Source organism: Mesocricetus auratus, unplaced genomic scaffold (genome assembly GCF_017639785.1).
Source record: "Mesocricetus auratus isolate SY011 unplaced genomic scaffold, BCM_Maur_2.0 Super-Scaffold_100004, whole genome shotgun sequence".
In the NCBI taxonomy this organism is placed as follows: domain Eukaryota; kingdom Metazoa; phylum Chordata; class Mammalia; order Rodentia; family Cricetidae; genus Mesocricetus; species Mesocricetus auratus.
This window is the reverse complement of record NW_024429189.1, coordinates 114750389-115035673: the sequence shown is the minus strand read 5'-3', so window position 1 is coordinate 115035673 and position 285285 is coordinate 114750389. Positions and strand designations below refer to the sequence as shown.

The 285285-nt window shown below is 43.2% G+C and overlaps 13 protein-coding genes, 1 long non-coding RNA gene and 1 other non-coding gene across 26 annotated transcripts; 6 read left to right on the top strand and 9 right to left on the bottom strand.

The window, feature by feature from the left end:
• The first annotated feature begins 6595 nt into the window (after nt 1-6595).
• LOC101829167 (cystatin-C) lies at nt 6596-9688 on the top strand. The gene is made up of 3 exons (XM_005072595.4): nt 6596-6952; nt 8638-8751; nt 9358-9688. Exons 1-3 carry the CDS (start codon nt 6728-6730, stop codon nt 9439-9441), a joined length of 423 nt encoding a protein of 140 aa, XP_005072652.1. The 5' UTR covers nt 6596-6727; the 3' UTR covers nt 9442-9688.
• A 10378-nt stretch (nt 9689-20066) lies between these two features.
• Nucleotides 20067-20173, top strand: LOC121140627. The gene has a single exon (XR_005877545.1). It is a non-coding gene; the product is annotated as a U6 spliceosomal RNA (small nuclear RNA).
• Nucleotides 20174-34868: 14695 nt separating this feature from the next.
• On the top strand, nt 34869-38682 carry LOC101829427 (cystatin-9-like). Of its 2 annotated transcripts, none has more exons than XM_040744962.1 (3): nt 34869-35125; nt 37366-37479; nt 38395-38682. In XM_040744962.1, the coding sequence occupies exons 1-3, from the start codon at nt 34922-34924 to the stop codon at nt 38479-38481; spliced, it is 405 nt and encodes a 134-aa protein (XP_040600896.1). In that variant the 5' UTR covers nt 34869-34921; the 3' UTR covers nt 38482-38682. The 2 variants fall into 2 exon arrangements, with proteins under 2 accessions (XP_040600896.1, XP_005072653.1); XM_005072596.2 differs by having other exon boundaries at nt 34869-35131.
• A 7041-nt stretch (nt 38683-45723) lies between these two features.
• On the bottom strand, nt 45724-48513 carry LOC101829702 (cystatin-9-like). Its single transcript, XM_040744961.1, has 3 exons — nt 48210-48513; nt 46696-46818; nt 45724-46013 (listed from the first exon to the last, which is right to left on the bottom strand). Exons 1-3 carry the CDS (start codon nt 48429-48431, stop codon nt 45936-45938), a joined length of 423 nt encoding a protein of 140 aa, XP_040600895.1. The 5' UTR covers nt 48432-48513; the 3' UTR covers nt 45724-45935.
• Nucleotides 48514-55163: 6650 nt separating this feature from the next.
• On the bottom strand, nt 55164-65223 carry LOC101834547 (cystatin-13). The gene is made up of 4 exons (XM_040744960.1): nt 65089-65223; nt 61059-61411; nt 55814-55927; nt 55164-55315 (listed from the first exon to the last, which is right to left on the bottom strand). The coding sequence occupies exons 2-4, from the start codon at nt 61284-61286 to the stop codon at nt 55232-55234; spliced, it is 426 nt and encodes a 141-aa protein (XP_040600894.1). The 5' UTR covers nt 61287-61411; nt 65089-65223; the 3' UTR covers nt 55164-55231.
• A 13563-nt stretch (nt 65224-78786) lies between these two features.
• On the bottom strand, nt 78787-85464 carry Cst8 (cystatin 8). 2 transcript variants are annotated; one of them, XM_005088179.3, is made up of 4 exons: nt 85359-85464; nt 83741-84025; nt 80241-80354; nt 78787-78940 (listed from the first exon to the last, which is right to left on the bottom strand). In XM_005088179.3, exons 2-4 carry the CDS (start codon nt 83966-83968, stop codon nt 78857-78859), a joined length of 426 nt encoding a protein of 141 aa, XP_005088236.1. In that variant the 5' UTR covers nt 83969-84025; nt 85359-85464; the 3' UTR covers nt 78787-78856. The 2 variants fall into 2 exon arrangements, with proteins under 2 accessions (XP_005088236.1, XP_040600892.1); XM_040744958.1 differs by having other exon boundaries at nt 83741-84067; nt 85359-85461.
• A 4737-nt stretch (nt 85465-90201) lies between these two features.
• On the bottom strand, nt 90202-94174 carry LOC101834809 (cystatin-12). The gene is made up of 3 exons (XM_005072555.2): nt 93846-94174; nt 91240-91350; nt 90202-90388 (listed from the first exon to the last, which is right to left on the bottom strand). Exons 1-3 carry the CDS (start codon nt 94077-94079, stop codon nt 90308-90310), a joined length of 426 nt encoding a protein of 141 aa, XP_005072612.1. The 5' UTR covers nt 94080-94174; the 3' UTR covers nt 90202-90307.
• Nucleotides 94175-97764: 3590 nt separating this feature from the next.
• On the bottom strand, nt 97765-105551 carry LOC121140295 (cystatin-14). The gene is made up of 3 exons (XM_040744996.1): nt 105342-105551; nt 103892-103998; nt 97765-97849 (listed from the first exon to the last, which is right to left on the bottom strand). Exons 1-3 carry the CDS (start codon nt 105540-105542, stop codon nt 97765-97767), a joined length of 393 nt encoding a protein of 130 aa, XP_040600930.1. The 5' UTR covers nt 105543-105551.
• A 5659-nt stretch (nt 105552-111210) lies between these two features.
• Cst11 (cystatin 11) lies at nt 111211-113987 on the top strand. 3 transcript variants are annotated; one of them, XM_005088087.2, is made up of 3 exons: nt 111211-111492; nt 112336-112440; nt 113819-113987. In XM_005088087.2, exons 1-3 carry the CDS (start codon nt 111265-111267, stop codon nt 113900-113902), a joined length of 417 nt encoding a protein of 138 aa, XP_005088144.1. In that variant the 5' UTR covers nt 111211-111264; the 3' UTR covers nt 113903-113987. The 3 variants fall into 3 exon arrangements, with proteins under 3 accessions (XP_005088144.1, XP_040600890.1, XP_040600891.1); XM_040744956.1 differs by having other exon boundaries at nt 112279-112440; XM_040744957.1 differs by lacking the exon at nt 113819-113987 and adding an exon at nt 113694-113773 and having other exon boundaries at nt 112279-112440.
• A 2692-nt stretch (nt 113988-116679) lies between these two features.
• On the bottom strand, nt 116680-129833 carry Cstl1 (cystatin like 1). Of its 4 annotated transcripts, none has more exons than XM_040744955.1 (4): nt 129803-129833; nt 120853-121190; nt 117390-117500; nt 116680-116792 (listed from the first exon to the last, which is right to left on the bottom strand). In XM_040744955.1, the coding sequence occupies exons 2-4, from the start codon at nt 121072-121074 to the stop codon at nt 116697-116699; spliced, it is 429 nt and encodes a 142-aa protein (XP_040600889.1). In that variant the 5' UTR covers nt 121075-121190; nt 129803-129833; the 3' UTR covers nt 116680-116696. The 4 variants fall into 4 exon arrangements, with proteins under 4 accessions (XP_040600889.1, XP_040600888.1, XP_040600887.1 ...); XM_040744954.1 differs by lacking the exon at nt 129803-129833 and adding an exon at nt 121552-121657; XM_040744953.1 differs by lacking the exon at nt 129803-129833 and adding an exon at nt 121552-121650 and having other exon boundaries at nt 120853-121195.
• Nucleotides 129834-143968: 14135 nt separating this feature from the next.
• Nucleotides 143969-192614, top strand: Napb (NSF attachment protein beta). 2 transcript variants are annotated; one of them, XM_040746459.1, is made up of 11 exons: nt 143969-144144; nt 159853-159932; nt 164932-165048; nt 167178-167224; nt 167360-167437; nt 174727-174782; nt 174932-175016; nt 177866-177970; nt 179411-179479; nt 180158-180208; nt 189271-192614. In XM_040746459.1, exons 1-11 carry the CDS (start codon nt 144047-144049, stop codon nt 189379-189381), a joined length of 897 nt encoding a protein of 298 aa, XP_040602393.1. In that variant the 5' UTR covers nt 143969-144046; the 3' UTR covers nt 189382-192614. The 2 variants fall into 2 exon arrangements, with proteins under 2 accessions (XP_040602393.1, XP_040602394.1); XM_040746460.1 differs by lacking the exons at nt 143969-144144; nt 159853-159932; nt 167178-167224 and having other exon boundaries at nt 164989-165048.
• On the bottom strand, nt 186432-186942 carry LOC121140556 (40S ribosomal protein S19-like). Its single transcript, XM_040746461.1, has one exon. The coding sequence runs from the start codon at nt 186914-186916 to the stop codon at nt 186479-186481; it is 438 nt and encodes a 145-aa protein (XP_040602395.1). The 5' UTR covers nt 186917-186942; the 3' UTR covers nt 186432-186478.
• A 4373-nt stretch (nt 192615-196987) lies between the features above and the next one.
• Gzf1 (GDNF inducible zinc finger protein 1) lies at nt 196988-209895 on the bottom strand. Of its 3 annotated transcripts, none has more exons than XM_040746458.1 (6): nt 209745-209895; nt 205523-206881; nt 203386-203480; nt 201809-201976; nt 200361-200518; nt 196988-199400 (listed from the first exon to the last, which is right to left on the bottom strand). In XM_040746458.1, the coding sequence occupies exons 2-6, from the start codon at nt 206872-206874 to the stop codon at nt 199062-199064; spliced, it is 2112 nt and encodes a 703-aa protein (XP_040602392.1). In that variant the 5' UTR covers nt 206875-206881; nt 209745-209895; the 3' UTR covers nt 196988-199061. The 3 variants fall into 3 exon arrangements, with proteins under 3 accessions (XP_040602392.1, XP_040602390.1, XP_040602391.1); XM_040746456.1 differs by having other exon boundaries at nt 205523-206891; nt 209745-209894; XM_040746457.1 differs by lacking the exon at nt 209745-209895 and adding an exon at nt 209380-209687 and having other exon boundaries at nt 205523-206891.
• Nucleotides 209896-219909: 10014 nt separating this feature from the next.
• Nucleotides 219910-223401, bottom strand: Nxt1 (nuclear transport factor 2 like export factor 1). 2 transcript variants are annotated; one of them, XM_013115183.3, is made up of 3 exons: nt 223204-223401; nt 222176-222356; nt 219910-220649 (listed from the first exon to the last, which is right to left on the bottom strand). In XM_013115183.3, the coding sequence occupies exon 3, from the start codon at nt 220589-220591 to the stop codon at nt 220169-220171; it is 423 nt and encodes a 140-aa protein (XP_012970637.1). In that variant the 5' UTR covers nt 220592-220649; nt 222176-222356; nt 223204-223401; the 3' UTR covers nt 219910-220168. The 2 variants fall into 2 exon arrangements, with proteins under 2 accessions (XP_012970637.1, XP_005072614.1); XM_005072557.4 differs by lacking the exon at nt 222176-222356 and having other exon boundaries at nt 223204-223400.
• A 1819-nt stretch (nt 223402-225220) lies between these two features.
• On the top strand, nt 225221-280391 carry LOC121140555. Its single transcript, XR_005877467.1, has 5 exons — nt 225221-225428; nt 266468-266500; nt 270759-270834; nt 277548-277598; nt 280136-280391. It is a non-coding gene; the product is annotated as an uncharacterized LOC121140555 (long non-coding RNA).
• Nucleotides 280392-285285: the final 4894 nt, after the last annotated feature.

The window sequence follows — 285285 nt, the reverse complement described above, 5'->3', positions numbered from 1 at the left end:
TGCTTTAGCATATTTAAGACCATGAGTCCAGTCTCCAGTACAATGTGTCAGACAAGTTCTTGGGACTATATATGAATCCCCAGCACCCACACAAGAGCCAGGTGTGGCAGTGGCACCTGGAATCCCAGCGCTGGGAGTGGAGTTCCTTGTCTAGCCCCAATAACCCACTCATGAGATCCAGGTTCTATGAAAACCCCATCTTAAATCATACGGACTATAAAGAGATGGCTTAGTGAGTAAAAATGCTTGCTTTTTGATCCCTGGATCCCACATAAGGTAAGTAAATCAATAAATACCCTGATTATGATGTGACATGCATCTGTAATCCCAATACTCCTATTGGGAAGATGGGAGATTGAAACAGGAGAATCACTTTGTGTGCTTACAGGTCATCAAACCTGGAGCAACAGCAACACAAACAAGAGAGACTCTGCTTCAACAAGGAAGAAGGCAAGAACTGATTTCCAAAAGGTGTCCTCTGATTCCCACAGGCATACTGTGATACACACGTGCCTGCCCTTTACACACACACACACTAAATAAGTAAATAATAAAATTAAGATGGAGAGTGTGATTGAGGAAGTTATCTGATATCAACCCCTGGCCTCCACATGTGCATGTACACATAATCACTACACCACACACATACACACAGAGAAACATTCAAGCATGCAAGATCTTCCCAGTTAAAATTTCAGTTACATAAAGAGAACAATCTAAATTGAACTAAGTTTTTTTTCTCTATTGTGAGTGTTAGTTGATGAGTTATAGGTAAGAGAAACTCACTTTTCTTTGGGAGTGACCACTCATACACTGACTGCCAATACCCTAGTAGACAACCCAAATCCATGTGCACATGGACAGCACTAAGTGAGAGAACATGAAGTCTGAAGGGAAATTTATCAGGGAATAGGTAAAGTTGGGGAGAGGGAGTCAGGGCAGATATGAGTGTTTAAGATGAACTGTAAACATCTACAAAGTTTTCAAGGAGTAAACTTTTTAAAATAAAACTTTAAAAATTAATGTCACAGCATGATTTGTTATAGAATTCCAAACTAGGAACAATCTAAAAAGCTAGCATTAGAGAAAATTATACACTGTTGTAGCATGAATAATAAAACCCAGAGACAGATGTTGGGATTCAAGCTGGAGATCAGAAAATCAAAGCAGCCAGCCAGTAGCTCTTACCTCTACCAAGGCTGAAATGGAGATCCTGTCTTCCCTGTGATTGGAAACTGAATTTCACATGAGAGAGACCCTTTGCTTCATCCTTATATACATCTCTAGTGCTGGCATTAAAGGCATGAACTCTGTTACTCTTTTAGATTGATTTATCCTTGTGCAGCCCATGGTGGTCTTGGACTCACAGAGATTCATTGAGAAGGACAGTCAAGGGACTGAAGAGGGGGTCGAGAAATGGATAATTAGGAAAGACATCCCAGGGAGTGGTTTCCAGCTAAAAGAACTCACCAAGATTTTGAGTGAAAACAACACAGGGACATTGAAGGAGATGAGGAACTAGACAGTGGTGGTCAGATGTGAAGGGTGGAGCTCTCTGAACTGACTTAGCAGGATGCTCTGCTGAGCCTGTGCAGTCCAGGCCTCATAAGAAGACAGAAAATCAAAGTCACAGCCTAATGGAGAAGATCATGGGAAAGAAGAGTCTTGGACACTGAATCCAGCCACCTACTGAAGGTAAGAAGGAGGCAAGGGCACTGGAGAGAATACAGGGCTGTCCTAGTAACCCCTGTACTCTGACCCCAACATTCAGGAATACTCTGAGCAGGCAGGGCAGGAGTTAAGGTTCCATTGCTCAACATTGAGAGTCAGACCACCAGCCTGTGGGTTGGACAGAACTTCTGATCACCCAGGAATCAGGCCTGCAAGGGGATTGCCCAACGAAGTCATCCATCCTGTGTTCCCTGTGGTGAGATCCTATGAGTGAGGTCCAGTGAGATGGGTGGAATATCCTGCTGCCCCAGGAAGCCGCCTGTGTCCCCAGAAGTCCTTTCCCTTTTGCCCTCCACTAGGCTGTGGCACATTCATCGAGAATCTACTCTTGTAAATAGTCTGAGAACAAGAGGCCACCTGAAGTCAAGACTACCAGAGTACAAAGTACCAGAGTCTCTACCTTGCTGTGAATTGTAAAAGAGCCAGATGGCAAACACCAGGCACTCTGCACTCACATCGGTCTCCATGGGATGCATCATAGTTTCCGGTGATAAGATAATAATCCCTCCCCAGCCTAACACTGCACTGAAGTGAGCACATGGCCCGGAAGCACCCCCATGTAACCCTGAGTTGCTGATAGGAAAAGGAGAGAAGAGAGAAAGGACAACAAAAGTGTGTGCACAAGGGACTCAAGAGCTAGACCCCAAAGACCCTCAAACACTCCATAAAGGAAGCTTCAGGCTCTCCTCTTCTGAAAGAGAACTCACGAAACCTATGACTTTATCACTCAAAGCAACTACCACAGATACTTTACTTCTAATGGCTCAAACCTTGAATATTCAGGATCTCAACTCTTGACCTATTTCATTTTATCTCCTGACACTCTAGGTAATGCTTTATCTGTTTGGCCACTTACTTAAAAATAGCATTATTTTACATTCACTGTTTGTTTGTTTATATGCCACACATGAAACTAAACCTAGGGCCTCACACATCCTAAGCTAACATTCTATGAGGGTGCTACATGTCAAGTCCTCTTTTTACTTTATGTTTTGAGATAGGTTCTCACTATGTAACCCAGGCTAACCCTGAAGTTTGTATCCTCCTGTTTTAGCCTCTGTAGTAGCTGGGATTACAGGCCTTCCTCTACCAGGCCCAGGGAATATCCATTTATTATTATAGAAACTTTCTAGCACCCCTTCATATCCTCTCTAATTCAGATCAAGAAACCAACAGCCACACAAGCAGACAGGGACTTCCCTGAGTCATCTCTGTCACAAGGGAGTCATGTTTCTGTCCTGCACAGGTAGACTCCTTTATATTACGTGCAGGCTTGTGGTTCAGCTCTTGGTTTCCTCTTTTTTCTCTTGGGATGTCTGTAACTTATCTTGAAGTTGCAGGCTCCAGGACACGAACTGCTCTTTCCTTGTGAGCTGTGACCACTGAACTATGTCACCCCTCTGGCACGTACAGTTCTGCCTCCAAGTAAGGTAGAAGAATGGACAGACTCTTGGCCCAAGAGTTGCTGCCTCAATCTATTGGGCCTTGGGTAGTAGATCAGTATTTATCCCTGGCACACAAATGGACTTTGAGACAATGAGAGATGCACTCTCACCCTGGACTCTTGGGGGAGGGTCTAGGTGCTGCCCTGGATGAAATGACAGACTATAGACACCCCCATTGAGGGCCTCACCCTCCCTGGGGAAATGAGGGGGTATTGGGAGGCTGGTGGGAGGGTGTGGGAGGAGGGGAGGGAAAGGGAGAGGGACCTGGAATTGACATGTGAAGCAACCTTGCTTCTAATTTAAATAAGTTTAAAAATAAAAATTAAAAAAAAAGAGTTGCTGCCTCACTTTCCACCTCTTAAGTCACCTGGCTGTAAGTGGTCCTTACAGTTCCTGAAAGTTCCCTGCAGTAATGTCTGTCCCTTGGGGATCAGAAGTGCCCCTCTCAGGTAACCTACTCTCCCAAATGAATCAGGGCAGTCTTCTAATAGGAAGCTGACAGGCTGTGTGATCACAGATGTCAACATGCACGCCACTTCTCTTCAGCATGCTCTCACTCACACTAGTCCACCCTGGACCTTCTTCCCACGGTCAAATGATGAGATAAAGACGGTTCCCCCTATTTTAACACACCCTATGTATAACAATGCTCCTGAGAGTGGAGCCCAGAAAAACCTGATGACTGCCCAGCATTCTACTCAGAGAGACCTGGCCACATGCGGCCCTCTTTCCAGACTTTGTGTCTGCTTCCTCTTTCCTATTTATCCAGGAAAACATCCATGCAGCTGTTCGAAGATTTCTGCAAATGCCATCATTACCACAGCTGCTTTACCTAATAGGGCAAGATGAACATAGCCATGCCTCTAACCCTGAACATGAATACTTATTAGTCATATTGTTGCTACCTGTTAGATTCCTGCTGATAGGGTCCCATCCAGATTCTAGACCCAAAGAAGAGCAGGAATGACACTGAGTGACTATTACCTACCACCCCCAACATAATCCCTCTTAGTACACTTTAAGGGCCCAGGGTTTTCCATTGTTCTGGTTGAAACCAGACACCTTCACTACCACCTCAATTGTCACAGGATCATTTTTAAGCATAGAGAGTTAGAGAGTGAGGCTGAAAGAAGAAATAATATCCTCTATCTGCAGAGAACTCAGCTCTACCCTGTCTACTCCTGGGGTCCATAGTGAACCCAGGCTTACTTTATCCTGAGCTGGAGGATATATCAGCCAACACTGTAGCCACTTGAATATATCATATCCTCTGTTTGAGAAAGAAAACTAACGGTCAGGTTAAAAAACTAATGCAAATGCCGCTGCCCAAAAGGCCAGACATGGCTAATTCTGAATGTTTACAGGAAGTCCATAAAAGATGAGTCTCCGGGGACAGATGGGCTGGCAAGGGTCCAGTTGGCACCAACAGGGACCACAGAAGCACCAGGGAACTTTCTGAGGTCAGACACATGTCTTAGATTTTGTGTGCACTTGCTAAAATTATTTCTGTACACTTAAAGTCTTTTATCATATGTTAACAATACCACACTCCGGGTGAGTCAGTAAAAAGTAGGTTATCTTTCCAAGCAGGAGACAAAGGACCAGAACCACAGTGAGGATCCCTGTGTGCTTTGATGCTCATCCTCAGGGGTCTGCCCTGTCACTAGCTTGGCCCATAGGCCCCTCATACAGCATCCACAAAACTGTTAGAGTGGTAGCTCTGGTCCTACCTCTTCCCTGCTTAGACTTACCCTCTTCCAGTGTTCCTTGTTTCTGAACAGGAAAGCCCTGTTGAACCTCATCACCTGGGCAGTGGCCATTCCCTCCACCTAATGCTGTTTTCCTGATCTAGGTGGAACTCCTTATCTGTTTAAATCCTAAAGGGACCTCTCAACTAATGTCCAGTGACACCCATCTCTCCTTCTCCTTATCTCACTTTCTACAGAGCATTATAATCGCCTGATCTTAATTATTTCCCCTTGCCTCTACCACCAGCACAAACCTTAAAGCTTGGCTCCACGGTGCTATATTCATCAGCATGAGTAGTTAACAGATATGGGAAATGAGGCTAGACAGAGAGAACATCAGTCCTAAATGTTACAAACATACATAGAATCTAATGAATTAGTATGCACACTAAGGAATATAAGGACTATACTGTATGCTGAAATTACATTTGATAGGTTAAATAATACAATAAAATATTCGATGTTTGTACTTATTTAAAACTGTTTTGGTTTGGGTTTTTTGTTTGTTTGTTGTACAATAGGATCTCACTGTATAGCTCTGGCTGGCCTGAAACTACAGACGTAGATGAAGCTGGCCTTGAACTAGCAGATCCACCTGCTTATACTGTCCAAGTGCTGGAATAAAAAACACGTGACAGCCAGGTGTTGGTGGCTCACGCCTTTAATCCCAGCACTCAGGAGGCAGAGGCAGGCAGATCTCTGTGAGTTCCAGACCAGCCTGGTCTACAGAATGAGTTCCAGGACAGCCTCCAAAGAAATACAGAGAAACCCTGGCTCGAGAAAAAAAAAAAAAAGAGACAACACACCCAGGCTCTCATATCAGTAGTTTTTAACCTGTCTAGTAGAAAGCTTAAAAGACACCTGGGTTTATGCTGTTTCACTACTGGGCAGCCTGCAGCAATGTCTGTCCAGGGCTTAACCACCTGTGCTGTCTCCTGTCCCTAGGGTGGCCTGGCTTGAGTAGTTTAAGGATACTGAGTAATTACACAGAATGCCATATTCATCCCCATTCCCCAAGGTCAATTCATTTTCCTTTAACAAGGAAGTGTCTTAAGGCAGAGCCTGTAGGAACCAGAAACAACAGCTCTGCTCAGAGTTTTTCCAGATAGTGACCCAGCACTCAGAGGTCAAGGCCAGGGAAGTTAAAGATTGGTTGCCCTCTTCTTTTCTGGAGAAAGAGAGTTCAGATGTCACAGGCATTTTAGGGTTCAGAGGGCAATAGCTTCTCTGGTGAAACCAGAAGAAACTGGGAAGTAGCCGGGCATTGGTGGCTCATGCCTTTAATCCCAGCACTGGGGAGGCAGAAGCAGGCAGATCTCTGTGAGTTCCAGGACAGCCTCCAAACAATACAGAGAAACCCTGTCTCGAAAAACCAAAAAAAAAGAAAAAGAAAGAAAAAAAAAGTGGGAACTGTGAAAGGGGAAGCTGTGGAAGAGGGCCCTGGAAATGAGGAACTGGGAAGAACAGAGAGCTAAGAATGAAAACATTAGGGAGAGGCAGGAAGGGCGCGGTTGAGTGGGGGAGGGGCGGGGAATAGGAGGTGGCCTGCTCTGGATAGGACTTCCGGGGCAAGAAGAGACCAGAAGTAGGGGCAGACAGAAGAAGAGGGTGGGATGATGCAGCGTAGGCGGGGCCGAGACTAGGGAGTAGGGAAGGAAGGGAAGGCAGCCGGAAAAGGAGGAGCCAGGAGAGGAGGGCTGGTTCCCAAGTCTCTCAATTGGTAAAAGCCGGACAGTGTTAGCAGCCTCACTTCAGCAGCAGCAACGAGTCCTGTTTGAGCTCTATCCCTCTGTCCCAGCAACCATGGCCAGCTCGCTGCACACCCCGCTGCTCCTGCTAGCCATCCTGGCTGTGGCCTCGGCTGCGAACCTCAAGCAAGGACCGCGCCTGCTGGGAGGTCTGCAGGATGCCAAAGTCGACGAAGAGGGCGTGAAGCAAGCTTTGGACTTCGCCATCAGCGAATACAACAAGGGCAGCAACGATGCGTACCACAGCCGCGCCCTTGAGGTAGTGAGAGCCCGTAAGCAGGTGAGTGTCCCCGCTGCCCCCCTGCTCTCGGGCCCCTCCTAGCCAGGGCGCGGTTCGCGTCTGCAGGAATTTGGCCAATGCGAGTGCTTCCCATGGGGGCGGTCCTCCTCCCTCCCTCCCTGCTTCTCAACCCTCCTCAGTGTTTCCAGGGCTTCTCCCCCTCTGGTTTATCCTGGAACCCAGGAAAGAACTGCGGGTAGGCACTAACCCTCCTAGCTCTATTTCCAAAAGTCCACCGAGCAGAGGCACCAAAGATGTAGGCCAGAGTCTCCTAGGTTGAGCTAGCCGCTACCAGCTGCTGCCTGGGATTGGTGTCAACTGCTAATATAACCTGGAAGGATAAGTAGGCCTTACAGCTGCCCTCGCCCTTCTTTAAACTTCTTAGTGTGACAGGCACTCAGATTTTATCCCGTTCCTCTGGTAAACGCTTGGCCATGCTTCCTCCGATCTCTTGGCTCTACTCAGGTGCACGTGCACCCGAGCGTGTGTTTCTGTGCATTTATTTTTGTGAATGCTTTCAAAGTAAAACAAAACAAAACCAAAGGCATTCTCTACATACCCAAGATTTCATTTGGGAAGTGGGGAATCCACAGACACTCAGTTCCTTCACTCAGATCCTCACTTAGTCTGCTCGTCTCCATACAGTTCATAGTGTTATGATAAAACACCTGGGGAACCTTGAATTCCATGGCAGGTGAAGGTGACCTAGGTGGGGGACAAACATGCCAGGCAGACAGCTTAGTGAGAAGTTTTATTAGCAAGGGAAAGAGGGGGAAGGAAAGAGAAAATAGGTGTAGAGACAAAGAGAGGACAGAAGAGAAGAGGGACACAGGAAACGTCCTGTCTGTCCCACGGGAACGGAAGGAAAGAGAGCAGAAAACAAGAGAGTGTAACTGGGCCGGGGTCTTTCTTTTAACGGGGTCCTTTACACCCGTGTGCAGACTAGTCATTATGGAACCCTGGGCTGACCAGGGTTAGTACATTCTGCCAGGTGACAGGGACAGGCCAGAATCCTTACACATAGGATCTCCAGGCACGGCCTATCTCCATCCTGTCTGGCAGCATGTCTTTCTCTGAGCAGTTCCTACTCTGCCTTGCTGTCCTTAGGAATGTGGAATGGTCCAGCCTGCTGTGGTTGTCAGTCATGAGCCACATGATAAGGTTCCCTTCAGCCATGATTTGGTGTGTGATGGGGTAGTCCCTTAAGGTAAATGACCCTGTGGTGCTACAGTCACTTTAGCTACTGGCTTTCCTCCAGTGGTACAGTGTCTTCAGCCCGAGGAGCCACAGTCAGCAGATTTGAGCTAATCCCATTCTGTAATCCAGAGCCTTTGCTGATAACCCAAACCATGCTGCGCTCCTAGAACACCCTGGCTGTCTCCCCACACCAGATCCTCTCCCTTCTTACTCACTGAAGGGTTTGTCAGTCCTGGCTTCTGCCTTTTGTTCCCTGCTTCTCCTTTTACTCAACTACATATGACACCTTGTCAAGGTTGCTCAGAATAACACAATTATTTGTAGAGCCTGAGGCCACTTGTCCAGGAAGAGTTGACTTATATTCTCTGTGAGGGAGAGTTCTGGCCTGTCAGCAATGCAGGCATAAGCCCTAGGTAAACACTTTAGTTCTATGATGTGAGGTGACTCTGTATAATTGATTTGGTGGGATTGTTGTGTTTTCACTGTAGATCGTGGCTGGAATAAACTACTATTTGGACGTGGTGGTCGGCCGAACTACATGTACCAAGTCCCAGCCAAATTTGACAGACTGTCCTTTCCATGACCAGCCCCATCTAATGAGGGTATGTACCTGATATGGGCCTAAGAGCAATCACACAGGCAAGGGGGTCCATCAATATGATTTTGAGGGGGAATGGATATATTTGGAGACTGTGGACACAAGTGGAGAGCTCATCTGTAGGGAGTAGTGATTCATGGGTGGCTGCAGGTGGGTGTTCGGCACGTGTATGACAAGCCAAAACAGACCTGTGCCCATGTAGGGCCGGGGAAGGATGTATGTCCACATGATTAATAGTTACTGAATGAACTTATACTGGGAGTTGGGGGTACTAAGAGGACAATTATCTCTACTGGACTAGAGGCAGCTACAACGCTTCTTGCTGGAGAGAAAGGCTCTATTTATCCTAACCCAGGGCTCCCAAGCCTAACACAGGCTACTCCTTAACAATCTGTGCTGGAGCTGAGGAATATGGAGTCATGGGGCCAGGAAAGGGGACACATGACATCAGGGAGTAGGAACGAATAGATCCTACCGAGTGTCCTGGGACTTAGAAGGGGGAAAGTGTTTCACTTTCATCATTCCACACCTGCTCCATCATCCTGGGATGGGCACTTCTCTTCTTAACTGTATTAGCATGCTGATTGTTCCTCTCTGTTCCCTTTTGCAGAAGACACTCTGCACCTTCCAGATCTTCTCTGTGCCCTGGCAAGGCACGCACACCCTGACGAAATCCAGCTGCAAAAATGTCTAAGGGCTGAGTCCAGAAAGGTGATGCAGGCTGCTTCTTACTTGTACTCCTTCCCTGTAGTATGCCATCCCTTGAAAGGGCGCTCCAGCCCTGGGGGACTTCTCCAGTGTGTCAGCACCAGGAGACAGCAGAGGAGCTGCTGCAGACAGGTTTTGCACCTTTGAACAGCTGTCCCCTGGCCCCTCTCTTCTCCTTGCAGTACCTATCATGCCTTGCTCAATTAAAAAAATAAAAAAAGATTTCCTTTGGCTCCTTCTGAGTTGTTTCTGTCTCAGGACATGCAGCAAGGAGAGACAGAAAAAACAGGAGCTGAAGGCTTACATCCCCATGCATATCAGGATGAGCCCTTCACAAGTACCAGGAGTAACCTGAGCTGCCACACGGAAGCTTTGCCTCTGCCTTTGGAAGGGAGTCAGACAGTGAGTGGGGCAGGTCGAAGGTACAGAGAGAGAGAGGAGGAAGAACACTGGTCTACTACAGCCTATGGGGATGACAGATTGGTGCTCCCAACTCTTCTCTTCCCTGACATAACACAAGGCTTCTTATGTACCTTATTGGGGTAATTTCAACACAAATGCACTGACATAATTGACTCCAACTTCCAACCAGGGATTTTCAGCTAGTAACATCACCTCAGTTGTATAGGTCAGGAACATCTCAGCACCCCAGTGTGTGAGATCACAGTATTAAAATCAAGTTTTCACTGTCCATTCACCAGCCACTCGATGCAGAGGGGAGTAGCCCAGCTACTGGGGTCTGCATTCAAGTCCCCAAACTGATCAGAGCTGTATCAGGAAGCTCTCTTCAGGCCACTGGAGTGCTCAGATCACAGTGTTTCCTAGAACATCTGTCCTTGTAAGAGTCCTTTGATCCTGAACAGTAGCATTTGTTTGTCTTTGGCCCAAATCCAGGCCACTCTTATGCCAACTAAGGGAATTGGCCACACTTCTGGATTGACACCAGCAGGTAGTGACGCTAAAGTGTGTTCCCATGGCTCTGTGATTCTGGACTGCCACAGTAATCATGGCAGAGGCACTATGATACACCTCTAAAGAGGCTGCCTTACATTCACCAAGGCCCCACCCTACAATGAGAACCTGCATACTGGACAGATCCACTGTCCTGTCTTCCTCTGCCATGTGTCTAGAGCACTGACTTGACTCAGTCCAGTTTTGCATATCTGCTGAGCTGGTACCTAACCAAAGTAGTACTCTGAAATTTTTCCAGTGACCCATCATAACTCACCAGTTAAATTTAAAAAGTGAAAAGACAGCCGGGCGTTGGTGGTGCACACCTTTAATCCCAGCACTCGGGAGGCAGAGGCAGGCGGATCTCTGTGAGTTCGAGGCCAGCCTGGTCTACAAAGTGAGTTCCAGGACAGTCTCCAAAGCTACAGAGAAACCCTGTCTCGAAAAACCAAAAAAAAAAAAAAAAAAAAGAAAGAAAAGATAGCCTACAAACACACACACAATCAGTTCATATATCTGGTACACAGTTCATAACCAGAATGCATAAAGAGCTATTAAAAACTAGTAAGAAAGCCAAGAAAGCAAATTTCCTTTTAGAAAGATGTTGAAATTAGAAAAAGACAATCTCCTAAACAAGTTGATTTTTTAAAACCTGCTGCACAATTAAAAATTATAAGTTTCAATAGGCATATCTCTAAAGAAGATATGCAAAACAGACATTAGCATATAGATGAATGGTTAACATGAATCTGAAGGTAAGTTAAAAGCATCAGTTCCTGCTTCATACTTGTGACATAGTCATTGAAAAGAGAGAAATTAACAAACAGGAATCCCAACTCAGCTGGTGAGGGTGGTGAAAATGATTTGGAAAAACCACCTGGCATATCCTCAAAGTGTTTGTTAAGTATAGCATTCATAAGCCTAACAATTCTGCCCCTGTTTTATATAGCCAAGATAAATAATATCAAGTAACTGCCTTGTACATGCCTTCTTACAGCTGAGCTATTCACACTGACAGAAAGAAAGGAAAACAAACTAAGTAGCCATCACCTGGGGCTGGAGAGATGGCTCAGCCATTCAAAGCATGGGCTGTTCTCCCATTTGAAACTTGGAGCCCATTGTAGGATGACACATTTGCCGGTTTTCAGTGTCATCGCATCCCAGAGAGATACAGAGGCCCAAAGAGATTGAGAAAGATGGGGAAGGAGTCAACCTGTGGAGCTGTGATGACACTCATTGTCAAGCTAGACTTGGTGCCATAGAGCTGTAGTTTCAGCTGTTTGTAAAACTTAGGCTGGAGGAATCTAAGATGAAGGATAGCCTAGGCAACTCATCTAGAGCCTGCCTCAAGATAAATCTTAGAGATGGCTGGGGATGCATCTGAGTGGTAGAAGTCTTGTATATCATGTACATGGCCTGAGTTCAGCCCTAATAGCACATAAACAGAAGAAGAGCACAGTATCACAGGATACTGTTTCAGCTTTCATTTCTGTTGTGGTAAAATATTATGGGACCACCTGATTTAGGCAATCCCTAAATTGAGACTCCATTCCCAAGTATTCTATATCAGGTCCAGTTGACAATTAAAACTAAATATCTAAACAATTACAGTAGTAACATCTAAGGTATCAGATCACAGCACCATAACTAATGAAAAAGTTAGAAATACTATGATCAGAATGTGACACCCATAGATTTGCTCAATGCACAGTTGCCGCAAACCTTTGATTTGAAAGAAACATACAGTGCTTGTGAATGGCAATACAGCAAAAGACACTAAAAACAATATCCTGCTTGTACACAGTACAGATGAGAACTACATAGGTGGGTCTGGGAAAAGGAGACTGCTAGGTCTCAAACCTGAGACAGATAGCTCAGGTGCCTGTTTAACACATCAAAGCTGACACCGGCACCTGGTTCTCTCTGTATCTCTCATGCCATCCTAAATGGCTTACCCGCCCACCTGCCACCCCCCATCTAAACTTCTCCAACTGAGGGGCTGGGCTGCCCCTCCCCCAGCTACCCTTTCCTGTATAACCCAGCCATTTCGGTTACCCCTCCTTTCTTTTGGGACTCTGGACTGCTGCACCTGGTTCCCCTGCTCTCTCCTCTCCTTCCCCCTCCCTCTTCTCTTAACATGGCTCAGGATCATGTCCATTGTGGACTCTCAAATGTTGCTGCCTCTGCCTATGCTCTCCCACATATCTATAATAAACTTTTCCCCCACTATATCTAGGGGCAATCGTGTTGCTTTCTTTTCCTTCTCTTATTTCTTTTCTTTCATTTATCCGGTGCAGAACCCTGGAACCAGTCATGTCCTTTCCTTTCTATTTCTTTTCTCTTTTTCATTCCGACATGAGCTACCATGCCCTTTCCATCCTTCCACTCCCGTCTGTACTTCACATATGTGGAAATGCTATGACCCTCTTTCCGGAGGCATTTTGAAGACTCATTGCACAAGCATTACTAAAACACAGTCAACCGTGATTACTTAAGGTTTCTATTGCTGTGATAAAGCCCCGTGACCATAATCAACTTAAGGTTTTATTTCAGCTTACAGTTTCACTCCATCATCCAAAGGAAGTCACAGCAGGAACTCAATGAAGGAACCCAGAAGCAGAAACCACTGCATAGGCCATGGATGGGTGCTGTTTACTGGCTTGCTTCTCATGACTTACTTACTCAGCCTGCTTTTTTAGTACAGTACGGGACTACCCACCCAGCCAGGGGGATGGGCTTGTGCACATCATCATCATTTTAGTAGTGCCCTATTGCTGTGAAGAGATACCATGACCATGGCAACTCTTATCAAAGAAAGCAGTTAGCCGGGTGTTGGTGACGCACGCCTGTAATCCCAGCACTCGGGAGGCAGAGGCAGGTGGATCTCTGTGAGTTCTAGGCCAGCCTGGTCTACAGAGGGAGTTCCAGGACAGCCTCCAAAACGATACAGAGAAACCCTGTCTCGAAAAAACAAAAAAGCATTTAATTGGACTTGCTTCCTGATTCTGAGGTGTAGTCCATTGTAGCAGGGAGCATGGTGTCACACAGGTAGACATGGATGGTGCTAGAGAAACTGAAAGTTCTACACCTGGATCCGTAGGCAGCAGGAAGAGAAAAGGCCTCTGGGCCCAGCTTGAGCTCTTGAAACAACAAAGCCCACCCCAAGTAACACACTTCCTCCAACCAAACCACACCTCCTAATCTTTTCAAATAGTACCACTCCCTATGAGCCCAAGAGGCCATTTTCATCCAAATGACCACAATCATTAAGCAAGAAAATGTACCACAGGCTTGCCCACAGGTGAATCTGATGGAGTCATTTTCTCAATTGACGTTCCCTTTTCCAAAATGATGCCAGCCTGTGTCAAGTCAACATGAAAACTAGTCAGCTTCCTGGAGAAATGCAACTGGGAAGGAGGAATCTTATTTAGTGCTTATATGCTGATAGGCAAGTGAAGACCCCAATAAGGGGAATACCTGTCCAGACTCTTGGCCTCTCTGTTCACCAGCTCTGCTCTCAGTGCAGGGAGAAAGACACTTTCTAAAATGGGAGTCCTATGATGTGTTAGATGAGGTAAGTCAGAGAACTTTTTTTAGGGTCTCACTAAGTTTCCTGTCCTCAAACCCATAACTCTCCTGCCTTAGTTTTCTGAGAAACACAATTATGGACATCATCACCATGCTAGACAGAGTTCCTTTACATCTTAATACAAGATAAAGGGTAAAGGAAAGGTAGCGTTTCCTTCACATGCTTTGGGAAAGAGAATTTCTGGTTCCCAGGAGTCAGTTCACATGACTGTGAGTCCTATCAGAGAATGGAATTTGTATGCTACATCCTGAGGCTGAAGACCTTCTTCCTTTGTGAAGCCCAGTGTTTGCTCTTCAGGCTTTCAGTTAATAGGATGAGGTCCTGCATATTATCAAGGGCCACCCTCTTTACTTAAAGCTACTGAGTGTGTCTATTAAGTATATCCCCAATGTACTTCACAGCAACACCCAGAATACTGAATGAAAAGAAGCCTAGGCACCACAGCCAAGCCAAACTGACACATGAAAAGTTAAAACTCTCAGAGTAGGGCTGCTACCATTTAGTTTGTATTTTTTCTCTTCAACTCTTGGGGTTTTTTTGGGGGGGTTGTTTTGGTTTTGGTCATATAATAGTTTTATTACCCTTTAACAAGGTGGGTGGGGGAATACACATTACAGAAACAGCAGCAACTTTAATTACAAACAAAGGTTGCTTTTATCCCCAAATGATTTGCTTTGGTGTCAACAAGAAATGTAAGCATATATAACTTTCAAATAATTATGTTGAATATTTAAGTTCATTAAAGATATGGCCCACACAGTTGATGTGTTTTGAACCAAACAATACAGCTAAGCAAAAGAAAAAATTCTAAAGTATATAACCATCAAAGAATAATTTTAAGCTAAATTAAAATGTGTTTTCCAAAACTACCATTTCTGCTTCATTTTCTGAAGAAATACGTTCCAAACTCAGCCCTTCCAGTTGCCCATCTGACTGTTAGCTATACGGTGACTATTGAGAGAAGAACAAATTCTCTTCATGATGACATGTAGGCAAGTACTGGATGCTCAGGGCCTCAGGGACCCACCTGCTCTGCTCACATCTCTCTGGCCGGCCAGACAATCCTAACTGGACCTTACCTAGCTGCTGAAGACTGGGAAGCAGTCCTCCAACAGGGTTGATGCGGGCAAGTCACAGCACAGCAGCTCTATTTTTAGAGGAAGAATGAGTGCATGGGCTAAGTGTTATATAGAAGCCAGAGTCTTTAGCTGTGCTTCACCACCCACAGAATTAAACAGTACAGTATTTAGATGAACGCAAGCTGCACGGCCATGCGTGATTTTAGAATCAAGGGTGGAATCTCCTCTGAGAGAGCTTCTTGCATCTTGCTCTTATGTGCCCTGGGTCAGTTTCCTTGGGATGTGCAGTCTTGCTTAAGGGACTATCTCCTCTCTCTCTCTCTCTCTCTCTCTCTCTCTCTCTCTCTCTCTCTCTCTCTCTCTCTCTCTCTCTCTCTCTCTCTCTCTCTCCCTCCCTCCCTCCCTCCCTCTCTCCTTCCCTCCTTGTCTGTGTGGGATCATTTTTTTTTGTATACTGTGAAGATGTATCTTTGCCACAGCCCCTTCTGATTGCTTTAATAAAGAGCTGAGTGGCCAATAGCTAGGCAAGAGAGACTAGATAGGACCCCTTAGGTAGAGAGAGAAACTGGAAATTAATCTAGGCACCACAAGAGATGCCAGCAAGACACTGAAATAATCAGACATACAGTACAGGTACCAAGCCACATGACAGAATGTACATTAATAAAAACAGATTAAGTTATAAGAGCTAGTTGGGAAAAAGCCTAAGCTAAGGCCAAGCTTTCATAATTAATAAAAGGTCTCTGTGCTGTTATTTGTATGCTGGTGGCTTAAAGAAAAGCCCAACTACTCTCTCTCTCTCTCTCTCTCTCTCTCTCTCTCTGTGTCTCTCTGTCTCTGTGTCTGTCTCTGACTCTCTCTCTCTCTATTTCTTTTTCTCTCTTTCTCTCTGCCTCCCTCCCCCATTCATCCATATTCCATTGATTTTTTTGTGTCATATCAATGCTTTTATTATTATTAGGAGTATGTCATGAAATCAGGTGTGATTTCCTCCAGTAATTTTTTTTTTTCTGCTCAGGGTCTTCAGTGCTGCCATATGGATTTTTAACAGTACAGAATACCATTGGAATTTTAATGAGGATTCTCTTGAATTTATGGTCACTTATTAATTCTGCTGATCTGTTAGTCTTTCTATTTCTTTTTTGGTTCTAACACTTTCGTTATAATGACTTTAACCTCTGTGGTTAAATTTATGTCTACACTGTCATGTTTTTGAGACTATTATGAATATTGTTTTCCTGGTTTCTTTCTCAGTTATGAATACACAGATTTTTTTTGAAACAAGGTTTCTCTATGTGATAGCTCTGACTGTCCTGGAACTAGCTCTGTAAACCAGGCTAGCCTCGAACTCACAAAGATCAGCCTGCCTCTGCCTCCTGAGTGCTGGGATTAAAGGTGTTCATCACCACTACCTGGCAATATATAATTTTATATTTTACTGAAAGTGTTAATCAAGTTGAAGAGCTTTCTGGTAGAATCTTTAAAGCCCTTAAAGTATAAGATCATGCCATGTGGTGCTGGCACAAGTTTTTAATACCAACACTCAGGAAGAAGAGACAGGTGGATCTCAACAAGTTTGAGGTAAACCAGGTCTACAAAGTAAGTTACAGAACAGAGAAATCCTGTCTCAAGAAAAACCAACAAAACAAAGCAAAAAGTATAAGGCCATGTCATCTACAAGTATGGAAATTTTGACCCCCCCAATTTCCTGTTTCTCTGGAAGAATCTCTTTTTAAATGCCTTTCTAGCCCTCACTGGCACTCAGCAGCAACTTAAGTATGAAAAGTTTAATTTAGCTTACAGGTAATAACTTTATAGAACAGTATTGAGGAAAGTCAGTCCAGGAGCCTAGAAGCACAGGTCATGCAAGAACACTGCTTACTGACTCACTCCTCTGACTTGCTCAGCTATTTTTTTAACTTTTCTTTTTGAGACAGGGTCTCACTATGTGGCCTTGGCTGGCTTGCAATGGGTTATGTAGAACAGGCTAGCCTGGAACTCAGAAAGGTCTATCTGTTTCTGTATCCTAAGTGCTAGGATTAAAGGCCTGTATCACTATGCCAAGCTCAGCCACTTTTTTACACATCTGAGGTCCATCTGCCTAGATAATGTACTGCCCACAGTGTGCTGGACCCTCCAATATTAATTAACAATTAAGAAAATACCCCGCAGACTGGCCTGCAGGTCAATCTGATGGAAGCCATTCTTCAACTGAGGTTCCCTCTTCCCAGGTGACTCTAGATTGTGTCAAGTGGACAAAGAAAAATTAACCAGCACAGCTACTATCTGTAGAACCCAAGAGGAAATAGCTTTCAGGAAGGTTCCAAGGCCAGCTCTCCAGAGCAGATGTTAGGGGAGGAAATGTGTAGCAAAGGAAGACAGTGACCAATAAGTAAACACTGTGGGTCACAAAACTCACCCAAAAGGTCTTCACAATTCAGACTTTAATCTCTCATCTGAGAAAAATACATAATGCTATCAATATATTACCCCCTTCACATGTGTGTTACTTAGTGTGTGTGTGTGTGTGTGTGAGAGAGAGAGAGAGAGAGAGAGAGAGAGAGAGAGAGAGACTAAACTAAACAATTACAAGAAAGCATAGTATTAGGCCAGGAACTGGTGTCACACACCTTTAATCCCAGCCCTCAGGAGGCAGAGGCAAGCAGATATCTATGAATTTGAGGCCAGTGTGGTCTACAGAGCGAGTGCCAGGATAGCTCCAAAGCTACACAGAGAAACCCTAACTCGAAAAGAAAAGAAAGCATAATATTAATACCATGATGCTATTATGTAACCAAATAAACAAATCATTGCTTCAGGTAAACAGCAGAGTGAAATAATACATAGAATTTTCAATTTAATTAGTGGCATAAACTTCTAATTCCTGGTCCATGGAGCAATTTGGAAGTGGGTTCTGCCTGGCTCTACCTTCAAAGTCTGCAGATAGGCTAGCCTTCAAAATGGAGACCTGCATCCACAGTACCTTGCTGTGGAATAATCTTCTTATACTCTGTAAAGATTTGTCACTCTAATTAGTTTAATAAAATGCTGATTGGCCTGTAGCCAGGCAGAAAGTAGAGGTGGGGCAACCAAACTCAGGATGATGGGAAGGAGAAGGACAGACAGGGTTGAGAGACAGGTAAAGCCACTAGCCACGAGGTAATACACAGAGTAATAGAAATGGATTAATTTAAGTTGTAAGAGCTAGTTAGTAACAAGCCTGAGCTTTCAGCCTAGTATTTATAAATGATACTAAGTCTCTGTGCAGTAATTTGGAAGCTGCCAGGACAAGGAGCAGGCGCCAGGTAGTGAGACAGAGAACATCTATTTATAGTACCTGCTGCTCTATCTGGTGGAACATTCCATCCCACAGGGGAAAAGACTCATGTGGCCAACTACAAAAAGCCTTCTCTACTAAAACACAGCAATTGGGACTGCTGTGTGCTTTACAGAGACTCTTCATTCTTGTCAGTATCCAGGGTAGTTCTCAAACAGGCTGGACTTTTCACCTGACCTGAAGGGTGAGAGACATGACTTGACATGATAAAAAATTAGGAGTAGAGAGAATGAGATTACTTTTAATGTTTTTAGATGTGAGTCAGCACATAGAGGAGAATTGTAAATGCTAGCCAAGCACAAATAGCAAGTCACATGTGTACCAAACTGCCTTATAAATTATTTGCCTTATTCCAAATACAAAATCCCCTCTTGACATACAGGGTAGCTAAAAACCCAAGTGATCACAAGTGTCTTATTGTTGACACAATGCTCTCTGACTAGGAAAAGAAATCAAAGGCCAGCATAGTATGCTCTGTTCTCACGCAACAAACCATCACTGACCACCATATTTCTTCCCAATTCCCTTTATCTTTCCCTTAATGTTATTTTTAATATAATATTATTTGACTAATTCTACAAGAATTGAATACATAACTGCCATATATTCTGATTATATTCATCCCTTATCCCTTCCTTATCCATCCCAGCCCTCCTCCCAATTTCACATCCTTTTTGTTTTGCTTGTTTGTTTTTGTAACCCACTGGGACCACTTTGTGCTGCCTGTACACTCATGGGTATGGGACTATCCACAGGAGCATGGTTGACCTATCAGGGGCCACACCCTTAAAGAAAACTGACTCTTCTCCCCTAGTAGCCGTCCGTTGTCAAAACCTCCTCAGCTAGAGGTGGAGGCTTAGGAGCACATCCCCACTCTGGAATGTTGACTTGTTTGATCTTGTGCACGCAGCTGCAGCTTCTGTGAGTTCATGAGCACAGCTATTCTATCATGTCCAGAAGACACTGTTCCATGCTGGCCCTCTTGACCACTGATTCTTATAATCTTTCCGACCCTTCTTCCATGATGGTACCTGATCCTTGGGAGAAAAGTATGATATAGATGACCTGCTCATGACATTCTTAAAAATGTTCTTAAATATTTGGATAGACAATTCCTTGGCCTATAAAATTAACACATCCCATAAGCTAATCCTTCATTCCTTAATCACAAGTGTTCCACTCTCTCCTTCCCCAATCCAAACCTCTTCCTGTTCCAAATATGTTTGGTCCTATGTGTGTATTTGTGTGTGGTGGGGTGGGGGTGGAGGGTGGTAGTAGTGATGGCATTCCCTCCTGTGTTTTCAAATGAACCCAAAGTCTGTATCTCTAGCTCACATCCCATTAATACAACATTTTCATGAGAAATTTAGAAGAAATTGTTAATAACAAGTAAATTAGATGAATATATAGGGGAAAACATTTATACATGTACTGTTTATTGTTTCAAAAATCTCTTTAGAAGGGACAGTTCGGGTACGGTGGCATATACCTTTGATTTCAACAGCAGAGACAGATGGATCTCTGTTGGTTCAAGGCCATCCTGGTCTGGTCCGTCATTCTGGTCTACATAGCAATTTCTACTCCAACGAGGGATTCATAGAGGCAACATCTCAAAAAGAAAAAATATTTTTCAGTAACATAAAATCTCAATGCTAGTGCTCGCTTCGGCAGCACATATACTAAAATTGGAACGATACAGAGAAGATTAGCATGGCCCCTGCGCAAGGATGACATGCAAATTCGTGAAGTGTTCCATATTTTTTTGGATCCAAATGATCAGGTTGCCATGGGAAGGCAGTGGCTTGCAATCCAGAAATTACGAAGCAAGATCCGAAAGAAGGTAGATAGAAAAGCCAGTAAAGGAAGGAAGCTTCGGTTTCATGTCCTCAGCAAGCTCCTGAGTTTCATGGCACCTATTGACCACACTGCAATGAATGATGATGCCAGGACAGAGTTGTATCGATCTCTTTTCGGCCAGCTCAACCCTCCTGACATAGACCATGGGGGCTGATGTCATCATCCTCTCACTCCAGACCACTGACCCCACCAGGAACCACGTGGCTGCTTCAAGGATAGATGACTTCAGAATGCAGCACCCAGCATCCCTGGGAGGGTGTTCTTTGGGAACACATACCTGTGTACAAAGCTCAGCCTCTGCATCAATTAACATCACAGACACTGGCAGGGATGGAGCCGTCCTCGGGGCTCAAGAGTACTGACTGCTCTTGCAGAGGACCCAGGTTTAGTTCCCAGCACCCACATCCAGGATCTCACAACAGCCTCTGACCCAGTTCCTGGGGGTGGGGATTCAGTGCCATCTTGTTAACTCTGTAATCTCCAGCACTCAGGTGTGTACACACCCCACACAGTCATGCAATTAAAACTAAAATACCTTTTAAAAGAAAAAAAATCTCAATGCTATATTGTGTTAAAGTTTATAAACATTCATTAAGTGTGTGTCATTTCTAAATAAAGTAGAATATTAAGAAATACATTTTAATAGAATATCTTTTTATTTATTCTTTGACAATTTCGTATATGTTACCAATATATCATGAGTATATCCACCTCTGACTTCCCCCTCCCTACACCCAGGCACCCTGGACTTGTCCCTCTACCTCCTTCATGTTCCTCTACTTTTTTTTGAAACTCGGTGGTAAGTCTTATTAATACTGCCTTCCAGAGTGTTGAAAAATCAGTTATTAAGCACAAATTGAGAGTTCATATATTTTGATATCTTATTTTTGTATGTTATAGAAAAGCAAAATATATTGGGCATCTGTGTGTTAATGAATAGGAAAAACTGGGCTAGGCCATGACTCAGTTAATAAAGTGACATCTGTGATCATGAAGACATGAGTTTGGCTCCCTAGCATTGATGTAAAAGCCAAACTTGGTGGTGTATGACTATAACCCCTGTGCTGGGTGTGAGGAATGGAATAAAGAGGATCCCTGGAGCTCACTGGCTAGTGAATCTGGATGAATTGGTGAGCTCTAAGTTTAGTAAAAGACCCCTGTCTCCTAAGAGAATGGAGAGCAATGAAGGAAGACTTCCAATGGCAACCTCTAGCTCTACCTACCATTCACACACATGCATGTATGTTGCAGACATGCATGCAAACACCCACATGACCATGTACATACACAACACACACACACACACACACACACATACAAAGTTCTGCATAAAAAATGATACTTGTCTGCAGAACGTCTTGGAAAATTGCCAATGATTAACATTCTCTCCGATATATGTGCAAGACATTTGTTGTTATGGAGCAGGCTGTAGAATATGGGGTTGAAAAGAGTGTGGCATTGCATTCTTCCAATTCCCAAACTTAATTCTTCTCTCTATAACAACCTCCATTTTTACCAAAAATAATCAAAATAAGACCAATTTATCTGAAAATAGATCTAGTCTCCTGATTATTTACATAAACAAGCATAACCAAAATAACCACACAGAGTCTTTGAAAAATCTGTTCTGTTAGAAATTTTGACAGATTTTACTAAAAGGAAAAAAAACCCACAAAGCCACAGAAAGAAAGTTAGACATTCCATGCACACTGTTAAACATGATATTCTGATCCAAGTCAATATTTTCAACTGCATTCTGCTACAAAAAGAACATGGAGTTTCATGGAAATCTACCTCCACTGACCCTTTCTCTCAAGGGGGCAGTTGGCTCCAGAAGGAGAAGAGGTGGAACAGGACCCTTGCCCTGGGAGAGTCTGAGGGTCTATCTTGCTCCACCAGATTGTCTTTGTAGCTGGAGAATTCCACTGGATCACCTAGTCACTCCTCACCTCTAAAGGATCACCTCTGTAATTCTCTGTGTCTGTCTCTGTCTGACTGTCTGTCTGTCTGTCTGTCTGTCTCTCTCTCTCTCTCTCTCTCTGTGTGTGTGTGTGTGTGTGTGTGTGTGTGTGTGTGTGTGTAACTTGCACAGGTAACCCAAAGGAGAGTTGGATCTGCCAAACCAAAGATCTCCCAGAGATCCTTAGTGCAGTAACTTCAACAACACCATTTGTACAACCATTTGCGCCGATTAGCCCTAATGGCAGCATCTTTCACACAGCAGTACTCTCTGCTTCCATCCCAGGATACTAGGCAATAGACTTGCTGCCTGGTAACTGAAAGGGGAAGATTCTGTGCCATTGCTGGGTGTTCTTACTCATACAGAAAAAATCATCAGGTGTGGTTAGAGCTTAGTTGCCAAAAGTAACCAACAGATTATTTGGATCAAATAATATAGATTCCTTATCTGGCTCCTTAATCTATTCAATTTTAGATGTTTGGTTTATGGGTATAACCTAGCTATGGAGTGTGCTCCAACTCTTGATATTACCCTCCTGACAGTTGTAAAAAATAAACTCTTCTTGGACACACAGATTTTTATCTGGGTTCCTATTGTTGTGATGCACAGGCAGGACACCATCTGCAGGCTTGGCCATTGATGACAACTGGGTTAATGATGCCCCTGAGCTCTCTTGGCTTTTGATCCTTTCATTCAGTGAACTCATGCTTAGTACCAAGCAATGAGCCAGAGGGAGTAGGACCTTGAGGGTCATTTAGGGGCTACCAACATCTCACCCCTATTTGAGTCATTTGCTGTACACTCAACCATCCAGAGGCACCTCCTGCCTGCAGCTTTCATGGCCCAAGATAGGACTGCTTCTGAAGACTGACAGTGTTCAAACTATACTATCCGAACATGATCCTACCCATCTCTACTACATTGTAGGACCCCAATCTAGTGAGATTGACAAGAAGAGGGGAAGGGGCTTTTGGGGGAATGTGTCATGCTCCAAACACTTCCATTAAAAGGATACCTATTCTGACCTGGGAAGAGAAGCAATGACTTCAGGGATCAGGTGTTTGATTACATGCAGAGATTCTAAAATTTTACTAAAAGTTAAATTCTCAGAGCTCGAGAGATGGATTAGTAGTTAAAACACTGCCTGTTCTTCCATAAGACCCATGTTCAATTCCCAGCACCCACACAGTAGCTGACAACCACCTGTAACTCCAATTTCAGGGGCTCCAATATCTTCATCTGTACACATGGTGCACAGACATACATACAGGCGAAACACCCATACACATAAAAAATGATTAAGTTCCTATGCCCCTACTGTCATGTGTGTTGTAGAATCCACGTCTTCTTTTGTTTTTTGAAAGAGATGGGGGTCTCACTATGGCATAGAGCTGGCTGGCCTCAAATTCACAGGGATCCTACTGTCTCTGCTGCCCAACTGCTGAGATTAAAGGCATATGTGCTACCACACCCTGTGTTTTTAAAGTCCCCAAGTACTTTTAGTGAAAGCAAGTTATAAGTATTGCTAACACCAGAAAGAAAGGTACACTGTCTATCTAAGGTGACTCTGATATGCAGCTAGACAGTCACGGGCCTCAGTGATCTCCCTGACCCATAGAGAGGTTTGAACCAAACAGTCCTGGGCAGTCTCTTCCCAACCCAAGCACCGAATTAGGCCAAAATACCAGGATACCCCTGAGGACATGTTCAAACAGGGCAGACCTCACCATTCCAGCGCCCCGAGATTTCAAAAGTCCATGACAGGCCCATTTCGATAAGGATGTAGAACTCTCAGCCACCTCTCCAGCACTGTGCCTGCCTGTGTGCCACCATGTTCCCCACCTTGATGATAGCTGGCTAACCCTGAAGCTGTAAGCGAACCCCAGTTAAATGCTTTTTTTCATAAGAGTTGTTTTGGGCATGGTGTCTCCTCACACCAAGGGATCACTGACTAAGACAAAGTCCTTTTTTTTCTGTTTTCCTGTGGGGTAGTCATTGCTGCCTAAAGTGCCTCAGTGGGTAAATGATGCTGCAAATTCAACCCCTTCAAAACACTACTGCAGTCCTCTGAGACCAGGGAGTTGCAGGCTCAGATGAAGACTATCCTGTAGCATAAAGGAGCACAGAGATGGGATGCAGGGTGGGAGCCCTGTCCTTTATGCAAGTCCTTTGTGCAGGTTTGACTGTGGAGACTCGGGCCTTAAACTCAATATTCTCTGTAGTAAGTGAAGCATTTGCCATCGTTATCTGAGGCAGTTTAGCCCAGAAAACCTTAAGTGCCACCGACTGCTTTCCACACTACCCACTGTGTGTTCCAAGAACTTTCCTTTCCTTTTTCCTTTATATCTGCTCCTCACCTGGGTGTCCTGGGTGAGGCATTCCCCAAGAAAAAGGGCCTCTAGCATGCACCCATTCTCCTGTCCTGGCCCTCAACTCAAATCCCCTGTTTGGCTCAACACCTACTCTTTGAATTCAAAAAAAGCAAAGAAGCATTATTTTATTTTTGACAAGTAGTAACTACACAAGTTAGAAAATACAGTCAAGCTTAAGACAACAGGAAAAACTTCCCCGTGCCAAGCTTCTGACACAAACCCCAAGAGGCAGGTTGCCTTCTTGATGTTATTTTGGGACCTTTCCTTACTCCTTGTCTAGATCGTTGGCCTGAAACCCCACAAATGTGCCTGCTTATTTGAGAGCCAATCTGTCCAACTCTAGCATTAAAAACAATGATCCAACTGTCTGGCAGAAACCCACTCCAATATGTGATGTTTCTATTTTAGTAAGTCTCCCAGTTATCTCCTCGCTGGAATCACTGCCCATGACATTGGAGAAATAGGTTTCAAACTAAACCTTTGGCCGGAGTGTACCCAGACTGTGGTGACACTTGAGAAAGATGTTAGCTTGGTTAAGAATAGCTGATAATCCTGGAAAATTAAAGAAGGTAAAAAATAGAAAATCAGTGTTTGGTCCCTCAAAGGGAAGTGTGAGCCCCGTCGTGGTTTACTGCCTGACATTTCCAAAACAAGTGCTGCTACTGGACACTTGAGGTTGGTCTCTAAATAACACTAGCCAAGGAAGTGGAAATTTGGCGGAGTTAATGGAAACTGCTTCAAGAAATCCAAAAAGAGCTCTAAATGGAATTATTTCCAGGAGAAAGCAGCCATTGTCCAGGCCTGGAGAGGCATTAAGAAAGGGGGAAAGACCACAATAGCCACATTGGCCAAGTCTAAAGAGAATGTTTTGGAACTAGGAGCAGTAAACACTGCCCAAAACTGTCAGAAAGAACATTTTGCAAACATTGTGTACTGTGGACATACTGCAGTCCCAGGCAGGAAGATCCCACAAAGCAGCTCTGCAGAGAAAGCTCTCAGGACAGAGTGTTATTGTAAGGGCCAGTAGAGCGACTTGGGGGAGCTTTGAGCATCTTGGCTGTGACTTTGCCTTATTTCAAAGGAAACTAAAGTTGTTTCCAATAAAGAAAGAGCCCAGAACCTGTTCTGACACTGGAGAATGGACATGAGGATGGGAATGTTTTCTTAGCCAACAGTTAAAAGGTGTTGGAAAAGATAACACAGTGTTTAAACATGTCATCAAACCATGTCATGTGGGAGACAGAGAAAGACTGAGAACTTTTCAATATATAAACTTTTCAATAAATCAATCTCCCCTCTCTCCTCCTTCCCTCCCTCCCTCTCCTCCCCTCCTGTAGTGTTCTTTACACCCCCTCCCCCTTGCTCCTGCCTCTGTCTCTCTCTGTGTCCTGCTCCTTCCTCTGCAGCTTTACCCAGGCATCCCAAGCCATGGTACTCTGCCTCACCACTGAAATCAATGGAGTCAAGCAGCCGCTGACTGAAAATTCTGAAACTGTGAGCTAAATAAATATTCCCTCTTTTTAACGTGTATATCTCAAGTGTTTTGTCACAATAGACAGAAGGCCAACAGAGTCTTTCAAAGGGAACTGTCAGGTTTAATTATCCAGAATTAGTTTTATTGATCTTTGATCTCAACCTGAATTAGATCAAAAGTCTGAACTCAAAACCACATGACAAGCCGGGCGTTGGTGGCGCATGCCTTTAATCCCAGCACTCGGGAGGCAGAGGCAGGCGGATCTCTGTGAGTTCGAGGCCGGGCTGGACCGACAGCCTCCAAAACAATACAGAGAAATACAGAGAAACCCTGTCTCGTAAAAACCAAAAAAAAAAAAAAAAAACATGACAATGTTTATGTCTATTTCTTAACCTATACCCACAGCATCCTGAGAAACCTCATAAAAGGTAACTGAGCCATAAGTACCCCCTACTCCTACATCACCCTGCACACCTGTCTTGCAGCTTAGATGCTTTGGATGATGAGGACTACAATAGCCATGCTCAATTATACTAAGGACAATTGTCCCCGTAATCAAAAATGGGGATAAACATGCCAGATGCTGTATATGGGGTGTCTGTTTTGATAGGTAATCTGTTAGTTACATACTCACCACATTACCTTCGTTTTCACAATCCATTGAGGTAAATAATTGTACTGTTATGGCTATGGAAACTGAAGTTAATATAAAGTAAAAGATTCAAAAAACAGGAGTGAGGCATGACCTCCAGTACATCTCACTCCAAAGAAATCCTCATCACCTACTTTGACTCCTGCTATGGCCTCTAGAAACTGCAATACATTGACCAGAAAAATCGCTTAAAAAATGGCAGTCCCTACAGATAGGTCCAGTGATAAAACAGTTTTTGTCACTGTTAACACAAATCTCTCTCTCACCAGTTCCCAGGTCCACACTCCTACCCACTCAGTAAGAGACATCTCAATATCTCACCTCACTCCCCAGAGTGAATGACTTGCTTCTAATTTCAGCTTTCCAGGAAGACAAATGCCTTGAAAAATAAAATCCAGGTTCATAAATGGGTAAAAGACTAAATCTCATATGTTTTAATGTGGCTGTGGCTAGTCCCCACCATGACTCACACTGAGACTCAGTAGTGGGACTTTTATGGGAACCAACCCACCCACAATTCTGTCTCTCCCCCTCTGTATCACCATTTCCCATCAGTAGATGGTATCCCCTGACCTTGGATCAGAACTGCAGCATAAAATAAACCTGTTAGTTTTACAGCATATTCTGTCTATGGTGCTGTTACCATAAAAAAAATGGAAAAAGAAAAATTCCATCAGGATGTCTGATGTATTCAGTTTCCTAAAAAGAAAATGGCAGAAAAAATGTAGGCCTGGGCCTGCCTGCCAGGCCTGGTGCCACCCTGACTCCTGGTCATGCCACCTCATAGATGGATCTCTGTGCTATGTCCTCTCTTTGAGGGTTGAGCTTGAACCACAAATTTAGTGTCATATATTGGTCATTGGAATTGATACTGTTAAAGTTTTTTCAGATTCCCAAATTGACAAGTTAGACCTCAGTCTTTCATTATTTGGAAATACAACTTTGTGTCAATCAATTTTCTGTTGCTACACCAAAATATACAGGGCTAGGTAAGTTACAAAGGAAACCCATTTTGGAGATACAAAAACATGGTATTAGTATTCTGTTCAACTCCTAGTAGGGAGTTCACAGCAGCCAGACATTGAATGACCATGGGAAAGTGGTCACATGCAGGAGAGACAGAATGGATTGGTCTCCTTTATAACTGCCCTTTTTGTAGTAAATAGCCCGTTGAACTTGTTCTCACTGGAACTCCATTCCTCTGTGATGGTGGGGCCCTCCTGGCAGGCAGGCCCAGGTCTTCTCTTTTTTTTTTTTCTGGTTATTTCTGTTTGTAGGAAACTGTAATACATCAGAAATCCTTGTGGAATTGGTCTTTTTTCATTTTCTTTTGATGATAACAAATAGATAGAGTATGTTGTAAAGCTAAGGGGTTTATTTTACTCTGCAGTTCTGGTCCAAGGTCAAGACAGTGATATCTGCTGATGACAAAGGTCTAAAGACACACATATGAATCAACAAATGTGTTCCAGGGACCAGGCAAACAAGGAGGCTTTCAGAGCAGATTCACTCTCATGATAATTCACCCACCTATCAATCATATAAACGCTTAGTCCATCCACAAGAGAGGTCCAGCCTAGTGTGCTCTCTCTCTCTGTGTCTCTAACTCTCTGATCTCTCTCTGTGTCTCTGTCTCTGTCTCTAACTTTTTGTTCTCTCTCTCTCTCTCTCTCTCTCTCTCTCTCTCCTCTATCTCTCCCCTCTCCCTTTCATATTGAATCCAGGACTTGTTATAAGCTAAATCATCTATCGCTGACCTACACTGCATGCCTAAGTTCTACCACTTAATATCTCAGAATATGGATTAAATTTTGGCATGTGCTTTGGCAGGGACAAGCCATATTCAGTGTCAGAAAAGTAAGCTGTATATCTGAGAGTGGGCATCTATCTCCCATATATGCCTTCCCAACACACACATTCAGACTCCACATGAGTCACACACACACACACACACACTAAACAATAAAACAACTACTAATGACATATTCGTATATCCAGAGATCAGTGGATGGCTCAGTCCTCACCAGAGAAGCTTCTTCTTGCAGTAATAGTGATTAACACAGGAAGTCACAACTGTACAATATACACTCATCCCAAAATGGAATGTGTTTATCACAGCTCACAGATCTACAAAGAAAAGGAGGCAGAATAATTATAAGAGCAGACACGATAGATGACTTCAAGGAAACTGTTATCTAGACACAGTAGGGATGATGCACTGATTAACTTACTAATGCTATCACAATATGCATAAGACCTGCATAAATTAAAGCCAGACAATACTCCAGCATGCGGAAGGGCAAGTGAACACAAATTTCCATGCCAACTGAGAAGCTATTTGCAATTGTTAGTTGGTGGGAGAAAAAAAAATAAGTTTGCTTCAATGGAGTGACACTGGGTATGTTGTGCTCAAGAGTACTTGGCCAACATAAAACAGACTCCATGGTCTCTCTGTCTCTCTCCCTCTCCTTCTCCCTCTCCCTTTCCCTGCCCCTGTGTGTGTGTGTGTGTGTGTGTGTGTGTGTGTGTGTGTGGTGTGTGTGTGTGTGTTTTAGTAGGTTTTGTTGTTTGTTTTAGAGAGAAAGAACATGAACTCAGGTGGGTAGGGAGACAGGGAGAATCAGTGACGAGTTGTGGGAGTGGAAATAATAGCAAACTATATTGTATGAAACTTTAAAAAAATAATCAAATAAAAAGAAAATGAAGCATTAAGAAAAAAATTTGAAGAACAAAGAAAAGGATTTTTAGTGAGATTAAAAAAAAGTTCTAACCAAATTATTGAAATGTTGAACAGTATTTGATCTGTGAGTTTGCCTAGAAAGAAACATCATTAGCCCAGTGGTCCCTAATAAAGCTAAAAGGGGAGGCATCTGTATCCTTAAAGCTCCTGTGAAATGTGGACCAGGGTGCTCTGCACGATCCAGGTAGTAGGGTATAAGCAAATGGCTCATCTGTTAGGATGAGGTACTAAGGACAAGGAAGTCAAGGACAATGAAGGAGTTCTATCTACAAATGCCAGCATGGTGACTCAATCATGAGTTGAGTAAGGCATCAAGCTATAAAAAACTCAGCATGATTATTTATGTAAATATTAAAGGCATAAAACTTAATTATGAACAGCTTAAGTATTATCGCCAATGCTTGGGACCAAAAGTCTTTTGGATTTGGAACTGCTATGGATTTCGGAAAATATATAAACAATAAGGTATCTTAGATATGGACTATAAGTGAGGTCACAGTAAAGAAACCACCAAAATAGCTACACCATGATTTGAGGGGAAGGTTTTCACTGTAAATAACAAAGAGAGAATATCTAGAGACAGCTTGCCCAGTGTAAAGAGAAAAAAAACAAGCAGACTGGACATGGCCAGCGCTATCTGAGAGAGAAGAGAGAATAGTAGCAGGGAATAGGAAGAGAGAGACTAGCGGGAGCTGGGGGGGGGGGCGGGGGCAGGGGTGGGAGACAATTGTCATAATAAGGGAGCAGGAAGAGAGCTGTAATCTGGAACTGCCTGGAAGTAGTGCAGGAGGAGTGGAGAAGGTGAGAGGGCCAAGAGGTTAGTGTGAACTTTGGGATGCATAACAAGAACATATGAATAGGGACCAGAGGGGTCTGGAGGCTAGCTTTGGCTGTGGTATACATGCCAATGGGGAGCCAAGTGCTTCATCTACAAGACAGAGGGGAGATAAGGAAGTGGCTCTTCCTGACAAACAGAAACCTTTCCTAGGTCCCTACAGAATGCTGAAAGTATCCTCCAGCAATCCTTCTGTTTTTCCTGACCATGTCCAGCCCCAGCTAAGCCCAGACTGCCATCTTGGACATAGTGAGTGGGCCTGTCCTTTGGGGGTGCTTGACCTAACACCTAGGTGTCCTGTGGACCTAACAGAGGCCAAGTCTAAAAATGAAATTTGTTTTTTATACTTTATACATATCCAATATTCATTCCCCAAGGGAAACTTGAATCAAATATTAGTGCCCCTGCATTTTGGCCATGGCCATCACTTAAGTCAGAGCTGCAATTTTCTACTGTGGCATCATAATGACATTGAAGGTCTGCAATTTGAAGAATTGCAGACTTTAGACTTTCAGATAACGCATGCTGTCTGTCTGGAGCGTTGGTTGACTGTCTCGGTGCTTCAGGAAGCTGATGGATGTGGAGTGCTCAGCCACAGTGCCTGGCAGGGAAGCAAGGGACTTGCTTCTTGTTGGTGTCTGTCATCAGCACAATGGTCCCTAACAAAGCTAAGCAAGAGATGGCTTTACCCTCAGAATAAGACACAGTTCCACGGCTGGGTGAAGCCTGTGTAATATGGATTTTCTATTATACTGAAACCTGTATTTTACCTAGCATAAGTGACACTGTAACAGTTTGGAGCTGTTTGTTTAAAATAGACGTTTGGGGTTGTCGTTATTTAATACCCAAGTGCTGAGAAAGGAAAACTGTATTCAGCATGAAGAATTTGGTCTGGCAGTACTTCGTGATCCACACGGTAAACACTAGCCTGTGTACAGAAAAGCCACCAGACTTGTGGCTTCTGGAGACTTTTGACTTCTGAAAAGGAGAAAAAGATGTTTTATCCTTGTGTGCAGTACTATAGACTGAATTCAGGGCCTTGATACAACCTGCTGTATCAACCACTGAACTATATCCTCAGGTCTTTTAGATGGAGTCTTCCTATGAAGTTCAGGCTGGCTTTGAACTCCCAACCCTTCTGACTCATCCTCCTGAGTCATGGGATTGCAAGTATGTGCCACTATTTGGCAAATGACATCTTAGTAGAAATCTGTGAACAGCAATAAACACATTTAAAGGAGTAACATGCTTATATCAGAAAAGCTTTTCCTTTATCTTCCTTCTAACAATCCTCAAATTCACTTTGTCTGCACAGAACCAAAGTTAAACAAAAACCTTGGTTTCTGTGTAAATACACACCCAGAGAGATGGAATTGTCAGTTCTGAGCACTTGGACAGAAAGAACCGTGTCCCTAAAATGCATCACCCTTCCTCTCAGAAGGGAGCTGAGGTAAAGATAGCTCATTTACAAGTCAGAGGTGAGGAAAGTGTGGCACAGGGCCAGGAATGGGGCCTCGGGGACTTTTGATCTTTATCTATGGGCAGTGGTCCCCAGCTGAGGGTTCACATATCTTTGATTACATAGTGCAATTCCTCTTGCTATCATTACATGCAGCTATTACCTTCTGGAAGTCTATGTAGTATTCATCCTTTAAATTATCAAAACTCAAAGATGCTTGAAGACTGAAGTAAAAAAAGCTACAGATAGAAAAGCTGAGACAAGGGTGTAGGTACAGAAAGCTCCAGAATCCTGGAATCTTGGCCAGAGAGAAGAAGGTTCAGTGGGTCAAAGTGCTTGCTGCACAAGCCTGGTGACCTGATCCAGTCCCTGGAACCCAAAACATTAGTTCCTCGAAGCTGTCCTCTAACCCCCACATAGACCACATGCACACACACACACACACACACACACACACACACACACACACACACACACAAAGAACCCTAGAATCCAGTTCCAGGGAATCTGGCACACTCACACAGACACACACATGCAGCAAAACACCAATGTACATAAAAAAATAAATAAACAAACTTTAAAAAAGAATCCTAGAATCCTACAGTGTCTCTTCCATCTATGTCAGGGAGCCTTCTGCTCCAGACATATCCTCTCTTCTTCTTTTACATTCATGGATACCGCATGCCATCGTGTGTTTCAGCATGTGGGAGACTCAGAGGGTCTATTTGATAGGGCTATTTGAGAGCCATCTAAGGGAATGCAAAGCAGAAAGTACAAAGCCCTGAAGAAGTGGCCTAGAAGCCAAGCAGGTTATCCTGGGACCTAGCAGGACCCTCAGAACCAGGAGAAGGTTTGGGAAAGCTGGAATGAGATGGTAAGAGGATGGGGAAACCCAAGCCGGGTTGGTAAGACTGGGCCAGAGATATGCTCTGAACCTCTTGAAGTGTGGTTCAGGAACCAGGAATCCTACCATCCCACTGGAACCCATGAGAAGAGCATGTTCCTTCCAAGGACAACCCTCCTGAGATGGAGAACTAACCTTCTTTTTTTTTAATTAATTAAAAATTTCATTTATTTTACATACCGACCACACCACAGTTTCCCCTCTGTTCTCCTCCTGTTCCCTCTGCCCGACCCCTCCCCCGCCCCCAGCCTCCCATCTACTCCCCTATCCACTCCTCCTCCATTTCCATTTAGAAGTGGGCAGGCCTCCCTTGGGTGTCAACAAAGCATGGCACATTAAGCTGAGGAAGGACCAAGCTCCTTCCCCTTCATCAATGCTGGGCAAGGCAACCCAGCATGGGGAATAGGTTCCCAAAAGCCAGGAGAGTGAGCATTCTCTCAAGAGATTCTGATCCCCTTGGAAGTTGCCTATAGCTACAGATCATGGCTAAAAGTGCCCAAGAAAAGGCACCCCGCTGCAGGCCACCAAGGCACACACAGCACATCCTGAAAAAGACTTCCTGGTGCCACCTTTTCCTCCCAGGAGAAGGTCTGGCCATTTGTGTTTAGTCATTGCTGATCCTTTTTGTTACTGATGCTTCCAAAGACAGAACTTTGCTTCTGGAAGTCCTGAGAAGGTACTGAAACTTTTCTATGAAACCCATACAGGATGTTCAGTGCCAGGAAAAAAACAAAACAAAACAAACAAAAAGCCAGAGATGCTACCCACCCCAGAGGGAAAATCAATACCTGCCAGGATTTAGCTTAGTGAGCCGGAACTCTTACAATGTGAGTCTCACGAGCTTTTGAAAAGAGGTGACATTCATTCTTTACTTATGTCTTGAGATACCCGAGCCCACACAAAGAAGGGAGGCGCTTTACAGATACAGCAGGAATGTGGACAGGCGCTGGTTAGAGTCAGAAGCACCTAGCAGTCCCGGAATATTGCACGTAGATACAGATGCAGGCTAACAGCAGGAATGTGGGCACATTGGTTAGAGTCAGAAGCGCCTAACACGGTCCCCAAGCTTGTAGACACAGACGCAAACTTACAGGAGAAATGTGTACACGCGCTGGTTAGTCAGCAGTACCTGGCACAGTCTCCAAACACTACACGTAGACACAGATGCAGGCTAAAGACATGCTTCACAATGGGGACGAGGCCTCAGTCTTACTCAAAAGAGAGTGTGGTTCAGAAGTGTCAGCCCAATTTGCTGCTTAGTTTAGAGGCTATGAGCATCTCTCCAGAGCCTAAAGCCCCACCCAGAAACTGTACTTCCTGAGCTGTAATGATTAAGGCCACAAGAGGGCACCAGTGGCCACAGAACAGGCACATCCCTAACCACCCTGAGACACCTACTCGTCCCCCTCTCCCTTTTCACATTCTCTAGTCCCTGTAGTCTGGGTGCAAACGCCACCCACTCCTCTGTAGAATCCCATGAGGAATTGCTCTGACATATCCAGCTAGGGTGCCCGCAGAGTGCGGTAGGGCTGCACATCCCTGGAGTTAAGAAACTAGATTTAGGGAGTGCACTTGAGGTTGGATTCTCAACTCTGGACATCTCAAGGTTGGCACCATCTTCCATTGGCCTACACCAGAATGCCTGTTCGGGCTGTGAGGTGATAGGGGCTAGGCTGAGGTGCAGCGAAACATTCCTTGGGAACATCAAGCCCAGAGCAGAGACAACTGTCTCCCCAGTGCCGCGCTGCAGCTCTGGAATAAATAAACATCAATTCAAAAGGCTCCAGTTCTCCGTTATCAAAACGCTCATTCTTCCCACACATCTGTAATCTGTAGTTTCCTGAATTATTGTCTTGTCCAGTGACCTGCCCAGAAATTACCTTTCGCTAAAACCCAGCACCAGCGTAAATCCCTCAGCACCTAACTGTGGAGCCTAACTGTGGAGCTCTTTTATACACAGGGACTCAGGAAGCATCTAGACTCAGATCAGGGGCACCTCTGCCTACCCACACCCTTGTTCTCCCCAAACCACCCCCTGGACCCTTTTGTTCCATCCAGAACAGGAGGCGAATGAACAGTTTTGGCTGGGGGAGGTGGTACCAAGTGTGGAAGGAATTCATTGTGATGACAGAGAGGAGGTCCAGAGGGAGGAGTTTGGGACCCAGGAAATGGACTGAAGGCTTAGACCTCAGGGAACAGGGCTATAAGGTCTAAGGCAGGAAGCAGAACCTGCAGCATACTGTGCCCAGCTGGGAAGATGGCTCTGCCTTGGGCAGTCTTACTGGTTCTCCTGGGTTTCCAAGCCCAGGGAGCTCAGGCATGGTGTTCTGCAAAGGATGAACCCTACATTGATAAGCCGGTCAGTGACCCTGACATAGTGAAGTTTGCTGTGAGTACATTCAACAACCAGAACAAGGACGAGTATGCCTACAGATCCATTCACATCATGAGTTTTTCAAAGGTACAGGTGGGTGACCTTGTCCAATACACTTGCTGTTTCCTGAGGAAGCAGGCAAGGCAGTTAGTCTTTGTTAGACATTTGTAGTCTGGAATTGAGTTACATATAGCAAATTAGTTGGTTTCAGGGGTCAGAATGTTTATGCATTCTTTTTTAAAAATAGTTTTTTTAAGATTTATTTATTATGTATACAGTATTATGTCTGCATGTATGTCCATAAGAGGGCACCAGATCTCATTACAGATGGTTGTGAGCCACCATGTGGTTGCTGGGAATTGAATTCAGGACCTCTGGAAGAGCAGTCAGTGCTCTTAACCTCTGAGCCATCTCTCCAGCCCGTTTATGCATTCTTTGAAATTAAGTCTTCTCACATAAAATTGCTATTCAATATTATCATGTTTTATGATAGTATTTAATTAACTAAAGGATAAGCTTTAGGTGAGGAATGGTGGTATACAACTATAGTTTTAGCAGTTTGGAAGCTGGGACAGGAGAATCTGGATTTTAATGTCAAAATAATACTAATAATAATAACTCTAGAATAGGTACTTCTAGGGGAGAATTCCTACTGAGCAAAGAAAATATTTACATAAAAATTCCATGTACAAAGACTGAAAACATGTCAAAAACACTTTTTAGAGTTTTTGCTAGTGTATATTTATTATGAACGATAAGCTTTTTATGACAGTTCATAAGTGTATAGAGTATATTTTCATAGTATTCACCTCCCATTACTCTCTCTCATCCCCCTCCTATACTTTCTTATTTCTTTCTTCTTCCCAACTCATACATTTTTCTATTTGTCTATCATTTTGTTGTTGTTGTTGTTGAACAAATGAGCTCATTTAGTTACTTACAGGAACATGGCCAGGTTTTGTTTAGAGGAGCATGGGCAACATACAAAGGTACTCAAATATTAAAGTCACTGGAGGTCTGGAGAGATGGCTCAGCCAGTACAGCACTTACTAGACAAACATGACAAGAAGAGTTGGGATCCCCATCCCCCATGTAAAAAGCCTAACTTGAGGATGCACACCTCCAACACCTCCAATCCTGGTGCCGGGAAGGCAGAGACAGGAAGGTCTAGAGAGGACATGTTTTTGACCAGCCTAGTCAAGCTGAGCTTCAGTTTCAGTGAGATACCCTGTGTGAAAAGGTAAAGAGAAGAGCTGCTGAGGAAAACGCCTGGTGTCACTCTAGGCTCCATGCACACACATGTGTACACATATGCACACACACACACACACACATGCACGCACTCACGCAGACACGCAAACTTTTAGGAAATTGGGAAGTGAAAGGAAGAGAAACAGAAGAGTTGTCAGTGAGGACTTGCCAATTGTCTTGTCTCAGGACAAGCTGACTGTCCTGAGAGCCACCTGCCAGTTCAGCTCTGTCTCTCAGTCCCCTCCTACTCTGGGCCCCTGGCAGATTTCACTCAGTTCACTGAACATATCAATCCATCTTCCTCATCCTAAAATGTTCCCTGGTGATGAGATGCCTACAGAATGTCCTTGAGATGTCAATACCCATCTCCTAATCCACACTGTAGTCATGGGTGAGGAATACTTTGTTCTTCCTTCCTTGGCAGAGGAAAGGCAGAGGAATTTCAGCCCTGCACAGCTCTGCAGAGCACTAGCTGACCCTGTTGTCTGAGGTCTCTTGAAATGGAGTCTCATCTATAAACTATGACTATGGCTTTGCTAAAGGTAGCATTGGCCTTGTGGAAAGAAAAGGTGGAAAGGAATGAGGGAGAAACAGTGGAAGGAAGCAGGAGGAAGATTTCAAAGTACACACTATAAAAATGTATCCATTAAGCCACCATTCCAATCCTCTGTGCTGGTATGTTGAAACATAAGCATTTTCTTGATGTATACCGGGTGACAGTATGTTGCAAATATACCCTTTGGGCTTCAATCTCTTTGGGTTGAGTTATCAGCAGAACCACTATCCTCCCAGAGCCTGTCCTCTAGGAATGCAGTTATTGGTTCAGGCACCTATTGAGCATGAAGTGGAGGCTTCACTTGGTTGAGAAGAAAGAGGAGACTTGAGGTAGATGATGTACCAGTGGTATGTAACTCAGCCTGGGACTTTCACCTCCAAGAAAGAGATACCAGGCCTTGGAGAAGCTCCAAACTCAGGGCAGAATCTGGGTTTCTCCCCATATTGACCACAGACATGAGGCCCATCTATGAACAGGCAGCAAGAAGAGTCTACTCACTTAAGCCTCTTTCTGTCTTCAGGAAAAGCTACCAACAACTTTCTTCATGAAGCTGAGGCTGAGAAGAACCATCTGTAAGAAATTCGAGGAAAGCCTAGATACCTGCCCCTTTCACAACAGTCCTGAACTGGACAATGTAAGGCAAGATACCAGCATCCACCCCTTTCACAGTTGTGGGTGCTGCCAGGGGATAAAGGGGATGCAAGAGCAGATGACAGAGCCATGCTTAGAGATGCAAGGAGGGACCAGTGACAAACTCCCCAGAATCCCTTTCTAAACCTTAATGGGGAAAGAGTCCCAAAAGGCAGGCAGTCTAGGTACGAGCTACAGAGACCTGTTCAAGCTTTGCCCCCAACACTTCCCACTACCAATAGTAGCTTCCTGTTCCTTGCACATCATAGCCTCCTAATGCCTATATCTTCTTTGGTCCTGCATCCTGGACCTGAGTAGCAACTGCTCACTGTTGGGTCATGATCCTCCTCCCCTAGACTCAGGGGGAAGAACCTAGTGAATGCTGATGTTATGTTAGGGACCCTTCATTGACATGCAGCTTGAAAGGGGAGTAAGAGAAGGGGGCCCACTGTCTTCATTCCAGGACCTATGCCCACCAGAAGCTCCAGAACCTTTTCTGAGGAACAAGAAAAAGGGCACCCTAATTATTGGGACAGCCCTACCCAGGGCTCATAGGCCCCTTATCAAGAATAATTAATATTTTAACTAATGACTTAAGTCTGACAGTAGTCAACTCCTGGGACAGGGCATCCCCTAATGTTCCTGGGAGCTTGTATCACACAATGAAAGTTCAGAAGTTTTTTTCTGGAGGCCACTAATTAGATAAGGAAAGTAACACAAATGCCTCTGGATCAAGAGGAAGCCCACATGCAGACAGCTCACCATTCAATCAGAGTTTGAGTTGGTGGTTACACCTGTAGATCAAAGATCAACGCCTTCCAGCTGATGGCCAAGAAAGGGATAAGGTTGAGTAGACAGTGTCCTGACCATAAACCACAGGCTTCCTCCATCCACTGTGCCATGTTGATTATTCCCTTAGATCTACATCTGCTCCTTCACCATCAGCACCCCACGCTCAAAACAGTTCAACATGTTGAAAATGACTTGTTCTGCGGGGCCTCCATGACTGGAATCCACCACAAGGATCTACCCACAGCATTGGTCCAAGCCTGCTCCTTTTTCTGAAGATATTTGCCATTCATAGGAAGCAGCAACTACAGGCTTAAGAAGCTCTGTGCTTCTTGCAAGTGTCTGGGGTTCCATGTCCTGGGATTTTAGAAAATTCTCTTTGAACAGATTAATCATAGAATAGATCATTAAACACCAGCAGGTAATAACCTTTGTGGGCTATGGGCGTGATTGTGGAAGCTAAGCTCTACATGGAGTTCTCTCAGCAAGATAGCCTGGTGGCCATAGTGGCATCCTCCATTTTTATAGATGTTGAGAGGTGGCCCACATAGCACAACTAGATCCATCTGAGCTGTGGTCTCATGACATGACCCATGTGGCCAGAGGAAAAATGATGGTCAGCACCCACTAAGGCATCCCATGTATACCAGGGAGGAAGGCAAGCCCCAAGTCTTTCTCAGGATAGATGATCTTCGCTCTTGAGGGGATTCCCCACACACTTTTCCCCAGGTCACTGAAGCTAATAGATGATGGGAGGACTGTAGCCTCACTATCCAGAAAGAGATTCCCACACAAAGAATAACAGCAGTATCTCCTTGGCACTTAAAAATGAGGACAACCCTAGGACCTTCTGCCCTTAGAAAAGGAGCAACATTTCATAATCTTCGGGGGGGGGGCACATTGTACTTAATATTTGAGAAACACTGATGAACCAGAGGCCACTACGTCCTATCTGAGGCACCTGAACCAGGGTCCAGCACACATTCCAAAGAAGCCATAGAATAACTATTCTGATCTTTTGGAGTAGCTGATATCCTTGCCAACTATCTTCATGCTGTCTGTGTTTCTTAGGAATCATAGACTATGTGGAAACTGATGAGAGTAGAAGTGTTCCAATAAGACTGTTGAGAAGTAAGTGGTGACTGGCTTGGCCCTTGGCCATAGGTGCACATCTCTGACACTGAGAGACCTTAGTGTATGTCTGTTCCTGGTGTTTGCAAGTAGTGATCCCATCTAAAGCACCTGCATCTCTCCCATATGCCTCATGGGTTAGTGCAAAAAGAATTTCATCAGCGGGTCATTTGTACATTACAGGTGTACAGAGGTCACGTCTGGGGACCACACAGCACCGTGGAAAAGGAGGCAAATATCAGCCTGCCAACTTCAGGTCAACCAATCCCAAAGAAATTTTCATATTAATTCACAAAGTTTTCCATCAGGATAAATCTCCATGAGCTACACTCTAGAATCTAGAAAGAGACTTTCATACACTCTATGTTAAGATTTCTTTCCATGAGTATATCTTCACTATTTATCTATACTTACTGTGGTGGTTTGAATAAGAATGGCCCCTATAGGATCATATATTTGAATGTTTAGTCACCAGGGAGTGCAACTCTTTAATAGCATTAGAAAGATCAGCATGTGTGGCCTTGTGGGAGTGGGTATGACCTTGTTGGAGGAAGTGTGTCACTGGGAGTGAACTTTGAGATTTCAGAAGCCTATACTAGGACCAGTCTCCTCTTTCCTCTCTCCTCTCTCTCTCTCTCTCTCTCTCTCTCTCTCTCTCTCTCTCTCTCTCTCTCCTTCTCTCTGGATCAGGATGTAGCTCTCAACTACTTCTCCAGCACCATGCTTGCCATGCTCCCCGCCATGATGATAATGGACTAAGCCTCTAAAACTATAAGCAAGCCCCCCAGTTAAATACTTCCCCTTGTAAAAGTTGCTGTAGTCATAGTGTCTCTTTACAGCAATAGAAGAGTGACAAAGACACCTACTAATGAACATTAGAAAGACTATCATTCCCTATGACAGACTTTGGAGATCCCCCATGAAGGGTCTCACCCTCCCTGGAGAGTGGAGTGGGGATTGGGTGTGGGGATGGGAGATTGGGGAAGAGCAGGGGAGGAGGGGAGGGAGAGGGAGCTGGGATTGACATGTGAAGCAAGCTTGTTTCTAATTTAAATTTAAAACATTCAAAAAAAAAAAAAGAAAAGAAAGACTATCATTGCCTAGATGCTTATTATAGCCCAATGATTATCTTTCTCCCATTCCCAGACTACTAACAAGAGCCAGGAAATTTTCATTTCTCCTCAGCCACTAGGAACAGTGATCTTTCCACTTTTCTCACCATGTTTAAAGTAGCCCATATTCAGGAAACACCCTAGGGTCAATGCAAACCACACCACAAGCAGCAGCTGCTCATCTGGAAAGGCATTAGTCAGAGCTTCAGAAGGTTCCAGATAATAAGAACAATTCATCTAATGATAAGAAAGGCCAACCTATCACATAGTGCATATTTAGCCATTGCAAATATGATATATCTTCCCTTCTCAGTTTGTAAAATCTTTCTGTTTGTGATGCTTATGCTAGCTAGTTTTTTGTTTAGTTGGTTGGGTTTTTTGTTTGTCTGTTTGTTTGTTTTTCGAGACAGAGCTTCTCTGTAGCTTTGGAGATTGTCATAGAACTCGATCTACAGATCAGGATGTCCTCAAATTCACAGAAATCCACCTATCTCTGCCTCCATTGTGCTGGGACTAAAGGCATGCTCCACCACCTCTCAGCACTTGTGTCAACTTGACACAAGCAAGAGTCATTTGAAAGGAGGAAACCTCAATTAGAAAATGCCTCCATAAGATCTGGCTGTAGGGCATTTTTAACCATAGTGATTGATGGGGGAGGACTCAACCTATTGTGGATGATGTCATCACTGGGTCATCACTGGGTTGGTGGTCCTGGGTTCTATAAGAAAGCAGGTTGAGCAAGCCAATAAACAGTACTCCTCCAGAGGTGGATGTGTGTGGGTTTTTAAGGTGCGATTAGTCTTTGGACAAGGTCGAGGTCAGGGCGGTTTCCGTGGGAAGGCCTTTTTCAGGAACTTATTGTATCGTTTTTAGTAAACATGTTTTTACTAAACATTGTCTTACAGCTGCCTACTCCCAGGCAGAAGGGGAAGTGGGTCTCTGCTCAAGGTCTGGTGTTCCCACAATTCACCCCTTTTTATTTTCAAATGAGGCACTCCTGGCTTAGGTCAAGTAGGGTCACACATCCACCTCTGGAGGGAGAGCAGAACCAGCCAGGGGAGAGGAGAGAGCAGAAGCTTCTCTGGTGGGAGCTTTTCTTAGGAGGTTTTCTTGAACTTTTTTGGAGCCTGTTTAAAGTTTTCTTTATATCGTTAAAAAATATTCTAGAAACTCATAACAAAATGAAAAAATGAATAATTTGACAACAACATAAGTCCACTATCTGAAAATAGCTTCCCATCTACAATGATTTGATAATGGAATATTATATAAAAATTCCTAGTAATTCTTTGCTGGAAACCTGGGACACAAAAGATACACCACAGGGAATAGTCTGTAGGGACCCTTTAAGACTTTACCTGAGAAAATTTAACAATGTTCCAATGCACATCTCTGTGTCTCAGAAAATAGGAAGAACGAAGCCAACATGGATTTGGGGTTCTAACAGCATGAGTTTCACTCAAAAGCCGAACAAAAAGTGAACTCCTGCTAATTTTCACTACAGAATACAGAGGGATTAGTTAGCAGGTATAAGACTTATTATGTGGGAATATTTTGGGAAAATAGCCTTTCTCTCTTGACTTCAATATAATAAGGTGATAAAAATGTTAGTTTCCATGGTTGTCTATACTGCAAAGATCACAGCTAAAAAAATAAAGAGCTGTGAATTCTCTTGCTGAAATTTGTTGAAAGCAGCAGAATTGCTCAGGACTATCAAGGGTCAGGAAGCCCTGAGCTAAGACAGGGCATCACTTGTAGTTACGGTGAGAACTGGCAGTAGACTGGCATTTGAGTGAGTACCAGAGCCATCCAGGGGGCTTTTGTGAAGGTTTTGACAACAATGATCAAGTTACCTAAGCCATAACATGTTCATGTCAGTAGTACATCCTGTTGAAACATAGTCACTCTTCCTTGATCATACATGGTCTATAACTGCATCCTACATATGAGGACAGCTTAGGGAGATGAGAGAGACACCCAGGGGATACTAAGGCTATGATGGTGACTATTAATGTTGACAAATCTTGCTGAGCCATGACGTGTGGTGGGCCGAGTCACTAGTTCACTAGTGTTTGGAAAGTATCACAGCTCATACTGCTAGTAGACTTGGACCTGTGCTATGGGGGTCTGAAGCATTTCTGGGCTTATCTTTCATATTCGTAAGTGTGGGTGGTCACAGATGCTTAATTGTACTGGATCATGCTGCTGAGGACTGTTGTCCTTAGTGCTACCTTGGAGACTCACAAAGTTCCTGTGTCTATAGAAAGCGTCTTCTTTACCATGGAACCACAAGGACCTTAAGCAAGAATTGTGTAGTGAGGGATAGAGAGGTGGCTCAGTGGTTAACAGCACTGACTGCTCTTTCAGAGGACCTGGGTTCAATTCCCAGCACCCATCTGGTGTCTCACAATCATTTGTAACTGCAGTGTCAGGAATCCAAAGCCCTTTTCAGGCCTGCCCAGGCACTAGGCACACAGAGTGTTATACAGATATACATGCAGGTAAACCCCATATATATATAAATGAATGTTATAAAACAAAACCAACAGTAAAAAGAACAAGTTGTCCTTGAGCTTTGTGTGCTGTTCTGGTGATCTGAGTTCCTGGTAATGGTGAGGACTTCGTTGGCCATGCTTGAAGATGTCTTGGTGACTGAGAAGGAATGATGGAGTGCCATCTCCATCTCACAGGTATCAGTGATTGACTGGGGCTCCTCCTGCAGTCTCCCAGGGCAAAGGAAGCTGCTGATAGATGGCCAGGTTGCAGAAAGCTGAAAATTGGGCTCAGCGGCTGAGATCTGCAGATGCCTGGTTAGCACTCACCTCGGGGCTGGGCAGGTGGAGTGGAAGGTTTCTGAAGCGTTAGCTGCAAGCGGCAGGGTACATGCAGTTGCTGTAGCCAAGGACAAGGAAGCGCGGCCAGAAGCCATCTGACTGACCAGTCATCGCAGATGCTCCTACCTCTTTGAAAGAGTAGGCTTTCAGTTCTGACACCAGCTGTAGGTGAATCAATGCAATGTGGAAACAAATATTTTTATTAACAGGAGAAAGCACTCACGCACAAGCTTGGAAGATCAGAAGCGTGGCAGGCTTCCAAGAGGGAGAGCTTTTGCTTTTGCTTTTCTTTCATCCTCACCTGTGCCCATTTCCTGTCTGTGCCCATTTCCTGTCTGTGGCATGGACAATGTTGTGGGCTCACCCCTACACACAGGTGATGGAAAGACACAAAGCTTAGCCAGCTTGTTGTTGCTTTGACACAATAACTAAGAAAGTCAGCTTAAAGGGGGAAATTTTATTTGAGCTTAGAGTTTTGAAGGCTTCTATTCACAGTTTGTTAGTTTATTATTTGTGGGTCTTTGATGAGGTAGTACATCATGGTAGGAGCTTGTGTCTGAACAATACTTCTAAACGCAAAGGAAGTTAGGACACAAAAAGAAAACAAAAGTTTGATGTCTGGAAATTCTTATTAGTATCACCATGTTCTCACTTTCATCAGTAAGTTTCACCTATTAAAAATTCTACTACCTACTGACCCAAGCCTGTAATGAGCAAGGTAGAACATGTGTGTGGGAACACCAGACCTTGAGCAGAGACCCACTTCCCCTTCTGCCTGGGAGTAGGCAGCTGTAAGACAATGTTTAGTAAAAACATGTTTACTAAAAAACAATACAATAAGTTCCTGGAAAAGGCCTTCCCACTGAAACCGCCCTGACCTCGACCTTGTCCAAAGACTAACCGCACCTTCAAAAAACACACACATCCACCTCTGGTGTCAGGAGAGAACCAGCTAGGGGAGAGGAGAGAGCAGAAGCTTCTCTGGAGGGAGCCTTTCTTAGGAAGTTTTTCTTGAACCTTTTTGGAGCCTGTTTAAAGTTTTCTTTATATCGTTGAATGCGTCTCTGTGTTGTCAATCCCCGACACCCTCCGCATGTTCTCGGACACAGGCCGAGAAGCAGACATGACACATGTGATGGTCTGGACACTGCCCAGAAGAGCTGGGCCTAGTCCATGTCCATAGGGTCGTCCCGGAGTCAAACCTGATGATATGGTTGGACAATGGAATCTACCAGAATAGGCCCAGCCCCTATTGGCTAGAACATGATGGGCCCATGATTCTGGTTCTGCTGGGGCCAAGGTAAAACTTGGATCATGGGGAATAGTCTAGAAATTAGGGAAGGTTTGTAGCCCAGTTCTTTAGGGCCAACCTAGTTGACATGGTAGGCCAGATTCTCCTGGGGTTGTCCTAGACTCTATAGCCAATAAAACCATCCTTACTCAGCGTAGTTTTAGAGTCCCAGACTGTGGGTCCATTTGGTACTGAAGTTGGTGTGCCATGTATCTGTCAGTCAAGGCAAATCTAGTGTTGGCATCCAAAGCAGATTCTAGCTTGTCTCACCACCAGAGAGACTGTCTGCTTCCTGAAGATGGGGAGAGTTGAAAAAGGTGATGTAGAGCTGTCCTTCCTGGTCAGTGTGTTTCCTTTTACTTCTGTGCTTACCATAGATGCTGAAATCTTACCAGATTTCTGAGAGCTTATGAGGTCGTGTTCATGTGCACACACTTGCTCAAATTGAGGTTTCTATAGATAAATACTATCAAGTCCTTTCCCACCAGTTACTGATGTCATGCAGAGATTATTTTAAGATTTGTTTTGTTTTTAATGATGTTTATGGGAGGTATGTACCGATATGGGTACAGGTGTCCACTGAATCAAGGATAGGGCCCTGGGATGCAAATTCAGGTTCCCTGTAAGAGCAGCATGTGCTCTTAATGGCTCTCTCTCCAGTCCACAGTCCAGTGATTTTCAATAAACATTTAAGTATCCTTGTTGCTAATCTTGGGACATGGGTTTTTCAAATTTTACAGTCTTAACTATTTCGTGGACACCTTGACTGGTTAAGAAATTAAGGAATCAGCAATTCTTTAGCAAAGCCAAACCCTACTTGTTCCTTTTGTCACCAGAGAAGTGTGAAGGCCGCTCTCTGGAGAACAGAGGCTGCACACAGGTGTTGGGAGTAAGAGTGTGAAGCTCTGCCTGGGCCTTATCTTGAATATTTGATACCCAGGGAGACTATAACCATTGTGCTTCTGGACTTGTGTGACAACAGCTCTGGCACATCTTTCTAATTTATATCTCCTGCTTCCCCATCCCAGGAACTTCAAACTGTTCCCCACCCCAAGCCCATGGTGCTTCCTCTAAAAACATACACAGAAAGCTTTCAGAAATGCAATATTTAATGAGCTATTCTAAATGACAAAACAAAAGAAATATAAATCGTTCCTGGTTATCATCCATATATGCAGTCTTGACACTATACAATGTTGCAAAAGAAGGAGCATGAGAGCATAGAGGCCCTGCAGAGGGTAACCTCTCAGTGGATGCAGAGAGAAGTACAGCGCCAGTCCACAGATGACTCCGGTCAGAGGAACTATAAGCACACAAACTTGTAGAGCCTGAATTTTGTTGCCCAGGGATAGGTGGCCACAGTGAACAGGCAGGTGACGGTCTGTGGGAAAAGAATAAGAGAGGACAGTGAAAGGAGAAAGTGAAGGACGTTTGTAGCATGTGCTCCCCAAAAAAATCCATCTCACCCTTTCCCCTCCACAGAGGGGAAGAAGTAGAAGAAGGAGACAAGGGCCTTCACACATGGTTACCCAGTGAACCCAGTCTTGACCCGTGTCTTCATCTGAAGCTTTGTGGTAACCCAGGGTACTTGTTATCACACATGCACAGTAGACAGTGACCTCTAGAGGAATGTCTAGGATGTCTTTGTGATTCACATACCTAACAGCAATGGTAGAAAGCACCCTGTCATAATTAGCCACTGTGATGATTAGTTTTCACTGTCTACCTAACACAGTCTAGGGCCATCTGGGAAGAGCATTTCAGTGAGGGATAGCCTAGATCAGGTTGGCCTGTGAAAATATCAGTTGAGGACTGACTTGACGACATTAATTATGGAAAGACCCAGCCTACTGGGGGTGACACCATTTGCCAGGTTTGGAACCTAAACTGTACTGTATTAGAGTGGGAAAAGTGAGCTATGTACCAGAAACTTGCATACATTCATTTTTCTCTACTTGTAACTATGGATGTCATATGACTAGCTGCCCCAGTTCCTACTGCCCCACCCTGTCCCTGTAGCATCCATGGCTGTAAAAGCTATGGAGGCTGGTATCCCATCTTACATTATTCATATTGTGGTTCATCTGAAAGGGGCAAGTGTCAAGGCTGTCCTCAAATTGCCTGCACAGGGTTCTACGCAGCTGAAGCTTCATGGAGAAAACCATTGGAAAATCCACCTGCAGAGCCTGGAGACAGAAAAAGGTTAAAGTGAACACACCCTTCTAGCCTCTTAAGAGGTTCTGTGACAGTGTGTGTGAAGAGATCCAGATTCTCCTCCATTTGGAGTTCCAGCTCTAGGAAGGACAGAAGCCAGGGAGGTAATCTCTAGATTAAAGAGTTAAGAACCAAGAGTGGGGACCTGTTGGAAAGTAGAGAAGTCAAGGCTGAGTCCATTATCTCTAGGCCCTGCAGCCCACATTTGGCCACAGCAAACCCAGACTTCACTCTCAGCAGACATCTGAACCTACACCTGCATTCCAAGAGGACACAGGACGTGTTCTGTGTTCTGTGAGGGTGGTGGCTCTACCAGTGTTTGCTGGATAGTCAGCCCTAAGACATGGAGCCAGATCCCCAGATACTTTCTCAACTGAGCTAAAAGTAAAACACTGGCAGCACAAGCCCAGTGTTTCAGGAGTAGCCTTGTTCCTTTACAGTGTGTCCTGAAAACCAGCTAGGTGCTGCACTGGGCAAGGCTGGAGCCCCTCTGTCTTTCCCTTGCCAGGGAAGGAGGAATAGACTGCCCTTCTCCCACGGCAAGAAGGGCAACATTGGAAATGAGCGTCGCTACCCTGACTACATTCTATAGGGGCGTTATAAGATGATGAAGAGGATCTGATGTGGTCAGTGGGCAGAGTGGGCCCAGAGCAGGAGGGAATGAAGAGGAAGAGCTGTCTGGTACTTTCAATAGAGATAGTGGCTCTCTGTGCTCCACAAATCCTCAGTTCTTTTCTGTTTATCTTTGTTTTACTCTGTCCATTCTTACCAATTAGAGTTTTGTTTTGTTTATTTGAAATTTTGTGTCTTACCTAGTTTTCAGCTTCATCCATCAGCACCTTTTGTGTGTGAATCTTTTACTTAATAAGTGGTTTTATCTGTTTAGAAAAGTCTGCTCTGCGAGCTCCAGTGGCACAACCGGTTAGAGAGAGGCAGTTACGCAGAAATGTCTGCTCTGATGGCTTATCAGGTAAAGGCACTTGCCACCAAACCTTACAGACTGAGCTCGATATCCAGTATCTACATGATGATAGGAGACAACCTTTGTGTGTGCCAACACACACACACACACACACACATACACACATGCTTAAATGAATGAAATATAATAAAAAATCTTTAAAAAGAAATGCTCATTCTAAAATTACTCATTTAAATTGTTTCAAAGCAATAAGAATGACATAAGGATCTTGTATGTAGATAGAAAATGATCCCATTTTAAAAGATTTTGTAAGGAAAACATGGGTTAAGCCATTGAAACTAACTGAATTAGGTTATGTGTAACCTGCAAAAGAGGTGGATTTCCCTCTCCTGTCCCTCACTGAGGAGCAGATACATTCAGGCAGGATATATGATCACTTACCTCCTCCTGCCTGGAACTCAGGATATGCTCCACCCTGAAGGCATATTCCTCGTGACTTCTCTGGTTGAATGTATTCACGGCAAACTCCACCGTGGGAAGGAAATAAGCATAGGTGATGTTTTCCTCATTGGCCTTTGAGACAGGAGGAATGGAAAACTGGAAGCCAAGGAGAAGTAGCAGCATGGCTCCAGGGAGAGTCTTCCTTTCCCCTCGACAGAACATAGTGCCAGAACTCCACAATCAGTGCTTTGCCTGCCTCAACCCCTCAGTCCCACAGGGATTTTTCTGGCACAGCTCTAGCCCCTTATCTCTTCGGCATGGTCACAGACTCCACCTTCTTAGTTGCCTCTCTGATTTACATCCTCTCCTATTATTGCTTGCTCCAACAAAGGTTTTGTTTTCCCTGTTGTTGGGCTTTGTCTTTGTTTGTTTTTGAGGGGTTTTTTTTGGTTGTTTTGTTTTGTTTTGAGACAGGGTTTCTCTGTGTGCCCTGGCTGTGCTGGAACTCACTCTGTAGACCAGGTTGGTCTTGAATTCAGAGATCTGACTGCCTCTGCCTACTGAGTGCTGGAATTAAATGTGTGTGCCACCATGCCTGGCCTCCACAAATGTTTTTAAATCACCTCCAATCCTGGAAAGAGGAACAGGACATCAAACAGGACGTGCTGGAGAGAATCGTGAAGAAAGAGCATCCTGTCATGTGGGCCAGCCACATCCGCTCCTGATTCAATGAGACAGAGGAGCTCTCATCAGAATGCTGCAGATTCGGATGCTAAACCAAAGACATGGCACCGCATGTCTTAGTGGAAGACGAGGCAAGGAGAGCTGAGATGCAAAGGATAAGAGAGAAGAGTAGTCTTTGTGGCTGAGGCAGCACAGTTGCTAGAGGTTCATGGGACATGCTCAAAGCCTGCCTGCACACCACTGGCCTGGCGCCCACAGGATTAGGCTGAGAATGAAGACCACTGTCCTGTATCACTTCCTTGTTGCTTCATAGCTTTGGTCCAACTACTGGAAGAGCAGTTCGTAATGTGAAGACAAAGGACAGGCAGTTCAGTGAGAGACCGTGTCCAAGGAAACAGATGTGAGTGATAGAGAGACACCTGACATCGACTGTGGCCTCCGTGTGCATGTGCACAATCATATACATGCAGACACACACACACACACACACACACACACACACACATACACACATACCATCGTTTATTGCTGACCATGTATCTTCCAAATGCCGCTAGTGAAAAATGCAATGAAAAAAAAGACATCTTCAACCATGGTAACAGTGCCTGATCACATCTAGTGGGAAGGGCATCTGAGGAAGACAGACACAGGCTGAAATACTCAGGAAGTTATAATAACTTACAGTATGGTGCATGCCTGTAATCGCAGCACTGAGGAAGGGGAGACAGAAGGATTATGAGTCCAAGGCTAGCCTGGGATGTGTACTGAGACTCTGTTCTCAAAACAATAGCAACAAAATCAAAGACCCAGGGAAAGAACTTGCCATAGTCGTTATCTCACATGCACCTACCAATGAGGTAGAATGTAAAATAGAACCAGTGACAACCCTACAGAGAACAGAGCAAGCCTCAGCCATGTTGGGAGAGTCTAATACATCTTTAATTTCCCAAACACTGAGAGTAGAACAGAAGCCAGAGAGGCCTGGGCAGGTAGTTTTACAGACTGTAAATGACCCCACCCAATGGGAGTATAAAATATTTTTTATCTTTTACAAAATAATATAAAATGTTTAACTATCATCATGTTGTTAGTTATTTAAATATGTATCTCCAGAAGTCTGGTGCTTCGTGTTCTCCCTTCCCCATCTCTACCTTTTTCCTGCTCTAGGGAAGGACTTGGAAGAAGAAAGTCCCATAGGTATACACAGAGCAGCTCTAAGGAGACCACCAAGGAGAGCTACGTGGGCAGAGCTGGATGTACATGAGTTCAAGAAAGCTTTTCTCTGCTCAGCTGAGTTGGGAGTGTTTATTTCATATTGCAGTGGCATCTATCCTATCCTAACAAAGAGGGATCTCTAACCTTGAGTAAGCTACTAGTCGCAAGAGTAGAAAACTGCTCCATGCATACACATGAACTTGTGTGAATTTCTTAGACAAGGATAAGGGACAAGGATAGGAGGCTACTCACTGCCTCAGACTATTGAGTGCCTGGTCAGAAATAGAAAAGCTTATCCTAAATCAAGCAGAAAGGAAGGGATTGTACAGAAGAAGTTAACCACCCCCCAAGGCTAGCAGAGTAAGGAGATGACCAGGGCATCAGAACCAGGACAGGATGGAGCTCAGTGGATTCTAGGAGACCACTCTGCACCATGACTGTGCTTAAGGCCTGGGACTGAGATAAGGCAAGGACTGGAGTCTTCAGAGCAGCCCTGGAAACATTCCCAATGAGTATGACTCATCCCAGTTCCTGGTCTTTGATTGCCCATGAAGTCCCTTCTTCATTCATGGGGCTCAAATTGTGTGCACACTGCTCAGGAAGCATTTGCTCTGCTTTCCTAAATGTCACCCTTGTAAATGAGGTCAGAAATTTAAGATTCCCCTGCTTCTGTCCCCCAACTTAATACCAAACAACAGGTCCATTAACAGTTGCTCAATTAGGTCCTTTCACTGGGTCATCCTTACGGTGGTCATTCCTGCAAGCAGTGCCTCTGCCTATCCACTTCTTACCCTCCCCACAAGCTGCATGTACCAGCCCATTCTATCTTTGCCTATGTCTCTTATCTGGCTAGAGTCTCTTGGATCCAGGGCCCAAGCACCTGCTGATACCACAGTACACGTGCTGTCATGCTGTGTTTTCTCTCCAGAGTCAGAAGCTCAACTGAGCACCCAGAAGCATCCCAGAAAGGACTTGCAACTCCATCAGCATCCCTCAGTGCTCATCCCTCGTTACCCTGCTCCTCTGATCCTGGCCTGCACTTCTTTTTCTCTGTCACGTTGCTTTCTTTCCCTTGAGCTGTGTTCTGGCCTCTGATTTTTTCCCTCCTCATCCTCTCAGTATTCTCAACAAATATCTCTTTACTAGGGGACTCTCATGTGCCTTGGTAACAAGTTGTTTAATATTAACTTGGCTGTCTTCACACCTCTTTATGTCGAGTTGCCTGATGCTATGACCACACAAAGCCTTTACCTGTCTCCTTCCTAGAGGTGGGGCCCATTTCCTCCCTGCTTTGCAATGGCAGCATATGGTTTGGTCCCATCTTTGTCTTTTACTATCAGATACTGTCAACTACCATCTGGTATATAAATGTGGTTTATTGAACTGTAGTTATCCTCCTTTGTTTACACTTTGCTCATAACTGTTCCGATGACACAGGAGTAGCAAAGTTATTGGGAAAGAGATCCTGTAGCCAGCAAACACCAAAATAGTTTACCTTTTTATTTTATTTCTTCCAGAAATAATGTGCTTAACACTAGATTGGAATATCCAGTTATGGTCTCTGTAGCCTCTGACATATCAGAGTACTTCAGTTATTCATGGTAGCCACATTCTTTGGGGACCCATGAGCATGACCATGCAAGCTCTTTCTGTACCTTCATCTCCACAGAAAGTAGACCTGGGAATATCTTGACTCATGTCTCTTGCTTTATCCAGATGTTCCTTTGTTCAAAAAAAAAAAACCATGCTCTTTCTTCACTGGCGTCTCATAAGATATACTCCTTCTGTGGTAAGAGGACTAGGGTCAGAACTAGACAAATTTTCCAGCCTTGTTATCTGTAATGGGGCAACATAGACAAAAGACAGAGCTCCAAGTTCTATGGCTTAGACTGATCATGCCCTGACCAGCCTGGACAATTGTTAAGCCAGGGAGAAAGACATTTTAGAGAACCAACAAACAGAAAAGATGGAGCCTATGCCAACAAAGACCACTTGCCTGAGCATCGAAGGTACACAACTTGCATAGGAAATTGGCAAGATGGCTCAACAGGCAAAAGCATTTGATGCCAACCCTAAGGACCTGAGTCTTATCCTCAGAACCCATATAGTGGGAGAACAAACAGACTCCCCCAAGTTGTCCTTTGAGGCATACAAGTATACGTGTTTACACACACATGCACAATAAACAAATGTACATGGAGTCTAAAAGACATGGAGTCTAAATAGGCTGGCTGGCAGCAGGGTGGTTAGAAACTTATGGAGGTCTACTCTGTCTGTAGGACATGCTGGCGTCTGTGAATCTCAAGAAAAAAAAAACGCTGATTAGAAAGTCACAGGGATTCAGATCCTTTTAGCTTCTTTCCCAGGAATGTTGATTCTGTGGTTAATTGTTAGGACAGAACAGGCCTTCTTTCAGTGGAGAAAGAGAAAGATAGCACAGAGCTACATTTTGCAGGATACAGATAATCCTGCAGTATGACAATCTACTTTTCCAGGGAACACAAGGAGGACAGAAGCAACATTCCCTGGGAGACAGGACAAGGGGATGTTCCCTAGAGAATAGTTTTCTGTTTTCAGGTGGCTTCAGTCAGATGTGTCTTTGCTAAGAAAGCCTGTGGAAAGCAACAATATATTGCGCAATTACATGACCTTCAGAATGAGTAACTTTGAAAATCAACTGAAAGCATGTAGCCTTGAGGGTTTATCTCCCTTTGTTAACAGCTCCGCCTACCTGAAACTGTTCCTTTCATGTCCACAGCCCTTTCTGCTGTTCCTCCCTAGTCCACAATACACATTTACCCAAGACTTAGAACAACACCTAGGACAAATTGAAAGGGATATTTGAACAGCACTCCCTTGGAGAGGATATGTAGTTTAGTCCCAATGACATGAAACAGGACTCCTCCTTGTTTCCATGATGATCTTTATGGTTAGAGACCAGATGATCCTTTGAACAAGGTCAGAGTGAGACATTTTGCCAGCACATATGTGATGCTAATTGGTTAAATTCCCTCATCTTTAAAAATATAACATTTATTTTGGATAAGAATGGGCATTAAGGACCTGGCCTGGGGAGATGGCTCAGTTGGTAAACGAATTGCTTTGCAAACATGAGGATCCAAGTTTGCATCCACAGCCTGGCATGGTGGCATGAGGAGACAGAGACAAGAGAATTTCTGGCCAGTAAAGTGTCGCCAAATCATTGAGCTCTAGGTTTGGTGAGAGACCTTGTCTCAGAAAAATAAGGTGGAGACTGATAGAGGAAGCAACCCACATCAAGCTCTGGCTTCCATACACATACACAAATGCATGGGTACTCACATGACAATATGTACATATGTATACACCGCATATCATCCTACATATGTGCAAAACAGAATTCATATAAAAATTAGAGCAGGGATGGATAATCCAACAATAAAAGCACTGACGTTGGCTTACCCAAACACAGTGCACCACCTGATGGAGATGGCACGGTGTAGCAAAGCTCAGGGAGTAAATGGATGAGATAAAAAATGAACCAAGAGTATGGGACCTCATTTTCTGGGACACAGGTCCCTTCTGTGCAGAACCAAGAAACACAGTGAACAATGTTCAGGTCTGTGTAATTCACTTCCGTGAAGGTCAAAGTTCTTTCTTCCTCCAGCACCATTTGCACAGCCCCCTGCACACAGCTAGGTTGAGTTCAAGTGCCTGAGCTTCCCCCACTGGGAATTCGGAGTGATGTTACAGTGACTCAAAGGTCAGTGACCGACTTTGCACATGGGCATTAACCCTGATCTCTATACTATCAGTACATGTATCCCAGATTTGGGGACAGTCAGCAGGAACATCATTTCACCATTCTCTAGGACCAACCAGAAGTCAAGACTTGCTGACAAACATTCCAAGAATTGGCATCCCAAAGCCTATGTACTTTGTCCATAGTGAAATCTCTGGGCTGCTCCCAGATATAAAAATGTGCACAGCAGTGAGACGTGGTTGAGACCATGGAGAAGCCATAAGGAGAAGTAGAGACAGCCTGCTCTCAGTGCAGAGTCTAATTCTATAAGACGTCCTCTCCTACAGTCCCACACCCTGTTCCTAATTACCACAGAGCGAGAGATCAGAAAGAGTGCCATTACATTTAACTCTTCAGCACAGCTAAGCATCAAGTCAAAGGAGGCACAGTTGAGCTGTGCCTGCTGACTGACCCTATAACAGGAGACTCTGGGTAGCAACCTTACCCACCATACACAAGACAGGCAACATTAGGAGGTGCTGCTCTCTAGAAGCCACATGTCACCTTGATCTTCTCCCTAAGCTCCAGAAAGACTTTGGAGGTAACATATATTATCTGGACCTGTAGGTACAGACTAGTCATCATCGCAAATGAACTACAATCCAGCTGTGCTGTAAAGTGTACCTTGTCTTCTAGTTGATCTCAACAAAGCCACCCTCCCCATATTTGTTTATAGAGAATACACCACTCAACCAGAAAGTCATTGGGGAATTCTTTGTGAACTTTGCCAGATTGTGACTTGAGCCACTCAGGACCAAACAGAACTTGGAGGCTAAGGGAGCTATAATGCAAGACTCCAACTGTCCTATTCCATCTTCCCAAAACCTTACTTAGGATTATAAAAATAAAGTCTTCTTGAGAGAATTCCTTAGCCTGTCATGCTTGAGCTCAGTGGGAACTGACTTTCTTCGGAATGGTCAGAAACTGTAATGGGGAAATGGATGACCACAAAGATGGTGACACAACTGACAGGTGCTTGCTAGAGTTTTGCTAATTCCATGCACACATGTAAACTTCATGAGTGAAAAAGGGACCCCATGGAGCAACTGTGGACATTGGAAAATATCTATGCTTGGAACTTGATTAGGCTAGAAATAGCATCCACTTATTGACAGCAGATTGTCTCTCCTCAGAGATAAAAAAAACCAACTAGAGAAGGCTACAAACCCCAGAAAATAGCATCACACATTCTCAGCACCAGATCCAAAGAACACACACACACACACACACACACACACACAATTAATGAAGTTAGTGACTCAGCTGAAGTGGTCCATTATCTTGCAAGCATCTTTATTTATTTAGAAGAAAAGTGAGATTGGCAAGGTGTACTGGATGCTGATTAGATATCTTTGCACTGCTTCTTCAGCATCTTAAGTTCAAATTTCCATGGTTTGGATGAAACAATAAAAATGCAAAACACCATCTAAAAAAAGACAAAAAACAGTTATTTAGGGAGCTATGGAGAAGGCATAATAAAGTACCTGAATTTAGATGCATGTAAAAACATCCAATCATAGTTGCACATCTATATAACCCAAGCACAGGGTGAAGAGAGACAGGCAGATCCTGGAGGTCAGTGGCCAGCCAGTCTACCAATCAACAAGCACAATAAGAGAATGTATCTTTCCAAAGATAAGGTAGAGATGATTCGACTGTAGATGAGCTTACATGTATACATTACACAATGCACACTAACACACAGTATGTATGTATGTATGTATGTATGTATGTATGTATGTATGTGTATGGATGGAGTCAATGACACATAATAGAAACAGCATCTTGCGTGGAGTCTGGCTACCACAATCTCAAATAGAACAGAATTTAAATGAGAAACTAGCAAATGCATCAGAACTGGCCTCACAGTGTTCTCTATCTCACAGGTGGGAGAGGGGCATTTCCTGTCATGTCAGCTACATACCTTTTTCATCTTAGGATCTTGTTGAAGCAAGCAGTTTTCATTTTCTCCTACCCTTTTCTTGCACATTGTTCGGGCAATTTTCACTTCAAGATAGTACTCCAGACTGTCTGTGACCTGTCAATAAGTCATGTAAGTTAAATCCATAGAAGAAAACAGCATCAAGTATCCCCTTTGATAAGTCAATATGCCATTGGCTACTTATGGCTAAACTATCTTCCTGCTCTTCCTTGACTACATGTCCCAGCAGAAGTTTTGAGATTATTTGAGAGAATTCTTATCTTGACATCTGTCTCACTTCTCTCTCACAATTGTATTTTTATTTATTGACATTTATATTGTGTGTATACATGTATATGGTATATGTGTCTATTCATGTGGGTAGGTATATTCGTTTATGTGGGTGCCTATGTGAGCATGTACTGAGAAGTCACAGATCAATGTTGAAGTCTTCTTGGATCACTGTCACTGAACCTGGAACTCATCTAAGCTACATGGCAAAAAAAGGTGCAGGAGTCTGCTTTTCTCTGCCCACTGCCCCAAGAGTTGGGGTTGCAGACATGCACTGCCATGTCCAACATTTAAGTAGATGCTGTAGAACAAACTCAGGTCCTCATGAATGTGCAGAAAGCACTTTACTGGGCTCCCTCCTTAACCCCTGAGTTTTTCATTTTAAATAGCAAATAATATCAAGTGTCCCCAGAATTAAGCTAGGAAATTAAAAACAAAGAGCATTCTCCAGTGGAAACTAACCATTTATTTATTGGAACTTGAGATTTGGTGATCTGTAAAGAATAGAATACTTAATTTTTGAGGTTTTAGAGACTTCACATTCCCAGATCAAAGAGCCCACATCCAGCAGGAGTCTTCTTGCTACCAGAGTGGAAAGCAGACGGGCAAGAGGAAGCACAAGAAAAAAAAGGCAGGAGATGATTGTGTATACTTAAGACCTTTTGAAACAGAGCAGTGTCCAAGGAAAATGCCTGCTACTTTAGCAAAATCAATGAGCTCCAGATTTGGAGATAGTGATCCAAGAAGACTCCAGCATTGACCTATGACCGTTCAGTGAGTGCTCACACAGGCCCCCACATGCATGAATGTGTCTACCTACATGAATGCATACATATACTATGTACATGTCTACACAAATAATAGTGTCAATAAACAAAAATAAAACAATTATGAGAGAAGTGAAACATGCCCAAGAATTCTCTTTATAACATAAAATCTCCCCTTAGAGTCACACTCACAGAAGAAAACACATTGTCTTTAAACTAAATAAAAGACATTTTTCATGGTACTGGAAATAAAAAGATATATTTTCACATTTATCAAATACACAATTATCTAAAAGACAAGACAGATCCAATATTGGTATGATGAATGTCAACACATACCCACACATCAGCAGCACTGGCAGAGGCCTAAATGTCTTCAGTTTACAGCCTATCTAAGGTCCTGTGCTCAATGTCCAGCACCACAAAAAAATAAAAATAGGGAGAAGAGGGAGGAGAGGAGGACATGAAGGAGCAGGAAGGTTAAATTGGGAGAAGAACAGAGGAAGACAAGATAAGAGATACCATAATAGAGAGATCATCATAGGTTTAAAGGGAAATCTGGCACTAGGGAAATGTCCAGAGATCTACAAGAATGACACCAACTAACAATCTAAGCAATAGTGGAGAGACTACCTTAAATGCTCTTCCCCGATAATGAGATTGATGACTACCTTATATGCCATACTAGAGCAGAAGCAGACACCCACAGCTAAACACTGAACTGAACTCTTGGAATCCAGTTGCAAAGAGGGAGGAGTGATGAGCAAATGGGTCAAGACCAGGCTGATAAAACCCACAGAAATAGCTGACCTGAACAAGGGGGAGCTCATGGACCCCAAACTGATAGCTGGGAAACCAGCATAGAACTGATTCAGATCCCCTGAACGTGGGTGTCAGTGAGGAGACCTCAGCAATCTATAGGGCCTCTGGTAGTAGATAAGTATTTATTCCTAGCGAAAAGAATGGACTTTGGGAGCCCATTCCACATAGAGGGATACTCTCCTAGCCTAGATACATGGGGAAAATACTAGGCCCTGCTCCAAAGGATATGACAGACTTTGGAGATCTCCCATGGAAGGCCTCACCCTCCCTGGGGAGCAGAAAGGGGATGAGATAGGGGGATAGTGGGGGCAGGGGAGGAGGGAAGGGAGAGGGAACTAGGATTGACATGTAAAACAAGCTTGTGTATAATTTAAATTAAAAATAGAAAATAAATAAACAAACACAAATAGATTTAGTAGTACTCATGGGCAATTTGTCATTATCTTACACATACATTCTTTAACTAAGGGATTCAAATTCAGAGTATTGCTATGCTGGGTGCAACACATATTCATTGTTCAATTTTCTTCTATTAACAAACCTGTTGATTTGTTAGGATATGAGCAAAACTAACCGTGCTACTTCAGTTTTTAAGGTATGATGCAAACTGAGACATATCTAACTTTACTTACATGAAGTTCCATGATATTTTGAGTGCCAAAATAGACAACAGTATGATTGCATGGATACAAAATATACTTAATTGAGCCAGTGAGATGGGTTAGTGAGGAAAATCACTTACAATCAAGCTTGACAACCCCAGTGTGATTCCCAGAATCTAAATGATGGAAGAAGAGGACTGAGTCCCACAAACTGTCCTCTGAAGGTAATACAACATAACATGCCCTCCCTTCCTCCTTCCCCAATATCCCTTCTCTGTCTCTACACACCCACACGCGCGCGCGCGCGCGCGCACACACACACACACACACACACACACACACACACGAAAAAATGTAATTCTAAATCTTTCCACAATTTTGTATGTGGAAAGAAACTATGTAGAAGGAGAGAACAAACTACTGTGGTACTCTCTCTCAGAGTAACCAGCCAGATTGAAAAATGCAAGAAACTGTTTCATTTCATTTTTATTGTGTGTGTATGTATCCATGTATATGCACATAAGTGTGGGTGCACATGTGTGTTTATGCATGTGAAGGCCAAAATTTGACATCAGGAGTCTTCCTCAATGGCACTCTACCCTTTTTTTTTAATCAGAAACTTTCACTACATCTAGAGCTTACCAATTCAGCAATATTGGATTGCCCAAAAGATGACCCTGTCTCTGACTCCTCAATGGTAGCATTAGAGGCAAGCATTGTCACATCTAGCTTTTTAAAACATGAATGCTGGGGATAAAACTCAGGTCCTTACATTTGTACTACATCACTTTACTGACCAAAGCATCTCCTAGCCAGGCTTTCATTTTTAACACAATTGCCAATCGGCATCCTATAACTTTCATGTAGATCATGTTAGATCAAGTTTCTCAACCTCAGTCACCCAGAAATCTTGAAATTGATCTTTCTTTGTCTGGGAGGCCTGGATGTTCTAAGACAGTAAGTAGCATTCTAAGCCTCAATTTACTGGGTACCAGAAGTGGCATTTCCATTCTTGACAACCACAAACACCCCCAAGCACTGCCAAAAATCCCCTGGGAGCAAAAGCCCATCCTTCACTGAGAACCACAGCTGTGCATTCAAGCAATGCAAGTACTCTTCCCACAAGAAAACCCACATATTTAAATACCGTAAACGAGAAGTGTATTTATTATATTTAGCCTCGCAAGTGACCTAGGTTAGCACTATAATACCCCAGACAGTCAGTTGTGTCTGCATGACCATGGGGCTCATTGGGAGCTGTGACAATACCACAAGAAAATATGATACCACATTTTGGTAGCTCAAGAAAATATCCAAATTTGAAATTCGCAAGCAAGGTTTATATTGAACATATATTGCTTTCACACCACCATAAGTTAAGAAATCATAAGTTAATCATTATAATTTGGAGACCATCTCTGCTTCTAAGTTAAAAATAGCTGCAGGAAGTGTCAGTTCACTCAGCCACCAGTCAATCATGAGCCTAACGTACATTGCCAATTGCTCAGCACATGGGAGGAGACAAAGGTTTTCTTGGGTACCGAGGCAGCCCCTCACTGCTTTTGCAGAGTCCTTTCTCTGGCTGTCCCCTCTTGCTGCACTTGTCTCCACGATCCAGCATGATTCCGAAGTTGCTCTCCTCATTCAGTCACTGATTCAAATCACAAATAGGCTTATGTCTTGACTCTTCTACTTACCATCCAGGCAGCACTGTATACTTCTGTGTCTCAATTTCCTCCCTATAGCACAGAAGAATGGCTCCTACCTAGGAAATTGTGCAAGCTGAATGAGCGAGCCATAAAACAAAGCAGACCAACAAGAAGGAAATGTTCTAGTGGAGCCACAGTAGTTCAAGGCTGCTATATAAGCTCCTGTGTACCAGTCCTCAACACTGCATAAAATCTGCAGCTGCCCCTTTTGACCTCTGACCTACACTTAAAAGGAAAAAGATTTAAGTTGTGGTCAGATTAAGCACCTCCCTTTGTATTTAGACTGGACAAGGCAATCCAGTACGAGGAATAGGTTCTCAGGAGTCAGCCAAAGTGTGAGAGACAGTCCTTATTCCTAGTGTTAGGAGTCTCACAAAGAGACTGATCTGCATAACTATCACATATATGGAGAAGACTTAGGTCGATCCCATGCAGGCTACTTGGTTGTTGGTTAAGACTCTGACTTCCTATAAGTCACATTAGTGCTTTGCTGATACTAATGTGAGGCCTGCCCCTAAAGGGTAGAAACAAGGAGAGGATGGGGGGAGGCAGAAGAAAGGTGGGGGAGAGAATAGGATAAGGGAGGGGAAACTATAGTTGGGATGCAAAATTGACTAAAACATGCTTTTAAAGGACTGTATTTTATGTTTTAGTGTTTAGCCCGTATTCACCTATGTGTACCATGCATGTACCTAAGAACCACAGAAATCAGAAAGGAGTGTCATATCCCCTAGAACTAGAGTTACAAAGAGTTGTGAGCTGCCATGTAGGTGATGGTAACCAAACCTGGATCCTCTCAACCACCAAACCATCTCTTCAGCCCCTGACCTCCACTTTTAAAGTAAACAATTTCAATTGACATTTTATGTTGCTTCTCCATCTCATATTAATAAACACCAAACTCTATTTGTCACTTCTAAAGTGAAATGATGCATTTTAGACAGAAACATCTTTTGTTCTTGTTTCCATTCCTATGTAGTAGCTATTCCTGACACTAGTCTCTGTTCCCAAAAAAAGACTAAGTGATAAAGGAGCAAAGATCAAACACTACACCTACCTGCTCCTGAGATTTTAGGATTTCAACCACCTTGAAGTTGTACCGGTCCTTGCTAGCCTTGTTATACTGTTTCATGGCAAACCAGAGTGCTTGTTGCACATAGACATAGTTATGGGGGATGTCTTCAAATGGCCTCACGATCTTCGGTGAACCCCAGGCTTGGGCTCTTCTAGACACAAGGCCCACTGTGATCACCAGGAACAGCAGGGCCTGTAAGAATCTGGCCATGGTACTTCATTCAAGGAGACACATACCAAGTTCCTTTTTTTTTTCAGAGATGGTGAGGACGCCGACAGTAATGGCTCCGCTGCCTCTGCAGGTCTATAATTCTTTCACCTCAACTCCTGACACTGCTGTGGGTTAAAAGGAAGAGATCTGTTAACATCGTTATGATACTGTACTCTATTGAGAAATACATATTTGATTTCCATCCCCAATTTCTGTCATTAAAACCCGAGGTGTGCCTGAGTGACAGTAAGAGAAAGAAGCATATACATATTCTGTAGCAAGCCCTTTTCAGCCATGTGTAAGTTAGTTTTTGGTGGGCCTTTGGTAACAAAAAAGACAGGTGTCATTGACAGAAGAAGCAAACAAATTGGACCTTTCAGTTCACCTTTGACATTGAAGGGCTAGAGTTTGAGTTAATCAATCTGCTTGTGTAATGGAACCTTTGTAGCATGTCTGAAAAGGATCAGGAGAACTTCCAGTTTGATGTATACATGGGGGTTTGTTGAAAATTAAATAAAACCCCAAGTACCCAAGTAGCAGCCTTTCTTATTGTGTGTCATTATTCATGGAGTTGTTCATCTCTTCCTTAGTAATTGTCATTTCAAGGAACAGGTGGAAATCTTATTGCAGTTAGAGTAAAGATATGGAGTATTTTCCCAGAAGATATGTCATGATTCCCTCATTGTCTTTGAGTGGCTAGGTAGTTTATTGCAGAAACAGGTTAGTCTTTGAAGGAATGGCTTTGTCACTTGGTCCTCCACCGTGTTATGATACAGTGCAGAGGCCCTCACCAGATGTGGTCCTTCAATTGCATACTTAAAACCACAAACCTCAGATTCACATTAACCTCTATTACCTTCAATTTATGATTTCCATCATAAGAACAGAAAATTGAATAAGATAATAAGATACCAAAATGGAGTCAGAAGTTGTGGAGACCTTCCATTGGTGGCCAAGTTTCAAAGATCATATGAGATAACCTAGGGACCTTCCAGTTATGATTGGCATATCAATTGGAAGTCCCATGGAACTAAGTCAAACATGTGTTGCCTTAGGCTGGTGCCAGGTAATGTGGAAATTTAACTGAAGCACAGGTTGTCCCTTTGATGCTTAGAGAGAATTAAAACATTGCTTGGAGATCCCACACATGTTCCAAGGATACTTCATGAATTAAAAAAAAATGTATACAGAACAACAATGATCTCTTATGGTTTCTCTCTCTCCTCCAAAGAAGTTGATTTAAAAAAATTCAGGAGGGAGGGGGAACTAGAATTGGAATGTAAAAATAAATTAACAATACAAAATAATAAAAATCTACAGTTACAATTCAGCGCATTTCCCCATCTCAGCTATTTGTTTCCTGGAAGGACTTACACTTCCATACACTCGCCCACCCCTTTATTTTTTCCTCAGTGATACCATCTCCTTGTTCTCAAGGTCAAGATGGAGATGTCTGAATCAGATCTCTGTGCACAGGAAGCATGGGAAGCACTTCGTCAGCCAGAAGGTATTCTCCAAGTTCTTCCTTTCCCAGGTACAGATGTGGCCACCCCCACCTGAAATGTCACACAGGCCTTAAAGGCTTTATCCCCAAAACCTCCCCAATGACTGGGCAGCTTATTAGAACTCAGATCTTACCATCCTGAGGCTTGTCAGGCCCTGTGCCTCCTATGTCACTCACACACTACCATCTTCCTTGGGGGCTGTATACTGAGTAGCCCCTTTACAAAGGAGGAAAATGAGGCTTATTAAGACTGGGCTGGTTTAACCCCCAGAAACAGCTGACTAGACAAAGGTTAACTCTTGAAACCCAGGCATCAGCCTGGGAATCCAGCATGGGACTGATCAAGACCCCCTGAATCTGGGTGTCAGTGAGGAGGCCTAGGTAATCTATTGAGCCTTGGGCAGCAGATCAGTACCCATCCCAAGTATACACACGGACTTTGGACTCCCATAGAACAATGTGAGGTGCACTCTCACCCTGAACTCTTGGGGAAGGGTCTAGGCCCTGCCCTATATGAAATGACAGACTATGGACACCCCCATGGAGGGCCTCACCCTCCCTGGGGGAATGAGGGGATAACGGGGGGAGGGTTGGGGGGAGGGCACGGGAGGAGGGGAGGGAATGGGAGAGGGACCTGGAACTGACTTGTGAAGCAACCTCGTTTCTTATCTAAATTTAAACTGGAAAATAAAAAAAAAAAAAGAAGCCAAGAGAACACCTAAGGCTACATAATGGAGGCTTCCAGATCTAACTACTGCTATCTCCACCCTGTTAAGCTACCTCAATCTAGCACACATACACACATTAAGTCATAGCCTGGAATACACATTTGCTTTGGAGGTTACCAATTTTACCAGAGAAGATAAATTGAGTTAAAATATCTAAGATTTGAACAAACTGGTTAAGGCATGTACAGTGTAGATAGCGAGCAAACAAATAGCTTAAGAGACACTGCAGAAATTATAAGAAATGGAAAGACTGAATTTAGGTGGTACATAGAATTTTATGGGAGAACTAAGCGACATGCATCAAGCATTGAGTATGAATGTGGTACATATAACCAGGGTATTTCTGAGATGTACTTCAGCTATTCTCTGATAACATCATTCTGGCCCCATGAATCCTCTCCACAGGAAATATCAATCAGCTCATGTAATAGGCTTTCTCAAGTGAACAACTGTGCCACTTGAATCCATCCTGTAAGTGAATAATCATATGTAGCTCTGGTTTGGGTTATCCATAGTAAATTGTGGTCCAAAAGTCCCAAATGGAAAACTCCAGAAATCAGAAAATCATCATTTTGAAGTCACTTTATTGTAAAACACTACAGTTCCTCCATTTTATTGATAGATATTGATTGTCCTTATACATAATCTATGAATTATACTTTATTATTGTATGTCTAGGAAAAAGCACAATATATATGACATTGATACTACTCACAATTCAGGCACCCACTATAAAGAAAAAAGCAAAAAAAAAATGAAAACAAAATCCCCACATTTTAACAACCAGGTCACACTACTTTGATCCTAACCCCTAGTTACTTAAAATGTCTTATGCGGACATCTGGAACATAATTCCCAGTGACCCACAGCATCTGTCATAGATGATTAATCTCAAGAAAGACAACTTGTGCTATAAATTTTATTACTTAGTAAGATTGTGAGATGCCCACCTATCTATCTAGATTTGGACCTTACATAAATGGTCCATAAGAACACGTAGCTGCCTCTCACTATCATAAGACTTCTACATTCTGTCAGTCATGTAACTTCCTCTCTGCTACCCACTTAAAGAATATTTCGATGCATTTTCTGTTGTGTCTTGGTAAGTTCCTTTTACTAACTTCCACTGGCCCTGCCTACTCTATCTTCAACAGCACAATCTGATCGTCTCAGAATACTTTCCCAACCAGTAAGGTCAACTAGTTTACTGACATTCCTCTTGCTCAAATCTGGCTGGTGGTTCCACTAATCTTTCATCAGAGTGAAGTTGGTGCAGCAGGAGGCACAAGATGTGAGCCCGTGTTCCAATGTGGCCTCTCCACCTCCGCCCTACTTGCCTGAAGCACATTAACCAACCCATCAATCACCTTGCTTCTTACTTGATGTGTTACAGTTTGAATCTGAGCTGACTTCTCAGTAAGTCTTTCTGTTCTCTAATCTCTGGATAACTTTCCTGGTCCTAGAAGACTACCCTGAATATTGTACTCTGCCATGTGTAAACCAAACTCGCTCTCAGTCATGTTGCTGGTCTTTGGGCCTTAAAGAAGCTGCTCTGTCCCACAAGAGGTACCTTTGTCTGCAGTGAAGACTAAGATTAAACAGCCTGTAGCCCCAGGTTGCTCTCCACCACCATCGCACTCAGGTCATGCTCCTGGTCCAGGTTAGGCATCTGTTGGGGTTTAAGCCCCAGGTGCTTCTGGTCTCTGACGCTCCTCTCCTACTAGGTGGTCATACCTGCATGCCCTTTGTGAGGTAAGCCAGTCTCTCTGATGCTGTTCTGGTCAGGATACCTCAGACAGGTCCCATCAACTTTTTACCCACTGCTTTTGTGTTGTGTGACACTATTCCAGGGAGATATGAAAAAATGTATATTCATACCAGACAGGAAACTGAAAGCACACTTAAATAAAATACCACCAAAATGCCAACTTGGCGAACCAATGAGTTTTATTGGGGTTGCTTACAGAAATATAAGTGAAGGCTTACTGGAAATGACTCAAAGACAGCTGCATCAAATTTGTTACTCGTCTTTTTTATACTAATTATTCTAACAGATGTGATGAAACTAAGGATTTGACAAATATGCAACAATTTTTAATTTGTATATCAAAGAGCAATTATTTTTTAAGCTTGATTATTTCATTTGGTTTGGTTCTAGTAACATGACAGTTTCATTAAAATGTTAATTTACTGTGGACAATAAGCAAGATACTGTGAAAGCAATATTTAGATTAGCTTTGTATTCATTATTTTTTATTAATGAAGAGCTTGCTTCACATGTCAATCCCAGCTCCCTCTCCCTCCCCTCCCCCTGCACCCCCACCTCCCACCCTATCCCCACTCCCTTTCAAAGAGTCTGTCATTTTGTTCAGGGCAGGGTTCAGGTCCTCCCCCAAGGTTCCAGGCTGAGAGAGCATCCCTCTTTATGTTATGGACACACAAAGTCCATTTATATGCCAGGGATAAATATTGATCTACTGTCCAGAGCCCCATAGGTTGTCCAGGCCTCCTCACTGACTCTCACATTCAGGGGGTCTGGATCAGTCCCATGCTGGCCTCCCAGCTGTCGGCCTGAGGTTCAAGAGCTCCCCCTTATTCAGGTCAGCTGTCTCTGCTAGTTTCCCCAGCCCATTCTTTACCCATTTGCTCATCACTCCTCTCTCTCTGTCACTGGGTTCCAGGAGTTCAGTTCAGTGTTTAGTTGTAGGTGTCTGCCTCTGCTTCCATCAGTCACAGGATGAAGGATCTAGGATAGCATATAAGGTAGTCGTCAAGTTCATTATTGACTGACCTAAAAGCTGCATCCCTCCTGACTAGTTTCTATAGTACTGGAAGGAGCTATACACTCTTCCAGGGGAGAAAAGTAATCAGTAGTCTTACCCAGTTGTGAGTCCTGCAAGTTTCGGTAATGACTGGCCTGACAAGATAAGCCTGCTGGTGCAATAGTGACACAAATGTTACGGAGTAAATAAACGTTTTCTTCTTGGATTTAAAACCCACTCTATAAGATGAAACTTATGCCTGGTACCATTAATTGGGTCAAAAACTCATTGCTGGCTAGGTTATAAAGTTACTATGCTAAATGGACATATTGTTGACTGCTCCCTAAATTCTCATCCTTGTACCCACAGATTAATACATCTCTCAACCCTCATTATGGACTCTTCTTTTACTGGTAGATGGTGATTTTCTTAGGGTTAGTTATGGTTTCTATTGTTGTGCTGAAACACCATGACCAAAAGGCAAGTAGGAGAGGAAAGAGTTTCTTTGGCTTCCATAACTCTCTTCAACATCAAAGGAAATCAGTATAGGAACTCAAGATGGGCAGGAACCTGGAGGCAGGAACTAATGCAGAAGCCATTGAAGGATGCTATTTACTGGCTTGCCCAAACTGCTTTCTTATAGAACACAGGATAACCAGCCCAGGAATGGCACCACCCACAATAGGCTGGACCTTCCCCCATCAATCATTAATGAAGAAAATACTCTACAGGCTTGCCTACAGCCTGGTCTTATGGAGACATTTTTTTTTTACCTTTCATGTACATTTACTTTTATTTCTTATTTAAATTAGAAACAAGCTTGCTCCACATGTCAATCCAAGCTCCTTCTCCCTCCCTTCCTCCCCCATCCCACATCAACATCCCCAAACCCCCACCCAATCCTCATTCAGCTCGCTCCCCAGGGAGGGTGAGGCCCTCCATGTGGGGATCATGGGGGCGTTTCTTAATTGAGGTTCCCTCCTCTCAGATGACTTCAACTTGTGTCAAGTTGACAAAAAGTAGCCAGCACAGTGATTAATACAGAGACCTACAACTGGCTAACATGCGGAGAGTAAGAAACTGTAGAGCGCTCAGCTCTAAATGAGACATCTGTATTGTACTCCTACTCCTAAAGCTCAGAAATCATTGGGAAGAAGTAGTAGATAACTATAGTGAGCCAGTATTTTCCAGACGTAAAGGCACTGGTGAACTCACAAGGGCTGTGGCTGCATGCACAAGACATCCACACAATAAAGTCACCCCATATCTCAGTATGTGCTGGGGAGAACACATGAAGCCCCACTCCTACATGAAGAGTTATTGGCAATTGATGGATGCTAAAAGACAATCAGTTTTCTTCAGGAATATGGCCACTCAGAGAGTACCATATTGCAGAAGATGGTCTTGCACCCATGCCCATACAGTCAGCACCAAGTGAACTCAATGTGGAGAGAAACAGAGGGGGGAGGGAGGGAAGGAGAGGGAGGGAAAGAGAGGGAGGGAAGGAGGGAAGAGGGAGGGAGGTAGGGAAGGAGGGAGGGAAGCTGAAATTGGGAGGGAAAGTGGAGAGAATTGTGGAAAAGTTATAAGGGAAGGAATAGAGGGGTGGGTTTTACTAAACCACAGTATATGCATGTATGAAATTCTCAAACAATTTTATAAAATAGCTTTTACAGGCAATTTTTAAAAGATAAGTCATCTGATAAAAAACCTGGACGAAAGTCACAAATATATAACTTATAGAAAAGATACATACGTATCTGTGCTACACAGGCAAGACTGTGCTAAGCCTCAGAACAGGAAAAGTTTAAATTAACTAACAAAAAAGTTATAATTTCTGGTACAATGAAGAAAAGTAAGCTTGACATATCAGATTAATTCACAAAGCAGCTTCATGCCTCTTGGTAGAGTAGGCATTCCAGCCATTTCTGAATAGTCATTCATCTAGCCATCTCTGTTGAGTATTTAAAAATTACTTATTTATGAGTACCTACCACCGTATTCCAACAAAGTATTTGCAGATGTGCAGTCAGAGAAAATTGCCACAACATAATTTACAATGGCAAAAAGGAAAGAAGAAACCACCCAATTATGTAACAATCCAATAAAATATGTAACATTTATGTAAGAGACTCAACTAAAATATGTGCTTAGGCTGAAAGGAGGCAGATCTGTTACATATAAGCATTCCAAGCTGGCTAAAAACACTAAACAAAGAAGGTATGGGAAGAATGAAGACAACAGGTTATGGAAGTCAAGGAAAGAAAATAGGAGGGGTGAACCAGCGGCACTGGTGCATGGGAATTTCAGTTTCAAAGCTAATTATTCACATTACATTGCTTCTGTTCCTGAGAACAATTGCTTTATTGAAAGGCCCAGAACTCCCCAGTAGAATTCTACTGATAGAGGAAACCTTACGATGATAATAAGCAAACACTCCCAACTCCACTTCTGACTTTGAGCTGCTCCATTTCCCAGGATGTATAAAGATTACCCTGAATGCAAATGATGAGGGCTTAGTTTACACAGTAATTCTTGATTCTTGTCTTTTCCCTTGACTGTTTTGGTGAATGGATAGACAGATAATCTTATTATGTAGTCCATTCATCACCCCCTGCCTCAGCCTCCCAAGTCCTGGAATTAGCCATTGTGATCTATTACATCCAAGTCAAAAATTTCAGTTAAACTTCTCCTTTAGTTATCAGCTCCAAAAAAACGCCATGTGGCACTTCTTTTTTTTTTTTTCAGGATAAAGATGAAAGGCAGCCGAATCTTTTCTTTGCCAATGTCTTGTCTGTTGTCCTTGTGTATTTCCTCTCCATGATTGATTAGGCTTTGCCAATCATATGACCTAAAACACTAAAAACCAAAATCAGATACTTAAGCATGAGAGTCCTGGAGGCATGGCAGGATTTCCAATTCTTAGACTTGGTTCTCTGTCTGATGGTTTGAGTTTGGCAAGAATAATTGGAGCTGGGCCTTGGGAATTTTGTACTGTGGAGAAGGTGACTTCAGCCAGAATGTAAACATAAAGAAGAAGAGTCATGTTCAAGCCTTTTGGTTGGAGTCAAAGGTGATCCCTGGAAGGTTATTGTGGAATTGGAAATGAAGGAGAAACAGAAACTATGGACTGAAATTGGAACTAGAATGTCAGACACCAGCAAAATATATCTATCTTAGATGGTGCTCACACTGACTTTCGGGCATTTATATTGGCCTGACCTCAGGGACCTACCAGGATTACCAAAGCCACTGAGTAAAGCACTCCCTATGTGCATGAGCTATATCCCCTTATAAAAAGCAAGGCCTTCTTGCCTCCCTCTCTATTCCTTCTGCTCTTACCCAGAGGCCACCTCTGCACACCCCTAGTAAACCTCCCATGTGAACCCTGTTTCATGATTTGGCTTTGTGATGCTCCTTGGCTCCAACCCACCAAGGTTACCTTTCACTGTCAAACCATTACACCTCATCCTACCTATCCTGGCCAATTAATATCTAGCCTGCTGCTCCACTGTACATTCCATTTACACGTAGGAATATCATAAATTGTTACGTAATTGCTCATTGGTATATTACCTGTTCTTTCCCATCCTATAAGGAGGAGCTCTTCTACCCCTGGTGGCTGAGTAATGCCCCATAATTGAATCCTGACCCCTGTTTTTTAACATGTATCATTGCATCATTTGCATGTATAGTATAACAACCATTTGTATACATATCCTCATACAAGCTTAATTTCTCACCCTGGAACAAATTCCAGAAAAATAAATAAATACACATAAATTTTGCAAGTGTCATCTCCAACCGTAATAAAGAGTTTGTACATGGTAGGAGTGGGGGTGAGAGTCACACTGACAAACATACAAAAAGCAAAACAAAGGCTGAATTAAAGAAAGAGAAAAGAGCCGGGCAGTGGTGGCGCACGCCTTTAATCCCAGCACTCGGGAGGCAGAGGCAGGCAGATCTCTGTGAGTTCGAGGCCAGGCTGGACTGATAGCCTCCAAAACAATACAGAGAAACCCTGTTTCATAAAAACCAAAAAAAAAAGAGAGAGAGAGAAAAGTGAATCCATAGTTCCTGTGAATCAAACTTCTGACTCAGTAAGTGAAGTTGCTGTGTATGCACAAAGTACCTGGTATTCACATTACCATATGAAAGTCAACAGGGGGAGATGGGGCTGTGCAGATAAGGAAATTTAAAAAAAATACAGGAAGAAAAATGTAAGTGGGTAGATGGCAGGATCAAAGGCTAGCTTTGAGCTGAGGCAAGGTGCCAGGTGGGACTGATAAGTCCCCTAGAACACCAGAAAGAATCTGCCCACTGTGGCCTCTGCCTCCCACACCTGTACCTCTTAAGGTTCTGAATGTTCTCTGTCTTTGGGTGGGATCTGGAGGCTGAGCTTAACTCTCCCTCCAGCCATTTTCATCTTCCCTTCCAGGTAGATTTCTTCCATGAACCTTCGTTCCCCAGCTATGTGCTCCAGTTTCCTGCAGATTTGGTCCCTGACTTTCAAATCTACCAAGGTCTAGGCAAGAGATTCTGCAAGTGACCCTCAGATAAGCATGACACTGTGAGTCATGCCTCCTCTGGCCCTGTCTGATTTGGGTGCTCAAGCTCTCACTAAGTGATGGTGGGTGGGTGTGACAGTGATACCCATGTCATGGAGATGTGTCCTTGACAATTCTGCCAACAATTGCTATGTTGGGACACTAACATAATTTGAAATGTATTCAGATTCAAAATTACTACATCTCCCAAACGAATCATGCTTTCCATATTAAACACCAGACTAAGCAGTGGTCTAAGTATTTGCTGGAGTCTTCTATTTATCTGGCCTTGTTGTACTCGTAGTATCAGGGACTGATCAGGTAGAGGGAAGGTGGTGGCATTCACAGTTCAGATGGTTTATCATCTCTTTTATAAAGATTGTTCCAGATCATTCTTGAGTCATTGTATTTTCTAACCCATCCCAGAATAGGGCTTATTTTCACTCAGCCCTTCACTATATTCACTCATTGTCATTTTGTGTTTTAGTTATGTTTTATTCTGTTTATATTACTGGACCTTGATTCTGTTAAACCCACAAATCGAGAATAAGACCACTGCCACTGTTTAAATCCAAATTTCAAACAAGCTTTAATTAAATACTGGCCAGGTGAGTTGGGTCTGGTCAGGTCTATACCAGGTTCCTGAGGAATGGTCCAGAATTACAGTTTGTAGCTGCTTAAGAAGGAAAATCCATAATTCATTGCATTTCCCATCAGGTCCAATCAGGGGCAAGCATACACCCTAAGTTACTTCCAGCCTGTGAACCTCCCACCCACATGTGATCAAGCACGTTAGTGCAGATGGGTCAAACAAGCTTGTTTAGGGCAATGAAAAATATGTGGCTTGTTATCTCTCATAAACAATAGCCTCCAGCATTCCGGTAACTATCTGTCCTTGGGCAAGGGGCTTGCAGATCAGAGACATTTTTGTTTTATGGCTCACTTAGGCATAGTAGTTAAAACTTGAAATGTAATCCGTCCCATGTCTTGGGAATGTGAGCATTGTGCTCTCTAGACTTCCTCCAGTCAAATCCTTGACTCTATAATAGGTACCTGTTTGTATTGGAATCTAATATAACCTGAAAGTGAGAATGGGTACCAGTTATTTACTTTCTCAGGTGCCCTCTGACAGCCATACTCATTAGATCTCTGACAAGTTTGAGGTCCGTATAGTACATCTGAGCTAAACAAACCTAGGCTAGCTTAACCTTGAAAACATACATACTATGATCTCATTATTACATATGACTGATTATTAACCTGTATTTCTTAATTATATATACATTTATAAATGAGTTTCATACTTACAATACATTAAACAAAAGTAGAAACATATATATAATATAACAAAAGTAACCTTAAATTATATCAATATATAAAAACCCATATTAATGTGAAATATTTGAGACTAGTGGGTTTTTTCAGTTTAAAAGTAAATTCAATAATCTACATTTTTATTCTATAAAATTTTTATATACCCTATTTCTTTTCAACAAAAGATCCTTGAATCTGACCTCCCTTGACTAGATTTTTTTCTCTTACCACAACCAATAAAAATTTGTAACCAACCTCCCTAATTGATGACAAATAACCCATAACCCACAATATGATCAAGAACAATCTGTCCCATGTCTTGGGAATGCGAGCATTGTGCTCTCTAGACTTCCTCTTGTTTTCTGGGGGTGATGGCATCTCTAGAGGACCCTGTCTTGTATAAAACACCACTAGCAAAGAAACGTGGGCAGGAAGGATTTGTTTGGCTTACACTTCCACAATATTGCTCATCTTTGAAGGAAGTCATGACAGGAATACAAATAGTGCAGGAACCTGCAGGCAGGAGCTGATGCAGAGGCCGTGTAGGGATGCAGCTTGCTCCCTTACTCTCTATGGCATGTTCAGTGTTTTATTTTATAGAACCTGGGATCACCAGCCCAGGGATACACTACCCACAATGGACTGGGCCTTCTCCATCAGTCACTAATTAAGAAAATGCCCTACAGTTGAATCTCATGAAGGCATTTTACCTTTTGATTCTGATTACTTTAGCTTGTGTCAAGTTGACATAAAACATCCATCTTGTAAGCATCTGGTCTTGGTAGTCTTAGACAAAATAGCATCACTAATGTTAAACCCTCTCAGTGAGACACCATGTAGAAATGGTGAGTCCATAGCATGATAAATCTAAGGTGGAGCCAGGTCCTGACATTCTCGTTCTTAGTTTATATGCACTGCCAGCCCCTGTAATTCTTGACATGAACTGAAACTTTTCCACTTTAATGTAAAATGTGGAAAGACAGATTTATATATATAAAAAAGACCTACAACTTTTCTTGCAAGTCAGTCACCATGGGGAATTCCCTTCTTTGCAGACATTCTAGTCATCTCCAGTTGAAGAACAAAGTTAAAGTTCCTGAAAAGAATTGTTGCTGTTTATTTCTACCTCTCCACATGGTTTTGTCCATATGATGGCATCCCACATGCCTACCCTCTACCTTGAGCCTTTCTTCATCTGCAGGACCTAGGATCTGCCAAAGGCAAGGATGAGGATGCTGTGCCATTTCTCAAAGAGAAAAAGGTCTCGTGAAAGTTTGCCATAAGGTCAGTACCATTTTATTTTATTAATAAAAGCCATTGAGCCTGGAAAATATAGGGTCACATCATTTATTCTCCACAAATTCATCATTTACCACTTGTGTCTTCTGTTTTGATTTTGTGAGACAGGGTTTCTCTGTGTATCTCTGGCTGTCCTGGAACTTGTTCTGTAGACCAGGCTGGCCTTGAACTCAGAGATCTACCTGCCTCTGTTTCCTGAGAGCAGAAATTAAAGGTATGCACTATCGTGCCCTATGTACCAGTCACTTCTTAAAGAAGTGCTATGCTGTAAGAGTAGAGAAGCCATAGCCAGAAACAGTGCCTAGCCCAGCATGACTCAACCTGAGCACAGGAATCAGGGCTCAGGACCACCAGACTGTCATTCAAGTCAGCTGTCTCTACAGAGAAGATTACATGATTTGTAAACCCATCTGGGTATTCAATACAGTCATGGGACCCATTTCATAATGGGGTAAATTCTGAGAACTTTATCTTTAGGTGATCTCATTATTGTGTGAACATTCTAGAATATACTTACACAAATCTTGAGGTTGCTAAATCCATTATTCCATGTAGCCTCTTGGTGCTCGTAAAAGATAAGGCAATCATATGTGTGAAGATGCTGTCAATGTCACATGGAAGGCTGTGTTACATAAACTTTCTTTTAAGAAATAGGAGGGCACTCTGAAGTGATGGTAAAGTCTATTGAATATAGAAGCCACTAGCAACTATTCACCATCATTTGTCACGTACACACAGCAATGGTACAGTTGTTTCCGTCCCAGCCAGCATCACCACAAACATGAGTGTAATGAGTGTGTGGTATTACAAGATTCTGAAAGGCCATGGCATCACTAGACAGGAGAAAATTTTCCTCTCCATTAAAGTGTTAGTAAGACTACCACCCTATGGGGGGTCTTCCGTATACGTGGATATCATTATGTGATGCATTACTGGACTCTGACTCATTCATTATTCTAGCTAGACCCAGAATCTTGCTACAGAGTTTGGTGAATTAGTAAAGATCCTCAGACATTGTCATTTCATCATGAATTTACTTTAGTGGAAGGAAGGAAGAGGGTCAAGAGGGTCCCCACCATAGGATTTGAGAGTAATATTTGACATGCAAACTGGGTTTTCTCTTAGGTGAAGCTTGCCCCACAGGGTCAAGTTCTCAGTTCTGGGTAGAAGCTGGTGTCCCTTTTATTGCATGGATAAAATGAGGCTGCAAGAGGATGTATAGAAGCCCTCCAGCCTACCTGCAGAGGGCGCTGGAAAACATCAGCAGGTATGTGGTAATTTGCATGAGCACTGACTTCTTTTTTATATAAATTTTTATTTAAATTAGAAACAATCTTATTTTACATATCGATCCCAGTTCCCTCTCCCTAACCTCCCATGTCCTCCACCGACCTCCCACCTTACCCCCCATCCACTCCTCAGGGACAGTGAGGCTGGAGCACTGACTTCTGTGAGGCAGGCCCTGAGCTTTCTGGCTATGAGAATAGGCAAGGTTCTAAAAACAAAGGCATGCTGGTTCCATACAAGATGAAGTAAATCTGTCAGAAAGTTTGAGGTGTGGAGGGTTGTGTATGTCACTGCAGTGTCCCTGGGGGAGATCTATAGGGCAGAGACCAGGGCTGTGAGGCAAAAAAGGGGAGGACCCGAGTAATTACCCTGCAGTGACCACCTTTCTGACACTGGCCCCAGATTTGCATTCCTAGCAAAAATGTTGGAGGGGTTAGGAATCCAACTATGGGGCCCATTGGTCAGGACCCTCCCCATCTTCCAGTCAGAGTCTTCTGTACTCGGGCCAGCATTTTTACAAGTCTCTGTTTGCCCTTGACCTTGGCCTACTTGTACATTGTAACAAACTGTCAGCTCCAGAACAAAGGTGATCACAAAACTAACATTTCAAATTTTTGATGAGACAAGGACTACTGTAGCATTGGGAGGAAGTAGCAGAAACCAAGATTCTTTTCCTGCCCCCTCTGCCATCTGTCCCCATTGCCCTGACCAATTGCATCAGTAACTCACAGGTGCAAGTACACCCATAGCCCAGACTCAGAACCCCACCCCTCCTGAAAGGCACCAGAAGCTGCTCAGTAACTCACTCCCACCCCTCCTTGAACCCATTTTCCCATCTGAGGTATGCATATATGTTGTTACTGAAAGATGCCGGAGAAAACTAGGTGTTGAGTTATGTGGTAAAAACCTTGAAACTAAGAAAAGAATGTGGCGCTCGCCTTTAATCCCAGCACTTGGTAGGCAAAGGCAGGCAGATCTCTATGAGTTCGAGGACAAACTGGTCTACAGGAACTAGTTCAAGATAGACTCCAAAGCTACACAGAGAAACCCTATCTCGAAAAGGATATGTTCCAAAGCTACACAAGAAACCCTGTCTTGAAAAAAAAAAAGAACAGAATTGGGACTGTATCCCATATCTTGTGGGATGATTTGGGGCTGACTTTTGAGGTGTTTGAGGCCTGGAGACACAGAATTGGTATCCTTGAAGTTCCCACAGAAAGATCAGATATTACTTCCCACTGGTCAATCTAACTCTCATCACTAGGCCAAGGTGCAAAACTTGTTTTCTTTGTGCTATAACATGGTGGAGAAAAACAGTCATCAGCTAAGTCCCCTCAGAAAGTTTCCCGTGCTGCAAAGGAGGTGTCAAGAGTGGGCAGTTTCTCCCTCCATTCATCCACCATGCTGCAGTGTCCAATCTATGTGCCCTACATTTCGTTGAACTCCTGGGACTCCAGTCCTTTCAGAGATGCAACAGAGCAGGCAGGAAGAATGACCCTGACACATATCAGGGGCTCATGGGTGCATGCATCCATACGTGCATTTGTGATGTCTCTGCACAGGGAGATTCTAATCCCAGATAAGGAACTTTTCTTGGTGACTGGGCTATAATTTAGGAGCAGATAACCACGGCAAGTGTTGCAGGAAAAAGATGGAGCATCTGGGCCAGGTTTCATGGAAGGGGGCTGTCCAGGCACTGAGAGTCACCTTCCCTTCCTGAGGATGCTTATCCAGAGCAGAGAATGAGGGAAGTTCTCAGCGCCACTCCTGCAGCCCTGTATGTGTCAAGGGTACAGTGCATCCAAAGTTAGGCTAGTTAGAAATAGGACAAAGGCTTTTTTTGGCTAGGACTATTAAGTCCCAGAAAATATCAAGTAATTTAGAAAACAAAGAAAATGCACTGAGTATGGAAAAATAATGCTATAATTCAAATCCCGTCTATAATCTGTAGTTACCTGATAATGGAGCTTTGTTTTGGGGTTTTCATTTTCAGCACACTAACATGGTTGGCAGAGGCTGATGTGGAGGGCATACTAGTTAGGGAAACACAGAACTATTTAGACTTGCTATACCTAGGTGTCTATTTTGCTCACAGGTTCTAAGGACTAGAATGTAGACATTTTGGAGCCGTTGTTCTGCTTCAACTCACATTGCAGAAGATATAGGAGATAACACATGCCAGGAGAGGACACCAGGAGTCGGTGAATACAACTTCTGTAATGTGAGCTAGAGTCTCTCAATGAGAAATATCCTAATCCCTACTTCAGTTGGCCCAGTGCCCATCCCTGCTACCCCATAGCCAACACTGGCCAAGTATATCATAGGCCAAAGGTTTGGCCACCATTTTAGTGGAGTTTATACATGTGGATTCCTGGGACCCACAGCTGCTGGGTAGTAAGAACCATGAGACCAGAACAGTCCAATACCACAGTGGAAATAAATTCTAGGCACATGTCAGATGATAGGACTGGCTCATTTGTGAAACCACAGACACAGACACACACACAGACACACACACACACACACACACATTTATGATTCTGGAGCTCAGAAGGATACAATAAAAATATGAAGGACTTACTATGTAAATAATATTTTAATTCACCTTAAAATACAAAAGCAGACAAACTAAAATTTTAATGTATTCAGGAGTAAAAGATATTTAAAAAACTGACTCTTTAGTTTTCTTTTTTAAACCCAGAGTCCAATTAATACTGCAACAAGATGGCTTTCAAAATGCAAACTTCGTTCCCTTGCACTTTCCATGTTTTAGGCCAACATTTTCTTTTGTTTCTTGGTTGCAGAAAGCCAGGAAGTCAGAATATGTTAAGAGGCTGGGGTAGAACAACCTCCTCCACTGAGACACGGGTTAGTCCGGGAGTTTTGCCCCATGGAACTTCCAGAGTCATCACTACCCCTGACTTTGATCTCTACTATAAAGCTAGAGTAATGAAAAAATCTTGGTATTGGTACAAAAACAGACAGGTTGACGAATGGAATGGAATTGAAGACCCTGATATTAATCCACACATCTTTGAACACCTGATTTTTGACAAAGGAGCTAAAATTAGCAATGGAAAAAGAAAGCATCTTCAACATTTAATTTTTTAAATAGTGGTAAAATATATATAACAAAATTTATCATCTTAACTATTTTAAATGTACAGTTCAGCAGTGTCAAAGAAAGTAACATTATTAACTTCTTCATGTCACAAAATTGGAATTCTCTATTCTGCATTAGACACATAGGTTTCTTTTAAAGATTTATTATTTTCTGGTTATAAGTGTTTTGCCTGTGTGTGTGTGTGTGTGTGTGTGTGTGTGTGTGTGTGTGTGTGCGTATCTGGTGCCTACAGAAGCCAGAAGAGGGTGTTGGATTCCCTGGGCCTGGGGTTCAGATGATTTTGTGACCTGCCATGTGGGTCCTGGGAATCGAACTTAGGCCCTCTGAAAGAGTAGGAAATGCTCTTAACAATTGAATCATTTCCCCAGCCCCAACATGATTACGTTTTGCCAAGGAATTCTACATCTTGCCATCATCCATGTTTATCCACTTCTATATTTATCTCTCCCCTTCTTCCATTCCCTCTCTTTTCTCTGTTATGTTCTTCTCACACATAGATGCTTACACGTGAGTGTGTGTACACCAATACATTCAGACAACACAGTTCACTTTTGTCTCTTGCTTTCTCTTTCTCACATTGACAGAAGAAACAAAAATTCCCCAATTCACAAAACACCTCCCCCAGGGATGGGCTTCTCCTCCTGACATGGTGACATCCCATCTGGAACTCTTAGACAGGAAGGAGCTTCAGGTACAGTGAGGCATCTAGAAGAAATCTTTTGAACAATACCCACCAGGTTCAGATCTCTTTAAGGGATTATTATCCAATCAATGGAGAACAAAAGTCATCCACATTTTGGTGGAACCTCAAGCTGGCTACGGGTGAGGGTCCATCTTTGGTATCAGGGCAGAGTCCTTATTTCATCCCTTCCCAATACTGTGAAACAAATGAAAAAGAAAGGGAGGCACACATGAGGAAAGGGTTGGTGACAGCCTTGAAGGATGTTGCTCTTTTATCACAGAGAAAGGCAGACCCAGAAGTGGGAGGGATGTTCCAAGACACCCTTAGATATCTTTACATTCTTTGTTCAACAGGGTGAAATCGCCATTCCAGGGAAGCGCTCCAACCAAAAAGCTGCAATTTACTTTCTGAAAAAGACAGCAACAATGAACATGAGTAGCATGTCAAAAGGAGAACTACCCTGTTGTTAGGCATCAGCCTAGAAATACGCTAGAATACAGGTCACCAACTCTCCTAAAACTCCAAGATGCCCAGCAGAAAATATAAACTTAAAATCACAATCTGCCAAACAACAATGAATGACAAATCAAATAAATGAGATGACATTAGGACACATTCGGGGCTGACATGTTTGTCCTAGTGAGTGCCTACTATCGCCTGGAAATGATATGCCTTTTTAAAACTGAGTGTACAGAGACAACTTGAGCCAAACACAAAAGGATCCCCTCTGTTCATTTTCCTAGCAAATATTTTTATTCAATATATACAGTAGAGACTCTCAAAATGGTCCCTGAGAACTTTCCCAGAATGAAAATCCTACTGAATCAGAAACTACAGATGAGACCCAGCCATCTTCAAGTGGAGCCTTGTGTTATGCTGGTGACTTTTCATCTTGGAGAACCATCCATGTAAAGAAAGGAAAGAAAATGCTTATACAGAACCAGGTCCTTCACCAACCTCAGCTTCACTGGAGAATGAATAATCTAGGGTTCCTCACTAACTTGGAGATCAAGCAGCACAGGCTGTAGCCAAAAACCTCTTAACCAAGACGATCATGGCAGAGGCTACTCCCTATCCTTCATAGAAGCTCTTGCTTGAGCCCGACTCTTACCAACTAAAAGCCCAGGAAGCTATAAGCCAAGAGCTCTCTGAGACACTCTCAGCTGATACACAAATAATAATGGGAAAATGAATACTATAGCTTCCTCGTCTACAATGTAACCTAAGTCTGAAATGGGTTACGCTTGAAAGGTGAAATGCTGTCTGGTCTAGATATTGTCTAATCTCCAACACCTGGAATAGGCCTGCTGCAGATGAATAGTCCCTGTAATCTATACATTTAGATGGGTGAACCAACAGACTTCCTTTGTGCCTACACAGGCATGAATGTTCACCTCACCATCTGGGTAAGCTAGTCTCAGTCCAAAATGACAAACTTTCAGTAACCAGGTCAATAGTTTCTCCTGCATCGAAAGTCCTGAGTTGATGGGAGCCTTGGAATGGGAGTGGCCTTGATGATATCCTGCATCTTCTCCTCTGGAGACAGTAAGGCAGACCATATGGGACTCCAAATAAGCAATACAGACCTCCTAGAGTCTAGGCACCCTAAGGTTTTCCAACTACCTGGAAGCCTCGATAACCCTAGATGGGAGCTGATGATCCTAGAAGTCACTTAGGGTTGTCATAGATGGCTCATTTATCACTCACCTTTTCCAATTTGGAGTTTTTTTGAGTAACACAGTTTTCAGTAATGTTTAAAGGCTTTTTGCAACTGCTGCGGGAGATCTGAACATCAATGTGGTATTCCATTCTGTCTGTGATCTGTCAATGAACAATGATGCAATTTTAATTTAAAATGTTTTGGTATAACTCCCAAATGCTTTGTTAAACACACAAATCCTTCTCGCTTTATGTATAGTCCTCAGTAAGGTTGAATTTGATTTTTGCAGTGCTCTAACAATTAGCAAAAGTGACTCTGGCCTGTATTAGAGAGATGAAGCTGGTCACAGAGCATCATCACCAGCAGAGCTACACACTGGATTTGGGAGTAGAGAAAGCTGAGAATACCGTGGAATAGACCATCCTATTCATGCAGTCCTCATCCAGAAACCTGAAATCAGAAATACTCTAAAATATGAAACTTTTAGAGCATCAACATGATGTAGAAAATTCTGCACCTGACCTTATGCCACAGGTCGCAGTCAAGACACAAGCACGCTCTCTAAATGTTTATTTATGTTCATAGATTAGCATGGCTCATTGCCTGGGTCAGAGGTGCTTCTTTTTACAGAGACCCATACTGGTCAAAGTTCTGAGAATAAATGATTCTTCAGTGATCAGCACTAAACAGGACATCTACATCACTCCTGCAGAAGCTCAGGGCACATTGTAGAAGAAAGCACAGAAAGACTGTGAGAGCCAGGGGATAATGAGGGGTGCTGTGAGGTGTTGTCTTCTGGATGTGACACAGCTTTTATGCTCTTGAAACCACAGCAGTAGTAACTACGCATACAAAACCAACGCAAGACTAAGTCACCATCCCATTGTGAAGAGGAGGAGCTCATGAGGCCCCATGCCTCCCTGGAGAGCTAGGGGCAATTAATGACTGCTGAAAGGGGGAAATTATATTCCTCAGTGGTGTAGCTTCTGTTAAGTTGCCTTTGCTTCAGTAACTCCGCACCTACGTTTATGCAAATAGGACACAAAAACCAAAAAGAGATGAAGAATAGGATGGGTATTGGGAAGGAAAGGGATAAAAATGATAATGGGGGATATGATCAAAGGTATATCTATATACATATATATGTATGTATGAGGTTGTAAAACAATATACATGTAATTACCTTAAGGATATGTACATAAGATGTACATGGAACAAGAAGGAATTTTGTCTTTAGATTTGGAACTTATCTCTAAATTATCTCCTTATGTGTATTAAAACATTAAAGAATCCAAAATGACTTGAAATTCATCCAGTCCCCAGAATTTTGGGTAGGAGCCTCTCAGTCTGCAATGGTTTTTGCAGACTTTCGTCATGCTGGCTCTGCTAGGCTGTAATTTTAAAGTCTCTACAGAGGAGGGAGAACTCAGTGAATCTTCTGTCCTCCAGAGTAAGGCTGTCACTTCAGTTTTATTTTCAAGTACACAGAAGGCACAGAAAGATTCAGTATGTGTCTAACAAGTTTATCCAGGTTTCTAAAGGAAGACTCTAAGCATGGGACTCACATCCCCTGCCCACCAGGCTCACCAATCTGCCATCTTACTAAGCCAACCAGGAAAGGTGAGGCCTTTCTCCTTGAGGCTGCAAAGAAAGGAGACAGGAGGCTCAACCCTGCTGTCATGTAGACATCCTTACTGTATCCCCACAAGCTCTTTCTATAAATAAGTTAACCAGGATGCCATTTTTAAAATTCAAATTTGGAAGCTAGGGATATAGCACAGTAACAGAAGGCGTGGGTAGGTCACCATGAAGATGCTTGGTTCAACCACCAATGCAATATCACCAACAATACTAACAGCAATGAAAAGGATAACCTTGCAACTCAAATTTGATCACAGGAATCCTAAGTGATTCCTAACCTAAATATTTGTGTGTTCCTACAACAAACTGAAAATCTTGGCCCACCCTTAAGGCCAAACATGGCATGGTGCCATGCTGGTAGCCTTCCAGAAGGAATCTAAAATGCCTGACTGCACTTTCCCACCCTCGTATCCCTGGTCCTTCCTGCTGTCTTCTTGCAACAGATGCTATCAGTATTGTTCCCAAACCTAGTGCCAGCAACTCTGATTCTTGCCTGAGACTTTCTGCTTCCAGCAGGAACCAAAGGCTCCTAGGCTAGCTCTAAGCCATGGGCAGAAGTGGGCTGGTAGATAGCCCAACCACCCACAGGATGGCCCAGCTTGAGTGCCCTCTGTATGTCTTCCCAAGGTCACAAGACCAATACTATCAGTCTCATTAACTCACCCTGGGTCAGCCACCTTTGACTATCATGTCTCCTTTCCCTTCTACCTTTCCAGTGATGCCTGGGACGGCCTCTAAAATATACTACCTGTCCTTGGATCCTACCATAACACTGTTTCTGAGGAAATGCATGTACCCCCCAACAGCCTCCCCACACCTCCCCACACCTTTAACTCCTGCTCTGACTTCAAATCTTACCTTCAAGGTCATTCCTGAGAAAGTTACAGATCTTGCCAACACTAGGTACTGGCATCATCTGGAAGAGTTGATCACTGACTGAGACCTGGACACCACTCAGAGAATGGTGCCCATTTCACCTTTCCCTCTTACAGAAGCTAAGACAAAAATGGCTTATGAGAAATTTACTACTAATTACTATATATGCTACCTGAGAACAAAAGAAAGGGAACCAGAGGCTGTAAAAGAGGGATTGTGGAGTATGAACAATCAAATGAAAAATGCTACATCATCAGCGTCATAACCTATAAATACAATGTTTTCCTGAGACATGGGGGACATGAATTCTGACATAGTTGTTGAAAATCTCTCCAATTCAGTCACACCACCAACCAACTGAGGCTTCAACTTTCAATTCCTGAATTGCAGCATTGGAGGTGGGGGTGAGGGTGGGAGTGAGACATGTACTAAAGACAGCAATAAGATCTACTGTTTTGGGAACTCCAGGAAGCACTAAGACCATTGGATTTCATACAAACAGTGTTCCTTAGAGCTGGGCAGTGCATGGCTCTGTGAAAAGGGACACACCTTTACGATAAAATCAGAATGTCTTCACTTCTACTAAATGCACATTGGGTTAAAACATTAGCACGCATAGCTCAGCAGCTCAAAGCACACAATGCTCTTTGTAGAGGACCTGATTTCAGCTCCGGATTCAGTGGTTCCAATGTCCTCTTCTATCCACCATAGGCAACTGCATACTCCCCAAACACATGCATGCATGCACTTAGTTAAAAATAAATTTAAAAATTAAAATGAAATAATCCAGCACACTCTAGCAATTTACCTGATAGACAGTTACATGTCCCTCTGTATAAGCCCACATTCCCTGGGAGCACTTGTCTGTGGCAGCATTGTTACAAAATATTCCTGGCACTTTGTTTTTCTCCTAATCTCGATAAGCACAAGAGCATTTGGTTTTCAGTTCAGAGTTAATAAGTTAATGTAAGTGACTAGAACCTGAGCCCAGCATTTGTGGGAAGTAAATATCTTGCCTGAACTTTCTCACCTGAAGCTTAGCATGCAGTGTCTTGTCCACGAGGAAGACATATTTGTCCTCACTTCCCTTGTTGTATTCTTTCATAGCAAACCATACACACTGCTTCACATTGATGTTCGAGGTATTGATGGATTCAAAGAACCTCGAAACCACTTCATTCTTGGATTGATCCACACCGACTGCCAGAGCCACTGGAATAATGAGGATGAGCATGGAGAGCCACAAGTGCTTTGTCATGGTCTCTCAGTCAAAAGGCACAAGAGCTGTGTCCTCCACGTCCTCTTGGAGCTTGAGCTGCAATGGAGCAGCCACAGATGTCTCTGTAGGTCTGTCAAACTAAATAATACAGAAAGGTTCTCTGAAGATTGATTATTGGTGGGGCCATGAAAATTGCTCAGAGGGTTAAGGCACTTGCTGCTGAATCTAAAGACCTAAGTTCAATCCTGGGACCCACGTGGTGGGAGAAGAGAAAGAAACTCCTGCAAGTTAACCTCTAATTTCTACATGCAGTGTCTTGTAGTGACATATGTGATACACACACACACACAATAAATAAATGTTTTTAATATTGATCGTGGGTCTGTGTAAAAGCATTGTAAAGCAAGCTTGGAGATGATGGTTCAAATCCTCAGTACCCACATAGATGCAGGGTGAGTGTCATGGCATGTTTATAAGCCCAGCATACTGGGGGCATGGCAGACAGAAAATCAAGATAGTTAAACTACTCAAATTCTTGAGCTCTAATTTCAGCTGAAAGATCCTGCCTTAATACATGAAGTGGAGAATGGCTGAGAAAATAACTGATGTCAACCCCTTGCCTCCACACATATAAGCACATGGGTGCACAAGTAGCACAGACACATACACATCTCACACCCTCATATACATTCAAAACATTCTTATTATATATACTTGGGAATGGCAAGGCCTTGCAATGGGAAAATGTGTTCCTTAAGAAGCAATGAGCATATTCAAGGAGACTGAAATAAGAAAGAAGGACTTTATCAGACTTTGGAAATGAAGCTATAGTTGCAAAAATCAGTAATGAAGATAGCATCACCCCAAGGTCAAATACACAATAGTGGGTAGCTGTCCTTGCAAGTGTATCTTCTGAGGAAGGCTGAATGGCTTTTTGCAAGATTGTAGTTCTGGCAGAATCTTTGAAAACCGCTTTTGTTATGAGGCACACAGTTACAAGGTCAGCCTCCCCATGAGATCTTCCAGCTTTGTTTCATTTATGGATCTGGCTAAGGCTTCAACAAAATGACTCCATTTTACTTCTGATAAATTTTGCAGTTCAAAGATCTTACAAGAACCCACCTTTTCAGTATCAGTATGGCTGCATTCAAGACATGACTCTTTAGGACACCCTTGATCCACCTTTCTCCTTGTCTTAAGAAAATCTACTAATAGCACCCCCAGTTAAAGGGGTTCTGTCACCGGCCTTTGCCTCTTACCTCCATCCTGGGTACAATACAGTCATCTAGAGAAGCATCCCCTCCAGCAGACCCTAATATGTTTTCACATGGCCCCATGCCTGTCACCACCTACAATATCCTGTAATCTATAACTATAAAAGCTGGTGCGCCCAATGTTCTCTGACCCTACTCCTCTATGACTGTCCAACCTGCTCGTCCTGCTGGGCTCCTTCCTCACTCTGGCCACTCCACTTTGTGGTTCTTCTGGGTCTCTGATACTCTCAGCTCACAACTATAGTCTGGCCAAGCAGCTCTCTAAGACCTTGAGGCCCAGGCCCTGCAGGGAGGCCATGCTTTGTGATGCAATATAGCACCTGTGACCATGCCACATAGCGGCCTCCCTTATCTGTTCATCCTCCAGTCTTTGGCTCCAAGCAGTCAGAGGCTGGAGATATCAGGCAAGCACCTTCCACATGGGAAATTCATGTGCCTACTTTTGCCTACCTCATCCTATCAGTTGCCTGGCCCCTCAGCTCCATGTGCTAGGACAACAGCTTCTCCTTCCACTGCTCTACCAGACCTGGGCCTGAGAGGGAGGAGGCAGGCTGCAAATGTGTTGTAGATCCTGCTTTTCTGTGAAAGTTCCCAAATTCATGCTAGTAAATTCCTGGAGGGACAGCAAAGTGAGTATGCACCCTAGATTGCAAAGACTAATGGTCTTTTGACCATGCAGTACAGGCAGATTGTGAAACAGTTTTTAAACTCTCTTCCACTGGATTAATTAGTGGCTTCTCCTTCTCCCCTGTGGCCAAGAGTCCTGTATTGAATGTTTCTTAGGTATCTTTGAGGAATCACACAAAGAACTAGATAAGGAATTGTTTACAAGAGCTGCACAGAAATGCAAAGTTAGTATTCATTGCCATATTTCTCATCACTAAGAATATGTTCCTCACTTTTCAAATTTTACTCAGAACAAAGAGCATATGTAGATCTGGAGAGCTCTCAGCAGTTAAGAGCACGCATTGAAAAACCAGGTTCAGTTCCCAGGCCCCATATGGTGGCTAACAATTGTAACACTAATCCCAAGGGATCCCATACCCTTTTCTGACCTCAGTCACCAGGCACACATGTGGTGCACAGAAAAACATTCAGTCAAACACTCAAACAAATAAAATAATAAATTTGTAAATCTAGAAGAATTAAGCAATTAGGGAAGTAAGTCTTGGCACCCCAAATAAAATCAGAGGGCCTGGAAGTAGGGTCAAAAAACTAGGTTTTAAATTTCCCCAGTGGTGTCAATGTGCTGTCGACCTTGAGAAATGGTAGAGTGAACCTTATTTTGGGGGTGTCATTATGAGCCAAAAGTCCTGCAGACTGTGTTCAAATGCAAATACTAATTTGTGGATCAGGAACCAGGCCTGGAATTCTATACTTCAGATCACAGTTTGAGTAGGGAGATAAGGACTTGTGACAATCCTCAACCTCTTACCTCCAACCTAATTATACTTTCCCACTTGTCTACAAGAACAATTATTGACTTGATTTCTTCTATGTCATTTGTATTATTCCCATGGATAGGCATGTCTCTCACAGTATGGCTTTTGCTGCTAATGTCTCATTCATTTAAGCCATTTCCTAAATGTAATCTTTGTCCTTTATAAATTAATTTCAAAAACCATAGAGGAATTAATAGAAACACTAATATTTGGTTTTAAATATACAGAGAAGTCTGCTGTCCAATGTACTTTCCATCTTATAAATATATTTGTATTTTATTTTTGTTAATCTTTTACATTAGAACTTACAGTTTTTTAAATAATATTTAATTTATTTTTTAATATTTCATCATGCATACAATGTATTTTGATCTTATCCACCACACATTTCAGTTCCTGTTTCCACTCAGACATCTCACTTCCTGTCTGTCTGTACAGACCTCCAGACCCCTATGTTTAGCTAGTGGCAAGGTCCATTCTCTGATCTCCAGCAGGCTTTATTTGTACAAGCAAGATATCACCACAATCCACCTCCATTATGTCCTTTCAGCTCCCCTGGAACCCATAAATCTATCTCCTCCCAACATCAAACCATCTTCAATCATTATCATCATCATTATTAATCCCCTGAGTCCATTTGGTGCTGATCATATATTAATTGATGTGAGGTCATCCATTGGGATATAGGCAAGCTACCAATAGCCACATCCCCAAAGAAAACTTAAAATTTTTATGTGGACAAATTTATCTACCTCTTTCTTTGTAGCTTCTAGCTTGTATTCTTGACTTAAAAAATTAGTTCTTTGGTTTCATTCACATTTAAATAATGTATCAGATTATCAAATATACCCTCAATATACTTTTGAGATTGTAAACTGGTACAATTATTTTGGAAAGCAACTCAACAAAATGCATTAGACCCCTAAAATTATCCATGCTGTTAATGTATGTCTCAATGATGCCAATTCAAGTCATGAAGCAAAAATTTTTGGAAGTCTGACAACTATCACCCCTACACACAATTTACCTATTTCCCTCTATGACATGAGAAACTATTATCTAGACCAGTGTCAACCTTCCTAATGCTGTGACCCTTTAATACAGTTCCTCATGTTGTGGTGACCCCAACCATGAATTATTTCCATTGCTACTTCATAACTAATTTTACTTCTGTTATAAATCATTATGTAAATATTTATTCCAGTGTTCATGTTTGGCACAGAATCAGTGATCTCTGGATATGTTCATTTTACAGAATCACTTTGTATCTTTGACTTACAACTCTCCATTTTCCGTCCTTTCCCCTACTGCACGTGTGTCTTCATTACTTTTTTAAATCGCTGTGGCAGAAACCATGACCAAGGCACCTTATTAAAGGATGCATTTAATTTGGGGGTTTCCATAGTAAGTATCCAGCTGTGTGACCACATGGTGGAAAGCATGGTAGCAAGAAAGCGGGTGTGGCACTGGAGTATGGGGTAGTACCTGAGAACTTACAACATCGGATCCACAAACAAGAAGGAGAGAGAAGAGAGGGACAGAGAGAATGAGAGAATGCATGGAACTAGGAATGACATGGGCTTTTGAAATCTATAAGCCATTCCCAGTGACACACCTCCTTCAAAAAGGCCACACCTTTTAATCTTTCCCAAACAGTTCCACCAACTGTGGATCAAGCATTAAGTATATGAGCCTATGGGGGCCCTTCTCATTTAAACACAATGGTGTAGCTACTATCTCACTTTTATTTTTGCTTAGCATGGTGGTCCTTCAGTCTATTAATATTGTGGCAAATGGTAGAATCTTTCTAAGACTGAATAGTATTGCTTTGTGTACATTATTAAAGGATGTATATGTACCACATTTTCTTGGTCTATTGACTCATTCAGACATTTCAGTTATTTCCAATTTAACTATTATGAGTAATGCTTCAATGAGCAAGGCAGTACAAAATCTTTAATAGATAGTCATTTTATTTCCTTTGGGAAAATACCCAGAGGAATGGCATCAGTGGCAAGTAGTTTCAAAGCACCTAATGAAATTTAAAATAGAGCTACCATACAACTGAAGACAAGAGTGACAAATATAGCATGTAGTATAGCCCTAGCATGAGCTCCAAGCAGGAACTCAGTAAAGTTTACAAGAGGATCTTGTTTTTCATGGTGTGAGGGCTGGAATCAGTCAAATAGGAACCACAAGCAAAACACCACTTGCAATTAACAGAGTTTGGAAGATACTGAATTTCTTCAGAGAACTCTCTTACAACCTTAGCCACAAAAACCAATAAACTCATGTGTACTGGGGACTTGAGACCTACAAATTTTATACTATAATAGAAACAGATGTTTGGTCTAATCTCTCAAGAAATGTAATGGGAATCAAGGAGGATTTTGTGTGTGTCAAGGCAAAAAGTAATTGGCATATCATGAAAACTCTGAAGGGCAGGAACCTTCCTGAAGTGTAATAAGAGTTGTTGATGAAGGTATTCCTGCCTAGAAGCAATGCTGGTCAAAAATGGCATTGGGTCCATGGACAAGAACTCCACTCTTCAACTTTGAGAGCTTCCACAATAAGTATCCAGCTGTGTGACCACACAAATGCACTTCATAATAAAAGCATGCCACATGTTGAGATGTTACAAATCCTAAACTTGTGTCAGAAGGCCAAACTTCAGTTGTTGTGTGCTGTGCACAGCTGCTTCTGAAAACCCTGTCTGGGCACACTATGACAAACTCACAGGAATGGGAAGGCCAGGAAAGAATTGACTCTGCCATTGATCACTGAAATTGAAGTTTCCAGACCCAGAGTGTAGAAGGAGAGGTTACACAAACTTCCATTCTGAGTGTCTCTCCAGACAGTACTGCCACTGCCTTCCCTACCCTGTAATGTCCCACCCTCCCACTTGCCAACCTCATGTCTTTTCAAGGCCATTCCCAGAATCAGAGGAGGGAGACTCAGTGTTAGTTGGCCTGGAAGCAGCACAAGGCCTCTCTTGAGGCAATCAATGGTGATGAAAGTTATAAAAGTCAAAAATGGGACCTGAGTGGGAACACAGGATTCCAGGCTAAGCTACTGTGTTTTAGCTGCCGTGCCAGCCACAAGAAAATATTCTTGTCAGCAGCTATCAATGTCCACAATGGTAGAATCTCTGTCAATTTCAGTTCCCAACACACACACACACACACACACACCATGGCCTATCTGCAATACTCTGCAACCACTGAGCTCCAGGTCCCTGAGATGAAATCAGAAAGGAATGCCGGTGGACACTCTCTAGGAGAATGCCTGCCTTCCTTCTGAACACGTGAATGAGGGATACGGAGAAATTATAGAATGAATAAATGAATTATATACAAGTATGAAATGATAGAAAATTAATGAATGAAACATTGAAATAAACAATGACCTAATTCACAGAATCTACTCAACACTCTGCATCTGCAGGTAGGGTGGTAATAATGACAATAAATCACCATTGCTCATCGCTGACAATGGTATCCATGACAAATAGACAATACAGAAAACCTTAAACACTGTTGAGGCATCCAGAATGTTCTGTGAGATGACTTTAATTATGTTGCTTCTAAATAGACCTTAGAGTACAGACACCCTCAGAGGAAAGGGGACTTTGGCTGCAGGTTACACAGAGACCCCTGCCCCATTTAAGTCTGCACACAGGTATTGTTCAAGATGGTGAACTGAGTTAGCCATGCTATAGGCTCCAAAATATAAGTGCAGCGTACCTGAAAAAAATAACAAAGCATAAATTAGGAAAAAAACACAATGCATCAAGGCTATCTAGATAGTAGGGACTTGATTTGCTCAAAATTAAGTTTTGAAAAAGAAAGTTAAAACCCATTAACCTAGAGAAAGACTCATAAAGCTCAAGAGAAGTTGCAATATCTCTACCACCTGAGCCCACAATCTCCTGAAAAAGAACCTGGCCAGGGCCATCACCCATCTTGAGGCATTCTGTCCTCAGAGCTTCCCTAACACATATGGTGATAGATGAATTTCTACCCCTTCCCAAGGGTTCTGGAAGTCAGGGAGTTGCTTGATAAATGATCTGTCTAGAAACTTCCAACAGAACAGCCACACAAACTCACCCTAAATGAGACAACATGAAGGCTGTTAGTTGAAAGATGAAACCACACCCTGTTAGAATCCCCCTGATGGATAACCATCCACAAGGTCTGAGATCCCATGGATCACATGTCAGCTATAGGACAAAGATGTCACCAAGAATCACCCTTAAGACCCTAAGGGAAAGCCTGAGTGAGCAGACAAACTAAACAGTTCTCATTCCCCCACCCTGCCCAAATAAATGAACAATGGAAGACTGATGACCAAAGGAAAAGCATGCTCTTCTTGGACCTTCACAGGTCTTTGAAGGCATAGTGCTGGAACCACAGAGAAGACTACATCATAGATGAAGGCCACAGGAGAATCTGCAGGTTTTCTGTGGCTGGCCAATGGGGATACGAGCAGAGGACTGCTCCAGCAGTGGGAGATAGGTTCTGCCTGCTTACTATGGTTCCCTTCTGCATTCTTTCCCAAAAGTATGCTGATGAAAGAGGTTAATTTAATATCAAACCTTTCTTTTTCCATGGCCTTCCAGCAACGGGCAATTGTCAATGTCTTCATCGTATTTCTGACAAATTGTACGCCCCATCTCCAGGTCTACTAAATATATCAAATTATTTTTCTGTCAAGAAGAAATTGTAAAACCATTAGAGTACTCCCTATAAAAGCAAGCAGAAAATGTGAACGTTAAATAAACAGCAATGAACAGCACATACCATCTTGTTTTTCTGTTGTTTTATGGGGACGGGGTTGTTTACTGTACTTTTTTTTCTTTGTTGCTGTCATTTGGCCTTTTTAGACAAGATTAATATAGCCCTAGATGACATCCAAATTTCAGTCTTAACTGCTCCTCAGCTTCACAAGTGCTAGGGTTACAGGCATGCTCTTCCACAGCCTGCCTCTTTTAAATCTGTTTTTTTAATTTTTCTTTTAATACTACACAAAAGGTATGTCCATTTACCTAGGGATATAGCTCAGTTGAAAAGTGTGTGCTTATTATGATCAAAGAACAAAGTTTGATCTCCAGAGCTCCCAAATATCTATTAAGCACAACTAGGGTAAGCACTGAGTATCCCTTCAGTCTTATTAAGAGGGTGATGGATATCCAGGGTGCCACATATTTGCACAATCAAATCCACAGCAAAGAACATGTACATGGTACAGTCAGCCACACACATGATACTGTGACAATGATCAAACATTCATTCAAGCAGCCTCAGAAGTACCTGCTGATCAATGATTCCTTAACCTAGAGTAGGACACTGGTGAGACAGCCTGCCATGAGCAGGTAGAGCAGGCAACACACAAGTCCCTTTAAGTTGTATCTTTCATGTAGGTCCTGACTACACAGAGCACTCATCTTGCAAGTACTTAAATGAAGTGGCTATCCAGTATCCCAATATTATTCTCAGTACCTATCAAAACCCTATAAAAGGTACTTCCTTAAACAGAAGTGATTAAAAACTCAAGAAACACTCAAACATGGAAAAAAATACAAATCTAACCAGGAAATCCTCCAAGGGTGGAGCACATGTCTCATTCAGAACACATGGGAACTATCTGGAAAGATGATTCAGTGAGGGGTTCAGGAATCCAAACAGATGACAGCAATATGCACTCACTGCAAGCACAAAGCAACATTCATACCCGATAAAAACCAACAACTCACTTGATCCAGACACACAACATCACAACTGTGCCCAGAATCCATCAATAATACCTTCATACACAAGCCCCAGCTCACATCAACAACACTCACACACTCGTGTCTGACACACACTAACAGCACACAGGTATTGTCTCAGATACCTGGACCTTCCATGCGTGGCGCACACAGTAAGTTGGGCCTAGGGCCCCTGTCTGGAAGCAGCAGCAGAGATGATCAAATTCTAGTAAAGGGAGCACCATGACCTAGGGCCCAAGGCTGAAATCAGCCTTAAGAAGTGGAATCGTCAAAGGACAGGAAAGAAAGACCCATTAGCATTGTATCCCTGGGCATGAGGGAGGTTACTGGACCAATGACTATAGATTTATGCCACAATCCTGTGACCTTCTGCGATTTCACCTGGCTCAGGGATCTTCATGTAGGGATTGTGATGTGGGACGGGCACATTTTTCCATCCGAAGGGAGAGGCAGAAAGACTGACCTCAGTGGAAACACTTCCTTCAACAGAGGCTGATGCCACCAAAATATATGCAGGGTTTATCAGCTTCATAGTCAACTTCCTTGGCGACAGTCCCATAAGGAGGCCTCAGAGTTACACCAATGTGATGTGACTACTCAGATTGTTTCATTCCTACCTCAAATTCTCTTGTTCTGCTCTGTTGTTAAACAAAACAGTGCTCCCAGCTTGGCATCCTTACTGCCATGCCCTCCTGCTGCACACCTACATCTCAGTATTTCCTTCCCCAAGACACAAGTCGTAGCGCACAGTATATCCCACCAGGAGACTCGTGACTTCTGAGTACACTTGGATCATCCTTCTCCAGGGGTTTATCTGTGACAACCTACACTTCCCCACACACACAAAAGCCATCACTTTATCACCTTCAGCTCCCAGAACCCTGTGTCACTGCACTCACCCCACATGGACTACTATTTTATTCATGGATTTGGGGCCACCTTACCTATGTCTTCACCCAGAAGTCTGAAAGAATGGGTCCCTGTCTGGCTCCACAGCTGCCTGCCTGCCTGAACATCATCTCAGCAGTGATATTGATGTTGCCAGCACCCCAGCATACATCCCCACCTTGCTGAGCAATGTCCACCTCACCCAGCTCCCCAATGTCACCCTGCAACACTTGCTGCCAACTGTCTACTGTGTGGGCATTTGTTTCTTCTCATTACTGTGCCTGCCGCTCTCATCACCTGTCTCTCTTGCTGTTCTGGCTTCCCTCAGCCCTAATTCAATTCCCCTCCTCCTGAAGGGACATTGATGCCTCCCTTCTACCTTGCTTTTCAGGGACTGCACTCACTTTAAAATAAGTTCAAAATTCTGAGCTTTTCTAGCACCAAAATGAAAGCCTTGGCTTCAACTTACTGCAAACCCAGAAGTCCCCCAGCCCTGCCAGGTACTGGAAAGAATGTAGGTTCCACACAGGAAGCAGATTACTTACCTTACGCTGGCTTCTCCGGACTCTTAGGAACTTGTAGGCAAAATTATCATTCTGGTTTTCATTGAAGTGGAACACGACATGCTCCACAGAAATGGCAAAATCAACCTCATTCTTGCTGATTTCTACAAATTTGAAGCTGCAGTCGTGAATCCCCAGAACAATAATCCCCACAAGCAAGAACACCTTCCACAACATGGCTGTCTTCAGTGCCTGCACTGGGAACTGAGAATGCATTCATCGGTGGAGAGGTGGCACAGCTGCAGATAGTGATGCCATCTCACAAGGCCCTGCCCACCAGAGAGAGGCCCTGTGGCGCTGAAATCCTAAATTTGACTAGGGCATCTGGCCAGTGTCATCTCTACTCCTCCACCTTGTCCCTCCCTTCATCTGAAAGCAGAAGGCAGAAGAGGAGATCACGTTTTCCATGCCTTGGTGACATAAGCCATAGACTCATGGGCATTCAAGCAGCGTACCCTTTGCCTGTACATTTCTAAATTGCCTCCCCCAGCCTGGGCCCACCCTGATAAGAACTGATAGGAAGTTTGGGATTCTAAGTCCAACTGGCTTCCTTTTACTGCTGTGAATTCCAGAACTGACAGAGCTATAAAAACTCTTATGAGGTTAAGTATTGCGAGTTAAGAAACCGATGCCAGTGACCTTGGAGCTCCAGAGGAACCAAGTGGGAGGGGTCAGAGTCAGGACTGGGAGATCATCTTCTCTACCATCTCTGCAGTATAGTAACCAGCTCGTCACCTCTACCTTCCCTGAGACCTGTGCTGCCTGTGCTTTGCAACCCAGTGCTAGATAGAATCAGAATGGGAGGCAGTGGGTCTGTAGGGATGGACACCAATGGCAGCCATGAGTCTAGAGGAGGCACCTACTAATATATGCACATCCAGCTCTGCAAATCAGCCCTGTGGCAGACTTCTTGGGAAAATTCTCCGCAGTATCTCACTTATGGAGAAACTGGCAAAGGGATGAGCAAGCGGGGAAGGTATGAAGGTTGCCATTATGGGAAAGGACTCATGCTCAAATGATGGGAGACCAGGATACTTGAACCATGATGATCCCAAAAACTGACCCAGAAATTAACAATTGCCTTGGGGCCAGAGTAGGAGCTGAAATGTAGCTCTGGCATGGAAAGGCACAATACTGTGGGCATGACTGTTAATGCCTTCTGCAGCTTCCAGGTGGGGGCAGAGAATGATGTCACAAGATGATAAATGCTGTCAGTGAGGTTTCTATTGCTGTGATAAAGCAGCATGACAAAAACCAATTTGAGGAGGAAAGGCTTTATTCTATCTTATAATTTGTTATCTATCATCCATCCAGAAAAGCCAGGGCAGGAAGCCAAAACAGGAACCTGGAGGCAGGAACTAACACAGAGGCCATGGGTGAATGTTGTATGCTGACTTGTTCCTTATGGCACGCTCAGTCTTCTTTTTATAGAACTCAGATCCGCCTCATAGGGATGGCAACACTCACAATGTGCTGGACCCTCCCACATCAATTATTAATCAAGAAAATGCCCTACAGACTTGCCTACAGTCCATCTCACAGAAACATTTTCTCAACTGAGATTCCTCTTTCCAGATAACTCTAGCTTGTGTCAAGTTGACACACACACACAAACAACCAAGACAGGTGGTGATGGTTAGGATACCTAAAAATGCAGATTACACCCCATAGTACTTCAGAGTGCTTGAACCCTTGCTTCCCCACCAGAATAGATACAAGCTCTTCTATCTGTTTAAATTCCCCCTCCTAGAAACCATCTGATCATATCTTACTGTCATCACTCTAACATCTACAGATCTGTATGGTGACCCCCTCTCATAACCTAGATTTAGCTTACCAAAGGTTAGCAACTGTCTTGTCCTTCCTTAAGGACTGACCTCTGGATTTCTTAACCATTTGTTTCTATCGAACTTTGTTTTCTGGTTTTTATTTAGGTATTTTTTGTTACAATCACCTACCCATACCCTGTAGTTTTTCCAAATTGAAACAAGAATTTGAGATGGGGCAGCCCTGAGATAGGATCCAATGTAATCATCTGCTGTTTTGTGTGCTCTCTGGTTTGTACACTCCCATGTGTACAATATGTTTCTTGAAGTTCTGTGGCAGCAGAATCCACTAATTTGTTACTTAAGAATTGTTGAGGGGCTTGGGAGATGGGTACAGCATTTGCTACACCAACATAAGAATCTGAATTCAAATCCTCAGCAGCCACATGAATCCAGTTATTGTCATTTATATCACCAACCCCAGTGCTTCTATGACAAGATGGGAAGCAGAGACAAGACTGTCCCTGCAGCTCACCAGCCACTTAACCTGACACACCTACCAGTGAGCAACAAAAGATAGCCAGTCTCATAAAAGGTCCAAAGTGAGAACCAACAGCCAAGGCTGTCCTTGGACCTCTACACATGTGCCATGGAACCCACACACCAGCACTTACACACACACACACACACACACACACACACACACACACACACACCATACATGCAAAGTTTGATTTTTTTTAAAGAAATAAGAATGGGGACTGGAGAGATGGCTCAGTGATTGAGAGTATTTACTGATTTTCCAAAGGACTAGAGTTTGGTTCCCAGCACCTGTGTCAGGTAACTCTACAGGCACTTGCATGTATCCACTTACAGGCACACACATGCACAAACACAGACACACATATACATAATTAAATTAAAAATAAAATCGTGTTAAAAGTAACAATGTTTCAATTAAGTAATTTAGAGATATATAGTGTAATTTTCAAGTATTTCCCTCCTTAATTTCTAGATAAATTTCACTACCATCAGAGAACACAATCTATGTGACACCCCTTCTCTAAAGTTCATGATATATGATAGACTGGAATGTGCTCAGTTTTGATAAATTATCCACAGATTCAATAGAGTACATGTTCTGAACTTGGATGACATCCTGTGTAACACAAAATGAAGTTTGTTTAGTAAATTCTCATATTTTGTGTGTCTTTGATTATTTTTACCCTATGGATCTGTCAGTTACTCAGAATGGTACCTGAATCTCGCATTAGAATCATGTGTTTATTTCTAGCCCTGTCAGGTAGCCTGTGGTTTTCAGGAGGGAAAGGCCTCCTATCCTGTCATTTACTCCTTCCCAATACTCCTGAGCCTGGGTCTGGTCCCACTGCAGAATGGACACAGGTATGAGCTTGGTTCCTGAGTCAGAAGCAGTGGGGAGACAGATGACTTCTCCCTGTTAGTTGTGACATCTCTGTGGTGCCTAAGCTGGTCTCCAGACTGTGAGCTTCCAAGGTCCTCCCTCTCAACCTCCTGAATAGTGCTGAACTATAGATGGGCATGGCTATGCCTGGCTTCTGCATTCCTTATGAATGCATAGGTGAGGAGCGTGGAAAGATTAAAGAATGGATGAATATGCAAATGAATGAATAAGAACACAAATCAACCAGTAGGGCCCATTCATGAGCTTCTTCACATGAACTGAGGAGTCTGATTTACTCAGACATACATACCTGAGGAAGGGAAATAAAAAAGAACAGTTGCAGCCAGGTGGTGGTGGCACATGCCTTTAATCCCAACACTCAGGAGGCAAAGACAGATAAATCTCTGTGAGTTTGAGGCCAGTTTGGTAACAGAACTAGTTCCAGGAGATCCAGGGTCACACACACACACACACACACACACACACACACACACACACACACACACGAAAGACAATTGCTTATCATCATCAAAGATGGTATCCATGGCAAATAGACAATACAGAAGACCCTAAGCATTGCTCAGGGATTCAGAATGCTGTGAGACTCTTTTAATTGAATTAGCACTACACAGACCTTAAACTACAGATAGTCACACTTCCAAGGAAGGGAGACTACTATGACTACTATGTGTAGCCAGAGCCCCTGTCCCACTTATGCTGGCACACAGGTACTATTCAGGATGGAGAAGTGGGAAAACCAAGGTCGGGCATCTACTTGGAGAACACAGTTCACCTGAAAAATAATCATAAGTAAGTTAGAATATTATAATGCATAGAGATAATGCAGCACACAGTAGGATCTCAAGATACAATTTAAAAAATATTTCTTTCAAAAAATAAATCTAAAAAAGCCATTTTACAGGAGTATGGGCCATAAGCTCAAATCTCCACTAGGACAATGGACACAATTAACAAAATTCCCCCACCTAAGACAAGGAGGTCCTGAAAAAGAACCTCCCTGGGGTCTTCACCCTGAGGCATACTGTCCCCACAGCTCACCACTTTCCTTCCACCTGCAACATGTGATGATGGATGAATTTCTCCATCCCAAGGATCCTGAAGGAACCAAGAGATTGCTTGACAGAAAATTCCATCAGGTGCTTCCCAACTGAACAGCAGCACAAACCCTTCCAAATGAATCATCTCCAAGGCCATTAGTTGGAAGGTGAAACCAAACACTAGCATAGTCCCTCAATGGAAAGCCATCCTCAGGGTCCCAGATCACATTGGTTACATGCCATACAGGACAATGATATCATCCAAAATCACCCAGAATCTATCTGGAAGTCAGAGTAAGCAGATAAATTAAGTTCCTAATCCCAAGGGTTGGACTGATGACCACAAGAGGAATTACATCTTCTCAAATCCTGATGGTCTCTAAAGGCACAGGTCCAACACCACAGGATAGTTCTGTCATAGATGGAAACCATGTGGGCATCTAAAACAGAAGACTGCCACAGGCATGAGAGCTCTGTCTGCTTAAGATGGCCCCTTCTGTGTGGTTTATGGTAGATCAACCACACTCCAATGGAGGACCTCACAGTCAGGCATACATTGGCTGCACAAACTGGACTAAATGGGTTAATAAAAACTAGGACATGATTCTCTGGATTTCCTCAGTGTCCATCATTCTGTCCCCCTTTTCATTTCTGATTTTGTTAACTTGCATTCTCTCTCTCTCTCTCTCTCTCTCTCTCTCTCTCTCTCTCTCTCTCTCTCTCTCTCTCTCTCTCTCTGCCTTTTGATTAGTTTGGATAAAGGTCTGTCTATTTTATTGATTTTCTCAAAGAACCATCTCTTTGGTTCATTGATTCTTTGTACTGTTTTCTTTGTTTCTACTTTATTGATTTCAACCCTCAATTTGATTATTTCCTGACATCTATTCTTCCAGGGTTAGTTTGTTTCATTTTGTTCTAGAGCTTTCAGTTGTACTGTTAATTCTCTAGTGTGACTGTTCTCCAGTTTCTTCATGTGTGCATCTAGTGCTATGAACTTTCCTCTTAGCACTGCTTCCAAAGTGTTCCATAAGTTTGGGTATGTTGTGTCTTCATTGTTGTTGAATTCTAGAAAGTCTTTAATTCTTTTTTATCTCTTCCTTGACCCAGGAATGGTACAATTGTGCATTGTTCAATTTCCATGAGTTTGTAGGGTTTTTACAATCTATGTTGTTGTTGAATTCTAACTTTAAAGCATAGTAGTCTGATAAAATACAGGGGTTATTCCAATTTTTTGTATCTGTGGTGGTTTGCTATGTTGCCAAGCATATGGTTGATTTTAGAGAAGGTTCCATGTGGTGCTGAGAAGAAGGTATAGTCTTTTCTGTTTGGATGGAATGTTTTATAGATGTCTGTTAAACCCAGTTGTGTCATAACTTCTGTTAGTTCATTTGTTTCTTTGTTAAGTTTCTGTCTGGTGGTCCTGTTGAGTGGTGAGAGCAGGGTGTTGAAGTCTCCACTATAAGTGTGTGAGATTTTATGTGTGATTTGAGCTTTAGTAATGTTTCTTTTTAGGAATGTGGGTGCCTTAATATTTGGGGCATAGATGTTCAGAGTTGAAACTTCATCTTGATGGACTTTTCCTGTGATGTATATAACATCTCTTTTGATTGATTTTAGTTTGAAATCTAATTTCTTAGATATTAGGGTTGTTACACCAGCATGTTTCTTGGGTCCATTTCATTGGAAAATCTTTTCCCAACCCTTTACTCAGAGGTAACATGTGTCTTTGATGATGAAATGTGTTTCTTGTGTGCAGTAGAAGGATAGGTACTGTCTTTGTATCCATTCTGTTAGCCTGTGTCTTTTTATATGTAAATTAAGACCATTGACATTGAGGGATATTAATGGTAATTGCTTGTTAATTCTTGTTTGTTTTGGGTTTGTCTGTAGTGGTGGTATTATGTGTGGATTTCTCCCCTTTTTTCTTTTGGTGTTTGGTATTGTGGGATTATCTATTGCCTATGTTTTTCTGAGTGTAGTTATCCTCCTTGGGTTGCAATCATCAGGTCATATTTTGAAAACCTGTATCCACAAAATTAGAAAATTTAAAGGAAATGGACAATTTCCTGGATGGATATCACTTACCAAAATTAAATCAAGAACAGATAAGCAATTTAAATAGACCTATAACCCCTAATGAAATAGAGATAGTCATCAAAAGTCTCCCAATTTAAAAAAATCCCAGGACTACATGGTTTCAGTGCTGAATTCTACCAGAAATTCAAAGAAGAGATAATGCCAGTACTCCTCAAACTGTTCCACACAAATAGAAGCAGAAGAGTCATTGCCAAACTCTTTTTACAAGGCTACAATTACCTTGGTATCCAAACCACACAAAGACACAACTAAGAAAGAGAACTACAGACCAATATCCATCATGAACATTGATGCAAAAACACTCAATAAAGTACTGGAAAATCGAATCCAAGAACACATCAAAGAAATCATCCACCATGATCAATCAAGTAGGCCTCATCCCAGGGATGCAGGGATGGTTCAACATACAAAAATCCATCAATGTAATCTACTATATCAACAAACTGAAAAAGAAAAACCACATGATCATCTCACTAAATGCTGAAAAAACCTTTGACAAAATCCAGCACACCTTTATGATAAAGGTCCTAGAGAGATCAGGGATAACAGGAGCATACATGAACATAATAAAAGCAATTTACAGTAAACCAACAGCTAACATCAAACTAAATAAAGAGAAACTCAAGGTAATTCCTCTAAAATCAGGAACAAGACAAGGCTGTCTACTCTCTCCGTATCTCTTCAATATTGTACTTGAAGGTTTTGCTAGAGCAATAATACAACAAAAGGAGATCAAGGGGGTACAAATTGGAAAGGAAGAAGTCAAACTTTCTGTTTGCAGATGATATGATAGTTTACATAAGTGACCCAAAAACTCTACCAGGGAACTACTTAGCTGATAAACTTTATTAAAGTGGCAAGATATAAGATTAACTCAAAAAAATCAGTAGCCCTGATGATAAATTATATGAGAAAGAAGTCAGAGAAACATCTCCCTTTACAATTGCCACAAACAACATAAAATATCTTTGGGTAACTCTAACCAAACAAGTGAAATACCTGTATCGCCAGAACTTTGAGTCTTTAAAGAAAAATATTAAAAGAAGATACCAGAAAATGGAAAGATCTCCCATGCTCTTGGATAGGTAGGATCAACATAGTAAAAACGGAAATCTTGCCAAAAGCCATCTACAGATCGAATGCAATCCTCATCAAAATACAATTCTTCAGAGACCTTGAAAGAACAATAATCAACTTTATATGGAAAAACAAAGGACCCAGAATAGCCAAAACAACCCTGTACAATAAAGGAACTTCCGGAGGCATCAGCACCCCTGACTTCAAGCTCTATTATAGTTATAGTCCTGAAAATGGCTTGGTATCGGCACAAAAATAGACAGGTAGACCAATGGAATTGAATTGAACACCCTGATATTAACACACACACCTACAAACACCTGATTTTTTACAAAGAAGCTATGATTATACAATGAAAAACAGAAAGCATCTTCAATAAATGGTGCTGGCATAACTGGATGCTGGCATGTAGAAGATTGCAGGTAGATCCATATCTATAACCATGCACAAAACTTAAGTCCAAATGGATCAAAGACCTCAACATAAATCCAGCCACACTGAACCTCGAACGAATTGGTACAGGAGACTGCTTCCTGAACATAACACTAGTAGCACAGATACCAGTATTACAGTTAATAAATGGTACCTCATGAAACTGAGAAGATTCTGTAAGGCAAAGGACACAGTCAACAAGACTAAACGTCAGCCCACAGAATGGGAAAAGATATTCACCAACCCCACATCTGACAGAGCTGATCTCCAAAATTTACAAAGAACTCAAGAAGCTAGTCTCCAAAACACCAAAGGATCCAATTAAAAAGTGGGCTACAGAACTAAATAGAGAATTCTCAATAGAGGAGTCTAAAATGACTGAGAGACACTTAAGAAACTGCTCAACATTCTTAGCCATCAGAGAAATGCAAATCAAAACAACTCTGAGATAACATCTCACTCCTGTCAGAATGGCTAAAATCAATGACAGTTTATGCTGGAGAGGATGTGGAGAAAGGAGAAAACTCCCCCACAGCTAGTAGGAGTGCTAACTTGTACAACCACTTGGGAAATCAGTATGGAGATTCCTCAGGAAAATGGGAATCAGTCTACCACAAGATCCAGCAATTTCACTCTTAGGTATATACCCAAAGATGAACATTCATACAACAAGGACATCTGTGCAACTTTGTCGATTGCAGCGTTATTTGTAATAGCCAGACTCTGGAAGCAACCTAGATGCCCCTCAGCTGAAGAATAGATAGAGAAAATGTGATACATTTACACAATGGAGCACTACCTAGGGAAAAAATGGAATCTTGAAATTCACAGGCAAATGGATGGCACTAGAAGAAACCATCCTGAGTGAGGTAACCCAGTCACAAAAAGACAAACATGGCATGTACTCATTCATATATGGATTCTAGATATAGAGAAAAGTATTACCAGTTCACAATCCACACAGCCAGAGAAACTAGGAAACAAGGAGTTCCCTAAGCGAGACATATGTGGTACCCCAGAGAAGGGTAAAGGGACAAGATCTCCTAAGTACACTGGAAGCATGGAGAGAGGGGAGAGGGAACTTGGAGAAAGAGAAGGGAAGAAGAGGAAGGAGGAGGAGGACATAAGGGAGCACGAAGGTTGAGGGGGGCAGGGGGGGATAGAGGAGAGCGAGATACCATAATAGAGGGAGCCATTATAGGTTTAAATAGAAATCTGGCACTAGGGAAATTTTCAGAGATCTACAAGGATGAGACCAACTAACAATCTAAGCAATAGTGGAGAGGCTACCTTAAATGCCTTTCCCTGATAATGAGATTGATGACTACCTTATATGCCATCTTAGAGCCTTCATCCAGTAGCTGATGGAAGCAAAAGCAGTCACCCACAGCTAAACACTGAACTGAACTCCTAGAATCCAGTTGCAGAGATGAAGCAGTGATGCCTGGTAAAACCCACAGAAACAGCTGACCTGAACAAGGGGAAGCTCATGAACCCCAGACTGATAGCTGGGAAACCAGCATAGGACTGATTCAGACCTGCTGAATGTGGGCGTCAGGAGACCTGGGCAGTCTATGGGGCCTCTGGTAGTAGATCAGTATTTATCCCTAGCAAAAGAATGAACTTTGGGAGCCCATTCCACATAGAGGGATACTCTCTCAGCCTAGACACATGGGGGAGGACCTAGGCCCTGACCCAAATGATATGACAGACTTTGAAGATTTCCCCTATGGAAGGCCTCACCCTCCCTGGAGAGCAGAAAGGGGATAGGCTAAGGGATTAGTGGGGGGCAGGGGAGGAGTGGAGGGAGAGGGAACTGGGATTGAAGTGTAAAACAAGCTTGTTTCTGATTCAAATAAATTTTGAAAAAGAGAAGGACATGAAGTTGGGGAATAAGAGTGGATCTGAGAAAATTTAGAGGAGAACTGGAGAGAGAATATGATCCAAATACATTGTATGAAATTCTCAAAGAAATAATACAAAAAATTTTAAGATTAAAAATAAAGTAATAAACAAATGAATAAGGGGAGAAGATAGCCCCTTCTGTTTCCAATGAAGGAGCCCTAAAATGTGTCCTCCTTCTGCCTGGATTGCCCCATGCCTTCCCTAAACCCTAACTCAGGTTTTGCATTATTATCTTTTCTTTCCCAAAAGGTCAGTTGTAATTGGGGATGGTTTTCTCCTGAGCCTTGTAGCAATGGGCAATTATCCATGTTTTCATCATGTTTCTTACAAATTGTACGGCCCATCTCCAATTCCATTAAAAAAATCATTGTCCATGTCTGTAGAAAATAAAGTATGCAAATAGACATTATTTTTCATAACATAAATACAAAAACAAGAAGAAATTCAAGTAGGAAATGAGTAAATGTCTGGAATTTGCATGTGTTTATAAATAGGCATCTATATAGCACATGCCATCATTGCATATCAACAGAAATGTGCCTATGAGAGCCATAAGACATATACCAGTGTTTTTTCTAGTACCTCATGCTAAACTCTGGCACTCTATAGGGGCATGGATGTGTAGGATATAGCACATTCACAGGATCACAATCAAATCCTACACAGTCATCCTGCACACACTGTAGTCATACATGGCAATGTGACAACTCTCAAACATTCACCTGAGCAGCATGGACCAGATTAAGAAATCCAATTAAATCAGATTAAGAAATGGGCCAGATTAAATTGCTAAGCAACTCTTTTAACTAGACCAGGAAGCAGGCACAACTCCACCTCTCCTGGAGTATGAGGAGCTTGGGGGATGCATTGTCTTTCACACGAGTGCTGGCAGCATGCAAGTGTTCCTTTTAGAGACAGACTGAAGGGACTACATAGGCATCACCCAGTTTTGAAATCCTCTCAAGATGTTGTGAGAAGTTGTTGAGAGCAACTGTCATACTAAATAGAGATGCATGAAAACTCAAACAGCACCAAGCAGGACATCCTCCCAGAGAAGAACACTCATCTCGGTGGATTGACGTGGAAATTGCCCAAAAAGCTGACTAAATGGGGCACTCAGGAGTCTATTCAGGTAATGGTAACACCCATCCTTGCCCAACACACACCATACACAACACACCTCAAAAAAACTACATTTATACTTGACACATACTAAGAATACACTTGTGTTGGTGTGCGCACGCCTTTAATCCCAGCACTCGGGAGGCAGAGGCAGGCGGATCTCTGTGAGTTCGAGGCCAGCCTGGTCTACAGAGCGAGTTCCAGGACAGCCTCCAAAACAATACAGAGAAACCCTGTCTCAAAAAAAACAAAACAAAACAAACAAACAAACAAAAAAAGAATACACTTGCTTCATCACATCTGTCCCACGCCACCATGTTCAATCCCATGTGATAATTAAGCCTGCATCTCCATGGCTGTGCAGCAACTAGAGGTGGTAGAACATTTGATACCAAGGGCTCCAGAGGTTCAGGGCCCAGGGATAACAATAGCTCAAAACATTTAGGGGATAAGAAAATGGGTCCTCGGTAAGGGAAGGTCTCCAGACCCGTGGCTACAGAGTATGCTGCAGACCCAGTACTCTTCCCATCAGTCCCTGCTGATGCTCTCCCACCCCAGGTCTGTTCATGAAGGGACAATGTTTTGCATGTGGGCTCACCTTTTTCTGGGCTCTCCCAACTTCAAGCAACCTGTATGTGTTCTCTTCTTGATTGTTGTCATTGAACTGAGCCACAGCAAACTCCACAGATGCGACGAAATAATCTAGATCCTTAGCAATGTCTACAAAGCCTTTGTCAATGGTCCATATATGAGTGCCTAGCACAACCATTCCTACAAGCAGGGACGCCTTCCACGACATCGCTGTCCTTTTCACCCGTCTAGGTACTGGGGATCCACGGGTAAAGGGATGGAACAGCCACAGTTGGCAACGCCTTCTCAGCTCAGGATCTCACATAGCCCTGCTCATCAGAGCCCTGTGCTCCTGAATGCCTCCTTTTGTGCTTCTGTCTAAATTCTTATCTCCATCCTCTGCCTTGTTCCTTCTCACCACCCCAAACAAAAGGCAGAGCAGAAGGCAACATTCCTTACCCTGGGGTGACACAAATCCTGAAGTGACAAGTGATATGCATCCTCTGTATGCATATCTCCAGGCTGTCTCTGAGTTTTGCCAGGGTAGGTCCAGCTTGTGCTGCAGTCTAGAGGCTCTGTGCCAGCCACATTTGTCCTTAAACAGTGCTAGAAAGGATCCCAGGGTCAGAAGATCTCCTGAGTAGTCTCGTGAACTCATTCCTGGGGAATGGAATCAGTTGCTGCCAAGCCTGCCTATGACCTTGCCTGCAACTCAGACCACCTGTCAAGCTCAAAGCCAATAGTTAGGTGATGTCCACGAGATGCCACCTTCCTCTTTGGTCAGCAGCTAATCTGGCCCCATTTTCTGGGTTTTCTATGCTCATTATCAGTTCCCCTTGCTTCTAACCTGCTCTCATCTCTGACATTCTTTCTGACCTCTGGGCTCTAATTACTGAACCACCTCATTCTAATCACAGCTGATTTCAACCCATCTTTTCACTTACCAACTTCTAACTCAAGTCAACCGTAGTTAGAGAACACCTAGTCTATCTTTCCTTTCTTTGAAATATATTGAGATTTATTTTTGTTGTTATTGTTGAGAAGATGACCAATATTTCCTGTGCTTTAGAAGAGCACATTTGGTAAGCATAGTGTTAAACCAGTACATAGTAAGTCTCTGTTCAATGGTTTCAGAAAATCTTTGACCTGGTGTCTAATTCTTGTTCCACATTTAAGATCAGTCACTCCTGAATTCTCTAAGACATAGCAGAACATAGTAGAGTTACTACCTGATACTAGAATTTTTCATACTTTTGGAATAATTTGAATACCATGTATATATAGAAAAGGAAAATGCCTCCCTGAAATCCAGTCATTAATCTATAAGTAGTTAGTGTATCTTCATCAGACTCAGGATCAAGTCCCCTAATCATGCACACATAAGTAGTTAGGGTATCCTCAGACTCAAGATCAAGACCTTCACAGTCATTTATCTATAAGTGATTAGTATATCCTCATCAAACTCAGGATCAAGATTCAGTGAAGTCACTCATCAATGGAAGAGAGCAAGAATTTTCTTCCTGACATTTGATAAAACACTTTTGTGTGTCTTGGGGAACTTTGTTGAAAGGGCAAGTGGTTGTCAGAAAACATAGTCACTAGGTGAGTCTGCTCTTGGATTCAAATGACTGAGGATGGATTCTGAGGCTCTCCTTTCCTTACCTGCCTACTCCCACCTCTTTGCTTATAGATAAAAATCTTTGGATGTTCATGTTCTTTTTAGGGACTGTTCTAGTCCCTGAGTCTTAAAGTGTCTGGGTGTTTCTATTTAAGATGTCTAGAAGGAGTAAGTTAGAAACATGTTGAGAAAGAAATCAGGGAAACAACACTCTTCACAATGGCCACAAAAATATAAAATATCTTAGGTGTCTCTACCCAAGCAAGTGAAAGACCTGTATGACAAAAACTTCAAATCTTTGAAGAAAAAAATTGGAGAAGATATTAGAAGATGGAAAGATCTCTCATGCTCATTGGTCAATAGGATTAACATAGTAAAAATGGCCATCTTACCAAAAACAATCTACAGATTTAATATAATCCTCATCAAAATTCCAACACAATTCTTTACAGGCCTTCAAAGAACAGCAGTCAATTTCACATGGAAAAAGAAAAAACGCACAATTGATAAAACTACCACATACAATAAAAGAACTGACAGAGTTATCACCAGATCTGATCTCAAGCTCTCCATCAGAGCTACAGTAATAAAACCGTGTTGTATTACCATAAAAACAGGTACAATGATCAATAGAATTGAATCAAAGACCCAGACAAAAATCCACATGCCTAAGGACACTTGATTTTTCTAAAATCCACATACCTATGGACACTTGATTTTTTTATAAAGAAGCCAAAATTATACAATGGAGAAAATAAAACATCTTCAATAAATGGAACCTGCCTCACAGGGAGGGCATAGGGCTAGGTTGAGTCCCTGGTTCCTGTCTGTCACATGCATCATGCACCCTAGCTGTATTTGTGTGTGTGTGTGTGTGTGTGTGTGTGTGTGTGTGTGTGTGTGTGTGCGTGTGTGTGGGGGGGGTTGGGGTGATGATCACTAAAAATTCCTAATCCAGATGTTGTATTTTTACCACAGAAACTTTAATACAGATATTACAAAAATGTTCTAGGAAATAATATCTTTGTTAAGTCCACACAGAACAGCACATTCCTCATAAATATATTCCTTACATTAGATTTAAATATTCTGAGAGCCACTGAAATGAGTGAAGGTGTTTTCTGCTGCTGCTTAGGACACATGCTGCACACTTAGTGGCTTAAAACAGATCAACTTTATCAAACGGAGGGCAGAGTCTAACATGGTTTTCCCCGGACTAAAATCAAATGTTAGCTGTGTTCCTGCTAAAGATGCCAGGTGAGAGTCCTTCTGTATGTCTCGTCTTTGTCCCTTTCTTTCCCAGGCAGAGTGTACTTCAAAGCCCTTTTGCTTCCATGTTCCTCTTGTGGCTCTCTGACTGTGTGTCCTCTCCCCATTCTTATAGGGACCTTGGTGGCTATGCTGGGTCTAGTCATATTACCCAAGGAGATCTCTCTCTATCAAGTTCTTTACTCACATATGCAAATATCTTCTTGCCACATAAGCCTAACCTCAGGATCTGAAGATTGAGGAGGTGGTGCAATATCCCTTACTGTTTTTACATACTCTATATTGCTTATTTTTCTTGCTACTCTGACAAAATAGGTGGAAAACATAGCTTAAGGTAGGAAAGGCTTATTGGGGCTCACGGTTTGAGGAAACAGTTCAACATGGCAGGAAAGGCACGGTGGCAGGAGCAGGGGGCAGCTGCTCATACTATGTCTGCAGTCAGGAAACAGAGAAATAAATAGCAGGGTTTCACTGCATTTCTTCTTTTTATTCAATCAGGATTCCCAGTACAATGGTACCATCCACATTCAAGGTGAATTTTCCTTCTTCAGTTAAATCTTCCTGGAAACTCCCATATATGCACGTGTTTCCAAAGTGATCCTATCTACAATTACCTTGACAATGAAGGTTAACCGTCACATGGGTCTTACTTAGCTCAGGCTTCAATGCAAGAAAGAACCCAGCCCAGATCAGCAGGACCACCTGGCTGACAACAGTCAGAACAGCTACCCCAAGCCTGCTAAACTCCAGTGCTGCACCTAGGGAATGAATTCTGACTCTTCTAGGAGAAGGAGCTAGACTTCCTGTCTGTGTGTATTTGGTGGGGCTCAGCTGATAAGGTATATGTTTGACTTCAAAGCTCTGGTACATTTGTTCCAAGATTAGTATAAATACATATGAGGAAATTGAGGTAACCAAATCTGTTCTTGTATACTACTGACAGTATACTATAACCAGGAGTTATAAACATACCTATAAACAGAGTAATGCTTGAACAGAGGTGTTGTACACACAAGATTATCCTCCCAGCAGAACTGCCACTATCTTCATTAGATCAGCTATGTCACCTTAGAAAAAATAATCACATATTTGTGGACTATTGCCCTTCTCTCTTAGAAGGAGGAGAGAAGAGGGCTGTGGGACATAGCCAAGCTGGCCTCGAACTCACAGAGAGCAATCTGCTATGCCTCCAGAGTGCTTGAGTTAAAATGTGTACCACCATGCCCTAGTATGGCTGCTGCCTTTCTTGCTTGCAGAGAACTTACGAACATGCCAGGTTTGAAGGCTGTGTGAGAAATTTTAGACACCGACTGATTGGACCCCTGTACATCCATCTACCTGAAGCAACAGTAGGTAGCCAGCAGATCAACCCCAAGGTTGTAGCTTCACACATTAGGCAAGTCCCTGTAACCCTGAAAAATATTCTACTGAATGTAATAACAGTCTTTGTCACTTATGAAAACAGGTATCAAGCTGGGTGCCAGAGATGCACTCAAGCTTTTCATAGTAGGCGGGGAAGCCACCTACACTGCTTGCTGATGTCTAGAAAGTTAAATGGTCAGAGAACAGGTGAACACTGAAATGAAATGGTCTCTGGCTCCTTCCTTCCATCCAAGGAAACTTCTTGGATGGTCAGACATCCAATAATGGGCTAGATCGAAGTCATCCTAGAGTATGAGAGACATCAAAAGGGGTCTATAAATCCCAGTCCAAAAAAAATCAGAAGAGTTTCAGAATGAAAGAGTCAGCCCAAGCAGCAGAAGAGACAAAGCCTCTGCTGCTGTGACAGAGCAATGTCCTGACCCAAGAACTTCCTGAGATTTCAAAGTCTCAGTGAGTTTCTCCCATTAAGAAGAGGATGCTCCAATTCAGAGAAAATAGTTACACAGTGGTCAATAGCAATATGTACTTAGGGTAGGAATGGGAGTGCATGTGTCTGTATGTAGATGCATGTATCAGTGTGAATTTATACTTAGAGCAGAAGTGTGATTACATATGTTTGCATGTATATGCATGTCAGTGTGAGTGCAGGTATATGCACTCACACGTCTGCCTTAGGAGATTTCACTACCTGTCTTGCTATTATAATCTTCTGAACAATATCCTACAGCAGTGGTTCTCAACCTTCCTAATGTTGCAACCTTTTAATATATTTCCTTATGTTGTAGGGACTCCCAACCATAAAATTATTTTTGTTTCTGCTTTATAACTGTAATTTTGCTACTGTTATGAACAGCAATGTAAGCATTTTTGGAGACAGGTTTGCCAAGGGGATCATGACCCACAGGTTGAGAACCACTGTCCTTCAGGCTTACTCCAAACATCTTGTGAGCTGGCATCACACAAATGGCTGCATCCTGCGAGCCTCCATGCCTTTGATCTTGCCTTTTGATACCAAACTGAAGGTCCTGTAGAGTCTTATCTTACTGAAATCCTACTTGTCAGGCAGGAATCTGTTGGCATCTCCTCCTTCAACTTCCTACCTACCTCTAAAACATGGAGTCAACCACACTCAAGTGTCACCTGCTTTCCAAAGTGAGGCTATCCAGGTCATGACTTCTCTCTTTCCTCCTTGTACCCTACTCTTTTGGCATATTTCCTGGAACCAATGTCCAAAAACTAGGTCAGGCAGAGGACTTCTCAAATCCCAGCTCCTTTCACACGAGCTTCTCCTTCCCATCATCCTGCTGGTTATGTTATACTTCCTGAGAGCCAATACCCCATGTCTCCTCCATTTCCTATCCCTGAAGTGTTCTGTGGCCCCTCATGGTATAAACTCAGTGGAAAGAGCCTCTGGCTTGGCTTCCACTGAGGGAGTAGCAGGCCACAGAATTGTGTGTTGCTGAAGGAGAGAGAGACACACGAACGATACGAAAAGAATGAGAGTAGGAGTGAGCTTACCAGTCATTGCAAAGTGTCCCTGGAGTAGGACGATGGGAGGAGAAAGATAGGAGCGCTGTGGGTGTCACTGCATGCTTCCCTTAAGTCTGACTCAGGACAGCCGTGCTAAATATGACCCAACAGACGAAGGGGGAGGCTCTTCCCAGTCTTCTCCAGTTGAAGGATGATGCTCAGACCTTGGAAGGCATCACAACTCCTGTTCGCCATTTTGGTGGCCCTGGTGGCCTTCAGCTACCAACAAAAGAAGAAGACATTTATAATTGTCCGTGAAGTAAATGTACTGGAGCCTTCTGTGCCGGGCACATTGGAGTATGTCACAAATGCATACAACAAAGAAAGTGAAGACGTGTACAACTTCAGGATCCTTCGCATCCTGAAGATTGAGAAGCAGGTGAGTTTGTGGCTCCCCTGTCTCTCCTCCACAGAGGGACCCAGTGCGCTGGTAAAATCCTAGGGGTTTGTTTTGATAGGATCTCACTGTACAGACTATGTTAGCCTCAACCTTGCAGCCTTCCTGACTCAGTCTCCCCAGGACAGGTATATGCTATCATTCCCAACTGAAAGTGGGTGTTTTAAGAGAAATGTGCATTCGCTAGTGGATGAATCTGTCCTTTCATTTGATAACCAACAAATTACATACCCAGGCCCAACTGTCCAAGCAGTGCTATTGGAGCCATCTGTGCTGTGTATGTCTGGGACTGCCATGCTGCCTTGGTCAGTCTGAAAAATTGCAACATAGGACACATGGCCTACTGAGATTAACCTGTTTACTATTTAGCCATTTACAAAACACTTGTACACAGTCCTGCCTGGATAACCTTTTCAATGTTGTCCAAGGGATGGCTGAACTCATAGAGTAAAATAGCTTTTCTGGTAGTCTTGGTGACATATCAATGTCTTCTGATAGTCTTGGTAATTTATCAATGAGTGACTAAGAGATGCCTGGAATCAGGAAGGAAGAATGAGAGGGAGGGAGAGAGTGAGGGAAGGAGGGAGGGAGGGAGGGAGGGAAGGAGGGGGGAGGGAGGGAGAGAGCCAGAGAGGGAAGGACCCAGGGAGGGAGGAAGGGAAAAAGGGATGAAGGAAGGAGAACAAGGATCCCACAACTGTGCAAAGCTGGGCACTTGCCATTGAGCATGGTGTATTGAGCATGAATATGAGCTGTCCCCTCATACAGAAGGCACAATGGGGAGAAGAGGTCTCTCTCCGTTTCCCTTCCTCTCACTCCACACAGTTGACAGACCACTTGGAGTTTCACATCAGAGTGGAAATGCGGAGGACCACCTGCTTCAAGACAGAGAAGAGCACCTGTGATGTCCAGAAAGGAGCACTTTACAAGGTACTAGGCAAGCTCATTCATACAAAGCCATTTTCCTGGGGGTTTTCTGTGGTTTAACCATAAGGGAAGGCAGACTTATTTGGGATCTGTTCAAATTTGCTTGAAAAAAATCTCATGGATGTTATCTCCTCTTTCAAAGAGGAAAATAGAGATGCAAAAAGCTAAGCTATCGTTTGTTGGTAATGGAAGAATCACAAGAAGGAAGAAAGGGTCCAAAGGGAGCAGTTAAGCTGTTGAACTTCAGAAGGATACCCCAGGCCAAGAGAAGCAGTTAATGATTAACCATATTTCAGCAGGAAATTTGAAAATAATTTGACTGGTGTACAGGTGGACTAAGGAAAACAAATCTGTGTGGGTGGCCTGCTGAGGGACTTGCTGAGTGGTCTTCAACCCCAAAGGCATATCAGTCCCATGCAGACATCATTCTGATCCAGCAGAAGGCTGGCCAGATGCTGCAAAACGTAATCGCCACTTATGTGTGTACAGACACCTAAAGATGTCCAGCACAGACCTTTAGACTATGAGTACTAACAGCACTTTAACCATTTCTTAAATTTCTCCCCAATGAATTTGATCAAGGATGGCTGTATGCCCTTCCTGTCTGGCTTCATCCTGCTTGATGTCTACATGTTTAATGTGATTGGTAATAACCTCACCTTTTTCTTATAGCATGTTCTTTTCCAGTTCATAAACTATATGGTAAACCTAGTAATAATGACTTGAAAGTTCTCAACACACAAATGTACCCTTTCCAGAGCTCCCTCTTCATATTAGGACATAAAATTTAATGGTTTGAATGAATGAAAGAAAAGATAGATAGAAGGCAGGAATGGGGGGGACAGAAGGATAAATGGGTGCATGAATGGAATTAGAAGGGTAGGTTGTGAGTGGGTGGATAGATAGATAAGTAGACAAAAGGGAAGGAGAGAGGGGAGAGAATCATGAAGGAGAAGGGGGGAAGGGAGAGAAGAAGGAACATGTAGGTCCAATAGAAGCCCACTGAGAGAAGATATGGTAAATACCACATAAGCGAAAATGACAAGAAAATAGAACCAGTCCTTCTATTGCTACTCCAAATCTGACCACAAACAGGACATTGTTCAGAATAATCAGAATGCTTTTGTCACATGAGGGAAATCACAATACCGTCAGGATGGAGGTAAGCAATGAGGCAGTGCCAATCCCCAGTCTCGGGTTTGATAGTCTCCTCCTTCTCACCTTGCATTTTAGCCCTATTGCCTTGTGTTTTATAGAGTCTGACTATTCGCCCCACTTGAACTCATCCCACCGCAGATTCCCAATTGCTGCTGTTGCAGAGTACTGCCACGCCCAGCTCTTGTTCATCTTTTAAAGTATGTGTTTTGGTCTTTTGTTTTAGCAAGTCCAGTGCTACTTCTCAGTGTATGTCATACCCTGGGCTGAAAGATACAAAATTCTCAAAAAAACCTGTACCGATAGCTGAGTATCTTGGAGCGCATGCTGTGTCCACCAAGCTTCAGGTCACCCTGCAGTCAACAGCAATCCTCAATTAGAACAATAAAGATGTTAGCCTGTTCTCTTCATGGTCTTCCTGCTGTGATTCCAGACTTTCCCCAGAAGTTCTTCAGCTATAAAAAAAAAAAAAAAAAACGTGGAGGTCCACTAAGGGTTCCAGTGGGGGACGTAGATAATTTCTGAACCCATTGTTTATACTTGCCTGATAGCAGAACTTCTCCCCTAGCTTCATAGCAAGTAGGGGACCTTAGGACTTTTTTTTGTCTGTTTTGTTTTGTTTTTGAGAGCAGGTATCAGGTAACCTCAGGTTGATCTGGAACTCACTATGTAGCCGAGGATGACTTTGAACTTATGGTCTTCCTTCCTCTACCTCCCAAGTGCTAGGAAAATAGGAATGTACCACCACACCCAGCTTTATAAAGTGCTGGGGTGGGGTCAAGCACAGGACTTCCTGCAGTTTAAACAAACATTCTACAGAGCAACATCCCCAGGTCAAATACTCTAGGTCTTAAGATTAGATGGAAAAGATAGAGAGAAGAACAATAAGGAGATGGGGAGATGTTTACAGTGGATGAGTGAACAGCAGAGATGCTAACAGGTGACTCCCACAATGGAATCCCTCAGAAGCCTGACAAAGAGCCTCCTTCTAAAGTATGAAACATGAAGGAAAAACAAAGAGCTAAGAAAGACAAGGACCTTACTCCTGGTCCAGAATTGAGAGATGCTCTTCATTTCTGTAAAAAAACACTAAACTCAGATCTAGACTCCCAGCACATTATCTCAGCAACCAGGACCAGAACAGAATGCATCTTGGATTCTGGAGGTTTTATCTATGAGACAAAGGAAAATATAGGCCCTATGGGAAAGAGGACATAGTCCCCCATATCAATCAATGGGATTAAATCCACTAGAAGAGAAGGGAGTGCAGTCAGGGTATAGACAGAAACACCATGTCACAGGAGCTGCACTTCCGGTCTTGGTCTATCTCCTATTGATAGTAACACAGTACTACAAATGAGGTAAATTATTTTTCACAATAGTCTAACCGTACATTAAGAAATTTAGCTCAAAAGGAAAACACACAAACGAAACATGAAATGTCTTTAATTCGTAATCAGACATGTTTAAAAGTAAAACATACTGATGTCTTCAACTAAATTTGAAGTACATATGAAAAGGGAGGTTGTTGGGTAAATATAAGAATGAGGAGAGAGATGTATAATACCAATGCAAAACATAAGTTGCCGAGTGGAGGTGATGGGTATGTAATTGTTCTTTGCAAAATTCATTCAACTTTAGATCAAGTTGGAAGATGTTCACCAGTATTCTGGAAAAGAAAGCATGAATGCATGCATTAAATCACTCAGAGTCAGACTTTAAATACCTTGCCAGAATGTGTTGTGTCTCACGGTGGAGCTGGAGAAATGGCTTGAGGTTAAAAGCATATTCTCTCTTGTGGAGGACCTGAATTCAGTTCCCAGGACTCATGTCAGACAGCTCACAAACACCAGTAATTCCAGCTCCTGAGATACCCAAGGCCTCTGACCTCAACGTGTAGACACACACACACACACACACACACAAGACCTGGGCCTGGCACCTCTCTTCTTCTAGAGTCTGGAATTTGGCACATGCCAGGCAGAGATGCTGTGGAAACAATCCCAAACAACACCTGCTCACTGAGTCTCCAACTCTGGCCCCCAGAAAACGGTGTGTTACAGATGCCCTCATAGCTTGTGGCTGGGAACTAAGTGAACCATGTGAGTGTAATGGGCAAGGACCCTGGGAGTTTCTGTCTTTCCACTGGATACTGTCTTTTACCTTTTTGTGGTGTTTTGAATGAAAACGAACCTCATAGGCTCATAGGGATTTGGCACTATTAGGTGTGGTCCTGATGGAGGAAAAGAGTCACTGGGGGTAGGTTTCGAGTTTTCAAATGCTCAGTCCAGGCCCAGTGTCACTCTCTCTTCCTGCTGCCTAAGTATCCAGATGTAGACTCTAAACTACTTCTCCAGCACCATGTCAGTCTTCGTACCACCATGCTTCTCTCCATGACAATCATGGACTAAACCTCTGAACTATAAGCCAGTCTCTTCATAGCAACAAAAACCCGAGCTAAGACATTCCTGCTACTGCTGATGCCTGTTGTCCTTTAGCCGTTGTAAGTCACAGCCTTGGTACAAATGTACTGAATCTACACTGGTTACTCAGCCTTGTTTGGTGATGGGACTTCAGACATGCTCACTGTGACGTGTATGAGTCACAGTGTTGTGCGTACTGGTAGGACACAGAACTTCCCATTCCCAGGCCAGAGTTGATGGCCATGCTTGGACCCAGAGATAGCAGAAGCATGGACTTGATGTAGAAAGAACAGTAAGCCCCCCCACACACAAAGGGATAGCAGCATCCTGTTCAAAGCATAGCAGTCCCAGGTACCACTGCATATCTGTGAAGTGTATGTGAGCTGTAAGTGTGGCAAAGCACAGAGGTTCATGTGTGGAAGTGTTTGCACTGTGTTTTCATGATGAATGTAAGCATATGAGACCAGGGGTGTGTGTGCCTGTGTGTGTGAGCAGGAGGCACACGTGTCAATGAAGCTGCTGTTACTATGCATGTTTTATAGGTCAGTGCTGTGAAGATGAGTGAGCATCTGTGTACTTGTATGAGTGTGTGTAGATACACCCCAGAGAGGGGAACGAGTCCTCTTAGAGCTATATAAAAACCAGTACACAACACGGGCATCTGTGTGTCAGTAGAGATCTTTATATGGGTACTTTGCTATCCTGGCAGGAATTGTTCCAGATCTGGTAGTAGTTCGCCCAGGGCACAGTATATATCAGTGAAGTGCAAATCAGGCTCTGTGGAAGAAGAAAGAAGATATAAACATCTTTGGGGGAAATAGTTTTCAACAGTAGAAGAAAAGGCCCCATCTCCTGAGGCCCTGGGGAGCCCAGAGAGGAACTGCTCCTCTGAGACCCGTGGCAGGTACCTCTGGAGCCCTCAGTCTAAACAGGATATACGATTCCAGGAAGGGGTACTGAACCTCCCTCTTCTCCCATCCCTGCACCTACACCCTGGGCCAGAAAGAGGCCCTCATATCTACCGTCTGGCCAATGAGACCAGGAAACATAGGCAGGGACAACAGAACTGGAAAGACATAGAAGAGATGGGGACAGTCTTCAGTGACCCAAAGAATGGGAGCAAGATAATAACAAATGCCCTGAGGAGGAGCAAACAGCACTTGCACCCTGGAGTTCTGTGAGGAGAAACAGACGCCTAGGTCCAGGATTGTGTCTGTTTGGGTGGCCAGACTGCCCATGCCAACAGCCTTCCTCCTTCTTGGATGCACGAGGGAGTGTCAGGTAGCCTTAAAGCTGGGCATTTGCTGGCCCTGACTCCCACTTTGAGGATGCTCATTCCCCATCCTTGGCCTTGAGGCTTTCTCAACAACAAACCTTCTTCATCTTGCTGCTTTGCAGAGGACAGGATGCTTTCTTTGTCTCGTTTTTCTTGCATTTGGTCCTGCCGATCTTCACAGTGACTAAATACTCCACCCCTGTGGTCAGCTGTGGAGAAGCAATTGCACTGCTGATTTCTGCCCTTGAGTGCCCAGTGTCTGGCCCTCTCCCTGACCCCTGTTCCCAGAACTCATCCATCAAAACTCGGCTCCTTCCTCCCCACCCATTGAGTGAGTCTCAATGGCAACTAAGATTCCCGAGTCAGCCACAGCCTCGCACTGTGGACTTCGGTGTGGGAGCCACATGGTCCTTACTTGTCTCCTAGCTGTCACTGTGACCTACCTGGCCCTGTTCCTTCCCAGTCTGCAGCCATCTTCTCCCGCCTTACTCTCCATCCCAGACAATTAGAAAGTAGACAATTCAGCAACACATCTAAATGTTCATTAGAGAGATAGCTTAAAAGCACTTGTTGCTCTTGCAGAGATCCTAGGTTTGGTTCCCAGAACCCACAAGGCAGTTCACAACCACCTGTAACTCCAATTTCTGGGAATCCAATGCCCTCTTCTGGTCTCTGCAATCATTGGACATATGTGGTGCTCTTATATACATGTACTTGAAGGCAGAACACTCATACACATAAAAATATAAATCTTTAAAAATAAGTTCGAGAGTCAAATTCATTTCAGACATTCACCCCCCGCATATTCGCTCTGAAACCTTCAGAAAGTAATGTAGCAGCCTCCATTTCTTCATTTGCGAGGCCCACATAAGCATTCAGTCTATTGAGGAATCTGTGGGCAAAATAGGAGCACTTCCACTAATGCATCCAAGCCAACCTATTGTGTAGCTATTTCCTCCCAATTGAAACATTCCCCCTGGGGAGTGGAGGCTCAGTCATAAGATTCAGGAATGAAATGAAATAAGGTTGTAAGGCCTCCTCCCCAAGGTCACTGCAAAGACTTAGGCTTGCTGAGCCACCTGCAGGGACTTCTAAGTTTCCATCATCATCCTGAGCTATCACCTTTGCTCGGATGATCTTTTTGGTGATACAGCTGCTTTTGAGTCATCCATGTGTTTTTAATTATCTCGCATAGACCCACTGGTAAACTAAAATAGACTTGGGTGGAACCATTTCTTTGTTCTGTTGGTGGTGCCCTATCTGTAGCAAGTAGATGCTTGTTCAGGTTTCCCAGGAAACGCCACACAAAGGTATCTTAAGAGAATTCAAATATCTAAGTTACTGAATATCTGTCAATTCCATGGACCATTGGGAGAGCCAAGGACAGAAGGATGGCATGTGCCGAAGACCTGGCTTTATCTCCCAGGAGCTTTCCACTTGAAATGATACCTGCTGCGCCCTGAACCTTTCTTCCTGGGGCAATGGACAGTGCAAGACAATGACGTGCTAGCCAGGTAAGCCACAGAGACACAAGCCAGGGCCAGCTCCCCTGGATGGCTTTGCCTTCTCTTTCTCATGATCAAACCAAAGGCTGCAAAGACCGAGGAGGAGGTCGGGAAGGCTTTTGGGGAAGAGAAGCCCCACACTGAAGTGAAACGCTAAGGAAATTTGGGATCATTGTCCTAGGTCTGACCCCCAGGTGAATGTGTAGGTTAGACAGCTGTGTGTGTAGTGGGGAGAAGTTCTTGGGAGTCCCCTACTTCTTGCTCAAATGCCAGTGGTCCAACCTAATGAGATGGTGTGAGCCTCTCTTGGGGAGATGCAGGCAGAAAATTCACCTTGATCCTGGTTGAAATGCTCCCATAAAAATAAATCTAAGGCCAGGTCCCAGGAGGCAATCGCCCATGGCAACACTGAGAATACAATCTCAGTAGCAGCCTGGAATTCCCTAGAGTACAGGTGCTCCTCACCTGTCATTAAGGGGGCATTCTACTTATGCAGGGAGTGTAGTAAATCGAGCTAGCCACTGTCACACTGGCTATCAGCAAGTTGTGTAGGAAAAAACTAAAACATGCATGCACGTTAAACATCTTACTAGTAGTCTGGATTGTTCACTTAGAATATGAAGTTATAAAACAGCAGATATTTAGACAAGTGCCACTAGGTGGCAGCATTGTGCTAAATTGTTTCTTGTTCTGACCCAGTTTGCAGGTGAAAAATCAGTCCTGAAGGAGTCTAGATGACACCTAACTAAGTCGAAAGCAGGCCCACCACTCCACCGTACCTGTCTAATACCCACACTTTGCAGTACTGAGACTTTCAAAGTCACATCTGGATATTGAGATGCCCAGAAACCTGTGTCCATGACCCTCCCCTTCCAATCGCCAAGCCCACACTGTCCGCTTATCACTTTAAGTAACATCAAGTTTGCTCATAACATTTTTAAAAATTATTCTTGACCAGTTAACTGTTAATGGCAAAAGATTGGTTTCACACATTAAATCTTAAGTGTTTCAGCTATGTATACCTAAAGGAAAATGATTCCAGTAAAAAAGACAAATGAGAACAGCGCCACCATGTGGTCATAGTTCATAATAGCCAGGAATCCCCTGGAATGTGCCAGGATTTAGGAACTCACTTGCCTGCCTGTAACACTAATATTGCCCACCCCACTCCCATGCCTTCCTCTCTTTCTATTAATTCCTGTTCCGTCTGCCTCCCATTCTCTCAGACTATTAGTCTTTCCTTCTAGTGGATTATTTCACCCCAAATCTGTCTAACTAGGATGCAGTATTGTTTCTGACGATTTAGATATTTCCCTATCTGACCTAGAGGGAACAGCGGATCAGTAGTTTTCAGACAAAGTCTTTCCTCTACCACCTTCCAGGTGGTACAATTCACAATACCTGCATGTGTAAAACAAAAGGCATGATGACAGGTATGATCCTAGCACTCACATTCAGGAGGCTGAGGCAGGAGGCTGAGGGTAGAGCAGCACAGGCCAGCCAGGGCGAAAACCAGAGACCCTGCCTCAAGTGGTGGAGCTATCTGACTGAAGCTGCTTGCTCACTCCCTGCTACCTCCCCACTGCTATCCCCAAAGACATGTGATTCCAAATGTCTCAAACAGAAAGTTCAGTCCTGTTTTACAGTCCTAGACGCTGAAAACAAATGCTGTGGGACATAAGGAACCCACAGAGAGTGTTTAGGTTTTATTCAGATAAAACTATTAAAGAAAGCAAAACCAGCCCCATTCCTGCGGTCTAGTAGGCAAAATGAAATGCAATTCCCTCCATAGAACAATGGAGAAGAACCCCTACACATCAGTTTTTGGCCAAGAAGAAGTGAGGTACGTTGGCTCCAGACCTTAGACCCAGCTTAGGTCATGTGGCTATGGTGACTGAAGGAGCTGCTTAGCCCAGAAGCACCAGGTGCACCCGTCACATAGGACACTCCCCAGAGAGTTATCAGTACTCTATCCCAGGAACCCAGGCAGAATCCCCGTATGTCTGAAAAAGCAATATGGGAGTTGTGTTGGTGTCGGGGAAACCAAGACACAAACCTGCATCTGACTTTGAATTAGCTTCTGAACCTGAAACAAGTAGGTGTCATTGCTTGCATTGTTGTAGGATTGGATGAAGAAGTGGACTGTAGAGTTCATGTTTTTCTCGCTGGTGGCCTGCTCCTTGAAGCCTCCCCACCTTTGGATGTAATTCAGCTTGGCCATTACAACTACAGTCACCAGCAAGAGCAGCAAGGGGGTCCTCAAGCCTCTGGCTTTCATCTCCACAGCGTCGGCAGGCCCTTGTCCCTGCTGTTGCCAGGGTAGGAATGGTGACTGTTCCCTTGCTCTTCCACAGCGGTCTTATGAGCACCGGCTTTCCTGGGAGACAGCTTCACCTGCACTTAAGCAAAGATTAAGAGCCCAAGTACGTTCTTCCACTGTGCTAAGAACACTATCCATGGGAAGCTTCCCAAGGGGCCATACACCCTGCTCCCCAGCGGAGTTCCTCCGGCTTGCAACGGCCATTCTGTTCTCTAGCAATCCAAATATGGGGTTGTCTCTGCATGCTGCCGAGCCAGGAGAATCCTTATCCTTGCCTGCGCATACCTGTTCAGAGCTCTGCAATAAAAGCTGCTGTAGTGGGCAGAGAGCTCCATGTGTGGGAGTGAGTGAACATGTATGGAGAAAGTCATATTTGAACTGAGACATAGGGCTCAGCCGCATGCAACCTGGAGCAGTACATCCCAACCATCTTACCAAGCCACCATCATCCCTGAGCCTCCTCAGTCAGGGTCCTCTTACTCTTGCCTCCCACCTGCCACAGATATCTCCCTGCTGTTTCTTAGTGTGTGGCAGATTCCCACTTGTAAACCTGTTGTGACCCAGCAGAGCTTTGTGAGGTAATCCCAAGCTCCCCATGTGAAATGAGCCAGGAGCCTTACTCAGAAATTAGCCCTGCACAGGGCCACCTGTATACAGGCTCAGTGGCAGCATGAGGACATGAGTTCATATCTTCAGTGCCCACATAAAAGCCAGATTTGACAGTGAGCATCTGTAACCCTAGTGCTGGGAAGCAAAGATGGGTGGGTCCCAAGGCCTCACCCATCAATCCGTGTGGCCAGGCTGCTAAGTTCCAGGTTCATTGAGACACCCTGTCTCAAAAACAAGGTGGAGAGTAATGCAGTAAGATATAACAGCAACCTCGGGCCTTTATATACGCCTTGTTTCCCCACCCCACAGCCTGAATGTAGTGCAGGGCTTGTATTATAAAGTGTTAACTTCTTAGTTTTACAGTTGTACTGGGATTTTGCCACTGTCTGGGGAGGTTAAAGACCTAGGAGAGATTTTGCATTTTTTCAGTCATTTTGTCTTACATTATTCAAATTAAAAGTTAAAATATTCAAAGTTAAATACTAGTCAGTGAGAAGCAGTGATACGGCAGACAGCGCGCACACACACACACACACACACACACACACACACACACACACACACTATCCAGATATTTTCTGGGGATCTTGGGCTAGTTAATCTCCCTCATTTTTCATCTCCCTGTAATACAAATTATTGTTTTTAATAAAGGTCTCATTGTTTAGTCCTGGATGGCCTGGAGCTCACTGCATAGACAATGCTGACCTGGCATTCACACCAATCCAGTTGATTATACCCCATACTGCGGTTAAGGGCATGTGCCACCACACCTGAGATCCCTATAGTATGAAAATGGATGGAGGTAAAGAACTTGCTCCTGTATCTGGCACTGGTGAATTCTCAAAACCATCTGTGTGATTCTTCCCTGACTCTGATTCTTATGCTGGAACCATTAACTACTGAGCTTCTAGCCCTACTCCAAGCTACTGTCCATGGTGACAGTATACAATCCTGGTAGGATACATCACGGCATCCATACTGTGCTCCATAGAGCACTAGAGGTTGTCCAGCTCTAGACACAGCAGCTTTAGAACATTCCAAGTTGGATAAGCCAAGGTCATTATGGAGTAAATGTCTCAACTGTAGCCTAGTTCCTACACTTTTCTCTCTGCATTATGAATGACTTGTAGTAAACTCTGTTGCTTGTGGGGCAGTTCAAAAAACTCTTTTATTTAAGCTAAATATAGCCAATCAAAATATATGTCACTCTGGATTGCTATGTGGTAAGGCAGCAAGGGGACAGATAGGGAATAAAACAATCTGTTTAGCTGAACTTGGGGGGCTCATCTTTTTTTCTTTTTTCTTTCTTTTTTAAATTTTATGTATAGCAGTATTTTGCCTAAGTGTATGTATGTGTGCCATTTGTATACTTGGTGCCTGAGCAAGTCAAAAGAGGGTTTCAGATTCCCAAGAACTGGAGTTACACATAGTTGTGAACCACATATGTGGGTGCTGGGAATCAAATCCAGGTATGGCAGAAGTCATGCTGTCACCCTTGGGAACAACACTTAGATGTGTTTCAAATGGAGCTCATTAGATGGCAAGGCCCTTAGGAGAATCCCACCCATTTGGCAAGGACCTATGGATACAATACTGCAAACTCCTGCGCTGACCTTGGGTTTCAGGCTTCTCTAGCTTTCGCTATGCTTATTCTTATGGAAACTCTTAGTTCTGCTTGTTAGTCATGATTATGCCTGAGTTTACTGGGAACAAAAGCTTTTACAGGAAAACCAAATTTCTTTGATCTGTTACAGAAACCATTTTCTCCAGTTGTCCCTGGCTGCCTTTGCAGTCATCCTGAATAAGCAGGAGGAACTCACTAAGGTTAATGATTATCACTTATTCAATACCAAAAAGAGATAAATATATTCCAAAGAACTTAAGAACCAAGAAAACAGTTTCTTAAAACACGACATTAAAAATCTTATAGGATCACAGAAAGAAAAAGAGGACATGAAAGGTCAGACATTTCTCTGACACTCACATACTTTTCCAATACCAAACTATCAATAAAGAAATCTAAAACTCCTAGTTCCTCTTTAAAAAGTACATTTAGAAATTCCCAGGAAGAACAAAGAAACTTAGTATCGATAGTTAGAGTTAGGTGTTAATCATTACTATTTTGAGAACTTATAAACAATAGGATTATAACTGCAATCCACATAATAAAGGTGACATTCAGATTACTCAGAAATTGGTATACCCCTGAAAATGATACGGTAGGCATCGAAATATATTCAGCTGATCTCGTGAGGTTAAGAATTAATCACAGGGCTCAAATCTCTTACTTTGTAACAGCGTATTTGCTGCCAGCGAGGGCACAGTATGAATAAGATGTACCTAGCTAGATATAAATATTTGACTTGCTATATAATGGTATGGGGTAAAGGTCAATGATGTCAGGGGAGTGGAAAGAAGAGAAACTAAAATGCTAATGATTCTTGGAAAATGATGAAAGGGAAATGCTTTGAAAGTGCTTGAATTCATTAGAACTTGTATAAATGAAGACGGCCTGAGCTAGCTGGGGCCATCAGTTTGAAAGACAACTGATAGCATGGCCAGACTTCTCATTCTTCACCAACTTCACACATCCTTCCCGAGGCACAAGAGCCCCGCTGGAACTGGACTCCAGCACAGGTCCTCTGCAAGAGCAACAAGTACTCTTAACTGCTAAGCCATCTCTCTAGCTCCAGGGCACAGCTTTTTAAACAGTTCTCTGCTGATCCTATGTGTCAACACAGCAAATTAAACTGCTCTCTGGCCCCTCTAAGTTCAGGCAGGCATCTTGTTTCCTGATCCAGTTTTCCCTGAAAAGTACCAGAAAGATCCATGGTATGAGGGAGAAACAGGTATTTAGTTAAAAACCATGAAATAAAGGAGAAGTAACAGACCTAATTGTATCGATGGAATATGAAAATAAATGGGCAGTATTTTAATGCCCAATAACTAAGGGGATACAGAGTTCCAACATGTCCATGGATATGTGGAAAGTAGGAATCATGTTATATTTGTGGAATAGAAGTAAAATACAGACCCTAGTCACAATCATAAATATGAGAAATAAAGTGAGTATCTGGAACCTGCCCATGAATTCAGAGGAAAACAAGGAGCCAGGTGAAATACAATACAATGAAGAATGAGAACAGAAGGAGGAAGCAGGGGGCCTGCCTGGTCATGTTCTTGAAGGAAAGGCAAAGAAGGAACTTGTTTATCTTCCCCGCATTGGAAACTTGGATTCTTAATTAAAACTGTGCAATGAGAGGAGCAGGATGGCCTAGTTACATCCAGGAATGAAGAGAAACACACAGACAGGTTATGTCCACGCAGCTCTGCAGAATGTGTAAGCTTGGTCATATCAGAAGGAAGGGGGAAAATAAGGAAAGAGACCATTACAGGGACCTTGGTCTTGGCTGTTAGGACATGAGAAAAATCCATGGGATGGGCTGAGGCCTCACTGGGCAAATTCATGAATAGGAAACATTTAAGCCTTATATTTTTTACGAAACAGGGAGAACTGTGAGCTCTGACTGTTTGCATGGAAAATAGAAACTGTAGATGTCTGGGGAAAGGAAGGAAGCATGGGTACATATGTGGAATAAGAGGAAAAGAGTTTCGCTGAATGTAAATGGAGGATCACATGGAAAAGCAGAAAATGTGGGGTCTGCTTATAAATGGAGGAAGGAACAGCATAGGGAAAGAATGTCAAGGAGAAGAGAAACTTGAGCTAATAGACATGCTCACTGGGTAGATTTTAGTGAGTGATGATTCTGCAAGTGAACACAAGTATTGAAACTTCAAATTGTTCACTATACACATGCATGGTTATTTGTCAATTGCAACTCCTAGTGGGGTTAGGATGGATGGGTGGGGTGTGTGGGCTAAATGGAAGTATGATAGGTGAATTGGAAGATGGATGAATTGGGGGTGGATAAGCATGAGAATGGCTAGGTGGGTAGATAAAAGCCATGCGACACTACCCAGAGTACTTTCTGGGGAATCAGTCTGAAGACACTGCCTGCCACCACTATGCCCTTTTTCATGACCTGTACCTATGACAGTAAGGGGGAAAAGGGTTGCTTTTGGCCAAAGCCACCAGAAGAAGACTGAGACAATGAGCCCTGCACCAAAGCCGCTCCTGTCTGCCTGTACACGAGCCATCTTATCATTTGCCACACCACCTAAAGGAACACTGTTTCTATGGTAGCTATTTCGTTTTTTAAAAAGGAATCTTTCCCACATGCTCAGCAAATCTGGCCTCCTATCTGATGAACTAAATTTGGTAACCTGGGCCCTGGTGGATGCATAGTGCCTGGCAGGTAGGTGGGACTCATCTGAGATCTGGCCGCGCTTGAGTAATTGTTTAGGTCCCTGGAGGAACTTGCACGAGCAGCACTTCTTCCTCATTTGCATATTGCAAATTGAGATTTGTGTGGTAGAATGTAATTTTCAGGTGTGTGGCTTTTGTTTATGCTGCATTTGTTTAACTCTGTGAAGCTGTGATTCTTTGACTGTCTAAAACACCTGATGGTCCTAATAAAGAGATGAATGGCCAAGGCAGGAGCAAACATAGGCAGGGCTGGCAAGCAGAGAGGATAAACAGAAGGAGAAATGATGAACAAAGGGGGAGCAAAGGAACAAGGAGAGGAGGACTTCAGGGACCCATCACCCAGCCACCCAGCCACACAGCCACACAGTCAGACACTGAGTAAGAAGGAAAGAAAAGGGAAACAGAAGGAAGAAAGATATAAGTTCAGAAGGAAAAGGTAGATGGGTTAATTTAAGATAAGAAAAGCTGGCAAGGAACAAACCAAGCTAAGGCCAGGTGCTCATAGCTAAGAATAAGTCTCTGTGTGTGATTTATCTGGGAGTTGGGTGGTGGGCCCCTAAAAAGTTCAAAGAGTAAAAGGAGTCAAAAAGCCAAAAGAGTAAAACACACAACAGATTTGTCAGTCCAGCTCCCAGAGGAAAACAAGCAAGAAATAGACAGGAAAGTAATATGCTTTATCACAGGCAGTATCTCTGCCGTGTGGGCTGAGCAGCCTGAGGCACGGACGTTTCCTGGCTGTAGCTTTCAGGCAGCCCTTCTATTCTGTCCTTCTTGTTGCTGCTGCTTTCCCTGACGTTGTGTCCCACCCACATTGATAAACTAAGGCTTCTGCTTGACTTGACTGAGGTTTCTTGGGCCTGCCCTAAACCACCCACCAGTCTGGTTCAAAGGCATATATCTATAAAAGTAAGTATCTCATAGGATGATATGCTGGCTTTTTATTAATATTACTAAATAGCAAGTGGCAGCCAGGACACACACAGAAAGAAGCAGATTGGGTGCCAGTACAAAAAAAAAAAGTACTCTAGGGCATGCCCCTCCCTAGTCTACTTCCTCAAATTAATCTACTTCTTCACCTCACAGTTTTCCTCACCTCCCAACCATGCCATCTATCTTTACTCCATCCATGGAATAATCCACTGAGGTTGCAGCCATCAGAGGGCAACAAAGCCTTTAACACATGAGCTTTTGCTCGGTTACACTTCACATGTAAAGTATTATAGATGCTTGGGAAATTTAAATTATGAATTGGACAGATACTTAGCATTTGTAGCTTAGGGGACATCAGGGCTCATATTGACATCAGTTGTGTTAATTATTTCAATAAGAAAAAGAATCTTCCACTGGGGAGTGTTAAAAGTGGAACTGCTTCAGGGCTCCATGCTGTTTCCTATGAGGTCTGTGTCTATGAATTCAGTCAATTATGAATAGACAACTCCTAAGGAACAATTAGGTCTGGACCAAGCACGTCTCTCTGAAAAATAGAGACTAAATAGTATTTACATAGAGCTTTGGGTTTTATTAGGTATTTTAAAAGATGCAGGGGTAATGAAAAGGATAGAGGGGTATGTACAAGTCTTTTGCAAACACTATGCTGTTTTGTAAGAAGGCTGGAGCATCCACAGATTTTTGGTATCTGCAGGGGCCCCTGGAAGCAATCCCCATGGATACCAAGGGTCATCTTTTTTCAGTGTCAGAACTTGGCAAAGAGTCACAACGTCTCACTCTTTTAAAGAGACTACACCTATATCAGATGTCTGGATCTTCTCCCAAAGGGTAAATAGATGAAATATCTCCTTACACACAAGAAGGCTGGTATTGTTTCATTTCTTTTCTGGACTTTAAAAAAAAATAAGTTTCTGTACCCTGAATAGTCCTGCTCTGGGCAGGATGCTGACCTGGATATAACACAGACAGGAAGCAGATCTATTTAAGAACCAACCGGTTGCCAGGCACCCTTCCAAGACGGCCCTGAAAGAAACAGTCAGCAGGGCAGCCAGAGCCTGGCAAAGAAGACGGCACTTCCAGCTGGTGCTCTGGGTTTACTGGGCTACCAGAGATAATGAATGCATTTGACATTTACAGTTTGGTCCAAATGCACAACTGTAGCAAATAACTGGAGTTGGACTAAGGAGTGGCCAGTGTGCAGAGAAGCAGACCACCTCAACAGAGACCTTCCTGGAGTTCTGAGGTCAACAAAGACAAACAAAACACAACTGGAAGCTGAGGACGGCGCATGGATTATGTGTGTTCTCCATGGGCAGTTCTCAGGGGGAAGAACAGCGCCAGGTAGCTGAGGCAGAACTGAGAGTGCCTGTGTGTGTCAGGGGACACAGCTTTTATCCCTAGCAGGCACAGGCAGCTTAAGATGAAGCTTGCAGAGATGTGCCAAGCCCGACGCAGGACTCTCATGGTTATCTGTAGAGCCAAACACCTCTTCATTTGACTGGCCACCGAATAAGCATGGCAGGATTGTGACAATAAGCATTCTACGGCTATGAATGTAATTATGCTTTTTAAAATCTCTTTTCTAACTAAAAGAAAAGGCCAAGAGAAAGTGTTCTTTTAGGGCGTTTTGTTATTATAAATGAGATTCTTTTTGTGTGTGCTACTAAAGCACGTATTTTGTTGAAATAAAAAACATAAAAATGGAAAAAGATTCATACAAACAAACCTGCTGTGCTCACCATCTGAGGTAAGCCCCATCAGTATTTGGGTTAATACCTTTCCATTCTTGTTTCAATATAGGCAAACGTTAATAACTCAGAAATATTTAACATGAAGTAAGAAGAATAAAAATACTCTGTGGAGCCTGATTTTATTTCTGCTCACCAAAAAAAAAAAAAAAAAAAAACAAAAGAAACAGTCAGCAGTCTACCACCTGCTCAAGTATCACAGGTTTGACTGTGGGGTGGTACTGCCCATACAGCCGGCAGCAATCCCCAAATCAGTCCTGGACCCTCGTCTCTGTAGCTACCACAGAGGGATGTGGCTGACCTTGGCTGGAAATGCCTTCTGGTCCTGAGAATCAAGCCACAGCAGGCACAGGGAATGTCACAGGGACAAGGTGGTGCTACACAGATGGCTCAAATTGGCATCGACCCAAAGTGCCCTGTATGTTTTCTCCTCTAGGCTAAGAAACCTGAGAAGTCACAAGAGCAAGAAAGAGCATTCTCACAGTTACACAGTGTTTCCCTGGGAGGTGAGGCCTGGCTAAGGACATGAGGGTAGAGTGGCTGGTGGCAGCCAGTCCTCCTCACCCAGACTTAAGTATTTTTTTTCTTCAGATGTTTTCCATGTTAAAAATAATTTTTCAGCGCCTAGGAAGACTTCTCCATCTAAAGGAACAAAAGGTTCCTCCTTTCCCTTTTCCTTTTTGAAAATTATAACTGACATAATCATACATTTGGGAATATCACATGATATTTTGATACATGTATAATGCATGTATATAATCTGTACTGATGAAATCTGTAGCATGAATAATAAAAACCCAGATACAGATATTGGGATTCAAGCTGAAGATCAGAGAAGCAAAGCAGTCAGCCACTAGAGAGCTCTTATATCTCTACCAAGACTGGAAAGGGGACCCTGTCCTCAACGTGGCTAGAGACTAATTCCCAGAATACAGCATGAGACACTGAGTCCCCTGTCTTATATACCTTTCTAGTGCTGGGATTAAAGACGTGAGCTCTGTTTGTCTTTCAGACTGATTCACTCTCATATAACCCCGGGTGGCCTTGAACTCACAGAAATCCATCTGCCTCTATCTCCTGAGTCCTGGGATTAAAAGTCTGTGCTACCACTGCCCAGCTTCTATGTCTAGCTTTGCATTCTGATCTCCAGGCATGCTTTATTAGATCATAAACAATATATCACCACAGAAATCAGAGTAAGTGACATTTACCCCTGTGATGGCTGTTCTTGGTTGTCAACTTGATTATATGATGTGTTCATCTAAGTTATTTTATTACCAATAAAGACTTGGGAGTCGAATATTGGGGTAAAAACCAGATAGAACAAAGAAGTGGCAAAAGAGTGACCAGCTGACCGTCTCTTCACACTTCCCAAATCGAAGAGAGCTAGAAATTTCCAAGTCCCTCCCTACTCCTTCATGTCCATCTTCTCATCCATATTCCTGGCTTCTTTATACCTAATTCTGGTTAGCTAGTCACTGGCTCCACTCCACGGTTAGAGGTTAACTTTATTAACACAATCTCGGGTTGTCACAGTACAATCAAATGTTCTGTAACAACTGTATCTGGAATTAATTAAAATTCAAAAGTGGGAGACACACCTATAAGGCATTTTTGCTTAATTTGAAATAGTAAGATCCACTCTTAATCTGAATCTTGAGGAGGGAAGACACACTTTTCATCTGGGCCACACCTTCTGCTGAAAACATGCATAATGCCATGAAAGAAGGAAGGTTTTGTTCTTTACCTGCTTGTTCTTGTCTCACTAGCAAGTCCATTCCTTCACTGGCATTAGATCTTCTTTGGGATTCCAGTGTCTACTGAAGACCAGCTGAGACATCCAGCCTCATAAACTGAGCAACTTCTGGATTCTTTTATTATTATTTATAATTTATATATCAATCCAGTTCCTTCTCCCTCCCGTTCTCCCACTCTCCCCACCATCTCTCCATCCCACCCTCCACCCACTCCTCAGAGAGGATGAGGCCTCTTATGTGGAATCATCGAAGTGTGTCATATCATCTGGGGCAGGACTGAGGCCCTCCCCACAACTTCTGGATTCTTGTCTTTCTGTTCATAGTCAGCCATTATTGGATTAGCTGGACCACAGCCTGTAAGTCACTTTAATAATTATCCTTTCATATGTATGTATGTATGTATGTATGTATGTATGTATATATGTATGTATGTATCTATATATCTACCCATCTATCTATCTATCTTACATGCCAGCAGCAGTTTCCACTTCCTCCTCTCCTTCCAGGTCCTCCCTCCAACCCTTTTTGCCCCCCCCCATCCACTCCTCTGTTTCTGTTCAGGAAAGGGCAGTTCTCCCATGGCATATCAAGTTTCAGTAAAACTAAGCACCTCCCCACGTATTAAAGCTGGGTAAGGCAACCCAGTATGAGGGATAAGGTCCCAAAAGCCAGTAAAACAATCACAGATAACCCCTGTTCTCGCTGTTAGGAGTCTCACAAGACCAACCTACAAGGCTGCAATATATGGAGAGTATTTATGGCAATCTCAGACAGACACCCTGGTTGTTGGTTCACTCTCTGTGAGCCCCTATGAGCCCAGGTCTAATTCCTTCTGTGGCTTTTCTTATTGTGTAATTGACCCCACTGGCTCCTACAATCCTTTCTCACTCTCCTGCAGGATTCCCTGATCTCTGCCCAATGTTTGGCTTTGGGTCTCTATTAAGGATAATCTGTATTAGCTCCACATTGTGAGGTCATATGTTGCAGACTGGTATTTGTGGGGCTGCAGTTGGGACCAGACAAGCAGCCACAGGTTCATTCCTGGGTGGGTGAGTGTGGATCAGGGAAGGCTAGCTATCCACATTAAAGGAAAGACAGAGACACAGGATAGTGTCTGGAGGGCACTTTCAGTTCATACTGAATGCACCTCTGTTTATTCATACATTCTCTTAAGTAACCAACCAAAGGTGGCGACAATGGCAGAAGACTTCTATTATCATCTATGAAGGGAAAATAGCAGTTACTTCCCTTAATCCTAAAGACACTCAGTAACTGCCTGTACTACTTGGCCTTCAGGCCCTTCATAACTGCACATATCACCTAGCCTTCAGGATGAGTGTGAACTCGCTTGGGCCCAAGTCTATTATTGTTTAGATAGGAGCCATTTACCAATGAGGGCAGGGCATCCTGTAGCCAGGACCTTCCTAACAGGATGCTACTCTGGCAAGGTTCCAGGCTGAGTAACTGGGTGGGAATTCTGAACCACGGGCTCTGAGTGGTCGCCCCACCTGAGGCTCCCATCACAGGCTATATGTTTGGGAAAGGAATCTACTTTTCTGACATGTCTTCCAAGAGTGCCAATTACTGCTTTGCCTCTCACCTAAAGAGCACAGGACTGCTTCTTCTATCAGAGGTAGTTCTAGGTCAGTGTAATGAGCTCCTGGAGGCCAATCCTAAGGCAGAAGGATTGCTTCAGGGCAAGCATAGCACCAAGGGGCTGGGAAAGATGGCTCCCAACCCTAACCACTTCATCACCCTGAATGGGAGCACAGTGCCCTTAGGACCAGCAAATGACACAGGAATTGTCAATCCAGAGGGGTATACCCTCAACTACAATGAGTTTATTGTCTACAACCCTAACCAGGTCCATATGCGATACCTTTTAAAGATTCAATTTAATTTTCTGCAGCTGTGGTGAATGTTGATTAAATAAGCAAGAGAGGATCAGTCTTCAAACAAAACCCAGCAATATTATGTTTTTGAACTTTTTAAAATTTGCTTAATAAAATAGTATAACTCTAAAAAAAAGATAATATCTTAAAGACAATAGGAGTGATTTGAGCTCTCTGAACTTGTGGCAAGATGGAACGGGCTTCCATAGGTCCCGAAAGGTCTGCATCTGTTTTCCTGTGTTGCTGGATAATCCGGCTAGGCACCCATGAGTATAGCAGAATACCATTAGGCATCATTACATTAGTATTTTTTTCCTCCAGTAGTGTTTGGTTCTATCCTAGGTCTTTCAGTCATCCAGCCTGTGGGTTCTGGTGCTCCAGGCAGTGTCAGGACTGGGCTTACTCTCATAACATGGGTTTTTAAATAGACCAGTCATTGGTTGGTCACCCCCTAGATCTCTAGGCCTCCCTGAGCCCTGACTATCCCCATAGCAGGACAGACTGTAGGTCGAAGGTTATGTGGCTGGGTTGATTTCCCACTCCTTCCACTTGTAGTTTTATCTGGCCACAGGAGATGTCAGTTCAGTCTACATATCCGTTATTACTAGGGGTCTTAACTGGGTTATTCTTGCAGATTCCTGGGAGATTCCCTTGCACCAGGTTTTTACCTGACCCTGAAATGTCCCCCTTTCAGTATTCTCTCCCACCTCACCCCAACCCCCAACCTGATGGCTCATGTTTGATCCCCACCTGACCAAAAGTCCAGTCACTAAATCTCCCATCCCAGGGAGATTCAGGCAACACCCCCCCCAGTCAACACTCCTTGTTACTTAGTCTCTCTGGGTCTGTGAATTATACCATAGTTAGCTTTTATTTTATAGCTAATATCCACTTATAAGTGAGTGCATGCCATATTTGTCTTTCTGGGTTTGGCTACCTCACTCAGAATGTTTTTTTTTTCTTGTTCTGTCCATTTGTCTTCAAATTTCCTGATATCATTGTTTTTAACAACTGAATAATACTCCATTGTGTAAAATAACCACATTTTCTTTATCCATTCCTCAGTTGAGGGACATCTACATTATTTCCAGGTTCTGGCTATTACAAATAAGACTGCTATGAACAATTGAGTAAGCATCCTTGTGGTATGATTGAGCATCCTTTGAGTATATACCCAAGAGTGGTGTAGCTGGGTCTTATGGTAGATTGATTCCTAGTTTTCTGAGGAACTGCCCTATTGATTCCAAAGTGACTGTACAAGTTTTCACTCCCACCAGCAATAAAGGAGTGTTATTCTCGCTCCATATCCTCTCCAGCATGAGCTGTCACTGGTGTTTTTTATCTTAATCATTCTAACAGCTTTAAGATGGAATCTCAGAGTCATTTTGGCTTGTATTTCCCTGATGGCTAATGATGTTGAACATTTCTTTAAGTGTTTCTCAGTCATTTGAGATTTCTCTGTTGAGAATTCTCTGTTAAGATATGTACCCCATTTTGTAAGTGAATTATTTGGTTTGTTGATGTCAAGTTTCTTGAGTTCTTTATATATTTTGGAAATCAGCCCTCTGTCAGATGTGGGGTTGATGAAGATCTTTTCCCATTCTGTGGGCTGCCATTTCATCCAGTTGATTTCCTTTGTCTTACAAAAGCTTTTCAGCTTCATGAGGTCCCATCAGTATTAGTAAAACAGCAATCTTCAGGTTCTGTTGTTGTGCCCAAATTCTGAACCCAAAATCACCAAGAGGCCCATTTCGATGCAAAAGCAAAGAATCTTTTATTGCAGTTGTTTAATGAGCTAACCACATTAGCTAGGGCCTTTCCTCCATCCACTGCAGCAGATGGCTGGAGAAAAGACCCCAAGAAATCATGAGGCAAAGATCTTATAGAGCAAGGTAAGGGGAGTATCGAGGGGTATGCAGCAGTCTCAGGGTTGGTTCACTTCTAGGCTTGGACGACCTGCCCTGTGCTGATTAGTCAACTGGTTGTTATGGCCCATAGGCCCTCCCAGGGCGGTTGCTATGCTCTGCACATCACTGTTGTGCACTTGCCCATAAGTCACACCCAGAGCCGTAAAGCACAGCCCTGCCAACTAACTTCTGGTTGGTTCCTTGTCACAAGGAAGGCATTTGACCTCCTAGTGACTAGGACAGGAGCAGCAAGGTCAGGTCAGGCAAGCACATGTTAGCCTGTCATGATGGCTAAAATGAGAGGAGGGCTGAAAGACTTTATTTCCAAAAATAAGATGAAGAATGGTAGAGGAAGATACATTGAGCTTTGACCTCCACACATACAGGCACAAGCAAGCACATCCCATACACAAGTGCAGACACATGTAACACAGAGAGAGAGAGAGAGAGAGAGAGAGAGAGAGAGAGAGAGAGAGAGAGAGAGAGAGAGAGAAGAGAGAGAGAGAGACTCAAAGCTAAATGTAAAATAATAAGAGGGGGGGAATGAGAAACCAAAACACTAGGAGTTAGAAATAGTAACAGTAGGTATCTGTAGTCACAATAGCCTATTAGACATTTTGTAAATAACTCTAAGGAATTTAACAATGATAAGGAGATGAGCAGTACAACCTGAGTTAATCATTTACATGTTGCATATGTGCATTGAATTACACTATATGCATTAAATGTATCCAATGAAATGATTAATCAAAACATTGTTTTTTCATTTTTGGGTGTTCTTTTAAATTTAAATTAGAAACAAGCTTGTGTCACATGTCAATCCCAACTTCCTCTCCCTCTCCCTCTCCCTCCCCTCGTCTCCCACCCACCAACAACTCCCCCAGCCCCCCATCCATCACCCTCTGCTCCCCAGGGGGATCTGCCTTCCATGGGGAATCTTCAAAGTCTGTCATTTCATCCTGCAGGGCCTAGGCCCTTGCCCATGTGTCCAGCTGAGAGAGCATCTCTCCATATGGAATGGTCTCCCAAGTTCATTTGTATGACAGGGATAATTACTGGTCTGTTATCTGAGGCCCCATGGATTGCCAAAGCCTCTTCACTGACACCCACATTCAGGGGGTCTGGATCAGTCCCATGCTGGCTTCTCAGTCACCCTTGTTCAGGTCAGCTGTCTGCCTCTGCTTTCATCAGCTACTGGATGAAGGCTCTATGATGGCAAATAAGGTAGTCATCAATCTCATTGTCAGGGGAGGGCATTTAAGGTAGCCTCCATGCCAGTTGGTGTCATCTTTGTAGATCTCTGAAAATATCACTAGTGCCAGATCACTCCTAAAGCCTATAAAGACTCTTTCTATTATGGTTACTCTCATTCCACTCTCCTGTATTCTTCCGCTGACTCAACCTTGCTGCTGCCCCATGTCCTCCTCTCCCTTCCTCTTCTCCCCCTTTCTTTCTCCCAGCTCCCTCTCCCCTCGCATCCCCCCCCCAGTGCTCCCAGTCCCCTCAGGAGATCCTGTCCCATTCCCCTTATCCAGGGTACCATGCATATTTCTCTTAGTGTCCTTTCTGTTTCCCAGACTCTCTGGCAGTGAGATTGTAGGCTGGCACTGCCCTGCTCCATGTCTAAAATCCATATATGAGTGAATACATACCATGTTTGTCTTTTTGTGTCTGGGTTACCTCACTCAGGATGGTTTCCTCTAGTGCCATCCATTTGCCTGCAAATTTCAAGATTCCATTGTTTTTCTCTGCTGAGTAGTACTCCATTGTATAAATGTGTCACATTTTCTCTATCCACTCTTCAGTTGTGGGGCATCTAGGTTGCTTTCAGGATCTAGCTATTACATATAATGCTGCTATGAACATAGTGGAACAGACATCTTTGTTGTGTGAATGAGCATCTTTTGGGTATATGCCTAAGAGTGGAATTGCTGGGTCTTGTGGTAGACTGAGTCCCATTTTCTGAGGAATCTCCACACTGATGTCCAAGGTGGCTGTATGAGTTGGCACTCCCACCAGCAGTGGAGGAGTGCTCCCCTTTCTCCACATCCTCTCCAGCACAAACTGTCATTGGTGTTTTTGATTTTAGCCATTCTGACAGGAGTAAGATGATATCTCAGAGTTGCTTTGATTTGCATTTCCCTAATGGCTAATGATGTTGAGCACTTTCTCAAGTGTCTCTCAGTCATTTTATACTCCTCTATTGAGAATTATCTATTTAGTTCAGTCCCCCACTTTTTAACTGGATCCTTTGGTGTTTTGGAGACTTGCTTCTTGAGTTCTTTGTAAATTTTGGAGATCAGTCCTCTGTCAGCTGTGGGGATAGTGAATATCTTTTCCCAATCTGTGGGGGTGCCTTTTTGTCTTGCTGACTGTGTCTTTTACCTTACAGAAGCTTCTCAGTTTCAGGAGGTCCCCTTTATTAATTGTTGATCTCAGTGTTTGTGCTACTGGTGTTATGTTCAGGAAGCGGTCTCCTGTACCAATTCATTCAAGGGTACCTCCCACTTTCTCTTCTAACAGGTTCAGGTTCAGTGTGGCTGGATTTATGTTGAGGTCTTTGATCCATTTGGACTTAAGATTTCTGCATGGGGATATATATGGATCTGTCTGCATTCTTCTACATGCCAGCATCCAGTTATGCCAGCATCATTTGTTGAAGATACTTTCTTTTTTCCACTGTATAGTTTTAGCTTCTTTGTCAAAGATCAGGTGTTCATAGGTGTGTGGGTTAATATCAGGGTCTTTAATTCAATTCCATTGTTCTACCTGTCTATTTAAGAAAAACCATACGATCATCTCACTAGATGCTGAATAAGCCTTTGACAAAATCCAACACCCCTTCATGATAAAGTCTTGGAGAGATCAGGGATAACAGAAACATACCTGAACATAATAAAAGCTATATATGGCAAACCAACAGCCAACATCAAACTAAATGGAGAGAAACTCAAGGAGATTCCTCTAAAATCAGGAACAAGACAAAGTTGTCCACTCTCTCCATATCTCTTTAATATTGTACTTGAAGTTCTTGCTAGAGCAATAAGACAACAAAAGGAGATCAAGCGGGTACAAATTGGAAAGGAAGAAGTCAAACTTTCCTTATTTTCAGATGATATGGTAGTCTATGTAAGGGACCCGAAGAATTCTACCAGGGAACTCCTACAGCTGATAAACACATTCAGCAAAGTGGCAGGATACAAGATTAACTCAAAAAATCAGTAGCTCTACTGTATATATAGACAATAAAGGGACTGGGAAAGAAATCAGAGTAACATCACCCTTTACAATAGCCACAAACAAAATAAAATATCTTGGGATAACTCTATAATTAAACAGGTGAAAGACCTGTATGACAAGAAACTTGAATCTTTTTTTTCTTGGTTTTACGAGACAGGGTTTCTCTGTATTGTTTTGGAGGCTGTCGGTCCAGCCCAGCCTCGAACTCAGAGATCGCCTGCCTCTGCCTCCCGAGTGCTGGGATTAAAGGCGTGCACCACCACCGCCCAGCAAGAACTTTGAATCTTTAAAGAAAGAAATTAAAGAAGATACCAAAAAATGGAAAGATCTCCCTTGCTCTTGGATAGATAGGATCAACAGAGTAAAAAATGGCAATCTTACCTAAAGCAATCTACAGATTCAATGCAATCCCTATCAAAATCCCAACACAATTCTTCACAGACTTGAAAGGACAATTCTCAACTTTATATGGAAAAACAAAAGACCCAGTATAGCCAAAACAACCCTGTACAATTAAAGGAACTTCAGGAGGCATCACCATCCCTGACTTCAAGCTCTATTATAGAGCCGTAGTCCTGAAAACAGCTTGGTATTGGCACAAAAATAACCAAAACATTTTTACACGTATCTATGATCCCAGAATTCAGAAGACTGAGGCAGGATTGAGAGTTAAAGAATAGCCTAGGTTCCTACTGTGACCTTGTCTCAAAAAGTAAAACATTTTTTTTAAAAGTACAGGTAGAAAAAGTAAATCCTATGGCTCTGTAGCCATATAGTAAGATGGGTACAGCCTTCGGTCATGTGTTGCACAGCCCACAGTAGTTCCCAACATGTAAACTCTGAAAGAAAATGAAAAGCAAGTAGCTTCTGGAGTCTGTTTTTGCTTTCTGCCTTCCTGCTTTCCTATGAGCAGGTGAGAAGCTCGCCAACCAGAAAAGCTAAAGGAAGAACATGTGTTGAAATCCTCTAAACCTGAAAGTTCAAGACCTCTGCCCCTCTCTCTATTTGGCTGTTTGTGTCCATTTATTTGGAAGGTTTCTTTACCCTTGATAATTCTTTGCTTTAATTTAGGTATACATATTACAAATATCTTTTTCTGGGTTGTGGCTTGCCTTTTTGTTTTATTTTTGGAACACTGGAGGAGAGAAACTCTTAACCTTAATGGAGTGAATGTATTGATTTTCTCTCTTTGGTTTGCATTTTTGATGTCTTACAAAGTCAAGGTTAGAAAGCTACTTGAACATTTTAATAATTCTACTTTCCTCCATTTCTCCCAAACATTTAAAACTTTAGCATTTGCATTTATGTCAGCAATCCATCTGCATTTGGTGTGCTTGGTTCATACTCTGTATCTATTATAGTCATAAATGAGATTGTCCTATGGTTCTTCCTTCCCATCTGTCCTCTTCTGGTTTGAGGTTCAGTATCATACTAACCTTATACAATGAGTGGGGCAAGTGAACAAGGATACGATAGCAATAAGAAAAATTCCAGAATTCTGGGTGGTGGTGGCACATGTCTTTAATCTCAACACTCGGGAGGCAGAGACAGGTAGATCTCTAAGTTCAAAGTCAGCCTGGTCTACAGAGTGAGTTCCTGGACAGCCACGGATACACACACAAACCCTGTCTTGAAGAGAAAGGAAGAAAGGAAGGAAGGCAGGAAGGAAGGAAAGAAGGAAGGAAGGAAGGAAATTCAAGAATGTGGATCTAAACAGAATGTCTACACAATGGTGAAAATGCAGAGGAACCAGGGGTCACAGGGGACTGGGAAGTCTTCAAATAGCAGTACCAATGCTAGTACTCCTAAGCAAGAACAATGAGGAAAATGGAACAACCCTGAAAGAGTCGGGGAGTGTCAAATGGCCTCTTTGTGGAGGGACTGGGAAACAAATGCTGCATTATCACTCACCCCTTGACCTCTACTTTATGATTGGTTAGGTAAATTCAGGCCTCGTTGGTGGAATCCCTACAGGCCCTGGAGAAAGGGTAGCAGGCAGTAGATGAATTGGGAGACAGGAAACCAGTAAGAACATAGATACATGTGTATACATATTGAGATATACATAAGGAAAGATTTGTTGTGCAATATTGGCTCATGTAGTTATGGAGGCAGAAAGCCAAAAATCTTCCATTTCCAGGTTGGATATTCACAAAATCCTTCAACATAAAAAAATCACTAAAATGAAAAGTCATGGCACTACAAAGGCTATGAAAGGGACCCAGAAGTTCGAGGCCACTGTATTCAACCCTAGCTGGAACTTACATGCCAGTCCATTCACATCTTTCACCACACTGGATGTGTTCACAGTGGCTGCAAAAGCATCACAAGTGTTAAAAAGTAAGTGAATTTACAAACATGGAATCCAGGAATAATAAGAATCGACTGCATCTTCAAAGTCTGTTACTGAGCTCTTCCAAATGACCATGAAGAGCTGCTAACATTCTCTTAAATCAGCTGGCAGCAGGGCGTTCCAGCTAAGAGCTCATTTTCAGGACAGATGTGAGTATTTCCACAGCAGTCAAAATTCATACAACTCAGCTATGCCTCCCTGGGAAAGAGTTATGCAAATCTAATGTGTTCAGCTATTGGCAGTTAGCAGTTATAGTCATATCTCCTGAGTGCTTTGCAATGGAAATGGTCCCTCTTAGCAGGTGCCCTAAAGGCTTGACACACACAGAATATACATGACAAATGTACACCTTGATGACGTCTATGTAGCTTTACATTTATGAATGAAGATTAAATGGGAATGAATGTGTTAAAAGTAAAAGAGTGGTTGGGGGATGCCTGTGTGGATCAGAAGCTTGTCAAAATTAGGCACAAAATATCGGTAACCTTGGTGCTAGGGAAAGACTAGGGGAAGGACAGGAAAGGCTGATCCCACCCACCCACTGGCTGGCCATCCTACAGTGTAGCCTAAACAGTGAGTTATAGTTCAGTTAGTTCAGTGAGAGACCTTGTCTCAAAAAAATAAGATGGAACACAATTAAGGAAACATCAGCCACACACACACACACACACACACACACACACACACACTCACTCACATTCATATTCCCTCCCTCCTCTCTCTCTCTCTCTCTCTCTCTCTCTCTCTCTCTCTCTCTCTCTCTCTCTCTCTCTCTCTCTCTCTCTCCCTCCCTCTGTCTTTCTCTCTTTCTCATACACTCTTAGAGTGAAAAGAGTCTTTTAGAGATGTACACTTATGGGGAACTATCACTTTCCTCCAAGTTTTTTTTTAATGTAACATCAAATTGTGTACCAAAGGAAGTCAAAGAGCTTGGGGAAACTGAAACATTTCCACTCAGCAGTTACGCCAGCAGTTCAAAATCATAACCTTCAGATGTCTTAGCAGAAGAAACTAACACAGATATCCTAGAAAATGGAACAGAAACCCCTAGGACATCCCTTAGGATTGGAAGGACCACCAAAGAAAGAGCTGTTCCTCAGTCTGGTGGTCTTCAGACACACAATAAGGTCAGCATTACCAAGATGGACCAGACTGTAGACTGACTTCCTCTAATGCACCTGTGGTAGTTTGAAACTGTCTGAAAGAAAAAAAAGGTGAGTGTGAGTTCCAGCCTGGGCATGGTGTTACACATCTTTAATCCCAGCACTCAGGAGGCAGAGTCAAGAGGATCTCTGTGAGTTTGAGGTCATCTTGTCCTATATAGCAAGTCCAGGGCATCCAGGACTACATTGACAGAAGCAGAGATCCACAGCTAAACAATGAGCTGAACTCCTGGAATTCAGTTGTAGAGAGGGAGGAATGATGAGCAAAGGGGTCAAGACCATGCTGGAGAAACCCACAGAAGAGCTGATCTGAGCAAGTTGGAGTTCTCGAACCAGACCTGAATCTGACAGCTGGGGAACCAGCATAGGACCGAACCAGGCCCCCTGAATGTGGGTGTCAGTTAGGAGGCCTGGGTAGTCTATGAGGCCTCTGGCAGTGGAACTAATATTTATCCCTAATGCATGAATGGAATTTGGGAGCCCATTCCATTTGGAGGAATACTCTCTCATCCTAGATACATGGGGGAGGGCCTAGTCCCTGCCCCAAATGATATGACAGATTTTGATGATAACCCATGGAAGGCCTCACCCTCCCTGGGGAGTTGGTGGGAGATGGAATGAGGGGATCGGTGGGGGTCATAGGAGGATGGAAGTGAGAGGGAACTGGGATTGATATATAAAATAAGGCTGTTTCTAACTTAAATAAAAATTTATAAAAAAAACTAAAACCGAACAAACAAATAAATAAATAAGGTTGAGTCCCTCTCATCAAGAGACAGCATCCAGCTGGGGCTGTGGTGGCGCACGCCTTTAATCCCAGCACTCGGGAGGCAGAGGCAGACGGATCTCTGTGAGTTCGAGGCCGGGCTGGACTGATAGCCTCCAAAACAATACAGAGAAACCCTGTTTCGTTTTAAAAAAAAGAGAGAGAGAGAGAGAGAGAGACAGCATCCAATTCCCCTCCCTGTATGTAGGCTAACTTTACCTATTTGTTTCAGTGTAGATGTGTGTCATACCATTCGTTACTTTTGAGCTTGGTTGTAAAAGGTGATTCTACTCTAACTGGAACTCTAACGACAAGCAGATGGCCACATCCTCTATTTACATCTCTGCTCCCTGTCTGAGCTGGGGCTTTCAGATAGCTTCAGTCCTGCCTTTATGGAGCATTTCATATGAATGGTGGGTGTTTAACCTTCTAGTCTACTCTCTTCTGTATTGACTCAGCCTGAATGTCCATGTATCCTGAATGTCCATTAAATAGGATGTACCCAGAGCCACTGAGAGGCAGGTGCCACAGTTTGAATCAGTACCCATCAAAGGCCTATGTGTGAAATGTCTGGTTTCTGAGGTGTGCTTTTTAGGGAATCTATTCTAGCTCCTTTTCAGGTAAAATTGTGGAATTTAGAATGGCTAGCCCTAGAATAGGGTGGAGTGGAGATTGGGACATCAAAGAATGGTGACAGGGGGAATCCCTATTTCCTGACTGTCCTGCAAAGCTGTTCCCTTGAGACAGGCTTGGGAATTGCTCTGCTCAACACTTGATGCTACACGTGGGTGCTTTTGAGTTGGCTCACTCTACCAAATCCCCCAACTGCTCCCTTTACAAACGACATCGCCGATGTCCATCCACTTTTGCCATTTTTCTCTCTTCAACCCATCCACTGCCACCTCCAATTTCCTCCCTCCTTCCTGCCTGCAACCTACTGCTCCAAGCATACGAATTAGTTTTCCAAAATGAGAAGAGTGCTCACAGGAGTTGTAGGTAAACCTGCGCACCAAGGGCTGATATTCCCTTCCATCTTGAGAGCAACCTACAGTGGTTGGGCCCTGCCATTCTGTGACATCAGTTTTGGTAACTTGTTTCAAGGAGTTTGAACTGTCTTGCTTTGTTCTCTGAAGACAGGCTTCATTTCTTCAGATGTTTTGTTTTCCAGTCCCCACAGCGTATTCATGAAGAGTTTTAAATCATCAGAAGCTCTCATTTGGCAGTGATTTTGTTTGTCTCACCACCTCTGCATTAGCGCTGCCAAGCCTTGACGGTCTAGACATTGTATTAAAAAACAACTCCCTCGGGGACAGGCCTAGAAGACATTGGCACAGGATTGCATCTATCTATGGATATTTAGTAGATTAAAAATCTTCCTGCCAGTCAGGAGTTTGTCAAGATCCACCCACTGTGGCCAGCATTATGTAAAGAATAAAGGAGTTCACTGGCTCATAGCCACTTAATAGAATTCGGACAATAAAATAAGTGGATTATGCCTATACAGAAGATATGCAACTTATTTCTAAACAACAGCACCAAAAGAAAGTTGCAGTTTAGGAACGCTTAAAAACAACTCTGAATTTATATTGGGGAAAATGATGCATTTTTAACATCTTGCTCTCAGAAATTAAAAATAACTCTTTAGGCCAGCTGTTGCTCCTTTTCTGGGAGAGCTGGGGGGGGGGGGTGGGGGCACCACAGAGTTGGCCAAATTGCACTGAGCTGCTGTATTAGATAACCTTTTGCAGTACCTTCATGTAGGTTGAGCGTTCCCGGTTGGTTTTTTTTTTTTTTTTTAAACATGCTCTGGTCAACCATCTATCCATTGCTACGTCTCAGTCATGGTCAGTGATTCCTGATGCTGCGTATTCTAAGTTATCTCCCCTGGAAGCTACCGGTAATTTTCTAATTCTTCATTCCTTAAAACCTTGAAGTCCACCTTGGCCCAAGACCCCTCCAGAGGGCCACGCCCCTTCTCCCTCCTCCTGGAGCCCTGGGAACTCAGGGTCTGCAGCACAGGCGCCCGCCCGGCGCTGCCCAGCGCCTTCTGGGAACTGTAGTTGTGGCCTCTGACACAGCTGCCACTATGGTGGAGTCTAGGACTACAGATCCCTACAGGCCCCACGCACCGCGCCTGCGTGCCGGCACTTGCTAGAGAGGGTTAAGTCGTCCCGGGAGCATCTCAAGTCGGCGGCTGAGGCTTTGGCGGCGGCGGGCGACATGGACAACGCAGGGAAGGAGCGAGAAGCGGTCCAGCTGATGGCGGAGGCCGAGAAACGAGTGAAGGCCTCCCACTCCTTCCTGCGAGGGTTGTTCGGGTGAGCGTCAGAGTTCTTGCCCTTAGGGGTCTTGGTGCCCCGTTCCCCGCCCAGCCGGCTGCCACCGTAGAGTGCCCCGCACAACCTCTTAGGGTTCCTGGGTTCCCAACGGCCTTCAGAACACATCCAGATGGCCCATGCTCGGCCTTGGGTCCCGCAGCCCTAGGGGCCATCGCATCCCCTTGGCCATGCCTGAGGGACTCTAGTGTGCATACACCGCAAGCCCCAGAACCTTTCGGGGATCCGCAGGCCTTGCCCCCCCCCCCCACATACACCCGAAGAACCCAGGCACCCTTTAACAGCCCAGAACGACCACACGCCCTCGGAGATTTCTGTCCCCCACCTCCGGTGGGGGGAACCCCTCGCGTGGCCTGTGGTCTGATGTTGGTGCCAGGGTCCGCGCCGTACTTTCCCCTCCGGGTTCATCACCTTCCTGGCGAACCGGTTTCGTTAATTTACCCTTGTCCGGGCCGTATCTCACCTGAGGGAGCCAGGGCAGGGAGGTCCTGGAATTCAGCCTGGCGCCTAGCATCTACTAGAGGCTCACTGGGAGCGCGAGGTCGGCGCCCCATGGGCCTTGCAAACATTTCTTCGGATGGTGTGTTTTTCCTTTGCTGGAGTGATTTGTATGCGTAGCTCGGGCCTCCTGTTTGGTGGACGGTAACATTGCCTCTGTTTAAAGTCAGTATCTTTTGGGAATCCCGTGATCTCGTATAATTCTTACATGCTGTAGTCGGGAAGGCTTTACATTCTGATCTTTCAAAAAGCAGAACCTGAACCGAGAGCTTGTGGAAGAATTCTGAGCTGTTGATTATATGAATGATTCAGCTGTTTATGACAGCCGCAGAAATTACGCGTGTGCTTCAATTTTTTTTCCATTTGAAAGTGAAAGATCTTTATCAAGAGCAGATTTTAATTATCGGGAAGGACTAGTATATACTTTACTGAGGCATCATGAGATGCTATTTTAGTTCTGTACAAATTCAATTTGGACACTTAGTTCTGAAAACATACCCAATGAGCTTTGACTTGGTTTTTCCAACTTCGTTCATTTGGCTGCTGATTATAATATTCGTTATTATGTAACAGTTTAGTGGAGCCCCGTTATGTTTCCATCTCCAGAAAGTGTTTAGGGTCTCTTTGATACAGTGCATGGTAGCATGGTCTGCCAAGATAAAGAGGTGGGAGACTATCCTTGGGAACTTTTAAGGGCATTTATCACTACTAGGTCCTACATTTCTGATATAATATGAGGCTTGAAACTGTAGCCTATACTCTGTTTCCTTCTTAAGAGGTACAAGAAGCATTGCTGGTATTTAATGCAGATGCCAAATACTAATACTGTCTGTGAGTCACCAAACACGAGATTCACTGTGTGAAATTTAATGGCAGAGTGCCTCACCATAGGAGGTGATTGATTTGAACGAACAACGAATTTCACATCAAGATGTGCTTCCTTGAGCCAGTTATGGACATTTCTTTTGGGCAGGAGGTGCATGCATTGTTTTGAGGAAAGTAGGTCAAATCTTGAGGCAGTCATCTACAAGGATTTTGAAGGATCTATTTCTGAAGAAATGTCTTTTTGACTGCTGCTGCCCTGTCAGTGACAGGCAATGAGGGAAGACTTCATCTTCCACCACTCACACTCAGTTTGCATAGAGTTACGACATCATACTCATGTGGAAGCAGCAGGTCAGGTTGTTATCCTGGCTTCAGAACCTGGAAAAGGTTAACTTTGGGCCTAGGTTTCTTTTGCTACAATCCACCATGTATCTCATGATTAGTGATCGGTGAGTTTATATTTTTAAAATACCTAGCTAGGCCTATGGGTGTTGGAAATGACTGTAGCATGATTATCCACATATTCACCAAAGCTGTCAGCTCCTCTTTTCAAGGAAGGGGAAGGGCAGATGGGTTGAGTTTTATAGGATTTGGGAGCCAAAAACTTGGTCGCTAGTCTTTTAATAAATAAACATGTTAATAAATAAATAGTTTTAGCCAGGTCAGGTGTTCTTTGTACCATGAGAACTGGCAGGTTTTGGTTAACATTTGGTCCTGGGAAGCTTAGGAGAAGAAGTATATATAGAGCTTCATGAGATTTATTGTAAGTATGTAAGCTTGAAATCCCAAACCAGACCTAGTTCTCTTTGAGTTATAATGGGAAGACTACGGTTTTGTATCAGTTTTAGATGTTTAGAGTCCTATGGGTATGACATTACGTACATCTGTCATCACCTTACTTGTTGCCCTGCCTTGCCTCCCTCCGGCTTTATTTTTCATATGTGGTGGTGTCATCTATCCCCATGTGAGACCCTTGGGTTAATGGAGAATTAATAATCGCATGTCTTAGTTAACCCAAGTATCATCAGAGCTCCCATTTATAAGATGGACAGGTGATGCTTGAGGATGCAGCAGACATTTAGAAAGGCATTTGGCTTATTGCAGATGTTTCACGTCACTGACTGTTAATCTCCCAGCTGCAGATTAAAACCTAGCCTGAGTTCATCTCCTGTATGCTGCACAACACTTTTGTGGCAATACTGTGTTCTCAGTATTGTTCCGTAACGCTTGACTTTCTGTTGTTGCTTTAGATGGAAATATTCATGGATAAGTCACAAGAATGGGTCCATTGGATGGTTGCTCTATGTGTAAGCTACACGCCTTTTCTCCCTGGAAGCTGGAGGAGGGAAGGGGGGCATCAGGGCGTTTTCTTTCCCCAGCAAAGTCCCTTGCAGCTCCCCTACGGGAACGTAGTTGAGGAAGGATGCAGACATGCCTGCAGCCAGCGTTAACTCTTGCTTGGTTTTCTGTCTAATTCCTGGCTAAAGAGTGATGCTTTTTAGCTGAGGAGTCAAATTACTTCTCACTTTTTCTGAAGAGCACAGTATATAAAGTCACCACTGGGAAAAGTCACATTTTCAGTTAGTGTATGGGGATGTGCAGTTAATTTCAAATTCTAGTTTAGAATCTCAACTAAAGAAAATCAGAAAGCAATACAGGTAAAAGCGGAAATAAGGTAGAAGGCATGAAAATAAACCTTTTCCTTCTCAAGTTGCTTTTGATTATGCTGTGTCTTACCACAGCAATGAAAATTCTAACTAAGGCATCCCCAAACTGGCATTTTTTGAAATATCAAAAGAACGGGTATAAACCAAGAGTGTCCATGTCACCAGTAACATGTAGTTATAGGAAACTATAACTAGGTTTAACTCTGTTAAACCTTCATCATTGTATTCATTTGATTTGATGATAAAATTCGAACTTGAGCATTCTACCTTAGTTCTGTTTTTACCGTTATTGCTCTCTGATTTTCTTTTATCGTTTATTTTTCCCTTTGACTCTTTTTTGCAGGGGGTATTAATTTTCTGTCTCTATTTTACTTACATGAATCTGGTTTGGGTGTGAATTTTTAAACTGGTTTAGTTGTGTGTTGATACATAGTGCTTTTATCTTAGCTTGTTTCCCCCTTTGACCCAGGAGTTGTTCTGGGGCATCCTTCTAGGCAGACAAGACTTCTTATGTATTTCTGTCTTATTTCCTTATTATTATAAAACTATTATACAGCTATTTCTTTGCTGCCTAATGTGTTATCAGTGCTCATGAATGGTCTTTGTGAGCTCAGAGCAAGGTAGATGTTTACTTCTCAGTTTGATAGAGACCCATAATATTTAACTACTCACTACATAATTAAGACTAAGCCTTTTGTGTCTGTTTTTAATCTTTAGTACTATAAAATGAACTTATTTATATTATTTTGTGCTTTTTGAAACAAAATTCTACCTTGTCAATTTTTTATTGTGTGCATTTCCTGCATTGGAACTGTGTATTATATAAGACACGCATTCATCCAGTGGCCATGTGCCTTGTGTCAGCCAGCTCGCTCCTCCCCAGGAGCCTGCGGTAGCTTCGTGATTCACTCTGGGGAAGTTAAGTGAAAGAGACATATGTTTCTCCTTGGAAATGCAGGGCCACCCTGTGCTTGTGCTGAATCTTTTATTTGTTTGCTTTTTCAAGACAGATTTTCTCTGTGCAGCTCTGGTATCCTGAAACTCACTTTGTATACCAGGCTGAACTTAAACTCAAAAAAGATCCACCTGCCTCTGCCTCCAGAGTGCTGGGATTAAAGGTGTGTGCCACCACCGCCCAGCTTCTGAATCTTTATTCTATTGAGAAATTAAGAAGAGGACAGTCCTGGATAGGGAGTGAGAGCCCTTAGGAAAGAACCAACATCAAACCTACCTGTGGCCGGGCGGTGGTGGCGCACGCCTTTAATCCCAGCACTCGGGAGGCAGAGGCAGGCGGATCTCTATGAGTTCGAGGCTGGGCTGGACCGATAGCCTCCAAAACAATACAGAGAAACCCTGTCTCGAAAAACCAAAAAAAAAAAAAAAAAAAAAAAACCTACCTGTGGGTGAATTGAGCGAGAGAAGCCTTTGTAGGATGTCAAGATTGTTTGAGGTTGTTAATATATCTAATCAAAGTTGGCTGGTGTATTCTGGTTTTATTTTATTTTTAATACAGGGTCTTACTGTTTAGCTTTGGTTGGCCTAAAACTCATTTATGTAGACCAGGCTGTCCTTTTGGTATATTTCTTTTAAGCCACCTTTAAAAAATCTTATTTTTTATTTTATATGTATAGATGTTTGGCCTGCAGGTATGCCTGTGCAACACATGCATGTCTGGTGCCCCAGAAAGCCAGAAGAGTGTGTCAGATCTTCTGGAACTGAAGTTACAGACAATTGTGAGCTGTCTTATAGGTGCTGGGAATTGAATTTGGTCCTTTGTAAGGACAACCGAGGCATATGTCCAGCTCTCTGGTGTATTTCTAGGTCTGTGTCCCAAGCCTTTCGGAAGAGCCTTGCATTAGCTGTGTCTCTTCTGTGGTTCTGTTTTGTGAGCAAATCTGAAAGTCATATTGATGTGACTAGTCCTCAACTGTTGAAGTACTTTTATAGTTACTGTATTTTATATTTTATTTGATCCTTTTTGTGATCTCTTTTTATCTAGAACATTTGTGGTTTGTTCAGCTGTTACATTTATGACAACATTTTTTAAAAATAGTTCATCTCCTGTTCCTTACTTAGGCCTCTGTTATTTCATTTGTTCTGGAAAACACCTGTACCCTGTGTGCTTGAAAGTGTGTGTCACTTCTCTTTTCTCCATTGTCTGTTTTTGTTCGTTTAGTATGGGCATTTTGCTATTAGTATTTAGACAAAAAAAAAAAAAAGACTCAACCGATCCCCACTGTTGCCTTCTTTCCCTGCTCCACCCCCTGGTAAGGAGTTTCCTTCTTCCCTCTCTCCCAATGGCAGTCTTCTACGGACTATGGCCCAGGCCAAGGCACTCCTTTTTAGTTCCCTGACCTGACCCTTCAGGTCTCATGCCTGGTTTTGGAATTCCTCAGTCGGGTAAGGCTCTCTTGCTGGGGAATGGTCCCCTCTGAAGCTTGGAACTGTGGCCCGCAGACCCCCACTTGACTGACGTCCAGTGGAGCCCTCACACTGGATTTGTTTCTCCCCAGCTCTCCATTTCCATGGAGGTTACTATATTCAGGATGTGCTTGTAAGTGTGTATTCAGGCAACATTATCCTTTAGGAATTATAACAGTCATTAATATTTTATAAAGATTGAAATTCATTTCAAAGGTTTAATTTTTACAAAGGTTAAAAAAGGAAACAAAACTCTTCATATAGCTCAGGCCATAATTCACTTATGTAGACCAGGCAGACATTGAAATCACAGGGATCTCCTGAATGCTGGGATTAAACATGTGTCTTTACACATGGGAAAATGCATTTAAAACATCACTAGTCAGGTTAGATTGTGTGTAACTGGTTTGTAAGTATTGAATTGATGCTGTTTGATTTCTTAGGTATTTACATATCGCTACTGACTCTTATTGGCACACACTCTGCTTAGAATAAAAGTCCAGTTATCCTTCCTTAGTATGCATATCTGTATCCCATTACCTTTATTTAGGACATTAAACCAAGCTAATACTTTTATCAGCCAGTTAACTGTCAGAGTGTTCTGTTTGAGAATCCATTTTTTTCCCCTTAAATAAGCAGAAGTAGTGGGGAAAAGTCTCGCAAAGTTGAATCTGAATGTGTGAGAGAGAACTTCAAAGAGTCATTTTGGTAGCATGTGCCAGTGCTCATCTTGGTATTGCTTCTCTTCATCTTTTGATCTGACTACTCCTGTGACAGGGCTACCAATGACATCATCTGCAGGTGGCCTGGGCAATACCAAAGCCCTGGCTTTTAATCCTTTCTGCTGAACATGGAGGTCCGCTTTGGTTTATCCCCCGCCAGCCGCCTGGGCTCTGCTGCATTGTAGTCCCCAAATAAACACACAAGACGCTCTATTAATTATGAAGCTGTTGGCCTTTGCTTGTTTCTTACTGGCTAGCTCTGACTTAAGTATTTACCCCATAATTGTTAATCTAAGTATGTCTCTTACCGGAGAATAGTTCCGGGCTTCCTACCCCATGGCGTCACATGTCGACTCTCTTGTGTTTCTCCTTCCCAGAATCCTCCTGGACTCCTAGTCCCACCTATCTAGATTCCTATTGGCTCAACAGTACTTTATTGACAAATGTACAGGACTTCCCCGAACACAGACTAGATCAGTTGTCTTAACTATCACCCTAATACTTACCATATCTCTCTATGAGGAATATTCAGAGTCATCTCTACTGGGTATTTTGAAATGTTATCCACAGTGTTTATCCTCCTGTGCCGTAGAACTTGAGGCATTCTTTCACATGTTCACCTGCACCCCTGGACATGTTAACCATCCCCTATCTGCCCTCTCCTACCCCATAACGCTTCCTAAGCCTTGGTAACTACAATTCTATTCCACATGCCTATTTTAGTCAGGTTCTCTACAGGACCAGAAGCAAGTGGATGAAAAAAAAAGTCAGAATATATTAAGTGAGCTTTAAAATAGTAATGGCAGCCAAATCACACTGAGGTGCTGAGGGTCTGGTAGTTACTCACTCCTTAAGGCTGGTACCGAAACATTAAGAGTAATCCCACAGAAGTTGTCTCTTGTTTTCTTTGTGGATATCCCATGTTTCTGGAATCTTTAGTATCCTGAGGCCTTCATTATAACTCAGGTTTCACCTTCATCACTTTGTGCAGTGACCTCTGAGATCCTTCTTGCAGGGAATCTAGCAAGGCCGGGAACCTAGCCTTGCTACAACACCTCATAAGACCTTAGTGTGAGCCTCTATGACCCCATTACTTACATTTTTCATGCTACCAAAACCATTACCATGTGAACAATGCTGGATTCTGACAGCTTGAAATGTAGCCTGCCTCCTTGAACCACAGCTGCCATGGTCTAAGCCTAGTAGAGCACTTCCCTAGATGGGTCTGTTAGAGCAACATGTCCTGGAGGCTCTGCTGAAGTCTCTCCTCCCTCTCTCTCCTCTCTTCTCCCCATCACCTTCTTTCTTTCTAAGACAAGGTATCATGTAATCCACACTGGTCTTGAATTCACTAAGTAGTTGACAATGTGGTGGCATGCATCTGTGAGTTGGGATATGGGATGGAGATCTGAAAATCAGTTGGAAGTTCTTGGACCAGCAAATCTGGAGTATGCAGCCTACCAGCAAAAACAAGAGAGACCCTACTTAACCAGATGGAAGGGAAGAACAGATTCCTGAAAGTGAGTGCCCTCTGTCCATTACACACTCATCTGCACTCTTACACACAAAAAGTACACATAAAAGATTTTATTAAAGCTTTCTTGTAAAGAATGTGTGGGAGAAAAAAACCAATAAGATTATCTAGACTTAAAGTCTACACATCTCAGTGAACTTCTATACAGAATAAAAATAGTTTTAAAATACAAGTTTTTCAAACAAGTTCTGGAGTTCTTGGTGGGTATGGCCCTGCCTCCAAGGCACTTTTCCTATCCACTCAGTGTCCAGTTTCTCTTTCATGGCATGAGTCTTTAACACTTGCAGATGCTTTCTCCAAACCCATGTAACCCACAGCTTTTAAACTGCTCCTATTCCTTTCCTCTCTAAGCTACATTTTTCAGATCATTTTGTTCTACTTGTCTACCATGAATCTGGTTAAGAGTATCAAGCAGTAACCATTCTGTAGCCTCAAATGCTATCGTGTCTTGGAGTTTTACAAAATACATAATCCATTACTTTTTAATTCACCCTCACTCAAATTTTCAGGACAGGTAGAACATAGCCACATTCTTTGCTAGAATATGCTACAAATGGCCTTGTTCCTATTAGAGTCCTTGTTTCCCTCAGAAACTTGGTGATACCTTCACTGTTCACATATATATCAGCATTCTAGCCTTCTCTATCCCCACTGCAATGGCACATTAAGCTCTGTTTATAGCACTCTAAGGGTTTGCAAACCTGTACCTCCAAATTCCACCATATTTCTGCTAAATGATCAGAGCAGTCATCTTAATTAACCCCACTTCTGGTACTGATTTCTATATTATTTACTTATTGCTGTGACAGAGTATCTGATAAAAAAAACTTAGGAAGGATTTCTTTGGCTCATAGTTTAAGAGAAGTCCATCATGGTGGAGGTGTGATAGTAGATGGTTTCACGACAACAGTACTATGTGTCTGGGATTCCTCACCTCTGGGACAGGAAGCAGAGACTGTACGGGAAGCAGGGTCCAGCTGCGAACCTCAAGGACAACTCCTAGTGACTCACTTCCTTCATTAAGGTTCTAACTCCTAAAGGTTTCACAACCTTCTAAAATAGCACCAACAGGTAACTAGCCATGCCCAAACACGTGAGCCTGTGGGGACATTTACCTTTCAAATCATAACACTATCACACAGTTAACATACATAAGGCAGGTGTGCTATTTTTTATATTTTGTTTTTTATATCATTGAGATTATAATATAATTATATTATTTCTCCCCTTCCCTTTTCTCTAAACCCTCCCAAAGGCATTATTAATAGCCTGTGATGTTTTAGACCCTGGCCAACCAGCAGCACAAGAGGGCTTTTCATGCCTGGTGTTAGGGGTTTTTTTAGATGGTCTTTGGCTCCTAGAGGGAGTATGTCAACCAAAATGAAAATATTCATGCAAACTATATATGTTTATTTATCTAGACTTATTGCATTGTAGGTCTTTAAGGTAGATAGTTAATAGTATGATTCCTTATGACCTTTTCAGACTTCCTTATTGTTATTTTATCTTCTCTCTCTTTTTATGTATTTGTGGCAGAGATACTTTTAAACAGAGAGTGAATTTGTCTCTCCTTTTTTGGTATTTTCTGTTTTTGTTTGCTATTTTGAGGGACAGATATACTTATTAAAAACTGTCCTGTGGAGCTGGGCTCACTACTGCATGCCTGTAATCCTGGGACTGGAGAGGCAGAGGGATTTTTTGAGGCTTTTCATGGGTTATGTAGAGCAAGACTTTGTGTCAAAACCGACTTCAGTAACAATACCCGCCCCCCAAAAAACTCAAAATAATAAAACCTAACGACAGTGAAACCACCACCAGCAGCAACACAAAGCATTGATGTAGACAGATTCTTCCATTCACACAGCAGCTAGCATTGTCATTGTAACCTTTGTGCCAGGCCCTGCTTGACCTCTCCCTACAAGTTAGGCTAAGGAGATATTCCTGCTAGTGAAGAAGCATTGTTCTGGGTGACAGACCCCGCCCCCACCTCACCATGGCCCCAATAGCACACAGTGGTCCTTGTCCCTGTAGTTTGGTGTGGCTGGATAGCCCTCAGGTTATCCTAATTATAGATCTGAATTCTTTCTGGTTGTGCATGTACAGTGGTACAGTGCTGTAACTGCCATTATTTGAGATATTCCTACTCTAATATCTTGTGATTTTAGAAGCAGCTTTATTTCTGCCTCTGCAGTTGTCACCTTTTCCTTTTGGGTACATCTCATGATGTGTGTGTGCCATTAATTCCCACAAGTCTACTTTGAACCTCCCTCCTCCCACCCACAGCTTTAAAATAGTGTGTATTATAGTTGCCAGTGTGGCTGCGTGCTCCAAACAGTGATTAATCAGGGTGGGGAAAACTAGGACTTCAGAGGATTTGGGGATTAATTGGGTTTTGGCAGTTTTGCTGTTCACTGACCCTTAGTGGGCTGCCTTGGGGCTTGACCAGAGTGGAACAGGGTTGGGGCTGGATGTGCTGTCGCAGGCATCTGCATCCCCAAAGCATGAGGTTTCTGTGAGCTCTCTGACCTCCCTCCTTGGTGTCATGTGGCACATACTCACCTCAGCAGCTGTTTGCTCAGTAAGTGACCAAGAAGCTCCTACCTCAGAAAAGAAAGGGGGGTCGGGCTGGGGCCTCCAAGTGCAGGCAGGTCTTGTGCCTGCTTGTGTTTCCTTTCTTGGAGCAGAAGGTGTTTCCTTGTTCAAGGTCAGAAGCCCCTAATGCTAAACGACACTGACTTTAGCTCAGTTCAGCTTTCTTCATGCCACTTAGTGCTGTGTGCTGACATAGTATTACCTCATAGCAGAGATTGTTTTCACAATCTGTTGTTTCCAAGAATATTCTACCTGTGGAGCTTAGGGTAGCTATTAGTTGAATTGTTTTAAAACTTGGAATATTTAATGTTCATGTACATGAAGTAAGTGAGGTGCTTTTAAAGACATTTACAAAAGGTCCACAGTTACAGTCGTTTGTGGAGTCTGTTCTTTCCTTGCATCTTTATATGGGGTTGCGGATTGAACTTAGGTTGCCAGGTTTGTATGGCAGGAATCTTTACCCTATCAGCAGCTTGCCTTTTGTTTTTATATGGCCTCCTAAAGTACCTCTCACAGCTTTGGAGACAAAGTCTCATGCTGCCCATGCTGGCCTTAAACTCATTGTATGATGGATAATGACTTAGAATTTCTGATACTCTTGCCTTACCTTCTCAAATGCTGGTATTACAGGTACGGGCTACCATGTACTGTTTATATGGATTGGGTGAGAATCAAACCCAGGGCATTGTGTGTGCTAGGCAAGCATTCTACCAGCTGAGTCACATCCCCAGACTGTATTCTCTCTCTGTCTCTCTCTCTCTTCCTCGCTCTTTGATAATGAGTCTTCCTTAGATGTTTTGTTGTTATTTGTTTGTGTTGTTTATTTGTTTTGATACAGGTTCTCATGTAGCACAGACTGGCCTCAAAGTCACTGAGGATGACCTTAAAATCCTGATCATTATGCCTGTACCTTCCAAATATTGGGGTTATAGGCATATGCTACCATGCTTGGCTTTCTTCACTTGTTTTTTTTTTTTTCAAGTCTGTATATTACTTATATATATATATATTATTTTAAATTTAAATTAGAAACAAGGTTGCTTCACATGTCAATCCCAGGTCCCTCTCCCTTTCCCTCCCCTCCTCCCATGCCCTCCCACCACCCCCTCCGTACCCCTTCATTTCCCAGGGAGGGTGAGGCCCTCCATGGGGTATCCATAGTCTGTCATTTCATCCAGGGCAAGGTCTAGACCCTCCCCCCAAGAGTCCAGGATGAGAGAGCATCTCTCATTGTAGGATGGGCACCCCAAGTCCATTTGTATGTGAGGGATAAATACTGATCTACTACCCAAGGCCCACTAGATTGCCTAGGCCTCCTCACTGATGTCCACATTCAGTAGGTCTTGATCAGTCCCATGCTGGATTCCCAGCCATCAGTCTGGGATTCAAGAGGTAACCCTTGTCAGGTCAGCTGTTTCTGGGGGCTAAACCAGCCCAGTCTTAACCCCTTTGGTCATCAGTCCTCCCTCTCTGTCACTGGGTTCCTTGAGTTCAGCTCAGTGTTTAGCTATAGGAGTCTGACTCTGCTTCCATCAGCCATTGAATGAAGGTTTTGTTTCCCAGACTCTCTGGCAGTAAGATTGTAGGCTGGCACTCCCCAGATCTATGTCTAAAATCCATAAATGAGAGAGTACATGCCATGTTTCTCTTTTTGTGACTGGGTTACCTCACTCAGGATGGTTTCTTCTAGTGCCATCCATTTGCCTGCAAATTTCAGGATTCCATTGTTTTTTTTTACTAAATAGTACTCCATTGTGTAAATGTACCACATTTTCTCTATCCACTCTTCAGTTGAGGGGCATCTAGGTTGCTTCCAAGTTCTGGCTATTACAAATAATGCTGCTATGAACATAGTGGTACAGATGTCCTTGTTGTATGAATGTGCATCTTTTGGAGATATGCCTAAGGGTGGAATTGCTGGGTCTCGTGATAGGATTATTCCCATTTTTCTGAAGAATCTCCATACTGATTTCCAAAGTGGCTGTACAAGTTGGCACTCCCACCAACAGTGGAGGAGTATTCCTCTTTCTCCACAACCTTTCCAGCACAAACTGTCATTGGTGTTTTTTATTTTAGCCATTCAGACAGGAGTAAGATGATATCTCAGAGCTGTTTTGATTTGCATTTCCCTGATGGCTAAGGATGTTGAGCACTTTCTCAAGTGCCTCTCAGCCATTCTTCACTTGTTTTTTAAGACTGATTTTTATGTGTACTTCTGTGTATCTATGCATGGGAAAGTGTACATGGGTGCAGGTGCCTTTTGAAGTCAGAGGCATGGGATCCAAATCTAGAGTTACAAGCTGTTGTGAGCCACCCAGTGTGGGTACTGGGAACCAAACTCAGGTCCTCTGCAAGAGCTGTATGTGTTCTTAACCCCTAAGCCAGCTCTCCAGCCCCTTTTTCTAGGATTGAGAATGCTTGTGGTAATGCTGTTCAGGACAGGTAAGTGTCTGTTGATCTAATCCAGCTGCCTCATTCAATCTTTTCACGAAGATCTCTAAATTTGAAGTCAGGAGCCAGCCGCACTGCCAGCCTGTGCTGAGTGATGAAGGTGAGCCGCTGGCCTCCAGATGCCAGTGTCTCTTGTGAGATGAAGGCAGTGCCCTCTGGTTATTATAACGATACATAGCGGGGGGGGGGGGGGGGGGAGGCCTGATGTGGAATATCTGGTGTGAACTTAGCACAGCACAGGAGTTTTGTTGTTTGCATCTCTACTTGAAAGTAGGATAAGGTACATTTTAATTAAGCTAGTTTTATTTAGAAACTTAATAAGAATGGCTGCACTACACTATAATTACAGTTAAAGATTCCTGGTACTTGATAGAAAAACAAGACATGGGAAAAAGGCTAGCTTGTGTTAACTCTGTGGAGCTGTGACTAAAAGTGAGAAACTTCTCATGAGGAATTTTCCACTAGGGAAGCCTGTTCGTTCATTGCTCTAAAAAAAGAAAAGAAAAGAGATGTAGATGGGTTGAAGAGATGGCTCAGAGCCTAAGAGCACTGGCTCTTCCATAGGATGTGGGTTCAGTTCCCAGTGCCTGCACAGCAACTCATAAGCTTCTAATTCCAGTTTCAGGGGACCTGGCACCCTCTTCTAACTTCTGTGGGCACCAGGCACACAAATGGTGCTCATTCATAATGCAGGCAAAACACTCATACACATAAAGAAAATAAATCTTTTTTAGAAAAGTTAATGTGTGTGTGGGGGGGCAGGGGGAGAGCAGGAGAGATGGCTCAGAGGTTAAGAGCACTGGCTGTTCTTCCAGAGGTCCTGGGTTCAATTCCCAGCAACCACACGGTGGCTCACAACCATCTGTAATGAGATCTGGTGCCCTCTTCTGGCCTGCAGGCATACATATAGAGAGAATACTGTATATACAATAAATAAATATTTAAAAAGAAAAAAATTACTGTAGATTTGAAGTAGAGGAAAGAGATTTAAAGGCTGAGGTTAAAAACATTGCTTGGTTTGCCTCTTCAGTTTTGGAACAGCTAGATGACACTCTGTCATTCCTTGTGTGACATGGCCCCAGGTTATTTTATTTGGCATGCAGGAGTATCAGTTTATTGAGATATAATTCACCTGACAGGTAGTTTACCTCTCTGAAGTGTTTGCTGATTTTTAAAAATCTTTGCATAGTGGAGCTGTACAACCATGACAGTAGCCATCCCCAAATCAAACAACACACCCTTTGCCTGTGACACCCCTTCCTGACTTTCCCCCAACACTCTTGGCTTGATGTCTTAAGTCTGGTTTGTGACATCAGAATACCTGAGACTGAGTAGTTTAAAGGAAGAAGAGAAGTCTACTTCTCAATTCTGGAGAGTAGAACTTGAAAAATCAAGGTGCTGCCATCTGGTGTGGTGATCCTTTACTGTTCTTACATGGTGGACGTCTGTAGGTAGGAGAAGAATGGTGTGTGCTTGCTTGGCAGTGGAGCAAAGAAGAAAGATCCTACCACACAGGCCCTAGCTTTACCTTTAGAAGTTCACTGATCATGACCTACTGAGCTTACTGAGATGTGCTTGTCTTCCTTCTTCCACTCCCTTTCACCTCTGTTTCCACACTCCACTCTGAAGTCCTCATTGTATGTGCTACACAGTCAGAGTCTCTTGGTCCTTGGTGTTCCTCTGAGATTTGATTTTTGCAGTGTAGACAGACAGACAAATGTCTTTTATGGAAGGACCTGAGCTAATTAGAAGCAGAGCTGAATTCAGAAACTCTAGGTGAATCACCAAAGACTAATTTGCCTTTATATATGAAGAAATTGCTAAGTGTATAAAGATATTCCCTAGAGGCTGGAGAGATAGCTCAGTGGTTAAGGGTACTGGCTGCTCTATCAGAAGACCTGGGTTCAAGTCCCAATATCTACATGGTAGGTAACAACCATCTGTAACTCCAGTTCAGAGAGTTCTGATGCCCCTTCTAAGATACGTGGCAACAAAACACTTATACACATAAAATAATTTTTGTAGTTAAAAATAAAGAAAAACTAAGCTATGCATCAGTAGGAATTAGCTGCCCAATAAAGAATTTTCTAGAACTACATGCATTCTTTGCTGCTTGTGAAGCATCCTCTTCTCAAGATGTTTACACAGTGCTTTTCTGTACCTGGTGAGGATGGGGCGCTGAGGTTCTTTCATGCTGGAAACAGACTGGCCCCTGCCAGAGCTGACAATTTTGTGGCTTTTCTGGGGGTTGAGTGGTTGCTTTTCAGACAAGGTCTCACCATTGAGCTCAGGCTGGCCTGGAACTCACCATCCTCTTGCCTTTGCCACTCCAAAGGCAAGGGGTTACAGGCCTGGGCCACCACATCTGGCTTTTAGGTTTTGTGCTAAACTGTTAAGAATGGCAAGAAATCCATTACCTAGCTTGACAGAAAACTTGCTTTTCTAAAACTTTTAGACATATTTATTTTTGCGTGTATGAGTGCTTTGCCTACATGTATGTATGCCTATCAAGAGGGTATCAGATTCTCCTGGAACTGGAGTTACAGATGGCTGTGAGCTTCCATATAAGTAATAGGAACCAAACCCAGGACCTCTGCAAGAACAAGTGTTCTTAAACACTGAACCCAAAACTTGCATTTCTTATACATGGGACACTCTAGTTAAGGTTGTAGACTCTGGATTTGCCAGATCTTTGTAAAGGTGTCATTTTTATGATATCTAGTATGTGGTCCAGGACAGTAAACTTAGGATTCCTCAGCTTCCTCATCTGGAACTTGGGGTCAAGGACAGTATTAGCTGTTAAGATTCTCTAGTTTGTCTCATGCACGGAAGAGCTCATTGAGTGTTTCAGGGTTACAATAATAATGTAATGAAAATAATACATAACAAATAATAAAATAATCTTGTTTCAGGGAGGGAGGAGAGATGTGGATGGTTATTAACAATAGCAAGTTTAACCTCGTATTTAAATTTCTCTTAGAGGAAACACGAGAATAGAAGAGGCATGTGAAATGTATACCAGAGCCGCAAATATGTTCAAGATGGCCAAGAATTGGAGTGGTATGTACAACATTTTGTTTACTTATCAGGCAAATACTTTAAACATAATTTTGTAGGAAGACTGGACTATGTATTCCCTTTAAAGAGTGAGACTGCTGGTCCCCGAGGCAGGCATTGGTGCTGAGAGGATCCTCATCTCAGATAGCTAACCTGGTTTCAAGGTTGACCACTGGGACAATGTTTGCCTTAGTTTCTGCAAGCCACCAGTACAGCAGGCTTGTGGAATCTAAAAGAAGCATTTCATGGACTAGGAAGGGTGGTTATGCTTCTTAGAATTGTGTTCCAGAATCAGTGGAGAGACAAATTGAGTAAACAGAATTTTAAATATTTTATTTATATGCAGTTTGTGTAATCCCTGGAGCCCATAGGCATGTTAAGATCATTTAAAATATCCATTAAAAGTTATATGTTATGCAACAAAAAAATTGTATTCCAGTAAATACAGTGCCATAATTATAAGGAAACTCATTGAGAACTAACAAGATGGATAGAAATGCCTTAGCATGCGCTGAGTATTTCGAAGCAATTGTCTACTTTGATTTCACTGAGAACTGAGTGACAACATAAGCCCCATTAGCTAGTACTTTTTTTTTTTCAAAGAATTTGGGTTTATTGTGCATTCAGTATAAAATACTAAAAGTTAATAAATGGAAGCTAACTGACTGTAAAAATATTTTAGACATATGCAGATGCAAGCTATGGATAAAAAGTTTAGAAAGGCAAGCATATCAAGAGAAAAAAATATTTTCTTTCAAATTATGAGAATATTTTGAAATAAAATTGTAACATAATAGAATTTCTCTGATTTTTTTTTTTATTGAAAACATATTCCTTGGGGCTGGAAAGATGACTCTCAGGTTAAGAGCACTGCCTGGTTTTCCAGAGGCCTTGATTTCAATTTCCAGTATTCACATGGTGGTTCACAGCCATCTGTAATGAGATCTGGTGCCCTCTTCCGGCATGCAGGCAGAACAATGTAGACATAATGAGTAAATAAGACTTCTAAAAAAGAAGATTCTTCTTTCATACAATATATCCATACCAGTTTCCCCTCCCTTCATTCCTCCCAGATCCCTCTTTTTTCCCGTCTCCCCCAGATCCACTTCTCCTCTGCTTCCCTTTAGAAAAGAGCAGGCTTTACAAGAGGCAAAAACCAACAGGATAAAACAAGATACAAGGCAAAACCCCTCATAATGAGACTGGACAAAGCAACCCAATAGGAAGAAAAGTTCCAGGAGCATGCAAAAAGTCAAAGAAACACTCATTCTCACTATTAGGAGTACCACAAAACACCAAGCTAAGAGCCATAACATATGCAGAACATCCATGCAGACCCATGCAGGTCCCAAACTTGCTGCTTCAGCGTCTGCGAGTTCATGAGCTAGCACATTCTTTAAGGTAAGCCCTCACACTAAGATTCTTTTTCTCCTTGTCTGAAAGGATTGGTCTTGCTAACACTAATTGAAGAGGAAAATGTCTCCTTTTCCCATGGAGAAAGAGACTTCTATAGCTCAGATGGTGATGGGATCCTTATGCAAGTGAATGTAGAGGCAGCGTTGGGCCAGAAAGAACATGGGTCTCCTGCTTGGCAAACAGCTGTTGTAAGGTGCAAAACGCCTCCTGCCTTTTTCCAGATGCTATTTCCCATTACCTTTAAGGCAGACACTTTGTTTCAAAGAAGATGCTTTTGAGCTGGGTGGATCTGAAAGGCTGCATCTGACTCTGAAGTTCCTTTATCAGCCTTCTTTGCAGTAGAGCTTTTGTTAAAAGGGAGATGAAAGGGTTTCAAAAGCATTTATGCCCACCTTGTGTTTTACTGAAGAACAAATGAAAGATAAACAGAATCATCCCTGAAGCCCATCTTTCCTACTCAAGTCCTGCAGTCACAGATGAAAAGTGATCTTACCCAAGAGTGATTTCTCTGAAGGCCAGATCCTAGGAAATTCACTTGGAAAGGTCCTTGTCCTCCACATACTTGTGGAGGCTTCCATGTACCCTGCCTCTGTCTGTTGCTGGGGTGGTGTCCTCAATGTCCCTGTGTTCCGCCCTTTTTCAGTTTTGTGTTGAACAGTGTCTGACTGACTGTAGCCTGAGCTGTCCTGGAGCTCATTATAAGCCCAGACAGATCTTGTACTTGGAGCCAGACATCTTCCTCCCTTGTCTCCCAGATGCTTGGTAGTAGGCCTGTGACACCATGCTTAGCTCCCAGTCAGTCTTCCCGAGGCTGAGGAAGTCAGGTCATATATTGGGTTTGCACACTGACCCTCCAGGACTGCCTTCTTCTATTTTCTGACCTCTCTGGCTCATGCTCATGCTCCTGGCTCTCACCCCAGAACCTTGGCGTGTGCTCTTACCTCTGTCTGCAGACTTGCCTTGTTTGTTGCTTTTGTCAGGCCCATCTTCAGATGCTGTCTTCTCAGCCAGCTGTCTTTTAGCTACTCTTTAGAACAATAATCTCCTTCCTGGAAACTACTCTTCCCCACTGCCCACACTAGCACCTAGCAGAAACATGGAAGTTATGTGGTGTTTTAGTTATGTTACATGTATTCCTCACATGGTGGCCCTCACATGTTTCCATTCTGACTGCATCTCCAGGGTCCACATTGTGTCTCTGATACAGTAAATATTCAGTATATTTATTTGTTAATTGAATAAACACATGAGGCCCTGAAACTAAAGCAGTGGTGCACTAGTAGTGATTATGACACCATTTTGTCTCTTGTAATTTTAGAAGTCCTTTTATAATGATAAGCTAATATGCTTTTCAGCCGCTATTCAAACTAAGCCTGACCATTGGGTAACTTCCCAGAGGTTATTCTCCTGTAAAGATACTTCCAGGCTGAGAGATACTTGCCCTTCTTAGTAGTGGCCAGAATATGTGTTCCAAGTGATAAAGTAGTGGCATGAAAAGGTAAAACCAGCACCAACTGTTAGCTTTCAAAGGAGCAGCAGGGGAGGGCTAGGTAGGAACACTGTAGAAAGTGAGATGCTGGTGGGGGTTGTGAAGAAGTGAGAAATGGAGTACATTGATGTGCCTAGGAGAGATGTATCTGCAGGAATGCAAGTGGCCAGCACCAGTGCTTCCAGAGCCAGGCCTTCCCAAAACTTCATGGCAGGTCCAGGTCACTATACTCTTCCAAGGCAAAGCCCATCAAAGCTCCTGATGGACTCTGCTGGCTGTTCCTGCATCTAGCCTGGCCTTGGCGCTTCTCAGTCTTTAACTGCTTGTGTGGCTCCTCAGTTGCCAGCAGGGATTGTTCTGATCCAGTTCTAGCCCTAAGGCTAGTTCTCGTTGCTCAGTGTCTCTTTTAGTGCTTTTCTGCTGCTGGAACAAAATCCCTTCATCTGAGTAATTTATAAAATACAAGCCCAAGATCCAGGTGCCAGCAAATTCAGTATCTGGTGAGGACTCCTCTCTGCTTCCAAGATGGCATCCTCTTGTTTCATCCCACAAGGCAACTTGCTCCTTTCAGTATCTTCTATGCTGGTACCAATTCCACTGTAAGTGTGGAATACTCATGGATTAACAACTCCCTAAAGGCCCTAGTGAGTAATACTATCACATTGGGTATTAGACTCCAATATGAAGTGGGGACACCAACATTCAGACCACAACAGCACCCATGTCATGCTAAGTAGTAAATGTTTCCTAAATATCATGTGTTCTCTGGTGTCAGAAACAGAGGCCCAGGACAAGAACTAAACTGGAGCAGGCTACAGGATTTGTGTGGCTTCCTTTCCTTGATGATCAGAGGTCCACGTGGGAATTAGGTTAATGCCTGTGAAGAGGGTATTTGGGACAAGGGAGACAGCTGAGGCTTTCATAGACTTGAAAGTTTTATTTCATACGGGTAAATTTAAAGCAAGTGGTTTTTTAGCAGAGTACACTGCTTTGTGATTGGCCTCTAGCTGTGAGGAGAATACCAGAACAGCTTGAAGGAGGAGAGGCTTACTTAGCTCACAGGTTCAGGGGCTTAGTCAGTGCTTGTTTGACCTCATCTGCCTGGGTAGAATGTTCTGGAGTGGTGGTAGAGCGGCTTTGCCATACTGTAGACAGGAAGCAAGAGCAAGGAAAGGAAGGTGACCCTGACAAACCTCAGCCCCAGCCCTAGGTGACCTTGTTTTTCATTAAGGCACAGCTCTTATGGCTTCTAGAACTAACCAAAGCAGCACCACCAGCTGGAGATCAAGTTTTCAGAACATGAGCCTGGGCATGGTAGCAGCACATGCCTGTCTGTAGTTCTGACACTTGGGAGGCTGACACAGAAAAGGATTGTGAGTGCAGCTTCAGGGAAGGCAAGACCGTGTCTTAGTAAACCACATCTTCCTTCCCCCAAGTATTTTAAACTTGAAGTGGTTCTCAACTTGTGGGCACGACCCCTCGGAGGTTGAATGATCCTTTCACGGGGGTTACCTAAGACCATCAGAAAACACAGACATTTACTATCCATAGCCGTAGCAAAATCACAGTTATGAAGTAGCAATGAAAATAATTCTATGGTTGGGGGTCATCACAACATGAGGAAGTATATTCAAGGGTCACATCATTAGGAAGGTTGAAAACTATTGCCTTAAGGTTTTGTGCCTTCTAAGTCATGATTTTCCTAGTGGAGCAGCTCAAACAATGACACCTGAGCGACATGGACACTGGGGTTGAGAAATGAGTAGAGAATAGCCTTGGCTTTAGTGTTTGGCCTTTCTTTAACTGTGTGAAGCTAAGTTCCCCTTCTTTATCATGTGGGACAGAGCTTAAGATCCTAAATGCTGGCTGTCAGTCATTGAGTGGTGGGCCAAAAAAAAGGTGGTTTCGTGTCTGGGATGCTTGGCCAGTCCTCTAGAACTACCAAGGAAAAGTAACCAACACTTAGATGCACTTGTCTTGATGCATGTCTCTCTGGCTGCAGCCTTCTTTTTAGAGACCTGTACCTTTTCTGTGTGGGACCTTGTGTCTTCTTTGGGAAGGCTGTTCCTTACTATTTAACCATGGCATCTTCTTCAGCTGCAGGAAATGCGTTCTGTCAAGCCGCCAAGCTCCACATGCAGCTTCAGAGCAAACATGACTCTGCTACCAGCTTTGTGGATGCTGGAAATGCTTATAAGAAGGCAGACCCTCAAGGTAAGGCCACTGGGTGGCTCTGTGTCACTGACCAGCATTGTTTCCTGTGGTATTGAGGTTGGCGTGCCATGCTGTGTCCTGCTAATAAGAATTCTTGCATTATAGGATAAGAAAGAAATTTTGGTTGTTTTAATAATGTCTACTCTAATCATAAAGGCATCAATTTGGAGGAGTTGAGGGACATTTGAGACAGTTTTTCATCATGTAGCAAAAGCTGACTCTGCACTCTCCTGCCTCTGCCTCTCCCTCTGCCTCTCATGTGCTGGGATTACAGGCACCTTATCTCATCTTCATGAAATATGTTTGTGAATGAAGAAGGAAAGCTTGGTGTTCCCAGCCTTCTAAGTGTATTTCACTTAGCAAAGGCGTGTAGTATCCAGTGGTTAAAAAGGTGTCTTAACCACATAGCACTCTTTTCACTGTTTTTCTAAGTTCTTTCCAAAGCTTTTCTTTTTTTTATAGGAAAGAATATTGGATGTCAAATTAGTGAAATTTTTGCAAATGTTACTTCTTTTTTGAGAAGGATTAAACTAAAGCTATTAAAATCCCATACATGTACATAGTTGTCTTTGAGTCTTCTTCTGTTGTCTGTTTTGTTTGACACACAAATCTAAACTTCTAGGAATATATCCCGAAGAAAAATGTCATCAAGCTTTTTTTGTATAAAGGTTAACTATACTTTTATTTCCAAACGTGAGAGACGGGGCACAGTGGGTCTGAGAGGCTATGAGCAGAATGACTCCATATGTAGAATTTCATACAAGCGACCAAGTCCCTGGTTTGGGGCTGGTTATGGTGACACACACCTGTGATCCCTGTGCTTGGGAGACTGAGGCTGGAGACTTGGGAGTTGCAGACCAACCTGGGATGTGAGACCCTGCCTCAAAGAAACCAAAGTACTTGGTTTCATAGAATGTTTGTTGACCTGGTAAATAATGTTCACATGCTAATTAAGGATCTGAGTGTTATGTGGCCACAATTTCTTCTTCTTCTTTTTTTTTTTTTTTTTTTTGTTTGTTTGTTTTTTTTTCGAGACAGGGTTTCTCTATTGTTTTGGAGGCTGTCTTGGAACTCGCTCTGTAGACCAGGCTGGCCTCAAACTCATAAGAGATCTGCCTGCCTCTGCCTCCAGAGTGCCACCAACATCTGGCTATATGGCTACAATTTCTGCAAAACAAAAACAAACAAGAAAAAACCTTGTGTATGTAGAAACATGTCCAAAACACAGGAAAGAAAAGTGCTGATGTGGGAATGCTGGGCCTAAGTAGGTTATAGATAATCTCTCTCTCTAAGTGGTATTATAAATAATCTCTCTCTGCTTTGCTGTCATTTGTAAGGTGTAGCAGTGAGTGTTCATTTTTAAACACACTGTAGGCAAAAGTCGCTTTTCATTTTTGTCGTTCTAGTCACTTTTCTGTTCCTCCAGTCCAGTTTTTGCCTCCTTGCTGTTTCTTTCAAACTGAAGGCAAACTTGGTGCTGTCAGCCACTGTTATTATGACAAGACACTTCCTGGTACAATGTTTTAAGAAACTAATATAATTTATTAGCTTTGTCATTGTAAAGTTTTCCCTTCGTTTCATGGTACCAATGTGACTTTTAGGTAACTTTTAGTGTACCAAAAGTTAGTGTCTTTGAACAGTATACACATTTACATATTTGGCTTAAGAGTTACAAAGTGCTTTTGATGCTGGCCTCATGAAGAGTGGAGACTATTGAAATGGTCTTCCTTGTGAAGAGGTGACATTTTCCAAAATTATATAAACACACATGATATTAATGAAGGCCGCATTTACCATATAGGTAGCAGTTTCATTTACCAGTTTGGGTGGCAATCCCTGTGGTCTTGTTTCCTTTGTAATAGAACTGCCACCTGGATGGACCCCCTAAGAGTTACTGAGCTAGTATTACTGCAGCTGCTTTAAGTCCCAGTGCAGCTGCTAGGAACAAAGCCACGCTAATGAAGCTGGACTGTGCATGATTACATCTGCTCCCACTAACCAGCCTGCCCACCCACTACCCCAAATTTTACCTCCTTACCATCAGTAGTAGCAGCCAGGAAACAGGCTCAGCTGAACCCTCTTTCACTGAATGAATTTTTCATTGTTTTTCTTAAATGCCCACGCTTCAGAGGCTATCAACTGCTTAAATGCAGCCATCGACATTTACACAGACATGGTAAGACATTGCATTGCTTGAATGGCTGTGGGGTGGAGTCCTTGAGCTGCTTTAGACTTGTATTTTTTCCTGCCCCCAAACTGATTATAGTTTTGTGTAGATAAAGCAGGTGTATGACTCTGCTTTCTCCCCTAGGGAAGGTTTACAATCGCAGCCAAGCACCACATCACGATTGCAGAGATCTACGAGACTGAGCTTGTGGACATTGAGAAGGTAAGCACTGACCACACCTATGAGCTTGGTGCAGAAGGTGGATGCTTGACCTCTTAGGAATCCTCTCCTCCTCTTTCCCAGCTGGCTGGAGGAATCCTCTCCTCCTCTTTCCCAGCTGACTGGAGTGGCCCAGAACCAATACAGGTGTCCTGGAGGAGACTGCCTAGGTCTAGCTGGCTGAGTAAAGGGGATGTTTACCTGGAGTGCCAGAGATTTTCTGAGCTTACCGGTTTGTGCTGTTATTCATGTTAGAAGGGTCTAAAGACTTTCCATCTGTCTGCTGAAGTTCTCTGAGGCTCTGGAGAAGTGGAAGGCAAACTGTGCACCCTCAGTATTACTCACTCAGTGTCACTGCTCTCATATGTGTCCTGCTTGTAGCTTTTTGTCGTGGACCAACTGTATTAGCCCTACGTTGTGGGGCTATATGTCGTGAACTGGTGTTTGTGGGGCTGCAGTCGGGACTAGTAGGGAGCAGCCCCACGTCCATTCCTGAGGGGGGAGTGTGGATCAAGGGGCCAGCTATTGACGTTAAAGGAAAGACAGACATAGGATAGTGTCAGGAGGGCAGTTTCAGTCCATACTGAATGCCACCCAGTTAATTGATACACCATTTTAAGTAATCAACCAAAGGTGGGGACAGTGGCAGAAGACTTCTGTTATCATCTATATAGGGCAAATAGCAGTTACTTTCCTTAATCCTAAAGACACTCAGTAGCTGCATGTACTACTTGGCCTTCAGGATGAGTGTAAACTCACCTGTGCCTAAGTCTATTGTTATTTAGATAGGAACCATTCACCAGGAGGCCAGGGCATCCTGTAGCCCTTAAGATAATATCTTATAGACAATAGGAGTGATTTGAGCTCTTTGGACTCTTGGCATGATGGAATGGGCTTCCATATATGATTCCCACAGCTTTTTTCTTGGGTTCCACAGTTATCTCTGAACCAGTGGGTTTTAGATGGAATTTTCTTCTTAAGTGCCACTCCCACCCCTGAGTTCTGCAGTCACCAGGCTTCCTTGGCCTTTCTCTTGTCCCCATCTAGCTTGTGAAGAGGGTTTTTGGGTGCTGTTCTCACTACTTCTGTGTTGTACCTGTCCCCAGTTTCATGTGATCAGTGCCAGAGGCTGCAGCTGGTCTGCTCCTGTTCCCTCATCTCAGACTCAAGCAGCAAAGCAGCCACAGTGAGCCTTGATACTAGTGTGTCAGTCTGTCTCTACTGTCTTTTTTTTTTTTTAAGATCCATTTTAAGCTGTGACAAGGTGGTACATGACTTTAATCCCATACATCAGGAAGCAGAGCAGGCAGATCTCTGAATTTGAGGCCACCCTGGTCTACAGAGCTAGTTCTAGAACAGCCAAGGCTACACAGAGAAACCTTGCCTCAAAAAAAACACTCATCTTGTATGTTTGAGTATTTTGTGCCTTTGGAGGCCAGAAGAGAGTACTGGATCCCCTGGAACTGAAGTTACAGAGTGTTGAGCATCCCTGTAGATGCTGGGATTCCAACCTGGGTCCTATGGAAAAACAGTCAATGCTCTTGACCACTGACCTATCTCTCCAGCACCTGTATCCAGCATGCTGGAGACCTGCACTAGCTCTTCATGACTGAGTGGGTCTCGTAGAGGATGTGGAATATGCACAGACATCATTCTGGGTTGCTTCCAGGCCCATGGAAGTCAGAAAGAGCACACTGGCCTGCCAGTAAGAACACTCTGGTCTGGAGCTCATTCCTTATACCAGGGCATTTCTCACACAGCCACTTCATTACTATTTTGGTCTGTTATGGTAGTCTTTGAGCTCTGGTTTTGTTACTCTGTGAATTAGCCAGTAGGTGGCACCTTTCTTTTTTTTTCTCTGATAATAAATATCTTGTTCTGTTGAAAGTAATTTAAGAAATAAAGGTTGCCGGGTGGTGGTGGCGCATGCCTTTAATCCCAGCACTCGGGAGGCAGAAGCAGGTGAATCTCTGTGAGTTTGAGGCCAGCCTGGTCTATAGAACTAGTACCAGGACAGGTACAGAGAAACCCTGACTTGAAAAATAAATTAAAAAAAAAAAAGAAGGAAGGAAGGAAGACAGGAAAGAAAGAAAGAAAGAAAGGAAGAAAGAAAGAAAGAAAGAAAGAAAAGAAAGAGAGGCTAGGTGTGGTGGTGGTACATGGGATCCCAGCAGTCAAGAGTTTGAGACTAAAGGATTGTAAACTCAAGGCCAGTATGGCTGCTTAGCAAAGCACTATCTCAAGAAAAAAGTTATGTGTACTCACACACTCACACACACACACACACACACACACACAGTGATAAGGAGGTGAAGCTAAATTGTTGGCCCCTGACTTTGAAGCTCTTACATCATTGGAAGTTTGAAATTTATGTTTGAAAAATCAATGAGCCAAAATACTGGTTTTTTCTAGATATTATTCACTGTCAGTATGACAGATGTTTGTGTGTGCTTTTACTTCCTTCACAAATTTTAGTTATTAGCAGTGAGATGTGGCATCAAACATGCCAATGACTTCTTGTAGCTTCCTGAGGTAAAACACTCACCTGCATGTAAACAGGTCTGATGTGTGTGATCCTTAAATGACCCAGGGGAGATAAAACTTGTTTCTGTTTCTGGCTCCTGAAGAACCTGACTTAATAATAATGCTTATGACATAGGATAGACACATACTGTAGCTTTATCTTCAGCCAGAGGCTATTTGTTCTAAGGGAACTGAACCTATTTTAAGGTTCCTTTATAGTGTGGTATGTGCACAGTGGACTCTTAAGGTGGAAATGGTGAGATGCAGTATGCTCCCTTACTACTAAGGCCCACACATGCCTCCTAAGTTAAAATGCCACTGGAGTGAAGATCCTTTGCTAGCGGTGGCTTCTCTCCTTTCCTGACTGAGTCTTTCTGTTAAAACTTGGGAAACCATAGAGTCTGGGTGTTGGTTTAATTAGCATTATTTAAAAAAAAACTTTACAATGCAACTTTTGCACCTAAGGTTATTTTAGAAGAGGAGGCAGAAAGATTTAAGAGTCAGAGGAACAGGGAATTTTCTGTGAGATTGTCTCTCCCTGTAAGCTAGATCCATAAAGCCTCACCAGCATGGTTGTCTAAAGATGAGATGAACAAGGACAGTTACAGACATGCTAATGTGGCAGAGGAAAGCTCTGGAGTCCTCAGCCCTAGACCAAAACAAACAAACAAAAAACCTGCAGGCAACTTAGGAATGCTGAGAGCAGGAGAAATAGTCTTCCCCAGGGATGATCACACCAATTGTATATCCAACACCAAATGGTCAGCCCTGGTACACAGACTGAGCAAGCTGTATTTATATATAGGTAGGTAGGTAGGTAGGTAGGTAGATAGATAGATATCAACAATGAATGAAAAATAGGCCATGAATTTGAAAGAGAGCAAGAAAGGTCTCGAAGGCAAAAATGATATAATTATAATCTCAAAAATTAAATAATTAAAACAAAACAAAACATTGTAGCCAGGAGTAGCTTTAATAGCAGCATTTGGGAAGCAAAGGCAGTTGAATCTTTGTGAGTTCAAGGCCAGCCTGAACTCATAGCAAGTTCCAGGCCAGTTCCAATGACCTAAAACTAAGTAAAACTTATAATGACTATCTGGCTAGTAAGTATTCTTAGACCAAATTGTTAAGTGTGTACTTCCTCCCATCCTCTCACCTGAGACAGAAGCTCCATATGGCTCAGTTCAACCCTGTTCTTTGTTCTCAGTGTAAAACTAGGAAGAGAATACCTTCCTCTCCCTAGGAAGAGGCTATGTGGTCCAGGTTTTTTACAGGAGACATGGGTATGTTTTTTGTGCCCCGATCCATTTATTAGAGTGGAAACAATGCTAACCAGTTCAAAGAATAAAAACGGTTCAGAAGGGGCAAAAGGGCAAGGATATGCATCAAATCCAAAGCCTCGTAGAGGCCAAGCCAGTACTCTACCATGAGGCTATGCCCCAACCCCAAAGGCCTTTTTTTCCCATCATATTTGCTGACAGTTTCTGGTCCTTTGAATGACTTGGAATATTGACAGTGGTCTCATTGGGGCATTTTGTTCATTCACTTCTGGTTACTGAGCATCTGCCGTGCAGTACGCTTTCTTCTGGGTTCAGGGATGGCTATGGTGAACAGCAGTCCCGGACCTTCTCTCACAGAATTTGCTTCTGTGAGAGATGGAACCATATGTGCAATGGTTCTGAGAAGGATTCCAAGTGATTGTATTGTCCTGCTGCTTTTGTATTGACTTTTGTATCTGTTAAAAGGGAGTCATAGTGTTCCTAACCTTTTTCTGTCTTGGCACCTCTACCCATTACCTTTAACTGTATGTAGCTCACATGTTTAACCAGTGAAGTCCCTTTTACTTTTTTCCTATTATAAATAATACCGAGGAAATCTATTTTGGGGAGCATATTAGGGAGGTGGGTTATGTGGCTGAAACAAAGAGAAGAGGTGTCTTATTGAAGACTTGTTCAAGGTATGTGTTCTTGGGATGCTCCAGAATCCAGAGACTTCATTAGTATGGTTCCAGTAGCTGTAATCACTACTTTACAGATATGCAGAGGCTTCAGGCTTTAAAAGGGTATTCAGATGTAGTTCTGAAGTCTGCTTTGTTCTATTTATTTTCTTATTTCTGTGCCTAGCGCCTTTAATCTTATTTTCATGTGAAACTAGTTGTGTATTTGGGGCTTACTGGGAAAGCTTTGTAAATTAAGGCAGAGGACTGCAAACCTATTGCTTGCTTGTGTATGTCTACAAGCCAACAAGGGTGCTTTGCTGCTTATTCCTCAGAAGCCAAAACATGTGTGGCACATAAAAATTATGTGAAATTGGACTTGCCGTGTAAGCCTGATGAACTAGTCCAATCCCTGAGACCCAGACAAAGTGGAAGGAGAAAACCCACTCCACAGAGTGTCCATATGCTTTTGACCCTCCCTCTGAAAATAAACTTAAAAATATTTAAATCATGCAAAACTGATGTTTTACTGTCAGTCTCTAGACACAGCACTCATTCCTATGTTGTTGGTGTCTGTGCTGTTACAGGAACACTGAGTCCTTGCCAGCAGAATAATCAGCTGCTAGACCCTAAAGTATGATTTCAGCCAATGCAGAAAAAGCTTATCTTATCCCTGTTTTAAAGCCTCCTGCAAACTTACCTGTTGCCATTTGGGATGTAGAAGTCATTGGTTTTTCAGGCCCTTACCTGTGGACATGGTCTGTTACCACATAACCACCTAAAAAGCAGCCAATTATTTCCAGATTCATCTCCAATTATTATTTTTGTTGTTGTTGTTGTTCCTTTGCTTTTGTTTTTCAAAATAGGGTTTCTTGCCGGGCATTGGTGATACACGCCTTTAATCCCAGCACTCAGGAAGCAGAGGCAGATGGATCTCTGTGAGTTCGAAGCCAGCCTAGTCTATAGAGCGAATTCCAGGACAGCCTCTAAAGCTAAACAGAGAAACAGTCTCAAAACAAAAACAAAAACAAAAACAAAACAAAAAAAAAACAAGGGCTTCTCTGTGTAGCTCTAGCTGTTCTGGAACTCCCTCTGTAGACCAGGATGGCTTTGAACTCAGAGATCCGCCTGCCTCTGCCTCTTGAGTGCTGGGATTAAAGGTGTGCGCCGCCGCCACCACCACCACCACCTGGCTCTCATCAGGCTTAGTAAAACAGTAGCTTCTTTGCATAGTTGGGCCTCTGCTAATGTGTTCTACCCTCTAAAGTGTTGAGTAATCTGATTTCACTTGTCAGAGCCTGATGAGGGCTTCTAGCTTTCTTCTCTCTCCATTGACTATTGTGTGGGTGTCATCTATTTTAAATGGAAGGAACATCTTTGCTCTGGTGATACTTGTAGTAGAAAAAGTCAAAGCTATTGCAGTAAGTCATAGAGTATAACGGCTTCAGGGCTCTCTAAATAAACACTCCAGAGTACGGATTTGATAGTGATGAGTATGCTGGGATAAGGGGTTAGTCAGGAGGCAGGTTCAGTCTGTGGTCTCACTCACTCCAGACTTGGCCATGTCTTTTGTAGCAAGCCGCAGGTGTGTTTGCGGCTATGGTGCTACCAAACTTCATAACGATCCGAGGCAAAGGGCTAAGGATGTAAAATGAAGACAAAGACAGCGTCTCATTCTTACAAGGAGAATGGCGTTTATTCTCATCTTGCAGGGGTAGAGCCTTAAATACCCAAGGCAGGCATGGTGGAAAATCCCCAAAGTGGAAGCCTCTGTTCCCAGGGCCCTCCAGCAAAAGGTGGGCCCAAAGCAGGAATTAGCATTTAAACAAAGGATGGATAACAAGGAACTTGCTGCAGGCTATGAGAGGAGGAGTTGAGAAGTGTTTAGCTAAAAGCTCTTAGTACAAGCAGTCAGCAGACAGACCCCCATAGGGGACGGGTGCAACAGTCTTTTAGCTTTTAGGAAATGGAAAAGATGAAGAAAATGGTACAGAGTAAGATGTTTGGCTATTCACATTCTATCAGAGAAGTAGTAATCGGGCCACCTTGACTGCAGTGGAAGCTGGACCTTTTGCCATGAGTGAGGGAAACTACTGGTTACTTTTCTGTTGCTGTACACAAAACAGCATGACCAAAGCAATTTATGAAACAAAGAACTTATTTTGGTTTAGAGTTCTAGGGGGATAGAGTCCATCATGACAGGGAGGCATGACAGCAAGTGGTAGGCATTGTGGCAGAAGATCACATCTTCAATATCAAACACAGAGGGGAGAAGTAATTAGAAATGGGATAGGGCTGTAAACTCTCAAAGCCCACCCTCAGTGACATACTTCCTCCAGCAAGCCTGTACTTTCCCATACCCCTCATATAGCACCATGAAATGGGACCAAGTTGTCAAATATGTGAGCCTAAGAGGAACATTTCTCATTCAAGCTTCCATAGATAGATTCACATGAAAGCAAGCATTTTGTTTCTAGGAGGCTTCAGGGCCACATGCTTCACTGTATTTGCCAAGGAGGCCAAGTTCTGAAAGATTTATCACTGGAATAAGTTTAATTATAGGGAAAAACAATGGTGTACATGTAGTTTTAAGTTTTTTATTACATTTATTCATTTATTTTGTGTGTGCACTTGTGTACTTGTGGAGGTCAGGGGACAGTTGCAAGAATCCCTTCTCTCCTTCCACTATCAGAGTTCCAGGAATCAAACTCAGGTTGTCAGGCCTGGCAGCAAGCACTTTTACCTACTGAGTCTTCTTACCAGGGCCCATGTGTAGTTTATAAATGCAATTTTTTGAATGAATTGTTTGTAAACTAAATATATGTTCTTTCAGGCTATTGCACATTATGAGCAGTCTGCTGATTACTACAAAGGAGAAGAATCTAACAGGTATGTGCTTTTCTTCATATCTGTAACAGGCTTTTCATATGTGGTAAAAGATACCTCATCTTTATCATCTGAGCATCTCTGCAGAAGCGGGTGTCCTCAGGTCATGTCTCTTCAGTATTGTCACTTACTATGCACTGTCCTACTTTCAGCTCTGCTAACAAATGTCTGCTGAAGGTGGCAGCCTATGCTGCACAGCTGGAGCAGTATCAGAAAGCCATCGAGATCTACGAGCAGGTGAAGACACTGTTGTCACCTTGACAAAGTTTGTAACAGTCACTGCTATCTACTGCTTAAATATCCCATCACTCCCAAAAGAAGCTTGGAAAGACAATCTGCTTTCTGTTTCCCTGATTTGCCGTTCTTGACCCTTTCACATACATGAAATACTGCGCTATCTGTTCTTTATGATTGACTTTGTCATTTGTCATAGTGTTTTCAAGGTTCTTCATATTACAACATGTCAGTGTTTCGTTGCTTTTCATGGTTGACTAATGCTTACTCTGTGATTTATATATTCATCTTTTGATAAGCATTTGGGGTGCTTCCACTTGGAGTCTATTGAGGATATACTGCTGTGAACATTTGCACTTAACTTCAGTTGTCTTGGCTGCATACTTGGGGATGGAATAGAGATTGTTGGGCTTCATAGTACCCAAGCCTGCCTTGCTGAGAAACTACCAGACTCTTACAGAGTACTGGAACATTGAGTGTTCCCAGAACAGTGCCCAGGGCTCAACTTCTCCACATCCTCACCAACATCTCTCTGTGATTTTTAATGAATTCAAAGGGTCATCTCTTCTTTCTCTCATGATGAGTGATATTAATTTTTGTGAGCTCACTGGCCATTTTCCATCATTAGTGAAATATCTGAGTCCTTTGTTCGTTTTGATAGTTAGGAGTTCTTTAATCCTAGATATTAGGATGCAAGTTATTTATGGTCAGGAATAACTTACATTTTTCCCATTCTATGGATTTCCTTTTTATTCTGTTGTTTATTTGCCTTGATCTAGACTTTTTTAGTATCTAAAATAATTCTTTTACATTTATTTATTTTGTGTGGAGTGTGTGAGTACAGAAAACAGATTGTGGAAAACCTGTGGAAAGGAGAGGACAACCTGAAGGAATTGGTTCTCTCCTTCTACTGTGTAAGTCTCGAGACTCAGACTCAGGGCTCCAGGTTTGGCAGAGAGCACCTTACCAACTGAGCTATCTCACCAGCCTCAGAATTCTTAATTTTTATCAACTCTAATTTGTCCTTTCCTTTTTACTATCTGTACTTTTTGTCTTGCATCTAAGTATAGTCAAATTGAGCGTCATGAATCTTTTTAAACTGTAATTTGTTCTAAGAGTCTTAAATTTTTGCCCTTAGATTCAGGTGTTTGATGCATTCTGAGTTAAGCTATTTGTGTGCATGTTAGACTGGGATCCACCTTTACTCTAATGTATGGACATCACTTTACTCATTGTCATTTGTTAAATATGATCTTCAATGGTCTGGAAGTTGTTTCACTAATACAGGGGCTTCATTCTGAGCCCTGTACTCCATCCATCTGTTAAGCTTTATGCAAATATCACTTTGCTCTGACAGTGGTATCTTTACAGAGAAATTTGAAATCAGAGACTGTCAGTCCTGCAGTTGACTCTTCTTTCTCAAGATTGCCCTCCTTCTGGATCCCTTGAAGCAACATAAATTTGGGGATCAGTGTGTTATCCTGCAATGAATCTAGCTTCACTGTTAATAGGACTTGAATTGGGTGTGTAGAGCAGTTCAAAAAGCATATTAGTCAAGGTTCTCCAGAGTAATAGATAGAGACAGCAGATTGGAGTGCAGGAGGAAAAGAAAGAAGATTTTAGGTATTCACTCTCAATGGTAGGGGTTGAGATGGCCCAGATCTGTTGTGAAAAAGATGATATGAGCTCGAACCCGAATGCGGAAGATCATTGTCTCGATTCTAGAACTATCAGGTGAGAAGGATCAGCCGTCCTTTTCTTAAACTTAAAAAAAAAGCATATATTTTGTTTGCTTGTTTTTGTTTTCAAGACAGGGTTTCTCTGTGTAGCTTTGGAGCCTGTCCTGGCACTTGCTCTGTAGACAAAGCTGACCTCAAACTCACAGAGATCTACCAGCCTCTGCCTCCCAAGTGCTGGGATTAAAAGCGTGCACCACCACTACCTGACAAAAATAAGTATATTTTTATTTCATTTATTTGTTTATTGGGGGCGGGCAGGTGCATGGACAACTTGCAGAAGTCAGCTCTGTCACTAGGAATCCAGGAAATTAACAGGCTGCCCAGCTGTAATAAGCATCTTTACCCTCTGAGCTGTCTCACTAGCCCCTTTGCTTAGACTTGTAATTGGTCCAGGCATCAATGAGTTGGCTGAGGCCCATCTATACTGGGAAGGGAAGTCTGCTTTTCTCCTCTGCTGACTGAAATGCTAATCTTACTCAGGGTGATATTTAGCCAGGATCGGGGCACCCAAGGTCTACTTAAGTTGATACATAGAATCGATCCTCAAAGAATATTGCCACTTATGAGTATTTAGTATTTAAGTAATGTGTTACTTAGTTTTTGTGTTGCTGTGATTAAATGCCTGATGAAAGTAATTTAAAGACACAAAGGTTTAGGTAGGCACTGGTAGCATACGCCTTTAGTCCCAGCACTTGGGAGGCAGAGTCAGGCAGATCTCTGTGAGTTCAAGGCATCCAGTCCTTCAAGACATCTGAGGTTAATTTTGGTCAGCTAACAGCTACTGTCCTCTTACTCAAATCAGACTTTATTGTCAGAATGCAATCAAAATATAATACAACAGATGTTTGTTTTCCTTAAAATGATAAACTTCTAGTTGTACTTCATAGGAAGAATGGGGGAAAGCTTAGATCTTTCCATTGTCTCAGAAGCAGAAGTCTTCTAGGCATTCTTTACAGTTCCTGTGCCTAATAACTATCTCTTACTATTGGTGTTGTACTATTTGGTGTTGAGTATATTACTAAGATACTAAAACGTTCTTTTTAAAACAAAACAGGTGAATAGGCAGTGGGTTATTTTGCCTGTGCTAGTGACTTGCTGTCTTCTCTGCCCTAGGTAGGAGCAAATACAATGGATAACCCCTTGTTGAAGTACAGTGCGAAAGATTACTTCTTCAAGGCAGCGCTCTGTCACTTTATCGTGGATGAGCTGAATGCCAAGGTGAGAATACGCTCCTTGCTGATGACTTACTTTACCCTTGAGAAGAGATGCTTTGTTGTTCTTGGTGTCTCTTCATACAGGTCTTAAGAGCTGTGGCAGTGGCTCACTGGATAAAGCACTTAACTCACAAACCTGCAGGCCTAAGTTGAGATGTCCAACACCTATATAAAAGCTAGGTGCAGTGACTCACATCTGATGCCAGCATTGAAGAGCAAGGCAGAGATAAGCCTGTCCCTGAAGCTTGCTCAACAGCCAGTCCATCCAAGTGATGAGTGTCATGTTCAGGGAGATGCCACACCTCAAACATGAGGTGGAGGATGATTGAGAGAGACACTTGAGAATGACCTCTGGCCTCCTCCACATATACACACTCATGTGCATATGTGCCCTCTCTAACATGCTTGGGCACACAGCCATATGAATACATACTTATCCTGCCCTGACATATACAAGTAAAAGCAATAGTTCTTCCATGATGTGTGAATTTCAATCTTTTAACAGCTGCAGTGCTGTCCTCTTCAAGTTTCCTTTAGTGGTTGCTTTAAATAGAATGGGGAACTAAGAGAGAGACAGTAAAACTAATGTCTTCTGTCCCTCTTTTTCCATTTGTTATTTACTTAACTTTTGCAGGGAGAGCAGAGCATGTGGATATGTCCCAGCACACATGTGGAAGTTAGAGAACACCTTTTAGGAGTTAGTCTTCTTCCACTATACAGGATTCATGGATTAAACTCAAGCTAGGCACGGTGGCAAATGCCCTTACCTGCTAAACTACCTCACTGGCCCTAATCACTTTTTTTGTAGTTGTTGAGACAGAGTCTCCCTATGTAGCCCTGGCTGTCCTGGAACTTACTATGTAGACCAGGATAACCTCAAACTCACAGAGATCAACCTGCTTTTGCCTCCCAAATGCTGGGATTAAAGGTATAGACCACCACACCCGGCTTCTAAGTTCTCTGTTAAAAAATACACAAACAAGCTCAAAAGTGGAATTAGAATAGATTGAAAGTTGGAGAAAGCTGCAAAGCAAGATGGCAACTAGAAACCAAGATTGAACCTAAGAAGCCTTGGCACTGGTCATCTAGAGTTCAAAGAGCCACAAAAAAAAAAATGCTCTAGAGTCCCTCCTACCCTGGTGTTTGGCATTTGGAGGGTGTAAAGGAAGGTCTCTGTTTAGAAGACAAGTATAGATCCTGGCAAGTGAATTTTATTCAGTTTCTTCTCTCTAATAGCCCAACTGAAATCTAAAAAATGATTTTAGAAATTTTATTCTCAATTGAAGTTGAATATCCAACTAATAGGTTTCCTCTATTATGGTGTTGAGTTTAACATTATATTTAACAGTTAAATGGGATGAAATAAATTTTTTGAATTAATAGGGCATTGACAACTTTCCTAGTTCACTAGCTTTCACATTGACTGGTTGTTTTCCTCCCTCAGCTTGCTCTTGAGAAATATGAGGAAATGTTTCCAGCATTTACTGACTCCAGAGAATGTAAATTATTGAAAGTAAGTACTGAAGCAACTTTGAGGACAGAAGTCGTCACTGTTGGGTGATGACACCTAAGTGGGACCGTTGATGGGTGGAGTTTTAATCAGTAAGTCTTCTGAGGATGTATTGGTTAATGGACTTAATGCTGTAATGAAATAACCCAACACTGGACAACTTAATAGAAGAAGTATGTTTTGGCTACAGTCTGATGGGACAGTCTATCATAGCACCAGAGGTGTGAGACATTTGGTCACACTTTGTCTTCAGTGAATAAGCACAGAGTGAATGCTAGTTCCCCACTTGCTCTTACGTTTTATTCAGTCTGGGACTCAAGAGATGGTGGGTCTGCTGTCTTCAATTAAACCTTTCTAGAAACACCCACAGGTGTGTTTGCATAGTGACTCTAAACTCAGTTGACAATGAAGACTAGCCATCACTTGGGTACCCCAGACTTAGCTTTTACATTGTAGATATTCATATGTCAAGAGGGTTAAAGTATTTAGCGCTGTTCCAAAGTAGGCAGAATTGAAATAGCAGTGCAAAGTTACTTGGGTAATTCTTACATTTGGATATGTCCTGTTTTATGAGATACTAGGAACATCAGTACAGACAATAAACAAAGTGATTTGTATTCCTACAGAAACAGGACTTTCTAGCTTAAAGTATTTTCTTGATTTTTTTTTTAATGTCATCAGAAACTTCTAGAAGCTCATGAAGAACAGAACAGTGAAGCTTACACTGAAGCAGTAAGTTACACCTTTAGGAAATGTTGCATTTTTAAAGGTTTACAGTATAAAAATTATTTTTCCTTTACATTTTGTAAATTCTGAACATTTATTTGAATGTGGTTCAACTTGCTTGTATTTTCTAAAGATGTCTTGCATGTACCACAAACTATTTCCACTAAGGGTTGGAGAGATGGCTCTGTGGTTTAGAACATTTGTTTCTCTTGTAGAGGACCAGGGTGGATTCCCAGCGCCCCACATCTCATAACCATCTGTAACACCAATTCCAGGGGATCCAGTATCCTCTTCTGACCTCCATGGACACCTGACACACAAACTGTGTACATGCATTCATGCATATGAAATTAATAAGTCTAAAATTTTTATAAATTTTATTTAAATTAGAAACCATCTTATTTTATATATCAATCCCAGTTCCCTCCCATCCTCCTATACACCCCAACGAACCCCGTATCCCATCCCCCATCTACTCGCCCAGGAGGGTGAGGTCTTCCATGAGTGATCTTTAAAATCTGCCAAGTCATTTGGGACAGGACCTAGGCCCTCATGAGAGTGTCCCTCCATGGGAAATGGGCTACCAAAGTCTGTTCATGCACTAAGGATATATCCTGGTTCCACTATCAGGGGTCCCATAGGCTTACCAGTGCTCCTAACCGACACCCATGTTCAGGTGGCCTGGTTTGATCTTATGTTGGTTTCCCAGCTGTCAGACTGGGGTCCATGAGTTCCCACTTGCTCAGGTCAGGTGTTTCTGTGGGTTTTCCCACTGTGGTCTTGACCCCTTTGTTCATCACTCCTCCCTCTCTGAAACTGGATTCCAGGAGTTTGACTCAGTGCCTGGCTGTGGGTCTCTGCTTCTGCTTCCATCAGCTACTAGATGAAGGCTCTAGTATGGCATTTAAGGTAGTCATCATTCTCATTGTAGGGGACGGGCATTTAAGGTAGCCTCTCCACTATTGATTAGGTTCCCAGTTAGGGTCATCCTTTTGGATCTCTGTATAATTCCCTAGTGCCAGATTTCCCTTAAAACCTATAGTGACTACCTGTATTATTATGTCTCTTTTCTTGCTCTCCTCTATTCCTCTACCCACTCAATCTTCCTGATCCCTCATGTTCTCCTCGCTCTTCCTCTTCTCCCCTCCTCGTTCTCCTATCTTTCTTCCTCCTTCCCTCATACTCCCCATTTGTTCAGGGGTTCTTGTCCCTTTCTGCTTCACTAGGGGACCATGTATGTCTCTCTTACCATCCTCCTTGTTTCCTAGCTTCTGTGGAGGTGTGGATTGTAGGCTGGTAATCCTTTTCACTGTGTCTAGAATCCATATATGAGTGAGTATATACCATGCTTGTCTTTCACTGACTGAGTCACCTCACTCAGGATGGTTTCTTCTAGTTCCATCCATTTGCCTGCAAATTTCAAGATTCCATTGTTTTTTTTTTTCCTCTGAGTATGCCATTGTGTAAATGTACCACATTTTCTCTATCCATTCTTTGGTTGAGGGGCACCTAGGTTGCTTCCAGGTTCTGGCTATTACAAATTAGTGCTTCTATGAGCAGATTTGAACAGATATCCTTGTATGAATGTGCATCCTTTGGGTATATGCCTAAGAGTGAAATTGCTGGATCTTGAGGTAGACTGGTTTCCATTTTCTGGAGAAACTGCCATTACTGATTTCCAAAATGGCTGTACAAGTTTGCATTCCCACTAGCAATGGAGAAGCGTTCCCTTTTTTCCACATCCTCTCCAGCATAAATTGTCATTGGTGTTTTTTATTTTAGCCATTCTGACAGTTGTAAGATGATATCTCAGAGTTGTTTTGATTGGTATTTCCCTGATGGCTAAGGATGTTGAGCACTTTCTTAAGTGCTTTTCTGCCATTTTAGATTCCTCTATTGAGAATTCTCTGTTTAGTTCTGTAACCTACTTTTTGGTTCAATTATTTGGTGTCTTGGTGACAAGCTTCTTGAGTTCCTTGTATATTTTGGAAATCAGCCTTCTGTCTGATGTGGGGTTGGTGAAAATCTTTTCCCATTCTGTGGGCTGTGGTTTTGTCTTGTTGACTGTGTCTTTTGCCTTACAGAAGTTTCTTTGGGAGGTCCCATTTATTAATTGTCTATCTCAGTGTCTGTGCTACTGGTGTTATGTTCAGGAAGAGGTCTCCTGTACCAATTTGTTCAAGGTACTTCCCACTTTCTCTTCTAAGAGGTTCAGTGTGGCTGGATTTATGTTGAGATCTTTGATCCATTTGGACTTAAGATTTGTGCATGATGATAGATATGGATCTGTCTGCAATCTTCTACATGCCAGCATCCAGTTATGCCAGCACCATTTGTTGAAGATGCTTTCTTTTTTCCATTTAGCTTCTTTGTCAAAGATCAGGTGTTCATACGGATTAATATCAGGGTCTTCAATTCAATTCCATTGGTCTACCTGTCTTTTTTTGTGCCAATACCAAGCTGTTTTCATTACTATAGCTCTATAGTAGAGCTTGAAGTTAGGGATGGTGATGCCTCCAGAAGTTCCTTTATTGTACAAGGTTGTTTTGGCTATCCTGGGTCTTTTGTTTTTCCATATAAAGTTGAGAAATATTCTTTCAAGGTCTGATTTTGTGCTGGGATTTTGATAGGAATTGCATTGAATCTGTAGATTGCTTTTGGTAAGATTGCTATTTTTGCAATGTTGATCCTACCTATGCAAGAGCATGGGAGATCTTTCCATTTTCTGGTATCTTCTTTAATTTCTTTCTTTAGTGACTCAAAGTTCTTGTCATACAGGTCTTTCACCTGTTTGGATAGTTACCCCAAGATATTTTATGTTGTCTGTGGCTATTGTAAAGAGTAATATATCTCTGATTTCTTTCTCAGCCCTTTTATTGTCTATATATAATAGAGCTACTGATTTTTTTTTTTGAGTAAATCTTATATCCTGCCACTTTGCTGAAGGTGTTTATCAGCTGTAGGAGTTCCCTGGTAGAATTCTTTGGGTCATTTATTAGACTATCATATCATCTGCAAATAAGGAAAGTTTGACTTCTTCCTTTCCAATTTGTATCCCCCTTGATCTCCTTTTGTTGTCTTATTGCTTAACAAGAACTTCAAGTACATTATTGAACAGATATGGAGAGAGTGAACAACCTTGTCTTGTTTCTGATTTTAGAGGAATCACATTGAGTTTCTCTCCGTTTAGTTTGATGTTGGCTGACAGTTTGCTATATATTGCTTTTATTGTGTTCAGGTATGTTTCTGTTATCCCTGATCTCTCCAAGACCTTTATCATGGAGTTTTGAATTTTGTCAAAGGCTTATTTAGCATCTTCTGAAATGATCTTGTGGCTTTTCTTTTTCAGATTGTTTATAGGGTGGATTACATTGATGGATTTTCATATGTTGAACCATCCCTGCATCCCTGGGATGAAGTCTACTTGATCATGGTGGATGATTTTTCTGATGAGCTCTTGAATTCGATTTGCCAGTATTGAGTATTTTTGCATCAGTGTTCATGACAGAGATTGTTCTCTAATTCTCTATCTTAGTTGTGTCTTTGTGTGGTTTGAGTACCAGGTAATTGTAGTCTCAGAAAAAGAGTTTGGCAAAGATCCTTCTGCTTCTATTGTGTGGAACAATTTAAGAGTATTGGTATCAGCTCTTCTTTGAATTTCTAGTAGAATTGTGCACTGAAACCATCTGTCCCTGGACTTATTTTGGTTGGAAGACTTTTGATGACTGCTTCTATTTCATTAGGGGCTATATGTTTACTTAAATTGTTTATCTGTTCTTGATTCAATTTTGGTAAGTGATATCTATCCAGAAAATAGTCCATTTCATTAAAATTTTCCAATTTTGTAGAGTATAGGTTTTCAAAGTATGACCTGATGATTATCTGGATTTCCCCAGTGTCTGTTTTTAATGTTCCCCTTTTCATTTCTGATTTTGTTAATTTGCATGTTCTCTCTCTGCCTCTTGGTAGGTTGGATAAAGGTTTGGCTATCTTACTGATTTTTCTCAAAGAGCCAACTGTTTGTTTCATTGATTCTTGGTATTGTTTTCTTTGTTTCTTCTTTATTGATTTCAGCTCTCAATTTGATTATTTCCTAGCATCTACTCCTTCTGGGTGAGTTTGTTTCTTTTTGTGTTAGAGCTTCCAGGTGTTTTGTTAATTCTCTAGTGCGTCTATTTTCCAGTTTCTTCATGTGGGCACTTAGTGCTATGAACTTTCCTCTTAGAACTGCTTTCAGAGTGTCCCATAGGTTTGGGTATGTTATGCCTTTATTTTTATTGAATTCTAGGAAGTCTTTGATTTCTTCATTTCTTCCTTTACTCAGGAGTGATGCAATTGAGTATTGTTAAATTTCCATGAGTTTATAGTGTTTCTGCAATTTGTGTTGTTGTTGGATTCTAATTTTAAGCCATAGTGGTCTGATAAGATAGAGGGTTATTCCAATTTTTTTATATCTGTTGAGATTTGCTTTATTGCTGAGTATGTGGTTGAAGAAGGTTCCTTGTAGCGCTGAGAAGAAGGTATATTCTTTTGTGTTTGACTGAAATGTTCTATAGATGTCTGTTAAACCCAATTGGGTCATAACTTCTGATAGTTCCTTTGTTTCTTTGTTAAGTTTCTGTCTGGTAGTCCTGTCCAGTAGTGAGAGTGTGGTGTTGAAGTGTCTCTCACTATAAGTATGTGGGTTTTAATATGTGATTTGAGTTTTAGTAATATTTCTTTTGTGAATGTAGGTGTTTTGTATTTGGAGCATAGATGTTCAGAATTGAGACTTCATCCTGATGAATTTTTCCTGTGATGAATATGAAATGACCTTCTTCATTTCTTTTGAATAATTTTAGTTTGAAGTCTAATTTGTTAGATATTAGGATAGCTACATCTACTTGCTTTTTAGGTTCATTTGATTTGAAAATCTTTTCCCAACTCTTAACTCTGGGGTAATGCCTTGTCTTTGAAGGTGAGATGTGTTTTTTGTATGCAGCAGAAGGATGGATTTTGTCTTTGCATCCATTCTGTTAGCCTGTCTTTTTATAGATGAGTTAAGACCATTAGTATTGAGGGATATTAATGACCACTGATTGTTGATTCTTGTTAATTTTGGATTCGTTTTTGTTGGTGGTATTGTGTTTGAGTTTTTCCCCCTATTTCTGGATTTTGGTAAAGTGAGATTATCTATTGCCTATGTATTTTGAGTGTAGTTAACTTCCTTGGGTTGGAGTTTTCCTCCCAGAACTTGCTGCAGGGCTGGATTTTGGATATGTGTTGTATAAATCTGGTTTTGTCTTTGAATATCCTGTTTTCTCCAACTATAGATGATTGAGAGTTTATCTGGGTGTAGTAGTATGGGCTGGAATCTGTGGTCTCTTAGTGTTTGTGGAACATATCCAGTACCTTCTGGCTTTCAGAGATTTGATGGAGAAGTCAGGTGTATTCGGATAGGTCTGCCTTTATATGTTACTTTACCTTTTTTCCTTTACTGCTCTTAATATTCTTTCTTTATTCCATATGTTTGGTGTTTGATTATTATGTGAGGGACTTTTTTTTTTTTTTTGGTCCAGTCTATTTGGTGTTCGGTAAGCTTCTTGTACTTTCATAGGCATGACCTTCTTCAGGTTGAAAGTTTTGTTGAATATGTTTTCTGCACCACAGAGCTGGGCTTCTTCTCCTTCATCTATACCTCTTATTCTTAGGTTTGGTCTTTTTTTTTTTTTTTTTTTTTTTTGGTTTTACGAGACAGGGTTTCTCAGTATTTGGAGGCTGTCAGTCCAGCCCTGCCTTGAACTCACAGAGATCCGCCTGCCTCTGCCTCTGCCTCCCGAGTGCTGGGATTAAAGGCGTGCGCCACCACTGCCCAGCTAGGTTTGGTCTTTTAAAGGTGTCCCATATTTCCTGAATATTTTGTGTTAAGGATTTGCTGGATTTAAGATTTTCTTTGGTCGATGAATCTATTTCCTTTTCCTTATCTTCAGCGCCTGAGATTCTGTCTTCCATCTCTTGTATTCTGTTGGTTATGCTTGCATCTGTAGTTCCTGATCCCTTACCCAGCTTTTCTATTTCCAGCATTCATTCCCTCAGTTTGTATTTTCTTTATTGTCTCTATTTCAGTTTTCAGGTCTTAAACTGTTTGAATTGTTTCCTTCATCTGTTTGTTTTTTTCTTGGCTTTCCTTCCTTGCTTTCTTTAAGAGATTTGTTGATTTATTTCATTTTTTGGTTTATTCTTCCATTTCTTTTTTTTTTATGAATGAGGCAATTTATTAACCCAACATCCTTTGTTCTAATGCTTCTTGTTGGCAGCTGCCACCTGTCCAGCAATCCTGTCTAGATCTCTCTGTCCCTGCGGTGTTAGTTTGCGGCCCCCATCTTGGTCCTTTTCCACCATTTTCAGCCCCTCCAGTGCTTGGAGGACGCGGCGGGCCACACTCTTGGAGCCTCTGCTGAAGTGGCTGGGCCTGACACCATTTCTCTGCCGTCCTCCATAGATCTTGGTCATGGAGCCAACGCCGGCACCGCCACGAAGGTGCAGGTGCCGTGCTGTGGAAGCAGCTCGTGTGTAGAACCAGTTCTCATCATAGGGGGCGAGTTCTTTATGCTTCGCCAGCTTGACTGTGTCCACCCATTCGGGGACTTGCAGCTTCCCGGACTTTTTGAGGAAGGCTGCCAGAGCTCTGACGAACTCCTGCTGGTTAACGTCTTTTACAGTAACTCCAGGCATCGTGCGGCCTCCGCGCTGCCAGCCATTTCTTTAAGGGATTTTCTCATATCCTCTTTGAGTGCCTCTATTATTTTCATGAAGTTGTTTTTAAGGTCATTCTCTTGTGTTTCATCTGTGTTGGGACGTTCAGGTCATGCTGGTGTAGAATCCCTAGACTCTGGTGGTGTCATATAAGTCTTTCTGTCGTCGCATGTGTTCTTTTGCTGTAGTCTTCCCATCTCTTCTTCCAGTGCGTATATGTGGAGTCTCTCCCTCTCCTGGTGGGTATGGGTTCAAGGTCCTATCCTCTCCTCTGTCTCTCTCTCTCTCTGTCTCTCTTTCTCTCTCTCTGCCTCTCTCTCTCTCTCTGTCTCTCTCTCTGTCTCTCTCTGCCTCTCTCTCTCTCTCTCTCTCTCTCTGTCTCTCTTTCTCTCTCTCTGCCTCTCTCTCTCTCTGTCTCTCTTTCTCTCTCTCTGCCTCTCTCTCTCTCTGTCTCTCTCTCTCTCTGCCTCTCTCTCTCTCTCTGTCTCTCTCTCTGTCTCTCTCTCTCTCTGTCTCTCTCTCTGTCTCTCTCTGTCTCTCTCTCTCTGCCTCTCTCTCTCTCTGCCTCTCTCTCTCTCTCTCTGTCTCTCTCTCTGCCTCTCTCTCTGTCTCTCTCTCTGTCTCTCTCTGCCTCTCTCTCTCTCTCTCTCTCTCTCTCTGTCTCTCTCTCTCTGTCTCTCTCTCCCTCCCTCCCTCCCTGTCTCTTCAGGAGGGTGGAGAGTCAAGACCAGAGTGACGGCTGATGATGTTGACTGCTTTGTACTGCCTCCGGGTTCTTCTGGGGGATTTGGTGACAGGAAGGGTCTGGCAGTGGAAGATCAGGGGACTCGAAGAGGGGAAAGTAGTTTAGAAAAGTCCCTGCGACTCACCTCTCCACCGGATGGTGGAGGGGCAAGACAGGAATGGCAGCTTTGTTCTGCCTCCAGGTCTCTGCAGGATTCGGTGGCAGGAGGGTCAGCTGGATGCAGGTCAGAGGACTCTAAGAGGGAGAGCTCTAAATCTAAAATTTTTATTTAATCCCATTAACCTGTGAGAACTAACTTAGCCAGCATGCTTCTTCAGAAACTTGTGACAGAGTCGTAACATGGAGTTTTGGTGATTTGAAGACAGTCTGACAGTGTAAAGGAGGGCTTATGTTAAAATTAAAGTTTCAAAACTGGGCCTTTGGTATACTTGGGTGTATGTGTATTATAGGTTACTTTCTTTTTTCTGTTTTTGTTTGTTTTTTGTCTTTTGCAATCTTGTGTTCAGAGTCAAGCAGATTTCTTAGTAGGTTGAAATGAGATCAACTCCAGTCTTAAAGTGACAGTGAAAAGGAACATCTTAACTTTTACCCTCAAACTGCTTTCACCAATGTCATTGTCTTTCTTTGCATAAGCTAAAATCCATCAAGGGGATTCTGCTCCCCATCCACTAATTATTTGATAGTATTTTTTCATGATCAGTAAATAATACTTTTCTTATACCTTACTAATTCTTTTTTTTGTTTGTTTGTTTGTTTTTGTTTTTTACGAGACAGGGTTTCTCTGTATTGCTTTGGAGGCTATCCGTCCAGCCCAGCCTCGAACTCACAGAGATCTGCCTGCCTCTGCCTCCCGAGTGCTGGGATTAAAGGCATGCGCCACCACCGCCCGGCTTACCTTACTAATTCTTATGCCATGCCCACATCCTCTGTCATACAGAATTTACCTTTCCACTTAGCTTTTCTGGATTTTTGCCATATACATGTTCGCATACAAAGAAAAATTAAATGCACAGGCTTATAGGATAAAGGAAAACTGATTGGGGGAGCATGTTTTTGTTTCTTTGGTTTGGTTTGGTTTTTCAAGAACAGGTTTCTCCGTGCAATGGTCCTGGCTGTCCTGAAACTCACTCTGTAGACCAGGCTGGCCTCGAACTCACAGAGATCCATCTGCCTCTGCCTCCCAAGTGCTGGTATTAAATGCATGTGTCAGCTTCAATTTCCACCTCGCTAGGAAAACTGTTTTTAGTGAGGAAAGTTATAAATTAGAATGAGAATTTTTTTATATTCATTTTGGTTTTTATAGTTTATTTTTATTTCATGTCCATTGGTATTATGTCTGTGTGTGGGTGGTCAGATCTTGGAGTTACAGTTAAAAGCTGCATGTGGGTGCTGGGAATTGAACCCAGGTCCTCTAGAATAGCAGTCAGTGTTCTTAACCACTCTGCCATGTTTCCAGCCCTAGAATGAGTAATTTCTAATCAAAGTCAGTGGGTTATCACAGTAACATCTTTAAACAGCTTAGGTCACTATCATCTTGTGTTTTCAATGTATTTCAGGTATAATTCCTGTTCTTCATTCCTTAAACCAGGTGAAGGAGTTTGACTCAATATCACGCTTGGATCAGTGGCTTACCACCATGTTACTTCGTATCAAGAAGTCTATCCAAGGGGATGGAGAAGGAGATGGAGACCTCAAGTGAAACGCTGACATCTTTTAGGCGATGGAGACCTCAAGTGAAACGCTGACATCTTTGTGGCATGCAGTTCATTCCTTTTTAGTTTTGTCTTCGGGCAAAGTGATCTTTCTGGGATGCCCATTTAATGACAACTTTGTTGTAAATAAGCCACACAGTTTATCTATTGTTTCAGCTCGCCATATTTATGTTACTGTGAGAATGGGAGGCCTCTATTTACTTTGTGGTTATGACATCCGAAGTGTATAATGCTTATCAGAGTCCTCATAGTTTTCTAAGAAGTACTGCCGAATCTTATTCCTGTTCTTCTGGTGTTTTCAGGGCCCGAGTTCAGTATTGTCATGTGTTTTTCCTTTTATCCTAAACTCGGATACTCAATCCAGTTTTTAGATACTGGATGGACCCTTTACACAAGTGGCATAGTTTAGATTGTTATTTAGGAAAACGTTTGTAATTCAGTAGAAACCGTTTGGCTTTCTTTTACAGTTATTTTGATGGTGCTAGTGATGAATTCATTTGCTTTTTATTTTGCCCCATAAGCTCACATATACATGGCAAACACTGAGAACAGCTGGGATCTGTTGGCATCACTTGCATTATAAGGGCAAAGAATTTGCTGGCAGGTGTTGTGGTCCTGTTTACTGTATGGATGAATGTTAAGGTAGATTTCAGTGATTTTTGTTTTGTTTTGTAACTTGTACACAACCTATGAAAAATGGATTTTTTTTCCCTTCCCGAGAGTTTACACTCTTAATCATAATGGCAATCCCTTCTTCAAAAAATATTTTAACTGGTGTCTTTGTTCTCACATTTATACACTTCTCCCATTGTCTTCTGGGCCATGGTCATGCCAAGCTTGAGCAGAGCTGGACTGAAGTTTCCAGCTAATGCTTGAGACTGTGTGATTAAGTGTCTTTTGTTGGACATGGTGGTTAAGTGGGGGTCAGTGTGGCATAAGAATTTGTTATATGTGGTTGGATAAGAACCTTACCTGTGTCTGATGGTCCCTGGTTTAATTTTCAACTGGTGATTTCACTTGTATGAATTTTGCTGTCCATTTGATTTATATAAGATGTATGATGTTATTTCGGATTTTGACCCTCCCTGCTACTTTATATGCTGATACAGTACTGTAGACATGGCCTTGCTTCCTGAGTCTCCTGTGCATATCTGTATGCTGATGATTTGTGCTTGGAGAGCATGCGTTACTAGAAATACTTTGTAGTCCTAAGTGCTGCTGTCATGTGACAGACAATGAAACTGGTGATTAGTCAGGTGTGAAATGGCACTAGAATGGTGTTTTCATCTTTGGATGGCTCTAGAGTAGGGTTGGTGGCTCTTACTGTGCAATGGTGGCTGTGCCAGGTCCAGGGCAAAAGAGGAGAGTTTGAGAACTGATAAGAAAGTCAGATCTTTCACACGTGAAAGTAGCAGGATGGGCCTAGAGACATGGTTCCTGCTCTTCCAGGGGCTCAAGTTTGATTCCCAGAACCCATGGTGGGTGGCTCAAAACCACCTGTAACTCCAGTTCCCCCAGGAGTTCTGTACTCTCTTCTTCCCTCAATAAGTACATGCATACATATGAATACGTACAGATAAATGAATATATACATGTAGGCAAAACACTCATGTATAAAATAATGAATCTCTTAAATTATTTTCAAGGAAAAATTAATAGGAGATAAAGTTGAAATTGGTCCCATGAGGACAGGTAGTAGGTGTCTGTCAGGCACTGTGAAGACTCGAGCTCTGTCATGGTTCTAACAGAGTGTGTGCAGGAAGCTCAGAGGCCTTTGTGTGTCTGGAAAAGAGGGAATATGCCCAAGAATCTGATGAGGATTCCTTTTTCTTTCAATGCTTTTTGGATTTTCTGAATGATAACTGGCTGTACCAAAGGTAAAATTTGCACTCGAGCCTAATAGATCCTTCTTGACTCCATTAGAATCTCTGATGAAAAGACAGAGAAAAGTGAGTTATTGGGACTAGAGAGATAACTTCATCCACTCTTCCAGAGGGTCCATGTTTAAGTCCCAGCAATCATATGGAGACTCAAAGCTGTCTGTAACTCCAGTCCTAAGGGACCCATCATCCTCTTCTCACCTCCACAGGCACCAGGCATGCATGTGGTGCACAGGCGTACGTGTAGACAGAACACTCGTGCACTTAAAATAAGGCTTTTTAAAACTCTGGTTTATAGAATAAGGCATGTAAATGGCTGTAAGTGAGTTCTGATGGGAGAGCATTTGAACACTGGCCAGTCTCTGTACTCTGCCCTAATTCAATCTTCTGGGGTGACCATTTAAAATCCACATGGTATCTTGAAAGACACTTTGGTGTCATGATTCCTTAACATACCTATCTAGAGAAGTGTTGGGTTTTTGAAGTATTATTTATATTCTTCCAATCAGTTATTTGCTTTTACTGAAGTTAAGTGCTTGGACAAGCATCATGGACACTTGTAGTCCTATAGTATTTAAGAGGATAAAGTTTAAGGAAGTCAGGCTGGATTACAATGTGAGACCTTATCTCAAAAAAAAAAAAAAAAAAGGCTGAGATCAGTCAGTGCTTGGGTTTATTGTGTCCCAGCACTTAGGAGGCTGAGGCAGTAAGAGTATACTAAGAACAGACCTGGCAGAAGGTAAAGAATGAGGAAAATGTCTAGACAGTAGTATGCAAGCTTACTTCCTCCAAATGTCCTGTAGATACAGGGCAGTACACTGTCTCAAGATGCCTAGGCTTAGACTTTCAAGGTCTCTAGAATATTAAGAACAAAACACAGTGATCATTTGTTACAGTTCTCGTACTTGAATCTTGGGAAAGTTGATGGTTATGTCAGTCGAAAAGCTTTGCTTTTGTGGCAACATTTTTATAGCTTGTGTGAATTCTTTTTATTTAATGACATAAAACAGTATTTTTGCACAGTTGTAACCATGTGTGGTGGTGTCACTCTAACCAAAGTATATGCACCAGCCCTTGTGCATTTATTGTTCCCTCTGGTGTGCACTTAAAATGTCCAAATACAAACCTTTGTGACTGTTGGAGGATCTGGCAGCACAGCATGCCCGTGACCTGTCTGCTGCAGTGTGAGCTGGGACCCGTAGCAGGCCCTGTGAAGTCCTGAGTTGCTCTCAGGCAAGGGATCACATTATAAAAGCTAACCATGTAACAATAAATCTACCTAAGCTGAAAGGATGTTTTATGTGAACCTGTACAGTAAATAAAGTGGAAATTATCAGTAATGGTTTGACTAGTCTTTGCTAAATTGACTCAGGTCAGAACTAGTTGCTTTGAAGTTGTTCCCATCAAGTTTACAGGACTGAAATTACCAACACTAGGCTTTCTGTGCTGTGCTCACCTAACAGTTCTGCTGCCTGAGGTTAGAAGGAAACCCTGGTCCTCTCTTGTTGCAAGTCAAGTGCCAGTGACTGCCAAGCTCATCTTTTCCCTTCCTTGAGTCCCTTAAGCTTCACTGTCTCTTGCAAGGCAGACAAAAGAGGGGCTGCTAGAAACTGTTGTATTCTGGGAAGGAAATGTTCTCCTTCATATGTGGCCTTTTTAATCTTGTAAGCAGGTATACTATAGCTGCCACAGGGAACTATAGCTGCCCTTGGAGGTGGGAAGTTCAGACCCTTGCCATTGAGTCACAGAACTTTGCCAGAGCTGTAATTCACAACTTAAAATGAATGTGAAGTAGGTCATCAGAAATTTTTGGTCACTGCAGGTCTGGCTACCAACCCCAGTGTCTTCCCTTGGTTGGCTTCCTTACTCTGAAGGAAGTTGGAGCGTGGCTTCAGAAATGGCCAGCTTGATCAGTTACAGTGGTGTAACATTAAACAAGTTAAAGTTGTGCCTGGAGACAAGACTTGGTGATTAAGAGGACTGGTACCCTAGCTGAATTCTTGGCATCCATGCGGTGGTTCACAACTGTCTGGGTAACTCCTGTTCCAGGGTATCTGATGCCTCCTTGGGCACTAGGTGTGCATGCAGTATACAGACATAAACATGCAGGCAAAATACTCACACACATAAAATCTTTTTAAAGTTAAATTATAATCTACACTCCCAAGTTCTGGGACTAAAGGCATGCACCAACACCGCCTGGCCAAACCCTGGAATATTTTTTTGCTTCTGTCTGTAACTTCACATGTGTGGCTGAAGGTTTTCCTTGTATCACAGTGTGTACATCCCCATTTACTGGGCATTTTTAATCTGTGGATTGTCAAGAGGATGAACTCTCCTTAATCTGTGTTATCTAGTTGATATTATTATGTTATCTTATACAGAACTCTGATGAATAATAATCAATACAAAGAAATGCTACACAGTCATGGCCTATGAGTTCCCCCTAAAAGCTTCTTTAGATCACAGCTCAGGTTGATGGTTAGGAAAACAGTTGAATTTCCCCAGCTGCCAGAATAACTGTGCTCTATTAGCTGATATAAAGCTTCAAATTAGCTTTAGATTAGACAAGATGCCTTGCTAATGTTTTTTAAGATTAAACTATTCCCAGAAAATAAATGTAGTTTACAAGGACATATAGCTGAGCTGTCTGATTTGTTTAGCTAGGGTTAAAAGTGCAAAACAACTTAATGGCTACACAAAGTTTCTTTACTAGGTTTGCTGGTAACCTAGGATAATGATTAACTCTGCACAAATTCCTAACCTCAGTTTTATGATATGGGTATGTAACCTCAAGACTCAAAGTTCAAACAACTGTTTTTTATGTATAAAAATGTTGGGTTCTGGGGCTGGAGAGATGGTTCAAAGGTTAAGAGCACTGACTGCTCTTCCAGAGGTCTCGAGTTCAATTCCCAGGGACCACATGGTGACTCACAACCATCTATAATGAGATTTGGTGCCCTCTTCTGGCATGCAGGAATACATGGAGGCAGAATGTTGTACACATAATCTTAAATAAAAAAAAAAGAAGTTGGGTCCTGGAAAACTGCAAGTGACAGGGAACAAAAACCTGTCGCGTCTGCTGCGCGGCCTGTGTCCGAGAATGTGCGGAGGGTGTCGGGGATTGACAACACAGAGACTTGTTCAACGATGTAAAGAAAACTTTAAGCAGGCCCCAAAAAGGTTCAAGAAAACTTCCTAAGAAAAGCTCCTTCCAGAAAAGCTTCTGCTCTCTCCTCTCCCCTGGCTGGTTCTGCTCTGACACCAAAAATTGATCTGGGCGTGGCAGAAGGGGCGGTTAGTCTTTGGACAAGGTCGAGGTCAGGGTGGTTTCTGTGGGCAGGCCTTTTCCAGGAACTTATTGCCCCGGGCATTGTATTGTTTTTAGTAAACATGTTTTTAGTAAACATTGTCTTACAGCTGCCTACTCCCAAGCAGAAGGGGAAGTGGGTCTCTGCTCAAGGTCTGGTGTTCCCACAAAAACCCAAGGTTTAGAAAAAGAAACACTGTGTGGGGGGTTAGATATTCTAACTGGAGAGATGGATCAGAGGTTAAGAGCCCTGACTGCTCTTCCAGAGGTCCTGAGTTCAATTCCCAGCAACCACATGGTTGCTCACAACCATCTGTAATAATGCCCTCTTCTGGCCTGCAGGCAGAACACTGTATACGTAACAAATAAATTAACAAACAATAAACCTTTAAAAAAAAAGATTCTAGCTGGTTGGGGCTACAAAAAATAATTTGACTTACAGCCCCCAAAAAAGAGTTGTAAGTTTCTTTTTATGGTTTTGAGTTACATTCAGGATAGAAAGTTCCTTTTGAGATTTAAAGTATTATTAGTGTCACCATGCCTTGGGAAGTGCCAACTTAGCTGTTCCTAAGATTTACAGTAACCTGAACCTGAACCCAAACTAAAGAATTTATGACACCTTTCTGTCTGAACACAACACTCTCTGAGTCCAAGAGAGAAAGCCTAGCATTTATGACTTCTGATCATAGAATGTTAGTTCAAGATGTTTATACACTCAGAAGTATAGGTTATAGCACACAATTTCCTTGTTTTTCTTAGACTTCTAAGTAGTTTAGGTTTATAACTCCTTTAAAATTCCTTGAGATGACCTCTTTACATAGATAACAAATGATTTACTATCACAGTTTACAGCCTGCCAATAAGAGTTGGCAAAGAAAAATGCTCCTTCCTCGATCTGTGACATTATTTAGATATATTGCATATGAGTTGCAGGGATGACTGTTTTTAATCACTTAAGAATTGGAATGTGTAGCCCAGGCTGGCCTCGAGCTCCTGATCCTCCTGCCTCTGCCTCCTTCAGCAAATCTACAGGCGTGAACCCACAGCTAAACCCTGAGCAGAACTCCTGGAATCCAGCTGTGGAGAGGGAGGAGTGATGAGCAAAGGGGTCAAGACCAGGCTGGTAAAACCCACCGAAATAGCTTACCGGAGCTCATGGGCCCTAGACTGGTAGCTGGGAAACCAGCATAGGATTGATGTAGACCCCCCTGAATGTGGGTGTCAGTTAGGAGGCCTGGGCAATCTATGGAACCTCTGGTAGTGGATCAGTATTTATCCCTAGTATACGAATGGACTTTGGGAGCCCATTCCACATAGAGGCATACTCTCAGCCTAGACACACGGGGAAGGGTCCTGACAGACTTTGAAGATCCCCCATGGAAGGCCTCACCCTCCCTGAGGAGCAGAAAGGGGATGATTGATAGGGAGTTGGTGGGGAGCAGGGAAGGAGGGGAGGAAGAAGGAACTGGGATTGACATGTAAAACAAGCTTGTTTCTAATTTTAAAAAAATGGAATGTGACCTTTGTGTGTGACTCCTATATTTCTTGAAAGATCTTCTTGGGAATATTAGCCATGAAGAACAAAAGACACAACATAAAAGACTAAAGAAGAGAACAATCAAGAGAATGTATGAGCTTCTCTTTTCTTAACCCCCTAAAAAAAGTCTCAGTTCGTGTTACACTGTGGACTTTCCCTTTGAGCCCTGTGTGCAGCCTGGAAGAACTGGTGTTAAAAATGGTTGGAATGGCCGGGCGGTGGTGCGCACGCCTTTAATCCCAGCACTCAGGAGGCAGAGGCAGGCAGATCTCTGTGAGTTTGAGGCCAGGCTGGATCGACAGCCTCCAAAACAATACAGAGAAACCCTGTCTCGTAAAAAAAAGCAAACAAAAAAACAAAAACAAAACAAAAAGGTTGGAATGGCAGCAGGTCCCCACTTCCCTTACTAATGAGCTGAGAGCAGTGTGCTGTCAAAATACATTTGGGACCAACCCACTGAAAGCAATCTTGCTTTCTCACATAGTAACTGCTTGGATTGATAGGAAGACATCACAAAGTGTTGATAACTCCAAGTTTCATGCCCTTAAGGATCACCTTCCTCTCTTGGGTAAAGAGACAAAAATGTATAAAGGAACATGTCACTTAATGCCTGCTGTGATTCTGCATTGCAGAGAAGGTTACAGTGCCCTTACATACACTCCCCAGCTCAACACTGACCACTGCTGAGAAGGGCCCATTCTGTCTGCCACTGTGGAATTCAAGAACTTAAGTCAGTTGCCTGTGATAATTATATGAGTCCACAGACCATGATTTTAAATTTTAGTGTTCATGATATCAAACAAATTAGAATCTTTCTACAGAACCTGTTATAGTAAATTTAGAATTGCAGAACATTTACAAAGAAATTTATTAACACATTAAACAATTTTATTTAGAACTTCTAAAGAAACAAATTCAAGTCAGTTCTTCAATAGGTAACAAAATAATCTATTGTTTAAATTCCTTCTCATCAAGATGACTTTATTCCATAAGTTTATCAGCTGGGCAGGTTTGCTCTTACCAGTTAAAATGGTCATGTGCCAGTCACTAGTCTTTTGTTTTTGTCTGTAAACACAACTAGGATAGCCAGGTCATAACTGAATATGAGATAATTCAGCCCTGAACCTTCAAGAGCAAGTTTGAAATATTACAACTTCCTGGAACACCTTTTGGTGGCTTCAACAGCTTCTTGAAGGTGTTACCACAAGTTAGCATTGGGGAAGAACCCTTAGTTTCTATCATATGCTCTGTCTTCTTCACTCTGAACTTAAGGTACCTTCCTCTTAGAAACCAGTGTTCTCACAGCAAGCTTAGTAAGTTCAAAGCAGAATAATTCTCCCATTAAGGCGCTCTTAAAATTAATGCTTAAGAGCCGGGCGTTGGTGGCGCACGCCTTTAATCCCAGCACTCGGGAGGCAGAGGCAGGCAGATCTCTGTGAGTTCGAGGCCAGCCTAGTCTACAAAGTGAGTTCCAGGACAGCCTCCAAAGCCACAGAGAAACCCTGTCTCGAAAAACAAACAAACAAAAAAAATTAATGCTTAAGGGTCACAGGTGGCCAAAGGTCACATATCCAAGGCCCTACAACCATATCAGGAATAGCAAATGTCACAAAATGCATTTCCTGTAGTGAAGTTTGTTGAGCAATAATTAAATTCATGAGAAAGCCAAAGGAACATTTGAGACGTTTCTGGTTCTTTCTCCACTTGTTAAGGCATAGAAATTGAACAAGCCAAGGCTTCTGGTACCCTCTAGATTAGTGGTTCTCAACCTTCCTAATGCTGAGACCCTTTAATACAGTTCCTCATGTTTTGGTGACCACCAACCCTAAAGTTAACTTTTGCTGCTACTTAAACAACAGTAATTATGCTATTCTGAATTGTAATGTAAATATAATATGCAAACCCATGGAAGGGTCCTTTGACCCTCAAAGGAGTCACTACCCAGTTTGAAAACCACTGCTCTAGATTCTTACATGCTTCTAAAGAAGTGAATTTGTAACAAGTACTAGTCTGTGTCACCTTGCACTGTGGAAATGGTGCCTTGGGGACTCTGAACATTATAGAAAGTCTGGCAGAAGTACTTGAGATTTGTCAGGCTCACTCAACATGCTGGTTGTGAAAATGTGACTAGTCAAAACGCTCTGATGCCTCCTCTTTATTTCTCACACCTCTGCAAACGAGACAACTGTTTTGCTAGATTCTTTGGTAGGACAGCTTCGATTTAATCTGATTTAGGGAATGAAGTTGAACAGCCACATCTCATCCCAGATTGGATTTTATGACAGACTCCCTGCCTGCACACATGGTGAGGTACTACACTGAAAATATTCAGAGGTACTACACTGAAAATATTCAATCTGTCATTCCTTTTTGTGCATACAAATAGGGGATTGGGGAGGAACAAAAGCAATCTTCAGTTCCATCTTAGTGTCCCCAGAACAATCTTATTTGCTTTCATCTCAGTAAGGAAGAAACAGCTGAAATACAGCCCAGTTTTACTTTAACTTTGTAGGAAAATTCCCTAAAAGGATCAGAGTGAAGTAAATATACATGGAAGTATAAGGCAGGGCGAGACCAAGAGACTGCGGACAGCACTTTCCTAAGTTGGGTCAAGGCTGTGTACTCTGTGATTAAGACAAGCAGTGGTTTAGACATCAAGAGAATCAAGCATAAGTGTGATTGGCATGTACAGCTACGCCAGGGCTAAGTGAGTTGTGCTAACTGCCATGTTTGTTGATGAAATATAGCTGAGATCATGCAGATCAAAATGTTTATGGAAAAGCTTTAAGTGTGAAACGGACGTGCAAGGTCACGGAAGTTTGGGGAAATATTCAAGGCCAGTCTTGCCTGTATCTTCCCACAGACAACTTTTTTCTCAGCCCCTGGCATCACCCAGAATACAGCAATCACACAGACTGCTCAGCACACAGCTTGAAGCTCTCACTCCATGTTGGTCAATGAGGGAAGGTGTGCAGTCATTGAGCCTGGCTGTGGAGTCAGCTCACCAAGCTCACTGATGCTGGTGGTGAGCAGAGCATCCTGAGACACCACTGCTTTGCAAGCAGTGTCTGTAGAACTATTCTCCTGCATGGCAGGCACATTGCTTTGTACTTCCAATAGGTTGTTAAAATGGCTATTTTCACCAAAAGATAGCAATCTATCTGAAAATTTGGGCGATGCATATTCATCATCGGGTTGTTCTGTCTGTCCTTCATCATTCTTCGGTGAGCCATCAACAATGACAAGGAAAGACTTCCACGGTGTATTCTTATCATGTATCTAAAAATAAAACAAAGTCACTACATGTGTCTCAAAGTCTCCCAATTTACAAACACTAATAACACACCCATCTTTTAAAACAACATGTTCTCTTCAGGGCCTGGCACTGTGGTACATGCCCATTTAATAAAAGCAAAAACAAAACAAAACCATAATCCCAGCATATGGGTGACATAGGTCAATGCAATATGGAATATAATATATTTATTCACATACAAGATAAGAGGACGGAAAGCGTGACAGCTTCCAGAGGAGAAGAGAAGAGGGATTCGTTTCTCTTTCACTTCCTTTTATCTTCACCTGTGCTAAATTTCCTTATCCCCGCCTTAGGGCGGATAGCTTTGTGGGGCTCACCCCTACAATTCCCCTTTCAGTCTAAATAGATTCAAATTTGATCAAACTCAAACATATACAACATATATACATAGAGGGTGATAAGTAAGTTATAATCTACTTATATCCTAAGCTAAACATATCTATCCCATCTAAATTCTAAACTTATCTGAAAGGGATGCCCAAGTCTGAACACCTCCTTACAATCCCAACCCTAAAATAATTGAAAACTAATACTAACATATGAGAGGCAGAGATAGGAGGGTTATGTATGGGTCCAAGGTCAGTCTGGACTACAGAGCTAGACTGTCTCTCGATCAAAAAGTAAATGTTAAATGAAACAAAAGTTCTCCCTGACTTTTAAATCTGTTTTCTAGTGAGCCTCCCCTGAACTAATTACCAAATAAATGCTTTGTACAGCAACCACTGCACAAAAGTGTTTGGCACAGATCTGGCGGTAAGGAGCCTTAGCCCTTCACCTTATTACCTGGATGTCACTGCAGGACACCTAAGGAGAGAACCTGTTACCACCTCTGACCCTCTGGACTGGAATAATGACACATATTCAGGGTTAGCAATCTACAGACCAGAAGGGCTTTGTTTTTAAACAGCCCACCCATCACTTACTGAGGTGTGCCTCCGGAGAGTGGACTTGTCAGTAAATGTCCGTCCGCATGCATTGCACATGAAGGGTTTCTCTCCCGTGTGGATGCGATGGTGGCGCTGGAGGGCATTCACCTGGGTAAACTGCTTCCCACACTGGTCACAACAATAAGGCCGCTCTCCTGAACACAGGAAGAGAAGGAAACTACCCAATGACTTCTTCTGTCCACTTTATTTAACTGTGGATACACATCTGCGTACCCTGGATAATCTGAGCACTCCCCAAAAGGGGAAGCTATTTTCAGTGACTCACGTAAGGCACCTGGCAGAGGTGCCAATATACAATAACCAAGAACTTACGATTGTACCAAAAATAGGTCAATTTTGTGCAGGCAGCTGACACTATCTGTGAAATACAAACTTACTATCCATAGTAATATACTGTTCTAGTAACAAATGCATGTTTGTGTGCATGTGTGTACACTAACACCCATTCTTTATCCTCGTTTATATCTGAAAGACGTGGATTCATACAAACATACATATTCAAGCTGTCATTCCACAGGAAGTTATGTGCCTTTCAATAAATACCCTATGCTGCCAACAGACTGTCCCCCATTTGCATACTAAAGTCTTCTCACTTTTCACTTGATCAAAACCAGAAACTGTGTCTACAAGGTGGTTCAGTGAGTTAAAGTACCTGCTACCTGGGTTCAATCTCCAGGACCCACATGGTAAAAGGCAAGAACCAACTGCCACAAATTGTCCTCTGACCTCCACATGTGTCAGGGTACTCAGTGAACCACAGACATACATTCACAAAATAAACTTAACTAAAACAAACAACAACAACAACAAAAAACCCAGAACTACAAACTCAAAAGAATAAAAACTAGGTTGGAAGCCAAGTCAGTAACCCTAGTACTTAAGGGGTGGAGAAAGATTGGAAACTGAAGGCCACTCTGGGCTATACAGCAAGTTCAAGGGCTATAAGAAAATCTACCTCAAAAATAGGGTTTTCTAACTAATGTAGTGGCACAGCATTCATATAGATGTGCAAAGCTCTATGTTCAATCAGAAACCCTGGAGGGGCTGAAAAGGTTTAAAAATACTATCATATGTAATTATACTTTAACTTCAAAACATTACTTTGCTCAGTTTTGAAGGCTGTGGAATCTTTATGGGACTGGCTATTTCCTTGCTGGCTGGAAGCAGGTTAGCCCCCTCTAGTCTACACAATGTGAGGAACCTCCCTAGGTTCCTGCTGTCATGAACCTGACCATGGTGTTCCCGCCACAAGAGAATGAACCCTGGGTAACTCTAAGCCACTATCAGTCCTCCTAAGGAAGCTGTTACAGGCACAGGAGCACCAAAGCAACATTCTCAGCATGACTTTCTAATAAATCTAAAACTTGTGAACTGTTTTCCTTGCCAGACTGAACTCTTTTCTGGTACTATGCAGGCATCCATACCTGTGTGGATTTTAGCATGCTGGTAAAGGGAATTCCGCTGGGCAAAGGTCCGCAAGCACACTTCACATTTAAAGGGTTTAGATCCAGTGTGGATTCTATTATGGTGTTTCAAGTACTCCTTAGAAGCAAAACTCTTGCCACATGTCTCACACATAAAAGGCCTTTCACCTACATGGAAAGATGAGACAAAAGTAGAAACAACAGTCATTAAAAACACCTGGAAAAACCGCTCTTCTCTCTACACCTTGGCAAGCAGCATCAGATAATTTCTAATCAAACAACAAATACTACTTGCTACTTGCTAAAAGTGAATATTCAGGGAAATCCAAACAGCAATTCACTGGACTAGAATAAATGATAACTGTTCAGCCAGCTCAAATTTAATAAATTTAGTTACTGAAAACAGAAAAATTTCACAACTTTTGGGGATTTGTTGAATTATTTTCAACAAGTGTTTCTGCAGCTCTTTATCAGAATAAAAGTCCCAAGCAATGGATTACCAAGTGGCTTCTAGGCTAGCGACACCAGTCAAGTTGACTGCAAGACAATTTCAATAACACCTCATTTTTTGTCATTTTAAGTTCTTTGTTTATTCTCCCAACTCACTCATACAGTCAAGTGGTGTGCTCCTGATTTCACAGCATTAAAGCATTGTCTTTCATAAAATTTTAATACATTAACAGTCATATGCAATGACCAAGTCGAGTTAAATCTGTGATGTGACAATGACTCCCTCACAGCCTCCATGGGTGTTCTGCATTCCAGTAACACACAGTCCACTCCTCATCTGTCAGGACTGTACTTGAACCTGAGGCCTGTGGGAGTGCTTAGGAAAGTGTAAGCAAAGGAAGAGCTGGGTGAGTGAGTACAGTACACAGTGATGGACTAGGTTCTGTGTTCTGTACAGGTTACATCCAAATTTTCAACCACAGGAATGCAATGCTGAACCAGAATAAAGCCAGCTTCAACTGTCCCTCTCAAGGGAAACTACCACAAAGATTTATAGAAAGAGATGATATCTCTTAGTAGGATTATTTATCACATATGTATTTGTTCTTGGCCCTGCCCAGGTTTTCAACAGCAGGCACTGACCATGCTCAACTGCTCATTGTTCTAGTCAACACTCAAGCACAGATGTGGCCATATAATTCAAGAGTTGTTCCTCTGAGGCCATGTCATGAGCTGGGACATGGATTTCCAGCCTACTGAAACATGTCCTTGTAGTTGGCCCATCACATTACTAAACACAGCAAGAAGAGAGCTGACAACACAGCTTTTCTCAGGCTTTGGATATTTTCTTTAGGACAGCCTCTTGGAAATGGACTTAAGAGTTGCAATAGGAACTGTTTCATATATCTAGATGTCTAAGACCTGTGTGCCCCATTGTAGCACCTCGTGGCACACACCATGGCATATGTACAGCAGCATTGCAGGCAGCAGGTATATCCGATCCTTCCTCACTCGATGGAAAAGCTTTGTAACCTGCACTGCTGTGGCGGATGCCAGCTTCTAATAAGCAACTGCAGTTTCCTTCTAAAGCTAGGAAAGACAGTCAATCACAAGAGCGTGGTATTTACCTGTGTGGCACCTTTTATGATAAATCAGCATGTGGTTCTGAGTGAATCTTGCACCACACTCATCACAGACAAAAGGTCTTTCCCCTGTATGAATTCTGAAAGTACAACATTCAGATGATAACTCAGGGTATATTTCAAAGGTCACTTTGTAATACAATTTCCAATTTCCTCTGTATTGTGCAAAAACCATTTCCTCCAAGAGAGCTCAGAAAAATGACTGATGGGACAGATCAAGAGTTCACCATATGCTGGGGGCTGGTGGCCCACACCTTTAAACCCAGCACTTGGTAGGCAGACACAGCTGAACCTGATTTTGAGACCAGGCTGGTCTATAGAGCAAGTTCCAGGATAGCTAGGGCTATACAGGAAAACCCCATCTTGAAAAAAACAAACAAGAAAAGTTTACCATACATCCCAACACAAATGGAGTTTCTGTTCAAGACCCAAGGACTGTTATCTCCACTTTGGTGCACAAACCACAGGAGAACCACTGGGCAGCTCCTACACTTCTCCTAGGCCTTATTTATGCTGTAAAGCACTGGAAGGCAGAGAGTATGCCTTTGCATATTTTCCTGTTAAAGAGTATCACTTAACATTTGAAGCTCCCTCATCTGGAATAACCTTAGGAACTACTGCTGACAATGTACCATATGACCAAACATTTTACCATCAAGTTCTAACATATGACCAGTCTAAAGAGAAAAATCTGCTGAGAACCACACAGGGGTATTTCAATTTCAACCAGCATTGTGTAGCAATCAGCCATGATCTGCTGAGTCCACGAAGTACTTTGAACTCAGGCAAACTGAAAGATGACAGCCACCATGTTCCTCCCGACAGTCTGTTCTAGGTTGGAAGCAAAGGCAGAGTACAGTAGAAAATCCAACTGCTTAACTGGAATGAGAACATATATACTTAAAACTATACAGTGGCACATGCCTTTGATCGCAGCACTTGGGGGAGGCAAGGGCAGGCCTATCTCTGAAAATCCAAAGCAAACACAGTCTACATAGTCAAGTTCAGACCAACAAGGACTACACAGTAAGACACTGTCTGAAAAAGTGGTTCCCAACTCCCAACCTTCCTAATGCTGTGAATCCTTTAATACAGCTCCTTATATTGTGGTGACCCATAACCATAAAATTATATTCATTGCTACTTCATGACTGTAATTTTGCTACTGTTATGAACTGTATTGTAAATATCTGATATGCAGGCTATCTGATGTGACCTCTGTGGAAGGGTCATTGGACAACCCCCATAGGGCTTGCAATTCACAGGGTGAGAGCTGCTGGTCTAAAACAACAACAAAGAAAAAAAGATAAGGAAACTTAGATTAAGAACTCACTATCCACCTACAGTCTGAAAACATAGAAAGCATTACTCAGCAGCTGGAGAGATGGCTCAGCAGTTAAGAGCACTTGCTGCTCTGGCAGAAAACCAACACTGGTTCAGTTCCCAGCACACACATGTGGCTCATGACCATTGGTTACTTCAGTTTCAAGGGATCTGACATTTGCCATATGATCTCTGAGTGCACCAGGCAGTTACATGGTACACATATGTACATGCAGGCAAAAGACTATACATGAAATAAAAATAAATACATCTTTTTAAAAATTAAAGTGTTGTCCGATTCTTAGATCCTAATTCTTAGACATCAACCAATGAATGGCACTTTCCAAGCCCTAAGGACTAAAAGACCACTAGAGAAGCATCCTACAATACTACGTGTCATCTGACTGGACTTCAGTGGAACTGAGTGAAGAAAAGGCCCAGTTCTTATTTCAGTACAGAGCACCTTGAGACCTCAAGCCACCTGGAGACCAGGCACACAGCACCCAGAGTTCTGGATGGCTCTGTTGTGCCCTGGCCTCTATGCTTGGGAGGAATGGCCAAATGAGAAGTTGAAGAACCATTTCCCAGACCTCCACACCTCCAAAGAGGATCCAAAATTGCCTCAATTGCCCAAGTCCTAGACAGCACCAGGGAGGAAATGCAGGTCTACAGACACAGACATGCTGGTCCAAGTACTAAAGCCATCTCCAACCACCAGTGCACTTCAGCACTTGGGAACCCAAGTCCCTGCATGCAGGCCAGCCCTGCTCCACATAGCAATGTTCCCAGGCAGCCGCACCTCATGTGGGTCTTGAGTGCTGAGGGCTGGGAGAACTTAGCTTCACACTTGGTGCAGCCATAGGGCCTGTCGCCGGTGTGTGTGCGCTCATGCATCCGCAGAGAAGTCTTGGAGCTCAGGCCCTTGCCACACTGGCCGCATCGGTGCCGCTCGCCACCACCCTCATGCACCTGCAGCACGTGCCGTTTCACGTCCTTCTTACGCTTGAATGTCTTTGCACACATCTCACACGGGAAGTGGCGCTCGCTGCTGTGCACGTGGCGCTGGTGGCTTTTCAGGTTGCAGCGATTGGCGAAGGTCTGGCCACAGGTGTCGCATCGGTACACTACCTCCGTGGCCACACCATGGTGGTGCCTGATATGTTTCAGATAACTCTTCTCATACAGGAAGGTCTTCTCACACACTGTGCACTGGAAGTTACTCCTCTTCTCTCCATCCTTCCCTTCTTCCTCTTCCTTCTCGCCCTCCACTTTCTGCTGGCTTTCCTCCAGTTTCACGTCACTAGGGCAAGCCTCACTTTTGGAAGCTGGCTCTGTCTCCATCCTTTCAGTGTCTGGGCTTTGGCTCTGGGGACACCTGTCATTCTCTGCAGCTTCCTCTGCGCTCTTCTGCTGTTCTCGGAGCCTTCGTGTATATTTCTTTTTAGGGATTTCCACAAACACCTTCCTTCCAGCCAGCCTCCCACTAGGTCTTCTGATTTTAGGGTAGGGAGGCTTAGCCACATCTTTCTTCTTGTCCAGTTTCTCCTTGCACTTCCTGGATGGCATTTCTGGCAATAGGTCATTATCAAATCTCTCTATTGGATAGTCAGAGGTATCTACAAGGCCACTGGAGTGAGCCTCCTCCCCTGGTACGCTCGTTTTGGAGCTGGGGGTCACACTCACCTGGGGGCCACTGCTGGCCTCCACCTCCTGAGACTCAGAGAAATTCTGCGATTCCAAAAGGACTGACTGCAGCATCTGCTTCTTCAGCTGAAAGCATGTTTCGGACAGGTCCAAACACTTTAGCTTTTCAGCCACTTCTAGCATCCGCTGCACCCGACCTTCCTCTACCTGCACCCTGGCAGTATAGACAAACTCCAGAAAGGAAGCAAAGTCAACAACCTGAACTTCATTTAAACAGACATTAGTCCTGGTACCATCTACACTCTTCTCATTCAGGAAGACTTCCTTAAAAAACTTGCTAGTGGCTGCCAGCACTGCTTTATGGGCCATGAAGTCTTCACAGACACCCTGATACTTTACACTGACTGTGACGTCACAAAGATGGCCCAGAAGTCGGAGCTCATGCATCTCATGAAGAAGGTTCAATGGTGAAGATTTGGATTCCAGCAAAACTGTGCCACTTTCCATCTTCCTTCTAAAAACAGCTTTGAAAACAAAAACAAGAATCAATAAACTCATGCATGAATAATCCCTGAAGAAAAGGGACTTGAAATTATGAGGGTAGATTAGTTCTTGAGAAGACAAAAGGTACCTACCAAACCCAACTTTTCTCATTGAAAGATTCAAATCACAGCTGGATGTGGTAGCATGATCTATAACCCCAGGTACAACCCAGCATTTAGAAAGCAGAGACGGGAAGAGAAGGTGTGCAAAACCAATCTCAGCTACACAGCAATTTTGAGGCCAGCCCGAACTATATGAGAACCTATCTTAAAACAACGAAAGCAAGCAAACAAACAAAACAGATAGACAGGGCTGGAGAGATGGCTCAGCAGTTAAGAGCACATACTGATCTTGCAGGGGACCCAAGTTTAATTCTTAGCACCCACATTGGGTGATTCACAACTGCCTTTAACTCCAGTTCTAGGGGATCTAACTTTTCAGGCACCTGCATTCACAAACACATACCCCAACAAAGACATATGCACAATAATAAGAACAACAACAAAAACAACCTCACACACAGACACACAGAGTCAAATTACACTTCACTTCTTAGCAGTTTTCAAAAGTTTCTGAATAGCTTTCATGAGATAATATTCTCAGGAAAACAATAATGGTAAGACTTTCCCCAATGATAAGCATAAATGATTAGTTTACCTTTAGTGAAACTAAGGCAACAATTTGCTTATCCAGGTCATTTTTCTTTTTCTTTTTTCTTTTCGAGACTTTTGGAGACTGTCCTGGAACTAGCTCTTGTAGACCAGACTGGTCTCGAACTCACAAAGATCTGAGGGATGGGAGTAAAGGTGTGCACCACCACCACCCAGCTACTAATGTTTTTTTCCAGGTCACTTTCTAATCTACTCAAAGAAATATGCCAAAGATATAGGAAAATGTGTGTCTAGTTCTTTGAGCAAGAAATTGTCATTTGATAATCATTTCTACCATTGAAAACTGTTGAGCACTTCCTGGAAAAATAGTTCAAAACCCTGTCCTCTTTTACAATGTCCTTAAATACACGGTAAACTGAGTTACTCTCCTGAAATAATTCAAGTTCCATAGTGTTTACAAACTGTTTTACCTTGAGCAGGTTAGAGCCTCTCTGAACCTTTACTTCCTCCTCTTGGAAGGCCCAGCTATCCCGAGGCTTTAATTTAAGGGGCATGCAAACACTTTCAGCTGGCCTGCCATTTGCTGTCTTGTAGCGGCTTCCTACATACCCTTAATGCCACTGATGGAACCTCACCTTACACATGACAAGCTAGTAAGATAACCAGTTAACTGGCTGATGGGGTCTTGAACCTAAGCCTCATGGCCCTGTCTATGTTTAACTGAGAACAACACATGCCTCACCCCAGCCTCATCAAATGAAAGATGTTTCCCCTGCAGTTGCCATATCTCCCAGGACTCTTCTCCTGGACTCTAAAATGCTAGCCCAACTTCCTGTCTTCTGCTCTGTGGGCTCTGTCTCTATCTTCCAGGTTCATTTGGTTTCCAAGTCTCCATCATTCAGAGCACTTCTGTTGATCTCCTCCATCATTGCCTGCCCATCTCATTCAAGAGACCACTACCCACAGTACCCAGTCTCAAACACAGAAAAGACTCTCCTAGGGAGTGCGATTGTAAATTCAGCACCTGTGGAAGGACTGAAGAGGACTCTACAGGAAACACTACCTGCCTATGGAGGAAACTTAAGAGGATCTGAAGAAGTAATGGTGAGCTCTTCAGAGTCCCCATACAAGAAAAACACGCTTATATCCTATACACTTATTTCTGAGTGTATTAGGGCGCTGCATTTACCCAGACAAGGGAATGGCAATTTAAAGAACCCAAGGACTACGTTAACTTTTTGAACTAACACCTGGTAATCAGAGGTCGTAAATCCCCGAGTTCGAGCACAGTCGACATTCCTGAGATGCCATAAATCTCCAAGCTCAAACTCAGATAACAGCACTAGAAGCTGAGAAGTCAAAATGCCGTAAATCCCATTATGTACTCTCCGCCCTGCGTATAACCTTTGACTATAAAAGAAGCTTATAGCTCTTTCTCCGGGAAATCAAATATTTTCAAACTAGTTAGAAGTGTCGTTTCTTCCCTGCCCCCGGCAGTATTTTTGAATAAAGTTGCTTGTGGTTAGTAGACTTCGGTGGTCTGCTCCCCGTTAATTGCACGATTCCAGGACCCAACACCCGGTCCCAGCCTGGGGACAAAGACTACAGACCTGTCTCCACCTGATGCTCACAGGGCAACTGTGACTTCCTAACACATCGCCCTGCCCCCTGAAGGGAATTCGAGTCCTTCCAGGAGACCTGGCTTCACCACCAAGGAGACCCTGGTTAAATTTCCCCGTTTGCCTCCCACGGGGCACACACCAGTCACGTCGAGCGGCTATTTGTGGCCTGGTGACTGCTATGTTCCACTGTAACTCACTGGCATTCGGCCGCCTCTGGGTGGGCCAAGCATCCTCACCAAGGTCGCCAAGTAGCCAAGGGTCCAGACTCCTAGGCTAGGCCTCCAGGAAACGCTGCTCTCCGCATCCTGCCCACCCTTTACGGGGATCCTTGCTCTCACGCAGCGTATAAAGTACGGGTGGCTGTGGCCTCTCTGACTGCACCACCTCCGTCCTCACTGTGATCCCCCAGAGTCCCAGACGAACCAGGATCCTCCGAAGCTTCAGGGAGAACGAACTCTTGCTGCCAGGGTCCAACCCCTCGTCCCCGACTCCGGCCTCTAGAGTCGAAAGGGTCCAGTCTACCACTCTCGGCCTGGGTCACCACAGCCCGCCGTTCCAAGGCACAGCAGACAGAGGACATCCCGGAATCTAACACACTCACCTCGCAGTCGGCGGCTCCGCCGGGCCGGAACCCGGGAACAGGCCCGCAGGAACAGCGGGTCTAAGGGATCAACGGAATGGTCGCCACGAGCGCGCCCCGCCTCCTCGTGGGCCCCGCCCCCGGCAGGCAAGGAAGGCGCTGCGCGCGCACGTCCAGCTGCAGAGGCGGTTCCGGGCGTTGTGTTGCGTGGTCTTACGTGATTTGGGGCAGGGCGGACTGGCTGGTAGCTCTCGGATCGATCACCTGCCGGGAGCTAAGGCTGCGCCTGCGCAGATGACAGCAATGGGGGGGAGGGAGGGCGGCGGTGTTAGTTAGCCAAGTTGGGACAACCTGCGGCCACGTTGCTGCGGTCTTGTCCACAGCTGCTCGTTTTGCTGCTGGGAACCGAACTTTTAGTGCCTCCTGGGTGCCGCGGTGGCTCAGGTCTCTGCGTAGGGCTGCGGCCATGCTCGCTGTGGTGTGGTGGGAAGGATGGCGCACCCTTTTCTTTGCATCCTTTCGCTCTAAATCCCATCCCCTAAAATTGTGTTTGTTTGTTTGGTTTGGTTTAGGCTGACCTGGAACTAGCTCCGTTCCAGGCTGGCCTCCAACACAGGGATCTGCCTACCTCTGCCTTCTGAGTGCTGGGAGTAAACGTGTGCACCACCAATGCCTGGCCCCATCCTTTATCTTAAAACCGGATAATTTGAAAATCCTGCCTTAGATTTCCAGTTCCCGTTAAGGGGTGATCAAGCTTCATGCTTCCACCCACTGCTAAAGCTTTACAAAGTCGCCTCCATTCTGCCACCAGCCAACATGACCTCTTCCTGGTGAGAATAGAAGAGACGGTCACTCTCTCCCTTTTGGGGGCATTTAGTTTAGCGAGAGAGTGCTTTCCCCTCTCTTTGAAATGCACGTAATCCTCTAGAAAACTAACTGGACTTCTGTCTGCATATTGACCCCCATCTTTCTCTAGGTTGTGGAAGCCACCTATTTGAACTAGAAATGCCAGTCTTTGCCTTGCTCTTATTTAAACTAGCCCATGTTGCACGGAAGCGATTTAGTCCTTTGAATTAAGCCAATTACCTGAAATAAAATTTCACTTCACAAACAAGATGAAGTTAGTTCAAACTATGTGTGGGAGTGCCATCAAATTATATCTGAAGATATCTTGAAATACAAGTCTGAAAAGTTTCTGCACCCAGATAAGCCTCTTTGCCTATGCAGTAATCCAATTAAACCAAATCAAACTGAATTAGGAAAAACCCACGTTTAAAGGATACAACACTCCCGATGACTTTTTAGCCCCCCAGAGAGAAGACAGGAAAGGGAGACCGGAAAATCCGGTTTCTGGGAGGAAATTTAAATACCCTGTGGCAGTGGTCTTGAGCATCTCTGAGAGACGGGTCATTATTTGGCCGGCTTTCTGAGAAGCAGCAGGGTTTGGAGGGAGAAGGGGGAGGGGGCTATGGTGGAACTTCCACCATAACAATGTGGCTATATGTATGTGTGTAGTAAGCCATAACTGCTTTGCTACAAAGAACTAAATCTTGCTTTACAACTCTGTTAGGAACATAAGGGAAACCATTTTGTGTAACTTGGAAACCACTTTTTGTGACTTTGAATAATGTAATACTTGCAAGATGTGTTAAGGAGCCAACGACAAATCAGCTCCCATAACCAAGCAGCTAGCTAGCTTCGATATGTTGATTAGCCCACCCTGAGTTGTGAGCCCTTTAATCTTAATATTAGCATGTTATTATAGGGAATGTTGTATGAGTATACTGAGCATATTTGAAAGATAAATCTCATATGTGTTGTTAAAATGTCTAGGTTTACCCAGTAAGGAGACACAAACTGACTCAATGATCCCACGTGGAGTTTTATTGGTAGACAGGGAGGGGAAGGGGGGTGAGAGGTAACCAACCCGTGCAGAGCTGAGAGAGAGAGAGAGAAGGGGGGTTGGAGGTGACTTATAAAGGGGATGGTGTACATGCGCACTGAGTCCCGAGATGAGTGACATAGTGATGATGTAGCCGCATCACTGGGCGTGCCTGGTCGTCAAGGGGCGGAGATAATAAAATGTCTGAGCCCCTACAATCCCACCTCTTATGCTTATTATAAAGGTGGGTTGTTTGGCTTGGCAAATCAAGGAATAATGATGTGGAGTTCTTAAGAATGCTTCCTGCTGACTTGGGGGCATCGATCTTCTTTGGGGGAACCTGAGAAAATTGGGGTGTTGCCACACTGGTTGTTCTAGTGTAGTCCAAGCTGTATGGGACTCTCTGTAGTCCAGGCTGTATGGAACTCTCTGGCACCTCTGTAGATCTGGCAAGATGTTAGTAGAGGACAAAGTTAGGTAAAAAAAATTTCTTGGGTCCTGGTATTTGAGGGGAAGATTCCTGAGGGGTCCCAAGATAAGGGAAGGGAATCCCAGGACCAGGGAGAGGTTGAATATCTGGAGTGGATCTGACCTGTTTGGATGGGTCTGATTTGGCTTCCTGGAATTTATAAGAATCCTTTGAGTTTGTAAAAACACAAGTATTAGACATATTAGTAGCATGTTAGAAGTACCTTGGCTGAAAGCATTAATATTCTTAAACCTGACAGACATTTTTAGCACAACAAGAGTACCATATAGTAGTACTGTTTGGTTTTTAGTATCCTGTTAGAATTGAATTAATAGTTTATCCTCTGGTTGTTGTATTGTTGTTGAGGCTGTGAGGAATTTTTTTGGTTACCAGTACTGAGGAGGCACATGCGTTTGGTGGTCTTTGTACTTGTGGATCCATGGCCTTGGCTGGCATTTCTGTAACAACAGCTAATTAGTTGGAGTTATTGATGAGTAATTGGAGATGGGAGAGTTTAGATTAACCTGAAGACAGGAAGTAAAGTATATGGGGGCCCCAGTTTGACTAAGTGTGATTGTAGGACCCTTATTCCTCTGAAATAGGAGGCAAAGTAGTTGATCTCGGTGTCCTCCGAAGCTTAAGGGAGCAAGGTCCTGTTCCAGTGGCTGTGTATGAGGAGTGAGTTTTAGGTGAGGTAAGGGGCTTGGGATGGGATAAGTGAATCCAGTGGGGAAGGCCCTCAAGCTTAGCAGCTGTTGGGGTGACAAGAATTACCTTGAAGGGGTCCCGACATTTAGGGGACAGGGACGAGGGGCGATGGTCAGGGGGGGAGAGAAGGACCTGATCCCCGATATTAATTGGGGATGTACAGGAGTTGGCACATGGTTGCGGTAGGGAGTGGTTAGTAAGTTCCGTAGGAGGGAACGGAGATGATGGAGTAAGGGTGTAAGCAGGTGGTCAGGGAGAGGTGAGGCTTTAGGTGAGAGGCCAGGTGTTAGAGCTGGCCGCCCATACTTGAGCTCAAAGGGTGAGATGAAAAGGGGTCGTTTGGGAAAAGCCCTGAGCCTAAAAAGAGCCAGAGGCAAGAGTTTTACCCAGTCAAGGTGAAGTTCTTGTGACGTTTTAACAAGAACATTTTTTTTTTTTAAAGAACGGTTAGTACGCTCCACTTTTCCTGAGGATTGAGGATAATAAGGAATATGAAATGTTAAGAGCTTTAGACAGGGTTTGAGAGATCTGAGAGGTGAACTCAGGACCATTGTCTGACTGAAGAGAGGCTGGAATCCCAAACTGGGGAATAATTTCCCTGAGAAGGATGTCACAGACTGTCTGGGCCCTTTTGTTAGTGGTAGGAAATACTTCTACCCATCCTGAGAAAGTATCAACTAGTACCAAGAGATACTTAACTCTCCTGACTACAGGCATGTGGGTAAAGTCAAGTTGCCAGTCAGGCCCTGGAAGCCTCTAGCCTGGTGGGTGGGAAAAGGGGGGTTAGAATACCTGGAGTTTGACATCTAAGAGGTTTTACAGGAGGCAGTGATAGTTCTTAAGAAATGTAAGTTCTCAGGAGTGGGTTGGAGGTAGGCCTTGACAAAATGAGACAGAGCCTGACTGTTGGGGTGAAAGAGCTGGTGTAGACAGGACAGAATTTGTCGAGTGTCAGGAGTGACTGTGAGGAGGTGGGTTGTGGTGTATGAACTCCCTGTGGTGGGTGAGGTAGATCTGGGTCTCGGAGGGCTGCGGCCCTAGCTGCTTCATCAGCCCGGTTGTTGCCCCTATAGATAATGGAGTTGTCAGTCTGCTGAGACCAGCAGTGAATAATCCCTATAGCTTTGGGGAGGTGGGAGGCTTTTTTTTTTTTTGGTCAGTATTTTTATTACAGTATTAGAAAGCAAACTTAGACAATAGTGTCTGTCTTTTGATGTGAGGTATGTTTTTTGGTGTCAGCAAATAGATGGTTTCCATTGTTTGATCCTGTCTACTAGTCTGTGTCTTTTGACTGGGGGACTGAGACCATTAATATTCAGAGTTACTATTGAAAGGTGTATAGTGATTCCTTTACAGGTCATAAAAAATATCACTGTAGAATTCTGTCCTCACATCCCACCCATATTGTAATTCAAATGTACTTGTTTATATTTCTCCTTGTAGTTCTGTAAGTCTTTTTAATATATTTTTTATTATTTTAATTTTAAATAGCTTGTTTTACATGTCAATCCCAGTTCCCTCTCCCTCCCCTCCTCCCGCACCCCCCATCCCCACCATCCTCCCACCATATTGCCAATTCCTTCCACATAGGGGATATCTAGAGTCTGTCATTTCACTCAGGGTAGGGTCCAGGCACTCCCCTAAGAGTCCAGGCTGAGAGAGCATCCCTCTTTGTGCTATGGACATACAAAGTCCATTTGTATTCCAGGGATAAACACTGATCCACTGCTCAGGACCCCATAGGTTGCCCAGGCCTCCTCACTGACTCTCACATTCAGGGGGTCTGGATCAGTCCCATGCTGGTCTCCGAGGTGGGAGGCCTTTAGTAAGGCCATAAAATAACCTGGGTTAGTTATGGACCCTCCTTTAGTGGTAAGTAGTCCATGTTCCTTCCAGATAGCAGTGCGGGACAGGAGGATATGAAAAGCATACTTAGAGTCGGTGTAAACATTTAGAGAATGTCCCTGTGCCAGCTGGAAGGCATGGGTGAGGGCTACTAATTCAGCCTGTTGGTTAGTGGTGTGGGCGGGGAGTGCCCGTGCCTCCACCACCCTGGTATCTGACACTATGCTGTAGCCTGCTCTGCAGGTCTCCCATATAGGAAGGAGCTGCCATGTGTGTACCGGGTATAGGTGGCCTGGGGTAGTGTGCCTTCCTGTACATGTGAAGGATGGGGGCGATAGTTCCTCTAAGCTTTCAATACAGGAATGAGATGGAGAATAGTTAGGCTGAGGTAGAAGGTTTGAGATATTGAGGGGTGAGCAGGATTAGAAATTAAGTGTGGCATCTTCTACCAGTGCCACCCGAAGAGAAAGAACTCGAGAAGGGGGTAGAGTTTGTAAGCCTCTGTAAGTTAGGAGGTGAGACAGGTTAGGTTAGTTTCTTTGACTCACGAATGAGCCTAATGGCCAGCCAATCATGGTGAATACACATTTGCATCCTAGCATCCTAAACTTTGTTTCTCTCTAACAGGCCTAGTTAGCATACTGTTTATCTTTGGGATATTTTGGAAGCAGCTCCTTTAGCTAAATTCCACTTGTGTGAATTAAAGTCTCCTATGCAATCTTTTAGTGAAACCTTTATAACATCTGAATTTCTTCTACATCCAACTAACTAAAATACGGACGAAAGCCTAGTATCTCCTTTACTTTTGCTCAGACTCCAGCTTGACTCTGGGGACCTCACTTCATTCCCTTTTATTAAGTCATTGTCTTAACCTTTCCTCTTAAGATTACATTTGATTTCAGAGCTACAGATCTGACCCAAAAGCATCCTTTTGGCAATGATAAGACAACAGAAGAGAACCTCTGGAAATCAACAACAAATCACCAACAGAAAGAATGCTGGCATACAATTCTCATTAGAATATGAGTAGAAGAATCCGCTGAAAATGGAGCGACAGACATGGAGCCAACCTGACAAAAAAGTTAAGTGTTTGATCTGCCAAAGTACAAGAAATACAATCTCAGCGGGGGTGGGGGGGGTTGGGGCAAAGATGTCATGTGTTTATGTGTATAAAACGCTCCCTGTTAGTCATCCTGAAGAAGTAAATGGCTGTCAACTATAACGTGTGTTTACTTATTTAGCTTATTTAGCAGGTTAGATATTTCATTTCGGGTCGCGTTCCGGAACACCCAACAAGCTGGGCCACGACCTCCACGGTGAGCATCCACTGTAGATAGGTGTAGCCTTGCAGCCTGGGGCGGCACTTTGTCCTGCACTCTGGGAGACTCTGGCAGCTGATAGGCCGCTCTGTTTCCAAGGGAACCGTCCTGCAATTGGTTCGGGGTGGTCTCGGAGTGATGACGCTCGGTCCTAAAGATCGACTGTTAACAGCGATCCTATCAATAGTTACATCTGAGTGTCTATGGCGTTACTCTGCGGTCTGTAGACTTCCCTACCAGGTTGCACAGCCCTATCTCTAAAACACGGCCACGCGGGAGCAGGGCGGGCGTGGGTGTTGGTGGAGGAACCACGCAGCACCTGCCAGTAGTGTTACTTCCCAGTGTGTCAATTATGTGTCAGTTCAAGAGTTGAGTTTTAACAGACCACAGGTTACACTATTCCCCCAATACACAACCCGACTTAAGCCATTTCTCGCAAGTGCATTTGGTAATGACAAGTTAAGACGGGTGTGTTTTTGTAAAGCTATCTATTTCCATTACTCACGCTGGATTGGAAACGCTTCATCTCTGGCTCTTTAAACACACCAGGGAACTCTTTTTTTTTTTTTTTTTTTTTTAATTACACTAGGGGAAGAGCATATGTTGGGGAGATCAGAGAACAACTTACAGGTGTCAGTTCTCTCCTTCCCACTATGTTGACCCCGGTGATTGAATATTAAAATCCTAGAAGGCAATGCCTGAGAAACAGCTTTAATTTGGATCGATGTTTCCAGAATTTTCATGCCTACTATAATTTCATTTTAAATTCACAAATCAATCACCGTATCAGTAATACGCTGAGAATAGTGCAACATACCTTGAGTGGGTCTTGAGATGTTTGTGCCGTTTCTGGCTCTGTTACCCTCATTGTTTGTGTCTTTCTATTACTAAACTCAGGTATTTCATATGAGCATTATAACATAAAAGTCTGCTCCTTATTCAGACTGCAAATAATCTCCCTTGTAATATTATAAAGTAATCATATTAGAGGACATTTGTCGTTCTCGCCATTTCCACTTCACAAAGGATGCTTGTGATAATTATCTTACATGACAGGTATGGTGGCACAGGCTAATTTCAGCACTTTCAATGGAAGAACTTTTTGAAAAGACTGAAAATAAGCAGGAGGAAGGAAATCACAAAGAGCAAAAGCCAACTAAACTGAAAACAGAAAGATGTTTCTTTGAAAATGCAGTAAAATCGGGTAACTCCCTGAGAAGACAAACATTACTGATGACAGGAAGACACTTTTCTAATCCCCAAACCATGGGTACAGTTGCATGTGCCTATAGTCCCCCTTATTCCATGTACAGGGACAAGGAGCAGGTGAACCAGAGTTGAACAGCCTGGGCAACAGTGTGAGACACCCATCTTAAAAAACACAACCTCCTTTATTTACTGTTTCTATTCACTGTACTGTGATGAACCATAACATGACCCCATTGGTCAAGGTCGTGTGTTGATTGCTTAGTGAGCTGTGGATGCTGGATCTTGACTCACAAGTGCTTAGAATATGGTATGTCCTGAGGCTGACCAGATGGTGCCTGGGCAGTAGGACTCCCTAAGACTCCAGGCCCCACACCACCTTGGATGTCCCAGACAACCTATGCTACTAGCTTTTTTCTGGCTAGGGTCCACCAGAAGATTAGCAGTAGGTGGGGAGATGTCACAGTCTATGAATCAGGATCAAGCTTGTCCACTTTTTAACAAAAATTTTACTGTGTGGATGTTTTGCCTGCATATTGTGTCTGTGCACCACTGGTGGGCCCGATGGCCATGGAGTCTGGAAAGGGTTACAAATAACTGTCTAACACCTAGGAATTGAACCGTGGTTCTCTTGAAAAACAGCGTATGCTTTTACCTGCTGATCCAGTCCCTAAACCTGTTTACTCTGGTCCCCAGCATCCTGCTTTTCAGTGCCAATCCTAAAGCATTTCCCACAGTACCTTCCAGGGATAGTTACTCCACCCGACCAGGGCATGGAACGTGAATTACAGAGATGGCCCTAGAGCCTTGGGAGCTTGAAAAGAAGAATCCAGTTTTCTGTTATTACTGTCTCCATCACTGATGAGAGCAAAGAAAACTGCAAAGAATTAACTAATTTTATCCTCACCGTTAAATGTAAAGATTGTTTTCAAACTTTTCCAACAAGGCAGCACCAAAAATGTAAAGCATCTTGTCTTTGTTAAAGCAAAATACAGGTTATATCAGAGTCCAGACTTCTCAATTGGGCAGACAACCTAGCAGGGAACTTGAAATACAGATTAAAATGAGGATTTCTGATTAAAGCAAGCTTTGCCTTTATTGCTCCAAAACAAAACGTGGCTTTCACAGAGCAAAACAACACCTCCTTTCTTACTCAGTACTACTTTCTCAGGTCCCTGGGTATGTTCCTTAGTTTTCAGACTGACAACAGGAGATACCCTGGTTGTGACAGCATGGTGTGTTTGCCTTTCATTCACGTGTGAAGTGTCTTCTGGTGGGACAAGGGTGGGCAGGGAGGACAAGAGGAAAGGTGGGTTGATGTGAGGGATGAAGGGGGAAACCCTGACAGGGTAGGGTGTAAGGAACGGAAACCGGAGAACAGAGGTGAAGGGGAGAACTGGAGGACTCTAGCAGAAAGAATGAGGGTGGGGTGTGGAATGGATAGTGAGCAAAGCTTGTCTTGAGAACCGTGTTAATTCAGATTCAAACATTCCCAGAGGGCCAGGAAATTGGGAACCTTGAGAATATGGTCTGTTCCAGGCCTGCAAGGTGAACATGATTCTCCTCTTGCTATTTTGAGCAGTTAAGAGACTTTAAAGAACTTAATTCTTTGACTCCAGGACATCTATATCAAGGTCACTCTTAGTGACAGTTTGGTATAGTTAAAGTTCAGCTGCATGTCCCTCCAAATCACTTCATTCTCCTCCATTCTTTTTCCCCATGTCTTCCTAAGGGATCATGTTTAGTGTTCCAGGATCTTAGTCAATTCATGGTGGAAACCTCACTTTGCCATTTCATACATTTTAGTAGGATCTCAGCTTGAACTTCGAGTCTCATCTTGTCACCAAGTCTGTAGGACTGGTTTGACTGCTCTAGATGTGGCTTTGGAGTTATTTCATGGGTATGACTGGCTAAAACATAAAGTAATATAATCATAGGTTAACTAGAGCTACTCTGGCAGTTGTGGTCACTAGAGACCCAGAGTACTGCATGACAACTTCACCTCTAATTCACAGCCAAACTGTCTTGTCATTCATGATGAAGCCATGACCAGCGGTCTAGCATTCAGAGAGAAAATGAGGGTTTATTGAAACACAATCCCTCTGTTTAATCCTCCAACTTCTGCTTCATTGGCCAGAATCCCATGTCAAATCTAGTGCTCAGACTGAAAAGTTACAGATTCTGACGTCCCCTCCCAACCTTGGTGCTTCTGGTAGGAGCAGCACTCAGATGCTCTTCACATATATCACCAATAACTCCTATTCCAGGTGCTAAGGGCAAAGCGAACTGTCAGCTGAATTAACTTTTTTTTTTTTGGTTTTTTTACGAGACAGGATTTCTCTGTTTTGGAGGCTGTCGGTCCAGCCTGGCCTCGAACTCACAGAGATCCGCCTGCCTCTGCCTCCCGAGTACTGGGATTAAAGGCGTGCACCACCAACGCCCGGCAACTTTTTTTTTTTAATAAAGCACACATTAAGACAAGGGTACTTTTGAAAAATAAAATGCCAATGCCCAGATCTTATTTATAGTGGAGATGCCAGCTAGGGATAAGGCCCTGGACAGGAAACTTCCAGTGTTTTGAGGGTTCTGGTGTGGACAGATAGGGCTAACTACCACCTACAGCTCTGGATTCCACGAGATCACAGTGAGGTAAAGCTCACCCTAGACCCTCCCCCCCTATAGGTGCTTCCTACCATGTTTTCTGCCTTTCACACTCCTCTGTCCTTCTCGAAACTTAGACACATAAGGCAGAGAAGCAACATTTACATTATTTATTTGTCAACTTCCAGGAACAGGGTCTCTACTGATTAAGTAGAAAAATAGAAAGTTTACCACTTTTAAAAGGCAACTATGACAAACCAGTATATAGCCAGGAAAGGGGTTTCTAGGACTCAAACATCAAGTTTGCAGTGCTGCCGTGACAACCAAAATGAACTGTGTTCTCCACATCCTGAGATTTGTGACTGGCATTTCTGGACAGAACTGGGCCAAAGCCAAGAAGCCTTTCTCATCCCCATTAGCTGGCCCAGTCCTGGAATCGGAAGCAGTCACTTGCTATCTTCCACACTGTGTTAGTGGGTGAAGCCTGGGCAGTCAAGATGAAGTTCTGGTTGAAGTCCCGCTGTTTGTTGCCCTCAAACTTCACTGATCCACAGATCACCACAAGGACAGTGGTCTGGCTTGGTGTAGCTTCATCATGGACAGGCTGGCAGTCTACCACGTTGATCTGGAACTCACTGGAAGGCAACATCTCAAAAAATTCATTCAAGGATTCTTGTCCTGAAACAGCATTTCCATTCCATACTAAAGTGGCAGTGCCCATGTACAGGCGGGATAGCAGCCGCCGCCGTTTATCCATGGTAGTGTAGTAGACATTGACAAACTCCTCTGCAGCTCTGCAGGCCTGGTCCACATAGGTCTTGAAATCCACTGACGCCATCTCTGCTTCTACTGACAGAGGTTTCTGTCAGATTGGCTCCTCTGTGGGGATCCAGGGACTGTAGGACAACAAAGATGATGGGTACACATGTGAATATCAAAGTCTATTTGGCTCTGATAAAACTTTTAAGTTTCAATTTTAAAATTTATATTTGTGTTGTGCAGGTTGTGCAGGAGTCTTCTCTGCCCACCACAAGTGTCCTAGGAATCAAACTCAGGTTGTTAGGCTTGACAGTAAGCACTTATATCTATTGACCCATCTAGCCCCCAACCCTCCTTTTCCATAGGCGACAGAACATTACATACTGCTGGCAGATGACTTTAAGCTCAAACTGTTGCCTATTTATTTTAAAGGCAGGGTTTCGCTATATAGTCCTAGCTGGCCTAGAACCGAGAGATCCATTTGCCTCTCTCTGTCAAGTGCTGGAATCAAATGCATTCACCACCAAGCAAGCCCAGCAATTGTTGCTTGTTTAATCTTACTAATCCTCTGTTTCCTCATCAAAAAAAAAAAAACAAAAAAAAAACAAAACAAAATTTAAGCCAGGAGTGATAGGGCACACTGGAGAAATTGAGGCAGGTGCCAGCCTGAAACCAAGAGAGCAAGCCTGATCTCAAAAACAACACAGCAAACCTGGTTTCAAAAAACAAAACAAAACAAAAAACAAACAAACAAACAAAAAAAACCAAAGTCTGATCTGTTTGTTCATCTTACAATGGGATTTAAAATCCATTTTATTATTAGAGCACATCCCGAAAGCTTGGAATAGGTGTGGCTCATCCTAGTCAAGATAGTGGCTCAAGCTGAAGAAATAAGTGGTTACTGGCCCAACAAAGGCTACCAGAGAGCGGGTGACTGACAGTCTGGGAACCCACAAGGACCCTGGAGAAGTAGGGAATGGCATATTTCTCAGCGAGTGGAGGATACTGGTCACAATTTCCAAAAGCCAGCCAGCCCAAGATTGACTGGAATTTCCATCTTTAGCACTAATGTCCATCATGTAAGACCAGAGGGACTGTAATAACACAGCAGAAAGACCTTAGAATTCAAACAAGACTCTAAATTTTATTTTTTGTGCATTGGTGTGAGCTGCCATGTGGGTACTGAGAATTGAACCTGGGTCCTCTGGAAGAACAGCCAGTGCTCTTAACAGCTGAGCCATCTCTCCAGCTCCTGTTTTTTGAGACAGGTAACCTGTGTAGCTTTGGAGCCTTTTCTGGAACTTGATCTGTAGATCAGGCTGGCCTTGAACTCACAGAGATCCACCTGCCTCTGCCTCCTGAGTGCTGGGATTAAAGGTGTTTCCCTCCAGAGACCAGCTCAAATCGATTCTAATGGGAAGGGGATGGACAGTTTTATTTGTATCTGAAAGATCACAGTTCCCTAAAAACATTTAAGTTCTAAAACATAAACAGCATATTTTTATAACAGGTTTGACTGTTAATTTCTTCTATGATTAAAAATTTTCATTTAAAAGAAACCAGTACTAACATTACTGAAAAGAGTAGACACAAGTAATTTATAGTGGCAATTTACAGAAACAGGCTCTACTGAGTAAGCTCAGAACTTTTTTATTTCAAGTACCTTTATTTTATTGACACGGGGTCTCTATGTACTTCTGGAACTTGTTATGTAGACCAGGTCGAACTCACAGAGATCCACCTGCCGCCGCGGGAAGAAAGGTGTGCCCGGCCCAACTTTTATCTATTTTTTAACTATCAGCTTATGAACGATGATTCCACACAGGGCTGGCAGGAAGCTGGTCCTAAAGATGAGCGGTTCAGAAAGTTTGATATTGCTCTTTGCATTCTCTCCAAGGACCTCAGACTCAACAATCAATAACATGTGTTAAGCAGTTTAGGATCATGCCCTCAATCATCACTGCACACATGGGTATCACTGTAACAGCTTTACTAAGGAGGAAGAGGAGCTTGCACACTCTTGGTCGACTCAAGGTCGATCTAGGAAAACCGAGGTCAAGGCCAACGTGTCCTATTTACTAAGTTCCTAGACTTTTGAGAGTAGGTCTATATGAACACAGCTCCAGGGATGCCAGCCTGGGAATGTCCTCCCAAGTAACCACATTTCTCTCTGCTCAACCAGACCGCTTCCTCTAGATGCTGCCGGTTGACCTTTTCTCTTCTGCCTCCAACAATGGTCACGCCCCCAAAGGAGGCTCACCCCTATTTCTGGTGCACAGCTACCCACAGAACCTGCTCAGCTCTCTCACACCAGGGGAAAACAGTAAGACCGAAACACAGTCGAGCGAGAAGCCAGGAGGACGCTCCACTCCGTGGTTCATACTCCAGCTTCCTGGAGCTGGAGCCCAGGAGCGGCAGCCGTGTCCCGGGCCTCATGTTCAGCCGGGCGTCGCTAATCAACGCCGCTGGCAGATGGCAGCACGCTCTTCAGAGCCACCATCCGGCCCCCAAGCAGCCGCTCTCCACCAGGCAGGGCAAACTCACCGCCACCGTTTTATACAGAAAAAAAGCCTGATGCCCAGCTGCAAAGACACCACGTGGGGGAAAAGACAACACTCAGCTCTTATTGAGCCTGAGGGAGGCAAGGGGTCCCGTCGGCCACCGTGCAGCCAGACAGGGGCGGCCACCTACCTGCTCCGCCCCGGTCAGCACCTCCAAGGCGACTCGGTCCCGGGTCCCGCCCCGATCGCGGTCCCGGGCCAGAAGATTTAAGCTCCTGCCCTCCTCTTCCTCCCAGAGGCTCCGCCTGAGGCGCCGGCGTCCTGGAGGAGGGGAACGGTTGGTCGCCGGTAGTGGCTTCCCGCGCGCGGCGTGCAGCGGTCTACGCAGGCGCGAGGGCCTCGATTCCAAACGGCTCCCGCCTTCGCGTGACGGGCAGCTAAGCGAGCCAGTAGAAAGGCTGGCTCCGCCTAGGTGTGGCTGCAAAGACAATGCGGCTTCCGGCGCAGTCACCAACCCAGAAGTTCCGGTTGAGAGAGCTCCTATTGGAGGGCGTGAGAGGGGGAGGAGTTACACGCTTAGCTGCGGAAGACTTGGCTGCCGCAGAGCTGTCGGCTTAGGCGCATCTGGCTCCCTTTCGTCTGTCTGTGTTCAGTCTTTGTGAAGCCTCGTGAAGCTTCACGGCTTGGCGCCATCTAGGGAGACAGCAGCATGGCTGCAGTAAAGCTCTGGACTGAACCTAGTACATAGGACGTCCGCAAAATTGGAGTCCGAGTGGAAAGCTAAGTGAGGGAGTCCTGCGGAAGTCCATGGGGGTCAAGCATCTTATCTGACGCTCCCTTTCCTAGGTGAAGCTACTTAGGGTAGACATTGCAGATGTGCTTATACGAGAGAAGCATTTTTAGTCAAGTAAGAAAGACTGAGGGTAGGGCCGAGGTTGCGGGAGAGGCGACAAACCGTGCCAGCTGATTTTCTATGCGTTGTAAATTGGTTTCCCCGCTAGCTCTAGCTGTGGCGAACTGTTCCCACATGTAAGTTTGGTTGGTTTGGTTTGGTTAATCTGGAGCAATCTTTTTTTTTTTTTTTTTTTTTTTTGGTTTTTCGAGACAGGGTTTCTCTGTATTGTTTTGGAGGCTGTCCTGGAACTCGCTCTGTAGACCAGGCTGGCCTCGAACTCACAGAGATCCGCCTGCCTCTGCCTCCCGAGTGTTGGGATCAAAGGCGTGCGCCACCAACGCCCGGCTGGAGCAGTCTTGATACTTAGCGTTAGAACGGAACCATTTAGAAACTGCCGAGGGTGACACAAAACCCGAAGAGCTCATATTTCCCGAGACACCGGATTCTCTGCTTCATCTATCCGGCTGGGAGAACCCTCTGGAAGTGACTAGGTTAAATGAAGTACTGTGTTTTCTTGGCAATCTCTTGGGTCCTTTTGTTCATGTTCTAAGGTAACCTTTGCTTATAGACCTAAGAAACCAGATGGGATACTTAATATAGGCCACTTCCTACTGTAGGTGAAAGGTTTTCATTATTGAAAGAAGTTGGATGGTGAGTTTAGAGGATGAATAAATGTCTTCGGAGGAATAGTTACACCAAAATGACTTTATAAACCTGGTTGTAGGTAGTGATAGGTCCTACGACTTTTCTTGAAAAAGAACTTGACTTTTATTCTTTCTGTAGCCCTTGAGTTTGGGGTGATTAGAGATACCTCTGACTCTAGGAAACATATCAATGACACAGTTGAGGGTATGTATTAGTCAAGTTTCTCTAGAGTAATAGAACTTATAGAATGAATGAATCGCAATCTCTCTGTCTCTCATACCCTATGGTTCAGCTAGTCTAACAATTGCTGCTAATGAATGTAAGGCCCTAGTCCAGTCAGTAAGGCTGGATGTCTTAGCTGCTCTTCAGCTGGAAGTAGGCTTTAATGCCAGCCAAGGAATGGACTTGCTAGCAAGGGTGAGAGCAAGCAGGCAAAGACAAACAGCTTTCTTCTTCCATGTTCATTATAAACACTTCCAGTAGAAGGTGTGGTCCAGATTAAAGGTGGGTCTTCTCACCTCAAAAGATACGGATTGAAGGTTTATTTTTATTACCTCAGAAATCATATTAAAATTGTGTCTTCCCACTTCAAATAATTATTTGAAAAAAAAAATCTTCACAGGTTTATCCAGTCATTGGGTTTTAGTTAATTCCAGATGTAGTCAAGATGACAACCAAGAATAGCCGTCACGAGGTATTTTGGAGATCCAGTTACTCTCATTGGACTGGAGAAGGAGTTTGATAGGGCATTCTGGGAAAGGAGAGGGTTTTTTTTTCCTCTTTCCTTTTTGAATATGGGTATGAACAGCAGTTCTCCAGTCTTCCTCCTCCTCTGAGGAGAAACTGACTCATCAGTGATGAGGCAGACAGGAAGGGTAAGAAGACTATCCACTACTATCCTCTGTCCTCTTCAGTGTGTGTGTGTGTGTGTGTGTGTGTGTGTGTGTGTGTGTGTGTGAGAGAGAGAGAGAGAGAGAGAGAGAGAGAGAGAGAGAGAGAGAGAGGCAGACAGAGACAGACAGAGACAGAGACAGAGAATGTGATGTGCTGCCTAAATGCTTTGTCACTGTCCCACTCTTCAGTTTTGGACTTCACAATGTCTAGAGTCAGTGTTTAAAGCTGGGCATCATTTTAATTGCTTTCAGCTCAGCATTGTGTCTTTGAGTATCAGCAGTGTGATTGAGGCATGTGAGTGTGCTTGTCTGGGAAGCAGCTGCCTGCTCTGTAAAGCAGGGACACTAATGATTTTCTTGGAATGGCTTCAATGGGTCTGAATCCAAATTAGCATCCAGAAACATTAATGGGACTGAATTATGTTTTATAATTTATGTCCACAGCAACTTCCTCATTTGTTAACAGTCTTTCTAATGAAATGATTGACTTTTACATTTGGGATAAGCATATGACAAATTGGTGGGATTTGTTACCTGATCACATGGGCACTTTTGATAAATGAGCTGGCCTAAGCAGCTGTAGAACCAGTATTCCCGTTTGCCATATGAAGCCTGTCCAGGAAGAAGGACATATCTGGCCATATACAGAGTTGGACCTGACTTAAGAATCATAAAATCTGTCAACATGGACTTGCTCTCCCTCCCCCACTGTCAGTGCTCTTCCCTAGTATAGAATCTGAACGGCATGTTTCCAAAAGCAGCTGTGTGACTTACAGTCTGTGAATTCACAGCTGCGTCTCTGCAGTTGTGACTCTGCAGCTGTATCTTGAATACACTGTCACCTGAACCACATCCAATCTCTTGACCTTGGTGGGTCCATCTGAGTTCTGGTGGACTAGGGAGAGCGAGGGCCATGTTTTTGTGAGCTCATTTAGGGACTTGTCTGTGCAGAGACTATGGGGAGACCCAGAAGAAGCACAGTCAATAGAACCAGGAAGCATTTTTTAAAACACATGCTTTGTTGGGAATGTAGCTTCCTTAGATATTACATGGAAGTGCTCCTTGTGATATCACTGTTTGCCTAAGAAGGTTGTAACGATTGCTGTTGACTAAGTCTCTGGTGCACCTTTTCCCATCTCTGCTATCAGCGACTTGAAATAGTGGGACAGGTCACACATGCCTTCAGGGCCTCTGTGTAGTCAAAATGGGACATCCGTATTTATAAGCATTTGCAAAGTACAAGAAACAATTTTGGTTACTTTCAGCCAAAATATCTATGGGAAGGCTGCTAATAGAGTGAATAGCAGGCATTAGGCAGGTGCTTCCAAATGAATTTTAGGATTTTTTTTTCCTGATTCTATGAAGAATGTTGCTGGGCATGGTGACACACCTATAATCCTAGCACTCAAGAGGCAGAGGCAGGTGGGTCTCTCTGCAAAGCCAGCTTGGTCCACAAATCAAGTTCCCAGACAGCCAGGGCTACATAATGAGACTCCTTTTCAAAAAAAAAGTCATTGGCATTTTGATAGATAATGTAGACTTTGTAAATCATTTTTGGTAAAATGGCTATGTCTATAATGTTAATTCTGCTGATCTATGGGGGTGGGGCTTTGTGTCTTCTAGAGTCTTCATTTTCTTTCTTCAATGTTTAAAGTTTTCATTGTAAAGATCTTTCATTTCTGTGTTTATTTTTTAAATTTCTCACTCAGCATATTAGTTTTTGGTATATAGATTTTGGTATGTTGATTCTGTATGTATGTAAAGTGTTTTCTTGTAGAATCTTTAGTTTTTTGTGTTTTGGTCCTATAGTGAAGGCAGACGTTTGTGTCCCACCAATCACTCCCCAAACAACCACACAGAGACTTATTATTAATTACATATGATCAACTTTTAGCTTAAACTTGTCTCCAGTCAGTTCTCACAACTTAAATTAACCCATTTCTATTCAACTATGAGCTGCCCCAAGGCTCATTTTCCTCATCCATGAGCTTCCCATGTTGTTTCTTCTGAGTCTGGCTCAAGACTTTTGTGACTTCTTCCCTTCTTCTCCCCACCATTCTCTCTGCCACAAAAATCCTGCCTAGCTATCAGCCAATCAGCTTTTTATTACTAATGAGAGCAACACATCTTCACAGTGTGCAGAAGGATTATTCTGTAGCACCCTGGAGATGGAGAGGTAAAATTGCTCAGTGGTTACGAGCACTGGCTGCTTTTCCAGAGGACCTACCTGGCAGCTCACAACCATCTGTAACTTCAGTTCCAGAGAATGGGATGTCCTTTGCTGTTCTGTGCAGTCACCACACACTCACACAGTGCACAGACACACACACACACAGGGAAGACACCCAGACACATAAAAAGTTAAATAAAAATTAACTATCAGAGGGATAGTTTGACTTTTTTCTATTTTTTTCTTCCTTATAGCTTTGGTGAGCACTTCAATCATTATATTGAACTAAATGAGTAGAGTGGATACCCTTGTCCCATTCTTTCTTTAGAAGATATGACTTAGTTTTCCCCCGTGAGTGTAATGTTGGCTTTGTGTTTGTTGTATGTAGCCTGCATTAGGTGAAGGTATTTTCCTTGTATTCTGAGTCCCTCATATCTTTTATCATGAAGAGGTATTGAACTTTGATGTCAAATATTTTATTCTGTCATGCATGTGTGGCCAGGCAGGAACCTTCTTTCTCTTGGTGGTAACATTGCTTATGATCCTCCCTGTGGATCATGCAGGACTATGTGACTATGATGACTGTCCTACTGAAAGCTCTTAGAGACATTCTTACTTCTCTGTTTCTTCAAAATTTCTGTTAATTAATGTGTGTGAAGTGCCTGGAGCTTTAGTTTGGACTCTTTAATTTTTTTCTCTCAGATTTATAAAATTTAAAATAGAAACAAGCTTGTTCCCTCTCCCTCTCCTCCTCCCCTGCACCACACCAACCCCCTATACTATCCCCTTTCTGCTCCCCAGGGATGGTGAGGTCTTTCATTAGGGATCTTCAAAGTCTGTCATATCATTTGGAGCATGGCCTAGACCCTCCCCATGTGTCTAGGCTGAGAGAGTATTCCTCTATGTGGAATGGGCTCCCAAAGTCCATTCGTATTCTGGGGATGAATACTGATCCACTGCCAGAGACCCCATAGATTGCCCAGACCTCCTAACTGACACCCACGATCAGTGGGTCTGGGTCAGTCCTATGCTGGTTTCCCATTTGTCAGTCTGGGGACCATGAGCTCCCCCTTGTTCAGGTCAGCTGTTTCTGTGGGTTTCTCCAGCCTGGTCTTGACCCCTTTGCTCATCACTCCTCCCTCCCTGCAACTGGATTCCAGGAGTTCAGTTCAGTGTTTAGCTGTGGGTGTCTGTTTCTGCTTCCATCAGCTACTGGATGAAGGCTCTGGGATGGCATATAATTTTTTAAAGATGTACTTATTTTGTGTATGAGCGGTTTTTTCCTGTCTTTGTATATATGTATATTGCTAATATGCCTGGTGCCTACAGAAGCAAGAAGAGGTTGTCAGTCTCCTGGAACTGGAGTTATGGAAAGCTGTAAGCCAGTGGTTCTCAACCTTTCTAATGCTGCAAAACTTTAATATGGTTCCTTATGTTGTAGTGACCTCTAACCATAAAATTATTTTCACTGCTATCTCATAATTGTGATTTTGTCACTGTTATGAGTCACAGTGTAAATATTTTTTGGAAACAGAGGTTTGCCAATGGGGGTCTAGACTTACAGGTTGAGAAAACCATGGCTGTAAGCTGTCATGTGGGTGCTGGGATTAGAACCTGAGTCCTCTTCAAGAACGACAGGTTCTCTTAACTGCTAAGCCATCTTTCAAGAGGAACTTGTGTGCCATGGAGTATGTGTAGAAGTCTGGATAACTTAAGGGAGTTAATTCCCTCCTGCTGCAGTGTGGGTTCTGGGTATTGGATCAGGTCATCAGGCTTGGTGACAAGTGCCCTTACTTACTGAGCCATCTTGCCCGTACCAATTATTTTATTTTTTATTTTCTTTTGGTATTTACTGTGTGTGTGTGTGTGTGTGTGTGTGTGTGTGGTGATTATGTGTTCAAATATGTTCTTTAGCATGTGAAGGCCAGAGATCACCAGGTGTCTTCTTCTACCTTATTTTTAGAGAAGGCTGTCTTCATTGAACCTAGAGCTCATGTCTTTAGCTAGACTGGCTGGCTAGTAAGCCCCAGGGATCCTGCTTTTGCCTTCCCAGTGCTAGGATTACAGGTGCACCTACTGTGCCTGGCCTGAACTCAGGCCAGCACTATACTGGCCAAGCCATTTCCTCATACCATTAGTTCATATTAAAAGTTTACATTTACGCTTTTATTTATTGTTTAGTGTGTGTGTCGTGAAAGGTGCACCTCACACACGTGCATCTGTGCCATGGTATGTATGAGGAGGTAGAGGACAACTTTCAGTAGTCAGTTCTCTCCTAGCATGTGGTTCCTTGGAATTGAACTCAGGTTGCTGGGCTTGGGGACAAGTGACTTTACCTGTTGAACCCTCTCACTTGCTCTAGAATATATTCTTTAAGAACAGATTCGGGGGCTTGAGAGGACGGTTACTTGGTTTAGGTACTTACTACTTCTCTAGAGTACTGGAGTTCACACATTGGATAATACAAACTGCCCGTAGCCCCAGCTTTGGGAGAGCCAATCCCCAAAGGCACCTGTACTCATGTGCATATACGCTCATACAAATACACTCAGATATGCATAATTAAAATAGTAAAAATGAATTGTAAAAAATAATTTAGATCAGGGAGGTGGACATGGTAGTACAAGCCTTGAATCCCAGCACTTGGGAGACAGAGTCGTTGTATCTCTATGAGTTTGAGGCCAGCCTGTTTTTCATAGAGAGGTCCAGTCTAACCTATGGCTATGTAGTGATACCTGTCTTAGAAAACAAAATTCACAGAAGGGATCCAGTGCAAGGCATTGATGAGGAATGAGTAGGAAAATGGATAAGTGGGGAGTGTAGGAGTATTCAGGAAGCTGCCTCTATGGAATCATACTATGGGACTCAGCGTAGACTAGCATAGCCCAACTCTGAGCACAGGCTTCAGAGTTCTCACTGGAGGTGCTGAAGGAGGAAGCGGAGCCTGAGGCAGTGGATTGGTGTGGGAAGTGAAGTTATACACCTCTCTTGAGCATGGAGACTGCTTGGGAAGTTCTTACTTTACTAGTATTTTTGGACTGCTTAGCAAGAGATATACAGAAGCTATCAGAGGTCCCTCCAAACAGTCACCAGGTATTGAGAAACCAGCTGAGTCCTCTGATGTGGGAAGTCCCAAACTGCAATTCATAGTGTTGACTGTGGCAGGGATTGTAAGTAGTTTCACAAGTGGCCCTGGATGACCCAGCACATTTTGTGTGTTTCATAGACATCTTGGTGACATTGAACAGGACCTTTCAAGAGGTTGTTGCCACCAGAAACCCAACATATGGATCAGCTGCCAGTCTGTGTGGGGAGGGACTGGGTGTCACATGAAGCCAAGGGTACACTGAGCTGACGACCATCTCAACCAGCTCTCATGGTAGTTTTTATTTTGACACTGGGTCTTCTACATTGCTCAAGCTGGATACAGGGTCTCATCAAATCAGGGCTGGCCTTAAGCACATTCTGATTGGCCTTGGAATTTGATTATCTTGCTTCAGCCTCCCAAGTAGCAGATTAGCCAGGAACTGTGGCTTTGTAAGATGGCCTGAATGCCCTTTTCTGAGTGTGCAAATAAAATCCCAGTGAGGTGTCACTAGAAAAAACAAATGCCAATGAAATGATTAAGAAACTGGAAGCCTTGTATACTGTAGGATTGTAAAATTGTCGCTGTGGGATGTGACATGGAAGTTGCTTCTCCTGCCCAAATTAAACTGATATACCATGTGACCCAGCAAGTCTTCTTCTTGATATGTACTCTAAAGAATTGAAAACAGGTGCTTAAGCAAACATTTGTATATGAATATTTATAATAGCCCAAAGCAGGAAACAACTCAAATGTTCGTCTATGGATGAATGAATAAGCAAAATGTGTTTTGACTATATGATGGAATTTAATTCAGCCATGAAAAATGAATGAGGTATTGCTATACGCTACAGTGTGGATGAACCTTGAAAACACACTATATGAAGGAAGCCAGACACAAAAGGTCACCTAGAATATGTTTCTACTTAAATGAAATATCCAGATTAGGTAACTCCATATTACCAGACTGCAGACTGGAATTTTCTATGGGCTATGGGCAGGGGGGAGTTGGGGAGAAGCAGTCCAAAAGAAAAGGGGTTGCATTGTGTAGTTGTGTAAACACTTCAGAACTAGATAGAAGTTGAACAAGACTCAATTTACTAAATGTCATAAAATTATTCACTTTAAAATGATCATTTAATATTGCATAACTTTTTATTTTTGGTTTTTCCAGACAGGGTTTCTCTGTGGCTTTGGAGGCTGTCCTGGAACTAACTCTTGTAGACAAGGCTGGTCTCGAACCAGAGATTCACCTGCCTCTGCCTCCCAAGAGCTGGGATTAAAGGTGTGCACCACCACCTCCTGGCTTTCTCCTAATTGATGTATTGGCTTTTCTACACTGAATCTTAAAGCTTTCAAAGGAGTTTTACTGGGGCAGAGAGCTCACCCAGGTTGGGCATGACCAGCTCTCCTAATCAGGGTATCCTTATGGCCCCAAATAACTATAGGACTTTCTGCTGCCCTGAGCATCCTACCCTCTACAGCTGGAAGTAGGAAGAGGAAACCTAGAATGTTTTATGATAACCTGCCTTCTCATGACTAGAAGTTGAGGGCCCTTTGTGGAAGTGGTGCCTCCTACGCATCCCACTTAGTCAGCCGCATCAGGCCAACAAGCTGTGACTGTCTGGGTGGGGTGGGGGCATGTCTGGTTCTTTCATCATTCATCCTCGCTGCCTGGTATGGTCTACCCACCTGGAAACCATGCCTGTTACAAAGTTCCAAGTGGGTATATTAGTCTAGTAAACAGTGGGCAGTCGGCATGGCTGTGATGGCTCTCAGGTAAAGGTACCTGTTGCCTGGCCTGATTATCAGGGTTCAATCCCTGGAACCTATATGTTGGAGAGAGAGAACTGACTCTTGCATGTTGTTCTCATGTGCTGACCCTGTCCTTTCTTAGTCCCTGAACCCCACCATGTACACTTCTTACACTAATGTGATTATGTCATGGCTACTACTAGGGACTGTGTGTGTGTGGGGCGGGGCTGAGACAGGAGAATTCCTAGCCAGTTTGGCTTTGAGCTCCAGATTCAGTGAGAGACCCTACCTCAAAAAATAAGATGAGCTGGGCGTTGGTGGCGCACGCCTTTAATCCCAGCACTCGGGAGGCAGAGGCAGGCGGATCTCTGTGAGTTCAAGGCCAGGCTGGACCGATAGCCTCAAAAACAATACAGAGAAACCCTGTCTCGAAAAACCAAAAAAAAAAGAAAAAAAAAAGATGAAAAGCATAGATGAATCTGCACAAAGCTGGAATTGCAGGTTCATATGGGATCACACATGCATGTGCATACACAAACACAAGAAGTATAAATAAAAATAAGATGAAGATCCACTAAGAAAACATCTAATATTGATGTATGCCTTCCACACACATGCACATATGTACACACATACATAAACAACCACATGTGAACATGTATGAATAAGCTTAGAATGCAAAGAGGGCATGTTGATAATTTGGAGGCTAGACCCTCAGCTTCAGAATGCCTAAAGCAGTAGCAATTTGCATTTCAAACCAGAGATACTGCTGTTTTCATGGATCCCACAGTGGGACCACTGCTCTGACTATAGTACAAAAACACTGAGTATGGAAATGCTACAAGCTCACTCAGTGAAACAATTTTACACTACTCGACTGTTGATTCAGGCTCAAAAGTTGAGCCTCCATTTCCTTGTTTTGAAACTGCTTGTGTTTGGTCTGCTCCTGGATTCTGAGTTGACATTCAAAGTGTCTACCACAAGAGGGTGCTCTCGCCTTTGCAAAGGGAGCTGCTGCATTGAGTTCGTGTTATCCCTTAGAAGGTGTTTATTTCTCCCCTAGCTCAAACGTTTGGCAAGTCACAAAATTCCAAGGATATTTCTCTGGTCCTGAAAGGTGGTGGTACACAGGGGCTTTGTTGTCGTTGTTCATTCCTTAGAGGGAAGCTTTAGAAACACCGGGTTTGTCTCTGCTGTCCAAAGCATTGGCACTTGTTATTTCTGTCCTAGAAGTGCTTGTCAGAATGCTTCTTGGTTAGCATTTTAGGTACATGACTAGCACTTGGGACTTTGTACCAGGCATGGTTCCAGGTGGGTAGTGGCCCTCAGGCAGCCACATCTTTTTGGTCAGATGCCGTTGACTGATAATGAGCTGCCCAAGGAGGTTCCACATCCACAGAGGAGCCTAGCTTCAATCCATGAAAAGGCAGGTTATCATAGAACATTTTAGGTTTCCCCTTCCTATTTACAGCTATGGAGCATAGATGCTCAGGGCCTCAGGAAGTCCCATCTCTATTGGAGGCCATAAGGATACCCTAACAAGGTGAGCTGGTCATACCCCAGCTAATGAAACTGACTAAGATTTTCTTGTCAGTTTTCCCCTATAAATAGTCACTGATGAATGACTAGAGTTGGTAAATCAAACTATTGAAATATAAAGTCGTTTAGAATGTAGAGGTTACTAATAGAAAGGTTGTGGTGATTACATGACTGTGTTAGTTACACTGGTATAGCATTGCCCTAAATACCTGGCGGAAAACTTGAAGGGTAGAAGAATTTGTTTCAGCTCACTGTTTCAGAGAGTGCTTGGGTAGAATTTCATGTGGTGGGGGTGTGACACATGAAGTTCTCTTCAGTGTATTCAGGAAGCAGAGATAGGCATGAATAGGCTAGTACAAGATACTTCCAACACACAAGCCTCGTGACCTACTTCCTTCAGCTACATTCCATATCCTAAAATGTCCAGGACCTCCCCAAATAATGCTGCCAGCTGGGACCAAGTCCTAAATACATGGGCCTTTTGTGGGGACATTTCCTATATTAGTTAATTGTCGCTGCGACAGAATGTCTGACAAAAAGTAACCTATGAAGGAAAGTTATATTTTGCCTCACAGTTTGAGGGAATACTTCATTAAGCTGGGGAAAGCATGGTGCCCTGAGTGTCTTGAAACTCTGGTGGTGGGAACATGAGACAGCTGATCAATGTGTTCCCAGTCGTGAAGCAAAGGGAGATGAATGCTGGTCCTCTCAACACTTTCTCCCTTTTGTCCTTTTCTCATTTCATCTGAGAAGATCTTCATAGGCACCCAGAAGAGTATCTTTCTGAATCCAGTCAAGATGGTCATGAGGATTAACCAACTCTTCCTTTGCAAACTACAACACTAGAGGGCCTGGAATAGAAGGGAAAGAACGGCCAGGGCAACAGGCATCTTTCCAGAACCTTCCTCTGTTCCTTGATAAGTACACTGGAGCTACAACTCTGCTTAGAAAAGTTCCTAGAAAGTGAATAGCACTTGGCCAGGTGTTCACAGTTGTTCTCCATCCCATGAAGCCAGCTATGCTTAGGTGAGAAAGAACTACAAATCTGTTTTGCCTGCAGAATTTCCAGGCTAATTTTTAGAAGTTAACAAAGCCAATTATAAGTACAATTAGACTATAGTGTGAAGACTGGTGTCTACAGTAGTGTCTAGAGTTATCTTCTGAGGAAAATGAATAGCAGTGTTCACATGACCACAATATGCTCTTTCTTCTTAAATATCACGTAGCATGTGAAGGCTCACACCTCCCCCATTGCCCTTGCTCCTAGAGGCGCTGTCGGGTTCATAGCACTAGGTGTTCTCTTTTCCTGCACTTCTTAGCCCACCCTCACTTTTCTGTGCTTTCCGTTTTACTATCTTTCTTGGGTAGAATTGTATTTTTCTTGGCATTTCTGATTTCTTAAAAAATACGCTGTTTGCCATTGGCAAGATAATAATGTGCCTTAACCCTACCCTCCAGTGGACCAACCTTTCCAGAACACAGATCATTGCTTAGAAAGCAGCCTTTGTCTCTCAAAGTCACTGTGGGTTATAATACCTGCTTTGTCTGCATGGATTCCTTTGCCTGCTGGTTGCTTTAATTTTTTATTTTTATAGTAAATATAATAGTTGATTTTATATTTTTTTCTGAAATAGCAAGAATTGAGTGCTCAAGAATTGAGCTCTCTCTTTCTCCCTACCCCGTGGTGTGTGTGTGTGTGTGTGTGAATGTGAGTGCATACATGCCATGACACACATGTGAAGGTAAGAGACATCTTTTGAGAGTTGGTCCTTGTTACAGAGGATGATCAATAAATACTAGTTTGCAGTAAATAATTATTAGGAAAAAGACATCATGAGCACCTTCCCGGCTTTCCCTGGAGCATCAGAGAGCATCTTAAATCAGTTTATTGCTGTTCGCTAATCCCAGTTAACATCAAAGCTATCTCTGCTAATACAGCATTACAGGATGACAAAGCCTACAATGCCTGAGATGCCTCACAGGGAAAAGGTTTTAATTCTGAATCAAAGATTACATTTTAATGCCAATGTCCAGTGGATATAATCATGAACTAAATCCCATTGCTATTGTAGTTCCATCATACACGTAAATTATAAAATACTTTCTCTGCTTCATTACTTTATTGGGATGTAAGCTGTTAGTTTTGTACTAAACAACCTCAGTTGTTTGTATGTATTCAGGACAGGTACCGAGTGGGAAAAAGGAAGAAGAAAGAAGAAAGGCAAAAATTTGCCTCCATGGATTAAGTTTGCCTTAAACTGGACAGAATTCGAAAAAAATCTGCTTTTGGTTGGAGTTTTTGATAAGTGTCCGTTGAAAGAACCACAATTCTATTGCCAGACTTTTGGAGAGAGTCTTGTTTTTCTATGCTAGTGCATTCCACCTCTTTATAAGCAACCAACTTATATAGTAGTTTTATTGCCTGGATGTTAGTTTCCAGCCAGGAAAACAAAAAGCATGCTATTTATTTTTATTAGAAGACATTAATTCCATAGACAGGTAATTTAACATAAACATCTGATGTGCAGGATATCTGATATGCAGCTCCAGAGGGGTTGTGACCCGCAGACTGAGAACCACTGCAGGGGTTTCTTTGACTGTTTCCTCGGCTTTCAGTTGTCTTACTCACAAATGGTCCTCATATGCTGTGCTGACTCTTAGGGCTTCAGGTCATTTCTATCTGAGATGTTTCTTACAGAGTTGTACAGAGCACATTCCTTTCATGAATAGAGACATTCTGTATAAAACCAGTTTTTCAAGATGATGGAATACTGCTTAATAATCAGGGAACTTTTATTTTTTAGGAAGTCATCCTTGGGAGAGTGAGAGAGGGCAGTACTGAAAAAGCTGACTGGAAAGGGGATCATTTAGGGTGGAAACTTACTGCAAGGGAAACTCCCAGAAATCTACAAGGATGACACTAGCTAAGACTACTAGTAATAGGGGATTTGCAGCCTGAGCTGGCTACCTGCTGTGCTAGGCAAGACTACCAGTGGAGCAACTGGGACACCAAGCCAGCCACATACTTACAGTCTGTCCTGGATGTGCAGGGGGAAGGGTGACACAGATTGTGGGAGTGGCCAACCGGTGACTGGTCCAGCCTGAGATCCATGTCATGCAAGTGACTCTAGCCGTGACAGGACTTGGAGTGCTAGGCCCCAGAATCTGGATGCTTCGGAGACCCAGGAGAGAAACCAAACAGGACTGGAGAAAAAAAATGTAGTGATTCCTAACGATATTCTGCTATACTCATAGATTGGTGACTACCCTAATAGTCATCAAAGAGGCTTCATCAAATAACTGGTGGAAACAGATACAGAGACCCACAGTCAAATATTAGGCTGAGTTCAGGGAATCCTGCTGAAGAGAGGGAGGAAGGATTGCAGGAAACAGAGGGGTCAAGGACTTCACAAGGAAACCCACAGAATCAACTAATCTGGACTCCTAGAAGCTCACAGAGACTGAACCAACAACTAGGGAGCCTGCACATGTATCTTGGTCTTCTTGTGGGACTTTTAACAGTGGGTGCAGGGGCTGTCTTGATTCTTCCTGGCTTCTGGGACCCTATTCCTCATACTGGGTAGCCTTACCGTGCTTTAATACAAGGTGAGGTGCTTAGTCTTACTACAACTTGATATGCCATGCTTTGTCAATAACTATGGGAGACCTGCTCTTTTCTGAATAGAAACAGGAGGAATAAAAATGGGGGGGCAGTGAGGAGGTCGTGGTGAGGGACTGGAAAGAGAGAAGGGAGGGGAAAATGGTCAGAATGTAAGATTAAATAAATAAAAGTAAAAAAGAAAAAGTTGGTCCTTGATGCCGTGTGCAAGCTTCCAGGTGATTCTTCGCTGCTGCCTCCCATGTCACTACAAGAGTACTGGAATGTGAAGAAAGCTATGAGACATGGAGGCTGACTTCAGGTGGTGGGGAGAGAAGTACGAAGGGAGGTAGGGATTTCCTACTTGGGTAACTCTGCACATTGCAATTCAGCAAGATGAAATGGGGACCACATATGACGGTGCTGATCAGGGAAGAGATGGGTGCAATTTGGGAATGTTAGGCTGTGTGTGGAAACACAAAAGATATTAAGTGGAAAGTCATTTGGTGTTCAGTCATTTGGTGTGATGACACATTAGTTAAAGGTATATATGACAATCTGAATACAGATGAAAGATAAAGCCATGTTAATGCTACCCTGATTGTTCTGTTTCAGCCTGTGGTAACACCAGAAGCAAACGGCCCAGTTTATTTTGTACCAGTATGTTAAATTTTTGTTGCTGTGACAAAAGTATAAGAGAAACAATTGAAAGGAGAGATTTGTCTGGACTCATGCTTTCAAAGGTTTCCACCCATGGTTGAATGCCATCATTGCTTTAGGTGAGGCAGACCACCACTACAGTAGGAGTACATGGGGAGCAGAATAGATCACCTCATGGTGACCAGGAAGCAAAGGACTGAGAAGATATATCCCTAATGATCCATTTCTTCTGTTAGGCTCCATCTCCTACCTCACCATATCCTATTAATACTTTCATATTATTAATCCATCAAGAGATTAATCTGTGATCAGGCCAGATCCTAAGCCATGCTATTTCCCATAAAGATGCAAAGCTTGAACATTTTCTTAAAGACACCCAGAAAGTAGAATAAAAAATGCACAGAACTATACTGAAAAGCAAGAATGGCGGAAAGCCTGAGCAAGGCCTTGTGGTTTGAATGAGATTTGTTCTCTATAGCCTCAGGCATTTGAATACTTGGTTCCAAGTTTGTAGCACTGTTTGGGGGGTTGTAGAACCTTTTAGAGGTGCAACTTTCTGGAGGAAGTATGTCACCGGGGATGGGCTTTGAGAGTTTATAGCCTCAACCTTCTCCCAGGTCACTCTCTGTTTTACCTCCTCTGTCATTGTAGGCTCTCCCTCTGGAACCATGAGCTAAAGTCAACTCTATGTTCCATAAGTAGCTTTTGGTCATGGTATTTTATCATGGCAACAGAAAAATAGCTAATACAGGCGACTAGGTCTTTAACACATGAGTCATCAGAGAATATTTCATATCCAAACCATAACAGTCTGGCCTAGAGAATCTCATTATAAATAGTAGCCATGGCATTCATCTCATATTATATGCTGTGCTGAGGGTTTCTTTGGTTTAAAGATGCTAAAATATTAGCTGTTCCCTTTATAGGTTTTTCTGTCTGTTGAATATTAGAATTTATTACACTTCCTGTAGGAGGGGAAAAGGGAAATGACAAGATACATGAAAAATCAGAGCTATTTTCAGAACTAAATTGAGTGCAGGGAGCTTGCAAAGATGTAATGAATCAGCTTAAGCCATCACTAGGGATGCTTAAATGATTTAAGTACCTAGAAGTACAAATCATGTGAGATTCATAGAGACAAATTTCTGTATGGTATCAGAAGGGTATTCTGAAAGATTAAAAATGGAGAACTTAGTCATGGGCCAAGAAAAGGCAGCCATTAGGATGTTTTCATATTTAGATTCCCAACATAGCAAAACCGGAGGCCTGTAGCTTCTTGAAAGAAGGAATGAGGCTCTGAGCTGGTCACCATAGCAACTAAGTGGTCAGCCTCAGGCTTGGCACTCAGGAAGAACCTGGTGTAGCCACCCAAGTTTTCCTGGCTGGTGAGAGACAGTCACTCTAGGGAATTCCACAGCCCTTGATGAGTATCTATTAAGAACCATGCCCTGAAACATCTCAGTGTGGATCATCAGTTTGAGTTCTCCTTAAGCAACGAAGAAAGTATGCATACAAGGGCAATGTGGTTGCATCTGAGACCCCCAAAATGCACTTCCCTTCCAGGAATGGTTGGTGAGCACAGCAAGGCATCTCCTAGGTGGGGACTGGAGAAAGAAGGCATGACTGGTGTTAATGTTATTTAACCAGATATTGACAGAAAATAGAAGAGGACTCTGGTTCCCTGTAGGGGAGGACAAATGAGATGGGAGACTGAATAATTCATTTTTATTTACCTCTCTGGAACAAGCTGAAAAAGCTTATTTAGCAGAGGAATGGAAACAGGAGAAATGGGACCCAGCTGTCTGGAGAGAGAAGAGAGGCAAAGGCCGGGCGGTGGTGGCGCACGCCTTTAATCCCAGCACTCAGGAGGCAGAGGCAGATGGATCGCTGTGAGTTCGAGGCCGGGCTGGGCCGACAGCCTCCAAAACAATACAGAGAAACCCTGTCTCGTAACAAAAAAAAAAAAAAAAAAAAAAAAAAACCACTAATTACTTTGCCGGTTCTGGTGGCGCAGGCCGGTAGGATTTGCTGAAGGAGAGGCAAAGGCAAATGACATCTGGGTTGTGAATTATTTATTTGTCTTTATTCATCTGTTGGTTGTTTTTCATTCATTGTAGCTCGCTCCAGAGCTATGATCCACGGTAGAAGGATTTGCAAAAAAGATTAACAAAAATATAAAATGAAAGTTCATGGTTACAAGCAGCATTTATTCAGGAAGTGGGGTTTTACTATAGTAAATAGTAATTAACATGAATGAAACGCTTCAAAGATTAGCTGAGGTAATGATAGGGTTGGTGCTCTTCTTCTCAGCAACCAAATGCAGGCCACATTTGAAGAGGACCTTTCTTGCAAGTGGGAAGTGCAGGTGATGCGTGGAAGTGGCATGGAGGTGGGGTTGCCAAGACAACCTGATGTCTATGAATTGTCAATTTTTTAACTTAGGCAGGGACAGGTTATATGATGTCTGTCTGTCTTGTGCTGCAGCATTGATTCACCAGGGATAATGATCCAAGCCCTTTGGGTTGCACACCTACTCCCTAGTCACCAGAAACAAGATATATATATATATATATATATATATATATATATATATATATATATATTCTTATAAATTTAATTTTACATGCCAACCAAAGTTCTCCCTCCTACCTGCTTTCTTTTTTATTTAATTTTAATTTTACTTGTTTTTTTTTACATACTGATCCCAGTTCCCCCTCCCTCCCCTCCTCCTGCTCCCCCCATCTTCCTCTCACCTCACCCACCATTTGCTTCTTAGAGAGGGTAAGGCCTTCCATGGGGAGTCAAGAAGTCTGTCCCATCACCATGTTGAGGCAGATCCAGCACCCCTGACACACACATCATGTCTTGGCTGAACAAGGTATCTCTCCATAGAAAAATGGGCTCCAAAAAGTCAGCTTATTCATTATGGATAGCTCCTGGTCCACTGCCAGTGGCCCCACAAACTGCCCAAGCCTCCCACTGCCCTGTATTCAGAGGGCCTAGTTTAGTTCTATGCAGGTTCTCCAGCTGCCAGTCCAGAGTCATTGAGCTCCCACTAGCTATGGTCAGCTGAGAAATGAGCTATCATATTGCACACCTAATTGGATCCAAAGCAAGAAAGGATTGACTGGACAGGAGTGGATGGGTGGTTAAAGACGATGTTATTGATATTATGGGAGAAATGATTTTTTTCCTCCGGAATATAGTGTTTTTGTTTTGGGGGCTTTGTTTTGTTTGTTTTTGAAAATTTAAAGGAAGAGAGGAAGAAAAGAAAAAAGCATTAACAAAAAAGAGAAAGCAATTCTTTAAATAATTCTTTAACTTTTTTCTGGTGCTTGAGAGAGAGCTCAGTGGGTAAGAGTCAATACTGCTCTTACAGAGGACCTTCATTTGGTTTCTAGCAGCCACATCAGGCAACTAATAACCTCCTCTAACTATCACCAGAGAATCTGTGACCCTTTTCTGGCATCCATGGACACCTGTACTCATATATGCATTACTACATCCAAGCCTCTACACACACACACACACACACACACACACACACACACACACACACACACAATCTTTAAAAAGAAAAAAATTTTGGCCAGGCAAGTGTGTGAAACTATCAACAAATTACTCAAAGAAGATGAGATTTAAGGTCTGGAAGTTACTATGGAGAGATGGAATTGACCTTTACTTTTTTGAGATTTAGTGAGAAGTAATGGGCAATTCAACCAAATCTCAATGCTAAAGCTTTAATGAAGCTCTTGGGAGAGAAAGATTAGCTGATGCTTCTGGTCCCTGGAGGACTTGGCCTTTCAGATATGGCTCTGGGGAGTATCTGACAAACAGAATATTTGAGGGTGCTCCTATCTGGTAATCACACCTTTGTCTTCTGTTAGCCATAGCTCACATACCAGCATTGTCCACTTCTTCCTTCTTTCCTTCCTGAACCCCTGTATAGGTCTCTTATAAAAATTTCCAGTAAACCTTGCTTAAGAAAAACTACCACAGAAAGCCCATGCAAATAAATCCCCCAGTTCTTAGAGAAGCTATGTCTTTGCATAGGTCAAGTCTTCACACAGTTTGCCTCCTTGACAAACACCAATCGCTCCCAGAGGGAGTCAAGAAGTTTGTCCCATCACAATGTTGAGGCAGATCCAGCACCCCCGACACACACCATGTCTAGGTTGAACAAGATATCTCTCCATAGAAAATGGGCTCCTAGAGCCAGTTTATTCATTAGAGATAGCAGAAGGGTTCATTAACATTTTTGATTGAAGCTAGGTCTATCTATAATTCTTAAGATCCTGTTTGTTTCAAGGGCCTGCGTGGGCTGGGTAGATGTTCTGCTCCAATTTCTGTTACTGGACACTTCACCAGCCTAGAGTACTGAATATGTGTTCACTGGTCATAACAGACACTACCAACATAACATCTAAATCAAAGTGGGACTCACTCTATACCATAGTCCATGTCCCCAAGCTCCTGTGGGTTACGTTGGGGCTTGGCACCATGAAAACACAACCTTTGCTCATTGCTTGCCCATCCTTCTGCCTTGTTCTGTCTCCTTTTTCTCTTTGTCCAGAGCCATCCCAGATGGTACTTCCAGATGCCCATATACTCATTTCTGGCTCTGATTCTAAGAGAGCTGTCTTAGCCCTCCTAAATCTCCTTGTCTGCCTTCATTCTTTTCTTTCTTTAAATATTTGTTTATTGTTATTATTATTATCATTGTTACGTTTTTCTAGACAGGGTTTCTTTGTGTATCTTTGGCTCTGTAGACCAAGATGGCCTCAAATTCGTTGAGATTCACCAGCCTCTGCCTCCCGAGTGCTGGGGTTAAAGGCATGTGACACTACAGCCCCGCTGTTTATTTTTATTTTCTATATATGATTGCTTTACTTGCATGTATGTAAATGCAAGTAAATTCTCTATAACTGGTGTAAGGATGGTTATAAACTGCTGTGTTGGTTCTATGAACCACTAGAACAGCAGGTGCTCTTAACCACCTAGTTGTCACTTCAGCCCCCATCACTTTTTCTTTTTTTAAAAAACTTATTTACTTTTGTTCATGTGTGTGTGCATGTGTATATGTTTGCACATTTGCTTGTGGGTGCCTGATTTGGCCAGAAGACGCTGTAGGATTCTTTGGAGCTGCAATTAAAGGCGGTTGTGAGCTGCCCAACCTGGGTTCTGGAACCAAATTCCAGTACTCTGAAAAAGAAACAAGTGCTCTTAACAACTGAAATATGGCACTTGGGCATTTTAGTCCCTCCCTCCCTCTGGTTCCTTACCCCTTATTCCTTGTTACCCCACACAACCTGATTTTCTCATCTTTAAGATCCCCTTTAGTTCCCTGGCTGCTGCCTGGGAATCCAGCATGGGACTGATCAAAACCCCCCTGAATGTGGCTGTCAGTGAGGAGGCCTAGGTAATCTATTGAATTATATGTATATAATATATATATTATATGTATATAATATATAAATTATCTATTTATCCCTGATATACAAATGGATTTTGGACTCCCATCCAACAATGTGAGATGCACTCTCACCCTGAACTCTTGGGGGAGGGTCTAGGCCCTGCCCTGGATGAAATGACAGACTATGGACACCCCCATGGAGGGCTTCACCCTCCCTGGGGAAATGAGGGGATATTGGGGGGGGGTTGGGGGAAGGGAGGGAAACGGAGAGGGACCTGGAACTGACTTGTGAAGCAACCTTGTTTCTAATTTAAATTTAAATAAATAAAAAAAGATCCCCTTTAGTGCATGTTACATATGATGCTAGACTATGCTGTCTAAAATGCAGCTTCAGTAGTATACCCTTGGTCTTAATACTCAAAGTAGTTCTCAAACTTATAGTAACGTGAAGCTTAATCTGAGAGGATTTTGAATTACCTATGAGACAACCCTCTGGGAGTGTCTCTGAGGAAGTTTGTAGACTGGGTTCGTTGAGTAAACCCCATTTCATGGGCTAGTGTCCCAGACTGAATGAATAAACTGGACAGGGTGGACTGCACATCACCATTCATCTTTCTGCTTCCTGACTGTGGATGCAATGTGACCAGCTGCCTCACTCCTGAAGCCATGTCTTTCCCACCATAACGATCTGGGCCCTCAAACCATGAGCCCAAGTGAATCCCCTTTCTCTTAACTTGCTTTTGTGAGGTTTTGGTCACAGATATGAGAAAAGTAATTAATACAAATGTGCAAACCAGTCCCTCTGAACAGGATCTGAGAATCTGCACTGCAATATTTCAGTTATGTGTGTTTTCATTCCCCTTTATAGACTGTCTTTGAGCTCTGTAACTCTTTCATCTTTGTGGAACACAGCTTGGCCTTTCCTTTCCTCAGAGTATGCTAAACCCTATCATGAACACTTAATAAAAAAAGAAAGAAATGAGAGGACGTAGCTTGACTCAGTGAGCAGGCAGCGAGTGGTTACCCTGGATTTCATCATCCTTGGTATATTAGGGTCCCCCAGAGAAAACTTGTTTCTTGTTCTATATACAAAACAATACTTTATATTAACATAAAATTATATAAATGTAAAACATGATATGCTATAAATGTGCATAAATTCTAAAATATGAATTATAAGTATAATGTATTATATAAAACTATGCATCTAGATATATGTCTAGGAGAAGATTTATAATATATAATTTATTTTCTTTTTCTTTTTTGGCATTTTTCATGTTTTGTGTGTGTGTGCTTTTGAGACATTGTTTCTCTGCATAGCCCTGGCTGTTCTGGAACTCACTATGTAGACCAGGCTGGCCTCAAACTCAGAGGTCCACCTGCCTCTACTTCCTAAGTGCTGGAATTAAAGTGATGCACCACCATCTTTGACTTTCTTTTTCCTTTCCTTTCCTTTTTAAAAAGTCAGGCTCTTGATATGCAGTCCCAGGTAGGATTTGAACTTGTTATCCTCTTGCTCAGGGATGAGGTGCTAGGATTATAAGTGTGTACCACTAAATCTGAGTTCTATGAACACTTTATTAGCCTAATTCCACTATTTGGACAATGTCAAAAATCATGAATTCTCTCTTATTGCCAAACATGTTAGGGAAAATGTTTTCCTATAGTGTTTCACTGGACAGGAGCAGACATATGCCACTACTTGTTTTTATTTTAGTTAGGAAAGCTTACAAGACTACAAGCTGCAAAACCAGCAAACCCAGCAGAATAACTAAAAAAACTTAAGGGGCTGAGGATATGAATTTCCAGTCCAATCTGAAAGCTTAGGGACCACAAGTTCCAAAGGCAGATCAGTGTTATGGTTCAGGCATTCAGAAGGGTGACTTCAATCTTCTCCCTCTTTATTCTGTAATATACTCAGCAGATTTGGTGATGGTCTGGGGAGGGTCACTTGCCATACTGAGTCCACAGTTCAGATGCTAATGTCTTTCAGAAACATTCTCTCAAATACAACTCAGAAAAATGCTCCACCAACCGCTTTGGCACCTTGTGATTTAGTCAAGCTGACCATATAAAGTGACATTGACACTTGTTCCTGTTTGTTTGTACCTCTGATCTTTGGATAATGGGATACATTCATGGCAAAGCAGATAGTGCCAGATGTGGTGTTTAATGGAGAAATTCTCCCAATTTCATTCATTGGTTTTGGCAACAAAGAATAAATTCAAGATGAATCATGAGCCATGAATAGCATCTCACTTTTTTAGATAAACTCTTCAGCGTAGGCATAAATTTCAGCTTCTAAGGACCTTATTTTTTTAAATTTCATGTCTGTGTGGTATACATGTGTAGTGTACATGTGTAGTATGCATGTTTTGATATGGTTTGTGGGCACAGATTTGTGTAGGTGCACATGTATATGTATTTGCATGCATGTGGAGGCCCAGGATGGATGTCAGGAACCATCCTCAATCATTCTTCCACTTCATTCCTTGAGACAAGATCTCTCAATCGAACCCAGAGATCCCCTTGTGGCTGGTCTGGGGATCTTTTGTCTTTTCCTTCTGAAGCTAGATTTGTAGTTGAGCTACTATACCCACCTGACATTTATGTGTTTCTTGAGGTTCTGAACTTCAGTCCTCATGTTTTGGGTCATGAGGACATCAAACACTTTAGCCGTCAAGCCATCTCCTGAAATTCAGGTGGTAGGGCAGCAGAGAGGAGATAGCCATTTAACCAAAGAAAACTGCCCCTCTTCAGGTCATCTCATTAAAAACAACAGCATTAAACCCTGATAGGTCGTGCCGTTGACTTGAGCAGCAAATGGCTCCAGGAAGAACTGAGAAGGTACTAATGAGAAGTGAGTGAGGACCTATTTGCTCAAGGCATGGTGTGGGAATGGGAAATATCTAATGGGAACAAGACTTATTTGCTTACTGGGTCTCTGGAAGCAGGTTGGTTTGGGGGCAGGGATGGGCCAGGGTACTTGGAGACCCACAGGATCTGGATTGAGGAACCTACAGAGCCTGATAGGCAGAATCCTGCTCATGTGTGTATGTGAAGAACATGGGTCCAGGAAACTAAAGGTCAGAAATCCATACTGTTCTGGTGTTGGGGCCCACAGAAACCATGCAACCAGAACTGAACAAGAATAAGGTGTTTGGACCTTTTTGAACTTGGAGCAGGAGCAACGGCTGATAGCTGGCCACAAGGCCATATGGAGCCTAGGGTAGTACAATTAAGCTAGTCTGTAGACTTGATCCATTGAGGCATAGCAAAACATTCTACTAGAGTACCAATATTAGGCATGTAGCTCAGCATGGCTGTGGTCTTCTTAAGGGTCTTTTGTCTCTTCACAACCACATTTTCCTTGAGATCTCTGAGACTGGGTCATGATAGTGCTAAGAGGCAGATACACTCACCTCAGCTGCTTCTTGCAGGGTCTTAGCACAACCATGGAAGGTTGTGCTGAATCCGAGGACTAGTAAGTGCATTGCTTGCCTCATTTCCAGCCTCCCAGAGATAATCAGATGTAGCAGGGAGTCTAGTCAAGCATGAACTCATTTATTACCAAATAGCAAACATCTTTTAAAGAAAAAAAAAAAACACAGAGCGGGAAAACAGCCAGCCAATGGTTTTAAAGGTCAGTGAACACGAGCTGTTCATGAAGTGACCTCATGTAGTTTGATTTAGGCAACCAATCATCTTTTTTTGTAAACAACTCAGGACTCGCCCATCTGACTTTCCCTCAGCACCATCTTTGACTGGCTCGTGTGTCCCACACTTCTCACCCAGCACTAGTGATGCTAAGAAAAGGTTCGGTTCCCTTTGTTCTTGTCAATATTTCTAAATGCTTCTGTGTGTTGCTTAGGAACGAACCCTGCAATTTGGAAATCAGATCAGACATGCTATTTTAAAGAACTTGTGTCACACGACTGCAAACGTATTATTATTCATTCTTACCGGGATTCATGATTGACAGCAGCTCCCAAACAGCAGATTCTTTTGTCTTGTAACACAAATCCTTGTTCTAAACCATTGCTGGAGTCTGCTTGCATTGTCTGAATGTTGATTGCTGTGTGTGGCCTTGTTTCCAGACCTCTTTGTAATAGCCCATGGGGTGGAATTTGTGATTCTAGTCCTTTCTCCATCTCTTGTACTCATCCACCTTCCAATGCCTGATACCAGCCTGAGATGCCTCTCAGATCTCTCACCTTCAGATCCATAAGAGGACAGATGAGGTTTTTTTTTTTTTTTTTTTTTTTTTTTTTTTTGGTTTTTTCGAGACAGGGTTTCTCTGTGGCTTTGGAGGTTGTCCTGGAACTCGCTTGGTAGTCCAGGCTGGTCTCGAACTCACAGAGATCCGCCTGCCTCTGCCTCCCGAGTGCTGGGATTAAGGGCGTGGGCCACCAACGCCCGGCGACAGATGAGTTTTATGATAGGGGCTTTTAAGCAACATGCTCCAAGCCCCAGGAAGTCAATATAAACTTGGAAGTTTCAGCACCGCTCTGTGTCTCAACAAGCCCATCAAATTGCACTTAAGGAATGTTCTCAGGATTTGGTTAGCTCCCAGCATTCCTCAGCCCTATGACATCAAGGTAAGCCCCCACTATCTCTTGCTTAACCTGGTAGCTTCTAAGGTAGAAATGACACACGGAAGTGGGAGGGTACCTGCGGCCCAGAATGAAGGCCTGCCTTTGTTAGCCTCTCTTGGAGTTCTGGCTAGTAGCTGACAGGAATACAGATCTGCTGGTTGGAGCTGAAGCACTGTGCGACCCTGAGGCACAGTGGAGGATGGCACAAAAGCTAGCTGGGAAGAAACGTGGAGTCACCAGGCGTCCTCTATTTGCTTATCTCTGTACGTGGTTTGCTAAAATCATCCCTTGGGGCAGCTCGGGCCACCTGCAGGCAGTTCTAAATGATGCGCACCTCTACAATTTTTGTGGTCCTGCCTCTGCTAAACTCTCCTGAACTCCACATACTAACCTGGGCAACTCTTCTAATTATGATTATTCAGTATTCTTCCTCTGAAGAAATACCCAGTTCTCCCAGTTCCTCAGGGTAAGTCACTTTTCAAAGAATCCCAAAGAATGTCTGGAGATAGCATTGGGGTTGGGGAGAGCAGTAGCCTTGAGTGAGGAGAGGCAGAAGTGTTACCAGATCCTGCAATGCTGCAGAGCAGCTTCCAGTTGGGGAGGGGGGAGGGGATGGGAGTGGGGATAGGGTGTCATCTGACTTGAACTGTCAACAGCCCTGAGATCCTGGCTTAAACATAACCTGTGATATCGTGTGTTCAAGTCCCATTGCCTTCTACTGGTGTTGAGTGCTTGACTCTGACTCCCTTCAAGTTCAGAGATGAGTGTAGTTGTAGTTGCACTCACCTGTAATTCCAGCACTTAAAAGGTAGAAGCAGGCAGATCAGTTCAAGGCCATCCTCAGCAATGTAATTAACTTGATGCAATCCTTGGTTACTTGCAACCCTGTCCCAAAGAAATAAAAACAGGATTGAAGATGTAGCTCAGTTGGTAGAGTACTGGTCTAACATGCTTGAAACTCTGGACTCAGTCTCCAGGACCAAATAAAACAAGCATGGTGGAACACACAGGAGGGTCGCAAGTTCAAGATCATCTTTTGTTGCACAGCTAGTCTGGGATACAAGAAACTCTATTTCAAAGAAGACAAAAGGGAAATGAGTAATAATAAAAACTAGGTAAGCAAAGACTCCCTTTGATTTTAGGATCCTTAGTTATTTACAAGTATTTCTGCCAGTAGATCTGTAACTGAAAATCACACTCTCAACTCCCCATGTGTGGGGTGTACTGCCTAATTATATCTTTTTGTTTTGTTTTCTTCCCTAAGTCTCACCATATAACACAGTGTAGTTTTGAACTCACAATGCTCCTTCCTCAGCCTCCTGCACACTGAGATTAGAGGCATCTGACCCACACTCCATTAATTTCCATTCTTATTTCTTTCTCCTGGCATTTCCCATCCCCCTTTCTGGCCTTTGTCACTGGATTTATTTAGCATGTATTTTAACTTTGACTAAAGAATGAATGAATGAATGGATGAATGAAATGTATGCAGGAAGGAGTCCAGCAGATTGCCTTTAGTAGTCAACACTGTCCCCTGTAGCTTTTTCCATGCCACCTTCTTTAATTAGAGCACAGTTTTCTTATTTTGGGGGAAAACCAAACATCCAATGCGTCTTAGGTCTCATCTTCCCATCTGGTTGGACTGCTAAAATCAAACAATCAAAGTCATACAATTACTTGAAAAGTGGGTCTACTATAGTTCTGATGAACTAGGCCTCAGTTTGAATTAGAGCAAAGAGTTATGAAACTCAAACTGACTGGGATAAGATAGGGAAGGGGCTGTGATATTCATTGCAACACCGCAAATCCCTCCTAGGATTTCTTTGAAGGGTTGTCTTCTTCTGCACCCCAGGAGAAAACCAGAATTTCAGTCTCACTGTGCTCTTTGTAGAATCCAGTCACTGCATGTGTGTTCATGTATGTGCATGTGGCAGCCAGAGGTCAGCCTTGGGTGACATTTGTCAGGAGACATCCATTTGTCTACTTTTTTAAAAAAGAGGGTGTTACTATGTATTTCTGACTGGCTTGAAGCTCACTATGTTGACCAGTCAGTTGTGATACTGGATACTGAACTGAATTTGCGTCCTCTGCAAGAAGACTGTCTTCATTGCAGAGTCAGCTCCTACCCTTGTTTGCCCCCAACTTGTTTTTTATTATATTTTTTTCTTAAGATGGCGTTTCCCAGGAGAACCTGGGGCTTGCCAATTAGGCAAGATTGGCAGTGGGGAAGGACTAGAGATCTGCAAGCACTGGGATTGCAATCTCATGCCACTATCCAGGCTTTCTATGCAGCTGCTGGGGATTGAACTTGGATCCTTGTGCTTACATAGCAAACATTTTGTTGGTATAACTGTCTGTCCAGACCTTACCACTGGAGTATTTTAATAAGCTATTTAATCTCTTTTGCTTTCTTCTAGTACTTTTAATAAATGCAGTGCATCTCTACTTCATTTTAAGAATGAGATTAGCAGGGAAGAACACATCCATGTGGTCATGTGAGCCCAGATGTAATAAAAACCAGTTTCCATCTTTGGTCATCACACAACTGTGTGTGTGGGATTAATGCATCACCTTCTGGGCTACTGATGACATCTGCTCCTTTGGGGGATTCTGGATCCTACTGGCAGGGGTAAAGGACAGAATGAACAAGCTCAGTTGCTCCATGCCTGCAACATCTGGATGGGACAGGAGCACAAGGAAGATTATTTTGGTTTTACCCTCTCACTGTTGTTAGCTTAATTGCTGTTTATTTGGAAGAACAGAGCAGACAATAACAAAATTAACAAAAAAAAGACTAGAATTGAATTTCTTTTCAAACACAAGCAGTTGGCAAAACAAGCCCATTAGTGGGGTGTGGGGTGTGGGTGGGGGCTTTGTACCAATGTGCTTGTTCTCGAGACCTCTCCAAGACTTCCAGTGGATAGGGACATAGTGCTGTGGTGACACAAGCAGGGAATTATTGGACCCTTCCCAAGAGGGAGGATGGGTAGGTGGTTCTGTGTTGTGGTTGTTATGATTTGGATGTGAAATGTCTCCCACAGGCTTATGTGCTAAACATAAGGTCTCAGCTGATGGCTGTTTTAAGAGGTTGTAGGGGACTTCAGGTAGTGGGGGTAGGTAGAGGAAGTAGGTAACTGGGTTGTGTGTCCTTGGGGATATGTTGTCATTGGTGACTTCCTGTCATACTCTCTGCTATGACAGCACTTCTAACTACACACACTGGCTACTATGTATACCAATGCATACAGCCAATCAACAGTGGATTGAACACTCTGAGACTATGAGCCAAATATGTCCTTCTTCCTTTTAAGTTTTCCTGTCAGGTACTTTGCTACCAGCAACACAAAACTCCAATGCAATTGTCTGCTTCAGTGCCTTTCTCTTGAGAAATATTTTTGAGTTCAGTGTACATGGACAGGGCATGCTGAACTCGCTAATAGGGGTGAAAAGGATGGTCACTCTGTCCTAGTTATAAAATGAAAACAAAAACTTCCTTCAAGCAAGTGACTCCCACAGCATGCTTTTGACAGTTGGAAAGCGTGGGAATATTGCAAAGACCAGAAACTCCACATGGTCCTTATGGCTTCCTTCTAGGTTTCTTCTTTCTTTCCTTCTTTTCCTTCTTTCTTTTCTTAAGATTATTAAATTTATTTACTTAGTACCATCTCTAGGCTTGATTTTTTCAAGTGATTTCTTAAAAATTATACAAATTTATGGGTAACAATCTAAAGTTTCCATATGCATATGCCTTATGTAATGGTCGAAATCAGAGTAACGAGCGTACCTATAACCTCAAACCTTTATCCTTTCTTTGTGGTGAGAACATTCAAACTCCTCTGGTTTGCTTTCTTTCTTTCTCCTCCCTTTTTTGAGACAGGATTTCATGTATCTCAGACTAGCCTTGACCTTGAACTTTTGACCTACCTGTTTCCACCTCCTGAAAAGGAGGTGACATGGCTGTGTCACTGTGCTTTATACATGCTGGAGATCAAACCCAGGACTTTATGCATTTTTGAGAAACTACTATACCAACTGAGCTATATCCTTAGCCCTATTATGCATTAATTTTTTTAATTAAAAAATTTTCATACAATATATTTTAATCATGTTTTCCTCCCTATTTACCCAAATTTTATGCTCTGTCTCTCTGTCTCTCTCTGTCTCTGTCTCTCTCTCTCCCTCTCTCTCTCTCAAAATAATGAACACTAACAATAAAAACCATAAAAAGAAAACAAAACCAAAATACACAACAAACAAGAAACTCCAGACATAAAACTGAAAATCAAAACAAACAAAAGACAAATAAAATAAGGTGCCCAAACAAAGCAAAGCAAAATGAAGTCCACAGACATACCACTATGTTCATTTCGTGTTAGCCAACTATTCATGTTTATGGGCCTTCCTGGAGTATGGGTGATATACCCAGTGAGACTCCATTGGAAATAACTGATTTTTCCTTTTACACTTGGTATCCATTGCAAATAGCATTTTTGGTTAAGGGTGAAACCCCATGTCTACTTCCTCCTTTCAATTATTATTGTTAGTGAGAATTACCCTATTGAGTAATGGAACACCAGAACTTATTCCTACTTTCTAATTAACCAACTGAACCACCAATCCCTTTCTCCGAAGTCATCCAGCTTCAGATCATTTTGTTCGTGAACAAGATTATTGGCTGCTCTGTGTCGTCTTACAGGGCACATGTGGAGCCAGGGGTTTTGGCAGAATTGGCTCTGGGAGTAAGATACACAAGGAAGATCTTTCTAGGTGGGAACCTATAGCTAGTTAAAATGCATTGGAATCCCTCCAGATATGGAGGTGTCCAAAGTAGTAGGCACTTACTTGTGACTTGCCAGGATACTAGTGTGCTTCTTTAGAAAGCTGACTGCATGCTCCTGAGCTTACTGAGTTGTCTGTGAGGAGATGACACTGAAGTTGCTTCTCAGACAGCTTCACCTACCACCCTGTGAGCTCCTGTCCTTAGTTAGAGTGTGTTTTGTGCTGAGCACACTGTTGGCTATTCTGAAAGTTTGTTCAGTGGCTGGAAGAGGTATAACATGCACCGTCCCTCAGGGAGAGAACTGCTGAGCCAGAAGTATTCAGCCCACAAGCAACCTATGTTTGCTTGGGACCGCCAGAGTCTGGAGGTGCCTTGGATGACCAACTTATCTCTTGGAGTAACAGTAACAAATTTACCTTTGGCCCAAAGTGTAGCCTGGAAAATGCATTTCCTCATGGGTGTGTTTGCTGAGTGAGCAGCTGACCTATGCTGCCTGTGTTTTAGCCTCAGAAGATTGTTTTCAATAAGCATTTCTGTGTGGGAAGCATCCTGGGTAAAGGCCACAGAAGATATTCCTGATGGCCATTTTCTGAGGAGTTTGAAGGCAACATGTAAATAATCCTGTGAGACAGGTGCCAAAGGGACAGCTTTGACATTGGAGCTACCCTTCTGTCTGGCAGCCCTGTCCTTGAATGACAGAGGATCTCTGGGAGATATTTGCAGAAGTCAACATATACCATATCAGCTGAGCATGGTAGCTCATGCCTGTATTCCCAGAGGCTGGGGCCAGCCTTGGTCACACAAAAAGTTCCAGACTAGCCTTAGCCTTAGCCTTAGCAATATCACTCCTCTATACCTCACAATAGAAGAACTATGCATGTTGCATCATCTGAGGTTCGCATGTCCTTTGCCTGACACTGTGATAGAGATTATAACAATGGCCTATTGTGTCCCACCTTCTGTAATCCTTTCACTGTGTGATGCCCCTACCAGTCTCATTAGGGAGTGGAGCCTGACTCTGTTTATTGAATACGGACAGGCTATGATTGCTTTGATGAGCACAATAGGGAGGGACGTAGTTCAAGTTCTGCAGCCTCAAGGGCCTCTGTAACCCCCATTCCACTTCCTCAGGACCTGAGACCTCTATGGTAGGTGAAAGTCGAGTAGACTGCAGGGAGCCCAAGGCTTCTCAGACAACAGGCAGTGCAGGTCACCAGCTAGTCATGAAGTTAAGGCTGTCCTAAACCAGCCAGCTCAACCCAGCCATCAAATGAACTCAGAGAACTATGAGGGAATTTTCCAGGCAGTCCACAACGCTGTGAGAAATAGCACATGGTTATTGGAAGTCACAAACCATTGGGTTGCTTTGTTATTCAGCAGATGAATCCTGGAGTGGATATATTTGGCTATGTTTTTAAACGAACTATAGAAATGATCCCTGAAAGTATAGTCTTTGGCTATGTTTTTAGAGAGAATTGTCCTAGTCAGTTTCCCACCACTCTATCTAACACCTGAGATTATCATCTTATGAAGGGAAAAGGCTTATGGAGTAGGCCCATTGTTCTAAGGCCTCTGGAAGATATGCTGGATGGCAATGATGGAGAGAGGGGGCAAACTGCTTGCTTCATGGCCAGAAAACAAAAAATAGGAAGAAAAGGGCTAGGAACCCACTGTCTCCTTCGGATTATGCCCACAATGAAATAAAGACTAGTCTACCCAATCCCATCACTCTCCCACCATGACATCCTTAACCTCCACCCAAAATGATGTCTTTCCAATTGTTCATTCTCCTACTTCTCTGCCTTAGCCTACTCCTTAACCTGCGCATCTTACCAAGCTCAGGTGATTACTATTAAGTAAAGTCAGAAGCTATTAGCTCAGTGACACCAGAGGCAACCATACAATAATGGATGTACTTATGTGAGGTGGTCAAAGCCACTTAGCCTCCAGTGTAGGAAACAGCCTGACAGTTTCTGCCCTATTGTCCATTCTAGAAACAAATCATGTCACTATAGACCCCTGGTATACTCGGCAGCAATCCGAGTTGACCTGATGTATCAGCACTTTTTGTGGCTATTTGGAGTAAAAAGCAAGAACACCCCTTCCTTGAGTCTGTGGGTAAAGGTGCTGCCTTCCTGTCATTAACACGTTTCTGGATTTTGTCACATTTGTCAGGGTTTCTGAAAGGTCACATAAAACACAGGGCATTCAGATAACACTTGGTATCTGTCTTAGTGTTCTTTCTATGAAAAGGCAGCATGACCAAGGCAACTCTTAACAGAAAACATTGAATTGGGAGCTTGCTTACAGTTTCAGAGTGCTAATCTGTTATCGTCATGGCAGGAGCATGGCACTGAAGTAGTATCAGAGCTACATCCTGATCTGCAGGCGGTAGGCAGAGAAAGACACTGAGCCTGGTATGGACTTTTTGAAACTTCAAAGCTGACAGCTAACAGTATACTTCCTCCAACAAGGCCACACGTACTCCAACAAGGTCTTACCTCCTAATTCTAATCTTTCTCAAATAGTGTCACTCTCTGGTGACTAAGCATTCAAATAGATGAGCCTCTGGGGGGGGGTCATTCTTATTCAAACCACCACAGTGTCTTTCCTCATCTTCCAGGAGTAAGGGTTACAAATGAAAACCCTACAAGTGTCCTTGGTATTGCTCCATGGTGCAGGGTCATACTCTCTCGTTCTTTTACTTAGTTATTCATTCACTCGTTAATTTGTTCACTGTTACTCATTCAATCGTTTACACACTCATTTACACACTTGTTCATTCGCTCACTCACTGAACTTAGTGCCAAGTGTGTTCTTTTACATTCTTAAGATGCAGCAAAGTATGAATCTAACCCCAACCCTAACTCTTCTATTTGACTGGGTAAAGCAGACAGCATGCACACATGTATACATATACACATACAAAAATGGGTGAAGAAGGTTGGGACACACTTGTGCATTAATGATGGAAATAAACAGAAGAGCTAGAACCTAGAACCCTGCCTGGATCATTTGTAAGTAAGTGAGTCAAAAGGAATAAGTGACTAGAAAAGATGAGAGTGAAGCCTGGTTTTAGGTCATCAGGGGAAGGGTCCACAGAGGGTAGGCATAAGAGGAAGAAAAACAGTTAGGCAAAGGGAACAGCTAGTACAGAGGCTTTGAAATGGACAGAGTTTGCCAGTTTGAAACCTGGCAGAAAGATGACCTCCACGGAGAGTGCTCCAGGTTGATGTGAGAAAATGGCTAGGAGCAAGGAACCTCTGAAGCTAGTTCTTGCCTGGCCTCATATAGCAAGAGACCAGAAGAAATATTGTTCTTATCCAAGAGGAGGCCATTGGGAACTTCAGGCACAGTAGTGTTGTCATCAACACACATAAAGGGTATCTTGGGGTTCTGTGGGAAAGGGTCTAGAGAGACAGAGTCAGGGAGACTGGGAGGTAAAAGAGAGGGGAGGCAGCTAGGAGTTTTTGAAGTGATTTGAAAAAGATATCACCGTGGCTGGAGGATATAATGGGACCAAGGAAAAGAAAAGAAAAGACTACAGGTGAGGTGCACTTTGGACACTGTATTCAAGGATTGCTGATGAGGTTGAAGGAAAGAAGAGCAAGGTGTCTCCTGCCTGGAACCATTGTAGAAGAAGCAGATACACATACATCCTTTCCGTGTCTGATGTCTATGAGGTATCCATTTGTGCATGCTGCAGTCACTGAAAAGTCGACAGTGGCCATCAGGGAGCCAGTTGTTACCATGGAGGATTGTTGTGGTCAATAGTATTATTCAGATTTTGGGGAGCAGAGGAGCTTATTCACAGTAGTAATTTTCTAAGACTCTGGAGAGATGTGGCTCACATGGTAAGCTGCTTGCTTTTACAAGCAAGAGAACCTGAGTTTAATATGCAGAATTCATTGTAAAGTCAGGCATGGTGGAGCACACTTGCAATTCCAGTGCCGGGAAGGTAGAGATAGATTCCTGGAGCCAATGTCCAGCTAGCCTAGCTTATGTAACCAGCCTCAAGTTCTGGTGAGGATCTCATCTAAGTCACATGGGGCTCTTTTTAATGTTCTCAGAACACTAAAGATGGTGGGGAGGCATTTCTAGTTTTCCAAGACAACAGCTCTCCTAAAAGGCTCAGTACCACCATTTTTTTAAAGGAAGATCACATGGGAATGCACAAACAAGGCTGCGTTGGTAGTAGAGGCAGCTGTCCCTGCATGTGGCATCTCCAGGAGTCATTCCGCTATTCCTGCAGGTTTAAACACAGCGGGGCTAATAGCATGAAGGACTCTAAGGGTGAGACTGGCCAGCATGAGACTCTTGTCTTCCTGAAGTCTCTGAGTTGACCTGGAGTGTATGTAGGATTGATGCAGTTGAGTGAGAGAGACCTGGATTCCTCTCACTCATCCTTCTTGTCAGCTCTTGGGAAATCAATGTTGTCGTGAGGGTGGGGTGGAATACCTGGTTCAAACATTCTTTCATTTTGCTGAGGATGCATGTCTGGAAAACAAGTGTCATGGAATTCCACTCAAAACCAAGACTTTTTGGCATTTTTGAAAACTTTCATACTATGGCCCAGATTTCAGAACAGGAAGCTCATTGCCATGATTCATTCACCCGAGTCACACAGCCTGGGATACAGCATGTTTTGACCCAAAGTACAGCTAAAACAGGAGTCCTTTGCTTTCAGCTCTGTTAGGACTACCCTGCCCTTTCCACCAATGACTCCCAGGTACTGCCTATTCAAGGGTCTTGTGTCATCCTAGATTTGTTCCCTCATATCTGAACATGTTCCCTTTCTAGTTGAAAACTTCCATGTGGAAGACGTTTTACCTACCTCTTTGTGATACTGCAAGAAAGAACTTTGTAACTCTGCTGAAGTAGAACAGATGCTTCAGGAGTTTCTTGCAGGAGAAAAGCTTGAGATGACCCAGATGTTGAGTTCATTTTTGAGAGGCAGATGACAAATCAGACTTGGAGAAGTTTGCCAGTCAGTGGAAATGAATTGAGGAAGCAAGCTTGCTGCAGCGTGATATAATCATATATTTTATTTAAATCTAAAAGTTACAAGTTACATTTTGTAGTCCACAGCAATCCCAGGATTCCAAGGTGGCAAAAGCAGATGTGAACTGAGGATAGAACCTTCTTGAGCATAAAGAACAATGGCTTCTTGCTTTTCTCTTATGTCCTAGAGACCAAGGATGGTGAGCACCTTCAAGTGGTGCTGGCCTCTGGGCACTCCCCATGTCTTCAGTTTATTTCAAGAACCAGTTCTTGATGGTATGGTGGGTCTCTAGGCCATCACTGTGGCTGTGGGAGATAGTACACTGAGTCTCCTCCACACCTCTCCTTACAAAGGATGGGCTGGCATGACCCTAGGCTCTAGATCTATCAAGACTCCCTGTTATGACTTAGGCAGGTTGTATGTTTAAGTCTTTTAAAGCATCATGTATAATTAAAGTATAATTTTGATATTGGTTGAATGGGAAGCACTTGGTATCGAAAAGAGAGGGCTCTTGCCATGAAAACCTGTCTGAAAAAGAAACTGGCAAAAACTATTTGAAAAATTAATTTGGTAGATTAAGAAACAGATTCATTGTTGTTATTTCTTGTGTATGTTTTACCAGCATGTGCACTGTGTGGACATCTGGTGCCTGAGGAAGCCTGAAGAGGGTGTCACATCCCCTGGAGTTAGAGTTACAGACAACAGTGAGCTGCTATGTAGGAGCTGAGGACTTAATCTTAATCCTCTGCAAGAGCATCTGGTGTTCTTAGCTGCCAAGTCACCTCTCCACCTCCTGGAAGACAATTTTTATTGGGAGAAATGTAATTGACAAAGTTTCTCTCCAAAATAAAACACCTCTGCATCCTGCAGGTTGTTATTAGCTATCTAGCTGTCATTAGAGAGTAGAGCATCTGGCAGAAGCCTGAGTGACTTCCACAGATTGAGCAGAGAGCCACCCTGGAAAAGTTCATTCCTGCTCATGCAGCACACAGATACCTATATACACATTCACATGAGCACAGATATGTATGTATGTCAGCTCAGGGCATAATGAAGGCCCACCGAAGGGACTGATGGGATCTGCTGGTATCTTTAAGGACTGAGACCTAGGAATAGAGAGCTGGATTCACAGCTATGAGTAGACTTCTCTTCCAGAGGACTTGAGTTCGTTTCCCATCACCCATAGTTGAGTGGCTCATAACTGCTTATAGCTTTGACTCCAGAGGGATCTGATGCTTTGTCTTCCACAGGCCCCTGCACTCATGAACACATATCCAGCCCCTAAGCAAACAAAAAATGAAAATAAAATCTTTAGAGACGTGTGACCTGATAAAAGGAAGTGAGATTGAAGGACATACCCTTAGTGGGGATTTGGGTACCTTGACCCCATTTCTCTCTTTCTGTCTTCTAGCTGCCATGATACAAATGGCTTGCTCCATGATGCACTCCCTGTCATGATACTGCCACTCTAGGACCTAAAAGCAATGGAGTCAGCTAACCATATATTGGACCCTTTAATGGTGAGCCAAATAAATCACTTAAAGTGGTTTGTCTCCAGTACTTTGGTCACAGAGATAATTATGTTTAACACAACCTGATGTCTATCACTGAAATTCATTGTAATTTCATGTGGTCCACAGAGGTACTACTCTCCACCTGTCCAAGCCATCACATCTGCCCAGCTTCTGAATGAAGTCCCTTGCACTATGCCTAAACACCCCTCATCTCAGGGAGTCACCAAGAGGGTTTTATTGCACACTATTAATACAGTTTTCCATCACCACACCCGAAAGCTACCTGCTCATGAAGGAAGAAATCATTATTTCCCCAGAGCCTGGCTGACCTCTGGAAGTTGTCACCACCACACTATTCTGCTGCCAAGAAAGCTTAGCTATGTGTTTGCAGGCCAGACATCTGGATCCTTCCTACACAGTTCAGGGATCCACCCCTTCCTTGCTTTGCTTCAGGAACCAACATCTCTGTTCCTGTGCACATGAGGCAAATGCCTCCTGGCTGGGACAAGCAGGGACCAAGGTCTGGACATGGCCCACCTGCCCTTGAGGCACGTTGGCTCTGAGAACTCTCTTTGCTTCCAGGACCCACATTCTTGGAAGAGTGCCCTTCCATCCATTGCCAGGACTTCCTAGTGTCCCTGCCCACCACACCCAGCACCTGCCCTAATCACCTACCCCTAGCACTTCCCATATGATTCTATAAGAGAGGTGGGGGCTACGGGAGTCAGGCCAGGAGAGTGAGTGATGTTATGCCATGAGAATAGCCACATTATGGGTAAGGCCATATCCACGAATGTAGGGACACTTCTAGCCAGCTCCATGACAACTGTAGTCAGAGTCCCAGTTTCACCTGAATAAAAGCCTTAACACAGAGTTGTCAGGACAGCTTTGGGGAAGGTGCCTGGGAGAGAAGAAACCCAACTTTCCTCTGGAGATGGGTTTCCTGGCTTTGTCATCATGTCCTGTGAAGGGAGAAAGACCAAAGCTGAAGGGCCTGCCCAGACTTCTTCCTCTGGCACCCCTTTGTGATCCTGCTTCCAGAACCCGAGTTTGCCTAGTGTAATCTCTGACTAGACCAATATGGCTACTCTCTTTTCTCTGGTAAGGCCAGATCCGAAGGGGGTTGGGAATATAGCATATCTACCAGAACAGAAGGTTGACAGGCCCCTTATGCCTGCCATTTCTGTGAGTAACTTGCCCAAATTCATTAAGTTCCCTTACTGACAGCAGCGACCAGATTTTTAAATGTGTCTCCTACCTCTGGCAAGTCTCCTGTCACCGTGTGTGGAAGCTGCTTTCAGAATCTCATTGGGAGAGAACTCTATTTGCTGAGAAAGCATTTGAGAGCAAGGCTGAGCCTACCCTCTGACTCTCTCCTGTTGGGGTTCAAGGTCAGATGGTCTAAGTACTCCTGAACAACAAATTTGGAAGGTCATTGAGAAGAACTGAGGAGACAGCAGAAGCTGCCATGACCATAGGATGTCACCACATAGGCCACAAACTTACCAAAGATTTTTGAAAGTACTTTCACAGACCCAGGGAATAGTCAGTAAGCTCACAAAGGGGTATGCAATACTCACAGTATCTGCAGGATCCACAAGCATCAGGGAGAAGTAAATTAATATGAAAGTAAACATTACTGCATACGCACTAACAGAGTTGAACTTTATGAATAGACTGCAGAGGTTGTTGATAAGACTGTGGGGTCCTGGGAGCTGTACCTTACTGGTGGAAAGGTGAGGTACTAGCATCACCTTTGAAAGCTCTTTAGGCGTTTCTTAGTCAGTTGAGCACTAAGTGTCTTTTATTACTGTGCAACCCTATCCTGAGATGTTTATTTGAGAAAAATGAAGTTATGTCTGTAACACATGGTGGCTCCTGACAGATCTATTCACAATAGTTCTCAGCTGGACATAGTCTTACTGTCTAACAGAAGGAAAATGGATAAAGAGTTATGACAGCTGTTGTGCGGCTTTACAACACTGATGTTCAGGCAACTCTCCTTTTGCCTCAGTATTCTGAATGAGCTCAGAGAGGCAGTAACCCTGATTAGCTGCTGTGGGCATTTTTGCTGTGCCTGACTGGTGTACCAACATGGTTACAAGTGTGTTGACATAGCCTGAGAAGTTTGAAGTGTGGAGGACATAAACCAGCCATAGCTAGATGGGTATAAAAAACAGGTCTCTTCTCAGCGTAGATAATCAGGAAAGTCACCTGGAGGAAAGATATTTACACAGAGTTGAGAAGATCCATGGGGATTAGTCGGAAATGAGAGGTGGGCCAGCCTGCAGATGGAAGAACAGAGAATCTTCTACAGAGGACAGTGAGAGGAGGAGTCTGGGGCTCTGGGGTGGTCAGAGAATGAAAGAATGGCCCTCTCCCAGGTCTTCAAGAGCTCTTAGTACCCACACCCAAGCTACCCAGATCTTTAGAAGAACCAGAAAGTTGTTTTCAGCTGGGTAAGTGACAGTTCAGAGTATTGTGACTTTACAGATGGTTTTCTTCTGCCGTCAACCATGAGAAGTACCTTTGTTTCAATCATGTCTTTTATCAAAGTGAAGGAGGGAATTACAAGGAAGTTCTAAGAGTGGCCTCAGCCCTGGACAGTTTCCATAGCCTTTCTTTCCTGCTCCCAGGAATAGCAGACCAGCACGCTGGGGAACAACATCTTGAGATCAGGAGGGATAGTCAGAAGAGACTGGGTTTTGTTTCCTCTTTAAGAAGTGCATCTTTCAGAGCTTTGGCCCAGGGGACCATATGAACTTGGGACTTGAAAACCTGGTGGTTGGCTCTTTGGGGTCCTTCACTTAAAGCATGGAACACAGCCACAGAGATCTCACTCTCTTGAAAGTTTCCTGAGCCTTGGGTGACAAACTCCCCATGAACCCTAGGCTGTCCATCCATGAATAATAATCTTTCTTTGTAACCTGCTGAGTCTGTAGCGCATCAGCTCTGGTTACAGGAAATACAATAGGACAAAGGAGGTACAAAGGGAAGGGATAGGACTCCCTCTTGATTTTCTGCCCTACTAGGTTTGGTTCCCACTCACCTGCAAATAACTGGTGCTTGGTTTAAGTGCTTAGGGCTTAGTCCTGTTATGCATGGGAGATTCTAGGTGTGCTGGGACCACAGCAAACAGGGAGACAGGGTGGGCACTGTTATTGTTAAGAAAGGGATAATGGACGTTGGACCAGCACCTCTTGCTCATTTGTCTCTGAGTGTCCCAAGATGCCATATATCCTGTGCTGGGGCTGGCAAAAACCTTAGAGTGGACAGGTCATCTAATTCACATGTGTATTTATTTCATGAATGATATTTTCTTCCTCACATTCCCTGTCTTTTACTCCCTCATATCAGGTGCATTTGTGGTGGGCTTGTGACCCGCCTTTTTTTCTGGCTGGAGTTTCTGGAGGGGTCTCTACTATGGAAGAGACAAGAAGAAGTGATAGTAGACAGGAAGAGAGCAATGGCTGCTTCTGCCTCAGTGAGAAGGGGCTTGAGGTGCAGAAAGTGGGTCTTGTTGCTGTTAAAGTGTGAGATGAGGAATTTTCCCAGGGTGGTCCAGCTCTGCCTCTAACATGCCAGTGGTCAGCACAAGACTGCTTAGAGCACAACATCTTTGGGTTCTACAAAGAATTGCCACCTGAATGTGTTTGTACCTCCTTAAAAATTGTATCCTAGGGATTGGTTCACTCTTATTCTGACCCTGACAGTTATTGTCAATAGCATCTCAATCACCCCCCCATACATTTCTCACTTCGGAAAAAATAATACTCAGAGAGCAATGATTTGACAGTTCTAGAGATACCAAGTCCAGATACTTGCATCCTGGACTGGGGGAAAAGGGCCATGCCTCAGTCTGGAGAGAGCTGTGGAGGCTGTACTATCCTGATGTCTGCGGAGTCTGTATTGTGAGGAGGCCATGTCATAATGCAGCTGAGACCCTCCACCATTTCCTGGGGACCAGTGTGGACATCCTGAACTCTTTTGTAACCACAGGTAATAGGTGATCCCTAGCTTAAAAAATACACCATGGCAGAAAGACCCTGTGTCAAGGTAGTGTGCTGGGTCCTGGGTCTGGAATCACTCTGAGTGGCTTTCCACTGGAGCAACCTAAAAAAATGCTGGGCTTCTTGGCCAGGACCTGGCTAAGGGGCCTGAGACCCTTTCCATCAGAACATAGATCTATGCTGTTCCTGGTTATGTCCTAAGGAAATGTTCTGAAGGAATGAGAGCCATTTGTATTAGTGTTTGGTTTCCTTTTCAAGTCATCTGCTCGTGGTCCGTAAAATGGTTCTTCGGCTTTCCTAGCTGTTTGGCACAGGGATTCTACACTGTCACTCAAGTCCTAAGGATTTTTAAAAGAGGGATGAGGAAGGAGCGTGTCCCCCAGTAGAGTATCTTCCCAAGGGGACAGATGTGGGCAGGGGAAAGAGGAGGGTTTAGGTCTCCCAGGCAGGAGCTTGGAATGAGGTCTCAGACCGGCATTAGGTATCCACGAGTTGGGGCGTGGGCACCGGGGTCCAGGCTGCTTTGCCTCAACATTCATCTCTTCCCATTTCCCACATTCCTTGGATGCTGGCCCGGGGAACAGTCTTGCTTTTTGGTTAAACCTCAGCTGATTCCATCTGTGGTTTGGGAACAAGTTTCACAAAAGAGAAATGTGCTGAAAATGCAATAACAGACCATGACAAGTGCTTTCCTCCCATCATTCAGAAGACAGGAGGTCAAGTGGCTGGTGAAACTCAGTGGTGTGTTTCCAGGGGCCTTGATTGGAGGCCAGGCTACAGTGGCTTTCATGTTAGTACTGGCCTGAGTCAGGAACAGATGGCTTCCTCAGAGAAACAATAGTCTGCAGTAGGGTTCCACAGGCCTCACTGCCTTTTGCCAAGGACTTTCTGGAACCGGATGACCTCCTGTACCCGAGAGGTCTTGAGTCGCTGGCCCTCCCTTTCCAGTCCACTGCTCCCCTATTCCATCCTATCCAGGTTCCTGGCAAAACTCCTGCCATCCAGCAGGAGCCGAACCAACAGCAACCTCTCTGCCCTCAGCTTGTGTGAAAGTGGAGGGTTAACATGGGAAAGAGCCTCTGGCATTTGAGGTGCCCAATCCCATAGGATGGATGTACCCATAGGGTGATAACAGGACTCTAACTGATGAGAGGAGGCTCGGGAAAAGCTCCTGCCAATTCTACCCACGTGCCAATTCTACCCACATACCAAAATTTGTTCTGGAATTTCACTGAGCCACCAGTGTCATGCAACAGCTCTAGAAGTTCCTCTATTGAAGCAAAACCCCTAAGTTAACCTACACCATTCAACTTAAAACCATGATGCTCAAATAATGATGTACTCATCACTCACCCCTATTGAACCTGGCAATGGATGGATCAGCCCCCTAAATACTAGTCCTTAAATATTGTTTTGTTGAGACAGGGTTTCTCTGTGTAACCGTGGCTGCCCTAGAACTTGCTCAGAAGATCAAGCTGGCCTAGAGCTCACAGAGATCTGCCTGCTTCAAAGGCATGCCCCACCACTGTCTGGCTAGTCCTTAAATATTAATTCTCCTCTGTTGACAAAGATGTGGGGAAAATTATGAACCAACAAACAACAAAAAAGTACAAGGGTCCCAAGATAAAGACTGGGCAGGTAGTGGTGGTGCATATCTTTAATCCTAGCACTTGGGATGCAGAGGCAGGCAGATCTCTGTGAGTTTGAGGCCAGTCTGGTCTAAAGACAGAGTCCCAACACAGCTATGGCAACACAGAGAAACCATGTCTAAAAAAAAAAACCAAACAAAAATAGCATACCAAGATAAGGACTGAAGTCTAACTCCATATCACATTTTCTTATATTTTTGGTTGTAAGCCTAGCCTTTAACAGCTGAGCTCCAGCCCCCACATATGTTTTCTAACAACAATAATTCACTCATTGAAACTCATTGCATTTGGCAATTCAGTTATCAGGGCAATGTACTTTTGAACTACAAAGGGCAATTCTAACAAACCTTACATTAATTTTCAACAGGGTATTTTTGGTTCCCTAGAAGTGAATTTCTTGAGGTTTCCTGGATTATGTATAACTGAAGTTTTACAAAGATAAGCGGTACACCCACACTCTCAGGCACACTGTGTAATTCCAGCTGGTTCACAACCAAGTAAGCACTTATACGACTTTGCAGCCAGATGGTATCTGTCACATCTGCTCAGTGCATCCCAAGTGAAGATGCTGATGAGGGGGTGTGGCTAGATTCCAGAAAGGCTTTTCTTGTATTGTTACTACTGGAGAGAAATACCATGTGAGCCACATGTGTAACTTTAAACATTTTAAGGCTGGAGAGATGGCCCAGAGGTTAAGAGTACTGCCTGTTCTTCCAGAGGTTCTGAGTTCAATTCCCAGCAACCACATGGTGACTTACAACCATCTGTAATGAGATGCCTTCTTCTGGCATGTAGGCATGCATTCAGACAGAACACTGTATACATAATAAATAAACAAATCTTTAAAACATTTAAACATTTTAGCAGCAACATTCAAACAAAAAAGTAAGACTGACATGGTGCCTCATGCCAGTAATCCCAGTATTTGGAAAGCTGAAGCCAGCCTGAGCTACAATGTTAGACAATCTCAAAACACCCAAACCAAAGCAAATCAAAATTCCACAACTACATTACTTTTAGCAGTACATTTTCATTGACTTAATACATATAAAATAATATTATTTCAATAAGTAGCCAATAAAGGAGCCTTTTCATGCGTTCTCTTTTCATAGTCTCCTAAATTCAGTGTCTGTCTTACACATTTCAAGCATGCTTGCCTGGACAGAAGACTCTGAAGAATATATTTTACAAGCTATGATAAGTTTATATTTTCTGCTTTAGTAATTCTCTAACTAGTTTTGTTTCTTCCAGATTTGGGGGATTTGCTTGGTTCTTCATGTGAAGGTATGGTACAACACTAGATGTGCGTATGTCTGTATAGCATGTACAAGACATGTTTTGTGTGGGGGGCATATTAAGCATTGTCATCCTCTGCAGTAGGCATGATGAGAGGAAATGTTCTCTGTCCACAAGATGTAGAGGGCAGAGGCGCAACCATGATACAATGTGGGGCTCAGTGCCTGTAGGGGGATGGGAAAGGTACCATGGGATCTCAGAGGAGAGGGAATGAGAGTGTGGGAGGTCAGAAAAACAGCAGACTCCTACAGTGCAGTTAAGAAAGTCTGGTGACCATTCTCAGGGTGAAGGTGGTGAGGCATTGAATATCTGGGGAAACATACAGCTTTGTGTGGGACCCAGAGTGGGGTCTTAGAAAGGAGGTTCATAAACACAGTAATTGGGAGAGAGGCATCTGAGAGCCATTGCAGGGGAGGGTGGGACTGAGGTTGCATGCTGGATGACTTCTCCTGGGCGACTCCTGTACACTGACAAAGCCTATCAAGGAGAAGATGAAGAAAGGATTAGAGCAGGATGCAGGTTTGGGGCAAGGGGCACAGCAGAAGGTAAGGTTGGAAGTGACAGGAGTGGAGGCAACAGGGGATAGAGTGGGAGAAAGCCATGGTGGGATTTCCTTCTCTGCAAGCAGGAACAGTTATATGCTGTCAGTCTCTGAGGTCAGTTTGGGGCTTATGACAATGGGAAGAGAGCATAGTCAATGGACTCTTTGAGATGCATGGCTTTTCTAGCAAGGGGTGTTTGTGCCTTGGAGAGGTTAGAAAGGAGTGTTAACTGCTCAGTGATCCAGTTTGTACTGAGGTTTGAGTCTCTCTAGATACATATCCTGCCCTCAACAGTTCTGTTCCTACAGATTAGCCTAGGTTTTTCAAATCAATAGAGGAAGAGCAGAAGGAGAGATATTTCTGAGACTGGGGTTGGCAAGGTAGCCTGCAGGGAATGCTGGGCTGAGAGGGACCATCACAACAAACTCCTTTTCTTCAGCTATAGGACTTTGATGTAGCTTAAAGGTCACTTTGGCATCCTCTTAATGAATGGAAATTAATTCCTTTCTCTTTGCTTAACATCCTGACCCTTGTTATCAAGCACTTTCATGTGACATTTCTAAGATCAATTGAATTTCTCAACTTTTTTGGGGGGGTACTAATGAGGGCTTCAAAGGCTTTTCAAGTTATGGCTGTACTGCAATATTCTCTTTCCTTACCCTGCATCAAAATTTAAATAGACTCCAGTCATCACACTGCTTGTGTGCTGTTTGCAGTCCTTGATGGGAGAAGATTCCATCAACTCTGTTGTCCTTTGAAAAATGCTACAGGTCAGCCCTGGTGCATTTGAGTCATTTGGAATGATTCCAGGGTTGTTCTTGGCAACAGGCACCATGTCATGGCCAGAGCCCCCTGAAAGCATACAGTGGTGGTAGGACTGGACTAAGTCACTACACCGAACTTTCTGCTCTTTAGAGACAAAGGGTAAGGGACAGTCTTTAGGAATGGGTAGAAAAAGAGGCCATAAGGGGACTTCTAACTTCCTTCTTAAAGCAGAGAAACATTCAGTTTGATATCCTCTGTTCAGTTTTATTTGTGGAAGACAAGTATTTCTTCATGTGCTGGTCAGTTACTTTTCAACTTGACACAGCAAGGGTCAGCTTGGAAGAGGGAATCTCAGTTGAGAAAATGCTTCCATCAGATTGGCCTGTAGGCAAGCCAGTGAGGCATTTTCTTGATTAATGACTGAGGTGGGAGGGTCCTGGTCACTGTGGGCAGTTCCACCCCTGGGCAGCAAATAATTGTTTATGTAGTCTATCCAGATAATGGGAGCATGTGGATGTAGGGGAACATCATGGTTAGGGTGTTACTCAGCTTTTCATCACTGAGATGAAAAGCCCGGAAACTGTTTAAACAGATGGCTTTGTTTTATGATTTCATAGTCAACTAGCTCTATTGCTTTTAGGGCAGTGATGAGGCAGAACATCATGGTGGTGGGAGTATGTGGCAGAAGAAGCTGCTTGCCTTACGGTAGTCAACTAAAAGCAATGAGAGAGGAGAGGGGGTCCCCCACGACACATCCTTAGTAATCCACTCCTTCAACTGAGTCCTGCCTCCTGATTTCCCTCATTCTACAGTAGCCCATCAAATTTACCCATCAGTAGATTAATCCATTGAAGAAGTAGGAGCTTGCATAATTCAATCGTGTCTCCAAAGCCCCATCTCTGAACAGTGCTGCCCTGGAGACAAAGCTTTAACACACAAGTCTTGAGGACATTTCAGCTATCGGATATACATGGAGGCATATGAGATCCAGTGTGCTGCTCCTCCCTCCGTCCCTCATTTCTTCCTCCCACCCCGGAAGCCTTGAAGAGGCCTCATGTGGTGGTAGAGCCATCAAAATAAATAAAGCCACTGCATTGCCCTGGAGGAGTCTTCAAGGCTTGCAATTACATCTGGGTGAGCAGCACTCTCCATTTTAGCAGCCGGAAGAGTTGAGTGAGTCAGTAGTCTCCCTGTGACTTGGAAAACCTTTGTCATTGATCTGCTGATATCTTTTTGAACGCTGGTCCTTTCAAACACCTCTGAGCCTTTTTCCTGTGGGAGTACATAAAAAACCAACTCGAAGGGAATGATGACGCTGAGGGATTTTTCCCATTCATGAACGCAGAACCCAGACAGGGGGCACTGGGCCTTGCCTTCACTTTTCCCATCCTGTGTGGGGCTGCTAGTCCTGGAGCTCTGCCTTCCACCCCAGCAGAGGGGCCAGTGCTGCCAGTCACACAGGAAGTACCTCCCCTAGGCAGCTGTGGAGAGGATCACTCTGGAGAGACAGAGGGCAGTTCTGTGACCCCTGGGTATACACTGTAAAAGTCAGTATATTTTTCCTTCAGAATCTAAAAAAATTATAGCTAACGGTCACTTAATTGTGATTTTATGAATGAAATACAGTTTTCATAATGATGAGTAAAACTATTTACCTTTTGTACGGTTTAGTCATACTTCAGTGTCTGTCCTCCTGAACAACTGAAGCACACTATCTTAGCCTTGTACATAAACTGGCGTAAGCTGGGCTACTCATGCTCCCCTGAACTTAAGTTCTCTGTTCCAGAATACCCAGGAGGGCGAGTGGGGGAGGGGTGGTGAGTGACACAAGTCCAGCAGTGACATGTATTATTGCCTCTAGATTACATCTTTCTCTGTCTGCCCAGGGCCCATGAGCTCCATTCCTTATTACTGAGAAATAAATGGGATGACTAAAGCTTCTTAAGATTGATAAAAAAAAAAACAGAAAATAAGCAGGGTGGTGGTGACTCACACCTTTAATTCCAGCGCCCAGAAGGCAGAGGCCGGTGGATCTCTGTGAGTTCGGGGCCAACCTGGTCTCCAAAGCAAGTTCCAGGACAGCTAGGGCTGTTACACTGAAAAATCCTGTATTGGCAAAAACAAACAAACAAATAAAAAGAAAAAAATCCAAACAACCAGAAAATAACTAAATCAGCATAGTAACTGGATATTTTGCCACTTTCCTGGGACCTTTAGTGTTACCAGCAATTTGCACTGTCAGTTAATATGAGGGTAATGCCATCCTCCATCTTTGTCTCTGTCATTTTGGTCTTCAGTTTCCTTTTCCTTCCTATTGCACTGGCTAGGCCCTGCATTATAGTCTAACAGAAGTGGGGACTTCTCATGTGTCCAAACACCCAGTTTGCCATGAAGCAGGATGTTTTTGGTGCTGTAAAGTTGTGAAAGTTTCCTGATTTCTGGCTTACTTTGAATTTTATCATAAGTGCCTTCTGAACTAAAAAACAAACAAACAAACAAAAACATTTTGGTTTTCCCCTTTTTTCTGGTAATGTAGACTCTGGTTCTCTACATGGGAATACCAGTTATACTCACACCCACAATCACCCAGGCCTAGCCTATACACTTAGCCCAGAGAAAACACAGGCTCTCTTCTAAGTGCTACCTATACACCCTGCATCACCCAATAAACTAGGTATGTGAGAGAACTAAGGCAGATTATAGTTCAAGCCTCAGGCCTCATGGGAGTCCCTAGACTGATGTAAACTATGATGAAAATGTGTAAGGTGGTATGGAGGACTTAGCTGGAGAGGAAGAGCCTACTGCAAACCAGGATGTGTGTGTGTGTGTGTGTGTGTGTGTGTGTGTGTGTCTGTTGTGTGTGTGTGTTTAGGCAATAGACACATTTTCCCTATATTATTTTCCTTTTTGTTCACTCTTGCTTTTGATTTGCTTCTCAGTTTTCAGGTGTCTTTGATGCTACCTGGAAGGGCCTCATGCTGCCACTGGGACAGGAATAGGTGGCCATCAATCCAGGTAGCTCTGCTTACTAAGTGCATGCCTTTTGTGTGGCACCTCCAACAATGTGCTCAGTTGGGTTTGCTGCCTCACACATCTTGGACAGTTGAAAGTGTGGAGATGCCAGCAGAGGGCAGTGTGTGGGAAATGTCTCATCACCTGCTGCATGCAAGAATGCATCTGTTCTCTGCACTTGCTGGACCAGATACTCTGTGTGAAGGCAAGGTTCCCCATGGTTCATCTGGCCTCGGAGCCAGCCTTCTAGACTGTGATGTCAGAAGAGCTCTTAGGGGAAAGAATCTGAAAATTTGAGTTCTTTCTTCCTTAGTGAAGTCTCAGATGCCTCCATTTCCAAAACTCTCCTGCGTCAAAGCAGTACATTTTAGAGTGACACAGTTGGGATCCATTGGCCTGTCTACTTTAAAGTTTAGGAAGTTTCATACATCAGGAATCCCTGGGTATCTGGGGAGGATTTGTGTGAGAGATTTGTAAGCAGAGCAGTTCATGGTATGTTGTCCCTGTCTTACTACGTCACTCTCCCAGTCCTGAAAGTAGCTCTGTCCTCTGAGTCAACTGTATCCTGTTTTGGAGGGATCCTTTGAACCCTCATGTCTCTCCCTAGCAATTTAGACAAGAAAGAAGATGGCAGCTTGTAGCTTCTCTTTGTCCATTTTCTGCTGCTATCACAGCATTCCCGAGCCTCGGCAGATTGTAGAGCACAGACTTATTTCCTTATGACTTCAGAGGCTGAGAAGTCCAAGAACATGGTCCTAACATTTTGTACTCAGTCATTTTACTGTGGAAAGTGGGGGTGGGGTGAGCAAGAGAGGGATGCTGTGATTTGTGCAAGTGTCTGCCAACACCTCTGCTGAAGACTTGAGCCCCAGAATGACCTTGTTGAGTTCCAGCCTTGTAAAAAGAACTTATGTCATTTGATGCATGCCTTGAAAGGGACCTTGAGACCTACGCCTCTTCCTTTAGGTACACTGCTTGTGTTGCCATGCACTTTCACTGTGGTGTACTCCTCACCAAAGGCCCAAAAGTCAATGGGGGCAAATTGAGCATGGACAGAAAATTCCAAAAGAAATTCTTCATAAGCTTGAACACTTGCTCCCCAGCTGGTGGTGCTCTTTGGGAGAGTTTGGAACTTTTCTGGATGTAAGTCCAAGATGACAAATGTAGGCCCATAGAGGCAGATTTGAGGTTCTTAGTGTCACCCTGTTTGGGACTAAACTATTTGCTTCTTGGCCAGCATCATGTAAGAAGCAGATGCCCACTGCTGCCTACGCTGCCAAATTCATGTAGCTGCCTACCACCATACCTACCCTGGCGTCATGATGGTTTATAGCCAACACACTGAGCCATAATAAACCTTTCTTCAAGTTGTTTTTCTAAACATTCTGTCACAGCAGTACAGAATGTAGCTAATACACCTCCCAACATGACAAATGTTGCATTGGAGATTAACAGGCAGTGGAGGTGTAGCCTATCCCTAAGAGCAGTTATTTAGGAGTGTGCCATACTGCTTGGGAGGGTTAACACAGCACACACCCTAGTGGAGGCTCCAGTGCAATACTTCAGTCTTTTGGAATGAAGACATTATGTCACTCAACCATGTTGTTATTGCAGCAATGTTTTACTACTGATATAAGTGCTGTTCAGAACCGCTATCAGAAAAAAAAACACATGATGCTTCAAAGCAAATGTGTGTCTGCTGCAGTCACTCTTACTTCACTGTCCCTTCTCCAAACACTTGCTAAATTGTAGAACCTCACTGCTTAGGAAACTCCAGGCACAGACCATGGGCTTTGCAGGACCAAGCTGGTTGGGCAAGAGCTGTTTGTCCTAGGACCTGGGAGATCCTCTATGTACACATGTTTTCAGGCTGGTGTGTTTCATTTTTCTCAAAATCTGTTGCCTTGGCACAAGGTTTCTGGGTTGGGAAATGGTGCAGAGCTGAGCAGAATAAACATTTTACATCCCTAATTCCTGCCCACTCTAAAACCATCTGTAACCCCACAGCTGGAGACTAGGGAAAAGTTTTCTCAATCCCCCTTAGACAGAAAAAGAAAACAGAGAGAAAAGACAAAAAGTCTTCCTCACACCCAAACACAACTTTCCAGGGATTTCCTGGGGCGCAGGGCAGGATGTCAACATCACAGGAAGACATGCTGTATGTGCTGCTGTCAACTGAGTCCTGCCTGCCCTCAGCTTCCTCTCACCTCCAGAGCTGCAAGCCCTTCTAATCCTTTCCCCAGTCTTCCAGCCTTCCTACCTAATGAATGCTTCCCACTCTGAAAGGATTTCCTGACCTGGAACATTCCCTTGACCTTTGTTTTCATACACAAGCATTTTCTTAAAAGACCTCTGTCCCCTTTCCTTAGGAATACTAAACACTGTGTTTTAAGAGAACTTGTATTAAAAACAACTGCAATTAGTCTCCTTGGGGCTGTTTGGTCCCTGTTCTTGGTTTCCATTGGACAGGGTTGAGCATCTTTGTAGAAATGCTGGCCAGAGTCTGCATGGACATGACAGCTAGAACACATGGGGATGGGGTCAATGAGGAACTGTTAGCTCCACACGCAGAGGCAGGCTTCATCCTAGAGGGAGGACCTAAGGTGAGGCAGCTCTTTGAGTATCCAGGTTTCTGAGGAGGCTGATGGGCCCACATCCCATCTAACCATTTGGCCCTATCACACATGTGGAGTTGTCTGGAGCCTTGTCACCTCATTACACTGACAACTCTGTAGGTGCTCAGATATGAGGGACCAGATTGCTCAAGCCTCCTGAGATCAGGTGCCCTGATTCAGCTAAAGAACTCAAATGTCTGCAGTTATGGATGGACCCTGGAGAAACGGGATCAGGGCTTACAATAAAGAGGAATGAGCTTCAAGAACTGCATGTTCTTTGCATGTTTTATGAAGCCTCATAGGGTGTCTTACATCAGATGTCATGGCCCCCTCTCATTGTGGAAAATCCTTGGTTTGTGGGCTGAAATGTGTTCCTAACATTCATATAAAAGACATGATAAAGTTAAAATGAGATAATATATATGAGCCCTAATTCAGTGCAACCAACATCCTAGTAAAAAATAATGAGAGGACTGCTGAGATGGTTCAGTGGGTAAAATGGAGGAGAGAATGGCTCCACGATATTGACTTCTGACCTCCACATGCATGCTGTACCATGTGCATAGCCCATCATGAACACACACAATGAAAATATGAATGATGATGATGACAATGTTTTTTAAAGCAGTTAGAACACAGACACACAGAGCACAGACACAAGGAGAAGAAGGATGTCTATAAACCAAGAAGAGAAGGCTCACGAGGGAACAATCCTTCTGGCACCTTGAACTTGGACTTCAAGCCTCCAGAACTGAAGATGATAGATTTCTATTATTAAGTCACTTGATCTGTGGGTTCTTTATTTTGAAGTCCAATCATATCAGTGCCTACATGTACAGGTAGCCATTTGAAAGTCTTTCGTTCTCTATAGCATATAACTTGTTGCTAGCTTGTGACTTACCCTTAGGAAGCATGTGTGGTTGACCACAGTAACAGTAAGGATTCAATCTTTGCACATTACGTTAAACTCCCAGGTACAGAACAACCCACCTTGAAGGAAGAGCAGAAACTAAGAGGTAGTCTGTGTCCCCGTCATTCCTGATTAGATCTCCTGTGTGTTCTGGCCCACTGCCTCCTGCTCATGAGGCTTCATAGATGAGCCAATATGGTTCTGATCATAATTATAAAATGAGACAATAAAGGTGACATTCTCAGAAGGCTCTTGCTAGACTTTGCATAACATAATTTAAATCAAGAATTTAGTATAGTTCCTAGCACAGAACACAGATGCAAGATGTGTTGGGTATTGTACACATTTTATCAAAAAAATAATTGTGATGGTAAGCAAAATGAAACAATCATTGTAGAAATTTGCCTTGGCATACCACAGAATCAAATGCATTTAGAGAGATTAACCTATTTGCAAGAAGGCTTTGCAATTTGTTTGTGAAATTTTCCTAAACAAGTTTGTTTTCAAAGACCTGGCTCTGTTTTTGCTTTTCAGCCCCACAGATGTATTTTTGTACCTTGTTTTAAAGTGACAATTATTATTAGGAAATACAAAGCAAGTAGTCAAAAGAAGAAGGATTTGAAAAACCATTCAACATGCCTTGCAATATTTATATATTTCTTATATATACCCCTGGCTCAGTGGGTAAAGTCACTTGCTGCCAAACCTGAGTTCAATCCTAGAACCTGCATGGTAGGAGGAGAGAATCAATTCCCACAGGTTGTCCTTTGACCTCCATGTACCCACACTGATCAATAAGCAAATGGAATGAAGAAAAAAATCTTTTAAAATATGCTATTCATTTTTCATATTTGCTCATAAACAAGTTAAAAAGCAGTACCCCCCACTTCATGTTGGCTCTCTATTTCTTACTTCTGGTGCTGGCAACCCTTTCATTCCAGCTAATTCTACTGCAGCATCTGAATTCCTTGAATTTCTTCTAATGGTTTTCTTCATGAGCATGAGTATAGCACTCTGATACTTAATTAGAACTGCAATGCTGAAAGGGTGAGGCTGGCATTTAGTTCACTGCACACAACAGGCTTTTGTCTGTGGCACACAGACTGGGTTGCAGGCTGCAGGAAGGGAAAGGCAGCATCCTCCATCCTCTTTCGTTAGAGGTCCTAGAGTCAGGCTGTCATAGAAGAGTTACGGTAAGTAACTCTTTGGCTTTCCCTCAGTGTTTCACACTGTCTGGATTTCAAGGGTCTAAGGCTAAGGGAATGATACAGATGTCCTGTTTAATGATGAGCACTCAATTGTCACTTCTACTTGGCACTTTGAGTAGTTATGAGTCTGCTTTAACCATGGCCTGCTGCAGAAAGCATCTTTGACAAAGACAGAGTGTAGCACCAATCTGTAGGCATAAACATAAATATTTAAAAGGCAGTTTTAAATTTGTTTAGCAAAACAGCAGTAGTGGTTCCCCCACCCCTACTGCCTAGATCTTATATCCTTCCCAGGCATGGGGGTTTGACCCAGTTCACAGCACTAAGCATGAATTGTCCTCTGTGGAGTAGGTCTCAAATCTGGTAAAAAGCATCTGGTTACCTCACCAATATCCCTGCTTAAACTTTTCAAATGCTAGCATCCCCTCCTGTACTTCCATATCACATGTCCCCCCTTTTCTCACACCCTCTCAAGGTCTCCTTCTAGTTCCCTACCTCTACAGATACTTAGCTAAAAGCACAAACTTAAAACCTAGATGGTAGAATCCATACACGACAGAGATTATGTGGTGTTTGCCTTCCTGTGTATTCCATGTGTGTGTGGGAGCCCAAGGATGTCAGAAGAGGGTTTCAGGTATTCAGATCCCCTGGGGCTGGAGTTTCAGGCAGTTGTGAGCTGCCCAACATGGGTGCTGAGATCTGTTCTCTGGAAGGGCAGCACATATTCTTAACCACTGGTGCATCTGTCCAGCCTTACAGTAGCTTCTTGAGAAAGAGAAAGGAAGGAAAATTTCAAAGATTTTTCAGATATGAAAATATAATCTTTCCTCATCCTTACTTGATTGGTTGATTGCATGATGTACATTCATACACCCAAAGCAGTTCCCTAATGAAACAGTACTGAGGGTGGGCCTTTGGGAAGTGATTCAGACACTGTTCCCTCCATCTTAATGAATGAGATTCATGCCCTGACATGAGGGAGTCTGTTCATCTCTTCTGTGTTGTGCAGATGCAGAAGGAGAGGGTTGTGGTGAAGCAGCATGGAAGCTGTCACCAGGTATCTTGATCTTTGGGTCTTGATCTTGGGCTCGCAGACTTCAGAATATGGGTAAAGTTTTACTGTTGTTTATAAATTGCCAAGTCTAAGTCATTTTGTTATAGAAGTACAAATCAAATAAGAGAATGAAGCATAGAATCCTGGTTTAGAAACTACTGGGTTTTGAAATTGTGAACACAATGGTTATGTTTCGTTGCTGTGGCTATAGACAACTCTGATACCACATGAGTTGTGGTCTTTGATATCAAACGTTTTTTGTTTCCCTCTAGAACAGGAAACTTCATGTTTGGTCTGGGTCTATTTTCATCCAGTTTGCAGGACTTTTGGAGGGATCCCTCATCCTGTAAATTCCTATCCTGCTAGTTGTCTCTCAGCAAGATTAGCAGAATACATTGTGCAAGGGCATAAATTATATAGCAGCTGGTGAATTACACAGCAGCCAGCTGGTTCTCTGACATTGGTAGGTTGCTTTCCCTTCCCCAGTGGAGACTTCTGGGGCTTGGGGGAAGTTGAGTCACTTCCTGGTGCAAATCACAAACTGTCAAATGCGGTGTGCTTTGTAAGTGAATTTTCCACATATCTAAAGTAACAATGGTTTAGCCAGAACTCTAGGAGCATCTGGAATTCACTGATATAAATTGTATGACTTAAAGTAAAATGTTCCAGCCCATTTGTACTACTGAATGATGGATTGGCTACTTGGCATTTGACTCTGCTCCTCCAGGTCAGCTCTCTGGCTGGATCTATGTGACCCAAGAGTAAGCAGAGGACCATTGGAAAACGAGGCTGATGGAAAGGACCCTGTTAGGGTGGCATTTTGCATTCATCAGCTCTAGCAACTGAGCTTCATCACCAACAGAATTCCCTTAATTAAGTCTAGTCCACCCAGCCTCTGTCAAACTGATGATGTGATCTCTTCCCTACAGAAAATTTCAGTGTTTCACAGATTGATAATGACACTACTAATAACGTGGGAGGTAAGTGTAACGTGGGAGGTAAGATGCTGGGTTTTTCAATTCTGCATTTATACTTCTGAACCACAACGCAAGTATAATAATCCCTGGTAACAAGGAATGAACAGGAACCATGAACGTTACAGAGAGCTTGTGTAGGATGGTAGCAATTTACTTCATATCTTGGTTTGTGTGTGTGTGTGCGCGTGTGCACACTAAGTGCTCTAAAACCACACATTTTCAGCATTTGCTACTGGCCAATGCCTCTGTTTGGTCCACATAAGAAAGTACATACACAGTGATAGCTGGGAAAACATTACAGCAACTCGTGATGTAGTTGTGAATTGAGGGTGAAGGCAGAGCCTTTTTGCGAGATTGGCTACTCTATCCCATTCAGAGAGACATTACAGATGGACACTGATACCAGGAAGTACATCCCTCTCCCAAGTGTGTAAGTCTGTTATGTTTGTTCTCTGGCCTCAGTTGGGCAGCTGGTCTGTACCTAAAGTGAGGTGTCGTAATGCTAGTCTATTATACTCATGGGCTCTTTGAGACTCAAATTAGAAAGATGAGAGCAGCTACCAAAGCCTGAGCAGCCTTTTAAAAAATTTTACTATTATTATTATTATTATCCTATAACCCACGATCCTTCAGCATCCTGTGTGAACCTGAGGAATATCTGACCACACGGTAGATATACACAGAGGTAGTGGGGTGGCTTCCTGCCTACACACATGGTACATTTGCTGACAGTGACCTGAGTTCCCCTGGATTCATACTGGGTCACTTGACTCCAGGTGAGGTGAGAAAGAGCATCTCTTACAGCTGGAATGGAAATGGGAGCTTCTTCCTGATGGGTGGGTGTGGTGACTCAGCACTCTGGCCAGGAGGGAAAGCAGAGTCTGGAGGAAACCAGCAGGGCTGCACCCTTCTCTGTTAAGCCTTATATAGTTTAACAGATTTGTTTCTGTATCTATTGTGCCTGTGTTTTCAGAGTCAACATCAGCATCCAGGGTCTTTTTAATAACGAGTGACATGACAGGGCAATGTTGTTACTAGGAAAGGTGAGCTATTGAAAACAGAGCAGGCAAATGTCTGGAATAGGCCCTCTGAGGCAGAACTCTAATTTTCTGAATTGTTCCTGTTATGAATAGCAAGTACAGGGTGACATCATCAGGACAGCATGCCCTGGGCATGTTGATACACAATCCTCATTTTTTCTTTCTATTCTTTTAATTAAAAATGTTCTTGTTTCTTTTTTTCAATACATTCCAATTATGGTTTCTCCTCCATCTCCTCCCAGATCCTCTCTACCTCCTCCTCCCATTCAAATTCACACCTTTTCTTTTTCTCATTAGAAAATCAACAGGCAGCCAAAAATTAATAATAAAATAAAATAAGATAACAAAACAAAACAAACCAGATTAGGACAAAGCAAACCAATAAACCAAAGATAAAGAGCCAAAGAAAAACCACAAGAAACACAAATAGACAAGTGTGCAGAGACACACACATTCATACATACAGAAATCTCATAAAAACTGGAAACACAATACATACACAAAAGACCTGTAATATAAAAACAAAAAAATACCTGACTAAACATCACGACACAAAGAAGTTTATTTTATGTTGACCATCTACTACTGGTCCAGTGAGACTCTCTTGGATTAAACCAATTTTTCCTTTGTGAGAAATTATCAATTGGAGTAGCTATGGGTTAGGGGTGAGTGCTTGTGTTCACTTTCCCTCTTAGTGCTGGAGTCCCATCTGGCTTAGACTTGTGCAGTACCTGTGACTGCTGTCATAGACTGTGAGTTCATATGTGTGTCAGTCCTAGTATGTTTAAAAGGCCTTGTTTCTTTGGTGGCTTCCATTGCCCTGGTTCTCACAATATCTCTGCCCCCTCTTGTACAGGGTTCCCTGAGTTCTGAGGGGAGGGCACAGTCCCGGCTTTTGCTAGCACTAGATAGACTTGGATGGTAATGAGATCTCCTGTATATTGAGCATTGGAAGACCCTTAACTTTCTAAATGTTACAGATTATAGCCTTTACTTAAAGATGAAAAAATATAGCTTAGTGGGGCAAAATATTGATAAATGGAATATCATTAAAAAGCTATTGTCAGGGGCTTGGACTGAAATCTGGGGTCTGGTCCTGGAGTCATTGTTACTGTGTCATTTTGTGTTGAGATAACTTAAATTACTTCCTTCCAAGAGCACTTGTGTATACCCCTATGTGAGTTCCATATTGTACTGGATTGAGAACAACTCTACTCCCTTAATTCATGGAACCATGGATTGATCACCTTACAATGTGACTAAATAAGACCACATTCTCAGAGTCACTGATGATGTAAGTAGTTAAATGAAGATGAAGGGATAACAGAGAAGGATAGACCTTAATACAACAGAACTGCTGTTCTTATAAGAGGGAAAGAGACAAACATGTGGGAAACACCTCTCTCTCTCCTCTCTCTCTCCTTCTCTCCATCCCTCCCTCCTTCCCTCCCTCCCTTCTTCCCTCCCTCCCTCCCTCTCCCTCCTCTCTCTCACACACAGAATGCTCTGAAGATGGAGGCAGACAGCAGAATGATGCTGCCATAAGCTAAGAGATAACCAAGAGCTAAAAGAATCAAGAAAACAATGCAAGAAGTGGACCCAGTGAGCCATTTGGAGACTCCAGCTTGACTCCAAGCTTCTCAGGAGAGTATGTTCCCATGGACACCTGTTAAGAGAAGCTTTTTCTTTGAGAGGAGCCTTCTCGCCCGCCTGGTTTCAGATCCGCATCAGTCCCAAATAAACACACAGGAAGCTATATTCATTATGAAGCTGTTGGCCTTGTTTGTCTCTTACTGGCTAGCTCTGCTTTAAGTAATTACCCCATAATTGTTAATCTAAGTATGTCTCTTACCGGAGAATAGTTCCAGGCTTCCTACCCCCAATGGCGTTACATGTTGACTCTCTTGTGTTTCCCCTTCCCAGAATCCTCCTCGACTCCTAGTCCCTCCTATCTAGGTTTTCTATTGGCCAGACAGTACTTTATTGACAAATGCACAGGCAAATAACAGGACTTCCCCAACAGACACCTTAAGTTTTTGACTTCTGGTCTCCAGAGATATAAAAAATAAGTTTGGGGGAACTTAAAGCCATCCACATTTATGAGAATTTGTGATAATAACCTTAGGAAACTGCCGCACATCCTGCGCAGCCTGTATCCGAGAATGTGGCGAGGTGTTTGGGATTGATGACACAGAGACCAGTCGGTTGCGTTAAGAAAACTTTATGCTCCCCAAATCAGCTTAGGAGAACTTCCCAAGAAAAACGCTTCCCTTCAGAAAAATTTTTGCCATCCATACACGCACAAATCTCCAACAGACCTCTCATACACCTTCCCTCTTTCCTCCTGGCTGGTGGTTAAATCTCTGGCACCAGAATCAGAAAACAGCAGGGAGCAGAAAAAAGTAGCTAGATCAAAAAGTAGTAGATCAAAGTCAGGGTGTTTCAGAGCCCCTATCAAGCCCTTATCAGGAATTTATGGCACTGAATTGTTTTCAGTAAACATGTTTTCAGTAAACATTGTCTTGCAGCTGCCTGCTCCCAGGCTGATGGAGGAGTGGGTTTCTGGCCAGGGTCTGTGATCCCCACAGGAAACTGATATACATTTGGAAGCAGCCTTGTCCAAATGCTGGCCTATTGGGTTATATCAGATGTAAAAACAAACATCAAATCCTTCAACACTTTGTGTCTGGTGCAGCCTGGAGTAGCTGTTGTGAGTGGTTGCTGATCCCTCACTTCCCTTCCTACCCAACTGTGAAGACATCAGTAAGTCACTCATGGAAGCGCTCTACTACCGTAACTCCTGGGATCATTAGCTTGTAAAGAACAAATGTTCATTGGCTCACAGTTTTGGAGGCATTAGCTCCTGGACAGGTGGCTTTACTGGTTTTCACTAGGCAGAGCAGTATGGTGCTGGAACATGACAGGGCAAAACCAGTCACCTCACATCAGGAAGCAAAAGAGATGAGAAGAGAGAAATCAGTATCCTGCAACCCCCTTTTAGGGTATTCCTCAAAAACCTAAAGACATCTCCTGAGGTTCCATCTCTTTCTTAAAGATTTTACTACCCCTGCTGGGTATTGGTGGCACACACCTTTGATCCCAGCACTTGGGAGGCAGAAGCAGGAGGATCTCTATGAGTTTGAGATCAGCCTGGTCTACAGAACAAGTTCCAGGACAGGCTCCAAAGCAATACAGAGAAACCCTGTCTCTAAAAAACAAACAAACAAAAAACAAAAACAAAGAAAAGATTTTACCACCCCCTTAATAGTGTGAAGGTGAGGGCAGCTGTTATGGGCCATTAGACTCTATAACTAGCCTGGTTAATTTCAAGCTTCTCCATTATAAGGTTACCTGCTTTCCCTCTCTGTATTCTGATGTTTGGAAGTGGTTTATTAAGTCTGACTCACTTTCAAGGCATAGCAGGGAGTTAAGCTCACCTCTAAGAGGAGCACATGTCCATCTGAATTAGTTTGTGCTTTCCTCAACTTAGGATATGGAATGGGGATGAGTAGACCAGGCTTGTAAGAGTCACGTGGGAGGTTGATGTGCACACAAGGAGAGTGCTTAGATCAAGTAACTGTGGGGATTTTGGAAGAGATTTGTTTATTTAGAGCAGAGTTGCTCTAGTGTTATTTATTAGTATGGGCTCAGTCCCTTCAGAGCATCTCTCCCTCCCTCCCTCCCTCTCTCCCTCCCTCCCTCCCTCCCTCCCTCCCTCCCTCCCTCCCTCCCTCCCTCCCTCTCTCCTTCCCTCCCTTTCACCTCTCTTTCCTTCCTTTCTTCTTTGCATGTGGTGTGTGTGTGTGTGTGTGTGTGTGTGTGTGTGTGTGTGTGTGTTGTGCCCATGTGGTTGACACTGCGTGTCTTCCTATGCCACGCTCTTGTTGACCCTAGAATTACCTATTTAGGTAGACCAGTTGGCCAGTGAGCTTCAAGAAACCAACTGTCTCTCCTTCCCCATCATAAAAGTAACTGTACACACACACTGCTATTCTGAGCTTTTACATGGATGCTGGGAATCTGAACTTAGATCCCACGACCTATTCTGAGATTTTAGCCTCCTCCTCTTCCCTCACCTACATGAAGCTACAGTGACTCTTGGTATATGATTATTTACAGAATCTTCTCTAGATATTAAAGAGCTTGATATTAATGCTACCAGAGAGTATGAAAAACAAGCCTGTTTCAGGGACATCCTGGGGTTCCAGTAAATTGCCTGTGGAAGCTTATACTTCCCTAACAGCTTTGGCAGCTGGTGAGTCACTGATTTACTCAAAGGGCGGTGTTTTGTTCTTTTATTATGAGTTATGGAAGCCACTAGGTCTCAAAGCTGAATAAGTTGCCAAACTCTTCCAGGCTTAGTGTCAGAAGCATAGTATGTGGTCAGGGTATTCAAAGCTTTATACCATGGAATCGAAAGCCAGCGTGGACCTTTTGTGACAGCTAGTGTTCAGGATCTCTGGAGCCAGTAGTTAATACAATCATTAGGAACAGTTTATGTAAACTTACAACAAAATATATCATTAAAATACAGGCAATGTATGCACCAAATACTACTCTAATGTTCTATACTTTTCTGTATATGTGTGTGCTTGGTGTCTATGTTGATGGTGCCTTCCAGGTACTTTTCCCCCCACTCTGTGTTCAGTGACATCCTGCTGCTGGCCAGGAGCTAGCCTCAGTGGAGCATTTACACCCCAGGAAGGAGCAAACCTGACACATCAGTACTTTTCTTCATTCATTTACCACCAATACTGGCTCATCCCAGTGGCTGGGCCAGGATCTTTGTGAGTCTGGAACATTTCCCTAGAGATAATATATGGTCAGTCAGGCTCAGTCTGCAGGGTGTTACTGGGGAACCCTGAGCAACCAACCCACCCATGCTCAGCTGTGATTTCTGCTAACCTGTGTTTGGTTGGTGCTTGAATGCTTAGAAGGCTTGGAGACTTGCTCCTATTCAGCAGCCACTTAAAAATATTCCTACACAGCCAAATCTGGAATTTTTTAAACATTGAACTAATTAAATGATGCTAAGTGCAGTGGTTTGAATAGGTATGAACCCCATAGATTCATATGTTTTAGTGCTTGGCCCATAGGGAGTGTCACTTTTAGGAGATGTGGCCTTGCTGGAGTAGGTGTGGCCTTGTTGAAGTAGGTGTGGCCTTGTCAGAGGAAGTGTGTCACTGTGAAGGTGGTCTTTGAGGTCTTAAATGCTAAAGCTACACCCAATGTGACACACAGTTGATTCGGCTGCGTGGGGACCAAGATGTAGAACACTCAGCTCCTTCTCTAGCTCCATGTCTTCCATCCTTCCTGTCAGGAAGATAATGGACTCAACCTTTGAAACTGTAAGCTAGCCCCAATTCAGTGTTTTCCTTTATAAGAGTGCAGTGGTCATGGTGTCTCTTCACAGCAATAGAAGCCCTAAATAAGACACAAACATATAAACACACACACACACACACACACACACACACACACACACACACATATATATATACAAGGTGTACAGTATTATGACTGATATAAGTACACACTGTGTACTTATTTCTACAATCAAGTTAATCAACACCCCAGTACTACCTGTGGTTACCATTTTATATTAGGTGGTAAGGGACTAAAATCTGCTTTTGTTATATTTCAAGAAAACTATACAATATCATTAATTATAGTCAACACATTATTCATTAGATACCTAGAACTTGATCTTATTTTTTGCACTGTTAATTTTTTTGTGGCAGGTCTAGTATCATATATATATATGTGTGTGTGTGTGTGTGTATCTATGTAAAATTTATTGAGTTAAAATATTATTGAAGTAACACACATGATCTAAGATAATTTAGCATTTTTCTAGGACATTTCCTGATTCTCTAGGACTAGACAAGTAGTAAGGGTGAAGCTAGGCCTGTGGGGATAGTAGGGAAGTTTTACCTGATGTATGCTGTGCTGATTAGGGCCTTACTCCTTCATGTAGCATGAAAAATAAAAGATGCAGAGACTGATATTAGGGTTCAAGCTTCAAGCTGAAAATCAGAGAAGCGAAGCAGCCAGCCGATAGTTCTTACCTCTAGCTCAGGCTGAAAGGGATAATCCATGGATTCTCCACCAAGTTCAGACTGTTGCCTCTCTTCAGGTTGGCTGCAGAGAATCCTGAGTCTGAGTCTTCCTGTCCTCAATGTGGCTGAAGAATGAATGCCAGCCCTGGGACCCTGTTCCTATCTTAAATACGTCTCATGAGTCCTGGGATTAAAGGCATGTGATCCCAGGTGCTGAGATCATCTTTGTGTCAGCTGTTTCTCATTAGAAGTAGATCAACTTTATGTAGCTCTGTGTGGCCTTGAACTAACAGAGATCGGTCTACCTCTTAATCCTGAGTCCTGGGATTAAAGGCATGTGCTTGGCTTCTATGGCTTGTGACTGACTTTGCTTCTGAATCCTCAGGCAAGCTTTAATACATCATAAATAATATATCACCACACCTTCAGGTTCTGCAGAACTTCACAGATGACTCTCTTGGACGTTTCTTTGGTTTAATCTCACTGGGGCTGTTGGTCTCCAGATCCTGGTTGGCCTTATTCACTCCAAGGACCTTGCCTGCTGGTCACCTCCTTTGCACTATGTCCAGCCCTGCCTACTCTGGTCCTCTG

Coding starts and splice junctions, on each gene's coding strand:
- Gzf1 (XM_040746458.1), bottom strand. CDS start 206,874: ATGGAAAGTGGCACAGTTTTGCTGGAATCCAAATCTTCACCATTGAAC. Junction 201,977..203,385: donor TCATAAAAGGTGCCACACAG/GTAAATACCACG, acceptor CTTTCCATGTAG/GTGAAAGGCCTTTTATGTGT. Junction 199,401..200,360: donor CTCTCCGGAGGCACACCTCA/GTAAGTGATGGG, acceptor TTTTATTTTTAG/ATACATGATAAGAATACACC.
- LOC101834547 (XM_040744960.1), bottom strand. CDS start 61,286: ATGGCCAGATTCTTACAGGCCCTGCTGTTCCTGGTGATCACAGTGGGC. Junction 55,928..61,058: donor TCCTAAAATCTCAGGAGCAG/GTAGGTGTAGTG, acceptor ACTTATTGACAG/GTCACAGACAGTCTGGAGTA. Junction 55,316..55,813: donor AAGATCCTAAGATGAAAAAG/GTATGTAGCTGA, acceptor GTCTTTTTTTAG/ATGGTGTTTTGCATTTTTAT.
- Cstl1 (XM_040744955.1), bottom strand. CDS start 121,074: ATGAAAGCCAGAGGCTTGAGGACCCCCTTGCTGCTCTTGCTGGTGACT. Junction 117,501..120,852: donor TAATTCAAAGTCAGATGCAG/GTTTGTGTCTTG, acceptor GCTTCTCCACAG/CTGACCACAGGGGTGGAGTA. Junction 116,793..117,389: donor AAAGCAGCAAGATGAAGAAG/GTTTGTTGTTGA, acceptor CTTCTTCCACAG/AGCCTGATTTGCACTTCACT.
- Nxt1 (XM_013115183.3), bottom strand. CDS start 220,591: ATGGCGTCAGTGGATTTCAAGACCTATGTGGACCAGGCCTGCAGAGCT.
- Cst8 (XM_005088179.3), bottom strand. CDS start 83,968: ATGACAAAGCACTTGTGGCTCTCCATGCTCATCCTCATTATTCCAGTG. Junction 80,355..83,740: donor CACTGCATGCTAAGCTTCAG/GTGAGAAAGTTC, acceptor GTTCATTGACAG/ATCACAGACAGAATGGAATA. Junction 78,941..80,240: donor AAAACTCCAAATTGGAAAAG/GTGAGTGATAAA, acceptor TGTCTTTTTCAG/AAAGTAAATTGCAGCTTTTT.
- Cst11 (XM_040744956.1), top strand. CDS start 111,265: ATGATGCTCAGACCTTGGAAGGCATCACAACTCCTGTTCGCCATTTTG. Junction 111,493..112,278: donor TCCTGAAGATTGAGAAGCAG/GTGAGTTTGTGG, acceptor CCCCTCATACAG/AAGGCACAATGGGGAGAAGA. Junction 112,441..113,818: donor AGAAAGGAGCACTTTACAAG/GTACTAGGCAAG, acceptor CTTTTGTTTTAG/CAAGTCCAGTGCTACTTCTC.
- LOC101829167 (XM_005072595.4), top strand. CDS start 6,728: ATGGCCAGCTCGCTGCACACCCCGCTGCTCCTGCTAGCCATCCTGGCT. Junction 6,953..8,637: donor TAGTGAGAGCCCGTAAGCAG/GTGAGTGTCCCC, acceptor TTTTCACTGTAG/ATCGTGGCTGGAATAAACTA. Junction 8,752..9,357: donor ACCAGCCCCATCTAATGAGG/GTATGTACCTGA, acceptor TCCCTTTTGCAG/AAGACACTCTGCACCTTCCA.
- LOC121140556 (XM_040746461.1), bottom strand. CDS start 186,916: ATGCCTGGAGTTACTGTAAAAGACGTTAACCAGCAGGAGTTCGTCAGA.
- LOC101829702 (XM_040744961.1), bottom strand. CDS start 48,431: ATGTTCTGTCGAGGGGAAAGGAAGACTCTCCCTGGAGCCATGCTGCTA. Junction 46,819..48,209: donor TGAGTTCCAGGCAGGAGGAG/GTAAGTGATCAT, acceptor TTCTGTCTCCAG/GCTCTGCAGGTGGATTTTCC. Junction 46,014..46,695: donor TGAACCACAATATGAATAAT/GTAAGATGGGAT, acceptor CTTTTCCCACAG/ACCGTCACCTGCCTGTTCAC.
- LOC101834809 (XM_005072555.2), bottom strand. CDS start 94,079: ATGCATTCTCAGTTCCCAGTGCAGGCACTGAAGACAGCCATGTTGTGG. Junction 91,351..93,845: donor TCCGGAGAAGCCAGCGTAAG/GTAAGTAATCTG, acceptor TCTTCTTGACAG/AAAAATAATTTGATATATTT. Junction 90,389..91,239: donor AAGGCCATGGAAAAAGAAAG/GTTTGATATTAA, acceptor TATTTTTTTCAG/GTACGCTGCACTTATATTTT.
- LOC121140295 (XM_040744996.1), bottom strand. CDS start 105,542: ATGTCGTGGAAGGCGTCCCTGCTTGTAGGAATGGTTGTGCTAGGCACT. Junction 103,999..105,341: donor TTGGGAGAGCCCAGAAAAAG/GTGAGCCCACAT, acceptor TATTTTCTACAG/ACATGGACAATGATTTTTTT. Junction 97,850..103,891: donor CTACAAGGCTCAGGAGAAAA/CCATCCCCAATT, acceptor TATGATTATTTT/TCAGGTGAACTGTGTTCTCC.
- LOC101829427 (XM_005072596.2), top strand. CDS start 34,922: ATGGCTCTGCCTTGGGCAGTCTTACTGGTTCTCCTGGGTTTCCAAGCC. Junction 35,132..37,365: donor TGAGTTTTTCAAAGGTACAG/GTGGGTGACCTT, acceptor TTCTGTCTTCAG/GAAAAGCTACCAACAACTTT. Junction 37,480..38,394: donor ACAGTCCTGAACTGGACAAT/GTAAGGCAAGAT, acceptor TTATTCCCTTAG/ATCTACATCTGCTCCTTCAC.
- Napb (XM_040746459.1), top strand. CDS start 144,047: ATGGACAACGCAGGGAAGGAGCGAGAAGCGGTCCAGCTGATGGCGGAG. Junction 174,783..174,931: donor AAAGGAGAAGAATCTAACAG/GTATGTGCTTTT, acceptor TCCTACTTTCAG/CTCTGCTAACAAATGTCTGC. Junction 175,017..177,865: donor CCATCGAGATCTACGAGCAG/GTGAAGACACTG, acceptor TCTCTGCCCTAG/GTAGGAGCAAATACAATGGA.